The following is a 288,358-nucleotide window of genomic DNA, read 5'->3' on the forward strand; positions in this document are numbered from 1 at the left end:
TGTGTACAGTTCTGGTCACCACACCAAAATGATTAGGGGACTAGAACAACTGCCCTATGATGAGCGATTAAAACGCTTAGAGCTGTTTAGCTTGGAAAGAAGGCGGCTAAGGGGAGACATTATAGAGGTCTACAAAATTATGCATGGTTTGGAGAGAGTGGACAGGGAGAAGCTTTTCTCCCTCTCTCATAATACTAGAACGCAGGGTCATCTGCTGAAGCTGGAGGGTGACAGATTCAAAACTGATAAAAGGAAATATTTCTTCACACAACACATAGTTAAACTGTGGAACTCCTTGCCCCAGGATGTGGTGATGGCTGCCAATGTGGAAGGCTTTAAAAGGGGAGTGGACATGTTCATGGAGGAGAGGGGTATTCATGGCTACTAGTTAACATGGATACTAGTCATGATGCATACCTATTCTCTCCAGGATCAGAGGAGCATGCCGAATATATTAGGTGCTGTGGAACACAGGCAGGATGGTGCTGCTGCAGTTGTTTGGGGGCTTCCTAAAGGCACCTGATTGGCCACTGTGTGAACAGACTGCAGGATCATAGAATCATAGAGTTTGAAGGGACCACCATCAAGTCCAACCTCCTGCACAATGCAGGAAATTCACAACTACCTCCCCCCCACACACACCTAGTGACCAGAAGATGGCCAAGATGCCCTCCCTCTCATCATCTGCCTAAGGTCACAGAATCAGCATTGCTGACAGATGGCCATCTAACCTCTTCTTAAAAACCTCCAGGGAAGGAGAGCTTACCACCTCCCGAGGAAGCCTGTTCCACTGAGGAACCGCTCTGTTAGAAAATTCTTCCTAATGTCTAGACGGAAACTCTTTTGATTTAATTTCAACCCATTGGTTCTGGTCTGACCTTCTTGGGCAACAGAAAACAACTTGGCACCATCCTCACTATGATAGCCCCTCAAGTACTTGAACATGGTTATCATACCCCTCTCAGTCTTGTCCTCTTCAGGCTAAACATACCCAGCTCCTTCAACCTTTCCTCATAGGACTTGGTCTCCAGACCATCTTTGTTGCCCTCCTCTGGACACGTTCCAGCTTGTCTACATCTTTCTTAAATTGTGGTGCCCAAAACTGAACACAGTACTCTAGTTGAGGTCTAACCAGAGCGGAGTAACGCGATACCATCACTTCACGTGATCTGGACACTATACTTCTGTTGATGCAGCCCAAGACTGCATTTGCCTTTTTAGCTACCGCATCACACTGCTGACTCATGTTCAGTGTTTGGTCTACTAAGACCCCAAGATCCTTTTCACACACACTACTGCTAAGACAAGTCTCCCCCATCCTATAATTATGCATTTGATTTTTCCTACCTAAATGCAGAACTTTACATTTGTCTTTGTTGAAGTGCATTTTATTAGTTCTAGCCCCCTTCTCCAGCCTGTCAAGATCATCCTGCATCTTGGCTCTGTCTTCTACCGTATTTGCTACCCCTCCCAATTTAGTATCATCTGCAAATTTAATAAGCATCCCCTCTATTTCTTCATCCAATTCATTTATAAAAATGTTGAACAAAACAGGGCCCAGCACAGATCCCTGAGGAACTCTACTAGTCACTTCTCTCCAAGTGGATGAGGAACCATTAACTAGCACTCTTTGGGTACGATCTGTCAACCAGTTGCAGATCCACCTAACAATAATAGGATCTAAACCACATTTTCCCAATTTGTCAACTAGAATACTATGTGGAACCTTATCAAAAGCCATTCTGAAATCTAGATAAACTATGTCTACAGCATTACCCTGATCCAGCAAGGTAGTAACTTTCTCAAAAAAGGAGAAAAGATTAGTCTGACATGACTTATTCTTGAGAAACCCGTGCTGGCTCTTAGTGATCAGATGCATCCTTTCTAAATGCTCAAGGACTGACTGTTTGATGATTTGTTCGAACACCCGGATCCTCCTTTTTCCCCTTCTTGAAGATGGGGACAACATTTGTCCGCCTCCAATCTTCTGGCACCTCACCTGTTTGCCAAGACTTTTCAAAAATAATGGACAGAGGTTCCGCAATTACATCTGCAAGTTCTTTGAGTACCCTTGGGTGCAATTCATCTGGCCCAGAGGATTTTGTTTCATTTAAAGAAACCAGGTGTTTGTGCACTACCCCAATGCCAATTCTAGGCTGCAAACCCCTTCCCTCATCACATGTTCTGTTTATGCCATGTTGAGCACCACTTCCCTCACAAGAAAAGACTGAGGAAAAGTAGGAATTGAAGAGTTCTGCCCTCTCTTCATCTCCTGTTACAATTTCACTTTCCAGTCCACACAATGGGCTTATCTTGTTCTTGTTCTTACTCCTACTCTGTACATAGGAAAATAACCCTTTTTTGTTGCATTTAGCATCTTTCGCTACCCTAAGTTCATACTGAGCTTTAGCTTTCCTAATACTCTCCCTACAAGCACTAGTTATTTGTTTATATTCCTCTTTGGTTATAAGGCCCTCCTTCCACTTCCTAAATGAGTCTTTTTTATTTCTCAGCTCTTTAAAAAGCTGTTTATGGAGCCACCCTGGCCTCTTTAGGCTCCTCCGTTTTTCTTTCTCATAGGAATGGTTTGGGATTGTGCCTTCAGTATTTCATTTTTAAGAAACGCCCACCCTTCTTGAACTCCCTTCTCCTTAAGTATTTCTGACCATGGGATTCTACCTAGCATAAGGTTAAGATTGTTAAAATTTGCTCTTTTAAAGTCCAACTTGATGGGCCTTGGTCTGATCCAGCATGGCTTTTCTTACGTTCTTATGATGTGTTGCTGGCAACAAAGATCAAGATAATTCATACCATAATATTCTCCATTACTATGTATGGGTGCGAAAGCTGGACAATGAAGAAAGCTGACAGGAAGAAAGTTGATACGTTTGAAATGTGATGTAAGTGGAGAGTTTTACAGATACCATGAAATGCCAAAAAGACAAATACGTGGGTTCTAGATCAAATCAAGCCTGAACTCTCCCTAGAAGTTAAAATGACTAAACTGAGGTCATTGTACTTTGGTCACTTTATGAGGAGTCAAGAGTCATTGAAAAAGACCAGTATGCTAGGAAAAAACTGAAGGAACCAGGAAAAGAGGAAGACCCAATGAGAGTTGGATTGACTCAGTCAAGGAAGCCACAGCCCTCAGTTTGCAAGACTTGAGCAAGCGATAGGATGTTGTGGAGGTCATTAATTCATAAAGTTGCCATAAGTCAGAAGTTAAAACACACACACACATGAGTAGAAGACTGTTTTGCAGGATGTAAATGTTTCACCTGCAGCATAAAACGAGAGATTAGGAAACAAAAAGATAGAGCTAATTTCTTTATTGTGTGTACAAATTCATAAAAAGGTTAAAAAACCAAAGCCTCAAACCACCACATACTCACCTGATATTATTAACAACTATCTATTCAATTTTAAGTGATTTGCGAATTGATTAAATTAATTTCTAACACCCTCTTATTTGCGTTTGTTTTATAACCCCAGGTTTTACATGCAACCTGCTCTGACTTGAACAATAACTTGTGCATGTGTATACATTTTCTGAGATCACTGAGGAAGGCCTTAGGGCCAAAACATGTCTGGTGACAGTGGTTTTATGTGTGTTACCAAACTGCATTGTGTGTGTGTGTGTGTGTGTGATATGGTTTTAATACCTCTCTGAGGTTTTGGTTTTTAACATTTTTATGAATTGGTGTACACAATAAATAAACTATTATTTTGCTAATTTATACTAACTCAACCTTCTTGGTTCCTAACCTGTATTTTGAGTTGGGATTGGTTCCTTTCTTCCTTCTTTGAGTTTAATAAAAATGAGAGGTACCATTGCTGCATACCAGCGTAGTCTTTCTTATAAATCCATGTAACTTATTCTGGATGCAAAGCACTATAAAAGAGCAATCCTAAGTAGTCCGAATCCTACTGAACTCTATTGCATCTAATTCAGTATCATTTATTCTGACAGCACCTCTCTAGGAATTCAGGAAGAGGACTTTTATATCATCTACTGCTTGATCCCTTTAGCTGGAGATGTTGTATATTGAACCTGAGATCATCTCCTTTGGGAGGGGCTGTGGCTCAGTGGTAGAGCCTCTGCTTTGCATGCAGAACGTCCCAGGTTCAATCCCCGGCATCTCCAGTTAAAGGGACTATGCATATAGGTGATGTGAAAGACCTCTGCCTGAGACCCTGGAGAGCCGCTGCTGGTTTGAGTAGACAATACTAACTTTGATGGACCAAGGGTCTGATTCAATATAAGGCAGCTTCATGTGTTTATGTGTGTTCAAAGCCACTGCTCCACCCGAACTCATTTACTGTGCCTTTTAGTAACATGAGTCTCAGTCTTCCAAGACATTTGATAAGATGGAAGAACTGTGGCTCAATAGTAGGGTGCATGTGGCTCAGTGGTATAGCAAATACAGAAGGTTTCAAGATCCAGTCTCTGGCATTTTGAGTTAAAGGATTTCAGCAAGCACTAGGGAAAATTTCCCTCTGCCTGAGACCCTGGAGAGCTACTGCTAGGCAGAGTAGACAATTCTGAGCTAGATGCATCAAAAGACTGATACTGTATAAACTTCATATACACCATAATGAAAAGGGACTGTGGTTCAATAGTTAAGCACATACTTCACATGCAGAAAATCCCAAGAATCTTTACCAAAAGGACCTTGAGTACATCTCTCTTGTAGGTAAAGATTTTGAGGACTGGTCTGTTCATTTACACAAATATAAAAAGTTTTATTCTTTGACCTCTCTATTTTCTATTTCTTTTGCTATACATCTTGTTAGGTACCACCCTGAAAAGGCCTATTCTGCATCTGAGAAAGTGGGTTCATGTATATTGAATAGCCTACTGTCTTGAATACTGAAAGGCAGATTTGTAACTGGCTGTGTTTTCTTTCTTTCTTTTTTGAATCTTTGCAAAGAAACAAGTGGGCACAACTTTAGTATAAGGCAATTTTACAGAAGCAACTGCTGTGCTGGAAACTATTAAATATGATGTCTACTATTCTTTTGTCTTGTGAGATGAGAAACTCCATGTTCTAGAATACAAAACAGTATCACAATCTGGATTTCAGGTAAGAATTGCTGAATGCTTGATAAGAGAGTTGCTGGGTAAAGCACTTGTTTCAAGCACAAAACCACTCATGAGAAACAGGCAGTTAAACTGTACCATCTGGTTGCATCTGAAAGCATCTTTGCTTAAGAAACAAGTTTACAAATAATGCTTAAAGATCCATGGAATTAAGCACTTCACTTGTTTGCAGTAATAGAATTTGTTTGTTGCTGTTAAAATTACCAGGAACACACACACAAGGTCGCTTTTTTCCCACTTTATCATTATACAGACTGTAGTATATGTTCAGTGATTCAGACCCCCTACATTACAGAGACTCAGGGCTGTAACTGGGGGGGGTGAGGAGGGCAGCCGCCGCCCCTATGGCATGCAGAGAGGGCGGCAGAACTGCCCTTCCTACCAAGCCTACTCCTCCAGTAGGAAAGGCAGTTCTGCCGCCCTTTCTGCATGCCACAGGGGTGGCGGCTGCCCCCCCCCCAATAGCTATGGCCCTGCAGGGACCATGAGATTAACTGATAAAATTAGAGATTAAGAACCCCAATGCTGCTAAAAGATTACATTATGGACAAGAAGGTGGTTTTTCAAGCTTTGAAACAAATGTGGCATATAAATAGCTGAATGATAGCAATAGCTGCTCAAATACATTCAGCCTGAGCTCAGAATTCTTTGTATTATCGTACAATGGACACCTTCCGGCATGGTTTGAATATAGTTTGTGCTAAATTCCTGTGATTTTAGGATACTGATATAATATAAGACTGCCTGACTCCTTGACCTCTTTCAGGGATACTCCCGTGATTTATCCAAAATGTGCACAGTGTACCAAGAACTAACTGATGGCCTTCCATCACTTTCAGGTTTAGAACAGAAAATTAGAATGCCTTCTCCTTCTCGTCAGATATTGTTGCTGCATTCAAAATACTGCAACAGAATGTTCCAGGGGAAAAAAATTGTAATTTTATAGTGCTATCTTAAATTTAATTATACCCTGCAAAGTACATTGACATCAATGGGCTTAGAAGGTGATAACTCTGCTCAGGACTGAGCCACAAAAGGTGCACAAGATCATATGTGGGGTAATTAGGCATGATACCCAATATTTTTTTATCTTCTGTTTTTGAATCGAACTGCCACCATCTGGGGGTCTGATTGAATGTCCCAGAACAGCCCTTGAAACCCACTGGTCAAAATGTACGTGTCCTCTCCCCAGGCATGTCTTTTGTCTTCAGCAAGATAACTTGACTTCCCGTCCTCATCCCTTCCTGTATGTGAAATAACATGAGCTGAGCAGCTGACTCGTGGAGGAAGAAGTCTGAGTAAGTCTCTCAAGGCGAAGAATCCCATTTTTAAAAAGTTTGTTCTAAGCAGACACAGGCAAATTTGGGGACTTGGAGAAGACAAACTCTGAATTTAAGAAACAAAATAAAAGTACAGTTTTCAATTAATTCAGAGCTTACAAGATCTCTCAGGTCTTCACCCCTCCCTTGTGTGGTGGACCAAGCACTCCATGGTTTGTAGCTGAAAGCTGACGAAGGCTTTCTCCTTGCTAGGCCTTATGGTTGGAGTTCTGTGGGAGGAAGGGGTTTGTGTTTGACCAGTCAGAAAATGTAGAGTTATGCAAATGTTCCCTCCACAAAGACTGAGACCAAGGAACTGTATTTTATTCTCAGAATCATGTGGTTTTTGCACTCTACACTTTTAAAGTACAGAAGCAGGGGACACGTTCCAAAGGTTCCTGGGCAGGGTGCCCCAGGGGTGTTAGATGGGGGATTCTACTGCCCTGTCCTTTCCTTAAATATCACTTGACTGATGCCTAGGTCCTAGACTCTTCAGACTTATGTGATATGCCCCAACTTGTGAAATGGAGTTTTACTAAGTTAAGATCCTCACAACATTGTCCTTTGTTACACAGCAAAAGGATTGTTCATTAATTACAGTATTGATTGTGCATGGGCGTATATACAGAAAGACTGAAAAACAGTAAAAGCAAAAAAGAGAGAAGCGAACTAATTTTCTTACAGGAGTGAACAAAAGTATTTTGCTCAGCAATGAGCAATGATGAACTCCATCTAAAAGAAAACCTCAGGAAATAAAGCAAAGCATGTCTCCACAAAGCTAATTTCCATCAGACTAAGGGCCTGTTCACTAACTTGTGAAACTAACTTGTGAAACTAACTTGTGGCAGGAATAGTGCTGAGTATCATCAAGGTCACAGGAAATGAACATAAGCAAACAAGAACTTTATTGTAACCACAAAAATATATCAAGCAGACGCTTTGAGCTGAACGGTCTACTGTGTGTGTGTAAAGTGCCATCAAGTCACAGCAGATTTATGGCGACCCCTTTTTGGGGTTTTCATGGCAAGAGACTAACAGAGGTGGTTTGCCAGTGCCTTCCTCTGCACAGCAACCCTGGCATTCCTTGGTGGTCTCTCATCCAATGACTAACCAGGGCTGACCCTGCTTAGCTTCTGAGATCTGACGAGATCAGGCTAGCCTGGGTAGGGTTGCCAGGTCCCTCTTCGCCACCGGCGGGAGGTTTTTGGGGCAGAGCCTGAGGAGGGTGGGGTTTGGGGAGGGGAAGGACTTCAATGCCATAGAGTTCAATTGCCAAAGCGCCCATTTCTCTCCAGGTAATCTGATCTGTATCGGCTGGAGATCAGTTGTATTAGCAGATCCCCTGCTACTACCTGGCAGTTGGCAACCCTAAGCCTGGGCCATCCAGGTCAGGGCAAATGGTCTACTAGCAAGATCCAAATTGAACTGGAATTTGGAAGTAAAACTGGTCTTTCTAAGATTCATAGAGTTGGCAGGGACCACCAGGGTCATCTAGTCCAACCCCCTGCACAAAGCAGAAAATTCACAACTGCCTCCCACACACACACACAGCGACCCCTACTTCGTGCCCAGAAGATGGCCAAGATGCCCTCCCTCTTGTGATCTGCCTAAGGTCATAGAATCAGCATTGCTGACAGATGGCCATCTAGCCTCTGCTTAAAAACCTCCAGGGAAGGAGCACTTACCACCTCCCGAGGAAGCCTGTTCCATTGAGGAACTGCTCTGTTAGAAAATTCTTCCTAATATCTAGATGGAAACTCTTTTGATTTAATTTCAGCCTGTTGGTTCTGGTCCGAACTTCTGGGGCAACAGAAAACAACTTGGCAGGGCGTAATGCCAGGGGAACTGAGATCTGTCGTCTGGAGATCAGGTGTAATTCAGGGAGAACTACAAACCCCACCTGGAGGTTGACAATGGCAACCCTAGCTTAATCTGAAATTTTCCTTCCCTCGCTAACAGCTACCTTTACAATGAAAATATTCCTGCACAAATATTCAGTGCACACATGTCCTTCAATATGCTACTGTTTCTGCCTCGGGATGACTGCTGGCTGGATTCTGCTACTAGCTCTCCCAGGAGTCAGGTCAGGCTTTAGTTTCTCAAGCATAAGCTACATGTTACATACAAAGACATGTAAAAGCCAAAACACATTTCTTAAAGGAAGGGTAGCCTACGAACCTTCCTGCTTGTAGAAAACTAGCTCATTAAGGAGATTAGCTAGAGCTCTTTTTACTGGCATGCTAATTATCAAAAGGATGAATTTTTAATATGAAGAAGCATTCCACTATGTAAAGACTGAGATGGTACAGTATTGTGTGATAGTTACATTTATAGTTCCACTGTAATGTTTGCTTCTGCAATGGTACCCCTAATTTACTCATTATTTTATGGGCAATTTCTATATGCATATTGCATCCCCTTCTCTTGTTTGTAATGAGTGGGTCAAGACTAGCAAGTTTAATAGCTGGAGGGGAAGGGGGTGGTATTCAAGATTTAGGCCTTTTCCGCACAAATGGGTTACAACGTTTCATGCCGTCAAAAGTTACGTTTTATTTGTTCATTTCCGCACGTTTTTTCCTCCATTTGGTTTTGGAGACGTTTTCCCATTGTTTTTTCTCTGTTGTTCGCCTGAGAACTTTTACTGCAACATTTCCCCCCCTCCATTTCCAATCCAGCTTCCCTTAAGCGAGTTAACTTCTTGAAATGGTCTTTATTTCTCTGCCCCACCAAACAACCTTCCCTTGTTCATGGCCACTGTTTTGCTCGTCTCCCCTCCCTTCCCCTCCTGCAACCCACCCACCCCCCATTTTTTTATGACAAGATTAGCGATAGAATGATAGATTGCATGGATGATAGTTCAATAGTTCATTGGTGCTTTGAGTGCAAAGCAATCTGTGACCTTAGGCAGATGATGAGAGGGAGGGCATCTTGGCCATCTTCTGGTCACTAGGGGTGTGGAGGGGGGAGGTGGTTGTGAATTTCCTGCATTGTGCATGGGGTTGGACTTGATGGCCCTGGTGGTCCCTTCCAACTCTATGATTGTATGATTCTATGGATGAACCCACTGGTCCTCGGTTTGACCTTTCATCTCCTAAATATGCTATAGACTAACATATGACCCCTCACTTAGGAATGCTGGTCCATGCGCAGGCGATAAAACAAGCTCTGCTCCTGTTCAACTTGTTTGACACCAAGGAAAGGAGGATCTGGGCACAGGAAGGAGTGCAAGGCATGTGTGTGTGTGGCGGGGGGGGGGGGAATGGCTACCAGACACAACACAAGCTTGTTTGGCTATAACACTATCACAGTGCCTGCAACTGCTTGAAAACATCCCATGATGATGGGAAAGCTGGCAAGGATCACTCCCCTGGCTTCTCCATTCTGGATTTGGGATGAGAAGAAACCATGTTTGGCCATTTCCTCGAGTCAAAAGAACAAACACGAAAGATGCTTTGAGAAAATTGACAATCCTGTAATTGGAGTGCATTGTAAAGTATGCAATAGTTCGATAGTTTGATGGTGCTTCAGTACAAAGCAATGACGAATGCACTAGGCCTGTAGTTGTTTTTTTCTGGGGGGGGGGACATGCAGATATGCCTAATGGTGGATTGTGCTTTGGTTTGGGGCATCCATTTTGAGTGCAAACTTTTGCAATTGCATAATGGTGGATGAGACACATATGCACTAAAGTGAAGGCACAAAAGTGTTTTCCCGTCCAATGGTAGGGCACATCAGCACTATAGCACATGTGCAAAACAGAAAAAGTAGGAAATGGGAGAGTGTCCAGCACAATCATCCACAATGTCATGAATGATGTGACACACACACACACACACACTAGAAAACATCACTTTTTGGGAAACCAGTGTGGACAGGATAAAACTGATTTTGAAGTGAAAAAACAACATTGCAAAAGGAAGCATGCAGACAATCATGGAATGTGATTCCAAGCCTCGCAGCCTCATGGAAAATCTGGGGTAAGTGATGCATGCGGAAAAGGTGAAAGAGCTCACCCCTGGGAATGACCCCTTTGGCACTGACATGAACCCTTGCACTGGAGGAACGTTGCTGAGGCAGCTGTGCTTGCGCCCGCACCTCGTGCGGCTCCTTAGAACCAGTGTAAGTGGCCCTGCGGCGGCGTAAGTTCCCATCCGGACAGCGCAAATGGCACTTACGCTGCCGCAGCAGTCATACAGTCTCCAAACCCCTTTTGGCCTCTCCCCTTCAGGAATGCACTGTTGGTACATATTATCTTACTCTAAGGGCCCCGTGGCATAGAGTGGTAAGCTGCAGTACTGCAGTCCAAGCTCTGCTCACAACCTGAGTTCGATCCCAGTGGAAGTTGGTTTCAGGTAGCCGGCTCAAGGTTGACTCAGCCCTCCATCCTTCCGAGGTCGGTCAAATGAGTACCCAGCTTGCTGGGGATAAAGGGAAGATGACTGGGGAATCACTGGCAAACCACCCTGTGAAAATAGTCTGCCTGGTAAACGTCGGGATGTGACATCACCCCATGGGTCAGGAATGACCCGGTGCTTGCACAGGGGACCTTTATCTTTAAAAGTTACTATTCTTTTTTTTCTTTTTTTTCAAGAAATGTGGAACATGATACATTGCTCTTTTAGGAAACCTATTACTGTGAACTCTCTGATACCAGGCAGGACTGAACCTGAAGGGTTGCCTCAAATTAGTGTATTCTTCACTGATTCTTTGTCTTTGACAAGTCTGCAATCTGTTTCGGCATTGATCACGGAACCTCAAAATTAATATTGGTAATTTTGCCTGGAGAAACTGAATTTTGATCTAATTATAGATCGTGAACCAGGGTCAGGGCTTACATTTCCTGCTACTTTTTCTAATACTAAATTTACCGGCTTATTAACTGGTTTAGTAATATTATGCAAATGTTCATGTTTCAAATTTGATTCTGGAAATCTAGATATGAGCAGTGAATCTATACTGTGTATAACATTAATTGGTGTGGAATATGTATGGTGTGGAATATATATTTTGGAGCACAAGTAATACAGAAAGCTCAGACCGAAAATCTAGTTATAACCTCCCAAGTAGTTTGTCACCAATATATGGGGTGATCGTATATTCATTCACCATGATTATCATTCTGCTGTCTATTTGTGCCATACGTTGGTACCTATCAGTTCTAACAACATGATCCCTAATGAATCTGGTCCTACGTCAACCAAAAATGGGAGGTGGCTCACAGCCCAGTATATGTTGCACAAGATGCCTTGGACATGTCTGTTGAACTCTGCACCCGCATGTTATTTTGGGGCTGTTGTTACTAGCTGGATATTTCTAGCATGTTTACGCAATTCATGAATGTACTATTTGTAGGTGTATGTTGAGTATGTGTTGTATAGTACGTATGTTTGTTTGAATCATTCCACTTTTGTATATGTTATATATAAGATTGGATTGTGTGTTTAATACAGTGTTTAGATGGAGCCTGCGTGCTGCTTTGTTTTTGTTGTTAACCTCCAGGAACTTGCTGGCGATCTCCTGCTATTACAACTGATCTCCAGCCAATAGAGATCAGTTCACCCAGAGAAAATAGCCGGTTTGGCAATTGGACTCTATGGCATTGAAGTCCCTCCCCTCCCCAAACCCCGCCCTCCTCAGGCTCCGCTCCAAAAACCACCTACCGGTGGCAAAGAGGGACCTGGCAACCCTAATCAAAATGCTTGCTTCCATTTGTGCCTCTTTTCACCTGCTGTTGAGAAATCTTCAACTACAGAGCCATTGCCTATGGCACTAGATTCTTTTCAGCTCATTGACATATGTTGTGTGAGTGGACCCTTCTAGTGCATGGGAAATGCACTCTATAGTAGAGGACTGGCTCAGCAAACTGTTATCTTCTACTAGCCAGCTGTAAATCCTGATCTCCGCTCAATATCACTTCATACTAGCTACTGATAAAAGGGGGGGGGGAATTAAGCTCACAGTTTTTAGTGCATGCAGTATCTTCAATTACATCTAAATGAATGAACATAATTATCTTTGCTTTTAAGCCTCAAGACTCCTGTTTATTTTTGCTGTAACAGAATAATATAGCAACTTCTCTAAATTATTACTTTGAAGTTGTTACTAATTTTGCGCCTTCTTGACCATTTTGTCCTTTCAGATTGTTAATGTTTTCCCAGCAAATGCATCAAGCTTACAACAAGCTCAAACAGCAAACAACATGTACATTTCTGGATGAAGAAAATTTGGGCCAATCAATAATTTTACACTTGGGCTTTTGTTTGTTCCACAAAATATACACGCTGTATAATGGCTGAGCTGGTTAGAACCCCTAAGTATTTGCTGTTAAGGGGCTGATATGAGGCTTAGTTTAAATCCCTGTCCAAAAGAATATTTTTACAGCAGTGAAGAGGCTGACAAGCTTTCCAGAGCTGTTTGGTACTTAAAGACTTGCATGTTTTTGGTGGCAAGATTTCATAACACTATGGTTCACAGTTTCAGATACATTTTTTTCCAGATAAGGGAAGCAGGATAATCTAGCGGGAGAGTATACTTTGCATACAGAAGGTTCCTAAGTCCAGAGCCTGGCATCTCCAAGTATATGAATCCCCAATTTTCTCCCCACGGAATCTAACTTACAAAATTATCCCTGTCCATCCTCATAATGGCCCTGTTCTCCCAGATCCTCGTTGAAAAATCTAACTAATATGTTGCACTGGCTCCATCCGAGAATTTGTTGCGCTGATTGATAATGGGGGGGGGGGTCAAGATTAATTGGATCTCACTGTGGTTAGACATTCATTATATTTATATCAAGGAAGAAAGAAGAGAAAAAAGCTGGACTCTGAAAAGGAAAGTTTCCCTTGTTTAAATATTTACTGTTTCAGCTGTGGAATCAGGAGAAGTAAAGTCTGAGTCACTGCTCTTTTTTTATTTTATTTTTAGCTTCAGTTCCACTCAGAAGAAGTGGATGAAATGCAATAACCATCAGGTCTCCTTAGAAGTGGTGAGTTACATGAAATGATTTACTTGGAGATCACAATGATATAATGAGGGGACTGTGTGGGTGTTAGACAGAGTTCCTTTTTCATGTTAATGATTGTGTTGTGATAGCAATTTTTTTTGGGGGGGGGGTAGGGGAACTTGAGAAAGGGCCAGGAGTTTAAAATGTTGCAGCATGCGGAATATGCTATGAATAATTTAAAGCAATCATCTTCAGTAGCAGCAAGAGGAATGTAAGGCTGCTCTTTTGAAGTACGCAGTAGCTGATGGCTGGATTCAGTGACCCTGACTTCCTCACCGAGTCCTCCTGCTTACAAATGATTCCCAACGTAAGGGAGAGCTGTGGCTTCAAACTATTTTTCTGCTTTTCCCCAGGGCAGACTTTAACCATTCTAACTATACAGTTGAATATTTCATTTGATTAAAGCCAGTGATGTGGATTGTTCTGAAAATAAAGGGAAAGAACTGGAGCTCAATGAAAGCGCTGAATTAAAGATGCAAAGAGTAGAATAAAAGGTGGAAACCATGGCCTCATTTGCTACGGGGTAGTAGGCCAGCACCAATATCTATTATCTTGTCTCAGCTCCATAACATGTGAAATGAGATGTTCATGCTAGTGCATAAAGGTTCCTCGCTTGCTAAGGAAGGTAGTCTTCCATCATCTGCTGCCACCTTTTCAAAATACTGCAACTCCTATTCTTTGAGACCCGAATAGATGCTATCCACGTGCTTCTCAATATGATGGGTAGTGGTGGACTTTGAACTCTAGATCTTCAAAGTGATGCTAGGTGGGTTCAAACAGAGATGATGCTCCCATAGTTATGCTGAAGGGGAGTTTCAGCTGGTGATCTTCAGTTGACATCGATTTGATATTCATAAACATGGTTCTAAAACTCTCTCTCTTGTTTCTTCTTGTTACTGGTATAATTCATGGGCTCTGTATAGAACAGAAACACTAGCTTAAGGATGGTGGCTATTCTTTTCTACTGGATATAATTCCATGTATTGGCAAAGCAACAGTTTTGGCGACTATGTGAAATTTTAATTTACTGATAATGAAACTAAGAAAAAGAGATGGTGACACATTTCTGAATATAAGATTAGCTATAATATGCTTCAAAATCCTTGTCTTTCTTTTTATTTTTGTGAGGAGTTTGTCTATTACATTGTAAAGGGAAGGGGTGTGGGTCAGTGGTAGGGTTGAGGACAGCGACGGTCTCCTTCTTGCTGGCCTCCCTCCCTCCTTCCTTCCCTTTTTTATTTGCCTATATCCTATTTATTTTAACCCCTGTCCCTCCCTTTATTGAGATTTTTTTTACTGTTTTCCCCCCTTATTCTTCCCCTTTGAATTGACTCCCGCTATTGATTATTGTTATATGGTCTTAGGGTGCTTGGAACTTTTTAGAGTTAGAATCATAGAGTCAAAGAATCATGAAGTTGGAAGGGGCCATATGGGCCATGTAGTCCAACCCCGATCAGCCTAGAGCATGCCTGACAAGTGTTTGTCCAGCCCCTGTTTAAAGACTTCCAGTGAGGGGGAGCTCACCTAGGTAGCTGATTCCACTGTTGAACAACTCTTACTGTAAAAAAATAAAAATCCTAATATCTAGCCGGTACCTTCCCACCCCCATTTTAAACCCCTGCCCTGCTCTAAGTGTCAGCCCATCAAATACTTAAAGAGAGCAACCATGTCCTCCCTCAACCTCCTCTTCTCCAGACTAAACATTTCCAACTCCCTCTGCCTTTCCTCATAGGGCTTGGTCTCCAGGCCCCTGGTCATCCTCGTTGCTCTCCTCTGTACCCACTCAATTTTGTCCACATCCTTTTTGAAGTGAGGCCTCCAGAACTGCACACAATACTCCAGGTGCAGCCTCACCAATGCAGTGTACAGTGGAACAATGACAACTTGCGATTTGGATGTTATGCCTCTGTTGATACACCACAAGATCGCATTAGCTTTTTTTGTCTCTGCATCACACTGGCTGCTCATATTAAACTTATTGTCCACCCGTGAGATATTGTGGTTTTAAATTGTAAATTAATGGAATTTTGAATGTGTTGGAATTGTTGTAAGCCATTCTGAGCATGACTTGAAAGTTGGGAAAAGGCGGCATAAAAGTCAAATAAATAATAAATCTGCTTGGCAGAATGAAAGTACTGATTTGGATCAACCAATTGTCTGATTCATTATACTCAGCCTCGTGTGTTCATGCATTCAAATATCAAGTTTGGATGTGAAATATCAGCAAATGAAATGGGAGGGGGGAATTGCTGAGCCATGCCAAAATAGAGCACTTTAGACATATTGGTGATGATGCAGCAGCCTTTACCTTATCAGGAAAAGGAGAGGAATCTATGGCCCCTTTAGTGGCATCCTCAGGACCTTTCAGCACATCTGGAGAGGAGCATTTCCAGTTTAAAAGATCCGGTTGTAAGGGATGAGAATGACCTCTAACCGAGACCCTGGTGTGCTGCTGAATAAACAGCAGTTTCACGTGTACACAACTGAACATACATGGAATCATGGTGCATAGCAAAGATAGTTGCATTTGGTGGATGTATTTGGTGGCGGGCTCTTGGTCAAAATGTCTTGCCTCTCACAATTTCCCCCTGATGGCTATCTTCTCAGACTCACAAGTAGCAAAATTTCATGGTGTGAATATTTGGTCAGGCACTAACAAAATGTACAGCCTCTAAAGGTCTCTTGCTCTTGGGATAATATGATGGCTAATATTGTACTCTTCTGTCTTCCAGGATCAGTGATAGCAGAATCTGATGTATTATACTTCAGGAAAGACTGAAAACTGGTGTAATATGTTGGCTAAGAGCCAAACTTAGGCTTGCCCGGTGGAGGCAGGGACATGGAGGGGCCATGATGGCTTTTATGCATAAAGCAACTCTAGCAATCATTGGAAACTCTATGGTAAACCCACAGATTATCCAGTGATTCCTAGAGTTACCTCACTTGTTTTTTTCCTGAAAGTGATGTAGTGACACAGCTGATTTCCCCCCCTATCACTGCTGCTTGGAGTTGGGCTGCCAACAGGAAGCCATAGTGGAAGCCTAGCCAAACTGCAAATTACTTTTCACATATGCAAATAGGTATGGACCAAGCTAGACTAACTATAAATGAAAGAGTCAAAGATACTGAGCTTCAAACGGATCTCTTGAGATCCCCTGCATTTATAGCACCCCAACATTCCAGGTATATTCTAGCACCAGCTGCATATTTATACTCCCTGGAAAGGAACACACATAGGGCCTATACGCTGGCCAGATGTGCAGCCCTACCATCTGCCATATTAGAAGGGAGATTAAAGAAGATCCCCAGGGTGGAGAGACTTTGCCCATGTAACGCAGGGGAGCTGGAAACCATTGAGCATGTATTTTTTAGCTGCCCCCTTTACAAGTCAGCCCTCTTCAATATTATTGACCCTTTGATTAGGAAAATGGGCTCTATTGATGAGGGTGAATGGACCAAAAAGTTTCTGCTGGGAGACAGCTCACCAATCACCACCCAGGTTGCAAAATATTGTGCAGTAGCAATGATGCTACGTCGCCTCAATGTTTCCTAATCTGTGGAAGTGTAAAATTGGGTGATTCCTAATTTTGTTGGCCTTGGTTGTAAGCATCTACTCTGTATGGTCAGTTTCTGTTTTATCTGTTTTATCTGGCATATTAGCCGCAAATAAAATGTATTTATTTATTTACTTTTCACATAAGTTTGCCACAGGGACTTGCAGCCACACTCAAGCAGCCACTGAATTTGGAAGTACTACATGGATCTAGTTCAGATCAGGACTGCAATATAGGGGGAGTAGGAACTCCTGCCCTGAAGCAGCCTGAGAGCAGGCATTATTGGGCATGTCATGGGGCTGCCTGTGCACTAATTGCTTGCATGTGCAGCCCCCCAATATGGCAAATAACACCCCCAGGGCTGTTTCTGCTCAGGACAATGGCACAGGGGGAGGCATGAGCCCCCTACTCCCCATGTTGTAGTCTGGATCTGAATCAGGCCACTTTAACACTTCTAAATGGAGTTGCGACGCTGCATGGCTACAAGTCCCCATTGCGAACTTGTGTCGTTTGGCCCTAAGAGTGCGAGCTGTGAGAGAAAGTCTCCAGTTCAAATGCTGTCTTATCTATCAACTTAGGTGGCTTTAGGCAAGGCACTATTTTCTCAACTTTCCATCTGCAATTTGGGGAAGATAATATTGACTGACATGTAAATGTGTAAAATTAACATACATAATTCACTATTTCTCAGAGACAATCTTTTAAAAATTATTATACTATCCTGGATTCCTTCCTTGTCCCTTCTATCCATCCATTTTTATTCTACTCTCTCTCTAAGGATCCCAGGATGTCATACATAGTTATCTTCTCTTCAATTTATCATCAAAGCAACCCTGTGAGGCGGACTAAGCTGGGGGGAAAAGTGACTGACCTAAGTGAGCTTTATGGCTGAGTGGGGATTTGAATGAGGTCTCCCCAAGACGAGTTCAACACTTGAATCGCTAAAGCACCCTGGCTTGCACCGCTTCAGCTTAGAGTGTGAAACCAATGTCTTGCATTTTTCTTTTCTGCTGTGTTAAAATGACTTGTGTCCGGATTCATTTTAACCTGATTAATTTAACCAGCCCCCCCACCCCGCCTTAGTGGGTATACCCATGTTCTAAGCAAACAGACCTTCAACCTTTGAACGGAGATCAAGCACCTTTCCAGGGGGTTGAACATCTGCTGAAAGAAGCACACTTTGCAGATGCATGTTTTGAGTCAGTCAGTTCTGTCAGTCCTAAAACACTGAAGATATTTTTTTGTAAGCAAGAGCATATGTATGGAAGGAGATTTCCCAGCTGATATAGTAAGAACACTCAGTTCGGTCTTTAAATTTTTTTGGCATAGTTTATTGACTACTAAGAAGAGGAAGAGGAGGAGGAGGAGTTGGTTTTTATATGCTGACTTTCCCTACTACTTAAGGAAGAATCAAACCAGCTTACAATCACCTTCCCTTCCCCTCCCACAACAGACACCTTGTGAAGTAAGTGGGGCTGAGAGAGCTCTAAGACTGCTGTGACTAGCCCAAGGTTACCCAGCTGGCTTCCTGTGTAGGAGTGGGGAAACAAATCCAGTTTACCAGATTAGCGTCCGCTGCTCATGTAGAGGTGGGGATTCAAATGCAGTTCTCCATATTAGAGTCCACCACTCCAATCACTACTCTTAACCACTACACCACGCTGGCTCACCACTTAGCGCACCATCAGCAAACAGCCTCTTCACTCTCTCTCTCTCTCTCTCTCTCTCTCTCTCTCTCTCTCTTTTTGAGCTTTAAGACCAGGTTTTGACTCTGTACTTCTACCACTGTGATTCTCTTTCAATTTAAAAGATTTATAAAGCAACAGAACTAATTGCTAATGAACAAAGGGCCAAACTACATGTTATGTGAGTCTGCCACAAACACACTGATCTCTGTCATCTGGAGAGCGGTTGGAATTCTGGGTGATCTCCAGCCCCACCTGGAGGTTGGCAACCCTAGTTCCCCAGGAGGAAATGGCTGCTTTGGAAGGTGAAGCATATGCCGGAATAGACAATACTGACTCGGATGGACCAAGGGTCTGATTCAGTGTAAGGCAGCTTCATGTGTGTTCATGTGTTATTGGGGAGGGGCTGTGGCTCAGAGGCAGAGCATCTGCTTGGCATGCAGAAGGTCCCAGGTTCAGTCCCCTGCATCTCCAGTTCAAGGGACTAAGCAGATAGGTGATGGGAAAGCCCCCTGCCTGGGACCCTGGAGAGCCGCTGCCGGCCTGAGTAGACGAGACTGGCTTTGATGGACCAAAGGGTCTGATTCAGTATAAGGCAGCTTCATGTGTGCTCATGGGTGTTCATTATATCCTTCTTAGGTCCCTTCTCTCTTCAAACCCCATCCTCCCCCAATCTCTAGAATTTCCTAGAATTGGCAACCCTATCTCCTTCCCACCCAACAGTCAAACTATCTTTATCTGCCCTCTGTCCTAAGCTTTCCCTGTCTCTCCCCCCTAGGGTTGCCAGCTCCAGGTTGGGAAATACCTGGAGATTTTGGGAGTGGGGCCTGAAGAGGGCAGAGTTTGGAGAGGGGAGGGACCTCAGTGCCATAGAGTCCAATTGCCAAAGTGGCCATTTTCTCCAAGGGAACTGATCTCTGTCACCTGGGGATCAGCTGCAATAGCGGGAGATCTCCAGCTACCACCTGGAGGTTGACAAACTTACTCCCCTCCGCCCAGCAGCATCTACCTAGGAAAACTGTGTCCCAGTTGTGTGACCACTAGTCTGGCCCACTTTTGTGTAGGGAACCCTCAAGGACTTGTAGGGGTCGCCTCACTTTCCTTTGTACTCCCCCTCCCTGCACTGTTTCCTCTTTCCCTCCTCCTGGCAATCTCCATATTATCTCCCCTCCCTGCCTCATTCCTTCCTTCTCAGCCATCCACCAACCTACCTTTTATCTGCCTCTCATTTTCAGCTATATTTATTATTTATTTATTTAATTTATACCCCACCTTTCTCCACAGGGGGGACCAAAGCCGCTCACATTATTCTCCTCTCCTCTTTATCCACACAACAACACTGTGAGGTAGCTTAGGCTGAAAGTATGTGACTGTTCCAAAATCACCCAGTGAGCTTCTACAGCAAAATAGGGATTCAAACCTGGGTCTTCCAGACCATTCTCTGAAGCTCTGACTACTGCACCATACTGGCTTGTATAAGGTGGCTGCTGTTGAACAGTAGCAAGCAGCCAAACCTAGTTGAGTCAGGCAAGTTACCCAGAGGTTGCTGCCAGGCCTAGAGTTGCCAACCTGGAGATCTCCCAGAATTACAGCTGAACTTCCGATGACCGAGGTAGGGTTGACAACCTCCACGTACTACCTGGAGATCCCTTGCTATTACAACTGATCTCCAGCCGATAGAGATCAGTTCACCTGGAGAAAATGGCAGCTTCGGCAATTGGACTCTATGGCATTGAAGTCCCTCCCCTCCCCAAACCCCGCCCTCCTCAGGCTCCGCCCCAAAAACCTCCTGCCAGTGGCGAAGAGGGACCTGGCAACCCTAGGTGGCCCTCTGATTGGTGCAATTTTCTATGTAAGAGGATGTGTTGGGGTAAGGTAATAGTGCCAGGAGATGAGCTTGATTGCAGAAGATTGATTTATGATGGGTGGCGGGCATGACAAATACCTTGCCAGCAATGGCCAGAAGATCAGATGGCTAATTAAAAGTGTCATTCTGTCCTTACAATGTCAGATAAATAAATCTCATCCCTTAAATAAATTTAGAAGTATTATATCTACAGTAAATCAACTGGTCAGAAAAGTATTATATCTAAATCAACTGGTCAGAAAAGCTATGGCATTGGTAAACCACTTCTCCTTATCTCATGTCTTGAATGCCCCATAAGGGTTATCATAAGTTGGTTGCAACTCGATGGCACATTTTTCTTCTCTTTAACTCAGATGATCATTAGAACTCACTAGCTGTTCCCTATAATGGAAAGGGGGAAATTATTATCAATTCTGAATCTAGAATTATTATTGCACAGTAAACCAATTATCTAGCAACCCTTATTTCTTTTCTCCTAGCCACTGAAATTGTTTGGGGGAAAAGTAATTTATTTGATAGTTTCTCTAGGCTTTCTACTCAGAATTAGGCAAAATATATTACTCTGCTCAACATAAAACATTTTTTTTTAAATTAGCATCCTGCCCAGCCTTCAGTCATTTCAGAATTCCCCATTTCATTTTCACAACATGCCTGTAAGGATAGGTTGAGAGCAATATGCTTAAGGTCATCCATATGACTTCATGGTAAAATGGAAGTCATAGTCTGACCCTCATATCAAGTCATAGTCTGAACCAGCATGGCATAGTGGTTAAGAGCGGTGGACTCTAATCTGGAGAACAAGATTTATTTCCCTACCGCTACACATGAAGTCTGCTGGAGGACCTTGAGTCAGTCACAGTTCTCTCAGAACACTCTCAGCCCCACCTGCCTCACAAGGTGTCTTTTGTGGGGAGAAGGGATGGCAATTGTAAGCCAGTTTGAGACTTCTAAAGGGTAGAAAAAATCAGAGTATAAAAACCATCTCTCCTTCTTTGTCACACCTGGGCCGTGTCCGCACTCACCATTTGCGCCGCCTTCTCACGCGCGTTTTCCCTGCATGTCCGCACCTCATGTCACGCGAAGGATGTTGGAAGCGGCCTCAGCGCACGATTTCTCCGCGTTAACAGTAATCGCATATACGGCGATGTAAATTTAAAAAGCCGTTTTCCCCACCCGAAGCCTGGAGTGCGATCTGAAAATCCACTTTATTTCTCCCCTCGCTGCCAGGCCATTCCACAACCCCTCACGGCGAAAACTGGCCAATCGCATCCCCCCAACAAGACTCCCGCTGGGCATGCGTGGAAGACGATCCTAGCGCGCCTTCACATTTTAAAAATTGCGGGGCCAATCACATTTTTTTCCTAATATCCGCACGGAGGGTGCCGAGCATGCGCATTTCTCAGGACGAGGGCGCCGCCCACCCTTCTTTCAAACTTTAATGCGCTCAACAGGGCGACAGGTGGGTACAGAATTTTTAAAGCGTTTTGGAATCTGCGGTGGTGAGCGCGTTTCTGTTGCGGTGTTATTTGCTGGTGCGTCAACGGGCCAGGTCTCAACTGTACTGTATTTTATTACTCGCAAGCGAGTAATAAAATACAGTACAGTTGAGACCTGAGATTTTGAAGTGTAAGGATGTGTCACTGGCCACCAAGATTAGATTAATTCATGCCATCGTATTCCCTATTACTATGTATGGGTGTGAAAGCTGGACAGTGAAGAAAGCTGATAGGAAGAAAATAGATTCCTTTGAAATGTGGTGTTGGAGGAGAGGATTACGGATTCCGTGGACTGCCAAAAAAACAAATCAGTGGGTTATAGATCAAATCGAGCCTGAACTGACCCTAGAAGCTAAATTGACTAAACTGCGGCTATCGTATTTTGGTCACGCCATGAGAGGACAAGAGTCACTGGAAAAGACAGTCATGCTAGGAAACGTTGAGGGCAGCAGGAAAAGAGGAAGACCCAACAAGAGATGGATTGACTCAATAAAGGAAGCCACAGCCTTCAATTTGCAAGATCTGAGCAAGGCTGTCAAAGATAGGACATTTTGGAGGACTTTCATTCATGGGGTCGCCATGAGTCGGAAGCGACTTGACGGCACTTAACACACACACATATTGGTTCTTGTAGGTTATCCGGGCTGTGTAACCGTGGTCTTGGAATTTTCTTTCCTGACGTTTCGCCAGCAACTGTGGCAGGCATCTTCAGAGTAGTAACACTGAAGGACAGTGTCTCTCAGTGTCAAGGGTGTAGGAAGAGTAATATATAGTCAGAAAGGGGTTGGGTTTGAGCTGAGTATTGTCCTGCAAAAGTATTGTCCTGTAAGTATCAAGATAATGTGCTAATGAGGGTATGGTATGTTAATATGGAACCATTGTATCCTGAAGTGATCTGTTAATGTGTGTAATCCAAAACTAATCTGTATGGCTATTGTTGAATGTTGTCTTTGTCTGGAGGTTTTTCAGGGCAGGAAGCCAAGCCTTATTCATTCTTAAACTCTCCTCTTTTCTGTTAAAGTTGTGCTGATGTTTATGAATTTCAATGGCTTCTCTGTGCAATCTGACAAAATAGTTGGTAGAATTGTCCAGTCTTTTAGTGTCTTGGAATAAGACCCTGTGTCCTGTTTGTGTCAGTCCATGTTCAGCCACTGCTGATTTCTCAGGTTGGCCAAGTCTGCAGTATCTTTCATGTTCTTTTATCCTTGTTTGTATGCTGCGTTTTGTGGAAGTTTACATCGGGACCACAAAACGCAGCATACAAACAAGGATAAAAGAACATGAAAGATACTGCAGACTTGGCCAATCTGAGAAATCAGCAGTGGCTGAACATGGACTGACACAAACAGGACACAGGGTCTTATTCCAAGACACTAAAAGACTGGACAATTCTACCAACTATTTTGTCAGATTGCACAGAGAAGCCATTGAAATTCATAAACATCAGCACAACTTTAACAGAAAAGAGGAGAGTTTAAGAATGAATAAGGCTTGGCTTCCTGCCCTGAAAAACCTCCAGACAAAGACAACATTCAACAATAGCCATACAGATTAGTTTTGGATTACACACATTAACAGATCACTTCAGGATACAATGGTTCCATATTAACATACCATACCCTCATTAGCACATTATCTTGATACTTACAGGACAATACTTTTGCAGGACAATACTCAGCTCAAACCCAACCCCTTTCTGACTATATATTACTCTTCCTACACCCTTGACACTGAGAGACACTGTCCTTCAGTGTTACTACTCTGAAGATGCCTGCCACAGTTGCTGGCGAAACGTCAGGAAAGAAAATTCCAAGACCACGGTTACACAGCCCGGATAACCTACAAGAACCAATGAACTCTGACCGTGAAAGCCTTCGACAATATTTTTACACACACATATTATTTATGTGAAAAAACACACACCCATTAATGCTATGCAGCAAAGGCTGCTAAACATGAATACTTGGAAATAAATCCTACTAAAATGCTGATTAGTCTGGCTATATGAAACCTACACAAAACCAAGTCTTAAGCCTTTTTGTGTGTGTAAAGAATATCACATGCAGGAACAAGCAGAGTATGCACACTTCTCCCTTTCTCCACCGAACATATTACTGTGCAGTTAGTAGTTACTCAGAATAGGTCTGTCACTATGAATTGGCTTAAAGGATGTGTGTGAGGACCTACGACAAAATAATGTTAATGTTCTTAATTGATCCTCCGATAGTTCTGTTCATTTACCCATAAGATCAGCCGGGAAGTGTCTGTGTGAGTGAGAAAGCGGAAAAAAACACTTCTGAACTTGCAGGGGGGAAGACTGTCTGAAGGTGAAACAGTGCAGGGTCTTTCTCTCTTTGAGGATCCGATGTGGGGCAGTGAATCCATTGTCCTGCATGAATTGTTCTTTGCCTTCACCCATGCTCTGCTTGCATACTTATAAACGTAACAAATATTCATAAATGCCACAAGACTCCAGTGCATTCTCATCCAAAGCAAGCCAAATCCTGGAAGTGATACCCTTGGAATTTCTCACTGCCAAGGGAAATGGAGTGTCAACTTTATTAAAAGACCCTCAGGCCAGATCCCTTGGTCCCACAAAGGATCTGAACAGGCACCCTAGGGGGGGTCTCTTCCTTAGCTGTTTCTCGTGGTTTGTCTTTCTTTTACAGGTCAGTACTGTGCTTTTTCCAAATGCCCAAACCATCCTGTGTTCCAGTTACAGCAGCATGCGCTCATACCACCCTTCACCACTGCTTCTCATTTTGCATTGTCCTTGGCACCCATTTTTTGCATTGGCTTCTCCAGCTCTCCTCAGCCTTTTCCCCAGCCCTGGGTACCTCTCCAGCCTTTCCCCCAACTGGCCATCACTTTCTTTTGAGATCATGGGCCTTGGGAGTGGCCCAGTCCACCCACCAGAGACCCTACATCATTTCCTGCCCAGCTGTATTTTCATCTGGCTGGGCCGTTCATAGCACCATGCCACCGCCCAGGACTCCTCCGACATCTCTTATTGTATTGATTTCACATTTGGAAATGGGGGAGAGGGGCTGTATTTAATTGTCAGTTATGCCATAGAGGTGATCAAAACTGTTGCATTTGATAACCCCAGTTGTGAGATTTCCCCCCACTCAGGATCCGACCAGAAGAACATGTTTGTGTATGCAGCCCCTTCATTTGCAAAGACGATAAAGACAAATTCAGAAGTACAATTCTTAGGAGGTGAAGAATGTCAAAACACTTTTCAGTAAGTACAGGATGGGGACAGATAAAATCTATCTGAAATATGATGCATGAAATACAAGTAATGGGAAGATTAAAAGTAAGCATCTGAAATATGCAAGGAATTAATTATCTGCTTAAAAAGAGACCAGAATATCTAATATAGTTCTTTTACAACGAACAGCTCCCTTGAAGCAGAGGCATATAACTGCCTGAAATGTGGTTCTCTCGTTCCTTATTTCCACCAGCTACAATTTTAATCATGAAGAAACTCAATTTCCATCTATGTGAAATAAAAAATTGGATAAAGAAGAAAGGTATGTCACACTGCCAGTACTGACAGATTCACGAGATTCCACTGTAATTAATGTAGAACCCAGAAAACCTCTATCCTCTTTTTAGAGAGTTCTCTTGGCGCTGTGCCCAGTCAAATATAATGGTGAAAACAACAGAGGCCTGTAGAACTTTAAAGGCTAACATGCTTATTGTGACACAAGCTTTCACAGCCCACTTCGTTAGACGCATGCTGTGAGCAATCACCTAAGCGGGTAGGAATGTGTAACCTGAGTACAGAGAGAATAACATTTAAAAAACAACAGCAACACCTAAGCGAGGGCAAAAAGTCAAAGAATCGAAAAGATACCAGTAGGTCTGGCATGGCATTATGCAAAGCAAACATGAATACAGAATCCAGTCAAATGGAATATCAGATCCAAGCTGTCGGTCGCAAAAACTCATGGAAGAAGAAGAAGAGTTGGTTTTCATATGCCGACTTTGGGGGTTACCGCGCTTTGTCTTCCCAGCGATGTATTAAGAGTTTGAAAATGTTGTAAAAAACATCGCTTTAAAAGGGTTTTGGGACGCCGCGGCTTATAAATGGTTGGAAGACGTCTTCACAGCTGAAGGGGCCAAAGTGCGAACAGTATTTTTTATAACGTTTTCAAACTCTTAATACATTGGTGGGAATACATAGAAAGTGCGAACAGTATTTTTTATAACATTTTCAAACTCTTAATACATCGCTGGGAAGACAAGTGCGGTAAACCCCTTTCTCTACCACTTAAGGGAGACTCAAACCGGCTTACAATCACCTTCCCTTCCTCTCCCCACAACTGACATCTTGTGAGGTAGGTGGGGCTGAGAGAGCTCTAAAGAGAACTGTGACTAGCCCAAGGTCACCCAGCTGGCTTCGTATGTAGGAGTGGGGAAACCAACCCGATTCACCAGATTAGCGTCCGTCGCTTATGTGGAGGAGTGGGGAATCAAACCTGGTTCTCCAGATTAGAGTCCACTGCTCCAAACCACTGTTCTTAAGCACTACACCACTCTGGCTCTAGGAGCTAGGAGGGGCTGCAGGGGGTCCTTAGTCTTGTTGAACTGGTGGGCACATTGGAAACAGGAAGTGGGTGCTCCCACAAAATGGCAGCCATTAGTTGTTGGAGCTAATCGCAAAATGTCGGGAGGTTGCAAACCAAGTACCCTCCCAAAGTGTAGGCAGCTGCTTCTGAATAGTTGTTCTGCAACAGTACCCACAAAAGGGATGCTTCTTGGGTTCTTCAAAAAGCACTATCACCCAAATCAGTCTTGATATCGGGCCTCCAATGTAAAGAGCGCTCCACTCATGAAGACTAGAACATGATTCCCTGGGTAAAAAAAGGATCTTTTCAGGCTGCTATATACATAGATCCCAGTTTGGCACAGTAACTCCTGGCAGAGGGAAAAATGGAAGGAAGACAGGTACTTAACGCCATAGCAATTCATATAAAGAGATCCAACAAAACTATTTGTGTTTACAAGATCTGAATGTGTAGTTTTGTTACTTCAAGTCAAATATCCAATTCCTAGTTCATCTGTCACGGTTAGTCCAGAGCAAACCAACCTAGAGAGAAGAGACAGGTGAGGCATTGCCTGAAAAGCAGCCAGAAGGTATGCTGGGACAAATGGGGAAGGAGTTTCAAGTAGGAAGGATTGAGTCTCCAATGGGGAAGGACCGATGGAGAAAGGCTGGCCAGGAATGGGAGGAGCTAAGGAATAGGGAGTGGGCAGAAACACAAGGAGGATTACATTCAGGAAGGAAAACAGAATCAGAGAAAGAAAAAACATGCTCTGCCTGTCTTGAAGTGGAGGGGGTCCAGTGATTTTGTGCTCAAGGTTCTGGAGGGGAACTAACTATGAAAATGGAGGGTTTGAGATATTCTTCTTGTGCACGTAGATTTACCTGAGCACCAACAGGGGAAGCATTGCTACTGGCCAATTAGGTGCAATCTGTAATGGCGTTGGGCCAAGCGTGCAGGGTCAAGCTGTCCACTGGTGGAATTTGGGTTCCCCTAGGGTTGACAACCTCCAGGTACTAGTTGGCGATCTCCTGCTATTAAAACTGATCTCCAGCCGATAAAGGTAAGTTCACCTGGAGAAAATGGAGGCTTTGGCAATTGGACTCTATGGCATTAAAGTCCCTCCCCTCCCCAAACCCAGCCCTCCTCAGGCTCCGCCCCAAAACCCTCCTGCCAGTGGCGAAGAGGGACCTGGCAACCCTAGGTGGCCCTCTGATTCGTGCAATTTTCTATGTAAGAGGATGTGTTGGGGTAAGGTAATAGTGCCAGGAGATGAGCTTGATTGCAGAAGATTGATTTACGATGGGTGGCGGGCATGACAAATACCTTGCCAGCAATGGCCAGAAGATCAGATGGTTAATTGAAAGTGTCATTCTGTCCTTACAATGTCAGATAAATAAATCTCATCCTTTAAAAAAATTTAGAAGTATTATATCTAAATCAACTGGTCATAAAAGCCTTGTAAAAATACATACGTTCTTAATGGAAACAAAGAAAAAATGAATATAAAAATAGGTGGGAAATTCATTTAATGATGACGATTCTGGATAATGTGTGGCTCAAACGACATATAGAGATTCAAAAATCATTAAATATCAGAATAACAGAAAATACCATTGAAGTAATATACAGATAGTACTATACTCCACCAAGAGTTGCAAGAATGAAACTGACAACGTCCTCACTTTGTGGGAGATGTAAGAAGCATGTTGGCTTGTTTTATTTGGTGGTTATGCCAAAACATCCAAATATTTTGGCAAGGAATATGTCTGATTATAAGAGAAATAGTTCATTGCAAAATCCCAAGCAAGCCTACTGCAGTTCTTTTGGGATATCTTTGAAATTATGTATAAGGAAAAGAACTTACAAGGAATCTATTAACAGCAGCAAAAATTCTAGTAGTGCAATACTGGAATCATGAGAAATTACCAAGTATGAAGGAATGGCTTCATAAAATATGGTTTATTGTCTACATGGGGGAAAAAATAGCAGCATATAGGCAAATTTGGGACGGTAAACAATCTACCCATAATAATTTTGTTAAGAAATGGTATTTTTTAGTCTATCAGAATAAACTTAAGCCTGATGAATGTAAATAAGAAATTTTGTATAATGTTTAGAATATGCTATGAGTAACACTGTATTTATATGTTATGTACAAATAAAAGAGGGAAAAACCAGAAAACTAAGCAGCATAGCAAAGCTTTTCCTGCTGGCTTCCAGCCATCACAGAAGGAATCAAACTGGAAGATTTGGCACTTTGTTTCTTCTGCACAATGGTATTATCAAAACTGACTTGATTTCGGGTTTTTTAAATTCTAACTTCAGTGGATCCTAGGATAAATAACAAAAAAAATACTGTTCAGTGAATCATTCACAATAATGGAAAACAATGTTAAAAATTTATCACAACTCATTACATTTTTAAAAAGTTTTGATAATAATAATAATAATAATAATAATAATAATAATAATAAGTTTTTATGCCTCGCTTTACTCTACCTTAAGGAGTTTCAAAGTGGTTTACAATCACATTCTTTTTCTCGCCCCACAACAAGTGATTGTAAGCTAGTTTGATTCTTCCTTAAGTGGTAGAGAAAGTTGGCATATAAAAACCAACTCCTACTCCTACTCCTCTTCTTCTTCTTCAACTGTGACTACCCCAAGGTCACCCAGCAAGTTTCATATGGAGGAGTGGGGTATCAAATTAGCATAGCTATCGAAGCTGTGGATGATTAACAGCACAATCCAGAGGCGAGGGCTAGTTGCGCCGTGGTTGGGGACGGTACAGCTATGGCGCAGCCGAGCCGCCTCCTAAGCGTTGTTGCGCTGTGGCTAGCAAGCTGGAAGGAACGCTCCCCAACGCCCCGGGAACTGCTGTAAGCAGCTGTATGGGCTGTGCCCAAGATTTTGCTGGTATACGTTCACACTGGCAAATGTGGCCGTTCCCAGGGCAAAAGGGCTCAGTGAGCTGACTATTGCCAGCCCTCCCCCTTTGGTGTCGGCGTGAGCCTCTGCTGCTACAGCTGCGCCGGCGCCCATGCGTGGCTCTACCACGCCACTTGACCAGTGCTGGTGTAAGTGACCCTTACGTCAGTGCCTGGGTCATGCCGCCTCCTCACAATTTTCGACGCCCTTTTGATTGCGCTGTACATGATCTTTTAATGGTGTTATATTTTTAAAATTCCTCGAATAATATTTGACCAGCCAGTGTAATTGACCACTGACCCAGTTAGCTATTCATTTCCAGTAGCCACCAGTCAGGAGTGAGTTACACTAATACTGATCGGATGTAGCGGATGTTGATAAAGTAACACTAAAGCGTGAATTTGTCTCTACAGCTCCAGGGGGTCCAAACTCTCAGCCCCGTCTCTGCTGTTCATTTACAAATTGCTGCTGCTGATTTATAAATCTCTCTTCTCTGTTTATCCCGGACAGCCGATAATGATGCTGTGAACTGCTGGAGCTGTCTCAGGATGACAAAAGGGAAAAGCACAAAATGTGAAACTTCTGCTTCCCACACTGCAACCCCAAGGAGCAGAATGACTGCAGGAACTGCCTTTCTCTCTCCGCTTCAGCAGCAGGCGGCCTCTCCATCAAGGAACAACTGAAAGCCTTGAAGGACACAGATAAAATGCACACTCCTGGGGGGGGGGGAATCTTGTCTTCTGATAGGAGATAAGACAATGCTGTGGGTCCACTGCTTTTTAAAGGACATGTTTACTCCTGGCACGAGCAACATGTAGCTCACCACTCCTTTAGTGTCATCTATACCACTGGCCCAGAAAATGACCTTTGGTTGTGAATCTTGGAACACATTTCCCTATCTACCATAGGTATTGGAGCTTTCTTACTACTAGGGTTGTCGGTTCCAGGTTGGGAAATACCTGTAAATTTTGGGAGTGGAGCCTGAGGAGGGCAGGGTTTAGGGAGGGGAGGGACTTCAGTGGGGTATAATGCCTTAGAGTCTGCCTTCCAAAGCTGCCATTTTCTCCAGGTGAACTGATCTCTCTCGGCAGGAGATCAGTTATAATAGCAGGAGATCTCCAGCGACAACCAGGAGGTTGGCAACCTTACTTACAGCACTATTTTACCACAACAGTAGCAGGAACCTTACTTATTTAAAGATTTTGCAACTGTATTAATAGGTGTACTTGGTAGGCTTAGGATGACACCCAGTGTACTGCAGTGGTTAGAGTACTGGACTAGAAGGCAGGAAACTCATATTAGAATCCCTATGCCATCATGGAAGCTCACTGGGTGACCTTGGGCCAGTCAATCTCTCTCTCTCTACGTTACAAGATTGTTGTGAGGATAAAACGGAGAAGAGGAGAACAATATTGTAAGTAGGGTTGCCCGATCCGGGTTGGGGAACACCTAGACAGTTTGGGGGCAGAGCCTGAGGAGGGCAGGGTTTGGGGATGGACTTCAATGCCATAAATTCCAACTGCCAAAGTGGCCATTTTCTCCAGGTGATCTGATCTCTTATCAGCTGAAGATCAGTTGTAATAGCAGATCTCCAGCTATCACCTGGAGGTTGGCAACCCTAGTTGTAAGCCACTTTGGGTCTCCACTGGGAAGAAATGGGAATATAAATGTGTACAATAAATAGTATCAGCAGGACCCTGTTGGCTTTTCCCCGTCCAACAACAGGCCTGGAACCCTCCCCCTGCTAACCCTCAGCCTAGTAGTGGTGGGTCACATCTGGGTTACCAATATGCTACCCAAGTGCAGCAGTCTTAAAATATTCCCCAGAGACAGACTTGAACACAGAAAATGAATCTGTGTGATTTAGCGCTTGACTGTTGAAACACACAACTGGGATAGATATATTCCAAAAGAATAGCTCAGCTGATTATTGAAAGACTATTTTCCTTTTACTTGAATAGATACAGAGAGCAATTATACTGCTACCAGCAACACATTTGGGCAAACCTGCATGTTTTTTTTTTTAAATGACCCTGAAGCTAGTAACTCTGCTATGTGCAAAATGTGATGTGAACCAGACCATGCAAGAACAGAGGATTTTGATTCAGAAAGGTTGATCTTTGCATTCTAGAAGCAAGCACGCACACTATGTAATGTGGAATTATCAGATGCACAAAAGAGGGGGGATCCACATGCAGAGGCCTGGAAATACTTCAGATTTCTACGCATCTACTTACCATTTGACTCTATTGTAAGAGACTGAATCTAGGCTCCCCACTTTTCTTATCCCAGCATGCAGGAAGCATTTTCAAATCTGCTAGCGACAACTATCCATTCAGCAAGGGGATACTAATTGATAGGGCTATTGTGAAGTCCTACATTCAGTGTTATTATAACATGAAACAAAACACTCCTTTAGTTAATTTTTCAAATGATACCTGAAACTGGGAGTTGTGCTTTATGCACGGATGAAGCACCAATTATAATGTATTGTGGAAAGCAGCTAAAGGTTCTTAATGGTACAAATTCCATCTGAGTTTTCTAGTTCTTCCTTTTCAGATCCCATGATGAAAGGGCTAAAAAATGCTGCTAGATGAAGGAGCCAAATATCCTCTGCTTCAAAACATTCATACAGATGGATACAGTACATGCTGCCCTTACAAAATCTATTTTTAATGTGAATTGGCAGATAACTTTGCACCTAAAAATCCCCAACACATGGCATCCTGGTTTTATTTTAAGAACTCCAAGGAAAGATAGTCTGCAAGCATCATGGGCACTTTGCTCAGATGATGAAATGCTAAAGAACTTTCCCTTGATGTTTAGTTTAAAACCAGAGGTATCCAAATTTATCAAGCCTGGAATTATGAGAAAGGAAAGTGGTCACCACCACAAAATGGCTGTCACGCTTAGCATTGCCAATAACTACCGGTAAATGTTGGAGATTTCCAAAAAATGCTGGGAGATCCCAAAGCAAGCATCCCCCTGTAGTTTAGGAGTGGAAGGTCTATGGCTCAGTGGCGGAGCATCTGATTTGCATTCTGAAGGGCCCAGGTCCTACCCACTCAGGGTTGCCAGGTCCCTCTTCGCCACCAGTGGGAGGTTTTTTGGGCGGAGCCTGAGGAAAGCGAGGTTTGGAGAGGGGAGGGACTTCAACGCCATAGAGTCCAATTGCCCAAGCAGCCATTTTCTCCAGGTGAACTGATCTCTATTGCCTGAAGATCAGTTGGAATAGCAGGAGATCTCCAGCCACCACCTGGAGGTTGGCAACCCTATACCCACTGCATCATTCCCCCAAACTGGAAACAGTGCAGGAAGAGACAGTTGGTGAGCTGACACAAACTGCCATAGCCAATAAGGGGTCTGTGCCAAGCAGTGCTGGAGGCTCAGGAAGAGTTTCTGGCGATTGGCTCCACATGCTCCTGGCCAACAGTGGACCTCTAGGGCAGTGACCCATTGGGAAATTTACCTGTAACTTAAATGGCCAATCCACCCCAGTGGGGTACCAGGAAACACATTGGTGGGCTCCATAGCACTGCCAGGCGACACACTTGCTTAAACTTATGGAGCTAAGAAAATGGGAGTTTCACGGTTCAAATTTTACTTCTGTCATCACCTCACTGTGTGTTCTCAGAGAAGCTACTCTCTTAACAGCCTGTTCCTGAGAGCTGCAGTGGCTGGGGATGGCGTGGCTGTGCCGCTGCCGGACCTCCGATGAAGTTTCGTGGCCGCTGCAAGCTCAAAAAAGGGTGTTTTATTGATAAAAATCTGAAAATGGGGGGGGGGAACCCCATAGAAAACAGTAATGCTGCGCCGCTGTTCCTTTAGTGGGTGTTCCCGGGCTGAAAGGGGTTAGGAAGCTGCCTAACGGCGGCTCCACCCCCCGGGAACACCCTGGGAATGCCTCCCGGGATGCTGGTGCAAGAACTCGCGCTGGGAGGATGCCGGTGGGAGTCCGCGCTGGCATCCAAGGGCCGTGCTGCTGCTGACCAGTGGGTCCTGCACAAGTGGCACTATGCCAGCATCCATGCCAGCTTGCATGGCGCAAGTGGCACAGATGCTGGCATAGAGGTCACATCGCCTCCTAAGGTGATTTGGCCCCCAGCCTCAGGAATGGGCTGTTAGTCTCACTTCTCCCCGGGATGACAATACTCTACCTTGAGTATCAATGAGAAAGGCAGACACGTAAGTAAGATAAATAAAATACTGGTCTACCTGAAAAGGATTATTACAAGAATTACAAGAAAATGCATGTGAAATTACAAAAATCATACCAGAGAACCATGCTTGTTACATATATATTATAATGAAACTTTTAGAAAATTACTGATATTCCAGATGTAACTCTGGTTGGCTAAATGTGTTTTCCATGCCATATTATCATTCCTCAGAGCAAGTCATTTTAGTTGACGAAACACTACTTTTTGCTGGATATGGCTTAGTCCATGAGTCAAGATACAATACATACAAGATCCTCTGAATTTGCCTGACTCTTAGTAAAAAAAAAAAAAAGCCAAGAATTCAGCGTAGTCCTGGAGCACAGTCTATTGGCTTTGCTTTTAAGACATGTTTTGGGCTGCATTTGCAGCTTGATTTTCTATTGGCATCAGTTTCCTTGTATATTCCTGGCTAAGAGTCATTGCAAGATACTAATGCAAGAAAAGTCTTTTCTTGACTACCGGTAGATTAAGGCTGATTAAACACAGCTTTTTATTTTCACAGTGGCCTACTAGAACCTTTGGGAAAGTCCACAAGCACGGCATGAAGGCAACAGTCACTTCTGCTGCTGTCCCCCTACAGCTGGTGTCCGGAGGTGCATTACGTCATCATGGCTAATATTGATAGCCTCATGAATTTGTCAAGTTCCTTTTAAAATAATCTAAGTTGGCAACTATCACTACATCTTGCTCTGACGAATTGTCTGCGTTAAGCAGGCGGTTTTTGGTCTGCCTTGAAGATCCTACTGTCACCTTCACTGGGTAACCTCTAGTTCAGCTGTTATGGGAAGTGGTGGTGGGGGGTGCAATCCATTCACTTTATCTGGTCCTCCTGTAGTCCTTGTTTCTGGAGTTAAGTTTTTAAATTTTCCCTGAAGTGCTTTCCTCATGCTGCCTTGGAATTCTGTTTCCACGTGTCAGCTTTTGGAAGGTTATGCCACTTCAGCTTTAAATTAAACTGGGTGCGAGAGAAATTGTGTGGAAAAGAAACGCGATACCCTCCAACATGAGTTGGAGTCAGGCATGAAGACTGCCTAAGGCATGTGATAAATGAAGCACACAGGCTTGGGATAAGGTATGACGGCATAGGAAAAAGCTCTGAGAAGGGGAATATGACAAGAAGGAAGCAAAAGAAGCCCATCATTAGAGATGAAACACTGCTGGGTCTGATTTCTTCAGATTTTCAGTGTTATGTATCGGAATTCTATTTAAACAAACCTAGAAACAACATACTTTTTTTAAAAAAAGGCAAGCTTCTTCTCAAGGTGATTAACAGATGAATCCTATGCCCCATGGCACTGGCACAAGATATTTCACTAGTTCTGGTGTGGCAAGCGAGGGAGCCTCAGTGACAAGGCATTACAGAGACAAAGCACCCATAAAAAGCACAGGCATAGCGAGTTAAGCATCCGATGAGATCTGAGCTGGCAGCAACAGACCAAGAAAGGGACCTTGGGGTGGTAGTGGATAAAATGTAAGAGTGGTCCCCTGTGCAAGCACCATGTCATTACTGACCCATGGGGTGACGTCACATCACAACATTTACTAGGCAGACTATGTTTATAGGGGTGGTTTGCTATTGCCATCTACACTTTACCGCCGGCAAGTTAGGTGTTCATTGTACCAACCTCGGAAGGGTGGAAAACTGAGTCAACCTTGAGCTGGCTATCTGAAACCAACTTCCGTTGAGATCAAATCAGGTTGTGAGCAGAGCTTTTGACTGTTGTATTGCAGCTTACCACTCTGCGCCACAGGGCTCCTTAGTAGTGGATAGCTACATGAAAATGTCAACCCAGTGTGAGGCTGCTGCGAAAAAGGCAAATTCCACGCTGGCCATAATTAGATCTGGAAAAGAGAATAAAACTGCCGCTATCATACTGTCCTTATACAAATTTATTGTGAGACCACACTTGGAATATTGTGTACAGTTCTGGTCACTGAACCTGAAAAAAGGATATTTTAGAGCTTGAAAATGCTCTAGTGCAGAAAAGACCAATCAAAATGATCAGGGGGCTAGAGCAGCTGCCCTATGAGGATTGGTTAAATGCTTAAGGGAGTTTAGCCTTAAAAAATGGGGAGTAAGGGGAGACATGATAGACGTGTACAACATTTTGCATGGCATGGAAAGAGTAAAAAAGGAGAAACTTTTCTGCCTCTTCGATAATACTCGAGTCAATTGAAGCTGAAGGTTGGGAGATTCAGGACAGACAAAAGGAAGTATTTCTTCACACAGTATATAGTTACTTTGTGGAACATCTCTGCCATAGGATGTGGTCATGGCTACCAATTTGGAAGGCTTTAAAAGGGGAGTGGACATGTTCATGGAGGATAGGGCTATCCATGGCTACTAATCATGGTGAAGATCTATTCCTTCCAGTACCAGAGGTAGTATGCTTCTTTAAATTAATTGCTGGGGAGCACAGGCAGGATGATGCTGTTGCAGTCTTCCTGTTTGTAGGTTTCCAAAAGGTAGCTGATTGGCCACTATATGAACAGAATACTAGACTAGATGGGCTTTTGGTCTGATCCAGTATGGCTCTCCATATGTTGCCAGCACATTTCCCTGATGTTACTCTGACTCCTACCACCCACAGAAAGAACTGAAGGAACAAAAGCAAGACCACCTCATCTGCTGAAGGGAGGGCCTTAGTGTGCCCCCTTGCTTACCACATTCCTGGGATCTCTGCAGATGGGGGGCTAAAACCCCCTCCTGCAAATGTGTACCTTTAAATGGGATTGTGCTTCCTACCATTGACGGTGTGCAGCTTTTGTTGACTCTGTTAACAGTTCAGGAGTCTTGCTGGATCCTGGACTCCTGTTGGACAATGTCCATGTCAGCAAAAAATGCTTTCCCCCAGTTTCAGCTAGATAAGAAGGTGGCTCCTGATTTGCAGATGCATGGTCTGGCCATGCTGATCCATGCTTCAGTAACCTTGAAGCTATATGGTTGTAACACCTTCCACAAGGCACTCCCTTGGAAGACAACCCAGAAACTTTGTTATCTGGGCCTAGCTGGTAGGACCATATTACTCCTATTCTGAGGTCCCTTCACCAGCTGCCAACTAGTTTTCTGGTCTAATTCAAGTTGCTGGTGCTTACCTTTAAAACACTCTTCATGACCTGGAGCCCACATTCTTGTAGGACCACCTCTTCCTGCACATTCCCATGCAACAGCTTCATTCTTCCCATCGGAGTCTACTATTAGCTGAAGGCACGTTTAACAAAATTCCAGGCTCAAGACTTTTCAGTAGCCACCCCGTGACTCTGAACACTGCCAGAAGAGGTTGGGGGGGGGGGAGCGGCTCCTACTCTCTTGGCATTCTGGTAATGCTGCAGAACAGAGCTGTTCCAGACAACTTTTGGGGCAGTCTAAGCCCAAGCAAAGGACGAATACCCACTGGTAAGAGACATATGGTGATTTTAGACAGTGTTTTTTTGGCTGTTGTTTTAAATGTTTGTTTTATAAAATTGTTTTTCACATTGTTGTTTCCCACCTTGGGGCCTGAGATGTTCAGGAGAATGGCAAGCATATAAATATTCATATGCTTCTTTCACATAAAGAAGCAAGCATGGCTATTCCAACCAAACCATCCAGACATCTCCACAGCTCACCTAGCAGAGAAAACCCTATGGGAAGCCTGTAGTGCCTGCCAGGCAATAGTAAGTACAGTCTACAGTGCTTGAAAGCTCCTTTGCCATCACCTTTAAGAGCTGTGGCTTCAATATATTGACCAATGCTTCCAAATCCATTGGCTCAACTGCTTTCCATTTACAACTACTCCAAAACAACTGTTCATAAGTTTTTTTTAAACAACCTTTCACCAGAACAGGTAGAGGGGACTGTATACCTTCAAAAGGAAGGTGTTCAGCTGAGAAGCAAGTGGGCAACACTTAGTTAGTTAGTTAGTTTTACTGTTACGGTCATAGACCAGCACATGTGGGCAACACTGTCAAAGTGTTGCTTAACTGTTAAATTGTATACGTGATTGTTGTGTGTGTATATGTAGTGGCCAATAATGTATGAATTTTGTAGGTATACAAATATTGCATATGAGTCATTTAAATAGGTGTTTCATATGCCGACGGTGTATGAAAGAATGTAGGGATGTAAATAACAAAATATATTATACACAAATATACTCATGTGGATGTATACAGGTTTCTGCTTTTTAGAACTAAGCTATTTGCAGTGCATCGTATATATATCAGAAGTAAATCCCATTGAGCAATGTGACTTACTGCCTAGTAAGTGTGCTTAGGACTGCAGCCTTGGTAACTGACCATCATTACAAGACAATATTTATCCTTATAGATAAGACATATGGCTTTTCAGACAATGTTTTGGGAAGAATGAATGAACGTGGGGAGATTTCCCCCCCCCCCATGAATATGGAAGATGTATATAAGTTCCTCATGTGTGCAAGTCTACACACTTAGGACTCTCTCCCCAAATTGGGATTCCCTTTTTCTGTTTAAAGTGTATTTATTAATTTTTCAAAAAAACAACTGCCACTTCTCCAGAGAAACAGCTTGAGGTGGCTTACAACATAAAACATGACAAAACCATAAAACAGCATAAAAATGTTAACTATTAAAAACACACAGAACATTAAGCAGGCTAAAATGATTCTCTTAAACAGTCTTCAAGTTAGAAGCTATCTGTGTAAAAACAATTTTAAATAGATCAGCACTATAGTTCAAAGCCTGGGGGAGGGAATGTTTGGCCTGGTGCTTAAAAGAGAATATGGTAGATGCCAGGTAAACCTCAAGGGGAAGGGCATTGTACAGGTGAGGTGTCACCATTGCAAAAAGCCCCATCTCCAGTCAACACCTGTTTCATATCCACAGGCAGAACACAGATCAAAGCTCATTCGGAGAACCTTACCCAGTGGGCTGGACTTCATACATAGGTTCCTAGATGCATATACTTGTATGCACAGAGGAGCTATGAACTCTTTCCAATGGGAGGCCATGAGGTAAGGTTGTCACTCTGTGAATTTGTGCTCATCAGAATGCCTCCTGAAAGGGCATACAAATAATAAGCAATGCTCACAGTTGCACAGCTTGCTAGTTTTTGTTTTCTTTCTTCACAATGTTCAGAGTGGCATTCTTTCCTTAGGCCAACTTTGTAAGGTAGAGCTATGCTTACCCATTAGACAAAGGAAAAAAAAAAAACAAGAACAGTACCAAAACACCTTTATTAGATCCAGGTACAAACTAACAAAGGAGTGATCCAGTATCAGTATATCCATGGGGAGGGAATTTTGCTCACAGTGTAGGAATCAGGCAGATGGGAGGCCAAAATGGTCCTGGAAAAGGGCCACACAACAACCTCTCCAAATGGAAAGCTAAAGAGCCATCTGGAGAAGAAGGCGCCACTGGGATTGTCCTTGCTGGCCCCACCCAGACCAAAACAGCAGGGCATACTTTTCCTCTCTAGACAGACTATACCTCAGCTGGCACAGGGTGAAGCCAGGTGCTACTTTGCCTATACTCCTCCTCACCACCCTGGGCACAATGGGATCAGCAAAGAGAAATATAAGTAGTGCCTTGTCTCTTGCTGGCTGCACCACAACCGTGTCAGCAGGGCAAAGCCAGGGGCTGCTGTGCCTGTGACCCTCATTATTATTAGGCTGAAAGTATGTGACCAGCCCAAAGTCACTCGGCAAGCTCACCAAGCTTGGGAGCCGGCGTGGTGTAGTGGTTTAAGAGAGGTGGTTTGGAGCTGTGGACTCTGATCTGGAGAACCGGGTTTGATTCCCCACTCCTCCCCATGAGCGGAGGAGGCTAATCTGGTGAACTGGATTTGTTTCCCCGTTCCTGCACATGAACCCAGCTGGGTGACCGTGGGCTAGTCACACTCTCTCAGCCCCACCTACCACACAGGGTGTCTGTTGTGGGGAGGGGAAGGTGATTGTAAGCTGGTTTGATTCTTCCTTAAGTGGTAGAGAAAGTCTGCATATAAAAACCAACTCTTTTTCTTCCATAGTAGAGTGGGGATTCCTCATCTGAAACTCTAACCACTACACCACACTGGCTCTTGTTGCTGGTACGGGCATGGTGGGGCCAGTAATACAGGTGCTGCTGGCATAGGGCAAAACTGGATGCTACTCTGCCTACACTCTCTGGCTAGTTTGGGTGCGATGGGGCTGGCAAGAAGGAACATGGGTGCTAGGGGTACCTATGCTCCCTTTGCTTGCTTGGGCAATGAGGAGCATAGGCACTGTGGTTTATGGCTTTTCCCTATGTAGCACTATTCTCCTCCTCACAGGCCATACAGTGGGGGTGGGTTGGTAGGGCTTAGGACAACAGCCCAGTGGGATTTTCCCAATGGCCAGTCCATCCCTAGGTGGAAACCTGCAACAGGATTACTCTGGAAGTAGGCTATGTTGAGATACTGTGAGTTGGCTTGCCACACTCAGGCCGACATTCAAGACCATTAATTTTCAAAAGAAAGGTAAGTCTGGGGTTTCTTGGAACCTTATCAGAGATTTTTCAGTAAGGTTAGAAAGAGCAGATAAACTGCCTTGAAAGACAGCCTGCCCCCACGACCGATCTCCCTGTAAAAACGTGTAGCTACAGAACAATGCTGGGTACTTTCTCCACTACACTGTCAGTTCAGGCATGGCAAGTGAGGCTCAAAGGGCCCAGCCAGTGTGAATCGTGACGGTGCCCTGGAACACTTTCCAGAATGCTCTTCAATATGCTGAGGATTCTTGACATGCACATCAATGTGGATAGGGTTCCCTAAAGCCAGAAAGACTAAAAATCTCTGCTCTAACAAGCCACCACACTTGACTCTACCGTGTCTCAAAATTTGTACAGCTACTCTGCCAGAGGGCACAGAGCAAAAAGGGATGAGTTTCCAAATGTGCTCCAGCAATTGACCCTGTGTCTTTCTTTGTAATATTGGCAAGCCTTCAAACCGAATTGTCCTTCTGCAATCTGTTCTTGTGAATTTTTGGTAGTATTATTATTGTGGAGCTGCGGTTTTAATCCCTTGTCATATGCAGTTCTGGGAGAAAAGCAAGTTATAGGCATTTTACATACATGTAGAAATAAAGCTAGATTATAAAAATAAATGTGAAATCGTTCCACTTGTAGCCTACACATTATAAACAAGGCCACAGTGTTAAGAACAGTTCACTGAATGGGATAGCTGACGAAAGTTGTCAGGATTGGGCTGCAAACTGCCTTTAGCGGTCTCAATGTATTTATTTATTAAAAACATTTATATCCCACCTGTCTTCTTGGTTCACGGTGGCTGATAATAATAAATAAAACATCATCAGCTAAAACCAAAGATAAAAAAAACAAGCCCCAAATCCCTTCCCCGTCCCATACTTAAAAGATGGCAGCTGTTCAAACTAGGGTGGTCATGTTCCCCCCCCCCCCCCGCTACTGGTGGGGGGTGGGGTTGCCAGATCCAGGTTGGGAAACTCCTGGAGATTTGGGGATGGAGCCAATGGAGGACAGGGATCTCTGTGGTCTAAAGTGCCATAGAGTCCACCCTCCAAAGCATCCATTTTCTCTGAGGAAACTGATCTCTGTAGTCTGGAGAGCAAGTGTAATTCTGGGGGATCCCCAAGCACCACCCAGAGGCTGGCATCCTTAGTTCAAAGAGACTGTTGTTGCCTGTGCCTTTAAGACCGTATTGGGAAACAAACACCCAGACGCAATAGCCTGCCAAAATAGATTATGAAAGTCCCGTTCATCTTCAAGCCAACATTTCTGCCAACAGTACCTAAGGAGTGCACTTAACACACAGCCTTATAAGGTTTTTGACCCTTTCCATCCACTGGCCTGTTGGTTAGGGCAGGGGTCGGCAAACTCATTAGTCAACAGAGCCAAATATCAACAGTACAACGATTGAGATTTCTTTTGAGAGCCAAATTTCTTATACTTAAACTATATAGGTAGGTACACTGTTTATTAACTTAATAAACTTTAATTAAAGTTTAAGTCTAGGCTGACTCATGCAGCAGCTGGTGTGCATGATCAGGAAGGCAGGGCTGTGGGCCAGGTGCCCTGAATCAACCCAAAGTACCTGGCCTAAGTGAAAAACCCAAGAAAGGAGACCAATGTGGGGCTTCTACACAGATCAGCCTGGATGCTGTGTGATTGGACTGTTGATCCTGGGATCGCTCTGGATGCTGCACATGGTACCCCCTGCAGCCAAGGAGGAGAGATAGAGAGACTCATGTAAAGTGTTATGACTTTGTGTTACTGTGTATTGTGTATGATAAGCTGAATGTTGAGTTACTTTATAAGTAAAGCATTGCCTTTTCTCCACCTACTAGTATTTTCATTGCCTCCAAATCTTAAAGAACCCCTGCCTTGGCAGGACAAAGCCCCCCTGCAGATTTCTGAGAATTTGGATGGGGAAAATATGCATCTAGAGAGGCAAATCCAAGGCAAAACCTCCCATGCATAAATGGCCACAGTAAAATCCAGCTGTAAAGTGCACTGAAAGCACATTATTTGGTATGTGTGAAAGCACCCTCTGATTCTGGCTGTTACCGCACTAGGTATTCCCAGCGATGTATCAAGAGTTTGGAAATGTTATAAGAAACATTGCTTTAAAAGGGTTTTTGGATGCCACGGCTAAAAAATGGTTGGAAGACGCCTTCCCAGCTAAAGGGGCCAAACAAAGTGTGAACAGTATTTTTTATGACAGTTTCAAACCCTTAATACATCGCTGGGAATACCGCACTTGTATTCCCAGCGATGTATTAAGAGTTTAAAACGTTATAAAAAATACTGTTCGCACTTTGTTTGGCCCCTTTAGCTGTGAAGACGTCTTCCAACCATTTATAAGCCGTGGCAACCAGAAACCCTTTTAAAGCGATGTTTTTTATAACATTTCCAAACTCTTGATACATTGCTGGGATTACAAAGTGCGGTAAACCCCGTTTGCCACGCTTTACACCCCCCAAAACAATCCCGCTTCACAAAACAAACAATCCTCGTTACTTCCTTTTTAAAAAAAATATTTTTTTTATTTTTTTCATTTAACATATCAACATAAAAACAATATCCAATACTAAAAATAATAGTAATAATAATAAAAAAACAAATAATATCACTAATTTAACAATAAAATGACTTCCCCCTCTCCCATCTAAAAATAAATTGTGTAAACTTTTGCTAACGGAGCAAATCCCAATATTATTTTAATCAAGCTGTTCTTAATCCTCGTTATTTCCAACGCGTCTGTACTCCAGGACGGAGTAAGGGCGAACAGTGAGGGCAGCAGCTTCGAAAAGCACCACGGAGTTTGCAAACTTCTACTGGGCATGCGCAGTCACAACGAAGCCGCAAGACCGAGCGAAGTAAGGGCAAACCGTGAGGGCAGCAGCTACGAAAAGCACCACGGCGTTTGCAAGCTTCTGGGCATGCGCAGTCGCAACGAAGCCGCAAGACCGAGCGACGTAAGGGCAAACAGTGAGGGCAGCAGCTTCGAAAAGCACCACGGAGTCGGCTCGCTTCCACTGGGCATGCGCAGTCGCAACGAAGCTGCAAGACCAAGCGAAGTAAGGGCAAACAGTGAGGGCAACAGCTTCGAAAAGCACCACGGAGTCTGCTCGCTTCTACTGGGCATGCGCAGTCGCAACGAAGCCCCAAGCCCAAAGCGAAGGCCGCGGGCCAGACCCCCTGCCCTTTCTCAGAGAAGTGGCCCCCGGACCGGGTTGGGTGGGCGGCACCCGCCCGGCCCTATCCCGGAGGCGGAAAGAAGGGAAGAGCCCGGAATTGGCACTCCCCCCCTCCCCCCCAAGTGTATATACGGCGGGGAGGGCGCCGCTGTGGGTTGTGTCCCGGTCCTGAGGCCGAGTTCTGCCGCAAAGATGGCCGCGCTCTACCCGGTCGCGCCCGAGCTGCCCCGGCTGCTGGAGAGGGACCCTCACCTGGCGCCTTTCCGGCAGGACTTCGAGCGCAGGTAACCGGGGCCGGCGCGCGCCTGGGCCCGCCGCTCCAGGGGAGCCCGGGGACGCCCGCGCACACCTCCCCCGCCACGCCTCCCGCCACTTCCATTTGACCCTTCCCGCGGGGGCGAGGGGCTCCTGCCCGCCCCGTCTGTTTCTTTCTGCGCTGCTCAAAGAGCTTGCCTAGTGCTAAATGTGCAGGGCTTCTCTAATGCCAGCCTTGCAGCCCGGCGCTAAACGCGTGTATTCGTTGAGCTTTGCAGGATTCCAGATTCCAGCCCGGTGCTAAACGCGTGTATTCGTTCAGCTTTGCAGGATTCCAGACGTGCAGCTTTTTTTTTAAAAAAATAATAAAATAAAAAGGGGTGGGGGACGCCTTTGGAACTAAATCCAAGTTCAGTGGGGCTGATTCCCAAATCAGCCGTGCATGCAGGTACAGACTGAACTTACACAGTCAGAGCGGGGCGGGGAAGCAGCAGCTGCTGCCGCCGCTAAAAGAGCTTTTTTAATGCTAAATGTGCAGAGCTTCTCTAATGCCAGCCTTGCAGCCCGGTGCTGTGTGTGTGTGTTAAGTGCCGTCAAGTCGCTTCCGACTCCTGGCGACCCTATGAATGAAAGTCCTCCACAATGTCCTGTCTTTGATGCCTTGCTCAGATTTTGCAAATTGAAGGCTGTGGTTTCCTTTATTGAGTCAATCCATCTCTTGTTGGGTCTTCCTCTTTTCCTGCTGCCCTCCACTTTTCCTAGCATGACTGTCTTTTCCAGTGACTCTCCCGGACGCCTCCCGCCACTTCCACTTTACCCTTTAGCAGCCCGGCGCTAAACGCGTGTATTCGTTTTGCTTTGCAGGAATCCAGACTTGCAGCTTTAAAAAAATAAAAAAAAATAAAATAAAAAGGGGTGGGGGACGCCTTTGGAACTAAATCCAAGTTCAGTGGGGCTGATTCCCATACCAGCGTGCATGCAGGTACAGACTGAACTTACACAGTCAGAGCGGGGCGGGGAAGCAGCAGCAGCTGCCGCCGCCGCTAAAAAAGAAGGAAACAGACACGTGTTCAGGCTCACGTCGAGAGACTGACAACCTTTGACGAGCCGGCGGGGCTCTTGCCTGCCACGGAATTCCCACTTGACCTCGTCCACGTGCGCGCCACGGCTGCCCGGGCGTCCGGCCTGCGCGCGCGCGCGTGCCTAGGCGCGCGGGGCGAATGAGCCCTTCCGATTGGTGGGCGGGTGTCTGACGGAGCCTGGCGTCGGAAGCCGAGGGAGGGGGGAGCGCGGCCTCGCATGCGCCCGAGCAACGGAGCAGGCGCAGTAGGCTCGGTTGAAGCCGGGTGCCCTCACTTTTGGATCCGGGGCGGGCGGTGCAGCGCGAGCGTAGGCAGGGGAGGAAAGCAATTGTTTGACGTATTTGTTACTGCTCTTCTGTTTTCATTTATTGACGGGGCCCAGAAGTGTTATCATAACGGTGAACTTTTATGCTGCATTAGTTGGATCTTCATCTGATTCCACATGGCACTTAAACTGTTATTAAATAAGAGTTCATAGTCAGGATCTCTTAACAGTGAAGTCATAACTGATCAGTGCGAACTGATCGTTAATATCTACTCTTAGCAATTAAGCTTAGGTCCAAGTTGAACCAATCCCCCCCCCACTTTTTTTTTTAATTCCAGACTCATAATGTCCCAATATATTTGGGCAGTAGACTCCTTTGAAATGTGTTGGAGGAGAGTGTTACGGATACCGTGGACGGCCCAAAAAAAACAAGTCAGTGGGTTATAGATCAAATCAAGCCTGAACTGACCCTAGAAGCTAAAATGACTCAACTGAGGCTGTCCTACTTTGGTCGCATTATGAGAAGACAAGAGGCACTGGAAAAGTCAATCATGCTAGGAAAAGTGGAGGGCAGCAGGAAAAGAGGAAGACCCAACAAGACTCAATAACGGAAGCCACAGCCTTCAATTTGCAAGACCTGAGCAAGGCTGTCAAAAATAGGACATTTTGGAGGACTTTCATTCATAGGGCCGCCATGAGTCGGAAGTGACTTGACGGCGCTTAACACACACACATATGCGTGCGCACACGCACATATTTGGGCATAATAAGTGAGAGAGTGTAGGAATTACTATCACAATCCAAAATTCGCTGTAATTTTCACAGTAATCTATACTTTTGTTTGTAGTTGTTCTGTCTGTGTAGTGTAATTATTGCTCTTCTACATTCGTGGGCTCATGCTTTAGAGCAGCAGTTCCCAAACTGCTCCACGGAGCACCTGGTGCTCCGCAAAATATCTCCTAGCGCTCCTCGAAGAGATTGGAAAGAAAAATACTACAGTCATTTGGTTTAGTATGTAGGTGCTAGGTGAAAATTAGCGCTCTGTGCCAAATTTCTTTCCTGAAAAGTGCTCCGTGACTCAAAAAGCTTGGGAACCGCTTGCTTAGGGCATCTGCCTTGGATGCAGATGCCAGGTTCATTTCCCCTGATATTGCCATGTAAAAAAAACCCACACCTGGTAGTAGTTGACAGACCTCTGCCTGTGTTCCTGGAGACTCACTGCTAGTCAGAGCAGATAATACTAACTAATGGTCTGATTCAGTGTAAGACTGCTTCATGTGTGCCCCTGTGGCTTGGTTCTCTGAGAAACACTATGGTTTGCTGAACAGAAAACTGGTTGTGGATAGGATTGCCAAGATCCAGGTGGGGCCTGGAGATTTTCCAGAATTACAACTGATCTTCAGACTACAGAGATCAGTTCGCCTGGAGAAAATGGCCACTCTGGAGGACTAACTCTATGGCATTATACCCTGCTGAGGTTCCTCCCCCTCCCTCCCCAGGCTCCGCTCCCAAAATCTCAAGGTATTTCCCAATCCAGTTTTGACAACCCTAGCCATAGATCTGGAGACCATATTCACATCCAGCTTTGATTGTAGCCATGGGAAACTTCTGACAATTCACATTTCTCCAGCTACTTATAGCATGGGAAATATAAATTTCACAAAGTTGTTAATATGTTGTGGATCTGAGTCTGAATTTCTGCTTGGGCTGGTCTTATTGTTTGGTGCCAGTAATTATGTTTCCACCTCACCTATATCATAGACCTGTTTTAAGGATAAAATAGGAAGCAAAGATGCATGCTGTCTTAAGGAAGAGATTGACGAATCTGTGTTTAAAAGCTAGCTGCCAAGTTTTGTTCATACTTGATCCAGAAACGGAAAGCACAGTGGAGAAATGTGGATCAAGGGTGAGAGGGGAACAAGACAGACTCCCAATGGGTAGGGTTACTAGTATTAGGGAGCAGGAGTTGCTGCCAGTCTAGCAGTGCTTGAATGCACTTTTACCTTCTCTTACAGAAGGGAGAAATACAATCCTGTCCTTGGGGACATTGTGATCGCCTCTGAGATGGGGTGGCCTCTGCCCTTACTGGCAGAGATCCCACAACTGACAGTAATATGTGCCTGTGGATATGCAGCACGCTCTTGTGAATGCCTCCTTTTCTCATGTACATTTCCTGTCTAATGATGTGCTTTTTTGTTAGCAGATAGCATTGATTAGTTTTACCTCCTCACAGAGAGAAGGTAAAGAGAAGCAGTAGGAGTGTGCATTCTTTTGTAGTGGAGAATATATTGCTACTTTTGAAACTGTCTTTTGAGGACATCACTGGGGAAGTGCTTGCCCTGCCCTGTTGGTATTTTGAACATATCAGCCACAATAGATTAGAATTTGCTACAGTTTTTACCACAGAGGGTTTTAGTAGCCGACTGTGACATGTTCATTACACACCCCTTTTTCTGTTAAAAAGTATTTCAAACGTAGTCAATGTATATTACATTAATGCAAGCAGGGGCCCACAAGGACTTGCAGCAGGCATCTCATTTCCCCCTCCCCAGCTATTTCCTCTTTTCCTTTCCTGAAAGTCAGCACAGCCTCTCCTCTTTTCCTGCTTTCTTCTCTCCTTCTAGGTTTGACAACCTCCAGGTGGGGACTGGAGATCTCCTGGAATCACAACAGATCTCCCAACTATAGAAATCAGTTCCTCCATAGGGTTGCCAGCTCCAGGTTGGGAAATTGCTGGAGATTTAGGGGTAGAGCCTTGGGACGGTGAAGTTTGGGGAGGGAAGCGACCTCCTAATGGTATGATGTTATAGAGTCCACCCCCCTAAACAGCCATGTTTTCTAGGGAAACTGATCTCTGTCATCTGGAGAGCAGTTGGAATTCTGGGTGATCTCCAGCCCGCACCTGGAGGCTGGCAACCCTAGTTCCCCTGGAAGAAATGGCTGCTTTAAAGGCTGAAGTCAATGGCATTAAGGCCCTCTGAGATCCCTCCCCTACTCACCACCCCCAAATCTCCAGGTATTTCCTAACCTGGAGTTGCCAACCCTATCTCCTTCCCACCCAATAGCCAACCTACATTTACCTGCCCCTCTGATTTAAGCTTTCCCTCTCCCCCCCCCCAGCCTCTACCTAGGAAAACTGTGGCTCAGTTGTGTGGTGCTGGCTACTGAGTTGAACCCACTTGTGGGGGTGGCACCTCACTTTCCCCTGGATCCTGCTCCTTACACTATTTCCTCTTTCTGCCCTCCTGGCTACCCCCATATCCTACCCCCATATCCTCTCCTCTTTCCTTGCCTCATTCTCTCCTTCTCAGCCATTCACCAACCTACCTTTCATCTGCTCTCATCTTCAGCTATATTTGTTTATTTATACTCCACCTTTCTCCACAATTGCAACCAAAAGCAGCTTACATTATTCTTCTTTCCTCCTTTTTATCCACATAACAACCCTGTGAGGTAGGTTAAGCTGAAAGGGTTGACTGGACCAAAGTCACCCAGTGAGCTTCCACAGGAAGATGGGGATGTGAACCTGGGTCTTCCAGACCCTACTCTGAAGCTCTAACTACTACACAGATTGGCTTTCATTGGGTGGCAGTTGTTGAACAGTAGCAAGCATTTAGGCCTAGTTGAAACACACAAGTTGGGTGGTATCAAGTCAGCCAGAGGTTGATTCCAGGGCTACGGCTGCAACCTCCAGGTGGGACCTGGAGATCTCCCAGAATTACAACAGAGATCTGTCCCCCTGGAGAAAATAACTGCTTGGGAGGATGGACTCTATGGCCTTATATTTATCTGAGGCCTCTTCTCTCCCCAAACCCTGCCCTCCACAAACTTCACTACAAAATCTTCTGCAGTTTCCCAACCAAGAGCTGGCAACCCTAGGACTCAGGCCTGGTCCCAGTGAGTTCTCCCTCAAAGGCCAAAATGATCCTGGAAAGAGCCCTTCCCCTGCCTGTTACTGACAGAACCAATTCTGGAATCTGTGTTGCCCAGCAGCCACTGAGGGAATCTGTTGCTTAAAGCTGCATGCACTCCTTTTATCATTTTTGAGTTTTTTAAAGCCCCCATTTATTTATTTATTTATTTATTTATTTTTTCTTTCTTTCTTTCTTTCTTTCTTTCTTTCTTTCTTTCTTTCTTTCTTTCTTTCTTTCTTTCTTTCTTTCTTTCTTTCTTTCTTTCTTTCTTTCTTTCTTTCTTTCTTTCTTTTTCTGCAAACCTGGGGCCCTTTTCTGGTTTGTAGAAAAACATGACTTGCCCATTTACAGGTCCAGTCGCCGGATTTAAGTATCCAAAAATTTGGCTGACTTTGCTATTACAATATAAGATTACATTAACATTCAGTGTATATTGAGCTTTAAATTTTATATATGCAATTATATCAGAGGATATAAAATTAAATCACAACATGAACAGAATGTTTTTAAAAGCTGGTTTTCATTATAACAGTCAAAGGTGCTAAGGATAGCTTAAGAAATTGCATAGGTTTGAGTCCAGTTAGTTTTAGTGCATTGATTAATGCATGATGATTGCATTTGGTGAATTCCAGAGAAGCAGCTGCATCAGTCTATGACAAGAAAAAAAATATTGTGATACTTTAAAGATTAAAATAATCATTGTGGCATCATCTGTGAGTTCTGTAGCTTACTTCATCATATATATGGAATTTATCGTTAGCTGACAGATGTGTGTGTGAATGCTCACAGTTATGGAGAAAAAAAATGTAAACTGGGGGGCTAAAAGACCATGAAACACAAGTGGTATAGTCTGACATTTTCATGTAAAGCCATCTGTGTGTTTTTATTTTAGATATAATGTTGATAGTACTTACTCCAGCACACATGAGTGTTTGTGTTTAAATATGTTTAGAATAACTTTTAGAGCTGCTTGAAATAGATATTTTAAATTCATGTCTTCAGGATTGCCTTAACATACAACTGAATGTATAATGTTGTTGTGCACTCTCTGCTCTCCTTTCAAGTTGTAGCAGACTAATTTGATGGTATAGTGTTTCATTTGAGACTAATTTTTTCAAATTAGTTTCATAAGTAGGGGATTGGTTCTATGGTTAATAAATGCAGAGGTTCAGTTCAGACATCAGAGACAAACCAGGGTTAGTTCATGATGGACTCAAAAGTGATTATTGGGTTTATGTTCTCTCTAGTGCTGAGACTGCAAACTGAAGTTTTCAAGTATTTTCTTTACAAGTCCTTTAACAAATTAAAGTTAGTTTCTGAACCAAGCTTATTAACAGAAGTTTCAGGTAGCTTCATAGTTCAAAACCAAAGCTATGCAATTAGGGTTGCCAGCCTCCAGGGTACTAGCTGGAGATCTCCTGCTATTACAACTGATCTCCAGCTGATAGAGATCAGTTCACCTGGAGAAAATGGCTGCTTTGGCAATTGGACTCTATGGCATTGAAGTCCCTTTCCTCCCCAAATCTTGCCCTCCTCAGGCTCTGCCCCCAAAACCTCCCGCCGGTAGCGAGGAGGGACCTGGCAACCCTATATGCAATACTTTTTATTAAGACCAACTCAAAAGACACAAAACTGTTTTTTTTTGGGGGGGGGAGGAGATCTTTCAATCCATTATTTTAAGGCCTTTTATGTGTAAGATTGCAATTTGGTTAAGATTAGTGGTAGTTGAAGATTTGTCTTGTTTGTTTTGTTTCACCATATAAGGTAAGGGTTGGGTGGGGTGAGTGTGTACATGAACCTATCAATTAACTAGTTTGTTCTTGAAATTGAAATTGATCCAGAATAGATTTCCCTTTTGAAGTGAGGGTGGAAAAGCTGGTGTCACTATATGGCTACGTATTTGTTTATGACTAGTATAAGCAAGTATTAAATAGTGTTCTTTGTAACTAAGCTAGCGTCAGGGTCTATTCCAAACAGTGATGTTGGAATAAGGCTTCTCTTTAAATATATGATCATGGTTTCATTTATTGTATAGTTTCATGGTATTACTTTGGGGTGAGACTGTATTAGGAGTTTATTATGGAAAAACCAAATAAAAACAACAAATCAAACAGTTTCTCTGTCTATGGGGACAGTACAGGTTTTAGCTCCCTTAGATGAAATCTCGGGGTGGGGGTGGGGGCAGGGGCTAAACAAAACTACATTTACTCTTTCTGATATAGTTCAAAGCTTTATGTTAAAATGATAGGTGCTTTTGATCTCTTTCCTCCTCCCTCTTTTGTTTGTCAGGATGTCCTTGTGAGTCAATAATGGGTCACCAATTTCAGCGCTTAGGTTTAAACCACTGAATTTGAGCAGAAGCCTGTAAGTCACAACTTATTGCTTGTGCTTGGGGACATGCCTTGGACAGCATTTTAATTTACATACATGTAATGTTTAGATGCTGTACACTGCTTAGTTAACCAGCTGCTTCACTGAGTCATCACATTGTGCCCAGTAAAGATGTCTTTAGGTGTTGGCTTAATTTTGTTAGAATTGAGACTTGGATGTCAGTCCTATACTTGGAAGTAGTAAGGTAAAGGTAAAGGTCCCCTGTGCAAGCACCGAGTCATTCCTGACCCATGGGGTGACGTCACATCCTGACGTTTACTAGGCAGACTTTGTTTGCGGGGTGGTTTGCCAGTGCCTTTCCCAGTCATATTCCCTTTACCCCCAGCAAGCTGGGGACTCATTTTACCGACCTCGGAAGAATGGAAGGCTGAGTCAACCTTGAGCCAGCTACCTGAAACCCACTTCCATTGGGATCGAACTCAGGTCGTGAGCAGAGCTTGGACTGCAGTACTGCAGCTTACCACTCTGCGCCATGGGGCTCCTATACTTGGAAGTAAGCTCCCATAAAAATCACGAGGGCTTACTTCCAAGTAAGCATCTTTAGACCTGAGATCTGTGGTGCTGAGGTAAAGAACATTTTATATCTGTCAGAAATGTCAGAAATCAGGTGTTGCGGCTGGGCTAGGAACCTAAACAAGCAGTCTATCTCTTGCCAACATTTTCTTCTAGAAGAACCCTGGACCTCATTCCTAAAGGGAGACTGAAAAGAAGCGCATCATTTTTCCTAGTCCTTGGCATCACTGAATTTCTAGAGTTTGACAGTGCTGGAGTGATTGATGGAAATCAGCTCTTGGGCTTTTTTGCAGGCTGATGTATCAGGAAATTTTCAAAGGTACTAAATTCTTGCCTTTTTTTCTGTTAATTGATGTAAATGGTTCTCCAGTCGTGTTCTCCTTTCTCCGTTGTTTTACTAAGAACAACACTACATGTTCCTTGACCATTCCATTGATTCCTGTAGAGCTCCTTAGGGTTGCCATCTCTAACTATGTTCTAGCATGCTTGTCACTTTCCCTTCCATTAGAGAGGAGAAGCAGTCCAAGCAGAAGAAAAATGGAACATTTTTCAAAATATGCTAGTAAGATATTTTCCGCTTTTGTTGTTGATTTTCTTTTGTTATAATTATATGTTATTTGTCCATCATTGTTGTTATTACTGATGTCTGAAACTATGTAACCGCATCAGTAATTGTGCTACTGCTGGAGAAATATTATTCTGATATTGAGGGGCAAAATCAAATCAGCCGGCTTTGGCACACACCCAGGAAATTTCCCACCCCGAAATGTTAGGAGTGTTTGGTACATGCTTGTGCAGGTCTCTGCTGATCTGATAAGACATGATGGAACTGCAAAGGATCCTGAGTGTCAATGGCTGACTTCATCTGCATTGGTACTTAGCTCCATGGAACCTAAAACTGGATCCTGTACCTGGTAACCTATATGCTAATCCTCTCCGTTTGAAAGTCCAAAGATATTTGCCTTCATCTTTTGGTCCCAAGTGCTGAAAATACACTGTCTTTAAAAACGGGAAAACCTGCTTTGGTGGTCAGGAAGAACATGGAACAGCTACTGGCAAGGAATAGTGTTTCTATATTTTTTGTGGGCCTGTGAGCATCAATACCTATCAAACGTAAGACTCCAGTACTTGTCCCTATGAACTGCTGTGATTTTACTTTAATATTAGTAGCTATGAACAAAAGAAGCTTCCATTTATGTTATTTGGAATTTTTTTTTAAAAAAAAAAACCTCTTATACTTTTTATCAGGCCAAAAAAGAATGCTAACAAAAGTATATTTTCCAAATGTTACCAACTTTAACAAATGAGTCACCTTTCAGTATACAGAAGAGATTTGACTAGGCCTCTTACCTTTAAGTAGATCTCCTTCTATTGACTTTGTTGAGCGATAGAATGTGTTCATCCAAATTACTCTGTGAAAGATGAACTCTCTCCAGCAACTGATTTGTTAATAGTCAAGTGTTATACAAGCTAAAGGCACATATAATTTGGGATGTATTTTTAGTCTTCTTTGACTTAGAGTGTAAATGACTCTGTTGGAGTCATTAATGCCTGTAGCATAATAGCATTTTATGATGTTACAAGCTAGTGTGGGTAAATGATGCCTATTAGGCTTTCCTATGCTATTACCCACACATACACTTGCTGATATTTTGCCACCTCCTGCAGGTGCCACAGTAATCTGCTAACTGTATACTCCATAATATGAATTTCCCAGTGGTTTACTTTATAGGGTGAAGCTGCTTAGGATTTAGTTTGAATCTTTTAGCCTATAATTTCCATTGTTTGAGCAAAAATTATTTTATCCACCTTCACAGCTTTTATCAAGATAAACTGCAAGTAATCATAGACAGAGGCATAGAAATAAGAAACTGATGTGTATGGTGAGAATATTTGGCATTCTAGATTAACAAACAGTATTGGGTGTGTGTTGCTTGCAGGAGTTCAAAATACTTGAACCATTTCAGAAGGTGGAGAGGGTGGATATGCAAATAGGTTCTTGTTTTCTACACAGGAATGTGCCCCTTGCATAAAGAACCAGAACATAATCGCTTCCATAGAAATGAGGAGTAACCGTATTTTTCCTGTTCCTTCATATCTCCCTGTAAGTGCATTGTCAAGCAGCCCATTAGAGACTGTGCTCAGTGGAAGAAGGGCATTCTCCGCTGTTGCACACTCTATATGAAAGCTACTCCCACGAGAGCCTCATATGGCCCATGTTCTGCAGGTTTTCAGGAAGGCTGTGAAAGCCCCTTGGCTATAATTTTGATACAATGGCTGCATCATACTGACCTTAAAATGCCTTGCACCCAATCCAACCTAATACTCTTACAGACAGTGCAAAGATGTCTCCCGGGGGGGGGGGGGGAAACAACAGCAACACACATACACATTCTTGTTTTGTGGCAACACAGTCTCCCATCCTCAGCAACTATCAGACTTACAAACCCATCTTATGCAGAATAACTCAGGCGTAAATACTCCCAAGTAAGTGTGTATAGCAATGGTACTCATTCTGCAACTGGCGGAGCCACATTTGCACCAACCGAAAGAGCCACGTTTATTTTTGGCATGAGGCCTGCGCCTCAGGGAGGCTCGCAGCTTAGCTGTTCCTCTGGCGGTGGCTGTTTCAAGGTGGGAGCCCACCTGAAGCCCCACTGGGCAAGGGCCTTGCCCACTCTACTGAAATATGGGCCAGATGCCCTATCTGGGAGTAGTACTCAGAAGAGCCACAGGTGGCATGTTGAAGAGCCACATGTTGCTCCCATGCCATGAGTGAGTACACTGGTGTATAGGATTGCAATCTGAATTGTTCAGAATATGGGACTTAGTTCCTTTATCCTGGCCTAGTTCACTTATTTTATACTATATGGTACGCGGCACTCAGCCCTATAGTGTTGTTTTCCCCCTCCCCATTTGTCTATTTCACACTTAGAAGTTGTGCCAAGAGATGCTGCCTATTGAGGATTGTTCCCATACGCCAAAAACCACTGACATCCAGGACAGAGTTCTCAGGAACTCTGATCAGACAACCCAAAGTATCTGGATTGGATAGTTCTGTCCCAAGATACCGCAGGCGTGCTTGCTGATCAAACTAACAACCACCAACCTGCATTAAACCTACCATCTTAGTTTGGGGTCTAATCAGACATATTTAAGTAAGCCTCTACTCCTAATACAATATGAAGCAGGAAAAAAAGGGGACTCTTTCATGACCACTAGAGACAATCTCCCCCACCCCCAAAAATCCTGATTGCCCCCCAAACGACCAGCTCATACCACCCTGTGACCAAACTAATAAGTACTCACGTGGAAGGGTGTCAGATTACTTACACTACAGACCAGTGTCCCATACCTATAAAAAGAATAATTAACAGAGGGAAGCATTTCAAAATACGAGATTCCATTATTCTCTACCAGTAGTCTGAAGTGGTGCGTGAGCATTCTGCAACCTTATTCAAATATCATTCCTCCTCATGTGTAAATTCAATTAAATTGTGTTAGGAAACTAGTCGCAGCTCTGAACAAATTTGTATGGACTGAGGACATATGGGCCAAGCAAGAGACATTATTCCATTATTGTTGTTTGAAGAAGCCTTTAGAATGGCCAGGTGACCTTTTATGACATTAAGGACATTTACAGTGCATTCCTAAGGAGAGTTACTCTCGTCTAATCCCAGACTGGAGTAACTCTCTTCAGGAATGCACTGTTAAAGTATCATAATTACTGGAAGCTGTGTTTGACTGTGTTTTGGATTTAATATTAAAGGTAGGAGTCAAAAGGTAGGATAGATGACACATTATATATAATGAGACAGCAAGGGAAAAAAGTCTGCTGCAGTCCAAGACAGCTCTGTGTGTTGAGTCAGTGGGGGAAAAGTCATGGTGAATGATAAAGGGGACTGGATGGAACCGCTGTGCTCCTGTGCTCCTGACTATGTGAAACTACCAGATAAGCACCAAATGGTGACGTGTCATGTCACAGCATGGGATTAGGATAAAAGTTCATTCCCCAGTACAATCGGGGCTCAGTCTTTCATGCTTGTTAAGGCGGCTGAGCCGCAGCTGCAATAAAACTGTTTTCTCGACTAACGGTCTCGGGTCTCTCTCCTCCATGAACCCCCGTTTTGCCGCAACAATAACAAGCATGGATCCTGGGAAAACTAATGGTGGAGGGGAAATTCTATTCTCCTTACTCTGTGCTTTTTGGTCTGGTGGTTAGGTGATCACCGATGATTTGAAGCCATATTTCCGTCCCAAGCAGTGCCGGATTTACGTATAAGCTAAACAAGCTATAGCTTAGGGCCCCACTCTCTTGGCCCCCCCAAAAAAATTTAAAGGAAAAAAAAACTGGATGTACATTTCCAAAATATAAGATAAAAAACAAATAAAATAAAATAAAACCTACATACAGCAACAGTGTTTTGTGTTGTGTAGGCTCCTGTCATGTAAATAATGGGCCCCGCCTGCTAGCCTGCTCCCTAAAATATCACTGGCTTGCTCATTTCTATATTTGGGTGCCTATATTCTGCATGGACTATTAATATATTTCTTCTTAATTGTATTTCAGTTCAACAATTACTTTGATAAAAAACATATTTTGTTATGTGCAAATGGCTTTAGATACCTATTAGGTCTATAAATTATCATATAGCATATATTCAACACAAAAAACAGCGACAATTTGTTGTTGACAAAGGACAGCTGGACATATAAAGGGCCCCATTACCTTCAATAGCTTAGGGCCTCATCAAACCTAAATCTGGCCCTGGTCCCAAGCCATTACCGAAGGCTGCACTGGTCAGCTAAAGAGGAGTGGTTTAGAGCTGAAAGCAGGATGTACATTCAGCCTCCAAGCATCAGTGAAGATGTACCTGCACAATCCTTTAATTCCCGTACCTCTAAACTATCTCTGCTTTCAAAAGTTTGTCATTGGGGTCTTGAGTTGCTATGCAATCTAAGATGTTGGGCAGGTTTTACGTAGGGTTTGTAGCCCCACCCCACCCCCCTTTATTGTTCCGATATGTCTGTGAATCTGGGGTTTCCCCCAGGTTTGCAGAAACATTTTCCCTACCCTTGGATGGCCCCATTGTGTGTATTTTTATCTATATGGTGGATATATGTTACTCTTAAAGGATTGTTGCCCAAGATCATCTTCCTCCTAATTTCATTTACTTATTTGTATCTTGCTTTTCTCCGCAAATTGGGGACCCAAAGGAGCTCACTACTAAAACAAAAGTACAATAATTCAAAAACAACTGAACAGGAAAAGGGAGCGGGAAGGCTTAAATGCTGGGCAAATCTCTCTCCACCTCTGCTGTGACCCTCAGAAAAAGAGCTATGGTACACACTTGCCTGTATGCTTCAAGCTGGCAGCCATCTTCCTACAAATCTTCTGCATAGTAAACAGCAATGATCTGACCATAGTACTTTGGGGAATTGAAAGGCATCTCTTGAATAGGGATGTAAACCATTAAATGTTTAAACAATAAAGATTCATGTATTATTTATTTTTGGAAATACGAAAACATTTTTTAAGGTTTGAAAAGGCGCAAAGGGTTACCAGTGCATTTCAAGAATGTCTGCCTGTGCAATATGGTCTTTGAATGCTAGTCCTACTGTTCATCATCTGTGTACGAGGTTCTGAGTAAGCACACATGTAATTGAGTTTGTAGTGACAGAGTGTTGCTAGGAAGTAGAATAATAAAATCATAGAGTTGGAAGGGACCACCAGAGTCATCTAGTCCAACCCCCTGCACAGTGCAGATCAGAGAGGGGCAGTATAATATCTCCTTAATAGTGTTCATCTGAATATAGTTCTGGAATGGTTCTGTAAGTCTTCCTATTAGGGTTGCCAGGTCCCTCTTCGTGGTATAGTGGTTAAGAGCGGTGCTTTGGAGCTATGGATTCCAATCTGAAGAACCGGGTTTGATTCCCCACTCTTCCACATGAGTGGTGGAGGCTAATCTGGTGAACTGGATTTGTTTCCCCATTCCTACACATGAAGCTAGCTGGGTGACCTTGGGCCAGTCACACCCTCTCAGCCCCACCCACCTCGCAGGGTGTCTGTTGAGGGGAGGGGAAGGGAAGGTGATTGTAAGCCGGTTTGAGTCTCCCTTAAGTGGTAGAGAAAGTCGGCATATAAAAACCAACTCGTCTTCGCCATAGAGTCCAATGGCCAAAGTGGCCATTTTCTCCAGGTGAACTGATCTCTGTCGGCTGGAGATAAGTTGTAATAGCAGAAGATCTCCAGCTAGTACCTGGAGCTTAGCAACCCTACTTCTTATCCCTAATTGAAGGTGTATGACGTTAATTTGTATTAGAGAATTCTCATTATTCAGTGCAGTGTTTGGGAGGAATATAAAGTAAGCAAACACTCAGTGTTATACTTAAATGGGAAAAAATAAGACCAGTTTCTGTGTAAGGTATGTCTCTATGTAGCTCTCCCCCCCCCCCCCCTTGACTGCCTGGTTTGTGAATTGTATGCTGCTTGGTCACAGACTTCAGAAAGCTCTTTCTGGCTGGAGCTAATAGCCTATCAAGCCTGGAGCAGCACTTCTGGCCTTAATTGTTTAAATCCATGTGAGGAAATGTATGGATGTGCTCCGCATGCTTGGGTTACACAATTGCTGTACAGATCCTATTCCTCAGTCTGCTGCAGAAAAATGAGTCATTCAAAAGAGTCCAGGCCGTTTGTTGATCTGCTCTGTAAAGTCATTAAAATATGTAGCTGAAACAAACGTCTACTTTTGGGCAAAGTGTCATAAGTGCATACAAGTCCACAGATCTCTAAACTCAATCAGGAGAGATTGTACATCTGGAATATTTAAGTATGTTCATAATCTAAACTAGGATAGGAAAAAAGTATATTTGTAAATGTGCTTTCCCCCCATAAGTGCATTTAAGTTCTTTCACAGTAGAAAGTTTGTTTGTGTTAGTTTGATTTTTTTCCCTGCTACATTATTACCTTGTATTAAGACATCTTGAATATAGGATATTCTATATAAACTGTGCTCGTCTAATCCCAGAAAGTACATGTTAAAATACTCCCTGACCGTCAGCTTTGAGCCTCCCTCAGCTCCTTCAAATTAGGCTTCCATTGATTTTTTTTTTTAAGCTGTGCGGCTTTCTCAGCTGTTGAAGTAGTCCAAAACTACAGTGTGTGTGTGTGGATAAGGAGCTATGATTGCTCCTTATATTCCAGATCTCTTGCAAGTTGCAGAAATGATTAGTCTGCTTCCAGAGTCTCGGCTTTTTTACTCAAAAAAATTGGGTACTTGTCTTAAGTACTCATGAAGTTCAGAAGGAAACTGTATAATAATACTTAGCATTTGTATAGTGTTTTCAGTGTCCCAAGTGCTTCGGATAGGTTATCACAGTAATCTTTACAACATCTCTGTAAAACAGGTGAGGTGGGGGGTAGACTGAAGATGAAAAAAGTAACTTGCTTAAAGAACCTTAAAAAAAGTCTGTCCCTATTGACACAAACCGGTGATTTCTGCACTGAAAAAGGCTGACTTCTGCATAGGGTTGCCAGGTCCCTCTTCACCTCTGGGGGGAAATTTTTGGGGCGGAGCCTGTGGAGGGCAGGGTTTGGGGAGGGGAGGGACTTCAATGCCATAGAGTCCAATTGCCAAAGCAGCCATTTTCTTCAGGTGAACTGATCTCTATCGGCAGGAGATCAGTTGTAATAGCAGGAAATCTCCAGCTAGTACCTGGAGGTTGGCAACCATATTTCTGCATCCAATATAAATTCATGCAACATTGCATTTTTCTAGTTTTGCATTATTGCTGCTGTTAGTGCTACTTACTCTCTGGTTACGTGAGGGGGGCGAGGACCCTGGAGACCCACTCCCAACAACTGTAAAATCTCAGCTGGCAATCTCCCTGGTTTCTGATGCTTCAGGAGATTCCCCATCAGACTTCTGTTCAAATTGGATAACCACTGAGAATCCACTGTGTTTTTTCCCCACAAGTGGAACATTAAAGGTTTGCTTTATAGAATTTGCACATCACCTTTTAAATAAGATGCAACAAATAAGATGCAACAACAGGAGGAATTTTTGGCCCATGAAAGGGATGTGCTTAAGGCAGGATGGCCACTTGCCCCATTCTGGTGGGGACTTCCTCTTCCTGTCACCCGCTCTTGCTCAGTGGAGCAGCAGTTAGAAAATGGGAGAAGGGGAATGGTATCACTCAAGGCCTGGATGTTATTTATTTTATTTTAATTTTATTATATTTCTATCCCATCCTTTCCCGGCACAAGCCAGACTAAGGGCAGCTAACAACAAACATAATATGCAATAGCCCATTTAGAAACAAACCATTAAAAAAAATTATATATCTATATATACACACACTTTTAAAAATTAAATTCGCTAAAATGGTGCCCTAACAATAACTTATTATTGCCAAGTTAGTGTTCTGAAATAGGAAGTGACATGAAGATTTTTCAAATCTCTATGGGAAAAAATGGATATTTTGGAGTTCCTAGAGCATCATGACATTACTTCCTGTTCTGAGATCGTCTCCACCCCCTGCGCTGCCAGGGAATGTCAGCCAAGAGCTGGCAACCCCAGAACTTTGAGGAAGGATGCTGTGTTTTGAAGAGTTCTGGTCTCTCCCACCAGATCTACAGTGTGCAGTTTGCTAGTTTGTAGATGCTGGGTCAATGTGTGTGTGTAAAGTGCCTTCAAGTCGCAGCCGACTTATGGCGACCCCTTTTTGGGGTTTTCATGGCAAGAGACTGACAGAGGTGGTTTGCTAGTACCTTCCTCTGCACAGCAACCCTGGCATTCCTTGGTGGAATCCCATCCAAATACTAACCAGGGCTGACCCTGCTTAGCTTCTGAGATCTGACGAGATCAGGCTAGCCTGGGCCATCCAGATCAGGGCGCTGGGTCAATGTACAGATTTAAAATATGTCTGAGCTAGAAAGGCCTAACTATCCCTCCCCTGTTTCACTGGCTTCTTTGCAGCCTGCAAATAAAGACCTTCCTTTTGGATATTTTTGGGGAAGGTACTGGGTGAGATTGTCTTCCTCTATCTTTAGCCAGACAATTCTAGATTGAGGGCAAGAAGAAGCATTTGCTTAACCCTGTTTTGACTTCCCACGTGTGGTTGTGTAGTCAGCTGTTATTTGACGACAGATAAAACCAAATGAGGACGGAAAAGGTTGCCCTCACTTAGTTTTAACCACAGTTTTAACCTGGGTAGTCAAACTTCATTGATATCTGAAGCCACAGCAGGGTGAGAACAACTCTCCCCACTTGCATTTTGGCAGTTCCAGTTAAGAACTAGATGGGGAAGACATCCAACTGCAGTGGCAAAGGTGCTATCGGTGAGAAGTTCAAAAGTAGATGAGTTAGTGAACTTGTGTGAAACCTTGTGCCTCTCATGAGAATTGGAAAAGTTGAATTGTAAACTTTCAGCTCAGTCCTGCTTTAATGTAGGTTTTAGGCAGCACATCAGTATGCAGTTAATAGAGTACTAGTACCAGAGTCGGAAACTACTTCATCCTATGAAAACTAACAAGTTGCCAAACTAGAAGCTGGTTTTGAATTATAATTCTTGAGTAAATGTTAATGAAATATAAACTGCATAACAACTAGCCAGCTTAGGTGTACAACAACTGGCAAAGGAGTTGAAATTCTGTGTGTTGCTGTTAAGTGTGTACTTCTATTTGGGATGTGAAAACAGAGTATGAACTCTAGCTGTTTTATCCATGTCTGCTTTAGAACCAAAGCCCATTAGTATTTATCTTTCTCTTACCTGATTTTAATGACATGCAGTATTGGCTTGTTCCCTGGTATTATCAGTCAGTTGAGCAGAAATTATACTTGTTGAATAGGGTTGCCAACCTCTAGGTACTAGCTGGAAATCTCCTGCTATTACAAGTGATAGAGATCAGTTCACCTGGAGAAAATGGATGCTTTGGCCATTGGATTCGATGGCATTGAAGTCCCTCCCCTCCCCAAACCCTCCCTCCTCAGGCTCCACCCCAAAAACCTCCTGCCGGTGGTGAAGAGGGACCTGGCAACCTTATTGTTGAAGAGCAGGTAATGTATAGCTCAACAAGTATGAACAGCGGGTAAATCTCTTGAAACTGATATACTAAACAAGTCTTAAAGTAATTGAGAAAAGATGCTTTAGTTAGGAAAAATAAATAAATTCCAACCTAAGGCCTATTTTCATTGGTTTTTACTGTCAGAACCCCTAGTTAGGGTTGCCAGCCTCCAGGTAGTAGCGGGAGATCTCCGGCTATTACAACTGATCTCCAGCCAATAGAGATCAGTTCACCTGGAGAAAATGGCCTCTTTGGCAATTGGACTTTATGGCATTGAAGGCACTCCCCTCCCCAAACCCCGCCCTCCTCAGGCTCTGCCCCAAAAACCTCCCGCCGGTGGCGAAGAGGGACCTGGTAACCCTACCCTTAGTGCGGGGCTATCAAACATAAGGCTCACATGCTGGATATGGCCTCTTGAGAGCTCTCATCCGGCCTGCAAGCCATCTGAGGCAGCCGCCACCCCCACTCTGGATCTGGGATGGCGAGGCACGGCCCAACCCGACCAAGTGGCATTTATGTCATATCTGGCCCTCGTAACAATTGAGTTTGACATCCCTGCCCTAGTGAGACTTGCTTGAATTCCTGGAAAGTTGAAATGTAGGTGAGGCTAGATATATATTTCTTAGTCTGAATGGAATCCTGCATTAAATGAAGTACTGATCTTATAGCATTTGAAAAAATTATAGAATTTTATTACTTTGGTTATTGGGGCAGTCCTGGGTCCCTGATGTAGCATCACAAACATAATGGTTACAGCAAACTCATGGGCAGAGATGGGAATTCAGGGAAGAAGCATGCAATCCCACCACATACTCTGTGGTTAGATCATCTATAACAGGTCTCTCAAATTATCCTCTTAATTGGTAACATAAGCAAGAGAGAGTGACAAATGAATGTTGGCTTGAAGGCAAATTGATGTCAGGGGTGCTACTTAAGCATGTATGTACATTTGTGGTGGCTGTATCTACAAACGTAATAGTTCTGTCTTCCTGTGGCACAGTTACTGTGACTCCAAAGCACTGGACAGGGCATTTGACTTCTACTCCAAGAGTGGCATCTTATGGTACTGCTGGCCATCTCTGAATAGCAATACATTTTAGGGGCAGCACTTAACTTTGGAGTAAGAACACTGGAGATCAGGTGGACTGGCCATTTAAGTTGCAGGGCATACTGGTCATTTACTTTATGGGAAAATTTTCCGGTGGGCCCCTGCCCTAGAAGGCTACTGGTGGCCAGGAGCAAAGCCAAGCCCAGGAACTCTTCCTGAGCCTCAGGGGCCACTTGGCACAGATCCCTCATCACCTATGGCAGCTTGTGTCAGCTTACCTTCTCGTGATGTGTGTGTGTGTAAAGTGCCTTCAAGTCGCAACCGACTTATGGTGACCCCCTTTGGGGTTTTCATGGCAAGGGACTAACAGAGGTGATTTGCCAGTGCCTTCCTCTGCACAGCAACCCTGGCATTCCTTGGTGGTCTCCCATCCAAGTACTAACTAGGGCTGACTGATCTCATGATGCAGTGGGTGAATTAATGTCCCTTGTTGGCCACATTGAGGTGAGTGGCCCTGCAGTGCAGGCTTGTAACACAGGAGGGTTAGGCTGCCAACCTCTAGGTGAAGCCTGGAGATCTCTCAGGATTAAAACTGAATTTCAGACTATAGAGATCAGTTCTGGAGAAAACGGTTGCTTTGGAGGGTGGACTCTATGGCATTATACCCTGTTTAGGTCCTTCCCCAAACTCTACTGTCCCCAGGCTCCACCCTAAAATCCTCATAAATTTCCTAATTTGGAGTTGGCAACCCTACCAGGGATCACTCCGCTTGAGTTTCTCTATTGCTGTTTCCAATTTCCAATCCGCTCCTGCTGGAAGTATATTTCTTTATTGTGAAATCTACAGGTGGAGGAAAAGAGGACTTACAGGTCAACAGATCCACTGAATGTGCAAGGAGAGATCCTGTAATCCCAAAGGACCTCAACCAACTCAGAGTGATCTCCCTCTGCTTCTTTCATTCTCTCTTCCAGTCTCAAGCCTGCTGTTTGCACATATGCAAAGGGATCACTTTCTCTAGACCTCTGCTGTGCTTGAGCTAAGCCATCAGTGGGCCATCTTCTAGTGAATGACCCCCATTGAGAAAACATCTGTTGTAGTTAAGGAACATTAACTTTTGCTTCTTATAGGCCTGGCTGCAGCCCCTTTAGACCAAGCCCATCATAATAAATCCACCAGAAGCCTAAATTTTAAATTAGCGGGAAGACGCCCACTCATTGATAGTGTTCTGTAGCTTAAAAGCACAGGTCAGTGAACTTGGATTTATTAAAGCATGCTAAAGAATGCATTAATGTGCCTTTTAAACATCAATTACACTGCCTATTAGAGTTTAAATACAGTTAATCTTTTAATTACAGCAAGGATTTGGTTCATCTGACTGATTTCATGTGGTTCATAAACCTATATGGGAAATATGAGCATGTGTGAATTCAGAATGACAGCAGTGCTTGGATATACTAATTTTTTTTTGACAAATAGTCAAAATGTATAAACCACGGGAGAATAAAGTATTAGATTGTTTTATTGTCATGTTGTAGCGGAAAGTGCCATCAAGTTGTAGCTGACGCATGGTGACCGCACGGGGTTTTCAAGACGAGTCATTCACAGGTGGTTTGCCATTGCCTGCTTCTGCGTAGTGACCTTGGACTTCTTTGGGGGTCTCTAATCCAAATACTAACCAGAGCCAACCCTGCTTAGCTTCCATGATCTGACGAGATCGGGCCATCCTGGGCCATCCAGGTTAGGGCATTGTCAAGTGATGTAAATGTACTAATAACCAAAATACCTTAAATTTGCTTAGGAGCACTACGGAATACAATGTGTGTGTAAAGTGCCGTCAAGTCACAGCCGACTTATGGCGATCCCTTTTTTTGGGTTTTCATGGCAAGAGACTAACAGAGGTGGTTTGCCAGTGCCTTCCTCTGCACAGCAACCCTGGTATTCCTTGGTGGTCTCCCATCCAAATACTAACCAGGGTTGACCCTGCTTAGCTTCTGAGATCTGACGAGATCAGGCTAGCCTGGGCCATCCAGGTCAGGGCACGGAATACAATACATCATATAAAAACATCTTTAGTATGTCTTCCAAAAATGATGGTGGGAGAAAGATAATCCACTTCTGAACTTTTTGGAAAATGTTACTGCAAAGAATGGAAGCAAGATTATTAGTGGATAATGAAGACCAAAGAACCTTGTCATTGAAACCAGAGGAGCAGGAAGAATGTTGACTGCAGGCTGGGTTGCAATGGACTGATGCCTGTTACCCAGTTCTAGGTAGATTGCAGAGCAACTGCATTTTTATATCTTGGATTTTCAATATAAATTTGGACAGGATACAGTATAAAGACACCTGTTAATTTTTTTTGGAAATACTAATAAAATTGGCTATTCAAATAACTAAACATCTGACAAATAATTGCTTGGTACAAGCATGCAGAAATGTTATAAACAAGTGGCAGATTTATCAGGACTTCTCCCTATCCCCACGGCATTTCTTTGTGCATCTGTCCTTCCTTCTGTTCAGCTTACCTTTGCCCCCCTTTGTTTTCCCTCTCCCAGGGACCTCTTGCTGTCTCCCTCAGCTCCCATGTCCTTCCCCCCTCCTTATGCTGCCTGCCTCTCACAGCTTTTGTTGCTGCCCCTTGTTCTGGCTTCCGGTTTCTCTTCCATCCCCTCTTGGCATTCAGGGTTGCCTAGCAATCCCCAAATTACTTTTGAGAGTCTGCCTGCCATTTTGGGGTTGCTAGGAAACCTCACACAACAACACGATGCCTTGGTGCATTGTTGAATTTGGTGATGGGCTTTTTGTCCTTTTTCAATGCATTTGGGGAGGGGATAACATTTCTCTGATGCTCTGAAAAGGGCCAGGAAATTGCACAGTCTTGATGTCTTGTTTTTGCAATCTTTTTCTTTAGCCTTTCTGCAATTATTGAAGAAAATAATTTGCAATCCCCATTTAATAATGAATAGTCTCAGTGATTTTGTAGGACGACTAAGATTTCACAGTGTAGCCTAGTGAGATCTCAGTCAGCATTCAGAATTTTTGAAAGAGTTGTGTGGCACTTGCGCAGATACTGCATTCTTTTTTGTGTGCGTGTGGGAGGATTTAAACCCCTCCTACAAATATTGTGCTGGTCTGTAATAGAACTTAGGTGTACGCTTGCATTTTCAATTTAGCCAGTTGATTCACTGCTGGTTCTGCTGCTGAATACGCCAGTGATTTATGGTTTTCAGTTGATGATCATCGGTTGTAACTGCAGCATTTTTATTTGTATTGATTTTCATTTGGAATATTTGAAAACAAGTAGGGCAAAGTATAACAGTTTTGGTCAAATCCCTCATATTCCGTGAAAGAGGATAGAAAATGGCTACTCTTTGCAGGATGGACTCAGTGCTGACCTGTTGCATTGCTTTTTTGCAGCGGAGCCAGCCAGATGCTCCAGATGAGCTCACAAGCAGGAGGTAATGGACATAGGTGTGATTGGGAAAAGGGTTCTAGTATGCCAAAGTTAGACTGATGGCTAAGCTTCCCTATCTGTCAAAACTGCACCTAATCAGTCTGCTACTGGCAGACTGTATTTAGTTTTGTTTGTATGAAATCTGGCCTTTGCTTGGAACACATGTCTGCATTTGCCTGGGTCTACAAAATCTTACAAGAGAGAACAGCTGAATCACTCACACTGATCTGTTTTAAAAACACAGAGTAAATCTGTTTGCTTTTGCAAATAGGAAGGCAATATGTTACGCATGATGATTTTTCATCACCATGATGATGTAGTTCAGGGGTCCTCAGTGCAACTTGATGCCATGCAACTTGCACGATTCACCCAGGACTGGTTGCTCACTACTGCTCTTCAGCCGTCTCCCCATGAAAGCCAGTGTGGTGTAATGGAGTTTCACACTGTGATCTGGATACTCAGGTTTGATTTGCCTCTCTGCTGTGGCAGCTCACTGGATGACTTTTGGGCCAGTCACGTCCTCTCAGCCAAACCAACCTCACAGTGTTGTTGTGAGATAAAAACAACAACGGAGGACAGAAGAATGATGTCAGCAGCTTTCCATTGGGGAAAAGGCAAGGTATAAAGGAGGTAAATAAATAATAAATATAGCTGAAGATGGAGGGCAGGTAAAAAAAAATTGGTTGGTTGGTGGGTGGGAAGGAGAGAAGGAAGCAGCAAAAGGTGAGAGGCTATGCGGGCTTTCAAGGAAGGGAAAGAGAAAATAGTGGGGGAAGGGAGATACAGGGGGAAATGAAACCCCCCACAAGTATTTACATGTCCTTTGCATGTAAATATCTAAATACATATGAGGCTGTCTTACAGCATATTAGACCATTGGTCCATCTGCCCCATTATTGCCTACTCTAAGTGATAGTGGCCATCCTAAAGCTGGAGCAGAGGTCTTTCTTGGCTTTGCTGTATGTGATTCGTTTAAAATGGAGAATTGGCCTGGGATCTTCTATATTCAAAGCATGTGTTCTGTCTCCTCCCTCTGTTTGGTGGTCATAAGCAGCCCCTGAAATGGCAGCTGCTTCTATTGGAGTCATGATCACCTCTGTCATGAAATTGCTGCTAGGTCCCCGAAGATGACCATTTTAAGTTGCAATTACAGAAAGCTTCTCCGCTGAACAAGAGTCAGCTGCCTCTCAAATACATCTGACAACAAGAACCAACCATGTGCAGGAGTGTTCTATTAGATGCTGATGTGTCTGAATCTCCATTGACATATTATATGTTGGTCACATCATGAGACGACAAGAGTCACTGGAAAAGACAGTCATGCTAGGAAAAGTTGAGGGCAGCAGGAAAAGAGGAAGACCCAACAAGAGATGGACTGACTCAATAAAGGAAGCCACAGCCCTCAATTTGCAAGATCTGAGCAAGGCTGTCAAAGATAGGACATTTCGGAGGACTTTCAATCATAGGGTCACCATGAGTCGGAAGCGGCTTGACGGCACTTAACACATACACTTACTTCATGTCTGCCTTGCCTTCTGCTCTCCCTACCATTGTTGTCTTAGATCATGTTGCTAGCTAAAACTGGAAAATAAACAGACTGTGCTTTCTTGATGAATAATAAGGATTTTTTTCGGTAATCAGAAAAAAACGCACATGAAAATTGCTCACAAAACAAAACAAAAAAAAACCACGGTCATAAATGCACACAAGAAAAAAGCCCACACGGAAAGAAACCCACAAAGAAAAATACTCACATTTGAAGACTTAATATTATTTATTTATTTTGTGTTTAAAAAATTACAACCATAACATATTTTTACAACCCATAACATCACTTTTACAACTATTAAAATTAACAATCACTTAATAAAAAAATAACTAGATCAGAAAGAACCATATTTTATTATTTCCAAATCATGAAAAACACTATTTGTACTGGTATGATAATACCTGATAGTTATTCATTTTTTATTCTTACATCTCACATTAATTTTATTCACACTTATGTAAAAGTCTCTTATTCGTTATTTAACTGTATACTTTATTCCTTTACAGTGATTATTTGACATGAAAATAAAGCCATTTCACTGTTTTAATATCTCTGCCAACTGTTGAAAACAAACCCAGAATGAATGGGGACTCCCTGGATTAAATGAGGGACCAACATTAAATAATAAATAGAATAAATAATAATTCAGATATAAATCTTTACTGCAAATTAGCCAATCTCCTTAAGTAAGTAAGTTTATCTTCCACCTGCTCATACTGCTGCACAGAAGTGGCAACCATGTCATGTAGTGCCTCGTATCTTCTCTTTTTCACCTCTGGGCGACCTGCTTGTGCATTAAGGTAAAAGTCCCCTGTGCAAGCACTGGGTCATTCCTGACCCATGGGGTGACGTCACATCCCGACATTTTCTAGGCAGACTTTGTTTACGGGGTGGTTTGCCAGAGCCTTCCCCAGTCATCTTCCCTTTACCCCCAGCAAGCTGGGTACTCATTTGACCGACCTCGGAAGGATGGAAAGCTGAGTCAACCTTGACCCAGCTACCTGAAACCAACTTCTGTTGAGATCGAACTCAGGCCATGAGCAGAGCATTTGACTGCAGTACTGCAGCGTACCACTCTGTGCCACGGGGCTCCTACTTGTGCATTAGCCAATGTTAATTCGTGGCAAGCCAAGTCCCTCTGCAGTCCATCAAATAGAAACCACACACTGGGATGACTGCAGCGGAACAGGGTATTAAGAGCGTTGTGAAATCCTTCACAACAGTTAGTAGTTTTTGGTGACCGTTCAAGTGCTGAATCATGATGATCTCTACCTGCTGCACCCTTGATATATGTAGAAAAGAACTACTTGAGCACCCATTATAGCTGTCTTCATCTGGAAGTGTGGCGGCAAATAAGATGTTTGCTTCCAAACATATTGTGAATATGGGGATTTTTCTACTTTGAATGTTTTCCAAGTGGGCTTTCTTCCGTGTGGGCTTTTTTCTTGTGTGTATTTATGACCGTGGGTTTTTTTCTGTGAGCAATTTTCTTGTGAGTTTTTTTCTTGTGCGTTTTTTTCATAGAACCCATGTTCTAGAATTTTTAACGTACTGTCCCTAATTTTAGCTCCTCCCCCTTGTTTTATTTTTAATCAGGCTGTCCAAATAACGTATAGCAGGAGTCCCCAACCTTTTTGAGTCTGCCGGCTCATTTGGAATTCTGACACAGCATGGTAGGCGCAGCAACAAAATTGCTGTCACAAAAATGGCTCCACCAAAAATGGTGGAGCCAGCCGCAAAATGATTGGCAAAGCTAAATATCAGTGATGCAGTATAGATTCTTGTGCTGTTGTGGCAACTGCTGCCAAAGCAACATTAAAAAAAATCTGCTCTTGTATTACTGTAGTATCTCTTTTGTATTTCTCTTGTAATTTGTACAACTTTGAAAGAATTTACATTATATACAACTTAAAAAAGTTATATATACCTTAATTCAACACAGCTGGGCTATGTATGCAGCTTTAAATGTAGGGCGGAGTTTATCCTGGGTTAGATGCCTTATCCAGTCATCCATTAGAAGCAGGAAGTCATACACTGTACGAACGGGTATGTTTATATATTTGTTTATAGACAATGTTTATATGATGTTCAGACCTTATGTGGAGTGTTTTCACTATGCAGTGTGGTATATATTAAATTTTTGCAGAACAAAAGTTCCAGTTTGAACAATCAACATAGGATCGCCATGACCCAAGAAGCAGATGCTAAATGGGATAAAATACCGGAACCCCATTGCCGGTGGCCTCTATGGACATTTGTATTGTGTTGTGTTATATACCACAAATATTGAAAAGCCACTTTATTGTGAAAAATTGTAAATTGTGACACTTGTTAACAATTGTACAGCGACAAGGCGCTCCCTTGCTAGCTGGCTACACACTGTATTTTACAAATGTCAAGGACCTAGATAAAGGTTGCACTACTCTGAAATAGGCTTAACAGCTTTTTTTATGGCATCAGTGCTCAATTTTTTGATTTCACAACCTCCAGGTACTAGCTGGCGATCTCCTGCTATTACAACTGATCTCCAGCCGATAGAGATCAGTTCACCAGGAGAAAATGGCAGCTTTGGCAATTGGACTCTATGGCATTGAAGTCCCTCCCCTCTCCAAACCCCGTCCTCCTCAGGCTCCACCCTAAAATTGTCCAGGTATTTCCCAACCTTGAGCTGGCAACCCTACTTGGTGGCACCAGGAAAGGTGTCGGCAGGCGCCATTATGCCCACAGGCACCAAGTTGGGGACCCCAACATATACCACGATGTAGGGGGTCTTAATTGGGTGGAACAGCAAGATAAATATGTTTTAAATAAAGAAATATTAAATACTTGGAAGAGTCTCATAAGATAAGGAATTGAAGCACACAACAGCATTGTAAAGGGTGTTGTTTCCAGTTAAGGGACATTAGAATAATGTTTGCTTGCAGAAATAGCTGTTTTGCTAGCAAAAATATTATCTTTTGAGTCCTGTGATGGGTGGTAGTTTAATAAAAACTGGGTTAACTTTTCAAAGCCTTTAAAAATGGGTTGTGCCTGACATTAGTGTGACCTTATTCTAATGATCATGGTGCTTTAAACGATGCTTAATAGATCTCTCCTTGACATGACTGGCAACTTAGGACATAAATCTAAAATCAATGTTTCTGTTAGCTTTTTATAGAACTCTGGAGATTGTAGCTGTGACAGTCTTTCCTAAAGCCAGAAGAGCTTGAAACCAACAGCTACCATAATGGAATAAATTAATATACTCCTGAGTAATAATAACTGCTTTACCTTTACTAGAGATAAGCATGCATTGTGAAATTTGGAAATATTTAGAATAATATATAGGAGCTTACCAGAGTAATATGGGAAAGGCTCCGTATATACATTGATGTCCCTGTGAAGGAAGTGTCAAAGGGGGCGGGTTAGTAACCCTCACATGTTGCCCCCTAAGCTGGGTGTGGTCCTCTACCTATTTATCAGGTTTCTTTGCACCTGTGGGATCCTCAGTACAACAAGCTGACATTGGTGTAGCTGGTGAAATAGAACTGCCTACCTCCTTCTTTTAGAATTCCAAAGGCAATTGTAATGTTCCCTCCAAAATTAAATTAATTAATGCTTTTATAAGCCTAAAGCCCCATTAAAAAGAAAGCTTATTTTCAAAATGCTCTTGGTGTCAATCTGGTTTAGTAGAAGATAGCCTCTTGTTGCAATAAGTGTTGCCCTATCCTAGTTGTCTTCTTGGCAATGAAGTCAAATCTTCATTTAAGATGATAAGAATGTGGTTTGAAATATTACAGGTATTAACTGTCATATCTTTGGTAATGTTAACACTAGTTTTTGTGGTGACACAGTAATAACAGTTCATCATAAAAGTTAATCTGTTTAGGCGTGAAATACCAGATGCTGCTTTTCTTCCTCCCCAAGCCTTTGCTTTTAGCATTTTTTAAAAAAAAAGTTTGGAGAAGAACATGTGTTTGCAGTATGACTTGACACTAAGAAACTAGTAAGGGATGATAATTTTAATATTGAGAGGAATACTTCGTTATTAAAATATTTGTGCCATGTATTGACTTAAAAATCTAGCAGATTGTCAGAAATGAACACCTTTCAATCCTTCTTCCCCTCCCAAAAATAACAGCAGAATGCAAGAAGCTTTTTTGGTTCAGTAGCATCATAGAAACTAGGGTTCCCAACCTCCAGGTGGCACCTGCAGATCTCCTGCTATTGCAGTTTATCTCTCAATGACCAAGATCAGTTCCCCTGGAGAAAATGGCTGCTTCGGAGGGTGGAGCCCATGGAATTATATCCTGCAGAGGTCCCTCCATCCCCAGGTATTTCCCAACCCAGAGCTGGCAGCCCTAATAACAACAGATTAACCCAAGTGAAACCCTGTGTATGTGTGTGTGTGTGTGTGTTAAAAAGTGTTTTATACAATCTTCTAGAAAACGAATAGAGAAGGTGAAGGGTGGGACTAGAAATTCCTTGGGCAAGCATGGAGGAGGATGTTTTCTGGGATACCGGCTTGTAGACTGATGCATACAGCTACTCACCTCCGGTTATGATTTCAGTTGAGCAGGCTTCTACCAAACCAGATTTTGAACACTCCCATGCTTAAAATATTGCTCGCCTCTTTGCAGGGCCTGCTAGAACAAAATTTCAAATGGAACCCATACGGTTCCTTTGTACCATTTTTGTGGAGTGCAAGGGTTCTTGAAATGATCGCCATTCCCTCTGTATATCCATGGCGTTATTTTGGCAAAGCGTCAAACAGACCAACTGTTACATTTTACATTCACAGTTTAATGTCTGAGGTTTCCAGGGTTGCTATAGTTTTCTTCGGTATTATTTCAGTTTAAAGGATTTGCTGAATATGGGTGCAAAGCTTAAACTGTCTAGAATATCAGGTGTTTTACAGTGCAGCTCACCATTGAAACCAAGGAGTTTAGAAGGGTATAACTCTTTTTAGGATTGTACTGTTAGTCTAGGTTTTGATTCAGGCTTCAGAGTTGTCAGCACAGCTGCTATGGGACTCATTGAGTCGGTATTTTTCCACACTTGACCTTGATACACAAAATAGCTGACAGCGGCATCAAATAGGAATTGACATGTTGTTGTGAACAGATCCCTTTTAAAATAACGTCCAGTAAACAAACCACTTAAAAGGGATGTCTGGAACTTAATTTTCTTTTCTTTTTTAAAAATGTATCTTTAATGTGATTAGCAAAGGCTGAGTGAAAGATGCTAGCAATACATAACCAGTACAGAGAGATAGCTAAGCCGGTTTTTTGTTTTTTTTTAAATGGAAAGAGACTTATGATACAGCTCTCGGTTTAAATGCTCTTGAATTACAGAAGGAGACCGCGTGTTTGCTTTACCCCACGCTAGTCAACCAGCTGAATTAATTATAATGAATGCCTTGTTTTTATCGTTGCAAACAAATTAATAAGCTATAGCGCTCTCTCCTAGTTCACCTATGGATGTGATTAATGGTCAGCATTAAAGATTCTGGTATCTTTCGCCAGTGCGAAAACCTGAATGTTTAACAAGAATGAAAATTACAAATTAAAGCAATAAATCAGAATTACTCAAGGAAGTCCTGTAGCGTGCCACACTCTTCAGCTGGCATGGGGAATATCGCCTTTTGTCCCACATAGTTTTGGCCGTGTGCCTCTTTATCAGTGACTGTCTTTCCAGTCACGCTTGTGTTCACGTCTTTGCTACATGCTCTGCTGATTACCTTGGAAAAGGGCAATGCTGTAACTGTTCGACTGACCTTTCGGTTTATTTTCTCTTGTGTAATATGAAACATGAGCTAACAAAGTCTTAGTCTACTGATTTCTAGAAAGAAATCCGCCTCTTTGTATTTCAACAGCTTTCTTCTTAAATTAGGGTGTTGTTCCTCCCCCCTGCATTAATTTATTTTTTTGGTTTTTTAAAAAAACCCTTTTGCATGAGAATTTATTTGAAGTGTGGGAAAAGAAATAGAATATTGGAACATGTAAGCAGTGGGGTCTAGTGAATTGGGTAGGGGAGGGAATATATTATTTGCCGTTAGTACAGTTGCCGTTAAATTAATGTAATCATCAATTTACTAAATAAAGTACTGACATGCTTAGATCCAGCATGTGTGTTTAGAAAGCTGTTACTCAAAGAAAGCAGCATAAACTTTCAAGTCACTTGCATTTTCTTTGAAACTGTTATTCCTGTAATATAAAAGTATATAGGCACTCTGGATTTGATAGTAGTATTAAAAATAAACCCTTAGGAGGGCACAGAATGAAGGTTCTGCTTGGTAATTTGCTGAATCTGTTTATTAGAAGATGTTTCTTTCTTAATTCCACAGGTTCAAGTAAAGGTTACAAAATTTCCAGTGTTTGAACATGAAACAAAGTATAATGAAATAGAAGCATGAAGAAATAAGACCTACTCAGTTGATTTCAATAGGTTTAGACTGGATTAACTCTGCATACGAGTGCACTGCAAAAATCTTTACAGAGGTCGACCCTAACGTAAGAAGAGCTGTGTTGCCCCAGGCTATTAGTGCTGTTTCCAGTAGTCAGCTGGCAATCTCACAAGCAGGGTACAATAGCCCAGGCAACTGGTATCGAGGCCCACAGCTTCCGAATCAGGAGCTCTTTTATACCTTTTACTTTCCTTCCCATGGGTTTTACTTATTCCCACAGTGAAGCTTCTTCCATTTGCAACAATCCCCCTGATTTCCCCCCTATTTCTTCTTTAACCCACATCTCTTTTCAAGCTCAAGCAGTCTACACTTAGTGTGTGCATGTGCTCACGTGTACACAAGGGTATACAATGGTGTCTAATTACAGAAAATTTCTGTTCTCATCCCAGAAATCCCAACCATCCCTCAGAAAATTTAACAAGATTTAGCCACAACGGCTACATGGAATCTCCATGATCAGACATCTTTGAATGACAGTTGTTGGGAAATCTTTGGCCTCTGTACCTTGCTTGCTCGTAGCTCTCCAGCAGACATCTGGTTTGCCGATGTGGGAAAATAGGATGCTGGGCTACATTAACCAAGTGTGGTGTAGTGGTTAAGAGCAGATTTGGAGCGGTGGTGTCTGATCTAGAGAACCGGATTTGATTCCCCACTCCTCCACATGAAGCCAGCTGGGTGACCTTGGGCTAGTCACACTCTCTCAGCCCCTACCTCACAGGGTGTCTGTTGTGAAGAAGGGAACGGAAGGTGATTGTAAGCCAGTTTGATTCTTCCTTCAGTGGTCGAGAAAGTTGGCATACAAAAACCAACTCTTCTTTTCCTTCTCCTTCTCTTTCTCCTCCTCCTCTGCTCTTGTGTCATAATTATAAAGTTTTCTCCATTGGCTCTCCTGTCTCTAATACTGGAGAATCCATTCCTTGGAATCCACAACTCATCTTCTAAATCATTTTCCCCAGCCTTGTAGATGAAGGCTATCGAGCCCCAGTGGTTGCCTTGTCTCCTCCTAAATTAACCATCCTTATCGTGTGCTCTTCAGAGATGCACAAGGAAACTGCTTCCGGATTGGTTTCATATTATTTTAAGAAAATATTTGCAGGTTTTTGTAAAGCTAGCAAATAGCCTTGCTGAAGTAATTGTGCATGTAATACTCAGTAAATTTTTATGACTTATTAGTATTTACAACTCTACCCGAATAAACAGTTGCTGATTTGAAATGTCAAGGAAGAAATACAGCACAATTTAATCTTTTCACAGATTTTAAAGAAAAATACTAATCGTGGTAATTTCTCTTTTAGTAGCTTACAGCAATACTTTTATATATAATGCACTTTTCAGACAACGGTTGGGATCAAAATGGCTGCACATGGAACACTTTGTTTGCACTGGGTTTTTTTTTTTTGGCCCTCTTTCACTTAAACCCTTCCCATCTCCTGGCAAAGTGCTTTTGAGGGAGAGGGGGCTCCAGGTGAGTGGGAGTACAGTACAGTTGGGATGAGAACTAACAGGGGTCCGCCCCTCTACCTGTTGTATATATGAGAGACTTATATGCAAGACTGTTTGGATTCTACCATTCTGTATAATTGCTTGTCTATTGTCCATGGAAAAACTCAGTATTTTCCACTCCCAACATTTTATCATATTGTATTCAGTTATTATGGTACAGCAAGTACAAGGATACTCTAACATGCCATCAAAGTATGTTTATTGTCTGGAGCAGGTTTTGAGGAAAGCTGGCAATACTGCTTATAGCCATACATCATAGGCAAGACAAGGGTACCACTCCTTATAAAGATCAACTCATACACATGCAACTTTTGTATAGGTAGGTGCAACATCTATGTGATGCCTTGTTCTCAGGGAGGGGAGGAAAAAACAGCTGCTAACAATGAGCAGGCATCATATTCATTTTCACAAAATGAGAGTGATGGGCAGGTTAGTTTCTGCCTCTCCCTAAGAGCAACCAGTGAGAGCTGATGGGATGTCGGTGAGAGGGACAGTTAATTCCCTCTAGTTGGGTGGGAACTGGAGCTGGCTGAGGGAAGGAGGAGTGGCTTGGGCCAGAGCGTAACAAAAGCAACCTGCCTGGGATTGAAAGTCACTAGCGTTGCCAGGTCCCTCTTCACCACCGATTTTTGGGGTGGAGCCTGAGGAGGGTGGGGGTTTGGTGAGGGGAGGGACTTCAATGTCATAGAATCCAATTTCCAAAGTGGCCATTTTTTCTAGGTGAACTGATCTCTATCGGCTGGAGATCGGTTGTAATAGCAGGAGGTCTCCAGCTATTACCTGGAGGCGGGGGGGGGGGGAGAGAAACAGGCACCTCTATACTAATACCAAAGGTTAGGAAAACAGTATAGGAGTGAAAAACATTTATAAACAAGGTGCAATTTTTATATAAGCTACTGAGATTCCTATAAACATACAATGTACAAATACAAGTAACCACACTATAACCAACTGTTGGTTATAGTGTGGTTACTTGTATTTGTACATTGTATGTTTATAGGAATCTCAGTAGCTTATATAAAAATTGCACCTTGTTTGTAAATGTTTTTCGCTCCTATACCATTACCTGGATGCTGGCAACCCTAAAATTCAGCTTGTAACAAAGAATCCTGAATGCCTGAATAGGGCTATAGTTCAAAGTTTAGCTGTAAAGAAACTTGGTAATCTCTACTTGATTCACTCCAGTATTCAAACCATAAATAAAAGTTAATTCCTTGTTTGTTTAGCCCTGTGGGCTGGTTGAGTATGATCTCAGGAAAAAAAGCACAAGCACACACACACTAAGATCTTGGTCTTTATATTAAAAAAGGTAAAGTTCCCCTGTGCAGGCACCGGGTCATTCCAGATCCATGGGGTGACGTCACATCCCGACATTTACTTGGCAGACTTCGTTTGCGAGGTGGTTTGCCAGTGCCTTCCCCAGCCATCTTCCCTTTGCCCCCAGCAAGCTGGGTCCTCATTTTACCGACCTTGGAAGGATGGAAAGCTGAGTCGACCTTGAGCCGGCTACCTGAAACCGACTTCCGTCGGGATTGAACTCAGGTCGTGAGCAGAGCCTGGACTGCAGCACTGCAGCTTACCACTTTGCGCCACGGGGCTCTTAGGTCTTTATATTAGTATATGAGTAAATGGGGGTAGCACGTGACTTAAGCCGTGGTTGGGTCCCAATCCCCAACAGTTCTGTGCAGTGTCTGAGCGAAGAGTGATGGTTAAAGAGGACTGGGCCGACCTGTCTTGTGGTATCTCTGTGAATGAGAGCACCTACGTGTGAAAGGGTCAGGGCTTTCTCTGTATTTTAAAAGCGGCAAGACAGGTGGTGATCTGTGACTGCCTGACTGGTAACCCTGAACCTGTGTGACAGAGGATGTGGAGGGTGGTAAGGTGACTAAACGGGGTGTTACAAGGAGGTAAGCTAGAAAGATCTAATACAGAAAGATCTCTGACCATTACGATATAGACAACTCTTATCAGTTTTGTATTTCTCAGATTCTATTGGGAGGCAAATGACTTGTACCAATTCTAAGATTATGGTGCATGTATTTTACTGTCCCTGTTAATCTTCGCAATTGTCTATCTGTTTGGCACCCAAAGGTAGACGTTTGTGTGCAAATTAGAACATGGAAACAAAATCATGTATAGAATTTTGTCACAATTGCCTAATTTTTGTTCTTGTTTTTCTCCTTACCAACCTAGAATGCACCAACATTGGATTTTCAACTGATAATGACTGAGGTAAAAAGTAACAGCTGAGCTTCGAAGGAGAACTAAATTTCCTTCCCAAAATTTATTGTTGCAATAAACCCGGGACTTGAGCCTATGATTTCATTCCACTAATGGGGGAGGCTTCTTCCAATAGAAGAAACCTCCTGCTCTTCTGTTAGTAGACTGAAACCTCAAGGTCAAACCCAGACTCTCCCATATCCAGCAGTTCAAATGCTCCAAAATACTAATTTCTTAAGTAGTTTAGCTGGTCGATTGTGAGCAGTTGCTAGCTGCATGTGGCTGATTGGATGAGTGGATTAAAACATTCCAGAATGCGTAGAATAAACATAGATATAAAATTGAGGCAAGAAGGGAAGAAAACTTCGGTCAGATAGCAAAAGTCAGGGAAATCAACAGATCAACACAGGCCAAGAAGCCAGGGAAAGTTTGATGGGTCAGGAGTTGAATTTCACATACTGATTGTACTTGTTGACCCGTTCTTTGATTGTGTGTTTCTAATGTACACATAGATTATTTATGTAACGGTAGGTATTTAAATTTAATTCACTTTAGATGAAATACATCCTCTATTTTATTTACCTTTATTTTTTATTTTTTTACTAAAATGGTTTATGTTTGCAGCTTGCAAGGCTTCACATGCCTTACAAGTAATCAAAAATGAAAACTTAAGTGAACAGTTGAGCCAACGAAAGTTACTGAAATGTGAACATAAATATATCTGTGTGGATGTGCACTTCCGTTACAAATCAACAGTAATTTATGCCAATGTGCTAGTCATTCTATCAGACACAAAATTAATGATTTATTTGATCTTCTACAGTTTTTATTTGCTTCTGTGTGAGTCTACTGTTAAAAATCCCATAGGTCCCAAGATAGGGTTGCCAACCTCCAGGTACTAACTGGCGATCTCCTGCTATTACAACTGATCTCCATCCGATAGATCAGTTCACCTACATTCAAATTGATGAGGAAGTGTCTCTTAATATGCTTGATAATAGAGTGGTAATCTGGAGGTAGGCAATGGCAAACCACCTCCGAATTTCTCTTGCCTTGAAAACCCTACGGGGTTGCCATAAGTCAGCTGGGCACTTTCCACCACCAATCTGTAGTTCTGCTGGCACTGTGGAAAGATAGTCCAATCAAGAGAGCACAGTGCCTGTCATTCTTCAAGTGGTGTTGGATAGTAGCCATTATTTTTTCATAATTCATTGTTCATTAATTAAAACAAAGACACCGAAAAGAATACAATAGTTGTGTACATCAGCAGTTCCTACTTCACTAGACTAAAATATACTACCCGTGTCCATGGTATCTGAGAAACAGAGCTTTGACTGTTGGAGATCTTACTATTCTCGCTCTGAGGGAGAGGGCATCTTCAAAGTGGGTTATGTCCTTCGCTGCTGCACTCGAACCTTGCTTTTCTACTGCAGACCAACATGGTTGCTCACCTGAAAACCTACCTCATCATCTTTATAGGTTAACCCCATTTTCTCCCACCAACCCCAGCCGAGGGAAGAAATTATGTGTCCTGGATTGGGTAATGTGTGTGTGTGACAGGTGTCTCCACCCACTAGCCTCCAATTCCTAATGGGGGGTGGGAATCAAACAGTTTTGAGACTCTCCAATCACCTATAACTAGGACTGCCAGGCTCCCGCTACCAGTCAACTGGCCAGTGGCAGGACTTGCTGGCAGCAGGGGAGGCCTAGGCTGGTGTCACAGTGATGCTGTCGTTGACATGATGATAATTCACAGTGGGTAGCCGTGTTAGTCTGTTTGCAGTAGTAGAAAAGGACAAGAGTCCACTAGCACCTTAAAGTCTAACAAGAATATTTTCTGGTAGGGTATGAGCTTTCGTGAGCATCAGCTCACTTCTTCAGATCTTTAAGGTGCTCCTGGACACAGCTCACTTCTTCAGATCTTTAAGGTGCTACTGGACTCTTGCCCTTTTCTACTACTGTTGACATGATGATGTCACTTCTAGCACACTGCAGTGACATCGTGTTGCAGCGATGCAGGACACTCTGGTATTTGGGCAAAAACTCTATTGTAAAATCAGCTTCTACCGTAGTGTTTTTGCCCAAATACCAGAGTGCCCCTATGTCGCTGCACCACAGTGATGTCAGTTCCAGCGTACACTGGAAGTGATGTCACAGATCTCGCTGCATTGCCCGCCTAGGCCTCTCCCCTGCTGTCGGGGAGTCCCCCGCACTGGTTGCTGGGAGGGACCTGGAAATCCTACCTATAACCATTCACACGTAGAACTTAAAATGCAAGAAGGGCTTAATTTAATAAAGAGGGATGGAGGCTCAAAGCAAAACTTATACGAAGCAATGCAACGTAACGTTGGAACCAAAGAGGTGGTTAGAGCCTGTTCCTGTCTCTAAGTAACTCATACTCGGTCTGCTGGGGCTTGTCTGACTCTCTGTGTTGGTTCTGTTGGTGCTCTTGGGGCTTTTTGTGTCGCTGCACGTGTCTGGAGGTTGCAGCTCTCCCGAGACTCCTTTTCAGGTTCTCTGCACTCGAACCCAGATGTCTTCTCTCTCCTTTTCCTCCGCAGAACTCTTTCCCCTCAGGACTCTCCTTTCCCCCCCCCCCCTTACAGCTCCTTCTCAGGGACAAAATATACTGTGCTGGGGGTGGGGGGGCAGGGGATGTTTCTCTCTCTCTCCCCCACGCCTTCGTACTTTGCAAAAACCACTTTGCTGTGTTTTGAACTTCTTCCTTCAATTCCCCCCCCCATCCTTCTTGTTCAACATATTTTATGCATTCAAATGAAATTGTAACAAGCTTTAAAATTCCATCAGCTGTCATACATGTTTGTTGAGAAGGCAACTTTATATTTGGAGGCTCTTGTAAGAGAGAGAGTGTGCGCTGCTGTGCTATGCATAATAAGAGAATCTGACGGTAGAGATTACCGAAATCATTCAACAGTTTTGATACACGATACCCATAAGCAAATTTCCCAAATGTAATGCCGAGGTCTCTGTTGGTGGAAAAAGAGAATTATATCTCCGCTAACCTGAGGCTTTTCTTCTTCTGACATTATTTTTATTGGCTGTGAGGTAACTATTGGTCTCCTGAATGAAAGCTTAACCTTGCAGGTAAAAGGTAATATAATCAATTGAAATAACCAATAAATGAGATCTAAGGAGCCTCTTAATATGATGTATAAAGTGACTCTTTCTTTACCTGAGCTTTAAATAAACCTGAGACTGCTCCTCAGAAGTGGCATTTTCCCCAAGGTGTAATATCTTACTTGTCACTATGATTGATGTTTCCTTTGAACAAATGACCCTTTTAAACTAGGTGGAACTGAGTGTCTTACAATAGAAATGCCATGCTTTAGCTTTTGTTTTATAAAGGAAAAAAATGTTCCTTAAGAAAAGTGTCTAATGTTTTGGGTCCCCTTTGTTTTAGCATAATGATATGACTCACTTTCTAGTGTTTTGTGTCAATAGAATCCTGTGTAGCAGTTAAAATAAAATTAATTCAAGAGTCATTTGAAGCTTCTAGGCTGAGGAACAAGATAGACTAAAATATTGCAGAAATGGCTAACTTTCAGTGAGGTTACTTGCTTTAAAAAAAACCTGTAAAACCTTATTGCTATTAAGCACTTCATTAGGCAAGGAATTAACTAGAATATGCATATTGTAATAGAGATGTGTAAGAATAATAAAAGAAAGCCTTGTTCTGAAATCTGATTTCCTTCAATTACTTGGGAGTTGCTAGATTACATTTTTGGACTCTGAGTAAAATGGTGGAATTCTTATGTAAGGTATTATTCAGTAACCGTTTCCTCCAATGTGTTCTTATTTTCAAAGGTATGCTGTCTTTCACCGCATTTGGAAGAACATTGAAGACAATGAAGGTGGTCTTGACAAGTTCACAAGGAGTTACCAGACATTTGGCATCCACAGGTTTGTGGATGGAGGACTCCACTGTAAGGAATGGGCTCCTGGGGCAGAAGCAGTTTTTCTCACTGGCGACTTCAGTAAGTATTATTCAACATATAAATTATCTCTTATTCCCATGATGCATCTGCAAGTTCACTCTGTTTTAATTGTTCTAGTTATTCATTTAGATAAATGACAAATCTAAGTGCAATTTTTTGAGTAGCTCGTAATTCACTGTAATCTTAAAATCCTGTTTGGAAATATAATTCTACACTGAGAAGGAAAAGCTTGAATGAACAGTGCCCTCTAAAGTTAAAATAGCATATGGCATATTCCTGTACGTAGCATAGAGAAGGTTGCCAGGTCTCTGCCAGGAGCGGGAGATCCCCTGCTCCAAGGTCCCTCCCCCTGGTTCCAATCAGCTGGTTGGTGGGGGATTTACCAGGAAGAAACTAGGACTTGGCTGACGTTGCCGGCAACACAGCGATGTCACTTCTGGCGTGCACTGGAAATGATGTCATCACATCACCGGCAATCCAGTCATACTCTGGTATTTGGGCAAAAACTCGATAGTAAAAATGACTTCTACCGTAGAGTTCTTGCCCAAATACCAGAGTATACCCTTATCATCAGTGACATGAGGACATCACTTCCTGTATGTGCCAGAAGTGATATTACTGCATTGCCAATGATGCAGGTCTAGGCCGATAAGCCCCTCTATTCCTGCCAGTTGCCAGGCATACCTGGCAACCCTAAGCATAGACCATGACTGTAGTCAAATCATATCTATAGAAATGTTAATTTGATGCTTTAACTGAGAAAAGAAATTACATTTTATCTCCCTACAAGTGCAATAAGGGTTTGACCTTTCTTCTAGAGTGATACTAGTATTCCCATTGTCCTATTCTGAAAGATTGGTTCAAGTGAGGCTATCCTCGCTTTCTTGTAAACTCAGTGGGAAATACTGATAACCCTCCTCTTTCTTCCTACATACTTTGTCAAACAGGTGTCCCATGATTATTTTCCTAGTCTTCTTTGTGGTTCTTGGTGACAAATTGAAAGTAGGTTCCTTGTCTCAGTTCTCTAGCAAATAGCAGATAGAAGGGTTTGCTTACTAAGAGCGCTCTATGGCTATTTTTCTATTGGGAAATGAAGAAACATCCCCCCCCCCCCGGTTTTGTCTTTTCCTCAAAGGGGGGTATTTTTTTCATGGCTTCAAAATTTCCAGAAATTTCACAGGTACATGTAGGATGTACGTGTTCATCTGTTGCTAAGAAAGAGCCAACATGTGTTCACTTTACAAATAAAACCATGGAACAATACCTGGATAAATGTGAGGTTTGAATCACATGTTCGGTTGTACATGCATTGAATGTTACATGATTACTTAACACATGTACAAAGAAAATTTTAGTGCATACTGTACATGGATTGTATGTGTGTTCACTGGAACTTGTGAACAGGACTGCAGTGTGAAACTAGGATCTGGGGGACCCTGGTTCAAATCCCCACTCTTCCATGGAAGCTTGTTAAATAGATCTTGGGTCAGTCACACAAACTCAGCCTAATCTACCTCACAGGGTTGTGAGGATAAATGGAACAGAGGGGAACTAGGCAAGCTGCTTTGGATCCCCACTGGGAGAGAAAGGTGGGTTTAAATGAAATAAACACATGCATATAGGTTAGAAGCAGACACCCTCTCATCACAAAGGGTCAACTTTGTAAAGCTTAACAAAACAAAAGCAAAGGTAGGGTTTTGGTAGCTGAAATTAGATATGTAAAATAAGTATATAGCAGGGTTATAAATGGCTGTAAGAACCCAATGTGTATTTGTTTTTCATTCAGTAGCTGGTTGACATATTCTAATTCAGGTGATCTTATTTAGCATCTTAATTGATTTGGTTTGCAAAAAGAGCATAGCATTTTCAAAAATGTCCAGGTGCCAAAAAAATGCCTTTTGGATGAAACTCATTTACTGTGTCCATCATGATTTAAAACAAAATACATCATTGTGTGTGCTGGTGTTGGCGGTGCTGTTTTTATCTGAACAGATGTAGAGTCAAGTGCTGGTCACATTTCAAACTGTTAAGAGGTGCACCCATTGCCGTGGGTGGATGCCAACATGAGTTGGTTTAAAAACAAACGGAAACCAGAAGCAAGAAGTTTCATTCTCCGTAGATAGAATAAAAAGAGCCATGGCTTCCATAGCCATGTTAACTAAACCATTTCCATTTATTTACTAGCTCCTTTGACCAAAGGTCTTGAGCTTAACCATAACAATAATACATAATACAACAACACATAATCAATTTACAACACCCAACGTATACTTAAGGTTAAAACACAGTAGAAACAATTACTAAACATAGCATCACTAATACCATAACAATATATTCCCCCTGAACCAGTCTCATTGAAATCACAAAATCTGTTTCAACATTCAACTCGTAGTTTACGTGCTTGTTTTGTTTTGACGTTTGAGCGACATCACCTCCGCCAAAAATCTTGCAACAGAACTAGTGATATCAGGATGAATATCTCCCATTATGTGGGATATCACCCAGGACTCCAAGGGAAGTTTGTATTTAGACAATATTGGGGTGATCCAACGCAACCGAGGAGCTGACCAGTGCTGACAAAACAATAAGAGATGGTGTAAAGTCCCAATATCTCCAGATTTACATTCACAAACTCGATCTGAGTATGGAGTTTTCGCAAAACGACCTGACATCTCTGCAGTTGGGTAAGCATTTAATCTGGCAAACATAAAGGCACGTCTATGGCTTGGGATTGTCAGCAAGCTCACATAAGAGGGCACGAACTCAGGAGGGGGAATCCCCAGTGCAAGGGTAGAACATACGCGCCTAGCGCGGAATGTAGTGCTAACACACTCAAGATTTCTCACCCTTGACCTTACTAATTTAAGTGCTTCAGAAAAGTTTAAGTTGTTAAGAACTAATGGTGGAAGGTCAAGCAGTACCAGTTTACTATCTATATGTCTTCCCCACGTCCCTCTGTAGTTATCTTCCTTTAATCTATGTAACAGGCCCCCTTGGATGTTAGGAATTGAGTAGAGAACCCTCAGCCTTAATTTGAAGGCAGCAATCCAGGCCCTAGATTCAAAAGAACACTGTGCAAGTTCCATTCTAAGTGCCGTTCCCGCCACACACTTTGGAGAGCCTGTCAAACGCCGCAGAAAATGTATAAGTATATTGTCAACAGACTCCGTGATTTCATTAATCCAAATGGGAGCTCCAAATAGAAACTGAGGGATTATTTTGGCATTGAAAGCTGTAATAGCCATAGGAACATACTGGCCTCCCCTGGAATAAAAGAATCTTAACAAAGCATTCGAATTAACTTTGGCAGTTTTATTTGCCAAGCTAAGATGAGGTTTCCAAGACAAATTTTGACTAAAAGTAACTCCCAAATATTTAAATTGGGACACCATCTCTAATTCACCCCCCTCAACTTTCCATGGATTTCGTTTTACTTTGATCTTCTTTGAGAAAACCATTACTTTTGATTTACTATAGTTAACTGATAGACCCTCCTGGTTACAATAATCAATAAACCTATTAATAGTCTTACCAAGGCCCACCTCAGATCTAGCCAAAAGGACTGTATCATCTGCATAGAGCAAAATGGGAACCTCATGGCCAGCTAGTATTGGTGCATGATAAGCTGTCTTTTGAATAAACGGAATCACATCATTAAAATAAAAATTAAACAGCATGGGGGCCAAAAGGCAACCTTGTTTCACCCCCTTTAAGAGGTGAATACTATTAGTAAGTTGGCCTTCAACTCCACAACGGACCTGAGCGGTAGGGTTCTCATAAAGCTTAAAAATCAGCCAAAGTAATCTCTTATCTATGGTTGTGGTTTTTAATTTAGCCCACAGTCGGCCTCTAGGCACTGAGTCAAAAGCTGCCCTTAAATCCATAAAGGCAACATACAAAGAGCCCCCTGAGTATGAAGAATACTTATCTGCAAGATGATATAATATAAGACAATGTTCCAAGACAGAGGTGCCTTTCTTAAACCCAGCTTGTTCCGGATGTATTATTTCTTCAGTTTCTAGCCAATTCGATAATTTTGACTGCAAAAAGGCTGCATATACTTTACCTATTGATGAAATAGGTATTTACCTAATAGGACGATAGTTTTTAGGATCGTTTTTTGGTCCTTTTTTATAAAGTGGCACAATTATTGCATGTTTCCATGCTGCGGGAATATCTCCTGTGTTATTTATTTGCGTGAAAAGTGAGGCCAAAATATGGCTCCACCAAGACAGATTTACTTTCAAAAGGTCAACCGGAATTAAATCAGGACCTGGAGCTTTACCTGACCGAAATTGTTTAATTAAGGCACTCACACACTCAGGGGAGACCTGTGGCCAACTATCCATTTGGGGGGGTTCAACCAGTTCCTCATCCAAATCAAAACCAGGGACAGTTACAAAATTAGAAGTAAAGTATTTTTCCCAGATCCCAGGAGTAATGCATGAAGGGATACTAGCCACCGTAGAGAGTCCTCTATTCACTAGATTCCAAAAAGTCTGGGTTTCGTTATTATTTATTGCTGAGATGAGTAATTTCCAGCATTTATATATGTCCAGCTGTTTTTTAAACTTTATCAGGGACCTAAATGACTTCTTTAGCCGTATAAGATCTAACAGATGTATATTTGAGCTGGTATTTTTATATAAGCGGTGAAGAGATCTTATTTTTTTAATACTTTCTCTACACTCACCATCAAACCAGCTATTTTTACGTTGGAATCCTCGGGACGATGATGGTTTTGAATAGATTGGTTTAAAAAGGTTTAAAATATTAGTTAACGATTCTATCATCTGCACCGTATCCCTCTGTTTAAAAAATTCAGTAAGGGCGGACCGACATTGATTTGAATGCATAATATTCACTACAATAGGAGTTAACTCAGGTGACCATCTAACGGGCCTCAAGGCCTTTCGTCCTTGTAATAGGTTTGTTGATAAACCGGGGAATAAAAAACAATCAGGAGACAATGAAAGAGTTAATTGTAAGGGAAGATGGTCCCCTCCATAATACTCTCCTATCTTAAAATCGTGAATTCGCGGTAGCAAACCTTCTGATACTAACATGTAATCAATCACACTGGCCCCTTTGAACGTTACACAAGTAAAATCTCCTGTGGGATCAAACTGCCTGTGCCCATTTAAAATTACCAAACCTTGATTCACAGCGCACTCAAACAATTGTTTTCCTGCAAAATTAACCTTAGAATCTTTTGAGAATCTCTCACACAAATGTGGGGGGGGCAGCTCCGTCGTGGGCCAAACTAACCCAGCTTCATCATTGGTGCCAATACGGGCGTTAAAATCACCTGCTACCAATAATGGAATTCTGGGATATCGCACAGTAATCTTATCCAAAAGGGATCCCAATTTGTCCCAAAGAATCCTAATGTCATTTCTTGAGTTTAGTGGAGGGAAGTAGCTTGTAATAATTATAAAAGAGAACCCTGGGAACTTCAGCAATAAAGCAATTACAGAATTAAAAGAAGGGATCAAAGTTATACTTGTTCAATTTAAAATTGAAGAAACCAAGCAAGCCAACCCCGATTTGGGACGACCCCGGGTTGGACCAGAAACGGCATCTACAGTATAAACAACATACCCAGGTACATCAATAGTATCCCTAACCCAAGTTTCTTGTACCAGAATAATATGAAAATCCAACAAATAGGTCCTGACACCAGGATCTCTCAACCTGTTACACCAACCTGTAATGTTCCATGATAAAATTTTAATATAGGGAGGTGGTGGCGAAAACAGTCAGTCTGATAGAGGGGCAGATCCCATAGTTCCCTGACAGGGAGCTGAATTGGACTTAGTATTTCTATTATTGATTAAAACTACTGGTTCTAAGGGGATGTGGTTTGTCGTTTGGATCAGAGGATCTGTTATTTGAGGGAGTTCATCACTAACTTTAGGAGGGAATACATGAACTTGGGGGTGTTCTATTTTTGGATCTGTTTGTACCAAACTGCCCTTCCTAATATCATCGAGCGAAATCACTAAGACTTTAAGTCGGTTTATCAACTCATCTTGTTCGCTAGGAGGGAGAGCACCAAAAGATGATAAAAGAGCAGACTCCATGTCCTCAACTGTTCCAGAAGTTTCCAAGTTTATCAATACCTCCTTTGATTCAGATATAGCAGGGAGTATAATTTCAGGAGTTATAGGAGTTTGCAAGTTCACTACCTTACTAGGAGAATGCAAATGGACAACTTGCATTAAATTTTCTGATCCCTGTGGACTGTCTTTTCTTTGAATTGTTTTATTATTTAATTTATTTCTAAAATGTTAACTAAACAGAAAGTCTAGTCTCTGGTTGATTACCCCCCAACCCTTTACGTTGGTAACATACATTATGTTTGCCTTGCACCAAGGTTACCAACATCTTGTACCCAAGTTACCAAGATTAGTTATAACTTGCTTTAAAATGACACACAGGATTTAGTATAACACTGATGGTAGTAGAAAGATGTACCACCTTTAGGTGCTCTATCTTTATACTGGATTTTTGATCTGAGACTTGACTTTAATCCTAACCTGCAGCACTGTATATGTGTAGACTTTTTTTCTCAATTGCATATATTCGGCTGACCAGAGGCAAAAGAGAATATGGCTTCTGTACTTTCAGTAGCGTGTCTGTAAGAGAGGATTTGGGCAGGTTCTGCTTATGCAAAGCTTGCCAGTGGTCTTAAAAATATTAAATATCTCTCTTCATCAAATAAAAATAGCTGTTTTCGGATTCTAATAAAACTTGTTGGTAAGGTATTGGAAATGAATCTTCTTTTAGTTGTCTGAATGGGGAAAAAAAGTATGTCAGTTGCACTATACATCTTATTCATCATCAAAGAATAGTATTAATTATTTAAGGGAAGATAATAGAATAAAAAACCCCCAAGGGAACGGAAAAGTGGTGTTCATTCCAGATGGATTTGGCAATATTTCCCATGAGAAACTGGGCTTCAAACCCCTAAGACTTAAAAAAAACCCTACACCGCTATTGATGTATTTAATTAATATTAGATCACTTTCACCGTCCTTTGTACCTTACCTAATAGATTAAAGCACTTAGTACGTATGGTCGAAGGCTTTCACGGTCAGAGTTCATTGGTTCTTGTAGGTTATCCGGGCTGTGTGACCGTGGTCTTGGTATTTTCTTTCCTGACGTTTTGCCAGCAGCTGTGGCAGGCATCTTCAGAGGAGTAACACTGAAGGACAGTGTCTCTCAGTGTCAAGTGTGTAGGAAGAGTAATATATAGTCAGAAAGGGGTTGGGTTTGAGCTGAGTCATTGCCCTGCCAAAAGTATCAAAGGTAATGTGCTAATCATTGTCCTGTAAGTATCAAGATAATGTGCTAATGAGGGTGTGGTATGTTAATATGGAACCATTGTATCCTGAAATGAACTGTTAACATGTGGATCTTAGTAGGTGCTTTAGAATGAAAGAATAGTACTTTATATTGAATTCAGGAGTTTCTTTGCAGTTCCTCTGAAAGCCTCTTGTGGACAAGGCTGTCTGTTGATGTGACTAGTGACTAAGGGCGAAAACGCATGGTCGCTTTAGCCTCCTTTATTCCCTGTTTCAACCAGGATTCAGCCAGGATCGAACGCATGCGTTTTCGCCGAACGTGGGTTCGATCCTGGCTGAATCTTGGCTGAAACAGGGAATAAAGGAGGCTAAAGCGACCATGCGTTTTCACCCTAAGAGAGAAGGTGATCGTGTACCACGTGGTTATAATTGTTGCAGCTATATAGGTCTTGCCTCTCCCGGTGGACCCTAATTTCTTTTCTGTTTACTGAAATAGTGGTTTTAGTTTGCTTTGTTTTGCCTTGAGTCAAGGGTATCTTGATGCCCAACACTTTTGTGTTCTATTTTTTTCTCTCTTTAAAATTCTGACAATGCTGTGTGCATATATTTTTAAAAAATCTTCCTTGTATGGTTGTGGATGGCAGTATGCAAGTCTAAGAAACAGCAGAACCATGGAGAACTGTAATCATCAGCCCTCCAAATAGATGATTACTTCATCCATTGACAGACTGAGTTGTGGGAGAAGGTAGAACATGGACTCAGCTGGTTTGCTTATTATTTCCTTTGTCCCCCCCACCCCAGTACTGTGAAACTCTTGGTTTTATGAAGTCATGCATAGCTCTTGATCAGGCTGGGACAAGGTTCTTCTTCCCTACCTATCCGGTGGTCTTATTTTATCTGGACCTTCCTCCAAGGAGTTCAAGGCGGTATACAAATAATATATATCAGAAAACCATGTGGCGGACAAATGTTCTTCTGATTATTCCCTCCCTCCCTCATCTTCAAACTCAAGTGAACATCCAAAACATTACGATTTCTCAATTAGGAGTGTTAGAAGGTCAGTAAATCATGGATATGAGGCAACTAGTCATGTGAAATTTTGATATGAGAGGCGGTATTCACATTATTGCTTCCTGCAGTGCTCTTGGTAAATAAAATATTCAGTGTCATTTACATGTGTTATTGCTTAGTAACTTAGTTTTTTTTTTTCTGTACTCCCTATCTTAGAATTTACTGCTTCATAATAAAAGGCTTCTATAACACTTCATAGATTGCAACATTAAACTATCCATGTGGAGCCACTGAAAATGCTTCCATGTGGCTTTACCGCTTATGTGTGGCCACAGTGATTACGAACCATTTGTACATTGCTCAGTACAATTGTGTGGAGGCTTTGTGTGGTGTCTGTCTGAAATATAAGTGGAATGAGAAGCTCCACGCAATTGGTCTAAATCTAAAATGTATAGTGAGCATAAAGCAGACATGATGGCCAGTCATGTGATGCTGCCCTTTTGAAACATTTTTGCACTCTCCGCATGAATGGTATAATGAATTGGTGAAGCTGTTTTGTGCCGAGGCCATTAGTCTATCAAGGGCAGTATTGTCTTCTCTGTCTGGTCATGGGTCTTGGATAGAGGTCTTTCTTATAACCCACCACACAACCCTTTTAAATGGATGCACTGGGATTGGTCCTGGGGCCTTTGGCATGCAAATCAGGTGCTCTTCCATGCCATTTTCAGCAGACTTTAGTTTTGATGTATAGATATGTAAACTAAGAAGCATGATTTGTAGTGCAACTCCTATCTTGCAGATGCAGTTAGTCCTTTGAAATTACTCTATATCAAAACTTAAGTAATGTTGTCTTCGAAGAAAATACACTGGAATGTAGAAGGAGTTTTTTTAAAACATATGAGGAAAGGCATCACACATGGTGCTTTTATCGTTGAATATTGTCCTGGCAAGCTATGAGAATTTGTGCTAGGAAGACTGTAGCTAAATGTAGAGCAGCATCTCTTAAACCTTGGAAGCTTTTGTTGCATAGGCCTAGTACAGGAGCCAGTTTTAACTGTGATAGCTGGGAAATGAAACTTGCGAGGTACTGAGAAAGTTGGCATATCCAGATAGCCTTGTGCAGTAGGTCCCACTAGTGACTTGCAGTGCTGGGCAGAGGATAAAATCTGGATTATTTCAGACCCTCCCTCCCCCTTCAGAGTTGCGTTGGTAGAACTGAGAGTGAATCTGTTTAAGACCTGCAAGCTCTAATAGCATGCCCTGGCCCGACTATAAATTGCAGGATCCCCTCAGTTTGGCATGCTTAAATTGTTGTAAAGACTCGACTTGGAGTCCCTTGGCTAAATCCCAAGACCTCCTGCAAACATCCTCACTGAAGTATAAGCTATTCCATTTTGCTCTGGACCATTCTTTTCCTTTTTTCCCCCCTGCTGGCCTTACTCTCTTTATTCTCGCCTTTTAACCTTTGTTCTCTGTGATCGCCACACTGATAGACTTTCATGCCTGCGTTATAAACCTGTTAAGACTAGACATTTGTTTTCCTTAACTCCGCATCTGGGATTGAATAAAGAGGCCCACACACATTCTATTTGTTTTAGCTAAAGTAGAGTTTTTTTAATAGCTCCTGTTAATGGCGTGTATCCTAGTACTCCACTAAACCTCTTCTGTTGCGTTGGAGGAAGGCTTCTTATACTGCAGGAACTTCCTCCAGCCTAAGATACGATACCACTCAGTGCTTTTATTTGGAATGACCGGGTTCAAACTTCTATAGGGTTTACCGCCAGCAGTTTTAAAAGGAAGTCGTTTTAAAGTGCCCTGCATTAAAGCAAGCAACAACTCCACCCCCTCACAGGTATGAACGAAAAATGTAACTAGATGAGTATTTAGCTGTTGGAATCAACCATGTTGTATTCTTTCTCCCATCAAAAGTGTTAGTAATTTAAATTACTATCTACGTAATACATTGTTTTACTGCTGAAAACACAATCTTGGTGAATTAGGAGCAAGCCTTCCATCTGTGTCCTTTGCGGGTGCATTCCAGCTGCCAGAAATGTCAGCAGGGAGATCAAGAATAGAAGAATGGGGGTCAAACTAGATACAATTGACATTGTAGATTTTGATTCATCTTTAAAAGCTGTGTTTCACCTTCAGGATGGGAGGGGGAAGTTGATTCAGACTTGGACTGCTCAAAAGTAGGATAGGTTAACTGTTTTATCCCTGCATGGTTTTCCTAATCAACAAGTGCCCTTTAACTATAATAGGCTAACAACTATGAGTGTGGGGTTAGTGAAACGATACCAGGGTTAACTTCCCTTGTTCCCTCAGCACACTGCTGTAATTTAGCTTTACAAATCCAAGGTAGACGATAATCTTCTAGTTTATTAACTGGGCAAATACTACCCCTTTGTAAGAAATTACAGGCACTGCCTGTTTGGCTTCTGATTCTACAAGGCAAGTAGTATAATGAGTGTTATACACAACAGTATCTATGATAAGCGTGTGTGTGTGTGTGTGCCATCAAATCACAGCTGATTTATGGCGACCCCGTAGGGTTTTCAAGGCAAGAGATGTTTGGAGGTGGTTTTGCCATTGCCTTCCTCCGCGTGGGCTGGGAGAGTTATGAGAGAACTGTGACTGGCCCAAACCCAGAAGGCCTCATGCGGAGGAGTGGGGGATCGAACCTGGTTCTTCATATCAGAGTTCGCCACTCTTAACCACTACATCATGCTGGCTCTCACTACCCTGCACTACACCATGATTAGAATAGCTGGTCGTTACGCAGGAATGTCATGCTCCTAGTTGCACATGGGATTTAAAGTGGTATGATATCTTGTCAACATCATAGTGATGTTCTGTCAGCATACCTCCAGGGTCAGTCATTCTTTTTGCCCTGGGTATATACAAATACAGCATATACAGATAGCAACTGATAGAGAGAAATAATTGCTGAACCACTACATAGTAGGTACATGTTTAGGGAGGTATGGGGCAGAGGCATTTGCAGAAGAGGAGCCTTTTTCTTTGCCGCCTTGGGTGGGATCCATTATCCTGGCATTCCCAATCAAGTAAGTGGAGGACCGAGTTTGGTGTTTTTGTCCTCAGGTAGAATACCTGTAAGGGTTCTGAGCAGACCATTGTTGGCAATATGATAAACAATACTTGGCCTGGTTATTCTTCACCGCTTGCATAAAGTGCCTTTTTGTCTAGAGTGCCCCCCACGCTGTCGTCAGAGTGTTGGCATGGCAGTTGGAAGACCCCCCCCGTTCCCGTTGAGTACAGTGGTAAATATTTATACTTATGACAATGTTTTTTTGCCAGTGTGACATGGCACTGCACAAAAGATATAGGCTAAGATGTCTTAGGATACTGACTAAGCTCTGTTCCTCCGGCAGCATTGCTCTTGTCTGGTCCCTAAACTGGCACAGCTATGCTGGTGCTGGGCAGTTTACTGACTGGCTTAAGTCCTGTGGTGTCAGTATATCATTTGGAGTGGTTAGGACTTTTGTTCTGTCTCAGAATTGCCATTTTAATATTAAAATAGCCCATAATGTATGGCTGATAATCCTGAACCAATAAGATTTGTTACATGAAAACAAACTTGATGTTATGCTATACTGATTCCAGAAAAAAATAGAGTATAAATTCATGTTCCTTTTTTACATGCATTTTAATACCTGGTTTGTTTGTTTTAAATTCCAGATAACTGGAATCCATTTTCTCATCCATATAAGAAAATGGATTTTGGTAAATGGGAGTTGTTCATCCCTCCTGGACCAGATGGAGTTAAGCCTGTGTCTCATGGATCAAAATTGAAGGTACCAGTTTCACAATTGTCCTTTTGCTCTATGCAGTCATTGTCAAAAGTTGATATTGGATTTGTCCTGGTATTTTTTGATGTGCCAATTTATATTTTATAGTTCAAGGGTGACTGGCAGATTCTTCTTTTCACCTACATGATTTCTTATTAAAATAATGTGAAATAAAGGTATTGTGCCACTGCAGTAAACAAAAGGGTTTGTGCCAAATAGGGCCTTCCCAACAAAACTTAAGATGTCTGAATATAAGGTCTTAAACTGTCGATCAAAGCCCAAAAGTGGTTTGTGACTTTCACAGCTGTCTTGTCAGCCAAGGAGGGATGAAGTGGATCCTTAAAAGTAAGTTTAGAAAAATGTTCTGAAGTGTTTTAGAATCACTGTTTTAGTGAATGTTGAGAGGAAACCATGGGTAGCATATGTGATTTATGTTTAGAGTGATGAGGACTGAGTAAGAGGTCAAAATAGTCTGTTATAGAAATGTATACAGATATGCTGGTGAGTGTGTAAATTTTGGGTTGAATCATGACAGTCATGAATAACTAGATAACAGCCACTAGTATCATTCCACAAAGCTTTAGAAAACATTCATTTACTCATAGAACATGCAAGCTGGTCAGGTATTGCTAGGGGTGTGTGCTAAGAAACAATATGTTATAATTTTGGATCCAGGCTTTGGGCCTGGTTTGGAAGAGGGGAGGGAATTTTTATTGTGATTGCTTATTTTCAGAGGTAGGACATTACTGATTTGGGATTAAAATTCATGTGATTTTTCAGGTTTTAGACTTTAGGACTCTTGTTTTCAGTGGGGAATGCATATGAGTGTCTGGGACAGCTGTTTATAAAGATAATGTTACCAAGTTTGTACAGGACGCAGTGCTCCCTCTAATCTAAAGACCCCCTAAGATTCAAGCAGATTTTACGAAGGAGCCTTATTTTACAGAGGCCCTAAGTAGATGACTCTTCACAGACACACTTCTCTCTGCTGATTCCTGAAATGGGGGTCAAGCAGTAGTAGGGTTGCCAATTGCCCGGTGGTGGTGGGTAAACTACTGCCCATCCACCGGGCTGCCCGCCGGCCTGCTGAGGGCTGGCGGGCACTGTGGGCACGTGTGCGCAGACGCAGCGCACGCGTTACTTTTGGGTAAACCCGAAAGTGACGCAGATGCTCTAGTACCCTCGGCTGAAACTCTGTGGAAACCATAGAGTTTTGGCCAGGATCGCTAGAGTGTCCCCATCACTTACGGGTTAAACAGGAAGTGACGTAGGCACATCACACGCGCTGATCGCGTGCTAACGCCACGTCCCCGCGAAGCTGCCGCTAGTGGAGCTGCGGGGCCTGGCAAGCCTAAGCAGTAGCCTAGTAGCCAGTAGCTCTGGCAGGCCACAACATTAAAAACAAACCTGACTGCATGTTGCTACTCTTTCAGTAACTTTTAAAACACCTGTTAACTAAAAACTCTGCATTTGCCATCCTTTCTTGTAGTCTGTTTCCTTTCAGAAAGTGGAAGTGGCTTCCTTTGCCCAGTCTCTTCCTCCCTTTCTGCTACTCTGCCATTATTCCCTATTGGGGGGCTGGAGTGACTGTTTTTCAACCCAGTGACATCAAAGTTGCAGTGGAGTGAGTGTTGCATGTCCACCAAAGAACTCCCAAGTTTCAAACAAATTGGACCAAGAGTCAACTTCTGTGGGCCCAGCTCTCTGTTTTCCAGTCATAGTATTTGCAAAGATCAAAAAGGGCTCTGGCCCCAAAAAGGAGAAAGGGAAAAAGATCTGTGGCTCTCTGCGGCTTATCTCTAAAGGTGATTGCCTGGAAGCACTCTGTGCCCCTCCCTTGCGAGGATCCAGTTGGAAGGGAGAAATGCCATTGCCCAGGAAATCAGTAAACTCAAAGAAAGACACCAGTACCTGCTGTAGCCGGTTAGCAGCACCTGAAGATGAAAAACAACACATATTGTCTGGGGAGGGTGGTTTCATAAAACATAAGAATCCTTGATTTGTGTTACCATTCTGGAAGATCACAATAACGACTTGAACCAGCACTTTCCATATATATCATTGAGTTGGGAATTTCATAATGTACACATCTAGCTATTGCCATGGACAGAAATTGCAAGTGTATAGGTTCAGATTGTTTGCAATAAAAATATCGTACAAGTTTTCTTTGTACTTGTGATGAATTCTATTTGCTCACATACTTTATCAGAACAATAATGTATTTTTAATGCATTAGAGGTAAGTGTTCCCTTGGATCCATATACAACTAACAGCCCATTCCTGAAATGACCACGTGCGGAGTCAGTGGGGAAGAGGTGCAGCGGCGCCTCTTCCTATGCCAATTCGCGCACGCCGTAAAACACAAAAAAAGCTGTTTTGCAGCTTTTTGTTTTACTAGGGCTAAAAGCCCTATTGAAAACAGCAAGGTTGCGCCTGCTCAAAAGCGGGCGCAGCACCGCCGTTCCCGGTGCCGGCGTAACCGGCATAACCAGGAAAGGAAGCCGCCTAACTGGTGGCTCCTCCCCCTGGAATGCCCCCCTGCGCCAGCGCTGCCTTTCTACGCTGTGGCCTGTGCCACGGAGAGGCTGCGCCGGCGGAGGGGGGAGGCGCAGTCCCATGGTATTCGGCTGCTGGCGGGACTGGCCTCACTGCCAGCATAAGTCCGTGTAATCACTGTTTTACACACACTTACGCTGGCGGCGAGGTGACGCCGCCTCCTAAAGAGTTTCAGCCCAAATTTTCAGGAATGGGCTGTAAGTCACTCTGGAGTATTTACCTCATCTTCATACATTAGCAAAGGATTTTATAGAAAGCTTATATATGAGTTTATAGAAAGCTTATATATGAGTAATGTTTGTAATTACCCTTGAACTTCAGCTTGAATTATCTATATTTTGTGCAGTGTTCTAGTAATATTTTAACTTGAACCATCACTAATTTCTGGATTGAATAGAACTATCCTACTCTCAACCCTCTTGTCACTGTGACATGATGAGGACAGAGGACAATGTAGGCATCCTTCCTGGTTCTGAGGCATTACTGTTGTTAAAAACAGTCATTGTGTTTGCATTTTTGTGGCCTGTTATTGAAGAGAAGACAAAAGTTCTAGCCTTGCACTGCTTTGGAAATGATGGTCATTGCCAAGTGAGAGACAATTGCTTTGGTTTTGGCAGCAGTTGGATGGCAGTGCTCCAGCAAGGTACTATTTAAGGAGGATGGACCACCCCTTAATGTTTCAGATCATGTGTGACATTCTTCAGGAGCACCTTTGTCACTAGTTATAATAAAGTATAAAGTAGCAAGGATAACATTATCTGTCCTTGAAGATATTTCAGAACTTTCAATTGGTACAAAATATGAATGCCTCTGTTTGGATAAAAAAATTAGCGTCATGGACATACTATATCTATATTAAAACAGATTCACTGGCTGACAGATTTCTTCCAAGCTCAGTTCAGGATTCCAGTTCAAAGCACTTTGTAATCAGACTTGAATGGCCATGTCTCTTTATATATACCTACTCGCTATCTTAGATTGGTCCACAGATCTTTTCTAGTGATTCCTTCCAGTTGTAAAGTGCTGTTGGCTTCAAGAAGGTGTCGTTTGTTAAGGCTTCCTGCAGTGTGAAAAAGCCTTATGAAAGGGGTGTGGAGTGCTTCATCTCTCACTGTGTGATTTGATTTCTTATACAAATTTAGGCTCATTTCCATGACCTCTTTGGCACTAATGGCCATCTTAATATAGCTTACGCAGTCTCCACTAGGAGGCAGTTTTTCTATGTACAATTTTGTATACGCTACAGATATGTAGTGTCTTTAAAGCAATCATCCAAATGGCTCAAATATAAATTATAACACTATCCAGTGCCTTTGTACATAATATGAACTTACAAAAAAATACAAGCAATCTTAAGTGAGCTGTAAAATTTCCTACCTTTTAAACTGAGCAGTCTATTATTTCTAATTTGAGATGGATTCAATCACAGGCTCAATTATCACACAATGTGTTATCAAATGTTGATTTAGAAATACTTGCTATATGCCAGCTTGGAATTGGAAGCTAGAATATTAGTGGGGAGCATTAATTTAGAATATAGCACAGGTCACAGCATTTTCCATGTTAAAATAAATGAGGGACAGAGGTCACAAACATAAAGTTAGTTTAGTGGAATTGGTGCCTCTGCCTGTTTCAGGTTCTCCAGGCAACCACTGTCAACTTTTAAACTAAATGGCTAGAGAAAATGGGTCATTAAAACCCTTGTTGAAGATTAATCTGATATTTCTGTCCAATTATATTTATTTATAACTATTATAAATCAGCTGAGCTATTTAGATTATAGCTATTTCTGCATAAGTTTGTCAAATGTGGCAAGTTTAAGGACATAAGGACATAATAAAGGCCATGCTGGATCAGACCAAGGCCCATCAAATCCAGCAGTCTGTTCACACAGTGGCCAACCAGATGCCTCTAGGAAGCCCACAAACAAGACAACTGCAGCAATATTATCCTGCCTGTGTTCCACAGCACCTAATATAATAGTATAATGATATAATAGTAGTATCCTCTGATACTAATAGTATCCTCTGATACTAGAGAGAATAGGTATGATGAAGACTAGTATCCATTTTTACTAGTAGCCACGAATAGCCCTCTCCTCCATGAAAATGTCAACTCCTCTCTTAAATCCCTCCAATCTGGCAGCCATCACCACATCCTGGGGCAGAGAGTTCCACAATTTAACCATGTGTTGTGTGAAGAAATACTTCATTTTATCTGTTTTTTATCTGGTTTGAATCTGTCACCCACCAGCTTCAGCAGATGACCCCGCATTCTAGTATTATGAGAGAGGAAGAAAAGCTTCTCCTTGTCCACTCTCTCCATACCATGCATAATTTTATAGGCCTCTATCATGTCTCCCCTTAACCCCCTTCTTTCCAAGCTAAACAGCCCTAAGCGTTTTAACCGCTCCTCATATAGCAGTTGCTCTAGTCCCCTGATCATTTTGGTTGCTCTTTTCAGCACCTTCTCAAGCTCTACAATATCCTTTTTTTAGGTATGGTGACCAGAACTGTACACAGTATTCCAAGTGTGGTCTCACCATAGATTTGTATAAGCGCAGTATGATAGCAGCAGTTTTATTCTCTATTCCTTGTCCAATTATGGCCAGCATGGAATTTGCCTTTTTTACAGCAGCCGCACACTGGGTTGACAACTTCATTGAGCTATCCACTACCACCCCAAGATCCCTTTCTTGGTCTGTCGCTGCCAGCACAGATCCCATCACTGTATATGTGAAGTTGGGATTTTTTGCCCCAGTATGCATCACTTTGCACTTGCTCTCACTGAATTTCATTTGCCATTTTAATGCCCATTCCTTCAGTTTGAAGAGATCCTTTTGGAGCTCTTCATAGTCCGATTTTCTTTGGTGATCTGCAAACTTGGCCACCTCGCTGTTCACCCCCAACTTCAGGTCACTGATGAACAAGTTGAAAAACACTGGTCCCAACACAGATCCCTCAGGGACCCCACTGCTCACATTCCTCCATTGTGAGAACTGACCATTGATTCCTACTCTCTGCTTCCTATTTTTCAGCCAGCTCTCAATCCATAGGAAGACTTGTCCTCTTATTCCATATCTTCTGTCACAATATGTATATCTGTATCAGTGAATAATTAAAAATAGTCCTCATTTTATGTTAAACAAATATATTCACTGTGTTTATCTTAAAACTCAACTAAAACATAGGTCAATGGGGGGGGGGGAGTGCCCATAGAGAAAGTGGGCCCAGGTGACTTAAGTGAACCAAGCCACACATGATAGAAGGATGGGATAGGGATGGAGGGATACCTCCATCCTAGTTGTTTCACTCGGTCTGACTGGGGAGAGAGTAGAAAAGAGAAAGAGTCCAGTAGCTCCTTAAAGGCTAACAAAAGTTCTGATAAGGTGTGAGCTTTCATGAGTCACAGCTCACTTCTTCCGATGTCTGAAGAAGTGAGCTGTGACTCACGAAAGCTCATGTCCTACCAGAAATTGTGTTAGTCTTTAAGATGCTACTGGACCCTTTCTCTTTTCTACTGTTTCAGACAGACTAACATGGCTACCTATGGGGAGAGAGTAGTATTTTTTGCAGACTTCACAATTGATTAAATCCTGAACATAGCAAAAATCATGAGATGTGCTATATATGTTTATTTAATTCTGTGTTGAAATGATTGAAATTATTTGTTGCCGTCATTCTTTTAGACAAACTTTATTTAGCCCTTCATTCTGTCAGCTGATGGTGTTAGCACCTCTTATTCTTGTCTGCATGCAATATACCTAATATTGTATGTAGGGTTAGTGGGGGAGTATCTAAATTAGGATATATTTTGAATGTTCAGGTCTACTGTCTGCTTTGATTTTGTATTCACGAAGTGTAACATATGTCATGAACACATGCCCTAGCGAGAATATTAAGCTTTTAATGTCATTAGGGAAAAAAGTAGACGTTTATGTCTTCGGGAATGATTTAAATTCTCTTAATTAGCATTTTTTGTCTTTGTGATGCCCTCTTGGCTGCTGGTACTTAAAAGTTTTTTTAACCTGTACACCCACATGAAATTGTCTTAAGGTGTTATAAATGCTATAGCTGTTCTTGCTATATGTACATCAAATGATTAAAGCTCAGATCAATAACAACAAATAATAAAGACCATGATGAAGCATAGCTTTCACCAGAAACTGCCAGGTATTGAGGTTGCCAGTAAAATACCTACAGTGAGTTCAGAATTGTCTTCTGAAGTTATCATGCATAAACTACTAATGGGAAGCTTTCTTTTGATAGCTGGTTTTATAATTGAGTTCTGATGAAAATCAAACAGAAGGGGAAGTCAATTTTATCATTAATTTCAGCTTTGTTTAACTGACACCACAGAAACCTTCCTAATTTTTGTCTATGATGATGGGGGGGGAGTTAATTATATACAGCTTAGGGAACGAATAACATACTTTTTCTGAGCTATGGTCACCTTCAAATATGTGAGCTAAAACCTGTATCCACTCTTACCTTGGGTCTTAGGTTCCATGTTTCCTTTTTCGCTTTAAAAAAAATACTATAATCCCAACAAATGAGAAATTATAATAAAATGCAATTAATATTAATGCAGCATTAATATAGTAAAACTTGTTAAAAAATGGCAAATAATAATTTTGGAATAATACCAGGAAAGAGGAAAATAGGTCACAATTTCAATGTGACATACCGTATATACTCGCGTATAAGCCGAGTTTTTCAGCCCTTTTTTTGGGCTGAAAAAGCCGAACTCGGCTTATACGCGGGTCAATACGGTAGGGTAGGGGAGGAGGGAGGAGGGAGGGGAGAACTTACCGGCATCACCGCTGCCATCGCCGCCGCGGCCGGGAGCCTTCCTCTGGCCGGCAGGGGCCTGGAGGGGCCGGCAGGAGGCCCCTGCCGGCCGCGCCGCCGCAGCCCACGCGCCCGGGCGCATTCTTTTAGCCGGCAGGGGCCTTCCTTGGCCGGCAGGAGGTCCCTGCCGGCCGCTCCGCCGGCTCTCAGGCGCCCGGGCGCCTTCCTCCTGCCAGCAGGGGCCTTCCTTGGCTGGCAGGAGGTCCCTGCTGGCCCCGCCGCCACCCACGCGCCCAAGCGCCTTCCTCCGGCTGGCAGGGTCCTGGAGGGGCCTCCTGCCGGCCCAGGAAGGGCCCGCCGCCGATTCGCCACGTCTCCCAGTAAGTAGGGCGTTCAGGGGCTCTTCCCCCTCCCCCCCCTTGGATGGCACTGGGGTCGGGGTGGGTCGGGAGGGTCCGGGAGGCCAGCGGGAGGGTGACCTGGGGCAGGGGCCCTGCGCTCTAAAATGGCGGCCACCGTTTTAGAGCGCAGCATTGCCGGTAAAGGGAATTTCTTATTGACCCTCAGCTTATACACGGGTCAATAAGAAATTCCCTTTTCTGGCCTCAAATTTGGGGGGTCGGCTTATACTCGGGTCGGCTTATACCCAAGTATATACGGTACAACAAAATAATTTCCAAATAGTTCATGTTAGTAATTTAGACCGAATGTCTAATAACTGGGAAAAGGCAACATATAACAAGTGTTATATAAGTCAAGCTACCACTGGGAAGTGTCCTGGGAATTATCACATTACAAAAGAATTAGAACACACTATACAATCTCTTCGCCATCTCTTTTATATATTAATTCCAAAGTCAGTATAATGTTACCCTAGATACCGTAGTGAAGAAGATTCCAAACAGTTCTTTGCATAGACAGTTTGGGTTTGAAGTAACAGTGCGAGGTTGGGTCCCGTGCACCCATCCCGTGAACTCCCTTCTTGTGGAAATCAACCCCTGTAAGCAGAGGCAGATCTACTGTTAAACTAATGAAGCTTAAGCTTCAGGGCCCCTAATCCCGGAGGGGCCCCCTGAAGCAACTTTTTTTTTTTTAATGAGTGAGTGAATTTTTCAACAAAATTGTTGGATTTTTTTAGTGACAGAATCATAAGCCAATGGGTTGAAGTACTTAATATTGACTTTAGAATATGCTCCAATACCCATTTCATATGGCCTGAAAATGTCCCTGTAATTGGTCAAATTTCAAAATTTTCTCGGGGGCTTGCATCGCTCAAACCCCCAGCTGTAAGGGCTCACTGAGCTCGCCAGAATCTATTCACAGCCTACATTTGGGCAGCTGGATCCTCAAATTTTTTGTTGGTACACGGCTTAATAGTTCTGTAGTTTTATTTCGTCACTGTATGACCCATTTTCAAGGACTCCACCCCACCACCCTGTTCTCTGCCAATTTTGCCTCGAGGTCTTGCAAGGGCAACAAGGCCCTTTGGAGTTTCTTGGATGTTGCCCTATTGTTGCTGGTTGCGAAGGGGCCCCCGTAACAGTTCAAGCTTCAGGGCCCCAAAAATGTAGGTCCGCCACTGCCTGTAAGACAGGGGTTGGCTGGTTATCTGAACAGGCCTATTTGTATCTGAATGGCTTATATACTTCAAGTTGTGCGGGGTGCAGTTAGTACCCTTCTTTTCAATAAGATTCCTAACCATACTGTTCGCCAAGTGCAGCGCATCACACACCCTCAAAGGAGTGAAGGGCAACTACTCACTTATATGGGAAGAGTTGTTTGATTACTAAGCAACCCCAGCCATTGAAGTCAAGCATGTTCATTACAACATAGCTCTCATGAGTTGGTCTGTGCAAGAATCTATTTTGAATCTTCTTCAGTAGGCCTAATAGTTCTCTCTCTCTCTCCATGCCTATTTAGGATAACAACAGAGGAGAGGGGGAGGCTGACAATCTGTTTGCATGCACACTGCAATCCAATCTTGGGTGGGAACAGTAAGAGGAAAAGTGCAAATATCAAATGAGTGTTCAGACTCCCTACCATCATATAACCTGTGAACTCTCGTGTGGTACACATTGCTCCTCTACATGTTGACTGAAAATGCGGAGAGGGAGGCTGGGTACAAGCACTCTAGCTCCTACCCAGCAAACTTCTAGAAGGTGAGACAGTCGCCTTAAGAGAACTGGCTCCCCCAGGTTTCTCAGTCATTCAGCAGTTGCGGACAGTGGGCCAGGGGGAGGGGGGGTTGTGGCATTGTACATCTGGGAGGCTTTCTCCTTTAGGGCCCTACACAACCCAAAGATTCCTGGCATTGAATGTGTGGTCCTGGTGTGGGAAGCTGAGGAGAGCTTGGCTATCTACTTCATGTATTGGCTGCCTAACTCATGGGTAGATACCCTGCCGGGTTTGTTAGAGGCTATGGCAAGCTGGGCCTTGGAGTTTTCCAGGCTAATATTCTTGGGTGACTTCAACATCCATGCGACTTCATCGCAGGCCCTGGACCTGGTGTGATCTATGGTGGCACTAGGGCTGTCCCAGTTTGTTTTGGGTCCCACACACCAAGCAGGACACATGCTGGATTTGATCTTTGGGTCTGGGGTCAGTGTGGGTCTGATGCCAAAAGAGGAAGTTCCATAGTCAGACCACCTAGTACGGAAGGCCCGAATTGACTTCAGTCTTTCCTCCTGTTTGGGCGGCGAGTGCATTTATGCTTGTCCATGGAGACTCATGGGTCCCGTTGTATTCCAGAGGGCTATGCCGGATCCTAGCCCTCCTGGAGACACCCTTGATGAGCTTGTGGATGACTGGTATAGCCGCCTCACTGCAACTATTGAGGAAATTGCTCCCCGAAACCCTCTTCGCCTCCGCAGAAACTGGGCCCCTTGGTATACTGAGGGGCTCAGGAATGTGAAACGGGAGCTTAGATGGCTAGAGCGAGTTTGGTGGCATAAATAGGTAGCATAAATAGGGCACAACATTATTAAGTAGGACATTTGTTGTAGAGCAGCATATCCAACCTTAACCTACCCAACCCCTTTCAGCAATTAATCATGTAAGCCCCCACATGTTTGGTCAAGCAAGTATAATGATACCGGGCTCTGACTTTTCCAGTGCCTTTGTATGATTAGATCATAATTTGTTCTCACTACCTTGGTCCGTTTCTGACTTTTTATAATGGAAATCCTACCAGGAAAGAATTATCAGGAAAGTACACCAGGAAAGTACACCACAGTTAGATTACTGGTTCCTGAACCTGCATGTTTTGCGATACATGAGTCATAGCTGTTGAAATCCCAGGCTGTGGCAGAGGTGAACCGCTTATCTAAGTCACCTCACACCAAGCAGACTGTTATCACATCTTTCACTCAGCATATACAATTGCACCCAATTCTTAGGATGCTCATGATCCCAGACTGGGCTGAGTCACCATCATATTAAGGGCTTTATCCTAACAAGATCAAATAATCTAAAGATGCCTCAGTATGGTAGGATGTACTTAAGTTAGGTTTGCAGAAGAACACCAGTTTTGATGGCAAGATCTTGAAAGTCCTTCTTGCAAGTCCTATCCTCCCCCAAAAGAAGTTCTAGCAACAGTGCTGGCTTCCCCAGGATCCACTTTGCTGCCTCTTACTTTCCCTGGAGCCTCAATCCTGTTCTTGAAATCCTGGAGACTTGGTATGTTCTTCTTAAGGAGAATGCTAATTTAGAAAGCTGCTCTTTTTGTTTTTGATGTGACTTTAACTATCTGTAAAAGGTGGCCCATAATTTCAATAACAGTAGTAGTTATAAGAAGACAGGGTACAAATGTCTGCTTCTAAACACCGTTGTTATTGAAAGATGTGGGGTGGGCAAACTTCGCATTCTAGCTGTAACCTTTTATTATGGAGCTTTCTCAGCTCCACCTTCCCCACAACAGACCTTGTGAGGTAGGTGGGGCTGAGAGAATTCTGAGAAAACTGACTAGCCTAAGGTCACCCAACAGGCTTCATATGTAGGAGTGGGGAAACCAATCTGGTTCAACAGATTAGAGTCCGCCGCTCATGTGGAGGAGTGGGGAATCAAAACTGGTTCTCAAGATTAGAGTCCGCTGCTACTATTCCACGCTGGTTCTCAAGTAAGAAGCAGAGTGACAGGCAAGTGAGAAGCAGGGGTGGTTTGTTATTGCCTTCCTCTACAGAGTCTTCCTTGGTGGTCTTCTTCCAAGTACCCAACCTGTTTAGTTTCCAAGATCTGATGAAAATGAGCCATACCATGCCGCCTTCCCTCCCTCCCATACTACCATGAATACTCCTAGGATTATTGTCACTGCTCTACTGCTTTATCCTTTATTCCTGTGTATTTGTATGTTGTATCTTTTTTTTTTTTTTTTTTCAATAGTGATCAGAGTTTTCATTTTGGTTAACATAGCATAGATGCGGATATAGAAGTTGCATTTATGTTTTTAATGAATAGACCAGTAATGACACATAAGGTGACATTTAAAACAAAGTAAAATTGAGGGAAGTTGCTGGTTTTTAATAATTCACGAGAATATAGTTTAGGTGGTTCATTGAAATAGAAAGCGTCAGTTTGTTTTTTACAAATGGAGTAATATCTCCCTCTTTTGGTATACTAAGGCATGACCTCTTTTAGAGATAAGGTTTTGCTGCTTGGTTTGAAGTCCTTTTTTATTTCTTAATAAAAATAGGCAGATAAACATTCATGGCAAAAAAGAGAGAGATCAATATGCTTAATTTGTTTTCCAGAAACTGACAACTGTATTAAATATTTATTAGGAGCAGGTAATACAAATGATTATAGTTTCCTTAAAATATCAGGGTAAAAATGGAACTATATGTGGATCACAGAAATGTGTACATAGCATTGTATCACAATTCTAAAGAAGATCAAAGTGCCCTGTATACTCCACAGTGTACAGGATTCCAGTTTAAATCACTTGTTTCTTGCCATACCCCCCCACCCATTCTCAAATACTTGCTCATGGACATTAACTCATGCCTGCTATTTTATTTATTAATTGTGCTCAGTTTTAAGTATGCAAGCAGGGAACTTTCAAAGACTTGTGGGGGACATCTCTTTCCCTCTCCCACCGCTTCCTCTTTCCCTTTCCTGATAGCTCCCATAGCTTCTCTCCTTTTTTCTGTTTCATTCTCTCCTTCCCATCTTCCTAGCAATCTACCTTTTAACTGCCATCTTCAGTTATATTTATTATTTCTTTACTTCATTTTATACTCCACCTTTTCCCACAATGAGGATCCAAAGCAACTTGCATCATTCTTCTTGCCTCCATTTTATCCTCACAACAACCTTATAAAGGTAGCTTAGGCTGAGAATTTATGATTGGCCCAAAGTCATTCAGTGAACTTCTACAGTGGAGTGGGGATTTGAACCTGGGTCTCAGATCCCAGTGTGAAATTCTAACCTCTACACCACACTGGCTTTCATAGGGTGGCCATTGTAGCAGTACAGTAGCAAGCAACTGAGCCATGGTGAGTCATGCAAGCTGTGTGGAAGCAAGTTGCCCCATGGATGACATGAAATTATTCAGGATGGTAAAAACCAAGGCCAACTGTGAACAACTCCAGGAGGGTCTCCACAGATTGGGTGAGTGGGCAACGAAGTAGAAGTTAAAGTTCAATGTAGGTAAGTGTAAGGTGATGTACATTGGAACAAAGGGTCCTAACTTCCAAGTATATGCCAATGAGTTCTGTACTCCCTCAGACTGAGAGGGAAAGAGACCTTTGGGTTATAGTAGATAGATCGTAGCAGGCTGCAGAGCAGTCCACCTCCTCCTGTATGCCAGAACCCAATAGACCCCTAAGTATCCAGAACAGTTCCACAGGTCTACACTGTGAGGATAGAATGGTGACAGAGAAATATTGTTTCTTGGCTGCCATCACCACCACAGAGCAGGCTTTCAAATGAATTCTAGCCATGGTTGGTTTTGTCCTGAGTCTCTGCTGTTACTCTAGCCACTTCCTTTGTATTTTCATTGCTTGCAGGAAAACAAAGTGCTGCCCAGCCTGTTAGATGTGAAAGAGGGCATCTAGGAGTGAATGTGTTAATTGCGCTGGTCTTTTCCTGCAACCAGGGCATTGACAGGAGCACTGACCATATCAGCAGGAGCATTCCCTAATACCACCTGAAAACCAATCGGATCCGTCAACCTACAGGGGCGGGCTATCTTAATAGACTGTATTCCCGAAGGGAGTTTCCAAGCAGTTCCAACAACATTCAATGCTGTGAAAACTGAATATTGATAAGTATTATTTAAGAAAGAATTGCCCTAATAGTTGTCTTAGGACACTAGTACTGTGTGAGTACACACAAACACACACACCTTTCATTTTCATTCACCTTCTTCGTAACAAGTGGTCTAAATGTAAACAGCTCCTTTAGAGACACTTAAGGAATTGGGCATACTGTGGACAGCACACAACCTACCACATACTACAATCTGCTTTGAAAGATCCTTCCATTTCCAAGTCACCCTGGAAGGTGAGATTGAAGCATCTTGTCCTCTCACTTTCTTGTTGTTACATGCTTGCTTTTGGACAGTGAGGAGAGCTCAGGTGAAAACCCGGTGAGTGCAGGGAGGACTCTGGGATGTTCGATTGCCTGCACCTGGAAGAGTATGTGGACTCAGCTCTGCCTGCAGCCAGCCTGTTCTGGCTGGCCTAGCCTTATAACACAGCCTTTCTCTTGAGGGTGATGACCCCGAATAACACTGGAGGGTGACACCATAGGGTGCTGTAGAAAAGAGCAAGAGTCCAGTAGCACCTAACAAAATTTCTGGCCGGGTATGAGCTTTCGTGAATCACAGTTCACTTCTTCAGATACCATAGGGTGTTGTTCCTCCGGTATGCCACTCCAGTGGGGAGCTCAGGTGGCTGGTTGGTTTATTGCCTGGGACTGCACGGTGGTTTAGCAAGATGTTGCCTCCTGCACTGTATGGGTTAGAAAGCAGCAGATTGTCAACTCAAGTGCAGCAGGCTTTTCTACACATGAACAGTATTTTGCCAAACATGCTTTATAAATTTCTCCCGAGAAACCACACACACACACACACACACACACACACAAATCATACAGTATGTTTGTACTATAAAATTATCAAGTGTTAAGAAAAATCTTGCATCAGTGTGTACCTTGGGTTTGTAAATGTGTACATAAATCTCACCTGATCACTGGATTCAGAAAGTGATAAAAGAGACAGAATTGATCTCGATAGCTGCTGCCAGATTACATCACAGAAAAACCCACATCATACAGATTGATAACTAGTTGAGACTATGGTCATTTACGCATGGTCGCTGTAGCCTCCTTTATTCCCTGTTTCAGCCTGGAACAAATTTTTCTGAATGCACGTTAGCTCATTCCTTGTCGGCTCAACCCTGTTTCGACGCAAAATGAACCCGGCTTTTCCCATTCCTCTACTGGCCCGATTCAAACTGTTCCTCCTGGCTCATTCCAGAATCACTGAGCGAGTGTACAACTTTCTCGGGTTGAGCTTTGGCCCACCCTTCTCCAAACCCCTCTTCAAGGCAGCATGAAGAAAGCCAAACAGGGGAAGCACAGAAGACTGGCTTCTCTCACAGCCAATCACATTTTTTTGTTTTTTTTGTTCTTAAAATGCTTTTTTATACGGCAGTTGGGTTTGGGGGGAAGGAAATCTCTCTTGAGGCAAGCCAATTACAGAGCAGCATTTAAAGGGGTGGGACCTGATTTGCACTTGGGAGACTGCTTTTCTGTATTCATGCCTCCATTAGCACACAGTTTCGTCCCTGATCATTCTAGCCAATGCAACAGTTTTCCCCAACCCGGGTTACTTTGATCCTGGCTGAAACGGGGAATAAAGGAGGCTGCAGCGACCATGCATAAATGACTTATATCTAACATAGCAATTAGTGGCTCTAGAAAGCTTGTGAGGATATTAAAAGATGTCACATTTGGGGATTTAAATCTACAAATAGCACTCAGATTCTTACATGTTTCGCGCGACAATGTAAATCTTCATTCTACCTTATTACGCCAGTTTTGATGTGGGCACTCCTGAGTTAGCCCTCTTAAACATGCTGTCACAATACCCTGAGCAATTCAGGCAAGTCACCATCCAAGCACTTTGTGTTCTTCTAACCAGTGAAGCATGTGCCATTCTGCTCTGTTATGTCAGTCAGGGAACTAATGATACAGACAGTGTTTTTGCACCTGTTCTTTGAAGCTCTTAAACATCATTGCTTCACACAGAATAAAGTTCTAAGGTGTCTTAAACCAGTATGTTCAAAGTTTCAGCTGCTATAAAGTTACATTTATATTATTCTGCGCTAATAGTAAGATGGAGGCAGTGAAGCTTTATGGATCGGTTTTGTGTCCAGAGTTCAGAAATGGAGCACATATAGAACTGTGCCGTATCTGGTCATATATGTGTTTTCTTATATGTTTCACTTGAGTATATGGCAAAAAGGTGTCCACATGATGTCTGAATTGGTAGTACAGTATAGTATAATGTTCTGGGAAGTAGTAATAATTTTTATCCTTTTATGGTTCTAACATTTGAGATCTCAATAGTTCCTACTATATATAACTCTGGTAAGAAACCTAGAATTTATCTCAGTACATAATACTAGCTGTGCTTCTAAGCCTTTCACAGATACTACCCTTATTAGAACAGTAAATACGTCTACATGACATAGTCAATCAAAAGAAATCTAGGAGCCATTAATCTAGTACATATAATACATTAGAGATTGTAACTTCCTCAAGGTAAAGTGAGGAACAGGATGTCCCACATCCAGCCCCAAACTCTAGCCACTACCCGCTTAAATGTTGTTTATTGCTACATGGGGGAAAACGTTTAAAAACAGATATTTGTTTTCAAGGGCGTATATCCTACATTCTCCACAATCTGCCTGAGGTAGCTAGTAACAGAAAATCAAAACACAGTTAAAATAACAGATACAATAATTCAACTGCTAAACAAACTAAAACAAATCATCAGAATTTTAAAACAGCAGGAAAGTAGTATAGCATTAGTATAAAAGCAGACCTAAAAGCAAACAGCATAAAACTAGGAGAGAACAGGGAAAGGAGATAAAATTCAGTTAAAAACCTTGTTGCAATAGTTCAGTTAAGAACTCCCCATTGTAGTATAAAGAGATAACAATACAGAGAGAGGACGTTGGCTTAAAAATGCCCTTAAAGTCTGAGATCTAGGATCACGTCCCAATCGCAGTTCAGCTAGCCTGCCAACACAACATAATGTCAGAGTGAAAAATCAATAATGTGTTGTTTAGAAGCCTTCCACTGAGATTTTTTTCTTTATAAAGTAAATTAATTTGCTACCCTATAAATCACTTTTTAAACATTCTTAGCATGAATCCATTTGAAAATAACTGTTGGCAAATGTGACTTTTGAGCTAGTGACTAAAATACAACTGGACATCAGAGACTATCATCATGCTAAATACTGTTTGAGTGGAACAGCTTTAATATAAATATGCAAATGTCAGAGACTGGTTATTTACAGGGACAGTATATAAGAAGCTATTATCTCCATCCTCTGCAATTTATAGTATTCCATTAGCCTGACATTTGTGTGAGACACAAGATTTTATGAATACATAATGTGGAAAGACTGAATTGAGCATTCAGAAACCACATACCATGCTTGTAACAGGATGACTGATCTAGATTTCCAGAGTGGGCCCCTGGCCAGAAACACCATTCTACACCATTGTCTTTCTGCCAATGGGAATTGCTATTTATTTCAAATCGTTACAATGCCTCCTCAGTTGTAGAATCAGGTTTTTTTCTTTATTTTCTTTTTTCTTTGGACTGGCCGCTGACCATCATGCCCATGAAATGGGTGCCATCATATTTTGGAGCTGATATCAGTATAATTATTAAGTGGTAAATTGTTTTAATATATTTTATACCGTATAATTTTTTAAATGATGTAACCCAATCTGAGCCTGACTTTGGCTGGTGGGGTGGGATATAAATCCAAAAATAGATTATTTTATTTGTTTCTAGTCTGATCCAGATCCCATAGCCACTCACTCACTTTAAGCTAACTAACTGAAATTAATCTAGGGGTTTAACGCACGGCCAATTTATCTCGCCTTTGTGCCTTAAAAGTAGCGAATCCCCGTGGTCCACACGCACGACCGTCCAAGGGCTGCGCATCAGACCCACCTTAGTCGCGAATTAAGGCCAAAAAAAAAAAACCGGATTAAGCAATCCCTGGTTTCTAGCGATCTTTTCGGTGCTAAACCGCTACTTTTTTTTAATTTCGCCACATTACCGGAATGCTGACGTGTGTGTAATGACTTGACTAGCTCGCTACTAATGCCCCTTACCGGTCTCCTCCGTCCCGCCCCCTTTCCTGCGTGAGCAATTGGTTGAGACGATGGTATACCGGAACGGTGGTGTTCCAAGAAAGAAAAAGGGGGAGAATCACCCTTTGATTGAATAACTCCTCAGCCAATCCTTGGGCGATGTCACTCCCCTGCTATCCCACATTGTGAACTATCCCACATTATATGGTTGGTTCAAACGCACGGGGAGCCTCCAGCAGCTACTTGTTTCAGACTTATAGTGGGATGGGCTGGCGTCATGTGTTTGATTATCCAGTCTTAAATATTGTGGGATTAAGATATTGTGAGATAACAGAGGAGCGAAGCAGGAACATTCTGCCCATGCGTGAATCCCCCTAGTTATCATGATTACAGAACTGAACAATCTAAAGGGGAAATTTATACACGTATACATTCTGTTATCAAAATTGCTCCTTGGATGGGGAATTAGCTTGATCAGTCGGTAACTATGTATTTATTAAGCAGGGATTGCCCAATATCTACGAGGGCTGTTTTCAGTGACTCCCAAATAAAGACAGAGCAAAGATTTCCAGATTAAAAAGGTGTTTATGTATATTCATTCATTCAATGTTGCAGATACATACATACAAGAAACTAGGAATAAAAATAAAGGAGGTAAGCTAGAGACATTGAGGGAGTTATTAATTAGGGGATACTTTACCAATCTCTAGAAGTGGAGATGTTCCAAAATCCGTGGCGTAGAAGTATGGAGACAGAAGACAGCGGGGGGGGGGGGAGAAGGGAGGGGTGTATCAGAGACTTGAGCCTAGTCAAGTCACCGAAAGGGAGGGGGGAGTATCGTGGAGACAGGGCAGAGTGAAGGGGAAGATCTGCACTGAGCCTTGTTGGGTAGGGCAAAATATACCCTTCTCTGGGGGTAGGGGAGGGAGTGAGATTCTCCAGATGGCTCCTTCCTAAAACAAAAAGGGATCAAAGACTTGGGTAAAGTGACAATTTGCAATCTAAGCTAGCATCAATGATTTACACACATCCTGGGGATGGTCTGATTCGGATCTTCTCACGTTCGACAGAAGCTCCGGAGGTTGTAAATCTTCACATTCCAGGGAGGCGGCAGGGGAATCCTTTAATGTAGATAGCTGATGAAGTTTTCCCACAGGATACAACAGATGCAGGAGGAGGGGGGGAAATGCAGAGAAGGGCAACGTGATGCTATCGCTTCGGTGTAATGGCTTCCCTTTGGATCAAGAGGCAATCAGGAATCATGGCTTCTCTTTTGTAGGTTCTGCAGAGGTGATCCGGCCTCTTTGTCCCTAGAAAGCCTGGCTTGTAAGAAGCTGGGGAGAGCTAGCCCAGAGCAGGGGCTATGGCAGTTCGACAGTTCAGTGAGCCTCTGGTGTGGATGCCATAACCAGGGCTGGAGATCAGGCAGCAATGTTTCAAACAGTTCAGTGAGTCTCTATTATGGGTGCCATGTCCAGGGCTGGAGCTTTAGGTAATGCATATTGTAACAATACCCAGGCCTAGGACCCACAAGGACCTGCGGGGGACATTCATTTTCCCCTCTATTCCCTTCCCTACTATTTCCTCTTTCCCTTTCCTTGCAGTCCCCCATAGCCTCTCTGTTTTTATTGCTTCATTCTCTCTGTTTTCACCCACCTGCCAACCTACCTTTATCTGCTCCCTCTCTTCAGCCTTCCTTCCTTCCTTCCTTCCTTCCTTCCTTCCTTCCTTCCTTCCTTCCTTCCTTCCTTCCTTCCTTCCTTCCTTCCTTCCTTCCTTCCTTCCTTCGGCATTGTTTTCCTGGGAAGAATCTGGCTAAGCTGTGCAGGGGCTTCCAGACTGGCTGGCCCCAGTTGCATCATGGTTACCACCACCAGGCTGAGTGGTGGGGGTGGTGAGTTTCTGATGGTCAGCATCAGTCTTGTCCCTTGTATGCCTCTCCAGAGATTTGTCCAAAGTGACTGAATGAGTGGTGGCTGGAAGACTTCAGGGATTTGTGAATGAAGCAGATTGTTTGGATTCATTCCAGTCTGGCTTCAGCCCTGTTTATGGGAGTGATGTAGCCTTGGTCACCTTGGTAGATGACCTTCTCCAGGAGATGAACAAAGGGGGTGTGACCCTATTGATTTTCCTGAACCTCTCAGCAGCTTTTGATACCATCTATCATGGTATCATTCTGGATCACCTTTCAGGGTTAGGACTAGGAAGCTGCAGTGGTTTCAATTTTACCTCGAAGGTAGGTTTCACAGTTTGGTGTTGGAGAACTGCTGCTTGGCCCCTTGTTCACTGGCCTGTGGGGTACCAAAGGGTTCCATCTTGTCTCCCAGGCTTTTCAACATCTGCATGAAGTTGCTGGGAGAAATCATCCAGAGACTTGGGCTGGGTTGCCACAAATATGTGGATGATACTCAGTTCTATCTAGTGTTTCTAGTAGATCCTAGGAGTCTACTAGAGTCCCTGGATACATCCACCAATCATGCAGTGACACCTGACAACATTCCTCTGAGTGACATATACAGGCACAGTCAATCACCACCCACCAATGTGGTCATGGTCCTTCAACACCATGCACACTCCTCCCTTCCCCGGCAGAGTACCAGAAGACATCTAGGAAAGGCTCAGAGACAGTGGCACCCCAACAGGGGTATGTGGATTGAGCAGTAGTAGCCGCGGTTCCAGTGCACCCCTGATAGTCCCAGGCCATAGCCAACTTGCCTTTTTGCCAGGCAAGGGGACAGCACACACCAGAACACCAAAAGGAGAACACAATATAGTGCCCCCAGCAATGTCATTTGCATCCCTCAAGGCCCACTGGAGAAGGGCAGTCATGTATCAGACAGGATGCACGGGTCTGAGCTGCAGGGATGGAAGCCAGAAGACAAAACCCACCCATTCTCCTGGCAATGTTCTGGCAGCAAACACAAGACAGAAGTCAGCTCAAACCTACGGCCAAGCACCCCAACTACTGGGCCAATGAGGCAGATTCAAAGACAGTTGTGGCCCAGTGGAAAGGTACTGGAACAGCATGGCCAGGCCCCTTGGTTTAATTCCTAAAGAGGAAAGGCCAAAGGCAGGCCAGCCGAGAGCAACTGATATTTTGCCCTAGCAAACAGCTAAAGGGAACAGGGCATCCCAGGTGATGGGTCATCCCAGACAGACATCATTTTGGCTGACACATCCTTTCACAACCCCTCTGTGTTGCACTCAATGGGCCCTTCACTGCCATCAGCCTCCTTGTGCCCCAGAGTCTTCCACACACATGCCCCAACTTCACAGTTTATCAGCTTCACAGCTTATCAGGTGCCAGCAGTGCTGCCGGGGAGTGTGAGATCCAGAGACCTGCCCCCTTTGCTAGAACAGAAATGTCCCCTTCAGCCTACCCATCAGCCCACTCTCGGTGTGAGAAGCATACAGCAGCCAGCAAGCGTGTGTGAGGGGAAAACTGCAGGGATTACAGAGGGGTAGCCATATCAGTGTTTTGCATCTATCTGTGACATATCCAAAGAGGTGATCTGCAACTCATGAGTTCTGAAACAAGACATGTAGTCACATAGCAACAATTTGCTCTCCCCCTTGGATGCTAGTTCTAGATGATCCCTCTGTGGTACTAAGTGCTCTCTCTGTGCATCCACCACCGCAGTGCAACACTGTGTGCTATGTCAGAAACCTCAGAAACAGGATCCCATTCTGTGCACTCGATCTTCTGAGCTATGGGGCTTCCAGGCTGAGGTTTAGGTAGTGCCGGGGGGGGGGGCTGTGATTGGCTACAGAGGAGGGCATTTGGCCATTATTGGGAAGAGGTGTGTTTGGTTGCCGCTGTAGTTGGCATCCTATGCTACACTGGGGCTTGCTGCTGGTGCTTTGCCTTTTCCATTGAACGTGTGGAGTACCCCACTTTTTAAAGTGTAACTTTCTGCCAGTTCTGAGGGACATTTCTGTGCTGGAGTGGCTTAGGGAGCCATCTAGCTCATACCACAAGCCAGGGCTGCCCTTTTCTGTGCGGTTGTAATAGGTATGCTATATACCACTGTATCTGTGGTGGCTGGCCACTGCAGGGGACCACCAGTCACCATGCTGCCACACCTTTAGCATATTCCAGGTATACCTTCAGGATACCTAGCCAGCTCCTTGAGCACTTTCAGTCACCCCCCTCTGAATAGCCCTGTGAAAGGAGTGAGTATATAAGTGCATGTGTTTGCTTGAAACCATGCTTGCAAAATGCACATTCTGAGACACATGTTGAAGAACCCAATGTCTCTCCTCTGTCATAGGACTTCTAAAATGTGTGAGAGAATAAGCCTTAGGATTGTACCTAACAAACATGTATGTACCATACATACAATAGATTTGGTCATGGATCTTATGTGATTTTAGTCTCTCTAATTCTCATAGCCATGTGAGGTTTTGTCTCAATACAGTACAACACACCTTAGGATGGGGCCATATTGTTTGCTTTGTCTGAGTGTGTGATTTCAGGGAACGTTTTGTTTGTACAAGGTTATCTGGTTAATTAACATTTGTAAAAGCAGCTATGAAAGTCTAATTGCTTGGTCTGTAATTACTCCTTGTTTTATTTACCTTTTCAGTTAATATTTGAAATAAGTAAAAAAGCAAACTTAAAATAAATAAGTTCTTTATCTGCAAAATAGATTGTCATGATCCTTTTGAGATGGCACTAATATACACCAAGTCAGTAAAACCTCTTTAGACAAATAAGTAGCTGCTTCTATGCACAAGTACATACTGACATGTTCTGTCTTGGCCAACTGTGTGTTCAGTGGCTTTTATCCTGGTAACTTATGCTTTATCTTCATCCTAAACTTTCAGGCAAGGTGATAATATTATCTCTTAAATATAAATTCTTCTTAATGCCATCTCAGGTAGTGCAGAGCCAGTTCCAAGGTGATGTCATAGAAGTAGAAGCCAAATTGCATACATCAGAATTAGATACGAACTGGAAGTAGGTCTCTGAGTCTGGCAAATCACATATCAGTGGTGATTTGAGCATAAGCCTTTCTATTCTAAGCTAAAGACTCCACCGCTGGTAATAAATATTCTGAATATTGCTTGGGCTTCGCAGAGGACTGTTCTTTAGTCAGCAGTATGGTAGACCAGTTTGCACTTCGTCTTGGCATGTAAAAAAAAAGCATCTGCTCTTTTTTTCAGAGACAATACCTTACACAGCATTAACAAACTATTACCGTGGATCAATGTGTTCTTTCTGTTTTGCTGAGAGGTCTACTATATCGCTGCATAATTGCCAATAGATAAATTGTGCTAAAATAAAAATGCTTACATTAAACGAAATTAATTACTTCTGTTAAATATATTGTTCCTTTTTGAGTCTACTAGAGCTGTGTAAAGGGCACTCTGGGGAATGCATGCGTGCCTCTACATAACCTTTTGCAAGGGGAATCCAGGGGTACCAAGGATGTAATTATAAATTTAATAAGATCTTATGATTGCATAATACAGGTGGTAACTGACTAATCATTAATTCGTCAAAGTACATTTGGGGCCAAATCCCTTGGGAAGATTTTTTCCCTGTCCAAATCTTATTTAAATTAAAGACAGTTCCATTTTTTTAAAAAAGTGTAACAAGGCTTTCTTGCTTAACGTGTTCCTTTTAGTAAACCTTAAAGAGGATAAGGTTCTGGTTTTTGCTGCTTATTTCTAATGAAATAAAGGAAATGGGAAGAACCGAGATGATTTCTTCTTTCTGTAAGTTATTCAGCCTAGGTTCACCACATGAAAGTGACAGCCACATGGCATGGAATTTAAATAGTATTGAAAAATATGCTCTAATGATTCTGAATATATGGAATATAGTGGTTCACGTGCGTTTATCTATCCAGGTATGACATTACAGGTGATATTAAGTCATGGAATAGTAAGCTACATTACATATTGCTGATGTCTTAAAATGCCTCTGGCCATCCAGTCTAGCTTCTTCTCACTTACATTCAAAGAAAGACATTGCCCTTTTCAAATTACCTCCAAATGACAAAATGAGCTTCCACAACATTAAAACCTTGTTCCCTGAATAATCATTTCCGTTTCGTGATTCATTTGATTCATCTCTCTTGGAGTTGATTTGGAATGCTGGATTCACGCACATATACACCACCATTGTGCTTTCACTTCTGCTGGATCCACATGGAGCTGAGATTTCTATTAACTGCACCAACTTTGATGGATTGACTCACGTTGCCACCACACTTTCCAGCAGGCAAGATTTAAACGCTGTCGCAAATGGCATTTGCTGGAAGAAAGAAGAATTTAGCCGAGTCTGTCGACATAGCATAGTGGTTTGGGACTGTGTCTTTCAGCCAATAAGGATACACACATTAATTTTAGTGCCTCTTCTAGGAAAGAGGGAGATACAGCAAGTAGAATATGGATATTGGCAGTTCAAACTACCCAAGAAGAGGCAGATTGTGAGGTTAAATAAAACCTTCACGCATAATTTTCTGTTGTCCCAGTGCTTGGTAACTCTAGCATAAGAACCATAAGAAGAGCCTTGCTGGATCAAAAACAGTGGCTCATCTAGTCCAGCATTCTGTTTCACAGAGTGGCCGAACAGTTGCCCATCAAACAGGACATAGAGGCCAAAGTCTGAATATTGAGGTCCCCTTTACTCACCATGGCTAGTGGCCATTGATGGCGCTATCCTGAATCTGTCTGACCCCTCCCCCTTTTAGATCCGTCTAGGCTCATGACCATCACTACCTCCACTGGCAGTGAATTCCATAATTCAATTACTCATTGAGTAAAGTATAAACTTTTTTCTGTCCTGTACCACTGGGTATGCCTGAGTTCCAGTATTAAGGGAGTGGGAGAAGTTCAAATTCAAGTTTATTCAAGTTAAGTAGCCCATAAGCCATATATTATAAATAATGTTAAGAATTAAAAATCACAGTAAAACAGAAGTTTGCCACATCAACAATACAGCTTTGGCAGAGGCTGCTCAGAAGTAACCTTAATTTTTTTTTTTTATATCAGAGGTGGCTGAGTACTTTAGTAGCCATGGGAGTGGGATAAAAAGCTTTCTCTAACACGTACATAATTTTATAAACCTTTCTCCTGTCCCCTTGGCCTTTCCCCTCTGTATTACAATGTCCAGGACTCTTCAGTTTTTCCTCTTAGGAAAGTTGTTCCAGCCCCTTAATCATCTTGGTTGCCATCTTCTTTGCTTTTTCCAGGTCTAAAATATCCCTTTTGAGATACGGCAACCAGAACTGTACACAATATTCCAAATGTTGGTGCACTGTTTCTCTATACAAGAACATTGCAATATTTGCTGTTTTATTCTCAATTAGTCTCCCCAACGTGGAGTTCATTTTTTCACTGCTGCTGTGCTCTGAGTCGACATTTTCATTGAGCTATAAACTATAAACCTTTCTTTCAAGCTTGGTCTTAGCCAGTTCAGAACCCATCAGCACATATTTAAAGTTAAGGGGTTTTTGTTCCAGTGTGCATCACCTTACACTTAGCAACTCTGAACTTCATTTGCTACATTGTTAACCTACTCACCCAATTTAGACAAAGCCTTCTGTTCTGCAAAATCCACTTTGGTTTTCATGAGCCTGAATAATTTGTTATCATCTGCAAACCTTGCCAATATGCTGCTCACCCCCAATACTAAACCATCTGACTTACGAAGACGACTTACCTACCAACAGGAAGATCTATGTACAGATGAGTTTAAGAACAGTGAGGCCATTCAGGGCTGGTCAAAAATAAGAAGTTAATTGTTTGCAGCCTGGTCCTGTGTGCGTTCATTCATATTTTGTACTAACTTTTGAACGAACTCACAGAATCAAGCTGTTAATGTGCTTGTTTAACCTGTTTGGAGCTGTTAAAAGGCAGTTCATTTAGGATGCCATGTTAGATAAGGACTGGTCTTCTTGTGCAAATTTTACAACTGGCATTTGTAGGTCGGCCCACCTCCAGCTAGGTGTACCCCTAACACCTGCTAAGGACCATGAACGAGACCAGTTGGAAAGAGGGCAGGCAGCTGCTGCCAGCTCCATTCATAAAGAATGATATTGTGCGCAAAGGTGCTATACAAATATCAAACTGAAATGATTAAAAACATATTCGAAAACTCGTACGCTTCACCCACGTTATGTCCACCTCAGGACCATAGTCATATCAAGATTTTCAAAGTGGAAAACTTAGGTTTTAAAGGACCAGACCAGATATGACAGCATTAGGGTTGCCAACCTCCAGGTGGTGGCTGGAGATCTCCTGCTATTACAACTGATCTCCAGAGAGGGTTGCCAACCTCCAGGTAGTAAAGAAAAATGATCAGCACACAGCTCCAAGTAAATATAAAGTATAAAGTCAATGACTCTACAAGATCTATTCCTTGTGATAACAATCACTGTATTAATTTATAAACACACTTTTTACAAAATATTAATGCAGTGTAACAAAACCAATGGTATAATGCAGTAAACCTATGAAATATGTGCGGCTGTGAAGACAAGAATGTTCCAAGAAGAGTCACAAAAGCCGTGCATCAGCTGCTGCAGGAGCCAAGCGGAAAGAACCGGCGAAAGCCGACAGAACGGTAAGCCTGCAAAGAAAAAGGTGCGCGGAATAAACTTTGTGTTTTCACTAAAAATACCGTATTTTTCGCTCCATAGGACGCACCGCTCCATAAGGCGCCCTGGAACGACGCGAGCCGGCTTTCCCCGCCCAGACGGCTAGCTGGGAGGCGGGCAGGGCGCACGGAGCCGTCTGGGCGCGCTGGAACTGGGTGCTCTGTGCCCAGCCATGCTCTGTGCGGACATTCGCTCCATAAGACGCACAGACATTTCCCCTCACTTTTGAGGAGGAAAAAAGTGCGTCTTATAGAGCGAAAAATACGGTAGCTTCTTCAGCCTGTAATGGAAAATAAACAAGTGCAACACCTTATTAATCTAACGATAATTTTTCTTACAATTAAGAAGTTTATTCCAGAAAGGGCGTTTCCACCTACCTCCATCCGGACTCCGGGTCCTCCCAGACTCCCGGTGGGGCTACCGGGAATTCTCCTGTCCACACCTCATTGCATCACCTAGCAGCTTCTGTGCGCACGTCTTACAGAAATCCTTTGGAATTTTATCATCAGTGTACCAGCAGCCGCGCGCACCTTTTTCTTTGCAGGATTACCGCTCTGTTGGCTTTCGCCAGGAGTACATTGCCGGTTCCATCTGTACCTTTGTGAATTTACTTTGAGTTGGGGCATAAAGAGCTTTATTGTCCCATTCTAATGAAAGTAATACTTATGCATCATACCATTGGTTTTTTTTCATTGCATTAATATTTTGTAAAAAGTGTGTTTATAAATTAATACAGTGATTGTTATCACAAGAAATAGATCTTGTAGAGTCATTGACTTTATACTTTATATTTACTTGGAGCTGTGTGCTGATCATTTTTCTTTACTTCCCAGTAACAGCACGGGTGTACTTTCCTTTTGTCTAACCTCCAGGTAGTAGCTGGAGATCTCCTGCTATTACAACTGATCTACAGCCGATAAAGATCAGTTCGGCTGGGAAAAATGGCCGCTTTGGCAATTGGACTCTATGGCATTGAAGTCCTCTCCTCCCCTGCCCTAACCCCACCCTCCTCAGGCTTTGCCCCAAAAACCTTCCGCCAGTGGCGAAGAGGGATCTGGCAACCCTAGCTCCAGGTAACAGAGATCAGTTCCCCTGAGGAAATGGCCACTTTGGCAGTTAGACTGTATGACATTGAAGTCCGTCCCCTCTTCAAAGCCCACCCTCCTCAGGCTCCGCCCCCAAAATCTCCAGGTATTTCCCAATCTGGAGCTGGCAACCCTAGACAGCATCCTTGTGGCCACCACGAGGATACTGCCACCATTCTAAAATGCTGCAAACAGTGTGATGGGGCTGAGGGGCTTGTTTCTTCCACACACTTGTCTTATCAAGTGCCAGAATTGCTGCCCTGGCGGCTGTTTCAGCGCTAAAAAATGTTTGTGTGTGTGTGTGTGTGTGTGTGGGGGTGAAATAAGAGCACAGGGCTGTGGGTCCTTTCAGCATTATTAAATGGCTTTAAAATGGTGGCTGCAGCCTCATGGAGGTCACAAGGAGTCCATCGTGTCTAGTTTGGCCCTAAGAGAACAGTTCTAATCAGGTTTACTTAGAATCCTACTAAGGTTTATTCGAGGGGGCTTACTCCCAGAAAAGTGTTCTTAGGATTGCATTGTAAAGCTCTTCATATTTATTTGATCATAAAAGTTTGTCCTGAATTGCCTTTCAACAATCTCCAAAGTGTCCACAATAATTTTAGTTTAGTCTTGGGTTGTGGATCACCAAAAGAGTTTAAATTTGTTGTAAACCTCATGGGTTATCGATTGAAGTATTCAGTTGTAAAGTGTTGTGTACTTTTTACACTGAAATAATCGTTTTAAAAGCTGTTTGTCACAACTATTTGCAACAGAATCTCTCTTAGCAGAAATGTCAGTATTTTATCTGCTGCTATTTAGGATTTGTTTTTAAAAGCCTCTCTTGTGTAATGAAGATGGGGAATGGTGAATCTGGGTGGTCTTTATAGCCAACCATCGTATTTTATTCTTTTTTTCCTGTGGCTGTTGACATAATGAGTCTCCTATAATGCACCGTTGACCGTTACTTAACATATTGTGAACAAAATGTTTTAACGATACTGCATTTTTTTGAGGGGGGGATTCTGTAGAATCCATCTGTTTCTGGGCCATTTAAATGTGTGAAACCCAGTCCTTCATGTGGAGTTCTATTTTTGGATGCGTAATAAGTAGTTATAGTTACATACCATAATATTTTAGCATATGCCATTCCATCAACTCTGATCTATTTTGACCCAGTTATTCATTTTCCCTTAAAGCAAACACAATTACTGCATGAATGGGTTCTCGTGCACTTTATTAGCATGATACAAACTATGAACAATGTGCAGACAAAATGTGATAAGACTGTACCTTTTCATCCCAGCAAAGGATCTATATCTTAAATAGTCAGTAGGTCCCATCTAGCCTTATACAACTGCTGTGTCTTGGTTGGCTCCTTAGTCTGAACAATTTGCCACTCAGTGCCTGCCCTCTGTTAAACCCCTCTACCCGCTTCCAGGACACCAATCCTGATAGTTGTATCTAAAGCAAACAACTTCCTGTAGTCCTCTGATTTTTCACTTACAGTAACATAGATCTAATTGCGAACAGCTTAAGACAGGCACAGCATGGTGTGTACAGCAACAAAATGGCTGCTACAGGAGGTGGAGCCAGCCACAAAATGATTGGCACAGGTAAATATCAGTAATACAGTGTACATCCTTGTGCTGTGGTGGCAGCTTCTGCCAAAGCAACATTTTAAAAAATCTGCACAGCCTATCAAATCTCTGGTAGTCAATCAGAAGACTTGCTGGAAAAAAGTCCTACCTGGCCCCACCCATTTCCTAAAAGCACTTGGCAGGCACCAGAAAGTTACAGGGAAAGGGGAAGTGGTGATGGTATTCTGATGGGGTGAACAAGAGAGGGGGAAACAACCAGTGGTGGGGATGTATGTTTTCCCTACCCCCACAAGTTGTTGAAGGTCCCTCTCTTGAAATTCTTATTTGCCAAAGTCATTAATTGGGTAGTTACTACATACCTTTAGAGGAAATTCATGCTCTTCATCTTAGTTGGGAGCCTCCATTCTCAGTGCTTGAATAAATAGGAAGGTCTTGCATGATGTCTGGAAACTATTGAAGATAGTGCATTGGCAGAGGAAACTGAGAGAAACTGAGATCTCTTAGAGTTCTTCTGCTGTTTTGTACTTAGCATACAGGGAATCTACTGGAGAGGCTGTTCTCAGTATTCTGGGGAATAGATGAAATAAGGCAGAAATGGCAATGATTGTGTGTCTTTAAACCACATGATTTTTAATGTGCCGCTCTGTGCTTTGGATATGGGATTTTCCGATCCCAGGTCATGTTAGCAGTCACCAGGGAAACAGATACTACCAAAAATGTCCCTTCAGTGGCTGAGTGAACAGCACTCCATTTGCAATGTATAGAACTGCTTAACTAGTCTTTCCCCTCTCGCAGTATGTTTTTGATGCCGTTGGCAGATATTATAATGTTGATGGTATGGAAGGGATTACCTTCTTTGGAAAGACAGGTTTGGGCAACATCCCTACGGCAATTGTAATATATCCTGTCCCTAAAAACATTCTCAACCTAGGCTTTGGCCATTACTGCATAAGACAGTACCAGCAACAACCTGGTTAAGTGATATTCATGTTTCGCCTGTTGATTTCAAATGCTTTCATTGTCATTTGAAAGGAGGTGATAAATAATTAAAACGATTGCAGATTGCAATTTTGTAGTATATTCATTGGCTGAGTGTGTGTGTGAAGTGCCGTCAAGTCGTTTCCGACTCATGGCAACCCTATGAATCAGTGTCCTTCAAAGTGTCCTATCCTTAACAGCCTTGCTCAGATCTTGCAAACTGAGGGCTGTGGCTTCCAGTCAATCCAGCTCTTTTTGGGTCTTCCTCTTTTCCTGCTGCCTTCCACTTTTCCTAGCATGATTGTCTTTTCCATTGACTCTTGTCTTCTCATAATATGTCCAAAGTACGACAGCCTCAGTTTAGTCATTTTAGCTTCTAGGGTCAGTTCAGGCTTGATTTGATCTAAAACTCACTTATTTGTTTTTTTGGCGGGGCATTTTGGCTTCAACATTAGCTGCTGTTTCTTCTCTTCCTCCTCCTCCTTTTAGTCTAGTAGCATTTAGTAATACAAAATGTATGGATTAAATCACTGTATTGTGATTTCTCCCTTCCCCTATTTCATTAGCTACTGTCTGTGGAGTGGGAAAAAATACAGTACAATAATGTCATGTTGTATACTTTGTATGCATATGTTTTACTGGAGACATGAAAGAAGATGCAGGAATGCCGCTGTTCTCATGTTTGTTTATTGTCTTATTTTATTTATTTATTTTTTAAATCTAGGTAGTGATACAAAGCAAAACTGGAGAGATTCTCTATCGCATTTCTCCTTGGGCAAGATACGTAGCTCATCAAGGCACCAATGTGACTTATGAATGGATACACTGGGAGCCACCAACCCCATACAGAGTAAGCTATGCTAAAAAAAGGTTTTGATGTATGGTGTGGAAGGTGATAGTGAATAGGGTTTTCTCTCTAAATTCAATTTTCTAATTTTCAAAAGTGAACCTAGTTTTCCCCCCAAGGTTAACTGGGTTTCTTTGTAGACTTTTTAGAGAATATAACATTTAGTAATACAAAACATATGTACATATACTTGGAGGAGTAAGCTTTGACACCTTAGAAATATTCCACACTTTAGTAATCTACTCTTAGGTCCAGAGTGGGGAATAGCCTGAAGGGAATGGAGAAAGGAATGACATAGGCACACTAATCTGGAAAAAATAAGGCCACGACTTTATTGATTATAGGTTCCTTGGGTTTTGGTGCATCTTAGGGTAAGGACAGTAGGTACAGGTAACAGTAGGTACACTATCAACTGCTGATAGTGAACTCGCCCCCACCAACCTACCTGATGGGCATAATCAAAGAAAGAGATCTAGTCTTGGGGCTGGCCACAACAGAAGCTGGTGTACCGCCATCTTGGGGACGTGGTCAACATGCCAGTACTGAAGGTGCCGATCATGCGCGTGCCCCCAAGAGCCCCTTAAGAGGTCCTTCCTTTTTAGGGTCAGGCAGGGATCTGAGCTCTGTGTACCATTTATTCTGCACCCATCCAATGCCTAAATGCCTGCAGCTCACTTCTCATGTGCTGTGGATTCAACTACACCTTTCTGCCTGTGCTGCACAGCATGAAGCTGACTGCCAAGGTTCAGCAAGGTGGTTGGAAGGAGCTGGAAGTCAGCACTGTCCCACTCCTCCTTATGCATGTAGTGATGGGTGGCTGCTCCTCTGTCAAAGCAACACTTACTGTTTTGGTGAGAGATAACCCACCTCCGAAACGTCATTCCTGGGCAGTAGCTGGCTTTGTTTGCTAGCCCTCAAGACATAATTCCCCACACACACCTGATCTTCCACCACCCAGGGATACTTAGGCTGTCAGGTGCCTTGGGTACTGGCCTTCATCTCCTCACTGGGGAGTGGGGTGGGGGATGCTTCCTGCCAAGAGCAGTAGATGGAAGGGATGCTAGCACACGGTTCTGAATGCCCAGTCTACCTCCAGCTCCCTTCTTTTAAACATATGGTGCGGACCAAATTGGAGTCTGACCATCAGGTTTGCTGGCCCTGCTGACTGATGTATAGCTGGACAAATGAAGATGGGCCACATAAAGGAGCATTGGCGTCACCAGTCTGAGTCAATGCTAGGCATAATTGCCCAGGGGTCTCCTGCTCCCTCCCCCCAGCCACGATAATTGTTCCAGTTTAAGGCTGTGAGCAGGCTTTATATGTAGACATTGCTGACTTTTATCTGTTTCTTGCAATTACAGTTTAGGTAGTATGCAAAACACTGAATATTAATTCATGGTGTCCTTTCTGCACTGCTGTTCCTTTTAATAAGTCCAATAATACAGGCTTTGGATTGAATGGCAGAAATGGATGGTATTCCTCACCCTTCATCCCACCCCCAATCCTGCAATACTTTCAGTAGGTAATGGACTTCACAAATAATAGTAATGAAATTGGCAAACTTTGTTCGTGTTTAATGCACCAGTTTTCAACCCCTGAGTTTCCCCAGAAGCATAGCAGAGGTTCCTCCATGAGAAGAGTGGAAATGGTGGGCCGCGCCACCATTGCTCTTCCCCTGAAGTTTGTAGCCACTCAGAAGCATTGTGTATGTTTCAGGGCACACCGTTCCATTTGAACAGGGCAGTGGCGAGTCCAGTATCTTTTGTGGACTGAGAATGTACATGACCTTGCGCTGCAAAATACTTTGCAACGTATAGGAGTTCACTGGCAGACAAAAGCAATGTGGAACAGATTCTCTGACAGGAGAAAACATCATTTTAAAGTAACAAGAAGTGGATCACAATGAAACATTGCACTTTCTGAACCTCTCTGAGGGAGGCTTGAGGGTAAAACATCCCAAGATGCAAACTGAATATGTGAATGCTTCGTCTTCTGGCTGGCTACAAAGACTGCCATGTCCAAAGGGAATTTGTGAAGGAAAGTTACGCAGGCTGCATCAATTTGAAGACTGGTGTATTTCTTCCCACTCCATCTTTGTCATTTGCTGTACAACCCTTGCATTTACCGTAAAGTGAATATGCTAGTTCAGATTTTAACACAGCTTACCAATTCTTGTCTAATATACCTGAGAGCTTCTAAAATTTTATTCCCAAACCATTTTCCATTGTGTAGCGGAAGCATCCTGTTCCTAAGAAGCCTAAAAGCTTAAGGATCTATGAATCTCATGTGGGAATTGCTTCCCCTGAAGGGAAAGTAGCTTCATATAAAAACTTCACACACAATGTACTTCCAAAAGTCAAGGATCTTGGTAAGTAATATCTGAGGCTTCTTCCAAGATAAATTTTTAATGAGCCCTGTGCTTTTATTAGAACAGCTCATTTCAAGAGGCTGTGGATTGTCTCCATGTTGATATTTAATGCATTGTAGCGGTGCATTTTAGTATACTGAAGATTCTTTTCCAATGAAGTAATGGTCTTGCTTTAAATATAAAGTAATGGTCTGCCTTTAAATAATTAAAAAAAAAAAACAGGCCATGAAAACCACTTGTGGACCAGACATTTTTAGATTTTTGATCATTTGGTGGTGATGTACAATATCTAGAAATAAAGTTCCTAGTTGAAATTGCGATGCAATTACACCACATTGTTGCCAGCAAAGTCACAAAGGAAATCACTAAATATTTTTATAAGTGCATTTTTGAGTCTCAAATAGAAAGAATGCTATAAAAGTATTTAGTAAGTAATGTATGGAGTAATTTTGTGTTTATCCCAGTATAATTATATATGCACAGTACCGAAAATGGGTTATGTAATTCCCTGTGTCCACATCCTAACTGTAGAAAGAGTTTAAAAGTAATTCTTATGGAAGTACTAGATTTGAGTCCAGTAGCACATTAGAGGCCAACAAGATTTTAGGGGTATAAACTTTCAAGAGTCAAAGTTCCCTTTGTCAGGTATCTGATGAAGGGAGCTTTGACTTTCAAAAGCTTATATCCCCAAAATCGTGTTGGTCTCTACAGTTCTACTGGATTCAAATATAGCTCTTCTATTCAAGGCCATCTTTGCTATCCCCTGAAACTATGTTCTGGTTGTGTTTCCTACCTGTACAGTATTAAAATACAAGTGTGACACAAGGACTTGCAGGAGTCACTTCCTTTCCCACGTATCTCCTCCCCTTTCCCCTACACTATTTCCTTTTTCACTCCTCCTGGCAGCTTCCTTCTCCCATGCTTCCTTCTCTCCTTCCCATTTACCAATCAATCTTTCTTTTATCTCCCTTCCCAGTCTTTAGCTTTATTTATTATTATTTACTTCATTTATACCCCGCCTTTCTCCACAATGGGGACAAAAAGCAGCCTATATCTTCCTCCTCGCTCCCCTTTATCTTCACACCAACACAAGAGGTAGATAAAGCTGAGAGAGAATGACTGGCGTAGTGTTGCTCAGCAAACTTCCATGGCAGAGTGGGGAGTTTGAACCTGGGTGTATCAGATCCTAGTCCAACACCCCAACTTCTACAACAAACTGGTTGTCAGCTTTCCCTTCTTTCTTTCCTCTGGCTGCCTCTCCCTGGGAAAAGTCTGGCAAAGTTGCAAAAGTTGTTTGGTAGCAAGTCACTCAGGCGAGTTGTGTGGTGGCACTACTAGGCCCAGCCAAGTTGTACAAGTCATGTGGAGGCTGCCACTGGGCCCAGGCGAGTTGTGAGGCATCAGATGTTCAGTAGCCACCACCACACCTGGGTGAGTTGCACAAATTGCATTGTAGTAAGTAGCCCAGTAGTTACTGCTGGGCCTGAACCAATTAGTCTTACCTTCAGGGCAAGAGTAAGGGGAGAGGAGGTGGATTTGGATATCCTTGGAAACGGCTGTTCCCCTCCCCTCTGCATGTTACTGACACAAACCAAGGTTTGAAGCATGGCAATATTGTTGTGGTTGCCTAGCAACCCCACAATGGCCACTAACATCCTTCTGCTTCTATTATTTTGGGGCATTTTAACACTCCCTCCCCCCAAAAAAATAATTAATTTATTTTTAGATTTCAGATTTTTCTGCAAACTTTGGTGTTTTTTTCCCCTTCAGGTTTGTCAAAATATCTGTAGCTCTGTCTTGTTTGTTTATGGCTCAAGTCTGTGGATTTAAGTATCCATAGATGGAGCCATGTCGAGAGCTAGACATATTGATAATGATAACTCAGTGCTAAAAAGAAATAATGTGTATGGCAAAGAAAATGTGCTGTTAAGTGTCATTTATTTGCCATTGTTGATTGAATGGTGTGCTATGTACTAAAACTATACTGAAAACAATGTAATTGATTATAAAATCACTATAATGTGCTGGAGTAGTGCAATCCTATGCATGTTTACATAGATGTAAATCCCATTGAATTTAGTGTGACTTGCTCCCTAGTAAATTTGGGATTGCAGCCTACAAAAACAGTCCTTTGCAGGGCCAATCAGAAGGAAGTCCCATATTATTCAATGGTTTACTCTCAGGAAAGTGTCCTTAGGCTTCCTGCCTAAGTAACTGAGCAGATGGCCTCCATCTCTTGGCTGGAGCAGTGGAGTCTGATCTGGAAAACCGGGTTTGATTCCCCACTCCTCCACATGAGCGGTGGAGGCTAATCTGGTGAACGTTTCCCCACTCCTACACATAAAGCCAGCTGGGTGACCTTGGGGTAGTCACAGCTCTCTCAGCCCCACCTCACAGGGTGTCTGTTGTGGGGAGGGGAAGGGAAGGTGATCGTAAGCCGGTTTGAGTCACCCTTGTGGCAGAGAAAGTCGGCATATAAAAACCAACTCTTCGTCTTCCTATTTTAACTTAAGGGCAAATGAAAAATAATGGCATAACTGCTCAGTGAAGTAAACAATGTTAAAAGTTTGCTGCGGAACAGGTTAAATGACAAGCCAGCGATTTTAGTTAAAACTAAGAATCAAGAAAAATTGTGGCCTCCACAGACTATCAAACAGATCTGAAGGTTATCCTTTGGCTGTAATCCATGCTTGGTGGCTGAAGGGGCATTTATTTGCTGACATAAAAGTTAGCTTAGTAAAAGATTTGTTTTAAGTGCTGTGGTTTCATCATTAAACTGTTCTTTTCCCTTCAGATTTCCTTCATTTAATATCACAGAGAAACATTTTGGGTTGGATAAGGGACAAAAAAGAGAGGTTTTTCTTTTCCTTTGGTCCTGAGCCCCTTCAGTGAGCTTCAAAGTAACATTCCATTGCTTTAATGTTTGTTCTTTTAGAGAGATTCCTTCAGGGAAATGAATTTGGAGAAAAAAAATATGTTAACGATTAGATAGAAATGGAATATGTTTGAAATATTAAGGGAAGCGCAAGATTTTAGCATGTGTGTAGTCAGAAGTCAGTTACTCTTCCCCCCCCCCTCTTTTATGATCAACGTTGTAAATATCAAAAGTGCAGCTGAAGTTCAGGACATGCAGATTGGCATAGTTAATATTCTGAAGTCAAATTAAGATTATATTTGCATATCAGTATCACTTCTTGAAAGGCCACCATTTCAGTAGACCTAGGGGATCACTTGAGAAACTGATTTTCCCAGTTTGGATGGGAAAGTCATGCTTCCTGCAAGCTTTTCGGGAAGAATAATATATTTCTAAATGATACCTTTTACTAAATGGTGCATTCCTCCCCCACATCTAAAAGCAATAACTAGTAATTAGGACTGGGGGGGGGGGGGAATTGAGCTTTTGCTGACTTTTCCATCTCCTTTTTTAAAATACAGGCTATAACTGCATTCAATTGATGGCTGTTATGGAACATGCTTATTATGCCTCTTTTGGTTATCAGGTCACAAGTTTTTTTGCAGCCTCAAGGTATGTTATGAGTTATCATTTGAATGATTTTATCTTTTTTTTCCTATAGTTTTGTTTTGCTTTTCCCTACCCTGGTCACAAGGAGCAAACTGTCTGAAAGCTCTAACAGCCAAAATAGCAAAAAACTAAGAAGAGAGATTAAGTCCTCCTTACAATCTGTGTGTGCACCTGCCCTTTATATTGTAGATTTTAAACGGCACAAGCTGTTTGTGTTCAGGAGTTATATTTTTCAGCTCTGAAATTCCACTCATGCATTCTGAGTTATGGCAGTCCTGAGAGGACTGTATCCCATTCTGAACTGAATTTAAGATTGTAACACTTCTAGACACACACACATACACACGTATTTTAACTAAGATAAGCATAGCTGCTTCCTCTTGTTGTTGTTTTTCTTTCCCCTTCCTAATCTGATCCTATGATCCTAATTTAGGTGAACTGTACACCACTGAGCATACTTTGTTGGGATTTTATACTAGTTTTCGTTCTAGAGCTCAGTTTCCTTTAACTGATTTCATGTTAAGACCTATTGATTATAGGACTTTAAACAGTACAGCAGTGCAGTGGAAAGAATGTAGAGCAAAGCAGTTCCCATGGTGCTGATGTGACGTTTAAAGGGTATCTTAGGAACTGGGTTTCTTTGTAATCAGCAGTTTCCAAACTATTCTTGAATACAGTGATAATTCACTTCCATCTCCTGAGAATACTTGCTTCTGCTCTACTAGGACCCATTCTTCTGTGTATGTGTACTATTGTAACCCATGCAGTGTGAGTGGCGTGATAAATTGGGTGCAAGGTTTTGAAAGTATCAACTTTGACATTTCCCTTGTGAAATGCTCCCAACCATTTTTTCCCCCTCATCACTGAAAGGGGGTATATAATGGAAAGATTTCTCAGACACATACCACAAGTGTGTAGGAGTCACCATAGCTGACTGCATTTCAGTGGATTAGGAATTCCTGAGTTTGGGAGCATATGCATTTCTATAGATTGTTAATAGGCCAACTAACCTTACCATTTTTGTTTGGATATAACCAAGTGCCAATCACTTGGAGAACTTCAGTACCATGTAAGAAAGAATTTCCCCTCGCACTTTAAAGGATTTAGGAGTACATGGTGTGAAAAGGGAGAGTAAAAAAAGAAACACTCCCTCCTCCTTGCCCACTCCCTATTTTTTCAATGTATGGTTAAAATGTGTAAGCTAAGAGAAAAAAAAGGGGGGGTCTATAATTGTTCATTTGATCCTATAAATAGTATGAAGTACAAAAACAGTGAGAGAGAATAAAAGTGATAAATTTGCTTATACTTTCAATCACCTCTAGTTGTAATGTTGCCATTATGTAAGATAGATTATGAGGCTCCTCCTGCTCCAACACCACCGGTACGGTCTTTACCATTCTGTCCCCTATACTGAAGAGGGAGGAGCTCCCCAGGCCTCAGAATGGGAGGGGAGGGGGTTGCATCACCTGGCACCACCTCCTTCCAGTTGTCCTCAGCCCACAGCACCGCACCCGGGCTGGCCAACGCCTTCCTTCCTGGCTGTTCCTGGAGCCTCCCTTTCAAAGGCAATCATCCCCCCTCCTTCCAGGCACCCCCCCATCTGGCCCTGACTCCCCTTTCCCCACCCTCCCTGGGTGTAGCTTGGTCCTTTCAAGGAGCCAGCCACCCATCTCTGCTTGCCTTCCACCCATTGGCCATCCCCCCCTGGGGTTTGGTGGAATGCCCACCCTCCCGAGCCCAGCCCCCCCCCCGAGACAGCCATTCGGCCTGTCATGGCTGGATGAGTAGGGGTAGCCACCGGCCTCCAATCCTGGGCTATGTAGTCCTAGGCTAGTAGGGCCCTTTTGGGACTATTCATGGCCGATGCTGCTCCTGCAGCACTTGCTAATGTCCTCACCACCTCTCCTGGCCAGGATGCTGCGGCTCCACATATCAGGACCCAGCAGCATTCTCCCTCAATGTTGGCTTCTTCTGGTGAGTTCTGCCAGTTTCCCTGTTGTGCCATGGTCTCTGCAATGGCCAGGGGGCTCTGGGTGGATTGGTCCAGCCCCAGGGAGTCTCCTGTCAGTGTCCAGAGCCATGCTGAGCTGCAACTTGGTGACAACACAGGGCAGACTTAAGAATTTCTTGATTAAAGCTTAAATATAAAGTAATATTCACTGTTAAATAAAGCACTCTGTTCCTCTATTCCAGAGGTTCCCAAACTTCTTGAGTCATGGAGCACTTTTCAGCAGAGAAATTAGTCACAGAGCACTAATTTTCACCGAGCACCTATATACTAAACCGAATGACAGTAATATTTTTCTTTCCAACCTCTTCATGGAGCACTAGGAGATGTTTCGTGGAGCACCAAGTGCTCCATGGAGCAGTTTGGGAATCTCAGCTCTATTCTATGCAGGGTAGTATTCCTTAAGTAGATTAATAGACATCATGACATCATGAACATTTTAGATCAGATATATATTTTTTTCAGTTAGGTGCAGATTTGGGAGGTTGGGGGTGGCCTGCCACATTTTTGTAGTGTAATTGCATTTCTAGATTTATTCAATAATACGTTTGAGTCAGAAATCGTATGTCGCTGAAGTAGAGGGAACTCAAAATGAACCGGTTTTTCCCCCTAGATGGATTTTAGTGTTTTTGTAGATTTATTTATGGTCCACATTTCTCACTGACACTCAAGTAGGATTATACAGATCTGAGGCAAGATGAGGTTATTTGCCTAAGGCCATCTAGCAAGCATATTTTTTTTCATCAGCTTTTCTTTTTTGTCAGATCTCTGTCTCAAAAGTATGTAGTGTATCATCATACTATATAAGCAACAGAAACTGCCATTGGTCCATCTAGTCTAGCATTGTGTCCTCTGACAACTTTTGTAGGTCACATGAAGAAGTCCTCCCCTTCCTTGCTACCTAAGACTCTAATTGGAGATATAAAGGATGTTATGCGTGTAAAGCCTATGATCTATCTCGTCACCTCGTGTTTGCCATAAGAGTCAGTGTGGTATAGTGGTTAAGAGTGGTGGACTCTAATCTGGAGAATGGGTTTGATTCCCTGCTCCTCTACACGAGTGGCGGACTCTTATCTGGTGAACCGGGTTGGTTTCCCCACTCCTACACAGGAAGACTGTTGGGTGACCTTGGGCTAGTCACAGTTCTCTCTGAACTCTCTCAGTCCCACCTACCTCACAAGGTAGGGAAGAGGAAGGGAAGGGAATAGTAAGCTTGTTTGAGTCTCCTTAAAGGTAGAGAAAATTGAGGTATAAAAACCAACTGTTCTTCTTCTTTCATTAGTAAATATAATAGAAATGTGTACTGTTATAATGAATTAGAAAAACAATATATAATGTAACTTCTTGAATATATAATTTTAAATATTTGTACATTTTTTAGCCGTTACGGACCACCAGACGATTTGAAGGAACTCGTTGATGTTGCCCATTCAATGGGGATTACAGTCCTGTTGGATGTTGTACATAGTCATGCATCAAACAATTCAGAAGATGGCCTGAACAAATTTGATGGCACAGATTCAGCTTTTTTCCACTCTGGTCCTAGAGGAATTCATTCACTTTGGGACAGTCGTCTTTTTGACTATGCCAAGTAGGTATAAGTAACCTCCAAGGTTCTTTTCTGATTATATATTTGTGTGTGTGCATGCCTAACAGATCATTATAAATAAATACAGTTGCATGTTGTATTATTCTTACCTTATGTACATTGATGACTTTTCATTTTCTTCAGAATCACTTTTGCTGGATTCCTTTGTTGCTGTTGAATGCAATTTGTGAAGTTGGATTTGTATATTTATTGGATTTGTATATTTTCCTTTCCCTGAATTTAACAGCCACTGGCTATCTGTCAACCACTTCACATTTTAAAAAGGGGAAATGAAATTTAATTTTACCTTGACACTATAAAGAGAAAAGTTGCCACATCTTTCACGCAATTGACCGATCTATTTGACAGCAGATAATGCAGTATCCGCTTCTCAGAAAGTGTCTTTAGCTGTTTTATCCAGGGAGTGATATATTTATTTCATGCAATATTATTTTGTGGACATGCTAAAACAGTGTGGGCTAGGAAGTCTATTTGATCCGGACAAAATGGGCATTTTCGTTCTTCTACAATAATTTTATTATATCGTTCTGGTGTCTCAGCTGAGTATAGGGCATTACATCTCGCCAATAACTTATGCACTTCTAACCAGTGGAAATAGTCTGGCAAGGAGAAAGTTCTATTGAAGGGTATTTGGAAGAAGTGAGGTGAACATTTACGATTTGCGTCCTTAAACACTAAGGACCAGTCCTCATTTAAGATCTTATTTTGTAACTGTTTACAGCTTGCTTTCTGAGTACTATTCCTTGCAGCTTTCAGTCGCTCTTTTGGAAGGGAAAATCTTTTGTCTATCCTACTAGTCCAGGTGGACACAGAGATATCTGAGATTAACAACTGAAACATGTCAGGAGGTGTTGATGGCTCAAAGAGGGAGTACCAAAATTTAATGATGGGTTGATATATAATAGATGATGTTTGGGAGCACCAGTTCCAAATGTATAGTGGAGGAGAAGATACATCACACAATACCATGCAAGCTTCTAAAAAAATTAACTTGAAGACTATTGAGATGTTCTATATGGCCAGTGTACCAAACTGGAGCAGCATATCTAACAATCGAATGTATGATTGCTCTATGTAGGATCAGAAGGGTTGACACAAATTGCCCTCCTTTGCAAAAGTAGAATTTTTTAAGGAAGATAAACGAGGAATTTAACTTTTGCATTAACATATGGATATGCAAGTCTCAAGAAAGATTGTGCATAAACATGACCCCGAGGTGATTTGTATATTTATATACATCCCTTTTCCTGCACTCTCATAGCCCCTACCCACACAATCTCCCTTGTGGATACAGAGATTGTTGAAAGAGCTTTGAACAGGATATGTTTTAACTCTTTTTTAAAAAAAGGTTTCGCAGCCACCATTCATCCCTATGTAAGCAGAGGGGAAGATAGCAGTGGACAAGGGATGAGACAGTTAAGGACAGGAGCCAAGTGAGCCAAGCAGCTGCTTGGGGCACCAGAACTTGAGGAGGGCAGCAATATGGTAGTATGTAATGGGCATGGCTTGTACCCAGTTATGCACCCCTTCTCCGCTTTGCCTCCCAGGAAGAATCTCAAGTGGTGTCCTACTTTGCCTTACTCCTGAGTCCTAGTGTGCAGCTGCACAGGTTAGGTGGAGGTGACATCTCTCCAGTGCACTCCTTTGCCTCAAGGATAATCAATTACCAGCCACAGACTACGAGATGGGGAAGTGTTGGAATATATATATATATATATTGCAGTGTGAGCTCTAGCAGGTTCACCTTCTCTCTAGTACAGTGGTTCTCAACCTTTTTTGCTCCATTCCCCCCTTTCACCATTGTTCAGAATATAATTCCCCCCTTCCCAAGATAGTTATTTCCATTTGCATCCTTTTTGTGAAAGCATCTGATCATTCACAATCTCTCCCACTAGTTGTATGTTGATACGAAATGGTACAGATGGAACTCTCCAGGACACCACAGAATAACTCCCAAGGTGTCAAGCAGAAACTTCCCCAGCACCACCTTTCCCATGGTAGGAATGATAATACTGCAGAATAAAGCCCTTAACTCCAAATGTGTACCAAGTAAACAGTGTTAGAGATTGCTCTGTAATTCCCTGAATTTAATATATCCAGGAAGAGCTTTTTCAGTAGAGGTCTAACTACAGCTAGGAGAATCTCATCCCTCAAGGAGACCTTAATCACAACTCTGGTGATTTCAGACCGTTTTCCCTGGCGAGCTTTTGCAAGTCACATTGGGTACAGGTTGAGACCACATGTGGATGACTGAACCTGTCTTAAGGACTTACCTATATCCCTGGGAAATACTCAGCACAACTCATCTAACAGAGTTTTATGTCTTCTATTATATTTATTGAACTATTTGGGAAATGATCGCTGTTCTGACAAGCGTGACCCTCTGCTTGAATCTCTGAAGAGCTGCTGTACTCCAGGAATCAGCAGGGAGTCCTGTGTATTTTTAGTACAGCATTAACCCTTTTGACAATATCACAAATAATGTGCCTTTTGTTGAGTGAGCTAATTAGTTAATATTGCTTAAAGCTGCATTCCTGCAATAGCAGTGACACAACTGAGTGGCCGCAGGTGGGTTTTCTCTGGGGATATAATGGGCATTTGTTACTGTCATGTTAAATTATGTTGTTTTGAAATCAGAATGCATCAGGACAGTCATACTGTCACCAAAACAATACATTTAACAAGTTTTAAATACACTTATGTTATAATGCAGATTCTATTGAAGTGTAAGCAGTAAAAAGTCGTTAAATGTTTGGCAGCAGTATGACAGAGGCTTTAAAAATGTACCTGCGGTTTATTTGTGGAAATATTAAATTCCGCATGCAGTGGCAATCTGGGAACTCTTCATGCCGTGGAATGGGAAGCTGGAGCAAAATATACTACTATCTATTTCGTGCAATAGTCACTCTTGCTGCTGGTGTGCTCGTATGCTCACATTCTTGAAGTCTATTAGTCCATGTGGGGCTTGTCCATCTATGTTTTCCTAGATGAGCTCTGATGATTTCTGGCTAAACATTACGAAGAACTTTCTGACAGAGCGGTTCCTCAGTGGAACAGGCATCCTTGGGAGGTGGTGGGCTCTCTTTCACTGGAGGTTTTTAAGCAGAGGCTAGATGGCCATCTGTCAGCAATGCTGATGTTATGACCTTTGGCAGATCATGAGAGGGCGGGAAGGAAGGTTTGCATCAGTGTCTGGCTCTTGTGGCCCTTTCTTGGTGCCCAGGGTAGAACCAATCACCTCTTTAGGATTAGGAAACAATTTTCCTCCAGGCCAGATTGGCCAGAGATCCTAGAGGGATTTTTTTTTTCTCTTTGCCATCTTCTGGGCTTGGAGTAGGGGTCACTGGGGATGTGGGGGAGGTAGTTGTGAATTTCCTGCATTGTGCAGGGAGTTGGATTAGATCATTTATAAAGATGTTTATAAAGATATAAACATCTTTATAAATGATTTGGATGAAGGAATAGAGGGGATGCTTATTAAATTTGCAGATGATACTAAATTGGGAGGGGTAGCAAATACAGTAGAAGACAGAGCCAAGATGCAGGATGATCTTGACAGGCTGGAGAAATGGGCTAGAACTAATAAAATGCACTTCAACAAAGACAAATGTAAAGTTCTGCATTTAGGTAGGAAAAACCAAATGCATAATTATAGGATGGGGGAGACTTGTTTGAGCAGTAGTGTGTGTGAAAAGGATCTTGGGGTCTTAGTAGACCAAACACTGAATATGAGTCAGCAGTGAGATGCTGTAACTAAAAAGGCAAATGCAGTCTTGGGCTGCATCAACAGAAGTATAGTGTCCAGATCACGCAAAGTAATGGTATCGCTTTACTCTGCTCTGGTTAGACCTCAACTAGAGTACTGTGTTCAGTTTTGGGCACCACAATTTAAGAAAGATGTAGACAAGCTGGAACGTGTCCAGAGAAGGGCAACAAAGATGGTGAGAGGTCTGGAGACCAAGTCCTATGAGGAAAGGTTGAAGGAGCTGGGTATGTTTAGCCTGAAGAGGAGAAGACTGAGAGGGGATATGATAACTATGTTCAAGTACTTGAAGGGTTGTCATATAGAGGAGGGGGCCGAGTTGTTTTCTGTTGCTCAAGAAGGTCGGACCAGAACAAATGGGTTGAAATTAAATCAAAAGAGTTTCCGACTAGACATTAGGAAGAATTTTCTAACAGTTAGAGCGGTTCCTTAGCGGAACAGGCTTCCTCGGGAGGTGGTAAGCTCTCCTTCCCTGGAGGTTTTTAAGAAGAGGTTAGATGGCCATCTGTCAGCCATCTGTCAGCTGATTCTGTGACCTTAGGCAGATGATGAGAGGGAGGGCATCTTGGCCATCTTCTGGTCACTAGGGGTGTGGAGGGGGGAGGTAGTTGTGAATTTCCTGCATTATGCAGGGGGTTGGACTTGATGGCCCTGGTGGTCCCTTCCAACTCTATTATTCTATGATTCTATGATTTTTTTTATTAAACAAAACAAAGTCATGATTTGTTAATTTCATCCTTTAAAATTCCTAATTGTCATATTTAAACCGAATATATTAGTATGGTGCATAAGAAGTAACATGTTTGCTCACATGTTTGCTATGTGAGTGTGTGTGTGCATGTAATGCACGTACACAGATGTCATAATGTTTTGTTGCTTGTACATTACAAAGAACACTTTAGTGAATATATCTTTTAATTGTAGAATGGTACTGCCATTTTTTTTAAGAGGGGAAGGTATTTTGGGAAATGTGTGGGAACAGCAGTGGCATGCTGTCGTTTTAATTAATCCTTCCTCTCCAAAAAGTTAGCCCTGCACATATGGTTTATAATATATTCAAATGAGAGACACTACAGAAGAATGACTTTAATTTTTAATAAACATTCTTGCTGGTTGAAACTTTTTTCCCCTCTTTGCTTTTAAGTTTAAATTGATATGACAGAATAAGAGACTTTAAGCCACAGATGCTCCTTTAGTTAGAAGATTTTGCAGTAACATATAATTTCCCTTGAAGGACCCAGTTTCCTTTATTATCTGCAATCAAACACAGCTGTGTGCAAAATCTTTAAAATGTAACTAGGAAAAAACCCAAGTTTGTATGGTAATTAAGCTATTTACTGTTACATTTATGAGGGACACCAAAAGTAATTGTTAGTTTTCCTACAATGTTATTGATATGCTATAAAACACATTAAGCTGGTCACTCATAAGGACAAACAAATTACCTTTGGTTTGATCCAGCGAAAACCTTTCGAGGGGGAAAAAAGAAGAGAGAAAAAAATGTTCTGTATTAACTATCTCCCTACAATTTGCAACTTCTAAATAAACTATTATTACAGAGGAAGGAACATTTTAGGTTTGCAAGGTCTTTTGGTTTTCTACCTACCTAGAATACATTAGCTAAGGCCGATCACACAATGATAGATATGGGGAGCAAATCCAGTGGAGAAGGGTGTGAAACCAGATGGGTCAGCAAATGGAGCCCATCAAAAACATTGTTTGTCAGTTATAGGCTTATATGCCTCCTGCCACAAGGCTATATACTCTATGCTCTAACACCATAGTTAGTACAACTGAGTCAGTCGTAAGTACAAAACAAAAACTTAAATTGTATGGTAAGGAGAAATAATTGAACCATGCTACCCCAGCCACAGGTTACGTCCAGGTGCATTAGGGTTGACAACCCTGGGTTGGGAAATTCCTGGAGATTTGGAGGTGGAGCCTTGGGGAGGGTGGGGTCTGTGGAAGGGAGGGACCTCAGCAGTATATAATGCCACAGAAGCCACCCTTCAAAGCAGACATTTTTCTCCAGGGGAACTGATCTCTATCAGCTGGAGATCAGTTGTAATAGCAGAAGATTTCCAGCTAGTACCTGGAGGTTGGCAACCCTATCGCTGGCTGTGGCTGGTTATAGCTTAGCAGGGCCTAGGCCAGCCTGTGCTCTAATAAACTGTTTTGGTACCAGGTGCTGTGCAGTTATTACACTGGCAACGAGGATAAAACTACAATGGCCATGCCAATATACCATGCCATGCTGAAATGTGATGGAGTAAGTGAGTGGTCTCAATATGTTGAGATGGCAGAACATTATGTTAAATCAAACAAGGTTGAAGATGCCGACCAACAGAAATTATATTTTTGACAGTGCATTGGCAAAAGGCTTATGCCCTTTTAAGAAAGTTGGTGGCACTTCTAAAACCAGGTGGGAAAACTTTGAAAGCGCTGTGTATTCTGTAAGCTAGGGTTGCCAACCACCAGGTAGTAGCTGGAGATCTCCTGCAATGACAACTGATCTCCAGCTGATAGAGGTCTGTTTCCCTGGAGAAAATGGCCACTTTGGCAATTGGACTCTATGGCATTGAAGTCCCTCCCCTCCCCAAACCTTGCCCTCCTCAGGCTCCACCCCAAAAACCTCCCGCCGGTTGCAAAGAGGGACCTGGCATCCCTAATGTAAGCCCACAGCCTTCAGCAGTGGTTCAGTCCTCAAGTTGCATAGTCACCGACAGAAATTTGGTGAAACTATTAATGAATTTGTGGCTGAGCTGAGTTATTTAGCTGAATTCTGTGGATTTGGAGCTTCCCTTGACCAGATGCCGTTTGACAGGCTTGTTGCAGGCATAGTTGATTGAGCAATGTGATGCCGTCTGTTGTATAGGGGGGGGGTCTTGATTTTGAAACACCAGTGGGCATTGCTATGGCCATGGAATGGCTGCTTGGCAAATACAGGAGTTACAGAGGAGTGGAACGGAGGATGCAGCAGGATTGAATCGTGTAGTATCACTTCCATTTGGGCTGGCACCAAAACTACCCCATCATGTCATCCCCTGGGGTAGGCAGCAGGAGTTTTCTGTCCTGAGCAAGACAAGAGTATTGTTTTTGTATCTATCGTCAGTTTTGAGACACAGTTTGCTGGCACTGCTATCACAGGGGACATTTAGCATGTTGGTGTTCCTCTCAGCTGCCACCCCATAACCAACCAGTGAGACTGCTGTATCAAATGTCAACTTAGTGGAGCTAGGCAATGAAGAAGGTGAGAATGACAGTGATGGATATATGCTGTAATACCTTTGGTGGTCTCCATTCACCATCAATTTGGGCCCAAGTAACCATTGCATGTCAAACTACAGAATAGTAAATGTTCTCTTATGGTCTCCTCACTTCAATAATTGGGGGATGTTACTGATGTGGAAGGGCTCCATCCAGTACATGACAAGGTAAAGCTATTTCTGAAGCCCCACCACCTGCATCTGTTTCAGAATTAAAAGCATGTTTGGGTCTTCTGAACTATTACCATAGGTTTTTGCCCTAATTGACTAGTACATTGGCCCCGTTGCACAAGTTATTAAAGAAAAATGTTTCATGGAAATGAGAGAAGGCTCAAGAAGTAGCATTTCAAACCTCGAAGACTCTGTTACTATCCTCCAAGGTGCTGACACATTTTGATCCAAGATTACCAATGGTACTGGCTTGTGATGCCTTCCAGTATGAAGTGGGAGCAGTTTTGCCACACATATATGATGGCTCAAAGAGACCAACTGAATTTGCATCCTGTACCATATCTCTAGCAGAAAGGATTTATTCTCAACGACAAAAAGGCCTTGGCAGTTACTTTTGAAGTCAAAAAGTTCTATCACTATTTTTATGGCCATGCATTCACCATTATTATGAACCATAGACCATTAAACACACTCTTGAGTGAACATAATCTAGTACCTCCAATGGTCTCAAGTGGGATGCAGCAGTGAGCCCTAACATTACCTGTTTAGCAGTATAAGATTAGATTCTGAGTGGGTGGCCAGCACTTTATATGGGGAGATAGTGGTGTCCTAGAGACATCTGAGGGAGGGGATAATCCCACCACGGGTGTGTGTGTGTATGTGTGCCCAACAGTCAGAAGCAGATGCACAGGAAACCCACATCAGAAGTGATGAGGGAGCAGGAGCCCCCAGGGCAATGTGGGTCAAGATCTGTCACATAAATCTCATAAATGACTAGTCCACAAAGGCTGGGGAAAGTAAGAAAACTGTCAAATAGATTATCACTGTATATTAAGTGTAGAAGATGAGAGTGTTATATTATGGGGAGCTGTGAATTTGGTGATGTTCCTTTTTTTTGTATTTTATAGTTATTTTAACAGTCCCTTAAGGGAAAAAAGCCTTTGCCTTATTTTCATTTTGCTGACTGTGGCTGGTTATGGTCTAGCATGGCCCTGACCAGGCCTTGCCTGTGTTCTAATAAAGTTCTCAACTGTTCTGGTACTGGACACTGTGGAGTTACTACATATATCATTCAGATTCCAGAGGGGTGGCCTTGTTAGTGTGATGCAGCAAAAATAAACAGGAGTCTTGTTGCGCTTTAAAGGCTAATAAGTGTTTAGCATAATCTTCCATCTACTAGAGCCCGCTTTGTCCTTCTGATGTTATAGTTTATGCAGTGGTGCACTTGTTTATGTGACAGGTATAGCAGTAAGACAGCTTTCAGAATATTGTGGGATACATATGTATTATCTCAGGTTGATGGTTGAGTCGTGCAGTTGCATCTTGGGCTGCATATTTAAAATACGGATGGACTGACAGTAGAATGTGCTTGTAGAATTTATCCATAGATCTAGAAATCCTAGAAGGCTGGATCTAATCTTTCCATTGACAGCATGAAAGCTCCTCTGGTTGGTAAGGAGATTCCTAGAAACATTGCGAGATGTACCAGAAGACAAGAAGGGGGAATTAGAAGAAATTGAATATCCCCATTCCTGTGCTAACAGAATAGATCCCCAAAACAGGGAAAAACTCATACGCAAGGGGAGTGGTTTCTGCTGGTGCTGTCTCCTATTTGTAGTCCCTGTAGTTCATGCTATTTCTAAGATTTTCCATAGCCCCAGAAGATTTTTTCAGGGAGTGCAGGGATTTACAGAGAGAGGGCAGAAAAAAAAATATATATTTCCGTGAACTCTTAGTTCATGGATGGATACAACCCATAGTTTGCAGCAGACTGGTCCATTTTTTGCCATAGCTTTATATTAAAAAATATTTTGTGCTAGAGGTAAAATGGACCAGTGTTTACACGATAATGCATTTTGTTAAAACCTTCAGTATTTTTAATACATCAGAGTAATTTATTAACTTGATTTTAGTTTTTCTGATTAAAAGTTCTGAATTTCTAACAAGAATATAGAGTAAGACATAGAATTTTTAGAAGTTATAATGATACACACACACACACACACAGAGAGAGAGAGAGAGAGAGAGAGAGAGAGGGTTATAATGCTGATGCTGTGAGTGAAATATCAAAATTCCCACAATTGAAAAGCAGCTGAGGACATTTCAAAGTAGTCTTGAAGTACCCATGATTCTCAAAACTCTGGACTACTTTTTAAGAAGAATATATTTCTTCCTTTAATTAAATCCCCAAAGATCTGGATAGGAAGGGAAATCTACATAGGAGAACGAGAAGAAAATAATTCCAGGCAGACTCACTGCTACTTGTTTTGTGGTTTTAATAATTTATAGTGCTGTGTGCATTCCATATATCTCACTTGAAGTTTTCTTTTCCTTTTCTTTTTTTGTTATTATGTTTCTGCTTTTTGTTATAATATTAAGTGTTATTCTTGAAGAGGCCAGAGAATGAGCAGATAGAAATTGCATTTTGACAGGCTCAAAGTGTCACCAGCTGAACAACCTTAAACAAATTGTGTTTCTTTCTGTAAAGTTTTTCAGGCAATAAATCAAAAGAGAGGGGCTGGCTTGTTGTTTTTTTGTCCCAATGCCTCTATCACAGTGCAAGGTGCTTGACTATTCCTCAGGAGTAAAATATGAGCTACAAAAAATAGGGTAGTAATGTTCGTTTTAGTATTGATGGTCAGCATTAGAAGCCACTGAGGTTTATGTACTGGGCCTAGGGACTAGGAATATCAGCAACATCACTAATCTACTTCTGTCTCTGTGTGTAAAGTGCTGTCAAGTTGCAGCCAATTTATGGCAACCAAGTAGGGTTTTCAAGGCAAGAGACTAACATAGCGACCCTGGTATGCATAGTTTGCATAGCGACCCTGGTATTCCTTGGGGGTCTCCCATGCAAGTACTAGCCAGGGCTGACCCTGCTTAACTTCCAAAATCTGATGAGATCAGGCTAGCCTGGGCCGTCCTGGTCAGGGCAAATAGTCTCATGCAAAAATTACTCTGACCATCTTGTTGCTTATCATCCTTTCTCTCCAGTGTCTCTCTGCCTAGGCTCTGGCCAACAATGTGGCAGGACACCTTTTAGTACTAGGGTTGCCAGCTCTGGGTTGAGAAATTCCTGGAGATTTTGGGGGTGAAGCCTGGGAAGGGCATGGTTGGGGAGAGGCGGGACCTCAGCAGGGTATTATGCCATAGAATCCACTTTCCAAAGTAGCCATTTATCCAGGGAAACTGACATCTGTAGCCTAGAGATCAGTTGTAATGCCAGGAGATCTCCAGCCACCACCTAGAAGTTGGTAACCCTAGTTTGTATGCAAAATGTTTTCCTGTCCCCTCGATGTCAGGAGTGTAACTTGAATATATGACATGTTTAACAGGGAAGTCTGTGAAGCATTGCCATGTGTGTGTGAGTCTGCTATGACATACACACACAATAGCGACTATACACACAATACACACACAATAGCTACTATCAAATGTATTTGATAGTAGTGTACCATGATGAGCTTTCAGGTTTCAAGAAAGAATGCTCAAGCGCTCATCAGCAGCAGCTGTGACTTACATGGACCATTATGTTCAGTCACAATTCTGTTTTGTTTCTCTATGGACTGGCTGCTTGACTCCTTGCCAAGTAGGTCTTCACCTTATTGGTACCATAGGTATAGTCAAAATAACAGTCTTGTGGCACCTTAAATACTAATATACTTATTATGGCAGGGATTTTCATGGATAAGAGCCTACCTCATCAAATGTGTGAGAGGTATGTAGACTTCAAATGTAGCCTCATTTGAAGCTTTAGCCCAGTATGCCCAACATATTGGTACACGGCCAACATGCATCAAGGGGGAGTAGAAGCAAAAACTAGTGTGATGCTCCCCCCCCACTCCTGAACAAGTGCACCCCCCGCTATGTGCATTCAGTGCACATCAGCACAGTATCCGTATATATGCGAACTGTGTGTGTGTGTGTAAAGCGTTGTCAAATCGCAGCCAACTATGGTGACTCCTTATGGAGTTTTCAAGACAAGAAACTAACAGAAGTGGTTTGCCAGTGCCTTCCTCTGCATAGCAACCCTGCTATTCCTTGGTGGTCTCCCATTCAGATACTAACCAGGGCTGACCCTGCTTAGGTTCCAAGATTTGACGAGACCGGGCTATACTATGCCTTGCCTCCCAGGATGCAAGCTGTACACACAAACAAATGTTCCCAATCACAAGGCTAGAACCTAACATTTTCTTCCATTCTTTAATTCTTCCATTCTTTAAAAAAAATTTTAAGGAGGAAGCAGAAAATTTTGCCCTCACCCTGTTTGGGCTTCAGATATTATCATATAAACAAATCTGGCTGGCTATCATGTGTGATATGGTATTATCATGGGTGAGGCCAGTGCTCCCTGCCTTCATTCTGACATGTTTTTGCTCAAGTAAAGAAGGGAGGATAGTGGACGACTGTTGTAGAAAGGGCACTGCTATCACCAAGTAGTCATTTTGCCTTCTTTTTGTAGCTTCTGCCCCTTCCCCGAAAAACGTCCCCCCTCCTCATATGCAGAATGTAAAGAAGAAAGCAAAAGGGGAGGATTTTGGCTTGAGCTTAATCTCATTTAAAGTTAATAATTACCAATAGACAAAATATATTTCTTATCTGAGCAGGGACACTTAAATCAGAACTGTAGAAGTTGCTCAGCAGGGGAATTGTTTAATTTTATTGCTGCAAATGCACAAATGAAGTTAGCTTTGTATTTGTTGATCACAAGTGCCTGAGCCAATTTTTGTTTACTTGAGCTTCAAGTGCTAAAAAATTCTATTTTTTACAAGAGGGAATCCTTTGGACTTGGCTCTTTTTCTATTCTGTTCAGCCTCCGATGCACCTCTGAATCAATCTTAAATCATTATTAAGATATACCATCTTACCAAGCTGTTCAAAAGACTGTCTCTCAAGTCAATAGATCTTTTTAACTTCCACTAAATGTATTTCATTTTTAATATCCACAAAAGAACAAAACCTTACTTGAAAAGCGGAGCCCTTCATTCATAATTGAATAGTGCCTGAACCACAGTGTCTGAATCCAAATTAGCATCTGGAGATTTCCAATTTTAGGGTGGAGAGAAGCTAATAAATCAGGAGTCCAACTTGGAATTAATAATTTTTGGAAAGGGCTTGTTTTTCTTTGAATTTATCTTGAAATTTAAAATAACCTTTTGGATTCTAATTCCTCAACTGTTCAGAATATATATAGCAATAGCTTCACCATTGTTGCATGGCTTTCCTGAGATAAAGCAGTGAAAATTTTCTTTAGACAGTTTTGGCAGTTGCCTGACCTTCAGTGATCCAGTCTGGTGTTTTGTTTTATTTTTTGCACCTCTCTTTGTGCTGGTTTAGTCACTAAAATAATAAAATAAAGCTGCGACCCTTGTAATAGATTTTGTTGGTTGAAAGAAATTTTGAACCCCCAGCATTTTGAGGAGGGGGAATAGAAAAAATATATTACAAGACACAAAGGTCATTAATGCATCGTCACTTTAACCTCCTTTATTCCCTGTTTCAGCCAGGATCAAATTTTTCTGTATGCACGTTACCTCATTCCTTGTCGGCTCAACCCTGTTTCAACGCAAAATGAACCTGGCTTTTCCCATTCCTCTTCTGGCCCGAATTAAACTATTCATCCTGGCTCATTCCGGAATCACTAAGCAAGTGTACAACTTTCTTGGGTTGAGCTTCACCCCACCCTTTTCCAAACCCCTCTTCAAGGCAGCATACAGATAGCCAAACAGGGGAAGCACAGAAGATTGGCTTCTCTCACAGCCAATCACGAAGCAGTGTGTAAAGAGGCAGGGATTCAAGTGCTTCCTGCTACCTTGGACCTCTCATACAAAGGAAAATCAATACTTTTTGCATTGATATAGAGGAGTTGGCAAACTCCGGGAATGCTTATATTCTTCGGACGATTACAGGGAGAATTTGGGATATGGAATTGCAGAAAATAAATGCCGGAGCAAACAAGATCTGCTCACCGACTTCTTTTGGCCTTTCCTTTCCAAAAAGATCAATGGCCAATTATTTTTTTCAATTTAACCCACCCCTCCCAGCGCAGAGCCTTTATGTTAGCCAGATTAAACATATTCCCATCAGCTATAGTTTCTGGCAGATACAGGGGTATCCCCTGGAACAAAAGAATTTGCAGATGACAGAACCAGAATCAGTTGAGCATATCCTTTTGTACTGTCCCCTGTATCATAACTAACGTCTAGAATTAATCAATCCTCACATTACACCCTTAAAAAACTTAACACATGATGGCATCAAATTTTTATTAGAGGACAAGATACCTGCTGTCCACCGAACATGTGGCAGAGTTTCTGATGATGGTCATAAAAAATAAAAATAAGAGGGTAAAGAATAAACAAACAGTTTAAAAGCAACCGAGGTAATTTGTAGGCACTGGGCAACATCAACTGGAAGGGTGCCGGTGTTCGCTGCAGTTCATATCCGCTGGCTGGATGAATGTATTGTTATGGTTTTTAGATTGAAGCGTTTTAACTTGATGGCTGAGTTTTGGTCAGTTGTTGTTTGTGAATCCTTGCGGGTGCCTGCATTTATGCTCCCTTGTTGCTATTTTACTATGCCAATAAAGGTGTCTGAATCAGTCATCCCCCTGGACCTCTTTCTGAGCACAAGAAAGAGTGGAACTCTCTTCTAGAAACCTGCGTGGTGTTTCCTCATTTCTTGATTCAAAACAAAACAAAACAACTCTCTCTTTCATGGACTGTTCCTATTGGAAGTAAAAGTGTGGATGCTTTCAACAACTCCATGGAGGGGGATTGCTATGTTCACTTACCTTAGATTAGTATTCCCAGAACTTCACCCTCCTCTCCAGCTCAATTTTTCTTATGATGCTTTTATGTATACCAGCTAAGATTAATTGTTTTTCTCTTCCGTAATTTAAGTACTTTGATAAAGAGATAATTGTGACACATTGGAGTGAAATATAAGCCCTCCTGTTTTCTCTTCAAACTGTGGCTATACAGATATGACTCAGTGTTGGGGATAGTTAAGAGTGTACTGTCTGGATTGAAAACTTGTGATATGCTTATTATTATAATAAAAAACATTGTTCTCCTCTTTCTCTATTCCAAAATGTGTATCTGTGAAGAAATTTTGACATCTGTCACTTTAAAGTGGCTAAAACTGAGATATTAAAATGCCTAATTATTGTACATAAAATTAACTTCTTAATTTTATTTAATATTGATCGAATTCATAAATATATTAACTGTTTAAGGAAAATAGTTAGATGTTTCTTAAATTCTAGTTGCCTCTTATAGTTTAATTAGTAATGGTATATACCCCAGACAAAGATTTTCATGTATTTACATTTTTTTTAAAAAACGGAATATATATCTAACATCAAAATTTATTTTTAAAGACTTCATTATTATTACATCACACAGAAACAATTAGTAATAAAATCAAAATTTATCTGTGTAATGAAATCATGGGAAGCTGGTATCACCAAAAAGAATCTGTAGCTTAAAATATTGTTGTGAATGTAGCTTCTATATTCATTCTGAGTTCACACCAATATATCTCAGCTACCAAAACCCAACAAATACAAAATATAGAATAGAGGGAAAGCTATTCTACAGATGGGAGAAGCCATAAAGTATTCCTGTCTGTATGCCTTCATTTTCTTAACTTGGAACTCCGTGTTCTGCCTTTAATTTTCATCTCTGACAACCTGACACATTGCTGCTGATCTACCGAGTGGTATCACCAAGATGGTGATGCCAGTTAGAAAATAAATGTTGTGTATGTTGCTGCAGGATATGTTAGGTAGATGGTATGTATGACAGTTTGGGGTGTCAGAAGTAGGCAATAACATATTTTTGGCAGGAAAACCTCCACACAGCATACTGCCAGTGTCCTTATGATGGTAGCACATAGTGATTTTGGGATTAACTGGGGAATATCTCCCCACACCAAGTTTACCTGTTAAAGAGGACAACGCAATATTTATTTACCGGCCTGCCAATGCTTGGCTTTATTTACTGATAGCCACTCTGGATGTAAATTATGATGGTGTTCCTGAGGTACCATGTCCCCTGCCTTGTTAAACCTGATTATAACTTTTTTTCTGCCCTTAATACCAAGGAGAACTGAGATTGAACACAACAAGATTTTTTTTATTTATTTCCGGGGTGGGGGGCAGTAAACTAGGAATGTTGAGGACCAACTTTATACCACTGTAATGTATGTATGTATGTATATATAATTTTTAAAATATTTAATTATGGAGAGTGGAGAGTGCCAAGTTCCCATTAGGGTTCTTAACCTATCAGATGATCACTGCACTTTTTTTTTTAATTACAGACCTCTGTCTGACCAATAGCTTTCCAATCACCTAGAAAGACTACATATGAGATCTGTCTGTAAGTGCATGCAGCACCAGACTATCACACTAAACAGTCTGCTTTCACCTCAAGTGACTGGAGCCAGAGCAAGAGGATAGGAACCTCTAAACCAGGGGTGGGGAACCTTTTTTCCGCCAAGGGCCATTTGGATATTTATAACATCATTCACGGGCCATACAAAATTATCAACTTAAAAATTAGCCGACCAATACGTTTCTCCATGGCCGGGGTGGGAAAGGGTTAACACAGTTTCTTGGGTGGTCCTAGCAACTCCATAGCTAATGACTCTTCTGCAAGGGGGGAAAAAAGGTTCCTTTTCTTGGCAAAATAAACTCGAAACTGCCTTGAATAGAGGCTAGTCCTGTCCGCAGGATGGGGTGGATCGCCAGTCTTAGATCCTTCTGAGCTAGAGATCTGCCAGGATCAACGAAGGGCTAGACCAAATGATTTTGGGGGCCTTAAACAGCCCTCGAGCCTGATGTTCCCCACCCCTGCTCTAAACCCTATCTCGCTCCAGTAAACAGCGTTTTCCCCTTCTGTCCTCCCCGCCCGTCTCAGTGTTCCGAGGACACTGATTGGTTGTTTCTGATTTTCTCTGCAGACCACCAGGGTACAAAAGGGATTGGCCCATACTGGCAAAGGGGACAGACTGGGCTCTTTTTGTCAGAATATGCTTTTATATTGATAAGATACTATTCATATTTCAGCTGGGAAGTTCTGCGATTTCTTCTCTCCAACCTAAGATGGTGGATAGAAGAGTATGGTTTTGATGGCTTTCGATTTGATGGTATTACATCGATGCTATATCACCATCATGGGATTGGTAAGTCAAGTCTGATTTGTTTTGTCCAAATTATAATGTGATAATGCATTGGCATAATACTTTTAAATGTGTTGATAATTTCTTTTGAAAATCTAGGACGAATGCCCTTAACTTGACTTGCTACATTTTCCTTGACTTTCTGCATTTTTTGTCTTGCCAGGTACCGGCTTTAGTGGAGACTACAATGAATATTTTGGTATGCAGGTTGATGAAGATGCTTTGGCATACCTAATGATGGCAAATCACATGATACATGTCTTACATCCAGAATGTATAAGTATAGCTGAGGTAATTTTTAGAATTCATTTTAATTCTTATCTTTTAGTAGTTCAGTTATTTGAAAGCTGATTTTACGGACTCAGTTATGATTATATGAATTCCTCTTTACGTATATTTGTGTACAATCCAGTCATTATTAAATATTTTAATTTTAAATATCAGTGAAAAAGTTAAATACATGTTTAAATATGTCCCATTTAAATAATGGGAACATAAATGTTGTTAGCTAGGAAGGATTGTATACATAGTTAATAGATAGTTTCTTTAAAATGAGGTTGATGTTAGTAAACCACTATCATTCATTTTGGAGGGATGTTGCCAGTATTATAACTAGTATGTTACAGATATTACCTGTAGCTGCAAATATTATTTTAATAATGAAAGAGAGATCTTTCTTTTGCAAAATGTTAAATTTAGAAAATGAAGGTAAATTTAAAATGTGCTATGATCATTAATGAATGCTCTTTTGATGCTCATATTGTTACAATAAGCTTGCTTGCTTTGTTTATGATTTGCAAATGTGCACTAGTTATTAAAGTTGTTCAAAGCTTACAATTAATATTTCTAAAGCAATTATGCAGTGATATATGCGTCACTGAAAAGACTAATTTGTGTAAATTAAGAGTGTTAAATGTTTGTCATACTTATTATCAAAATTCAATGGAATGCTTAATATTACAGGTAGCATTTATCAATAAAAATCAGAAATATTTTGAAGCACAAAGGAATATTGTTGTCATAAAGAACTGTAAACTCCAAAACTAACCTTCAGCGAAATTCTCAGTCATGTAATTTGCAGTTAATTTCAAGCAAAGAATTATCTCTAGGTTTTTCTCTTTGTTTCTTTCCCTAATTATTTATAAGGGAATAATAACCGTGCAGTTATTTTATATACAACTTGCATGAATGTATCATGAATGAGTAGAAATGGGCTGAAAGGATCAAATGCATTCATAAGTGAGGTGGATATTACTTATATCCTTCTGTGTGTAGAAGTGTCATCAAGTCACAGCCGATGTATGGCAACCAGTAGGATTTTCAAGGCAATTGACTAACATAATGAGCTTGGTTTTCCTTAGTATTGCTTGTTAGTGTCCCATCTGAGTACTAACCGGGGCCAACCCTGCTTAGCTTCTGAGATTTTACAAGAAGAAGAGGGGGAGGAAGAGGAGGTTTTTATAACCCAATTTATCGTCAGGAGTCTCCAAGTGGCTTACCATCACCCCCCCACACACACACAACAGACACCTTATGAGATAGGTGAGGCTGAGAGAGTCCTGACAGAAATCTGACTGACCAAAGGTCACTCAGCAGGCTTCATGTGGAGAAGTGGGGAATCAAATCTGGTTCTCCAGATTAGAGTTCACCACTCTTAATCACTACACCATCCAGGTCAGGGTTGTATCCTCCTACTCGGTGCTTTTTTGCTTGTTTAAAAAAACATGCTGGTACTCATATTCCTGTCTCAGGACTTGGGAGAACCCCCCCCCCCCAAGGTTCCAGTACTCAGTACCAGTGATTACTACCACATACACATACACACACAAATTCCCAGCCCTGCTCCTACTCCACTGGGCAAAGTTTGAAGTCTTCTTCCAACTTAAATGGGTCTTCCTTTGAGGAAGACTGGAGTGGTAGGATGGGAGTAGGATCCACCCTGGCATGTCAGATGGGACATACTAAGAACTACTATACTCCCATGTAATGCTTGTGATATAGGCCCTCAAGCTTCTCTTATAGCATATAGTAATTTAATGTGGTCCATTCCTTTTAAAAAACATATTGACAAGATCTCAGGAACATCAAGTATTTAAAACAGAAGCTGATGAAATGAAGCAATTATGGGATGTATTAAACTTAAAATTGTCTTATTGATTTTGGGGTTCATTTCAAGTAAAATTAGTTCATCATCAGGAAGCCAGTGCATGGTTATCAGTATTTCTACCAATGAAACAGAGTCAAGCCTGTTTGCATTATCTGATTTAAGTATTTTTTAACAAGATGTGCCTTCAATTTATTCTACTTAAATTGAAAACTACTTCAATTTCAATACATCATTTTTTCTGTCTAGTGGGAGCTTCTATACAAAATGTGGAATTGATCCACATGCTCATGGTGGGAAGAAATTGGGAAGGAGGAACTATTGATATCATTCTAAATTACAAATGGCTAGGGTGAATTTGAGGTTGCATGTAATGATAATGGAATGAGTGGTGTCACGGGAGAGGAGTACGCTTTTGTCTAGAGTAGGATCGATGTATAGTCCTGTTCCATAAGGACCTGTCTGATAAAATTAAGTAACTGATTTTTTTCCTGAAATATTCTGAATATTTTCCAACTCACAATACTTTTTCCTACCTACAGAGGACAGAAACATATTAGAAAACTGATGTGTGTCTCGTGTTTAGATTCTACTTCTGTTGTACTAACATTAATAGTTATGAAATCTGTCTAGCCTCCTCCTTCAAATGGGAGGAAAAGTGAACGATAGCAGCATTGAGTCCTCTATTAATAATTATTATTTGAGACTAATAAAAATTCACAGTTCAAATGTTTCATTACTTCCATGGGCTTAAGAATCTGCACTATTTTGCTTACAACTAGGCTTGTTGAAGTCAATTTGTTTGGAAATGTGGTGCTGGAGTGTTCATGTAATAGTGTGTTCTCATAAGATTACTTACGTTGCCATCATCTCTTACAGTTATTTAATTCTAAGATTGAACATGTCCATGAAGGCCACAGAGGAGTAAAAACACCCCTTAATAAACAATTACATCAGGCCGGCATAACTTGTGAACTGCCAATCTGAATGCAGGCCAGCAGCCATGTATTGTGGTCTCCACATTCTTTGACACCTCCCATTTTTTTTGTAGTCCCTGGCACACTGCCATATGTTCTAGTTGCCTGTTCTCCGTGGGGTTGCTCATAAATTGTTCAGGCAAAATAGGCTTACCTTCCAGCATTCTGAATTTCAAGGACACGGTCTCATATATGTAGCTTGCTGAAATTTTGAAAATTAATATCCTTTCAGTCTCCTTTTCCCCACACAAAGAGGAATCATAGGAAACTCAACACTGAATGTCACAGTCTAATTTCTGTGGCTAGGTGCAAATGTTGCTTTATTACGGTCAATTGACCACTCCCAAGAGAATTCAACGTACAACAACGGCCACACTTCCGGTAGCCAGAGAATACAAGACGGAAGACAAATACATATCATTAAAATTCAATAGTATACATTTATAAATGGATACAATTATTGGTCTCTAATATAATAATTAGTAAAATCATGTTTACCCATTAAGAGCTAAAACAGAAGTATGTATCACTTTGGCCTTCCGTATATTACATACCAGTCTACAGAATCTGGCCTCCTGATACGTTATGTCTGGGGATTCATCGCTAAGAAGTAAATTTGCTCTATCTGCCTCAGAATAACCTGTACTTTTCTTGAAAAAAGAGCCCAAAATCAATCCATGCACCCCGAGATAAAAGCTACACCTGAAAAGGACATGTTCCACTGTCTCCACTTCGCCAGAGCTACATGGACAGAGCCTGTGTAAATAGGGGATCTTTAGGAACTTCCCCTCCAAGAGAGCCGAGGGCAGGGCCGAACAGCATGCTAGAGTGAAGGCTCTCCTGATGTTGATTGCTTCTAGTCTCGACAGATATTCTGCGGGGCAGGCTCGATATTTGGTGTTAACTGGAGCTCTAAATAGAGGCACATGACCTAAATCCATTTGTCTTTCCGTATCTATTATTCTTTGTTTAACTGCTTGTCTAGCTGCTTCATAGCCCAATGCCAACAAATTTTGTGGTGAGAAGCCAAGAACTTTTAATCTGCTTCTAAGGCGCTAAGCCAACTAGATGTGAACTTGTCCACTAAAACCAGTGGGAGCAAACCACAGGGTAAGATGTGGCTAGCTGGAACATGCATGTCACACCCATTCTGCAGTCACTCCATTGGTTATCAACCAATTACGGGGTTCAGTTAAAAGGTTCTGATTAGCACTTAAAAAGCCCCAAATGGTCTTGGACACACATACCTTCAGCACTGCCTTCCCTGCTGTGCTCCGCCATGACAGCTGAGCAAAGCTTTCTGCTGGTAACTGTCTAATGATAATCTATTATATATATTTTTTATTTTGTTTTTCCTCTAAGGAGTTCAGGGAGATGTATATGTTTTTTTCCCTTCCCGTTTTATCCCCATAATAACCCTTTGAGGTGGATTATGAAAGATGGTGATTAGCCTCAGATCAACCAGTGATCGTTGCAGCAAAGATGAGATTTGTGTCCAGGTCTCCCCAGTATCGACTATTGTTACTCTCTCCCCTTCATCTGCCCTCAAAAGCTTTCTTGTTTTCAGGGTGCAGTTTTGTTAACTCTTGTCAGATAGTAACTTTGTTTTGTATTATTCTTCAAGGATGTCTCTGGAATGCCAGCCCTTGCTTGTCCAGTTATGGAAGGAGGAGGTGGATTTGATTACCGGCTAGCCATGGCCATTCCTGACAAATGGATTAAGGTCAGAACTTCATATGTTCCTCTGGGTTCATTTAAAACACATTTTTGGTAAATACAGTAAAAGCTTTGTTATCCAGCACAATTAACCAGAAGGTAAGCTTCTCAGCCACCATGCCCCAAGTCTGTGCTCTGGCATGCCTACCTTCTCTGGTGGAGAGAAGGTAGGGGGTCTTTCCTAATGCACTGGGTGGAATAAACTGGGTGGGTTATGCCTGCTCCAAAGCGCAACGTAATATGCAACAATTATTATTCTATTTCATATATTTCATGTATTTATTGAATTGATTTTTGAATTAGACTGTCAATCCTTACGCTTATCTGGCAGCACTCTGACCTTAAAAAAAGCATATTTCTGGGTGCGCAAGGAGAGGGGTGATTTTCACTGTTCCCCCTCCAATGGAAGACCTCTGATTTCCCCCCTAAGCTATTCATGTGGGCTTTCTGCCCCCTGCCAAGAGCAACATTAGGGGGCAGGATTGATGGTTGGTGATGAAAAAAATAATGCAAGCAATGTTTAATTTTATTTTTAATGATAAAGAAAAGCCCTTCCATAAAAAAGTTTAAACTTTAAATATATAGTGATAGGTTTTGAACTGCCTAAGAACAAGACTGTAAGAGATTTGGGGGTTATAGTGGATAGCTCCATGAAAATGTCAATTCAGTGTGTGACAGCAATGAAAAAGGCAAATTCCATGCTGGAGATTATTAGGAAAGAGATTAAAAATAAAACAGAAAATATAGAGCCATGGAATACTGTGTACAGTTTTGGTCACTGTATTTCAAAAAGGATATTTCACAGCTGGAAAAAGTACAGAAGAGGGCAAACAAGATGATTAAGCGAGTTGATTATCATTCCTAAGAGGAAAGGCTGAAGAGTCTGAGACGTCCTAATTTAGAAAAAAAGGGGGGGGCTAAGGGGAAGGTTTATTAAACTATACATGGGGTAGAGAAAGGGCTCGAAGAATATTTTTATTTCTCTCCCATAATAAAAGGTGACTCAATTTGGGGCCAACCAACAAAGGTGATGGGCAATAGGTACAGGATAGATGAAATACTTCTTTATTCAACACGTAATTAAATTTTGGAATTCACTGCCAGTGGAGGTAGTAATGGCCATTGACATGAGGCTATTAAAAATAAATATCTAGAATGTATCTCAGTTGTCCACCCAAAACACTTTGGTATGTGTCAAAATCAAGATCACTTTTTTTACCTGCCATTGAGGAATGTGCTTTATTTCAGAGCACCAATCACACTTCTAACCTCTATAGATGTGATGCCGCAGACCAGAACTTTGAAATAAGTTTGACTTGTCTTCCCTAAAGACAGGCTTTTCTTTAATGTTGTGTCTCTATGAACATTCTTACATTCTTACAAACTGTGTGACTAGCACCAGTTCTAATAATTGCTTGTAGTAGGCTTTCTCCGGAAACCCTATGTTTCGTCTATGTTTCGTCTATGGTATTTGTAAATCCAGCTTGGAGGGGGTGAGAAAGAAAGAGAGTGACAAAAGGTCTGTGGGTCAGCAAGAAGAGTGAAGAATCCCTGTGATGCAGAAGGGTTGTTATACTTTTTGGTACCCTTTCATGTGGACTGTCACGAAAGTAACACTGATATATAAATTTAACAAGTGCTGCTGACAGGTAGCTGGTAATACTTTTTTGTTCTGTTTTCTGAAAAGGAGAACACTCATATATAAACTCTCTGTTTCCATTCTGTACTTGATTTGAAGGTCATCAGCACCACTTTTCTTCATAAATCAGGAATTCACTTTCCAACCAAACTTTAGTGTGGTACAGTTCCAATTGTATACATGAAGTTAAGTCAAGTTTGTCCTGTATATCCTAGTTTGTTGGCTGAATTAGTGATATGGAGTAAAAAAGCTCTGCCTTGTCATTATGTCACACTCTAATAGCAGATTAGCCTATTTCAATAATAATTAGATTTTGACTAGCTCCAAGCTTTTCCTATACTGCATGCCAAATAGTAAAGTACCCTGTGAAACTACTTAAAGAACTCTCTATTTTAAAGGTTAAATTTGAGCCAATGCAATCATCAGAGGATTATGCAGTATTGCATAACAAGAAACAGGAAAGTTTTGTAGCAAAATTGCTACATTAAGTCAACCATTACAGCAGTGGCAAGTAGCCCTCACTATTTTACAGAAGTATGGGGGAAATCAATTTAAATGACACTGACATGCTTAGTTATTAATTAGTGGTTGGCAGCTGTTTCAGAAGGAAAAAGAAAAATGGGTATAAGTATGCCATGGTATAATATAAAATTCAAACAAGAAAGCCCATTTGGGACATCCAAAAGTTAGAACTTAGAATTTGGGGAAGTCACAGAATATTGTTAGTTTTCTAATTGAAGAAGAAGAAGCGTTGGTTTTTATATGCCGACTTTCTCTAGCACTTAAGGGAGAATCAAACCAGCTTACAATCACTTTCCCTTCTCCTCCCCACAACAGACCCCCTGTGAGGTAGATGGGGCTGAGAGAATGTGACTTGCTCGAGGTCACCCTGCTGGCTTCATGTGTAGGAGTGGGGAAACAAATCCAGTTCACCAGATTAGCCTCCACCGCTCATGTGGAGGAGTGGGGAATCAAACCCAGTTCTCCAGATCAGACTCCACGGCTCCAAACCACCGCTGTTAACCACTACACCATGCTGGCTCCTTGAAGGGGTGGGTGGGGAGTAAGGAAAGAAATGTAGCATGGTGCAACAGAACCAGAACTAACTTAGACTGATTTTGTTTTCCAGTTACTGAAGGAGTATAAGGACGAAGACTGGGATATGGGCAATTTAGTGTTTACTCTAATAAACAGGCGACATGGAGAAAAATATATTACGTATGCAGAGAGTCACGACCAGGTACTGTAACAAAGCTGAGAGAGAAAAAACATGTAGATCTGAAATATTATTGGAAAAGCGGGTACATATTTTGAACACATTCTTGAACAATGCATTGTGTTGCTATCTTGAAAAAGTTCAAAGCAACGGAACTTCAGAGCGATCTATGAATACCAGTCTTATCAGTAAGATAATAAAAAATGGCATTTATATAGAGCTTATGAAGTGCTTCATATATTCTTACTTCTATACATACAATAACCTTGTAAAGGTGTACATGATCTGTATATTTATTTCCACTAAGAGACATATTTGGATATCTGTGTAGAAGCAGTCATTTTTTTTACATGCTGACTTCTGTGATCCAGGAGTCCCAAGTCCAAATATTCCCTCTGCCACAAAATAACTACGTAGCCACAGACAACTCTCCTTCTCACCTTCAGCCTACCCATTTACTATATGGGAGTAATACTGGTCTAGCTTGTGAGGTCAGTTGTCAGGATTATAATAAGATACTGTATGTGAAGTGTTTCCAGTGCCAACAGTGCTATATAAATGCTAAGTATTATCTTTTGGTAGGGTTACCAGGTCCCTTTTCACCATTGACGGGAGGTTTTTTGGGCGGGGTTTGGGGAGAGGAGGGACTTCAATGCCATAGAGTCCAATTGCCGAAGTGGCCATTTTCTCCAGGTGAACTGATCTCTATCGGCTGGAGATCAGTTGTAATAGCAGGAGATCTTCTGCTGTTACCTGGAGGTTAGTAGTCAAGAACGGCTACAAGTGCTACTCAGAAGTTTTGGTAATTCAAAATAAAGGCACTAGCAAAAATACACCCAATAAGGTAACTACAATGCAAAATTGCTATTAGAAAAATATATTGAGAATAAATTCTTACCTGGAGGTTGGCAAACCTACCGTATTTTTCGCTCTATAAGACGCACCTGACCATAAGACGCACCTAGTTTTTAAAGGAGGAAAAAGAAGAAAAAAAAAATATTTTTTAAAGACCCGCTGCGTCTTTAAGAAAATATATTTATCTTCTTTTTCCTCCTTTTTCCTTCTCTTTCCCCACCGCCCCCCTTCCCGGGACTCCCGGGAAGGGGGGCGGTGGTGGTTTAAACTGCTCTGCGTTGCCTGCCCACGCAGCGCAGAGCAGTTTAACATCTGCACACACACACACCGCGCTTCCCGACCAACAACTGAGAGGTTATTATGGCCAGGGCTGGGTGGAGGGATTACTGCACTCCACTTCCAGTTTCCTAGTCCTGCTCTGTGGAGCGTGCGCACAGCAGGGCTAGGAGGAAGGCTCCAGCCTCCCTTTCCAGACTGCAAGCCGGATTGGGACCAGTCAGGCAAGCCTGATCAGGAGGGGCGGTGGGTCTTTAAACTGCTCCTCCGCACACACACCCCGGCTTCCCGGTCCCGAGGCTGAGCCTCGGACCAGGAAGCAGGGGAGGTTAAACTGCTCTGCGCTGCTTGGGCAGGCAGCACAGAGCAGTTTAAAGACCCCCCCCCCCCGCGCTTCCCGTTCCGAGGATCCGCCCAGCAGCTGAGCCTCGGGACCGGGAAGCGGGGGGGGGGAGGTTAAAACTTCTCTGCCCTGTGCTGGGTGGCTGGGAGGGGCCTTCCAGCTGCAGCTGGCGTCGTCCCAGCCGGCTCCCGGGGCGGGCGGCGCTGCATTCGCACCATAAGACGCACTGACATTTCCCCTCACTTTTGAGGAGGAAAAAAGTGCGTCCTATAGTGCGAAAAATACGGTATCTTTTGGAGGTACTCATTTGAGTATGTGTTGATGATACTGAGTCATTGTACTGATTTGGCCAACTAAATGGAACCTATGCATCTGCTGTTAAAATAATTTGTAAATCGCCTAGAAATAACATATGGCATAAATACTTTCCTGAATTTACTGTTTTGGCAGAATATGACAAATTTTTATGGAAATAATTATTTTAAAGGCAATTATTGATTTTGTATGCATACAGCTCAATTAAATCTTACATTACTCAGAAAGCTTACACTGTATTTTATACAGTTTCATAATCTCCTGGTTTTTAACTTTTTGGGAGAGTATGTTGTTTATGCAGATCAGATTTCCGTAGTTTCTATCCCAAGAGTCAGTGGTATGCAGAAGATTTCTGTTCCCACTCCCTTGTTTTTTTTTATTTCCCTAGGCTCTTGTTGGTGATAAGACTCTGGCATTTTGGCTGATGGATGCAGAGATGTATACCCATATGAGTATTATCTCACCTCTCACTCCCGTTATTGATCGAGGACTACAGCTTCATAAAATGATTCGCCTCATTACTCATGCACTTGGAGGAGAGGGATATCTTAACTTCATGGGTAAGTGACTCTGGATTTCACCACAATGAAATGAATTAGTCTTGCAACATTCAGCTCTTGGGCTTTATTGTCATACTGAAAAGCTAACTTTGGAAAGGTTTGTGTATTTTCCTGCCATCTATTACTTCATTGTTGGACAGCAAAGTTTATTTAGCTTTTTTCTCCGGGTAGGAGCCCCGTGGTGCAGAGTGGTAAGCTGCAGTACTGCAGTCCAAGCTCTGCTCACGACCTGAGTTCGATCCCAATGGAAGTTGGTTTCAGGTAGCCGGCTCAAGGTCGACTCAGCCTTCCATCCTTCCGAGGTCGGTAAAATGAGTACCCAGCTTGCTGGGGGTAAAGGGAAGATGACTGGGGAAGGCACTGGCAAACCACCCCGCAAACAAAGTCTGCCTAGAAAACGTCGGGATGTGACATCACCCCATGGGTCAGGAATGACCCGGTGCTTGCACAGGGGACCTTTACCGTTTATGTGTCAGTTTGGGTTACCACAGGAAAGTTTCATGTCCGCAATATTACCGTTTGTCTTACTTTGCGATTTTTGTCAGCAGAAGGCAGCACAAAGGTAACCATGGATAATTTTCCTGTCTAAGCTCAATTGAAATGAGTAACATGAATGCTCAATTGTGCAACTCCCATTCACTTCTGTGGGATTTATCAAAAAGGTCCACTATCTCCTTGCAGTGTTTGCTTCCTTGCTTGTTTTTTGCTTGTTTTTAAGCCCCCCCCCCCAATATATATTGACAACAGGGATTCATGAAGACTCCCGAGGGACAAGAAGTCTCATTTTCCCCTTTTTCCTAGTTGCCACTTACCTCATAACCTCCCCAAACTTTCCATATCTACCACCCCGTGCTTACTCTTGTATCTCCTGCCCTACTTGCTGTTAGTATGTTCTCCTTTTCCTTCTCCTCCTCCTCCTTGTGGCTGCTTCAGCTTCTGAGGCCTCACACCAAATCTACAGGCCAGTGCCTCTGCATGTCCAGTGGTTGTTACAGCAGCTCACAGTGCCAACTGAACTCCAGCCAGAAGGTTGGGGGGGGGTGTTTCTTTTTTTTTTAAGTCTGCACATTGTCAAATGTCACATTTTTTTTTTATTTGGGATTTGCCCTTGTCCTCACTCTTTCATTCTGCAACTTTCGATTTTTTCTGGGGTTTCCCCCTGGTTGGCAGAACTTAAATGGTAGCTGTTATTGGCCTTGTTGAATGAATTTTTTTTTTTATCAGCACAAGGGACTAGCCCTTGGCTGTTAAATACAGTGATGACTGAACATGCTTATTCTTAATTTCCTTTCAACCCACTCAGTTGTAATGGATCATAAAATGTGCATCTCATAGTCTGACAAGAATTAATTATTTCTAGTAATGGCATTGTTACTACTATAAATGTCTAAATATATTCCAAATAATGCTGGCAGTTGAAACTAGCATTCATATGGTTCCTGGAAGATCACAGTTCTGTTCTCGTTCCTTTAATGTCATGAATTATTTCACCAGTAAAATGAAGCTGAAAGTATTTTGGTGTTTACACCAGATTTACTATGATAGCACAACCCTATCATAGTCCATATCAATAGATCATATTATGATAAAGTGTAAAAACCTTAACATATTGAATACCTTGTAATAGATGCCATGTTGCACGCATAATTTCATTGATACACAGCTTGTATTTTTAAAAAAATGATTGTGCACTGCTTCTACCTATCTTTAACAGATAAATAGTGAAACAATATTGCTTCAGAGTTAGATGCAGGTGTTTTAACTTACAGTGCACAGATAATACATTAGTATGTGCTACACAGACAGGCGATAGATAGATAGATAGATAGATAGATAGATAGATAGATAGATAGATAGATAGATAGATAGATAGATAGATAGATAGATAGACGAGAGAATGAATGAATGAAACTGCTGTTGAACTATTACTAAGCAAGTTCAGAAGGAAGAATTTGCAAAAGATGTCCTTACTGAACATTTGTATATGCTAGTTACTTTGTGTCTGTTCCTCGTTCTGCCTCTGTGCTGAGTGAAATCAATTTCCTCACTTCAGACTACTATATATAGTAGTTTTGCAGGTGATGTTCATTTGTCCCTTGTTCAGATCACCTGGATTGCTATTTCTCTTCTTCCTTTCCCTTTTCCCCTTATGCCTAAAGCTCGGAGAGAGAGTAATTTGAGTACAGCTGTCATAGTTTACATGCAGAGGTTACTAAGTACCAGAGACCAGAAAAAGAAAAATGGTACTTAACTGTATAAAAACAAATTGTTAATCTCAATAAATGATTCAATAAAGTGGAAAATAAATTGTTCTTTAATAACGATGGTAGGAGCATCTGGACTATCCATGGCAACTCTCTGAATTTGAAAAGAAAATTGATTCAGAAAATGAAAGTAATTGTCTAGGACAGTTTCAAGGAGACAAATCTTTCTGGAAGAAAAAAATTCCACAACAGAAAGGGCCTCTTCATGTGGTATGTTAGTATACAGAGCATTGACATCCATTGTGACCAAAACATCACCTTTATAAGCAGGAAAATATTCAGTCTTGAGAATAAAGTCTGCACTATCTCTAATATATGACTTTATCGTGGGAACAGAAGGCCTCAAAATATTTGGCCATAGGTTCCAATATGGAATTTGATCCCAACATGATAGGTCTACCAGGAGAGGGTACTTGGAATTGTCTGCACTGTATAAAAGATCTTCTGTAACAGTAGTGATTTATTTTGAGTCTTTTGTAAGTTGCTCACTGCTGTTAAGATAGGGTTGCTAGCTTCCAGTTACTAGTTGGAGATTTCCTGGGATTACAACTGTTCTCTAGCCGATAGAGATCAGTTCATTTGGAGAAAATGTCCGCTTTGGAAGGTGGATTCTATGGCATTATATCCCATTGAAGACCCGACCCTCCCCAAACCCCGCTGTCCTCAGGATCCACTCTAAAAATCTCCAGTTATTTCCCAACCCAGAGCTGGCAAGATATGGATACATTTATTGAGACTAATAACTGTTTTTATACAGTTAAGTACACTCATCCTTTTCTTTTTGTGGCCTCCGGTACTTAGTACCCTTTGTGTTTTCTTACAGAGGTCTTGCCTCTTTTTTGCTCTTTTTCCTTATAGTTTGCATGTAATCATTTGAGCATAGCATTACTTTTCTCTAGCTTTAAAAGGTTGAAACGAGCTTGAAAAACACAACTGTGCTGGCAGGAGCATATATGTTTCAGTAATGGTGGTTGGTGCCAATATGGTTTTCCATTTGCTTGCTTGCCTCAGGGCAATTGCTATTCATCCCAAGTGAGCAAGCAAGTGGCAGGTTTCATAGCTACCACAAATTCTCTAGATACTCTAGATTTAAGGTGTTATTTGAATGCACGAAGCTGCCTTATACAGAACCAGTCCGCCAATGTCAGTATTGTCTAGTCTGGCAGTAGCTCTCCAGGGTCTCATGTCTTTCATATTACCACCTACCTAGAGCTGCTGAGGATTGAACCTGGGGCCTTCTGTATGCCAAGCAGATGCTCTACCACTGAGCCGAGGCTCCTGCGTAATTTGTTTTTCAAATGTTTACTTGGCAAGCCTAGACTTGATTACAACGTAAGCTATGAATAATTACTTATTAAACAGACATTTTTACATATCAAATGCTGCTTCTGGATGACCCTCTATATTTAATATTTGGGAGATAGGATTTTTTTGGCTGATCTAGACTGTGATAGTCTCAAGGTGTTTTTTGAAAAGTTGGTGAACAATGCACGGTTAACCATGAATTTGGGGGAGGGCTTCTACTTCTTAGTACATAAACATATATATTAGGCCGAAGATAGATATGACCAGCCCCATTGTGGTTCAGCTGCTGGAAGCGAGATCATTTTCCCTTGTTTTATTCAGAGACATCTATTGACTTGTGATGGATTACTATTACATGTGTAGTGTTAAAGCAGTATGATAAATGGTATATTTTGCAGTGTAACAGATCTGTAGGAAGAAATGTTTAGCAATAGGAGTTCTAATGAATAATTTCATTCCCTCTGTAACTTGCAATAGCCGAAAATGCGACAGATTCATGCTGGGACTCGTTTCCTTTGAAATCAATAGATTTTTAGTCTTAGCACATTTAAAATAAAAGGGGCTGGAATTTTGCTGTCTGAACAGATTATTAAGGAGCCGCAAAAGACTGTAGTATAAAGGACTTTACCCTAACATTTTTTCTGGGAGGAAAATAGTGAATAGAAACTCTGATTATATATTTGTAATGCTCACTATAAGAGGTATTGAAATTACTTTCTCAGTATAAACACCAGAATATTGTAAAGCAAGAATTCTCAGGGAGATTTTGTAATCCTTTGCAGCACTGGTGAAAAACTCAATCAATCCATGAATTTTTAATACTGATTTTGAACACTGATGGAAGAGAAATATCCTTAAACTAGACAGTGAGGGCTGTCCCATAGTGGGTCTTTTCCCTTCAATCAAATTGTTGCTGTTCCATCATTAGCTCCATCCAATTTACACTGCGACAGCATATCTCTACCCCTTTGTTTACCGATTCCTTTTTCCTGCAAAAGTTAACAGTGTAGTCATGGATTCCTTAGAGCTTATACAATTTTTGAGTGTATATTTGCAGTCATTGCTGGCAATCAGCAATATTATCAGATAGTACAAGGGTAGTAGGAAGAGAGGGAAATGGGGGGAACAGAGAGCACTGTTCACTGTAATAAACCAGTGGCTTTGCTGATGAATAGCCTCCTCTCCCCAAACATCAAGATGATACAGAACTTCCTTGTGTCACCAGGAGACACCTCAAGTAGTGCCGCTCTCAAGAGACATCACACACACACATATTAGGATGGGGCCAGCTAGTCTGCTCAGCAACATCTGAAGCCTTGGAAGAAGACCCACTTATGTTGGAGGAAGACACAGAAGACTGAACTTTGCACTTCAGAGGTTGACAGACAGTTCTGTTTTTCTGATATGCAAAGCACTTATCCTGAAAAAATATTGAAACAGCACTGCAAAGGTAGCCCAAGTATCAGAGAAGTTGTGCTTCTGGGAAAAGGACAGAAAAACAATGGGTTGATTACATTGTCTGAAACTCCTTTTACAACCATGTATACCAATTATGGGGTACATGTCACTAGTGTAGAACCATCCTGAGTTTTGTTTGGATTTGTCTGATAAAAACCCTGAAGGTGCTATAAATAAATGTTTAGAAGGGAGCAGATTCATTCATATTGTTCCAGGACACCACTCACTACACTTCAACAACGGGTATCTCTGGGTATGTGCAGAATATGCTTCCCTTACCACTATGTAACCACAATCAGTATCGATTTATCTGAGCTAGAGAAGGAAGGCCACGCAGTGACATGTGTGATTTCCAACCTCGTACTTCAGAAACTGAATACTAAGAGCTAAGTGGGCTAGTGAAAGGTTAGGTGGAGAGGAATCAGATGAGGTGGGTAGTTGAACACCTTGAATGTGGGAGCTTCCAAACACAACAGATCTCTGCCTTTGTTCTGTGGGAGGAAAATCACCAGACATTTGTAAAATGTACAAACCACAGTCTGGTTATCTGTAGGATTTAGGTCCACAAAAGTAGTCACAGAAGTGATAATTGACAATTCTCCATTGCACCATGAGCTCCATTCAAGATGCTGGTAATGACCTATAAACTCTGCAAGGGGTGAAATGTGAAGTAAAGAGTAAAGATGTAATGCAATGTCTAGAAAAGATACACTGCCAAATTACTTATGGTTCCAAATCCAAACAAGAACATGTTAACGGAAGGTTTTCTGCAAAGTATTATGGCTAGCTTGCCTTCTATCTTCTTAATCCTTAATCCAGTTTCGTAATGCTTAATCCATTTTTTTAATCCTTAATCACCCTGGTTTTCCTGGTATTGTGGAGAAGGCAGTCATATATTCTGCCAGGGCAGGGTCCAAGTTTATACTGATGTAGCATGGCTTTTATTTTCAAGTTATATATTTATATGATTTATTATTATAATTAAAATCACATCCTAACATATATGTAGATCTATACTCTTTAGATCTTTACGAAGTCGGAAATATAACTGATCTGATCTATGACACGTAGCATTACTTGCTCTCAGTGATCCATCCATGGTTTGCTGGGTATGTGACAACATGCTTTTGACACCAATCATAAAATGCCTCCTGTGTGACTTTCAGCCCATTCCTGAGCTGACAGCGCATGGAGACAGTAGGGAAGAGACACAGCTGTGCCTCCTCTTAAGCCATTTCGCGTGCGCTATTAAACCCAAAAAAGCCATTTTGCGGCTCCGCCCCCTTGCCCGCCACGAAACGCTCCCCCTGCGCTGGCGCAGCCACTCTACACCATGGCCTGCGCCACGGAGAGGCCGCACCGGCGGAGGGGCGAGGCACGGTCTTGCGGCGCTCGGCCGCCGGCAGGACTGGCCTCACTGCCAGCGTAAGTGCATGTAAATCTGTGATTACAAGCACGCCTCCTAAGAGGTTTCAGCCGGAAACCTCAGGAATGCACGGTTATAGTAAGACTGCACTGCTAGTCTCCCAAATTAGGCAGCCTGACAACCATAATTCAGACCATGGCCATACTTCCAATAAGCATCCTCCAGGTGTTTCCTCTAGTCAGCATTGCTTCCATCTTGCCTCGTTTGTGCAAATTTAATTTTGTTCTTTCCAGGAGGGGAATTTGAACATGGAATGCGAGCGATCAGGGTGATTGAAACTAATTTGACAATATGGAGGAGGTCACCTACCCGAAGAGATAGCGTTATTAAACTCTTGATTTCATCGGAGACCTCACCAACTGTCCATTCTGATTTCTCTGAAGTAATCCCTACATGTTAATTATACATTGGGGGAAGTACTTTTCCCCCCTTCCTGAATGTAAAGGTAAAGGTAAAGGTCCCCTGTGCAAGCACCGGGTCATTCCTGACCCATGGGGTGACGTCACATCCCGACGTTTCCAAGGCAGACTTTGTTTGCGGGGTGGTTTGCCAGTGCCTTCCCCAGTCATCTTCCCTTTACCCCCAGCAAGCTGGGTACTCATTTCACCGACCTCGGAAGGATGGAAGGCTGAGTCAACCTTGAGCCGGCTACCTGAAACCAACTTCCGTTGGGATCGAACTCAGGTCGTGAGCAGAGCTTTTGACTGCAGTACTGCAGCTTAACACTCTGCGCCACGGGGCTCCTTTCCTGAATGTACTATCACTTAAATTCATTGAATGACACTAAGTTCTAGAATGGGAAAGTGGATCCCCACCCCTACTCACTCTCTCCATAGTACACAATTACATAAAGTGTGTGTGTTTGTGTGTGTGTGTGCCATGCCTTTTCCCCTCCTCATTTTGTATAAACCAAAAACCCAGTGATCCCAGCAGTGTGGGATACCAGTCTGCTTCTTTTCAGATGAGCCTAAAACGATTATGCTTTACTATACAGAGGAGGGTGAGGAATCATGGACTAAACTGAGCCTTCCTTAATTGAACCAAGCCTATCCTTCTCCTATTTCTTTTACTTAAAGCACTGAAAGATCCTTCACTGTGTTCAATATATTATCTCTTCCAATTTTTTAAGATCTTTGATATCCTTGATATAGCCTGATCCCAACTATACAGGTTATTCCAGATGTGGATGTACCATAGGTTCATGCAATGCCATTCTAATACTGGCTGTTCTAAGTCTCTTACCAATTTTTTTTTATTTTACAAAATTCACATCCGGCCTTTCTGCTCTCACAAGGGTCACCAAGGCAACTAACAAATTAAAACATACATAATAAAATCACATTTAAAAACGGTAACACACACACCCCAGTCTCCAAGACTTGAGCAAGGCTGTTAATAGGACAGTTTGGAAAGCATTATTTCATAGGGTCGCAATGAGTCGGAAAGTGACTTGATGGCAGTTCACACACACAGATCCCCTGATGCCAACAGGAAAAGTTCTTTGACCTCCTCTAATTGACAGCCTTTCAAATACTTGACAGCAATCATGCCCCCTCTCAGCCTCCTCTTTTCCAGACTGAACATTCCAAAGCCCCTCAGCCTTTCCTCGTATGGCTTGGTCTGCAGTCCCCTGATCATCCGGGTCGCTCTCCTCTGCACCTGCACCATTCTGTCCACATCATTTTTGAAGTGAGACCTCCAGAACTGCACACAGTACTCCAGGTGCGGCTTGACCTATGTGATGTACAGTAGGACTATGACATCTTCCTATTTGATTACTATGCCTCTGTTGTTACACCCCAAGGCTGCATTAGCCTTTATTGCTGCTGCATCACATTGACTGCTCAGTTTTGTTTTTTATTTAGCTTACAGCCCACCCATACCCCAAAATCTTGTTCACACGCACTGCTATCCAGAAGTGTATCCCTCGTCCAGTATGTGTGTTTCTCATTTTGGTTACCCAGATGGAGAACTCTGTACTTATCCTTGTTGAATTGCATCTTGTTCACATCTGCCCACTTTTCCAGTGTCTTCAAATATTGTTTTCCTAAGTTTCGCTACTCCTCCCAACTTGGTGTCATCTGCAGATTTAATGAGTAGTTCCCCCAGGTCCAGAAGGATTTTTTGATCAATGGTATCAAAAGCCTCTGAGAGTTCCAGCACCTTACAATTATAAATGTTGACTTAGCCGATTTTACTGCAGACTATTTACTGCAGACTACTGCTGCCTGGACAGGATGATCTTGACAGGCTGGAGAACTGGGCTAAAACTAGCATAATTATAGGATGGGGGAGACTTGTCTTAGCAGTAGTGTGTGCAAAACATCTTGGGGACTTAGTAGACAAAACACTGAACATGAGTCGGCAACATGATGCGGTAGCTAAAAAGGCAAATGCTATCTTGGGCTGTATCAACAGAAGCATAGTATCCAGATCACATGAAGTAATGGTATCACTTTGCTCTGGTTAGACCTCACCTGGAGTATTGTGTTCAGTTTTGGGCACTGCAATTTAAGGAGGATGTAGACAAGATGAAACGTGTCCAGAGGATGGCAATAGAGATGGTGAGGGGTCTGGAGACCAAGTCCTATGAGGAAAGGTTGAAGGAGCTGGATATGTTTAGCCTGAAGAGGAGAAGACTGAGAGGGGATATGATAACCGTCTTGAAGTACTTGAAGGGCTGTCATATAGAGGATGGTGCTGAGTTGTTTTCTGTTGCCCAAGAAGGTCAGAACAGAACCAACAGGTTGAAATTAAATCAAAAGAGTTTCCATCTAGACATTAGGAAGAATTTTCTAACAGAGCGGTTCCTCAGTGGAACAGGCTTCCTCGGGATGTAGTAAGCTCTCCTTCCCTGGAGGTTTTTAAGCAGAGGCTAGATGGTCATCTGTCAGCAATGCTGATTCTATGACCTTAGGCAGATCATGAGAGGGAGGGTATCTTGGCCATCTTCTGGGCACAGAGTATGGGTCACTGGGATGTCTGTGTGTGGGGGGGTAGTTGTGAATTTCCTGCATTGTGCAGGGGGTTGGACTAGATGACCCTGGTGGTCCCTTCCAACTCTATGATTCTATGATTTGCCACCTCATTGTGGACTCAGCCCTAACTGCTCAAGACCAAGTTAAATTGCATTGCTTCCTTGGGATAACCCTACAATTTACTTTCAGTCTACAGAGAAAAAAATAACTGCAGTTATGGATCTTCCACATTGTACTTTGTATACCATATGTAGGGTTGATTGTTTGTTCAGGCGATGCTACATTTGACAGAGTAAATTTGCCAAGTAGTTGAGTTATTTGTGGAAGGGAACACAGAGAAACTGCTAATGCTGTTAAACTCGAGGGGGCACATTTAGTTTTGCTTCCCACCCACCTTAGTGCCAGCATCAGAGAGATTTTAAACCATGATTTGGTAACTTCCCAAATTACTGTGGGCAGAAGAAAAATAGATATAATGGCTTTCTTTGCTAATTCATTACCTTGTTAATCTTCTCCTGTTTGCCTTATTCCCTGGTAGTTTCTTTTTCTTTGCAATATTAAAATATCTTTACTAGGGTTACGAGAATGGAAATCATACCCATTCTAATTTTCCCCAAGAAGCACTGCAATAAAAAATGCTATGAATTATGGCAGGAAATGATTTTTGAAGGAATATTGCAGTGTATCCAATCCTCAAGAACATGACACTTGTTTTTTTTTTTTATTTAAGCAATTGAAAACATAAATGGAAAGTACTCTCTAGATTTAGTTGTACACTGGACTACCAGCATCTTCATTCCTACAAGTTTATAACAATGTGTTATTCATTGCAATTAGGGCTGGTGTCAGGGGTCAGTAGTACAGGCAGTTTCTGGGGCTTTGGGAGGATCATCCCCCAACCTGTCACCTCATAATACCAGCTGCTCCTGTCTACTTTTTCTGAATTCATGGCTTCAGCAAAGGAGCAAAAGGAAGAAGAGGGACCCTGCATTACAACTACTGTGTTAGAGAGAGAGAGAGAGAACGAGAGAGAGAGAGAACTCTGATACTTCTACTGCTCTCTGCAAAGGAATAGAAGGAGGAGGAAGAGGAACCACAAGCTAGTGCTGGTGATAACAGTGGTGGGTGCGTTCATTCACCAAGGGAGAAAAGGAGGGCAAAGCCAGCGTGGTGTAGGGAGCCAGCGTGGTGCAGTGGTAAAGAGCGGTGGTTTGGAGTGGTGGACTCTGATCTGGAGAACCGGGTTTGATTCTCCACTCCTCCACATCAGCGGCGGATGCCAATCTGGTAAACTGGATTTGTTTCCCCACTCCTACACATGAAGCCAGCTGGGTGGCAGCTCTTACAGCTCTCTCAGCCCCACCTACCTCACAGGGTGTCTGTGGTGGGGAAGGGAAGATGGTTGTAAGCTGGTTTGATTCTTCCTTATGTGGTAGAGAAAGTCGGCATATAAAAGCAAACTCTTCTTCAAAGCTGATCACAGCCAACGTGAGTGTTCTCACGCGGTTGCTCCTTTTCCTCCACTGGCTCCTTGGCCTTAGAAGGAGAAATCGGCAGTGCCATACACCATACACACACATTGCAAGGAAGGGAAGAGGACCAAATTCCTATTAACCAAGCTGCATTTTGATTTATATCTCTCCTCCCTTCTCAGTTTTCAGGACTGGGCCAGGTCCTTTTGACCAAGAAACCGGTTTTCTGACTACTTCCCCTACAAAGAGCAGTGTGAATAGGGCTGCACTAACCAGATCATTTTTACTGAGACAGAGAATATGCCTGGAACAAGGTCAGGCTTTGGGCCTTTATACAAGGCTGTCTAGTAAGCACACATTGGTATGTGTGCCTCAAAAGGATCCTGCTGTTTTAATATTCTGCCAGGGAAAGATTTATACCCACATTAATATTTCACATAACCAAGTCAGTTGTCCCTAGTGCTAATTAATAAAACTCTGTGCTTGATGTTATTTTTATTTATTTGAGTTTGCTAATTTTCCAGACTGGATGCTTATCATCCCACTCAATAACATTATTTATGATTTCACTCTGTTTAGATCCTCGGTATGTCTGCCAAGTTTGTATGGGAGCTTCATCAATTTGTCAGCAGATCCCTTATATCAATTTATATGGCTCACTGTCCTAACTGGGGACATTCCTTTAAGTGAGGTAAAGAACCTGAGAGCTTTTTTAATGAAAGGCAACGGAAGGAAGGAAGTTTATTCTTTATGTTCTGGCTATTTTAGTGTAGGTTTGGACAAATTGGGAAGTGAGCCTCCAACCCAAACATACTAACATCCTTGGGACCCTCCTTGGTTGTAGTGTGTGTGTATAACGGCAGCACATGACTCCTTCTGTTTCAGAGCGGCTGGTCACTGCCAAAGTGCTACTACCTTCTGGCCATCTGTCACCCAAAGGAGGAGGCATAAGTAAGGGTTCAGCAGTACCCCACACCTCTTCTCTATGGAGAGGCCCACAGATAGATAGGGCAGCTTCTTGATGGGCTAGCCAACTCCATATCAGCCTTGTGTGTGTTTTCCTTCTTCAAGTACAACCTTTCTCTTCTACCTCAGTTTCGAACCCTACTTCATTGGGTAGCATTCAGTAGTTACTTTGACTTTCCAATTAATCATCCACTGAACACTTGATTTTGAAATGTGTTAGTTGTTTTTTATTTGGTTTAAGCATATTAAATACAAATGCTTTCAAAAGAGAGAGAGAGAGAGAGAGAGAGAGAGAGAGAGAGAGAGAGAGAGAGAGAGAGAGAGAGATTTTCAGTGTTAACTTGCTTTCCCTAGTGAATGATTGGCTCTAATGTTGATCTAATTGGTACTGACTGCTGTGCATTTGTCATGGCCCTTCTGTTTTGCCATAACACTTCTAAGAGGAACTTGCATTTTCATGTTTAAAAATGTGGATTGACATTTCAGAAAGGTTTTTTTTTTAAAGGGTCACAACTTGGTCCTGGGTTTTGCGGCATAAGTGGCTGCAGAATATTCTATTCGACACAAAGCCCATACACAAAGGAACACAATCCTCTTGTTTCCCATTGCATGTTTTGTGTCCTACACTGGGGCATTAATAGCCCTTTGTGCTGCTATGCCAGCCCTGGGTAAAAGCCCTCACGGGAAAGAAAGGTAGTGGTACTTTCTAAACAGTATCATTAGATACTGTTTACAATAGTATTACACCACTAGCTGAATATAACTTTGCACAGTAAGAATTTGTAGTGGAGGGTGAAGAGATAACAGAGACAAAATGAGGATGGTTCTTCCTCCTATCTTGCCTTTTTTTGTCAAGTCGCAGCCAACTGATGTCCACCTCCATAAAGTTTTCAATGTCACTTGCTTTGAAGTAGTAAAGTCCACCACCATTTCCGCATGTTTGAATTGGCCTCTTAACACATTGACCTGCCGCACATTTGAAGAAGAGCTAGTTTTTATACTCTGATTTTCTCAACCTTTTAAGGAGTCTCAAACTGGCTTACAATCCCCTTCCCTTCCTCTCCCCACAACAGACACCTTGTGAGGTAAGTGGGGCTGAGAGAGTTCAGAGAGGTGTGACTAGCCCAAGGATTGGGGAATCAAACCGGGTTCTCCAGATTAGAGTCCACCACTCTTAACAACTGCACTACACTGGTAAGAGCCCTGGGGCGCAGAGTGGTAAGCTGCAGTACTGCAGTCCAAGCTCTGCTCACTACCTGAGTTCGATCCCAATGGAAGTTGGTTTCAGGTAGCCGGCTCAAGGTTGACTCAGCCTTCCATCCTTCCGAGGTCGGTAAAATGAGTACCCAGCTTGCCTGGGGTAAAGGGAAGATAACTGGGGAAGGCACTGGCAAAGCAGTCCATAAACAAAGTCTGTCTAGTAAACATCGGGATGTGACGTCACCCCATGGGTCAGGAATGACCCTGTGCTTGCACTGGAGACCTTTACCTTTACCTTACGCTGGTATGCCATTGCCTGCCTCTGCTTAGCGATCCTGGTATTCCTGAGTGGTCTCCCATCCAGACACTAATCAGGGCCTATCCTGCTTAATTTCCAAGATCTGACGAGATCAGTCTAGTCTGGGCTATCCAGGTTTAGGTGCCTTTTATAGGATACCATTTTATCAGCTGAAACACAGTCCAACTTAGCCAGCTTTCTGACTTTAGGAAATGTGTTTCACTTAATACTTGCTAGTAATGTTTTTTATCATTCCTGTAGGCAATATGAGAAATATCAGATTTTAAAGGAGTGCATTTTCTCTGTTACTTAACACTGTACAGATGATATTCCATCACTTCGGCACTTCTCCCCCTTTTATTGCTTGAAGTTACTGTTTGTATTAAGAAATAAAAATGAAACAATGATTGTTTCTTTGTTCAATGAGCCATTAAATATGTAACAATCTAGAATATGTAATAAAAGCACTCTTACTGTAGTTAACTTGATTGCTATAAATTTATTCAAAGTATTATCAGTTTATGTAATTACGGTGTACTTTAAAAGTTATGTTTTATAAATCAGTTATTCTAAAATACCCCATGGTGGGGGGGAAGCAGATTGCAATGAAACACATTTTATTATGTATAAGCATTTTCTTTTTGAGGCTCTGAAGTAAGTCTTTGTAACAAGTTTATAAAATGGTTTTGTATGCATTACTGACTGCTCATAATGGACGCTGAAGGGGGGAAAGCAATTTATTTCCTGTATTTCAAGCACAAAACAGTTTCCAAGGAAGACTTCCAGCCTAGTTTTTGATCCCATCACAGAATTTTATTCGTAAGCGTTATTCTGCATATGCCTGACTTTTCATTTCTGCTGTGAATGGTATTCCTAATCTCTTGAAATTCAAGGGTAGAAGATGCTATAGATTCATACAAATCAAGCTAATGTTTCTCTCGCTGATAGTCATCAAGGCAGCCTGTGGAACAGATAGTAGTGATGTTGTCCAATGACAATGGATCTTGTCCATTCCTTACCCCATAACAAAATTAATGTTTCTGTTTGTGAGATAATTATACCATAAAATTGTTACTTGCTAATAGCCACTAAAACAAGCATGGAGATCCTTACTCAATCTGGCATTTTTGTCATAAGGGAAAATATATTTTTCTGTTACCCCCCCCCCTTTTTTTTAGAGGAACCATGAAACCAATTTTGCTTTGCTTCTCCTTCTGATGGATAATCACTAGAATTCCAAATACCGTATATACTCGTGTATAAGCCGAGTTTTTCAGCCCAAAAAAAGGGCTGAAAAAGCCGGCCTCGGCTTATACACGGGTCAATACGGTAGAGGGGGGAAGGGGGGAGGGGGAACTTACCATTGCCGCCGAGCCCGCGCCGCTTCCCGCCGCCCGGAGCGCCTGGCCGCACCGCCGCCCGGAGCGGCCTGGGGCAGTCTCCCGCAGCCGCAGGAAGTCTGCCCCGGGCCGCGCCAGGCCGCACCGCCGCCCGGAGCGGCCTGGGGCAGCCTCCTGCAGCCGCAGGAAGGCTGCCCCGGCCCCCGCCGGGCCACGCCAGGCCGCACCGCCGCCCGGAGCGGCCTGGGAAGGCTGCCCCGGCCCCCGCCGGGCCGCGCCAGGCCGCACCGCCGCTTCCCGCCGCCGCAGGAAGGCTGCCCCGGCCCCCGCCGAGCCGCACCGCCGTCATCTCCAGACCCTCGCCTTGCTGCCGGAGCCGTCAGGTAAGCCTGCGGGGGGAGGGGGGAGATGTTATAAGCCGACCCTTGGCTTATACGCGGGTGCCTAATTTTTCCCCATTTTTGGGGAGAAATTAGGCACCTCGGCTTATACGAGGGTCGGCTTATACACGGGTATATACGGTAACTTCAGGTTGCATGCTATATATACATAGCCCTCCCTCTAATCAGTCTTTGCAGTATTGTTTTACCATGCCTGCCGAAAATAAACAAAATCAGGCATCATAAAGTCACAATTCAGCCGATGAGCTGAAACTAAAAGGGGGGGGGCAGATGCTGCATGGCAGCCAAATGCCCTCCTATAAACCATGGACCTCTGCTTGCCAATGGCCTTGATGCAAGAGGCGGCATGAACCCAGGCTGGTGTTGTGGCGTGGCGGTGAAACAACTGGGCATCAGCCTTGGGAACGAAGTTGAGCCTTGCCTAGCTCTCCTCAGGATAACCTTCACAGGAAGAAAGCCAACAGGCAGTATCAACAGCAGCTGGCACCCAGCTCCAAAAGACCCCTCAAGGATGCTTGTCCGTCCTGCACCTATGACAAGGCAAACAAGTTATTGTCTGAGAGATTCATTGACAGGAAGGAATTCCAGCTAATCTTTGCTCAGCAAGCCAACAGGCAGTGTCAAATCAGCTGCCACCTCTCCTCCATCTGTTGTAAGCACAAAACAGGTTAATGCATGAGAAAAAAACAGCCCGTTCCTTTCTTCCTTTGACGGTCCTGTTTGGGGACCTAATTCCCCCTGATCGAGGAAAACTTTATCTCTGGAGTACAGGGAGGAGAGAGTGCTCAAGCCTGAGGACTTCCTACGTTGGTCTTGTGATGAACTAATTATAGGTTGCTTGTCTCCAAGGAAAAGTGACGCCTCTTTTCTCTTGTGACAGTATACTGATGCCTCAAAAGGCTGATGTCCAGAGCATCCAAAAAATTATGCAAGAGATTTTCCAGTAGATCTTTTAAAATCTGCTATCTGTGGCCATCCGACCCCACCCCCACATTCTTCCTTGCTTCCTTACGGAGCAAATTTCCTTTCCCACTAATGAAAATAAAATAAAAGCTGCTGCAGCTGTTACCAGTCACACTTCTGTCTGAACTCTCTCCACCCCACCTACTTCACAAGGTGTCTGTATGTGATGAGGAAGGGACGGAGATTGTAAACTGGTTTGATTCTCCTTTAAAAAAAGGTAGATAAAGTCGGCATATAAAAACTAACTCTTCCTCTTCTTCCTGAGTTGTCTGTTAAGCATAAATCATACAACCTACTGCAAAGAAAGGAGCTGTATGAATCTCAAAATTACATTTAAGGCCTTGAGAAGATGAAAAGTATGAAAAGTTTAGCTGTAGTTCATACAGAAGAATGGCTGAAGTGGCAATGGAAAATGATGTTTGTTCCATTGTTCTGGTAGTTCTAAGCAAGAGTCAGCAATTTTGTACTTGCTAAGTTATCTTCCCCAAAAGTACTTTCATTTGACATTTAGGAATTGTTCCTCACCAGCTGAGTATACCTTTAAAGAAAGCCAGTTTCCCTAGAGACTTGATGGTCATTGTTGGCCGCTGTTCCTTTTGGTTGGTTGGTTTGTAAGGGAGAACCTGGGCTGATGAGACAAGGGATCAAACATCAAAACCTTTCTTTCTTTCTTTCTTTCTTTCTTTCTTTCTTTCTTTCTTTCTTTCTTTCTTTCTTTCTTTCTTTCTTTCTTTCGCTTTAGAGTAGAAAATCCAGGGAAGTCATTATAGCCAAATACATTTACATGGAACCGGTATTTAATGTTGAAAAAGAAAAGATTTTATTTTTAGACCATCTGCTGCACTGGCAAAACTTTAAGGTGATCGGCTTGTTGCCATGCTTATTGCAGTAACTTTTTTATAGCAGTTTCTTTTCATGAATAGAAGTTCACCTGGTAGGTAATTTCTCTGCTACCTTGCAAGAGAAAATATTGTCATTTTGAAGCTACAAAAAAGGCTAATTTCTTCCACAGCAGACCTATCAGAGGAAAAATCAAGTTATTGTGGTTTGATTTGGGGGGCTTATTTTACTCCTGTATTTTATAGGGCAATAGGTCGGGCTTTGTGTGTACTGTTTTCTTAAAGAAAAAGAAAAAGTCATTTTCCAGCAACGTTGAGTCATTATGAAAATATGAAAAGCAGAGCAGCTCTAAAGTATTTGATGAAGCCCATGTTCAGCTAGGCTTTCTGCTTATAATAGGTAAAATGATGTATGGTGGCTAGGTTATACTCTGATTGCTCGATGGTATGCCAATAAAAGTATTGAAATGGAAATAATATATAAGGAAAAGATTAAGAAACATAACAGTTAATAAAGAACCAAAGCAGGAAGCCCATTGAAACCAAGAGCATAAATCAGTGGTTCACAGAATCGGAAACCTGAGGACCCCAATTTTGATTTTTTGAAAAAAAATGTAGACTTCCCTGAGTCATCTTCTTTTTGAGTATTGACCACACTCTGGAAATCGCTTTGCCTCAGAAATGATTGTGAGGTTTAGCCATAAAATCCATCATCAGGAATATCTCTTAAAAGAAAGTTTCTGAACTGTTTATTTTGTAACCTCCCCCTCTTCATAATCTTCACTTCTGTAAAAGGAAGCTATGGTTTATTAATTCCCTGTGCACTCTCCACGCACAAACTTCAAATGAAGCCTTTTACTGTTAGCCAAATACAGAAGACTAGTTATTGATTATCATATCAAAATCCACTATAAAAGTGCAAAAGACAGTCATTGTTCTTAACGAAGAGTACAATGAAATGTTCTTTTAAAGATATGCAGGATTTCTTCAATTACCACTGAGTAATTACAGGCATTTCCCGTAAATCTAAAAGTAGGGGAAATAGCGCCATAAGAAAGGCAAATATGAATATCAGAGAGCAGGCCAAAGGAGATACAGTAAGATTATGCAAGAAGGCATGGAGTAAAAAGACAATAATAGTAGTAATGTGTGGACAAGATAAATTAGTGCTGGTCTACCCAATCACCAGTATGATGAGTTCCTAATAATTTGTTCTGGTCAGGTTGTGGGCTAATGCATTGGGTTCCAACTAGAATTGATTGGCCACTGGCTGTGCCGATTTTTAAAAAGTTGCTTTGGCAGCTGTGCCTTCCATAGAACAAGGATCTTCACTGTGTGACTGAAGGTATCGGCAAGAAAATACTTGTAAAAGAATTTGTTTACTTAAAAAGGCATCCTGTTAAACAGAGTTTCTGCCTGAAATGTTGGAGAATTACTATTACAGTTATGCATGATCTCTAGGGTTGCCAGGTGCCCGCTGGTGGTGGGCAAACCCTGGCAATTGACCCCTCTGCCCGCCGACCACCTGAGGGTCGGTGGGTAAACATGCACACCGCGCGCATCACTGGTTTAGAACCTGAAGTTCCCCCGCGAGCGGCCTTATACCTCTTAGTTTGAGTGGTAAAGCGCATGCACGCTTACCTGCAAAAGCCTCCCGCCGGAGAAGAGGGACCTGGCAACCATAATGATCTCACCCCCTGACATTTTGTGGTTGGCTCTTTCTCTTGGGGCAGCCACATGTTGTGGCCTGTTGTAGGAGGGTGGGAAAGTTTTCTGTCCTTCTATGTAGGGATATACATTGTTTAATGTCAATGGCGTTCTTCATAGTATCTGAAAAAGTGAATTCTGACTCACAAAATCTTATCTGTCTACCTATTTATCTATCTATCTTTTTATATAAATAAAAATGTAAATGTTCGTTTGTTCAAAATCTTAAATCTCTGAAAGTTCTTCACTGATTGCTTTGAAATTTTGACACAATGCTGCATTCGAATTCGCGCGTGTTTTTATATACCTACATTATATAGATGTCACACCTGTGACAGGTAAAAACATGCTTTTCTTGAAAAACAGTGCCATCTGTTCGACGTAAAAGCAACACACGCTATTTTCTTAGATGCACCAGGAGGAACTGGTAAAACGTTCCTAATTAGACTGATTCTGGCAGCAATGCAATCCAAAAATGACATAGCCTTAGCTCTTGCGTCGTTCGGAATAGCTGCGACATTGCTACCAGGTGGAAGAACTGCTCATTCCGCTTTGAAATTGCCATTGAACATGCAGTTCATTGAAACTCCCACGTGCAACATTTCCAAAGCATCCGGCATGGGAAAAGTATTGCAGAAATGCAAACTTATTGTTTGGGATGAATGCACAATGGCGCACAAGAAATCACTCGAGGCTCTTGATCGATCATTGCAAGATCTGCGTCAAAACATCAGACCATTTGGGAACGCATTAATATTGCTTGCAGGAGATTTCAGGCAAACATTACCTGTAATTCCTCGATCCACACCAGCGGACGAAATAAATGCTTGCCTGAAATACTCCACTTTGTCGCGACATGTCAAGACGTTAAAATAAACTACAAATATGTGTGTCCAGCTGCAAAACGATAGATGAGCTGAGATATTCTCACATCAATTGCTGGAAATTGGGAACGGAAAGGTACCGGTTGATCTGACCTCAGGATGAATGTCATTGCCTCATAACTTCAGCAATTTAGTGACGTCAAAACACAAATTGGTTGAAAAAGTATTTCCCAGTATTCAAACCAATTAGAAGAATCACGATTGGCTGAGTGAACGAGCTTTTCTTGCGGCCAAGAACAAAGATGTCTACGAACTTAACAATATTATTCAGTCTCACATTCAAAGCGAGGCAGTCACATACAAGTCCGTCGACACTGTTGTGGAAGCAGATGAAGCGGTTAATTATCCAACAGCATTTTTAAATTCACTCGATCTGCCAGGGTTGCCACCGCACGTACTGCAATTGAAAATCGGCGTGCCAGTTATCATGTTGCGAGATATCAACCAGCCAAAGCTTTGCAACGGCACGCGGCTTGCAGTAAAAAAATTCATGAGCTATGTCGTAGAAGCAACAATCTTGACAGGGCCTTTCAAAGGTGAAGATGTCCTCATTCCTCGCATTCCTATGATTCTAACAGATATGCCATTTCAATTTAAGAGATTGCAATTTCCAATTCGATTGGCGTTTGAAATCACCATCAACAAAGCTCAGGGGCAATCTTTCCAATTGTGCGGTTTAGATCTAGACATGGAGTGCTTCTCACATGGACAATTATATGTTGCGTGTTCTAGAGTCGGCAAACCACACAATCTCTATATCTGCACAGACAATGGAACAACAAAAAATATTGTATACCCACAAGCATTGTGAAATTAAACATATTAGAAACGTGCGCTTTCTCTTTTCTTTCTTTTCCATTTCACTAGATTGGGCCTCAGCAACGCGTGGCTGAGTACCGCTAGTACTGAATAAAGGTTGTTAGTCTTTAGGGTGACATTGACTTCTTTCTGTGGCAAGGTAAGAAAAGCCACTTAGCTAATGTCCGCTTAAACATAAATACATGAAAAGAAGTAGGTTTGAGGGCTGCTGTTTCCCTTTAGAGGTCAAAAATAATCCTTAATCTCACTGAGAATGAATTTGCACAATTGTTAAGGTTTTCACTATAACGTCTAGTGAAATGAGGCTGCTTATGAAGCTGGCCCACATGATTGCCAAAAACTAATCTTATTTAAAAGCTGGTAAAATATAAATTTGACCACTTGTTGGCTATTATAAACATTGGCATCCATTGTGGAGATAAAGTTTTGTTTAGTATTTTTATTTTATTTTAGTGCAGTAGAAACAAAGCTATGCTCTGAAATTGGACCAGACTTTGGTTTGAGTCACTTTTTTTTTTCTTGAGACATTTCCATCAAATGGTGTATTTGGGAATACATATGGCTTCAATCTATTTTTATTAGGGTTGCCAATCTCCAGGTAATTGTAAAAAAAAATAGTCACCACTGTACCGATATCATCAAACAGTGAAAATCCATAGTTCATGACATATCCTGGTACATTCCTTCCAAAGTATGCATAAAGCAATATCCAGCTGGTATCTTCAAAATGTGTAATCACAGTAGAAAGGGGATTCGGCCATTTCAAAATTCTTCTGTTCTGTTCTTCCTCAGTCCCCTAAATAATCAATCCTATATTATTCCAGCTTCAAAAATTCATGACTGCATTCTAACATTCTGGATAGTCGCCAAGTTCCACGTAGGGATACAGACAAATGTAGCAGTGTCACCTCCTACCTTGCGTCTGTATCCCTACGTGGAACTTGATGACTATTTCCCAATCCAGAGCTGGCAACCCTAACCTTTACTCTTCCTGTTGTGAACTTGTTTACATGAAAAGTGGACTAACATCACTGCATCATGTGACTTTTCAAAACCCTTTAATGCTATTTCTTCAAAGGATTTCTTTGTCAAAGATACAGGAAAAAGAAAGAAAATTTTAAAGGCGGTTGAATCATACAAAAAGCATACGCTGCACTAGAATTGCATTCAAATGTGATAACGTTTTCTTAGTCCTTATGTAAAATAATTGATACAATATCACAATATCCTTGACTGTCAGTGTATGAATTCACCTTCCAATTCACCCTTTTTCTGACACTTTTTTTTTCTTTTGCCCTTTTTATCTTCCTGCTTCAAACTGGCTTCTTAGTTTTTGAATTCCTTCTGAGCCTTCCCCAGAAAAAGCTTGCTTTGTAAAAGATCTCTGAATACAGATTTTCCCCCCACCTAATGTTTCTTAGTCATCATTTTACTTTTATTTATAGTCATGATAATATTGTGTGTTGTTTGTTGCATGTGGTTTTAAATGCTAGGTCACAATTTCATTTTGAAAGCCTTAAGAGGGCAGATTCCAAAGAGCCTAATGAGAGAGATCTCTTTGTCTTTAGGAATAGCTGGCACTTTCCTCTCCCCCATGGCTTGCCTTAAAATATAAACTTCAAAACTCCCTTGGATTCATGAAGCAACTTGTGTATTTATGTGGATACGGACCATAGTTTGATGGATTACCTTGAGTGCCTTTTGGAAATTTTATGTAATCTCATAATTTTCTACACAAGTGCTTTTTATTTTAAAAAAATTCACAATGTCCTATTTTAATGTGAAAAAAGGAAATAAGAAGAGTGAAAATAGCTGAAAGTTAGAGTAAAAAAAGTTGGGAACTTTGCTAAAACCAATGAATCTGGCATCATGTAAGTTGCTGAGATTTGACCAGATATTAATGGAGAGTATTGACCCACATGTGTTCTAAAACATACATTTGTTCAACTACTTTCCACTGCTGTTAGCCCCCACTGGCAAGAAAAATGCATTTTAAATCTTGAGCTTCTCCCTTACTGCTATTTACATCAGTCATTTCTAGAACAGCTTTGCCTAGAAGTCACAAGTCACAAGTGTTATTTTTTGAAAAAGATGAGGAAAACATATTGCAACTTCTCCTTTACTCTGTACATACTGCTGAGCTCTGTAACTTCCTGCAAATGGATGTATTATACAATTTCACAGCATGTTTGAGTGTTCCTTCCCGAAATAAATTTTGACAAGATGACATATTGAAAGTAACAGAAGAGGATGTCCAGAATCAGTTGATATCCATACACCATGGGTCATTTGTTTGGGTTATATGCATTGTTTTGTTGCACTTATTTTTAGAAATCTCATTAAATGTTCCTTTTATTGTCTTTTTAGCTGGAGAAATACCTGCAGAGCGTAATTGCATATAGACAATTTTCTATCTCTGCAGTTGTTTTGAACTTTGTAGTTGATAAAATTAAGATGCACTCAAAATATGGATTTACTTCTTTTTTTTATATTTCTTACACTCTCATTTTACAGATGGTTAATAGCCCATCCATAGTACAGAATTCATCCTAAAGTAATAGGGATGGTTTGACCAAACATCTGTATGTAGTGTCAATAGTCAGCATTTATTTTCAACTGCACTACACTATATGATACAAATGTCATCAAACGTTGAATATCCATGAATAATTATTTAGTGTCTGACTTGTAAATTCTTTTTGCTGAGAGGTAAGAATATAATACAAATGTAAATGCCTTTCTGCTAAAGGCTGAAATTGATGTAGTTCTAAAAAAAGGAATACATCTGCTGAAAAGTAGGAGAGTTGAATTTGGGCAATTTTTTATTTTCTGAGGAAGATAAATGCACACTTGAAATGAATTCTCTAAGAATTTTTTTTTTTAATGGAAAGAGAAATTTGTTCCCCTTTTTATTCTGAAAGGCGTAGCATCCACCCCAGAGCATTCTTTGTTACATTTTTTGATGAAATAAGTACCAGGAATTCCTGGGTAAATGTGCTTCTCCGACTTCTTTAAACAAAGCAAATTCATGTGTGCTTGCCTTTCCTAGGGATCAAAACTCTTTCATTTGCAGGATGTTACTTGGATAGCATGGTGCCATTTTGTTGATGAGACTAACGGGAAATATAACTAATGTGTCACCCATACAGATTGCAAAGGACTAGCTGAATTAATCTCTTGTAGCAAAATAAAACAAACTCCGGTAACACCTTGTAATAAATGTTGTCAATCTTTAATATGAGCTTTTATGAACTGCGACACATGAAAGCTCATATTGTAATAAATGTTTTTAGTCTTTAAGGGGCTACTGGACTTTTGTTTCTTCTACACATAACAGGGTCCTGTAAAGAATTGCTCATGGATGGCATTCTTATGATGCACCAGGGTTCACTAAATCAACATGACATGGGAGAATCATAAAATATATATCTGTGGAAGTATAGCTTAGTGTTTTTTTTTTATCCGTGCTTAGAGCTGCTTAGTATTTTTATTTAGTTACTTCATTTTTACTCTGCCTTTCTCCCCTGTGGGGATCCAAAGCGGCTTATGTCATTCTCCTGTTCTCCATTCTGTCCTCACAACAGCCCTGTGAAGTAGGATAGGCTGAGGTGGTGTGACTGGCTCAACCAAGTTTCCATGGCAGAGTGGCGATTTGACTCTGCATCCAACACTCTAAACACTACACCCAATGATTCGAACCTGGGTCTCCCAGATCCTAGTCCGACACTAATCACTATACCTAATGATCTGTAAAATCAGGTTGGATATTGATTTGAATACCATGATTTCATTAGAGCACTAGTATATTGCCAAGGCTGTATAACATTGGATATATGTTATTGATTTATAAAGACAGAAGCAATGGTTTCATATTGCCTGAAAGGTTTTCTACCCTAAATCTTGTTTTCTAAGTACCTTCCCATTTCCTTACTAGCAAGGATGGATAATTGAAATATATAGAACTGGCTTAAGTGTTCTATGTTTTAGTATCGAAAGGAAGGGAAAAGTTGCCTTCTGCATATTTATTCTGTTTTCTTTTACGTTTTTAAAAGCAATATGAGAATCTATACTATAGTACTACAGGGAGCTCTTGCCAATAGGATAAATAAAATAACCTTTTAAATAGATGTTTCAGAATAATGCAGATATATCCTAAAAGAACTATGTATCAGGTCCCCAGAAAAACCGATTGTAGCTATGTGCATTATTAAAGTATGTTCTTATAATGAACCTGTGAAGAATGAGTAGTGATTTCCAGACCCTGGGACATCAGTGTATTAACTATTTTACTCACATGCTCAGTTCTTACAGTCTTTCCAGAATTTGATTTTAAATGTGTGTTGTTTAATATGTCTTATTTTTGAGACTTGTCTGTATTTATATATTTTTACAGATCCCTCTGACAAAGCATAGGAAAAATGCATAGGGATTATTAAATCTAATGAAATATTTTTTCCCCACTGCACCAATCACTTTTTGCCTTTTTTTTTTTTTGGTTCTATTAGCATCGCTATCAAAACAATGCCCTGTAGATAAAGAATTTATATAGCACCCCAGTTGCACTAGTTCAGGCAAAAATCCTGTTTGGCCATTAAGACGAGTTTGTGGGATGAGGAAAAAGGATGTCCCAATAGCTGACATGCTATCCTGGGAACAGATGTTGGGATCCTTTGCAAAGAGTGTATATTCCCTTTACAATAAATGAGTTGCCTAGAAAGGTTGTAAGCACAGTGACTATTCCCAGTTTGGGAACACATTTTCTATGTACTAAAACTGATATCTTTCTTCTTCTTTTTAAAAGATTTTATTTCTTTTCACAAACAACATATAACAACGTATCAACATTTAAAACATAAACAATCATCATAATACAGTTTATATGGAGCTTATTTTTTAAATTACATTTTAATAATTAACTTCTTTGAATTACAATACTTTATATTCTCAATATATCTTTGTATGTAATAATATATTTATTATAAACACATGCATTACCAAATCATTCTTATTCTCATTCTGCTTTGATTTAATTATCTTCTTAATTTTAGCTATTTAATTAAAAAGAACTTTCCATTTTTCTTGAAATTCTGAAATTGGTCTGTTACGTATAAAAGATGTTAATCTTGCCCTAGTTTCGTGTTCTGATATAGTTCTTCAATCTTCTTCCTAACACGATTTCTATCGCAGTATTTTTTACATAGCAGTAAACTCTATTAATCAACGAGTGTGTATGTTTTCCTGTTACAGTTTTGAAATACATATGAAGCATTTATACCATAAAAAAAGTTGGAATTTAGTATTGCTTTATGTCTTTTGGTAACACTGTAAGAATAAGGATACAAATTATCCTGGTTCATAATTTTGAATGTCTGTAACTTCATGAATATTAATATATTCATGAAGCTTGACATCTGTCACTTGGGATGTTCAAAATTTTCTGTCTTCTTTTCTCTCTCTCTCTCTCTCTTTTTTAAAAATGACAAATTTAATGGCTCTTTTTAGAGCCAGCTAGTCTGGGGAAGTTTGCAAGAATATTCTTGACAGGGTTGTTTTTCACATTTTTGCACCAAGTTGTGAAGTTCCCAAATAGCTTTGTTTCTTGTCAGTTTTGACACCTATTTCGGTCCTCTTTGTAGTAGTATAATTAAGTATCTGGTGGATCCCCAGCCTATGTAGAGAAGTTGATGGCGTTTCTGGATGAACTGCTTTTTCAGATCAAGTGCTAACTTTGTACTGTTCCCTTTGACTCCACGTATACCTGTAAGAACAAAGAACAATGCAGAATCATTTGACTTGTAATGATTTCTACAGACTCAGCACTATGGCTGCAGGAATAAACACATAACTGTTACTTTTAAAACTCATAAATAATCACCACTGATGTCAGAAGAATAAGCCACTGTGTACAACACCAAAATATGCTATCTATGGCTACTTTTGAAGTTTAACCATCTATCACTCATGTACTTTTTCCATAGATGCTCCAATACAGAGAAATGAGTTCACCCTGGTGATCCATTAAAAAAAAATTGTTGGCCTTTAGAAAGGCAGTTGAGAACTTTCTGTTTCAGAGACACCTTTTAGAAGTGTGTGTGACTTTTTTTTGCTGCTTTTTATGAGTTCATCAATCAAACATTGACAGTAGGAATGATTTGGGCCTCACCCAGACTAGGAACTCTGGCAAAGCAGACACAGACATGTAGTACACTGTACATAAAGGTATGATGCAGTATGCTCACAGCTGTTTCCAAACACTCGGACACAGGCTTAACATGGCAGTATGGGATGCACTAAACTGCAGCCGTGTTGCAGGAAGTCATGACAGTCTTATGTGACAGGAAGATGAGGAAATTGGATTGTCTCCAAGCATGCATAGAGAATTGAAAGACTAACTAGTAGGATGCAAGGCAGGCCAGGTGGGGAAGAAAAGATGCCAAGTGAGAGTTTTCTGTGGACGTTAGTTATTTGAATCAGCCTGGGTTAAAGAAGAATGTTTTCTGCCAGTGAGTGGCCTTGGTAACCTCTCCATCTTGCTGGCCTTCTCAGCATGTGTGCCAGGTGGGGCAGGAGATGTAGCACCCATGTAGGAGGTGTGGTACGTATGAATTAGTAGCAGGTCCTTCCAAAAAGGAGCAAAATTGTTCACAACCTGGTAGGTGGGGCTATGTATAGGGTTGCCAGGTCCCTCTTTGCTACCGGTGGGAGGTTTTGGGGGATGGAGCCAGAGGAGGAAAGGGTTTGGGGAGGGGAGGAACTTCAATGCCATAGAGTCCAATTGCCAAAGTGGCCATTTTCTCCTGGGGAACTGATCTCTATCGGATGGAGATCAGTTGTAATAGCAGGAGATCTCCAGCTAGTACCTGGAGGTTGGCAACCATAGCTATGTAATCCACCTAACCCATAAATTGAAGACCATTCAGTTATGTGGTGGTTCCAACCATTCTTAAAGTAGCCTTCCTCCAGCCTAAGGAGCCATCCTCCAATGTAAGTTGCTTAAGATTGGACAAAGGATTCAAACTTAAGCCAGAAGGAAAGGCGGTGTTTAAATATTTTAATTATTAAATAAGTAAACTATTCTCAGGGGAGTTGTAAGACAAGGGTAAGATCTACTCTTGTATGTATTGTTTTGGCCGAAATGAAGTAGTGCTGTTCTAAATATAAAATTAAGAAAAAAAAGTATAGTAGTATACCCACTTTAGACCAGGGCCGGGTTGTGAGCTACTAGCAGTAAACTAATGAACTAAGCCAAAGTATGCTCAACAATTTTGAGTTTAATAAAGAAATATGACAGGGTTTTTACATTTACTTTGATTAGAAATTAAGGCAGCATTCAGATAATAAGCCACAATTTGATTAAATTCCAGTTGAGTATGATGTCTGAGAGCTGGCGGCCAAAAAACCTTTTTTGATTAAATGCTAAACTGAGATTCTGAACCACAGTTTGTAGTTTGCAGTGACGTCTGAATGCCGAAATCCCAGTATAAGTAGAACCACCCCTTTCAGCCTCCTGCATACAGAGACTGGCATTCAGCTATGGATGGTACATTCTCAGGAAATGCTGTGACTTTCCTTCAGCCTTCTTTCTGCACACATACTCAGACCCAACAAGAGATGGATTGACTCCATAAAGGAAGCCACGGCCCTCAATTTGCAAGACCTGAGCAAGACTGTTAAAGATAGGACGTTTTGGAGGACATTGATTCATAGGGTCGCCATGAGTTGGAAGCGACTTAGTGGCACTTAACACACATACGCTCTTTCTTTACTAGTAGTGAACCAGAAAATAGGACTGTTTCTACTGTATTTTCTGATGAGAATTTTTTTAAAGAAGGGACCATATGTTTTGCTTAATGACATGCTTTTATTCAGTTTGCCAACATACACAAAAGAAATTGTGGTACCCAAAACAGTGTTACATGCTTTATGCACAACAATTTCTGTGTGTTGGCAGTTCACAAAACCACTTACTGTGTCCTGCCTCCCCCCACCCCCATAAAGGAAGTGATCTCGGATCCCTTTAAGAAAAACAATCCTAGGAGAGAATGAGAGAGTAAACTGCTGTGACCATGCTTTCTTTCCATGCCAGCTGTGGAGTAAAGAAGCTACAATTTATTGTGACCTTTGAATGCAACCTAAATCGTACAATAGAACTGCAATATCTATATTTCTACAGATACTTTCTTTCACTTTGTGTTAGTAAATCTTTTTTTTTCTTACTTGATACAGAAATAACTTTACATAACTTTTTTTCTCCTTTTTCTTTTGCAATGGATGTCTATTGACCTTTTGTTTCAGCAGTTCAGCTTTGCTGTTTAGGAGAGCCCTTGTGCATAGAACCGCTATCAAAACTGCCTGAAAGGGGGAGTGAGAGAAAAAGAGCATTCCTGTGGGCTTCTATTAAGTACAAAGTAGCACTTATAAAAGACTATAGAATAATTTGTGCAAGACTTATAAATATATTTACGGTATACCATCTAAATGCATGATTGGTAAGCTGTTGGCACAGAGTGCTAACATCCCGAACCGTTTAGATGTTTGGATTGGATTTTTTTAATATGTCGGCTTATTCATTGATATCTGTGTAGAAATTCAAAATTCAAAAATACATATGCAGGCAGTGATGCACTTTAATTAAATATGAGGTGAAATTAGTATGCATTACAGTTTTCTGAAATAAAAATATCCACTAATCAAAATGTTAAGCTGACGGAGTTTCCCTCCTCCCCTTTCCAATTAATATCATTGTCTTGCTTTGCATCACTTGTACCAGCTGGCTTTTTGTCAATTTATAGCATGGACCTTTACATCAAAGTAAAGGGGGGAAAATTAATTACAAGGGAAGAAATCCCAATAGGATTTTAGAAGTCTTTAGTTACCCGCATGTTAAAGCTGCTGGCTGTGCATGAAATGAAAAGGAACGGGAGTATCTAATAGGCATTTTACAGGAAGTGTCAGTGATTTTTAATGCTCTATGTTCCCCTCTTTATTATTATGACCATTTCACAGATACATGCTGAAGTATCCCATAAGTATTGAGCTGCTACCAATTGCTACTCCCTAATGAGTATACCTGTACGATGCGTATATTTGCAAACAGCTATTTTGCATTCATATCTTCTATTTTTAGATACACACTTAAAGACAATGCTGCTAAATTAAAATCAAAGAGAACTTTGCTGCTGTCTTCAGTGGATTCTGAATTGCAGGCAACATCTTAGTTGTATGCCTTAAAATGTAATCTCTGAAGTATCCACTTGATAGCTCTTTGACATAACATTTTTTTTAAATCCCTGAAAATTATCTGAATTAGTTGTATCTTTACAATGAAGAGGATAAAAAAGAGGAGGGACTTGGGGCTTGTTATTTTGATCATTGGTTTAGCTGGAGATGTTTTAATTATTGTATTGAACCAAGAAGAAAGGCAGGATATAAATGTTTTAATAAATTAATAAATGATAACCCCAAAAAGGAATGTCATTTTGATTAGTTTTCATACCAAAAACAGGATCAAGCAGCTCTAACATTGACACTGGTCTGCAGTTGCCTCCAAGTAGTAAAATGTGGGCGGGGGGATCTCCTGAGATTTTTTTCAGTGAGATTCGCATGTGCTTTTGACCTCAGCTAACCTTGCTGTCAGTTCTTGCGATCCCTCCTAAAATAGGGATCAGTGGTAGAGCCTCTGTTTTGCATGGTTAAGATCTCAAGTTCAGCCCTTGTCATCTCCATCTGAAAAAAATAAAAGATGAGATAATCTAAAAGGTGTCCGGTCATCAGAGCGAGCGGATGTTACGAGGCTCTACTCCGTTTCAGGGTATTCTAATTTTATTCATTTTACTTTATTTTGGTCGTTTTTCTGTTTGTCCTTGCTTATCTTTTGTTATATGTCTAATTAAGCCTTATTTTATTTGGTTTTCTCCCTTCTTCTGTTTTCTTTTCTCCCTTTCCTTTGTTATGGGAACTAGAGAGTAGGCTGAGTGGGGCTCGGTGTTTTTGGGCAGTGCTCCTGCTCCGTCTGCCTCGCTCTGTTCCAGTTGATTTTCGCTTTAGTTCTAATATTTGTATTTATCTTTGCTCCCTCCTTCTTCCATTCTAGGAGCTGGGGTGGGCAGGGAGAAGAGAATACTTTTATTGTTTTAATCTTGTGTCTCTTGCTAGAGGCTCAACGTTATCTCACTTTAACTCTGTTAACTCTTTTAGTCAAGCCTGGCTAATTGTTTCTATTTTACCTTTTCTGTTGTTGTTGCCGGTCCACGTTTCTTTGGTCCTGCTGCGCTGAGTTTGGTGTCTGCAGGTTGTGAGATAATGTAAAAGACCTATTTTGCTAAAAAAAAAACCCAAAAAATCTTATTTTTCTAAGGTTCAAGTAATGATATTCGGCTTGCAGGAGACCTTTTGTGAAACTCTCAATTCCCCCCTTTCTTTTACTATCCCTACCAGACGTTGAACCTCATGCCATATCAGACTGTTTTTGAAAGACTCCCTCAGCACTTGTGTAGATGAAAGTTTCATGGTCAGTGGCAATCTTAGCTATTAAGTTTATCAAACTTGCGGGACAAAAGAGATTGGGGGGGGCAAAAGAGATTTGGAGGGAGCATGACCCCTGCACTGGTATAAGTGCCACTTGCACCGTCCACATGGGCACTTACGCCAATGCCAGGAAGCAGCAGCTGCCCCACACACGTCTTTGTCCTGTATACAGCACAGCTGCAGCAGCATTCCTCTGTCGCAAGGGCTCCCGCTGGCACCAAAGGGGCCGTTCCCGGGGGCAGGGATGACTTTAGTCCGCTCCCTAAGCCCTTCCGCCTCAAGAACTCCCCATTTTGCCAGCATAAACTTACTCCGGCAAAAATGGGATCGTAGCCCCGTGGAACGGAGCTTATGGGAATTTCTCTGATCGGCTTGCTCGCCACGGCACAGCAAACCGATCAGGAGAAGATGTGGCTACGCAGTTCCCGGCCGCAGCAGAACTTACCCCCCTTAGGATTGCTCTGCCTTTCATTTATGTGTCTTGCGGTTTCTTTGTCCTGTATACCCACCCAGGACATATTGTAAGAAGAGAATCGCTTTGAATAGAACATGTAGTCTTTCACAGACAGTAAAGAGAGGAGCATCCCTTTCTAAAGAATTTGCACTTTTTTTTTCTGTGAATGAACAAGAATTAGGTATATTTGTTTGGGCTTCTTTTCAAAGATTGAGCATGGAAACAGTATGTCATCTACTTTAAAACTAATATTTTTGTGTCGAAGTCCAAAAGCCATTTTGGGATTTCAGTTTTTTCCAAAGATTTGCTCTAATCTAGTTTTACCTCAAAATCAATAAATTGTGCTTTCTCTACCTGTCTCCAGAATGCTTGAAAAATGTTATTACCTGCCACCCTTCAGTGTTTTGTAGTTTTATAAGAGAGGCTGTTTTGGTATAGTCATTAGAGTGTAAATCTAGGACTTGGGGGGGGGGGTCCAGATTCAAATCTCCTCTCAACCATGAAACTCAGTGGGTGTCTTTGACCAGCCATTATTACTCCAGTCCTAAGAGCAAGTGGGGAGGGGGACAGGAGGAAAGGTAGCGAAAACATGGATGCAACAACCAACATGGGGGAAAAAGGTCACACATTTATTGCTTATGGCTGCCGGAGCATTGGTGTGGCATAGGGCCCAGATCCAGGCATCAGGTGACCTGTCTGCCGGCCAATGAAAGCCCCTTCGCCAGCTCACCAGCTGGGGGTATAAATGGAATGGCAAGACCAGTGGTCCCACATGGGCTCAAACCTCTGCGTAGTTCCCTCGCCACCTGTGGGTGGAGCCGAGCTCGGCTGGTCATGATGCTGCCTGACTCCATCCCAAGACTCCACCCACAGCCACGTGGCCTTAAAAGAAGGAGGGTGGTCCCGGGAAGGCCCAGCCTGTACAAAGGTTTTCCCTGGAATGCCCCCACAGGCCAACGAGTCTGCAAGTCATTGGCTGCGGCTGGATGCTGCAGGGCCCTCCCACCTGACTGCTTCTGCGACCATGCAGCGTGCCTCCCAGACCCCCCCCCCCAAAGCAGCCCCAGGTAAGTCTGAGGCTGCAGCTTCTGAACATATTTAGCTTGATCACTCTTGATTGTCTGCCAAATTATATGGAAACTAAAGGAGAACTTTCTTTAAATTGTTAGAAATATTATGCCTGTATTTCTTATGGCTCTTGGTGGCGGGGGAACTTTGGAAGGTAGGGCCTGCTACAGCCTGGGATGAGCACACTCAGCAAAGATGAAGGATTTGGCTTTGCGTTTTTTAAAACGGTTTCCTTGTTAGCAACATTGTTACAACCTCTATCCAGTCTTTTCAACGTTTGTGATAGTTAACTCTTATATAGACATGCCTATCTAATTAGCAGGTAGAATTTTTAATAGAATGGTTGTAGCACAGTATCTGAAAACATTTGAAAAATAAAATACAGCTACAACATTTTCTTGGAATAATGTGTCAAACTAGCGAGAACTGTTGCAAACACATTTATATTGCATGCATGCCTTTGTATTTTTTTTTCAATGCAGGTAACGAGTTCGGCCATCCAGAATGGTTAGACTTCCCCAGACGAGGCAATAATGAAAGCTACCATTATGCCAGGAGACAGTTTCATTTAGCAGATGATCAGCTTCTTCGCTACAGATTCCTAAATGAATTTGACAGAGATATGAACAAATTGGAAGAAAGATGTGGCTGGCTTGCATCTCCCCAGGTAAACTATATACAGTAAAATGTTAGGCATTTTTTCACTAGCATTGTGCATGCTTAGAATTTCAGTATCAACAAAGCTTAATACAAACATTGCAAAACAATAGAAAAGAGCAAAAGTCCAGTAGCAAAATTTCTGGCAGGGTATGAGCTTTCGTGAGTCACAGCTCATGCCTTCAGACAGATCGTGATCTATCTCCATTGTAAAACAATGTTATGCACTGTGTAAGGCCCCAAACGTTCTGTCAAACATAATCTGAAATGGCATCCTGTTTATTGTATTGAAATGTTTCCCTTCCCTTCTATTTGAGATCTTGGAAAAATAGTATTAAAGCTAATATACCCCTGAAAAGGCAACTTTTTGATGTAAATAACGGTGCTTACTTTAGGAAAACACTTTGGGTAATTTGGTAATTTGTTATGTTTTTTTCCTCCTGAGCATCTTTACAGTTTACCTTTACAGTTAGCTGACGAAACAGCAGCCCCAAACTTACCTGGAGCTGTGTTTGCAGCCACGGGGCCAGGAGCATGATGAGGGAAGGGATTTCGTTGGCTTCAAGCTAGCACTGCGGAACCTGGTGGGCAGCCTTCTGCAGCAACCTTGGGTCTGCCTGGAGCTGTTCTGAGGGTGGGCCTAGGAGAGGCAGAGCTCCAGGCAGACCTGGAGTTCAGAGGCTTCCCTCTGATCCACCCCGTCCCTATTTTGCCAGGTTGCAGCAGGGATCTCGCCCTCAGTTGGATCCAGCTCTCCTTCCCTCCCTCTTTTGGGCTTATGGTTTTCCGTGGGTTGTGTTACAGCCTGCTGTGGCTCGGATAGGAAGGCGGGCATTCCAATCGGCACTGCCTGCCCACTCAGACTCCATGGAGCTGCTTGCTGGCTCAGGCTTCCACATGGAGTTTCGAGCCGGCAAGCAGCTCAGATAGGATGGTGGGCATTCCTATCACTGCTGCCTGCCTGTCTGACTCCATGGAGCAAGCAGGCAGTGATGATAGGAACACCCCTGCCTTCCTATCCGAATCAATTTTTTTCGGTATTTTTCTGGTTTGGGTTTATTACCCTGATTTTTTTGGGGGAAAGCCAGGTTTTCTAGATTTTCCTAACATTTTCAGGTTTAATAAACCCACCCACCCCTGCAAAAAAAAATACCAAAAAAAATCGGTGCACATCCATAACCAGGTGTTCATTTTGAAGTTTTCTTGTTGGTTGGTTGGTTGGTTGGTTGGTTGGTTTTTGTTTTTTATTAAGAAAGGAGACACATTCTGGGCCTGTGTGTTCCAAGTTGCTCCTCTGGAATGAAACTGACAGAGAAACTGACTAGCAATTAACTGTTAAAAAACAACCTAAACAGTATCTGCAAGTCACAGTTGTTAAAATTTGTGTCAACAATTACATCCTATGCAGCATTAAATCACCATCAATCCATCTGTTAGCCTAAGCAAGAAGGAAAGTACATACTTGAAAGAGCTGTGAAGAAAAGAACAGTGCCTTTGAAAGAATTTTATCTTCACATGTCATTGTGAGGAAATTTCCTTCCATACTTTCTTCTTATATAGCTGAAGTGAAATGTATAAACTGACATGTTATTCCTTTCTTCTTTTACAGCTTACCTAGCTCTTTAAAAATTAAAACCATAGTTTTATGATCTGTATGGTTATGTGTACACTTAAACTGTGTGCACTTAAACTTTAAAAGTGTTGTGTATGCTTAAACGTTTTGCCCCTTTTTTCTTCACAGTTGCTTGGCTGAACTCAGTATAGTCAACGTGGACTCCAATTAAATCTTTTTTTTAAATCTCTTTCAGGCTTATGTGAGTGAAAAACATGAATCAGACAAAGTCATTGCTTTTGAGAGAGCAAATCTTCTGTTTATATTCAATTTCCACCCATCTAAAAGCTTTACGGATTATAGAGTGGGTGTACAAATACCAGGAAAATATCCTTTATTTTACTGTGGTGTAACATATAAACACTTAATTTATAGTAATGTGTATTTTCTTATAAAGAGTGCATTCTTGGAGAGGGGGCAAAGCTCCATAGGAGCCAGCGTGACCCCATGCTGGGTAGGTGCCACCTTGTCACAGAATAAGGTGGCATCTACGCTGGTACAGGGGCAAACATGCCGGGAACCGGGGAGGTCCGCTGGCCCCACGTCCAACGCAGCCACGCTGGCAGGGATTTCCCAGAAGGGAAAGCCTTCACCAGCGTCGCGGAGTGTCCCAAGGGGCAGAGCTGACGTTAGTCAGCTTCCTAGCCCTTTTCGCCCTAGGAATGCCCCCTTGAGCAGCCGTGGGGCTGTGCCACCTTTTTGGCCATCAGAAAGCCATTTGGATCCATCTGGCTTTGGAGGCGGGTAATTTTAATAGACCCCCCCCCCCCCAGCCCTTGAGAGTCTTGGTATCTCTGTAAGTCTGAACTTGAGCAAATAGTGATCTGTCCTTGGCGGAGCCATCATCATCCTGCCCAAAGCAAAATACCAGATCAAGAGTTTGACCTGTACAATGTGTAGGACCAATTATTACTTGAGACAGGCCCATGGTAGCCATGGAGGCCATGAAATCGTGAGCTCTTTGTGACAAGGGAGCCTCTGAGATATTCTCACACAAACTCCTTTTTACATTTTTGTAAACTCTGCTCCTAAGGTCTCTTAGTTGAATCAAAACATGATGTTCCACCAGTAGAATGACACTTGTTAGAGGAAGAATAGAGGAGGACTAATATCCCCCTCCCGCTACAGACCCCCCCTTTGCCCCCTCACGCAATCCAGATGGTCCCTTGATGGACCCGGGAGCAGTATGGGGGTGTGGGCGTCAATTGACTGTAGGGGGAGTGGTGAAATGGAGAAATCCAGCTCCGTCTGTTTCTCTCCTCCAATGGTAGTTTGGATCTAGTCTTTAAACCTCTTCAACCTACTTTATAATCCATTGTCTTTTGTTGAATCAACCTGCTTCCATGCCTCCAGTCCCAGATCCTCCCACTTATCTGCAATATTCTGCTATCTTGCCTCCTGCTTCCCACAGCATATTCTTTTTCCTGTTTTTATCCCTTGGAATTCTAAGGATACATTCTAAGTATCATGTCCTTCCTCAGTAGAACAAAGTTCCAGTATATTTCTGTTTCATTGTGCATATAAAACACATTATCAAAATATCATTGATAAGAATAGATAAAAGTCAATGGAACAGCTCTGATGTACGTTATACCATAGAAATATAGAGCTGGAAGGGATCTCAAGGGACATCTAGTCCAACCCCCTTCTCAATGCAGGAAATTCACAGCTACCTCCTCACTCCCCCAGTAAGCCCCTGCTCTATGCCCAGAGGAAGGCAAAAAAAAGCCAAGATCCCTGAACCAATCTGGCCTGGAGGAAAATTCCTTCCTGTCCTCAAAATAGTGATTGGCATTACTCTGGGCATACAAGGCCACAAGAGCCAAGCACTTATTCATCCCTTCCTGCCCTCCCTCTCACAATCTGCCATGTTTGAGGAAAATTCCATAGCATCTGTTTTGATTTACAAGTGAAAAGTCCCAGTGGTTCTCAAGACATCTGGTCCATTGCTAGCTGTTCTGGGCATCCATGCAGTCTCAACACTAAACTGAGTGTAAGCTTAGTCAAACCAAAATTCAATTCTTATTCAAACAAATGTTATTGGGCATTTGGGGGGGAGATGCACCCAGAGGTAGCATTTGCTGCTGTTTCTTCTGTTCTTTCCACATTTATTTTGAGGCAGTGGAAAGCAGATTAGGATTTAGTGAAGTGAAAATACATCAGGAATGCTCAACCCAAATAATTTCTTAGAGGAAAATACAAGATGCCATTAGAGGAAAATACAGAGAAAGAAATTGCATTTTAATGGATTACACCAGAGGTAGGGAAACTTTTTTCCGCCAAGGGCCATTTGGATATTCGCGGGCCATACAAAATTATCAACTTAAAAATTAGCCGACCAATACGTTTCTCCATGGCCCAGGTGGGAAAGGGTTAACACAGTTTCTTGGGTGGTCCTAGCAGCTCCATAGCTAACAACTCTTCTGCAAGGGGGAAAAAAGGTTCCTTTTCTCAGCAAAACAAACTAACATCTGCCTTGTATTGAGACTATTCCTGTCTGCGGGAGGGTGCAGATCACCACTCTTAGATCCTTATGAGCTAGAGATCTGCCAGGACCCACGAAGGGCCAGACCAAATGATTTTGCGGGCCTTAAACGGCCCCCGGGCATGACGTTCCCCACCCCTGCATTACACAGTGCATGGTCCAAAGAAGGGGACAAACCCATATAGGAAGGAATTGTGCACAGTCAGATCTTGATGTGGTTTTTTCTTTCTTTATGTAACCCCCAGTGCTATAAAAAAGTCTCTTTAAAATGTACACTTCCTTTGGTTTTTCATAGTGGAGACCTTTGCTACAAAATAGTAAGCAAAATCCTATATCTATGAGAGAGAAGTTATCTCCTGTGGGTACATGTCCCTTTGTTAACTAACCTTTAGGAAGGAAGGAATCTGGTGATAGTTATGATAGGGAGATCCCAATTTGTACCATTTAGGGTTAGGAGAAGCCTTGATGTTCTTGCATATATGCACAGCATATAGCTGTATAGACAGACTCTGTGATACAGTGCAACTGTGTATCGAAAGTGCATGAAAGAAGGCTGTAGTCCTCTCCATTCACAACCAGTCATCTTAATGATGTGATGGGCTATGTCTAGATCTGACCATTGGCTGAAAATATCATTAGCCCACAGTTGTGCATGGAACAGGCTATTGCTTCCTTTGTTTCCTTTTGTGCCAAGCAGTAGACTTCAACCAGGAAATTCAAATTTTGCTGCTTGAGAACATGTTTTAACCACATATACTCCAAGAATCCCTTTGGAGGAGGGAGGTGCTTATGCATCCATCATAAATAGGAAATTGCTAAAAGGAGAATTTCCAAATATGTGGAAGAAGCGAGGAACTTGCTAAGAAAAAAAAAGTGGAGAAATTAGTGCTGCATATAATCCTTTCTTAATGATCCTGACTGGCCATTTTATATCTGTGGTTTGCACTATATCACAGAGCACACTGGTTTCTTTCACTTTAATTTTTAGTATATGACAGTGAAAATCTACTGGGACTTGGTAACAGTCACCTGAAAATACGTCAGACTTGAAAGGATGCTGGTGAGCAGCCTGCTCCTCTCGCATAAAGTAATTTTTGAAGAAGTAATTTACTCCTTCCATGAGTAATTAAGTTGTAGAGTTCACAGCCAGTGGACAGTATGATGGCCATGAGAACAGACAGGTTTAAGAGGGAATTAGATAGATTTATGGAAATGGGTCCATCAATGGCTGCTAGCCATGGTGACTAGAGGGGACCTCCATATTCAGAGGCAGTAGACTTGTAAATTCCAGCGCTAGAAGGTAACATCAGGGAGTGGCTTAATTTATGCCCAGTTTGTTGACCCTCCATGGCAATTGGTTTGCCAGTATATGTAACAGGATGCTGGACTAAATGGACCACTGGTCTGATTCAGCAGAGTCCTTCTGATAATTGTCACGAAAGATAGCCCTTCCCAGATCAGTTCTGCCTTCTAACCAGGCAAGCAGAAAGCCTCAGAACAGTAAATAAGACTTACCAATAAGACTTAGCATTTATAATATTTAGTGTAATTTTTCATTTTTATATATATATATGTTGAATTCTCTTTTCAAAGTTATTTAAATTGTGCAAGTTGGAAAAAAATGTTAGTTCTCTTACAAGCCTTCCAGTTTCATGTGCTGCACAAAGCATCAAAACAGCTTAATAGCTAGGGTGAAGATGTACTAAAGCAGATTCCTAGTGAAGATGGAAGAGTGTGTCAAGGTGAGCTAAGTAAATAATGCTAGATGTGGCCGGAATCTCTGGAATATTACCATAAAAATTCAGGTAGTTGTAGTTCTTAAAGATGTAAATTTAAGCTCCCTGACATTTGCAACCTGCACCTAGAGCTTCTAATGAGCAAATAAGGTCACTTGAATGAGTCACTGGAGTGTGATTGCCCAAGGCAAAGATGTTTCTTTGTAGCTACTTGGTTAACTTTCTGCTTTGAAGTACTGTTATGTAACTGTCCCTGGTTATTAGAATTCAAGCTTTTATATAAAATGAAGACAAAGAATTTAATTTAGGATCAGCAAAATGCCAAGTTTCATCAGGCTGCTTTCATATGTTAAGGTTAACATAGTGAATGAGAATATTTCAACTTAATATTGAAATTCACTTCTTAAAAAAAGATTTTAGAATGAAATATAGATTTCTAGCAATGTGAGTCCATCTGATTGTAGGCTAGCATGATATTTTCTTCCCTTTGCCCTGGCTTCTGTGTAGAGCCCCATACAGGGTAAACCTATTAGAACCTTCCGGAAAGCTCTCACTGCTTTCGTCAAATAATTTTTTTTTGCATAATCTGCATGGCCCTGCCCTCAGGCCATATGAGACCAGTTGGGCATTGCAGGAATGCCTGATTCAGCTGTCTGACTGAGCCAGCAGTATGAAATGTTTACATTGCCACACAGCATAGAAAGGAGATGTGGTTACATTTTCTACACTTTTTAAAGGAATTTGGTGGACGGGGGACTCCAGGTGCAATATTTTTGAACTAGTAAGAAAAATGCCAAACCACTATTGCTAGAAGATATAAGAAGTAAGCACTTGCCCTGTCTCTTAGTCCATTGCGAGCAATAACCCTCCATTTTTGTGGCTTGCCATACTTCTAAAAGCATAGCAAAGTCACAATATGCCCAAATTCTCTTCTGTGTTTTGCACAGGTAACGGTTTTTCCTCCCTCCCTCTGCTCTTTTCATAAAGATATTCTGTTGTTTGTTTATCTGGGGGGGGGGGAACCCTTTTGTTTCATTTTTGCCCTTTTAGTTTCTTCAGCCTCTCTCATGACCTCAATATTCTCAGAATCAATCTGGGGGGGGGGGGGGAACCTGAAGCTTCTGTACAGTCGCTGAAACAGACTCACAGTCTGTCGTCCTAAGCAGAGTTGCACACTTTGAAGTCCACTGAAGTCAAAGAGTTTAGAAGGGTGTAACTCTGTTTAGGATTGGATGGCCACATCCTTACATCTTACTACTGTACTGGAACTAGGGTTGCCAACCTCCAGGTAGTTCAAAGATAAAACAGCTTTTGGCAATTCAATTGTGATGTGTAAAAACTCACACATATTGGCAAGGTATAATTCTTCTATGTATTTACAAAGTATATTACTTCATATACGTAAATTCATTTCTTACAAAAAAACATTTTTGTTTATACAGGTCAATAATACGGGTTAATAATAACCTCCAGGTAGTAGCTGGAGATCTCCTGCTATTACAACTGATCTCCAGCCGATAGAGATCACTTCACCTGGAGAAAATGGCCGCTTTGGCAATTGGACTTTGTGGCATTGAAGTCCCTCCCCTCCCCAAACCCCGCTCTCCTTAGGCTCCACCCCCAAAATCTTCCGCCGGTGGCAAAGAGGGACCTGGCAACCCTACCTGTAACACAATTGTTCTTCTTCAGTTGCCCTGGTTTGTATGAAGGCCACTTGGATATACCCATATACGACATTATATTGGAAAGAGCTAGGCTTAAGCTGTGCTTCTCAAACAATCACTGCAGCTTGCTATTAAAATATTTTTCCTACAAGTCTGTTTTATCTGTGATAGACAAGGGCAGACAAGCTACATTTTTAATACTGTGATGGATGTCAACATAAATGAAATTGGAAAGTATGGAAACGAATAGTTCCTCCATGAATACTTGATAAATGCATGCTTGTAACATTTCTCAGCAGTTCAGCATAAATTTTCATCAGCTCTTCCTAAACAAAACCTCTTAATTACGCCATATCATAATCTTCATAAATAACAATTACAATTCCTGCTATGTGAGACGCTGATTACAAAATACTTATTTGTGTTTCTGTATTATCTACATTTACCTAATGATGCTTTATGTGTCATTAAGTCTGCATAAGATAAAATGAAGACTTTTGAGTTTAAGAATTTGTTTTAACAATTATTTAAGAAGCATAGTAAGTAAGAAATATGGTGGATAATAATCAGATTTCCATTTTGAGCTCACATTAGGCAAGTGTCTTTGGGTCTGCTTTTGTAGAGGCAAGAAACAACAAGGTTAACATCATGCTTCGCTTTGTGAATGGCTGCTGCCTTCTGCCCCTGCAGGGGCAGGCTGGCCATTTAACTTACAGTGGGCCACTGCCCTAGAGGGCCACCCGTGGCTAGAAACAAGCATAATTAGGCTCTAGCAATAGAAAAGAGCAAGAGTCCAGTTGCTAGTCTTTAAGCTACTTGCTCTTTTCTACTGCTATTGGCAGAGTAACACGGCTACCCCTTGTGATCTAGGCTCTAGCAACTCTGCCAGAGCTTTAGGGCTGACAAGGCTCAGACCCTTCATCAGCACTGAGAATTGGTGTCAGCTCACCAACTGCCTTTTCTTCTTCTGCTGCCAGTTTTCAAAAGAAAGCCTTGGGTGAGCTAATTCCCCTTGTTTGCACTATTGAGCTCAGTAACCTGTGCAGTGCTGACTTGTGGGTAGGGTTGCTAGCTCTGGATCCGGAAACACCTGGAGATTTTGGGGGCAAAGCCTGAGGAAGGTGGGGTTTGGAGAGGGGAGGGACTTCAATGCCATAGAGTCCAATTGCCAAAGCAGCCATTTTCTCCAGGTGAGCTGATCTCTATCGGCTGGAGATGTTGTAATAGTGAGATATCTCCAGCCATCGCCTGGAGGTTGGCAACCCTACTTGTGGGGCCACTCAGTTTGTCTTGTTCTAGGGCCATTTTCACTTCCTAGTCCACTCCTGTATACTTGACATGGAACAAAATATATTACAGTAGTTGTATTATACAGTTAATAGAAACACTTCACGTTTGTTTCAAGATTTAATGAACAGAACATTCAGAAAAAGAAACTTGCTCATGTCTGAGGGATAATTTGTCATGAAAATGAATGAGCTGATTTGGGAACTCAAACTCTGGAGCAAAGGTTCTTACAGTTCTTATATACATCTGTTTTTAAAAGTTAATATTTTATCTATAAATTGTCCTAAGTAAACATACAGATGTACTTGAGAAAGCAAACCGCAAATGACTTGACTCGTGTTTTCTCATTTCAGCGTATCTGATGCTTGAAACAGCTCTTAAGATTAGGACTAAGAGATTTTTTTCCTCTATGAGTTCTTTTTTAAAAGGAGAAATTAAAGAAAAATATTTGGGTCTCTAGCAAATCTATATAGTCAGTGAGATTTGTCTTTCTGAATATACCTCTTGCCCGTTGTTAGCTTGTAGGCTGCACTAATCGAGGAGACTGGATAAATATTTGTGCCAGTCACTGTAGCATGATTCCTGCTTTAGCATAGCATCATCCACTACCAAAATGCACAAGGATCAGGAGCAAGCAGCACTCTAGCTGAATCTCCTCACAGGTACCTCAGTTGCCATCAGTCTCTTCCTCTCCCCATCTCCCTTCCATATTCCTGAGAGCTGCTTAGAAGAAAGAGGTCATTTATACATGGTTGCTTTACCCTCCTTTATTCCCTGTTTCAGCCAGGATCCAATTTTTCAGTATCCACGTTCCCTCATTCCTTGGAAGCGCAACGCTGTTTCAACGCAAAAGGAACCCGGCTTTTCCCATTCCTCTTCTGGCCCGATTAAAACCATTCATCCTGGCTCATTCCGGAGTCACAGAGTGAGCATACTCTGTTTTCGGGTTGAGCTTCACCCCACCCTTTTTCCAAACCCCTCTTCAAGGCAGCATGCAGATAGCCAAACAGGGGAAGCACAGAAGATTGGCTTCTGTCACAGCCAATCACGAAACAGTGTATAAAGAGGCAGGGATTCAAATGCTTCCTGCTACCTTGAAGCTCTTTCTAAGCAAAATAAAGGCTTTTTTAAAGGCTTGGATTTCTCCCCCCCCCCTTCTTTCAGATTGCTCAATTTTTTTGTTTTTTGTTCTTAAAATGCTTTTTTATGCTGCAATTGCATCTGGGGGGAAATCTTCTCTCAGGGTGAGTACTGCGGTCAGCCAATTACAGAGCAGCATTTAAAGGGGTGGGACTTGATTTGAATTTGGGAGACTGCTTTTCTGTATTCATGCCTCCATTAGCACACAGTTTCGTCCCTTATCATTCCAGCCAATGCATGCAGTTTCCCCCAATCTGGGCTACTTTGATCCTGGCTGAAACAGGGAATAAAGGAGGTTAAAGCGGCCATGCATAGATGACCAGAGTGAATTGTATGCATCCTTCTGGCTCTCTACCTGTTTGTCTTTCCAAACCTTGAGTGACCCATATTCACTTAGTGTCAGTGACAACCAGTTCTCCAATAAAATATATTTTAGTTTGTTGATGGCACCATGTGGTAATAAGTGCTTTCAAAGTGGTGCCGCTTGGTGCTGACCATACAGACAAGTAACTTCTGCATGGAAGACATCACGTGAGAAGTGGCTCTCAGCAAAAGATTTCACTGTTGCTTTTTTTAAAGACACTTTCAAAAGCCAGTGAAAAGTGACACCTTCATTTGAGAAGCTTCTATTTACCATGTTTGCATGTAACGTTGCTACAATAAATAAAGAAATTATGAAGCTGGCAGAAAAAAATATTTTTAATTTATATCTAAGACCATCGTTAGAATTATTTGCATGTGTCCTTGGTTAGGAAGATATGAGCTCTTTCCTTTTTTTATCCTTAAAATTAACCAAGCTGTAAACATTTCATTTGCTGGTAAATAAATTTAAAGCAATCATTAAATCTGTCAAAGCTTTCAGCAACAATGATAAATTATTAAATTTAACATATACTGTGCATCACAGAAGCTAAGCGAGAAGTGCCAGAGGGAGACATTACCCTCGCATTCATAAACTACTGTGACATAGTAGAAGCATTTGCTAGCGCTGTGCTTAAAAAGGCACCAGAGAGAGCAACTGAAGTTGTTCTTTATGGGTCTCTGTGAGGTTTCTGACAATAAAACAAAGGTTTGTTTGGACATGTTTATAAAATAGAATGCCATGTTTGTGGGATTGTGCAGTCTTTCTGCTTTTTTCAGCATTTGGAGTCATTATATCAAGGACAATATAACTTACATTTAAAACTGTTAAGAAGAGTTAACAATAGCTTAAAACCAGAGAGAGAGACTAAGCTTTTTACAAAACATAAATTGTTCTTTAAAGCCTGGTCTAGTGTTCCGTGTTGCTCATAGTGGTTAGATACTGAGTTCTCCATGAACTGGATCTTCCCTATGCATCTACAGATCAGAGGATATTATCCATGGACAATTAGATCAAAAGCCGTGGGGAAGCCTCAGCTCATATGAATCCCCCTATATGCAGTAGAGCATTATTTAATATTTGTGTTGTCTCTTTCAGAAGAGACAGGTTGCCTGGTTTATTGTGAAATGAGCTTCCATAGGCCAGGGCCTGCCCCATCACATATCTAACTGATTTTGGTTTGTGCATGTATTCTATATATACACCAAAGGGGAGGGGGGATAAGATAATGAGGTGAACAGTAAAGATAACAGGAATGCAAAGAACATGTCTCCGTCCCTTGGCTATAAAAGATGAATACATTATCTCTGTGTTTGCCAGAGCATCAAAGCATGAATACTAACAATTGCTGGGAAGCATACTTTGTTTTGAAGCGAGAGACCAACCAGGGTCCTTATTCAAACTCTACGAAATAGAGTTAAACAGCAAAATCCAATATGGTTTTATTTTCCATGTACCGTTGCTATCTCAGTTCTCGGGTATATAAAAATAGATGATTTGGGGCACAGTTCCAAAGCTCACCTGTTGTGGTGCCCTCTTGTTTGTCCCTATTAAAAGTACAGGAGAAAAGAAAGACAACCTTCATTTAAAAAGTGTATGTGTCTGTGAGCTGCCGAAGTTTGGGAAGGTCTAGAATGCTCATATTGGGATGATGATATGGGCTCCTACAGTACAGAATTCACTGTTCAAAGCAGCACCAAGGGAAATAGGCAGGACTGACAGGCAACAGTGGGCACCATATAAAAAACAAGAGTTTGTATTCAAAATAAAGATGGATGAAAAAGAGAATGGGTATGCTTCTTCAGGAAACGTGAACTACATAATTGGAAAACTGATCGAAATCAATTATTTTTTTTTTAAAAAAAATTCAGTTTAGATCAATTTACCTAGTTAGGGACATGAATAGTATAAAACAAGAACAAGCATAGCCTGAAGTGATATGATCCTGCACAATTTGGCATTCTTACGTTAAATCCCTTCCTTGTTTGCAACAAACTGCAAAAAAAAAACGATGAATTTTTATTATAATTGTGTTACAAACCCAACTTTATAATGCAAGATACAGCATTCCTCTGTGAAATACCAGATTAGTGTCAGCATGGAGATCATTGATATGTGTTATTTTTTCCTCCCAATAAGATCCGTTTGGAATCATGCACCAAATGAGGTTTTATAAATGGCTATACTTCTGGTTTAGCATTTTAAAAAAATATTTCAGACTTTTTCTTGGCCGTTTGATGCATAAATAAAAGGCATGTCAACTTTTCAACGAAGCCCATAAACCTGAGCGAAGAGAGCTATGCCGAAGATACAAATGATGGCAATTGTGTTAGCTTTGCAAGCCTCAGCCTTGATCAAAAGGCTGAACAAACAACGAAGTCTTAGAGCACTTTGAGCCATCAAAAGAACGAGCACGACTTCATTCTGTTCTAATCCTATTAGTGGAGGAGGCCTCCATCAGTAAAAAAAAATTCTTTATTCCTAGCTCAAAATTACGTTTCTGGAACGCTCTTCAGAGCATGCTACTTTATACTCTGTATATTAAAAGCTTTATTTCATTGGTTGTTTATGTGTGTTGGGGAGAAGAAAATTGCAAGTAAAGTCAGCTCCTCTGTTAGCTTAAGGAGCCATTATTTACTGACTTCTAGGCCTGCTAGTATGTCTTGGCAAAATTTGGACATTACAACTGGATTTCATAGAATCGTTTGAAATGGAGAACACAATTGTGATTTCCCTAGCATTAATATTTATTTAATATTTTATAATCTATTAACTTCACAGAGCAATTCACATGTACACAGTTGTGAACGCATTTTAATTGGTAGATACATGATAACTTAACACTTCCAGTGAAAATGTCATGAGATTGTGACTTTTCTTGGATGCAGAAGGTTTTAATATGCAAATACTACTATGAATCCATATGTTAAAGCATACCACTGCAATGGTGTTTCTGTGGTTTCCTTATATGGGTGTACAGTAGGTACCCATCTCCCTTATAGGTGCAGGCTAGGTGGCATAAGGAGATTTGTCCTATCCAGCCAAATATAGCAGGCACTGCCAGCATCCCTCCTGCCTACCTGAAGATTTGCAGCATAGGATTAGCTAGCCACCATGAGGGGCTAAGTAGGAGTGTTTTTTTACTCACTAGCCCAGGTTATCAATACCACAAGAAATTTCTGAGTGCATTCCTGAAGGGGGGGTAGATCCATGGCAGATCCTAAAGGCAGCTCCACCCCGGGAACACCCCCCACACACACCGGTGCAGGCTTTTCCTTCCAGGAAAGCCCTGCTGGCATGGCTGCTCTGGCAGGAGGGGCCAGTGGCGCCCGGACGTCGGTGTGTTTGTCCCCGTGCCGGCATATGTGCCACTTTATTCCGTGATGAGGCACCTACGCCAGCTCCAAAGGAACTTCGACCCCCCCCTTTAGGAATGGGCTGATTGTTGCCTATTTTCGGCAAACACTTCAATGATCAATGAACACTTCAGTGATCTAGTTGGGACTGTCTTCCTTTCCTTTTAAATTACAAGGGCATGTCCAGTGGAAAGAAGAGGGCAGAGAGCAACTGGTAATTGTCCTAAGGAATCAGCAGGAGGAGGAAGGAGACTGGCATGACACCAATCTCTTGTGGTTGACTGGGTTGAGGGGACTTTATGGTTATCTGTCTACTGAGTACTGAACATCTCATCGATACCTAGGCTCACTGGCAAATACATTATTACAGCTTCAAGCAGTGAGGGCAAGAAAACAGGACCTGCAGTTTGTCTGAACTAGATGAGGGACTGGAGACATGTTTCCATGTAGTGGGTCACCTTATGAGAAAGGATAGCAGCTCTAGGGGAGGCTACATTGCAGTTCCGGTAGTAAAATAGAATTATGGCCTTTAGTTTGCCCAGACTTTTCATTTTTATCATTGCTTCAATTATGCCTGGTGTGTGCAAGTTGTGACATCTGTGTTTGGTGTAGAAGACCTTAACAGCTGCCTTAAGTATAAAATTGCACTGGATTCTGATGCTCCAGAGTATGGAGGACATAACAGACTGGACCATAATACAGAATTCTTCACTCAGGGGTTTTCACATAACTGTCGTGCTAACTCAGTTTTGGTAAGTATGTTTTCTCTATTTACGCAATATATTTCTGCTGCAACGGTATCGTGTTTTAAATCCTTTAATAAATACTTGCATTTTCGCCTTCTTTTAAAAAAGATATTGGTTGGTGTTTGCATGAAAAATCTATGATTAAACCAAACTAAAGATTCTTCATGAATGTGATGTGACTTTGGACAAGTGATGTTTGAACAATAATATTCGTAAATATTTAACTTTTTAAATCCAAAATTACTGACTGAGTATGCAAGGTTTCTTTGAAAGAACTAACATGGAGCAATTTTAGTGTGAATTTTGTTATGATAATGTTTCATTTGGATTGCTTCATTTTGTGCAAGTAACATGCATGTTTACCTTGCTAGCTTTGCATACAAACTCCTGTTTGTTTTTAAGCCTTGGCTGCACAAATAAACACAAATGCATGAACATTCTGGGTTGGATCCTCCCAACTTTTCCACTTGATCTTGTCCAATTCCTCTCCTCACTGCAGCCCGTAGTCTACCCAGCTTAGTCCATGTAGCAACCCACAATTCCCATCATAGTCTTTTTGGTGGTCAAATGGGCCCCCTCTTCCTTCTTTTGCCAGTGGAAAAGCTGGAAGGACCAACCTCTCATTTATGCTGGTGATCAGTAAGCTCTTAGACAGAAGTAAAGAATTGCAGCGGCACAATTTTCTTAAGTTCTAAAGTTTTTCCCCCCTTTCTCGTTTATGGTTATGGTTCAAGCAGAGCTAACTTATTCCTTTGAGCCATTACTAACCAAATGTTTTTTTTCTTCATAGCAACATTTCAAAAACACATTTGAGTATGTGGGGAAATGATTTTTATTTCTGATGCATCTTACCAGTGCATCTAAATTATGTATGTTCTTTACTGTTTTTCTGCCTCTTAGCAACATGTTCAAGGCAATGGTCTCAATCAAATAAAAATCTTGAAGACCGATTCACATTTATTAGTGTGATCACGGCTGAGTGCATCCAACCTGACATGGACTTATAGTAAAGTGGTTGTTTGATTGCTTATTGTAAGACTAGCTGATGGCTCAGTCCAAGTTAACTAAACCCTTGTAACTTACAGTAGAAAAAAGCATGCGAGTATGGTTGAATTGAATTCAGTGAAGTGATTGTACAAAAACTGCTGGCCTGACTTGCTCTGATATATCCAGTCCCAATCCTTGAAATGCTAGAATAGCCACATAGCCACATAAGTTAAAGTGCAGAAGAACCAAACCATTGTTTTGGTTTTTTTTGCATCAACTCACATCCTCATATGCACCTAAGATGCAGTCAGTCTGGATTTCAGTTGTAAGCAGAGCTGTGTGTGACCAGAGGCTGCATGGTCAATTACAACATCAAGGAAAGTTCTGCTGGCACATCCAGATTGAAGTGAATGGAACAGTATACCGCTGTATACCCCTGCACTTGGATTTCATCCATTTCGCTACACAATGGCATATATGTTGAATAAATGCACTTTCTTCATAGAGTTGTTTTTACTTGCCCCATTATACAATTCAGCATTTAAATGTCATTAATGAAGTCCCCAAATAGTCTGTAACTTAACTTTTATTTGTCTTTGATGAAATGGGGAACATTTACACCATCTAAAGTTCTAAAGAACCATGCAAGGCTGTTTAAACGTTTTCGGAATAAATTGTTTAAATTTATTCAATTGCTATAGTTTGTATTCCATGGGGAAATACCTATCTACTTAAACACAGCTAGGAAATTAAGGCCACAGAATACTATGTCTATGTTGTAACAAGTCAAATCTTGGCAAAAGATCACAATATTGGCCTATTTTTTCCACCCACCACACTAACACTGAACATTAACACACAACAGCTGTAGTTCAATTTAATAATTGTACATCTTGTTACCCAAAGCATATTATGAATGCGAGATCAGTTTTGTTGATGCAAAGTGAAAAAATAAACATGCCCAGAGATTAAACAGATGTAAAGTAAGATCTTGATAAGTGCATGTGAAAGAAAGCATGGGGATGCTAAGTTGTCAAGCAATTAATATAGTTTGAAAAGAGCTACAAGTTGTGGCATGGTGACTGCACTACTCATACTAAATATTAAACCCAAGAGCGTGGGTCACACTTCTCATTTATATCCCTCAGCAGCCCAATTCACAGAGTGAAAATGAAGGCCAGTCCCGAGGACAGCAGTACCTGGAGGTAAAGTTGTAGACAATACTCTGCTCACCTAGAAGAGCAGCCCATGACAAATAGGCAAAATCCCACTTTGTGTTTGTTTGTGTGTATGTCTGTGTGTGAGAGCGAGACTCCGGTGCCATTTTGTGCAAGAACCTTATCATCAGTGTTATCCATGAGGAATGCTGATAAGCTAACAAAGCCCATTTATTGAGAGGTGTGCAAAGATTCAATTTAAATCTGTATAGCTGGCAAAGAGCTTTCCTCACTGCCCAACAGTTTAGGGGAGGGGGCACTTCTGGAGTCATTCATAGACTTCCATGTAGGTCAACCAAGCCCCAGGTGGGGGATCCCCCACCACCAGGTCCCATTGCTTGGCACTGCTTAGAGCAGCCGCTGGATAAAAGTTAAAACAGAAATGCAGCCATGTGTTCTTACTGGACATCCTTGCTGAAAATGACAAATGGTAGCTCTACAAATTGCTGGAAACTATTATTTTCTATAGAGTTTACAGCAGTTACTTTTGTCACTTCTGGTAAGCACTATCAGTAAGTACATGAGGCTGCATTTAAAAAAAAAATATGTTTATCCTTCAATACTGTTCCCCCCACACACACACCACCACCACCATCTTGCCAGTTGCTAGGCACTGTCTGGCAACCCTACTTCCATGACAGTTAAAGCATGTGGTGAGTAGCAGATGTTAACATGATTATAAACATCTTATAATCGGAGGCTTTTTACATAATAGCAGAATATGAATATAATGTATTTTAATTATTAGCGTTATTTAATTTATATCTTTACTTCATTTATACTCTATCTTTCTCCCCAGTGGGGACTCAAAGCAGCTTACATTGTAAGGCTTCTTTTTTGTCATTTTTTTTTTTAACCAAGGAGCGAAGAATGACCATTCCTTCCTCCATCATCACAACAATCCTGTGAGACATTGAGACAGAGTGCTTTGCCCAGGTCACAAAGAGCTTCATGGCAGACTGGAGATCTTAATTTGGATCTCTCTGGTTCTTGTCTGATGTTGTCACCACTAGCTGAATTTAACCAAAGGACAAAGAAGAAGAAGAAGAGTTGGTTTTTATATGCCGACTTTCTCTACCACAAGGCAAAATCAAACCGGCTTACAATCGCCTTGCCTTCCCCTCCCCACAACAGACACCCTGTGAGGTGGGTGAGGCTGAGAGAGCATGACCTGCCCAAGGTCACCCAGCTGGCTTCGTGTGTAGGAGTGGGGAAATCAAACCCGGTTCTCCAGATCAGACTCCACCGCTCCAAACCACTGCTCTTAACCACTACACCACACTGACTAACTAATCAAACATCCTGTTTCTCATGTTGGCTAGCCAACTGTCTCCAGAAAGCCATAAGTAGGCCATTAGCCCTCCCCCATTGTTTAAGTAGCCTGTCTCTTTCATTGGGTTGTTCCAGTTATGATGTTATGAAACATAGTAGGCATGTTACAGGTGAGTAAAACCAATCACACAAGAAAACTATGTTTGGCATCATTCCTGTTCCTGGGTGCTCTGGCAATAATGAAACAGAACAGAATCAAATATCCTTCAGGAGGCTGCCTAAATGTTGGCAATAATTTTATCATTGCTATGCACCTTCGGCATTTTAATCTAAGGCTCCATACGAAAGGCCTCATATACCAAAGCCCCTCTGTCTGTTAGGCATTTATGTGTTTCCATGCACTAGAATAAATGCCACATCAGCATGCCTGCATAAGATTTAAGTATAAAATCACAAGTTTGTATATGCGAGCCAATGCAGGGTATACTGCAGCACCAATCTGCTTGCTGGAAGAAGAGAAGGAAAGGGTGAGAGTACAAGGCACTTTAAAATATCATGTGAGCAAGAAGTAGTGGTAAATTGAAGTTGTAAGGTCCATTACACTGAGAATTTGCTTTCTGCAGCTAGGATAATGGCTTATGGGCACACGTGCATTCTGTTAGACAGGAGCAGATTTCAAAGCAATTAATAGCTTTAAATCCCAACAAGTCTAGCTAGAATCCAGATTCGTGGTGATTGTACAAGCACCTTATCTATCCACTCGTCACTAATCTAAACAATATTTCCTTGCTACTTTTGTTTTATTCCTGCTTTCTCTTTCAAGGTCATGCTCATGTTCGTTGTTACTGCCTCACTTACCACCACATAGTATTTCTTTGCTAACTATTTTTTTTCCAAAAAATAATGAAAGCTGACCTTTAATTGAAGTGTTTCTATTTGCTGATGCCTGATCCAAGATAAATGTGACTTTCATTTCCTGTTGTAATCTGTATATAAGTGGATTGTAATTGTGCTGGAGTTGTGTGCTACATCTTTGTTTTGCACAGGTAAGGCCTCGTGTAGAGTCCTGTTCTCATTTTGGGACACCAGCTTCTAACTTCCAAGTATAATGTTAACAAACTGAACACAAGCTATACATGTTATAGAAGATCAAGTTTTGTTAGCTTGCAATCCGTTGCTGGGGACTTTGTTTTGTATTGTAATGTTTATAACACCTGGTGCAGTGATAGGTGCTTTATAAAAAATCATGGCGAGATCTGATGACTCATGTTACCACCTCCCTGGGGCCGTGGGGAGATGGATTAAGACTTCCCTGCCACTATTTGTGTTTATGTGGGGTGGAGTAGCAGGAACGGCTGGATGGGTGTAATGCTTCACTCCAAGAAGCAGGCTGGGACAGCAGACTGAGCAGTGTGTGTGTGGGGGGTGGGTGGGATGGCACTAGCCATGCCCAGAGATCGCTTGTTGAATCCTCAGCTGCAGGAAAGCAAAACTAACAGCCCATTCCTGAGTCTTTGGCGGCTGGGGACGGCGTGGCCGAGGCGCCTCCGTGGCATCTCCAAAGCAGTTCCCCGGCTGCCAAAAGGCATTAAAATACCTTTCATTGGCTTTTTAATTTTTAAATGGGGCATTTTGCCCCAATGAGATCAGCAAGGCTACGCCAGCAAAAAGCTGGTGCAGTGACGCTGTTCTCTCTGGCGGTGTACCAGGGCGAAAGGGGACAGGAAGCTGTCTACTGGCAGCTCTGCCCCCTGGCATGCCCTGGGAACACCCCCAGGACACTGATGTGGGCCTGTGCGCCAGTGGGACGCCGGCGGAAGGCCCAGCCAGTGTCCCTGGGTAGAGCTGCTGCGGTAGCACCGGGAGAACATCTGGGTCCCCCTGCCAGAATCTGCGCAAACCAGGATGGCATAAGTGACATGGCGGACAGAGTCTGTGCCACTTACGCCGGCTCAGCCCTTTCCTGGCCTCCAAAGGACTTTCATCCTTTCAGGAATGGGCTGTTAGGCATATGCAGCAACAAGCGGCCAGGAGTATCTTGCTGGGTATAGTCATATCCGTCCCATGGGCCAAAGGGGGGAACTCTGCCGCAACCCCCCTCCCCAAGCACAGGCTGGCACCATACAAACCGCACTCCTTTGTCCGGCTTTGAAGTGCTCAGTGAGTGCTAATGATCCACCCACTGCAGCAGCTGTTGCACAGGGCTCTGTTTCTCTAACAGATTGGGTTCAAGGGTTGTGAGGCAACCTACTTTACTTCGAATGGAGGGGCTCCATCCCCCCCCCCAAGTGTTCTGTCCATGGGGGAGGGAGCCTGACAAAATAATGAGCTTACAGCCTAGTGCAGAGCTGAAAACCTGGGTTTTCTGCCCCCATCAGCTCTCTGGGAGCTCTCCCCACACACCAATCCCCCTTGTACGCAAGGCTGCATCCCCTGCCAACCCTCTCTACCTCAATGGAGCTGGGCTTAGGAGTGGGAAACAGCATTGCTGGGGTGGCTCCCTGCTCACCTGTCAGAATTCGGCCGTCCCTTTCGGTCCTTCCTCTGGAGTTGGGGTACCTGTTTGGGTTCTGAAATGGGAGAAGTCAGCCACAGAGTGTGGGCTTTGCTCTCCCCTTTGAGTGCTGCCGCAAAGTGCTCACCCAGTAGAGCTGAGTGCCCATTCTGTGCTTTTCCTACCACCACTTGCTCTAAGTCTACAGGGAGCTGTCAAACAGAGTCCTGTGCCACGTGCCTTATCTCATGACATCCTAGTTGGAGCTTTTAAAGGGCTGGGGATTTTTTGATTGGGTGCTGAGTAGTGGGCTTGGCCACTGCAAGGGAGGGAGATGATTGGTTGCATCCACAGTGGACATCCTGAGCTACTTTGGCCTTCATTGGCATGGCCATGGCAGAGGAGAGGAACTTGATATTTTTCATCCAATTGGCATCTATGGACCATGCTTTTCGTTGGGGTAATTTTCTGCTTCTGATAGGGGTTGTTCCCAGGCTGAAAGGTTGTAGGGATCCGATCAACTCCGGCCACGATCCCAATACCTCCCACAGCCACACCTGCACAGAGGCCTATGCCTCAATTGTTCTGATAGGTAGCAGCTGAGGGGCTGTGCCGGCACTCAGTAGCGGCACAGTTGCTCTGGGGGCCGGCACAGGTGTAACTGGCCCTTATGCCTGCATATCTCGAAGATAAAGGTCAGTCGACTCCCTTTAGTATTATGCTCTTAGAGGAATGGAGACACTGGATCCAATTTAGAAGAAGGGTATTATTAAATCCAGACCTATATGTCTTATTTCCAATGACAGAGCGGAATTGCAGCCCCCCAATTAATTGCTAAGGTTGTTTCACTTAAAAGTGGAAAACGTCATTTTTCTAACTAAGTCAGCTTTTCTTGGCCTTTCTTAAAATGGTGACAAACATTTTAAGGCTTCAGTGTAGCTTCATGATAACAGGATATATTGATATTAATTTCATGTTTCTTTTTGGTTTAACTTAACACATTTGTATTATTTGGCTCTAATATATATTGAGTGTTGGGGTGTAGCTTTCTATTCATTTGATGCTGTGTAAAGTGCCCTCAAGTTGCAGCCAACTTATGGCAACCCAGTATAGTTCTCAAGGCAGGAGACCAACAGAGGTGGTTTGCCATTGCCTTCCTCTGAATAACGAGCCTGGTATTCCTTGGAGGGCTTCTATTCAAGTACTAAGCAGGACCCACGCTGCTTAGCTTCTGAGATCTGATGAGATCAGGCCAGCCTGGGCCATCCAGTATCAGAGGAGCATGCCTATTATCTTAGGTACTGTGGAACACAGGCAGGATGGTGCTGCTGCAGTCATCTTGTTTGTGGCTTCCTAGAGGCACCTGGTTGGCCACTGTGTGTGAACAGACTGCTGGACTTGATGGGCCATAGTCTGATCCAGTAGGGCCTTTCTCATGTTGTTATGTTCTTATGTTCAGGTCAGGGCTACTGGCAGATAAAAGCCTTTTGGAAGACTGAAATGATCTAAAGCACTTGGTAACCTTTGTTTTAGGAAAGGTTGTTTGCATAACTTTCATTACAAGGATTTGTAGACTGACTTTGGGGTGTTCTAATGCAGTATCCCGGGGGAGGGGGGTGTAATAGTTACTAAGACCGTCAAATGGAATAAGGCTTGTAACTTAAGAGAACATGTGTTAAACTTTTCAGTCCACCCCCATTTTAAATATCCCAAAAAAGTTTCTTTGGCATAATGCTGGCAAAATCTGACTAAAATATGTGCTCTGTACTTCTGTATGTTTTGACAAGTTCCTTCACAACCTCTTTATACTGCACGCCAATTCTATAATGAACACAAGTAATTGTGACTTCCAGCTAGATTGTTCAAAAGTTATACGCAGATTGGTTCCTTTTCAGTCATTACTCTGAGGGCTGCCTGTCCCCCCGCACAAAAAAAAAAATCTGTCGCCCCACACATCTGACCAACATGTATTAGATCCCACTGACTTTTCTGCCAGGGCAAGAAGAAGGAAAGATAGTCTTGCCTGAGTCCCCTCCCATTGTACCTCCTTGCATGGCTGCTTGTCCAGGCAATCTCTGTCTGAGTTTGAGGCTAGACTCTCTTCATAGCTGTCTGGCCAGAATCAGTAATAAAGAAATTCCTTGCTCTCACAATAATGGAGTTTGTCACCTGTTCACTTTCAGATTAATTACTCTAGAGGCTTCCCTACTCCATTTGGAAGGTCCGATTAGGGGGAAAGGAACAACAGCTTCTGTGAATCTCTCCTTCCTCCAAAATGAGAGTTTGTGTGTAGGCTTATGTTCCTATCCCCAGTTCTTTGTCAAGCAAAAAGGACTGCCACCCTAGTAAGTGTCTGAACGAGGCCAATTACTTGTAAGTAGTAAGGCAGTTTCAAAGTGGAGTTCTGTACCTTTCTTTTCCACCTAATTCCAAGGATGCTATTAATGTTCTGAACCGGCGCTTGGAGTGAATAATAGGCTGGATGAGGGTGAACCAGATGAAACTTAATCCTGACAAGAAAGGCAGACCAGGGACTTCAGATCTCCCCTGTCTTTGATGGGGTAATACTCCCCTTGAAAAGCCCATTCACAGCTTGGGAGTGCTGCTTGACACAATGGTCACCTTAGAAAACCAGGTGGCTACTGTGGCTCAGAGTGTATTTGCCCACAGCTGGTGCCTCAACTGTGTCTGTTCCTGGGTCAGTCAGATCTAGCCACAGTGATCCATGCCGTACATCTAGACAAGACTGTTGCAGTGCCCTGTACTTGGGGCGACCTTTGAAGAGTGTTCAGAAGCTGAAGGTAGTGCAGAATGCTGCGGCTAGACAGCTGGTCAGGGCCAGCTATCAGGAGCATGTCCCCAATACTTCAGCAACTACATTGGCTACCAATCCACTCTGGAGTCTAATTCAGGGTATGGGTTTTGTCCTTTAAAGTCCTACGTGGCTTGGGACCAGGGATATCGGATGGACCATCTTCTACAATACATTCCTGCCCCGGAATCCAGATCATGCCTCCTGACTATCCCACCAATTAAATATGCTCATCTGGTGAGTACACAAGAGAGGGCTTCTTTCATGGCAGCCCCACAATTATGGAATGACCTCCCCAGAGAGGTGTGCCTGGCCCCCTCATTGTCGATCTTCAGGAGGCAGAGAAGACAGTTTTATTTAGGACCCCATTTTGATTGATTTAGCTTTTATTACTGGCACTCCCTATTGGAGTTTTTAAATTGTGACGTTGATGGATTTTATAAAAGTTGTTTTTTATTGTTTTTATGAGAATGTGAACTAAATGCCAGCAAACATCAACCTGATAGAGGACATTATATTACAGAAGTAAATGGCAAGAGACACATGGCGGTTAATCTTAATGAGTAATAATACAGGAGATACAGAAAACAGCAAAAAGAAATGTAACCGTGGAAGGCAGTGTACTTACCATTGTCACCTTTAACAGATGTTTCTATCAGACCTTCACCCATTGCTCTGATTGAAAATATGCACTTTTTTTTCTAAACATGAAGTAATTCATCCTTCTTCACATGCACACTCACACACACACACCAGACTCCTGCTTTCTAAATTCTCCCTCATCCCCTCCAAACTCATTCCCAACTGAGACGTACCTGCTTTTCCATAATGTGGTCCCATACCATGCAAGGCTATGTGAGAATGACACAGCCTCACAATTGGCCCTTCCTACATGGATGCATCCAAGCTCCCCTGGGGTAGCTTAATTGAGCACTTTACACCAGGATCTAAAGAATCGGGGCTTGTGTCACATGAATACATGGAGCTGCATTATACTGAATCAGATCATCAGCCCATCAAGGTCATTACTGACTGACCCTCAGGCTGGCAGTTGCTCTCCAGGGTCTCAGGTAGAGGTTCTTCACATCACTCACTGCCTTCTCCTTTTAACTGGAGATGCCGGGGAGTGAACCTGGGACCTTCTGCATGCCAAGCAGATTTTCTGCCACTGAACCCTGGCCCCTCCTTTTGTCTCATGGGATAATTTCCCAACCTTCAGGCTCAAAGGCATATAGTTGCTAACTAGAACAGTGTTTATCTGTGAAACAAAGCAAATTTCCATCCTGTCTCTTTGGTGTAGTCAAAACTGTTCAAATGTTGCCATAGCTCCAGTTCAGTTCCAGTGCAATATGAGCCCCTGTATGCAAATAAGCACTTAGGCGTAAGTTAATTATGACTGGACTCATCTTCAAAGCAGCTGTTAAATAATGAGCTACAGATAGGGTAACAGCGTTGTCTTTGCCAGTCAGCAAATATATTAGATAATAGTCATGTGAACATGCTGGAAAGTGTGAGATCAGTGGAGCAATAAAAAAAAATCTTATAGAAGAATGTCACTCACAGCTGAATTAAAAATATATAAGAGTTTCGGTCTTTGCCTTTCCACACGAGCAGACTGTTCAACTGGACTATCGTGAGAATCTGCCAAGTAATTCGTTGAGGGGTTAGGCATTATGTCTGACCAAGAAGAAAAATCTTTGAAAGGATGCAATAGGTAAGAATTTTAAATAATCTGGAAGCACTGGAAAAGATGAGGTACTCAGCCATAACTGTGTGACTTGTAGAATCTTACAGTGCTTGACCTCGAGTCAGATATTTGCTGCCTCCGATATTTTTCTACATAACAAGAAGTGTATATAATACACTGTATAAAGGATTTTAAAGGATTGTGGGTTAGACTTTTACATGCCTGTAATGTTAGTGATGTGACGCCACCCCATGGGTGAATAGTGTCCCGGTGCTTGCACAAGGGGACTACCTTTACCTAATGTTACGTTTAAGAGCCCCGTGGCGCAGAGTGGTAAGGTGCAGTGCTGCAGTCCAAGCTCTGCTCACGACCTGAGTTCGATCCCGACGGAAGTCAGTTTCAGGTAGCCGGCTCAAGGTTGACTCAGCCTTCCATCCTTCCGAGGTCGGTAAAATGAGTACCCAGCTTGCTGAGGGTAAAGGGGAGATGACTGAGGAAGGCACTGGCAAACCACCCCGTAAACAAAGTCTGCCTATTAAACATCGGGATGTGACGTCACCCCATGGGTCAGGAATGACCTGGTGCTTGCCCAGGGGACCTTAACCTTACCTTTTAATGTTAGGTTTAATTTTATGACGTTATTTTTCAGAATAGAAGCACTTAATGTACCTGAACATTCCAAATAAGTAAACAAAAATGGTTTATTTATTTATTTTACTCTGATTCAAAGCAAGGTGTGGTTGTTTCTTAATACAAATTTTCCATCCTGGGTATATGCCTGAATAAGCCATGCATCCACTTCCACATAAATGGTCTCAGATTACAAATGTATGAGTGCCACCCTCTGCTTTAAGCTATACAGATGCTATTCTCCAGAGTTCAAACAGATTTTTGAGAATGGATCACTCAATCACTCGTTTTCCATGAAGCATCTCAGTGGCTATCCACCGTTCCCATTGATAAAACTCTTCTACATTTTTGTGCGTAATCTGAAACACCAGTTTAAATACAGCAGTTTTCTGTCCGGTGCTAATTCTTTTGTTTTCAGCTGCCGACCGCTTAGATCCATGCACCCTTGTTTATCTAAAAGATTAAGAAATGCTTTCTCTAGCACTTAAATCTACAGTGGTAAATATGTGCAAAGAGCCACAACTATCATTTTTTCTTCTTTCCCCATAAATTTGGAGGCATTTAAGTTGAGCCAACAGGATTTTGTATTTCCTCTCCTGCTGAGCAGATTTGTAGGAGTTATTTATCACAGAAACCTTAGGGGAAAAACACTGTTCACTGGCGAGAGCAGAGATGCATTGGACATGCTACAGTCTGGTTCGATGAAGATCAGCTGTTCTTTTCCTTTTCTCCTAAAGCTGTTTGCTTTACACCTTTCATTCTGGTTGCAGACTATAAAAGCTTTTCATGCCGTCAGTCAGGCTCTGGCTTGGAGATAACATGGCTGAAAATAGCATTATATTAGGAATGCCAGGAGGAGGGGGGGGGGAGTCTTAAACACAGGCGTTGTCAGAGTGGAAGGCTGCAATCTTTAGTCATCTGCTGACTCTTTTCTAATTGCATTGTTATTGAGTTCAGCTTACGTGATCAATTGCATTCCGCAGTGTGTAAACCGCCACATATCAAGTTAATTGGTAAACAGAACATATCTGTCATGTTTTGAGTTGTGCGTCTAATCTGTGCTTGGAGCATTGCGTGGAATATGCTGTCACCAAATCATTTCCCCTTGTTAAGAAAAAAAAATGATTTTTGTTCGTAGAGAGCAAAAATGTCACTGTACTGGATTAAAAGTTTATGTGCAAGAAAATGTAATCATGACTTGTGAATGAAAATGAATGAATTTCCGGTGCTCACGCATTCGTGCCAAAAATCCCTTTTCTGCACTATGGACCCGTAGGTTCTCAAGTGCCTTGCTGTGTCATATATCTTGTGTTTACCTGTATAAAGTGACATCACAGACCTGGGGCAGCTTTAATTCAGAAAACAATAGAGCTCAAATACAGTGGTAAGAGTTTGTCATTTATCACTGTACAGTGTATCGACCTGGATGTCCTCAAATGTCTGAATTCCGTAATTGTAAATCACACGGAGCCCTCTAGTGGTGATTGCATTTAAACCCTTTTGCCATATCAAGCTTTGGAAACTGGGAGAGGTGCAGCATTTCAGTTACCCTGTGGGAATCTGGAGGGGATGCATGATCCTTAATTACAGTCTAAATTTAATTCATGTTGTTGATACAGTTCATAAAATGGTGTCGTGCATTTTTTTAAATTCAGATAGCATTTATTTAGATTATTTATAGTCCACCTATAACTATTAATAAGAGTGGCTTACAGAATTTTATAAAACGTTTTGTAAACACATAAAAATTATAGTAAAAAAATCAAGAAAATAGGGTAGGGTGGGGTGGAGTGAGCAGCTTTTTTTTTTTGTCATTTTGGTGCTACTGGAAAATGAAGAAACCAAGCTGTCAAAAATATCCAGTCCGGTCCTTAGATTGTTTCTATTCCCCAGGCTGACTCTTAGTGAGATCATCTGAGGATTGGGTTGTGAATGTCAGTAATCCATATAAAACACTGTTCTAGAAGTGGTCCCACCTGCTTTTCTTCCTATCCAGAGCACTGTCACATGATAGTGGGGAGCTGGGGGGTATGCAGGGCAAAGCTGACAAGTCCCTATCTCAGCCTTAGATGGAGCAACAGCGGGCTCTTTAGACTTATCATCTTGCCCCAACCGTAAGGGTTATTATGTATGGTTTGTAAGATGCTTTCATTCTTCTTGTAGGTATACATTCCAAGCAGAGTGGCCATTGTGCTCGAGAATATGGATTTAACAAAATGAAGACCTCCAACTTGTGACTGGATCTATCTCTGCAAGAGCAAGGCAGGAATTGGATGACAGTGGTAACCAGGATTTACTGTTTGGAAACTTTTCTAGATGAAGATATGCTAATTCAAAGATATTCAAAGATGTGCTTATTATTTATTTATAATTAAAAGCTCTCATTTTGTGAAATGCTTATTGAAAGAAACCATGTATTAGTTAAATGAAAAACTCCTTGTTCCAGCCCTGCTGTTACAGAATCAGACTTCAGAACAGCTGCCACCCTTGAAGTAATATTTCATGTTATTCTATCTGGAATAATATGGCCAATTTCAGTAATTTGCTCCAATCCTACATATAAATTTGTTTTTCATTAGACCATAATTTTGTATTACAAGTACTTATAATCAATTATTTTGTTGCCACCAAGGCAGCCTTGTAAACCTTTAGGAATATCTGGATTCCAAGTTATAAAGGTGCTTAGTGTTTTCCTACTTTAAACCAATGAGAATGAAAAGTTATTACATTTATGGTTTTAGGGAGCTGTGAAACTGAAGAGACTGGCAATGAAGTGGCTTTTATTGAGGTCATTGTAGGGCTGTAGATAACTCATTTAAATTGTGCCTAAGTTTGTACAGAATGCATATTACAGTAAACATTAATGTTTGTTTTGTAGAGAGTGTTGGAATTCATGTTGGAAATCATGTTCTAAGTTAGACTTTTGGAAGTAAATGAGACTAACAGCCCATTCCTGAAGGCTTTCTGGCTACCAAAAAGAAAATTAAAATATTGAAAATATTTAAAAATAGGAAAATCCCCCACTGAAATCAACAGGGCTATGCCACCAGGAAGGGTGGCGTAGCCACGCTACTATGAGAGCGGGCGTTCCTGGGGTGGAAGGGGTTAGGAAGCTGCCTAAAGGCGGCTCCACCCCCAGGAACCCCCTCCCACGCCATCACAGGCTTTTCTTTCTGGTAATTCCCTGCCGGTGTGGCTGCGCCAGCAGCAGAAGCCAGCAAAGCTCCACAGCTCCCAAACACTGGCATGTTTGCCCCCAGGATGGTGTAAGTGCCACCTATCCCAGGTTAAATGGGCAATTATGCCACCATGGGGTCACAGCGGCTCCTAAGGAGCTTCACTGCTCTTTAGAATTGCATCTTAAGTACTTTGAGGATAATGTCCTGTGAGTCTTGGACAATGAAGACACAGTAATACAGAATTATAAGGGCTCCACCCTTTTCAAAATATTGAAAAAATATGCCCTCTCACTAGTGCTATAGAAAATAGCTCAAATGGAACCACAAAACACACAAATTTGCCATAAACGCAGAAGGTATGATCTTGCATATTTTAATTAAAAACATACATTTTGTTATTCAGAAATAAACAGTGATGAAAATTTATTTTCATCAAGCTAGGTAATGACTCGGAATGATGGTTTAAATAATATATCTTGTAAGCTGTGATATTATTTCATGAAAATGATTTCTTTTTGGATTCTGAAATTATGGAATTAAAATTTTACATAGTCATGGAAAGATGTGTGTTTGTATAGGATCACAAAGTTCTTTAAGCTTGTTTTGTGGTCAATTTTTGGTATGTAGTCATCATAAAAGTATACACCAAAGAAAATCTCTCCTAAAGGAATTATGTTGAGCAATTCTTTGATCAGCCATCTTTATTTCATTCTGTAAACTTCAAAGTATGTGTGCCAGTATTCACTTTATACTTGTAATACAAATTCCTTGCTAAAATTGTCACTGTGATGGTCATTTTAGACCATGGTTATGTGTACCATTGTGTCTGGGTTTGTCCATTAGCAGAGCAGCATGGGACCTGCTTTCCTGTAGCCTTCTTCTCAGACCAGAGCCAAATGGCTCCTTCCATGCTAGCGTCTTCCCCAGGAGAACTTCATTCTGCTCACATGGATGTTACCAGAGCAGTATAGGTGGAAGATACAAGGAGGTGGTACCAAAGCAACAGCAGCAGTGTGTTTATTAACTATGAGAATATCTCATATGATCTCACAAATCTCTCTCAATGATACAGAGTATCCACAAACTTTGCTTCTTGTGTTGTAATCAGTTCACCATATCGGGAAACCATGTGGCCAAGTGCTGAGTCACATCCCAATTTTTATTTTACCATTTCCTTAAATATGAGCTATACATGTTTCTATTTCCACATTTTAAACCACAGTGAATCAGTAATTATTGTCCCTACTTTAAATCTGGAGGTGAGATAAACGGTTCTATAGATATGTGGCATATTTATGTTAATGGTTTTATTAATACATTATGAATATGTTGCTGGCCTTGTTCTGGGCTTGTTAATGCAGTGCAAGGCAATTGTTCATATCAAACTTTTTGTGCAAGAAAAGCAATAAAGATGTAATGTGATTACAAACTATAAAATTACATGCAAAATAAACTGCAATGTAAGAAATTGCTTCTGGTATTTTGGTATCATCATTTAATTCTAGGTACTTCTGATGCATATGAGAAGCTTCCAGAATGAAATGTTGGCATCAGCAGAAGTAACATGGGATTGTAGAATAATTATGACTTTTTTTCTGCTTTAAACAACAGCAGAAGAATGCTTCTGTCAGATTCACACAATTGTCACATAGGAATGTCACAATGCTATAACGCTGACATTTCTTGCTTTGTACAATGTTTCTTTTTATATATAGATAGCGGCAGCTTAACAAGGAGTGCCAAGCCTGCCATGTCTTGTCAATACTGTCTGTCTTTTACCACCTGCCACATCTTGCCACTCCCTGCTTCTTCTAAATGACCCCCTGGCACAGCTACCAATCCTTATCTCATTGCTCCCCAGGCGTTTGTAAATACCGCACAGCAGGCAAGACTCATATGTTCAGTAAGCCCCACTCTGTGACTTGCTGTTCTGGCTTTAAATATGTCTAGGACAGGAGGGGATAGGGAACGTTAACAGCTCTGCCTCCTGGGGGGGGGGGCATAAGAGTGCTACAGCGCCAACAATAGCAAAGCAAGTCCATGGTAGGAGTCTGCCACCTCCCCAAATGCACCTCTTGGGCCAGTGATTTACCTTGCCTCATTGTAGAACCTGCCATACATACAGATTCTTGGGAAGGAATTGTTGGGCATCTTTAAAAACTAACCAGATTTTAAGCCAGGTTTGTAGAGGAGAGTACAAAACATGGTTTATGGTCCAGTAGCAGTGTTATCAAGCTGCATGGGAAGGGAAGGGCACATGTAAGTCCAAGAATACCACAGGCTTGTTCATATAATGGGAAAAAATATGGCTACAGACTTGTTTGGAAAAGGCTATTGAGGGTCACCACAAGAGCATACATAGGTGCTTTGGGACACATGCTTTGAGACAGAGGTAGTGATGACAGAAGCATGCCAAGTTATTTTGTTTGGCACTCAGGTTTGGATCTCTGCCCAAACAATCAGGGCACTGGTGGTACTACCAGGGCCAGCAGTGCAGGAAAAAGCAACATGCATGGCTTTTGCTCGTTGTGCCTCCTGGATCTGCACAGCCTGCAGCCAGTTCCAAAGCAAATCACTGAGATGATGTCAGCACCACTGGAGCATAACTAGCTCTAAATGTGTCTTCAAGTACAACCTCATCTCTGTCCCTGCATTTTGTTTGATGCTTCACCAACATCTTCACAGACTTTGCACTCTTTTAAGCGCTTGCGCCAAACAAGATTACCTACCCCGTTTTAGAACATCTATAAATGCTGGTAGTCACTTTGTGGAAGTTTCCATTTAGTGTAAATCAGTGACAGAGGCCTGAATCCAACAACATGGTGTCAACATGAAGTAGTGGTTAGAGTGTCAGACTACAATCTGGGTGATCCAGGTTCAAAACCCCACTCTGCCATGGTAGTTCACTGGGTGACCTTGGGCCAGTCACACACACTCAGCCTAATCTACCTCACAGTTTTTTTGTGAGAATAAAATGGAGGAGAGGAGAATGATGTAAGCCACTTTGGATCCCCAGTGGGGAGAAAAGTGGGGTATAAATTAATATTGTTTGGATTAATCAGGTAGTGCCCTCTGCTGCCAAAAAAACCATTCTCTAAGAATTGATGCCTAGATAGCTGGCTCCACTTAACTGTGGGCATGTATGATCTACTTGTGTGAGCCATGTAAGCATGGAAGAAGAGTTAAGATTTTACAGTGTTACATCTGTCACATCACTGATAACTTGTAAGAGCAATTTAATTCATATGTAATCCAGCTGCAGTAACATCTGTTGTAAAGGCTGCCTATAACACAGGATACTCTGTACTTGCATATAGTTTTACAACTTCCATGTATGCACCCATCAAATCAGGCCTGAAAAGTGCACATGTGTTTCAGACGCATCTTCAGAATGCTCACAAGTGGGGGCCTGATTACGGTTGTGCATATCAATAAACCCGAACTGAAAATAAACCCGAAGTTAGCTGTTTTGGTAAATTTCGGGTTTAGGGTTTACCGAATGCAAAAACCTGGGGATAAAGCCGAAGCCAAATAGGCAATTCCCGAAAAAGCGGAGTAGATATTCTGCTTTTTCGGGTTTGGCTATTCGCCTTTGTTCAGAGTCATGGCTCTGTGCTTTCTCCCCATTTTCTTTCTTTTTTGGCCCTTTTGAGGTTAAAAGACAGGGCTCACCCATTCCGGTCCAGAGGGATATGCCCTCCAACAAAAAGAGCCAGCTTCAACAGCCACCCCACCAGGCTTCCGAACGAGATTTCATCATCCAAGTGGATGAGCAATCTCCTTCAGACAGCCCCTGTAGTCATGACTTCAGTTGGCTCCGATATCACCACCCGCTCTCCATGAAAACCTGCTTTCCAAAAGAAGGTTGCCCTGAGTAAGGGCTTCGTTTCCCTGCACGGTGACCATCTCTTTGAATCAGAATTTTTATTACCTCAATAAAGGACTGCTCACAGGATGTCATTTGCCACCAAAAGGAAGGTTTTTCGTGCCTTATTTCTCTTGCATTTAAACCTTTTTCCTCCATTTGGAAGCTCATTTGCATGGACATCATGCAAAGCGGCCCAGAAATTAAGGCAGAGCCCAGGCTTTGAGGCACCAGCCTGAATCACCTCTTTCCACCAGTCCTCAGCAATGCTGAAAGTTTGAACCTGATGGACAGCTCAGCTCTCCATTTAAATGCCTGGAGGATGGGAGTGACCCCTTCGTGGGCCCATAAAATTGGACCCCCTGTCCCAAAGTTCACCAAACTTTGGTGACCATTGAAGGAGAGTCTTTTGCAGGCGCGCTGCAAATTTGGGGACTCTACCTCCCAAAATGCCCCCCAGGAGCTTTGAACAAAATCCCCATTAACTATAATGGGCCTGAATTTTTCAGGAAACCCAAAAATACACCAACGGTATGGGTATTCATCTTATTTCGGGTTTACCAAAAAAATAAGGCTGAAAAAACCCGAAGCCGAAATTTATCCCAAAAAAAGTGTTGCGCAACCCTTGCACAACCTGATCCTTTCCAAGCCTACTGTACTACCATCTGCATATCACACCTAATACAGTCACACCTGCTAATGTCATTTACTTGCTTTTTACATTTACATTGCCATTGTGTGTCTAATTCTTTCTTCTCTACTTAAGGAAAGATGGACTCACATTCTGTCTGTATCTGAAGAAGTGAGCTGCGGCTCATGAAAGCTTATACCTTGCCAGAAAGTTTGTTAATCTTTAAGGTGCCACTGGACACGGCTACCCATCATGATCTATATTCATAGAAAAGACATGCTACATGTTTATCTGTGTTATGGCTATTGTGGGCAGAGGGGGCAACCTCCTCTTTGACAATATTTTTTTCAGGTAGGAAGGTAGGAACTGACATTGAGTGGAACTGACAATAGAATTCATGTCCACTGGTAGTAAAGGCACAGTAAATTGTATGTGATGCAGGTGGATGGAAAACTCTTGCTCCAAATGAGAGTGATTATACTTGTTAAGATAACACTGGGCAATGACCAAAATCTTCACACTGTACTGCATGACACTATCACATTCAGGATAGATTACTGCAGTGCTCTGTAGTCTGTGTTTCCTTTGAAATTAATTCAGAGATGTGGCAGCCCATTTGCTGGAGGCCTAGCTCCCAGGAAATACATTAAACTCTCTTGCTTGTAATATAAAAATGATCAGATTTAAAACCATTCTCTTTATTTTTCTTCTCAGTTGATATCTAAAATCAGTGCCCGTTAATCAATGTACAAGAAACTAAAAGTTTTTTTCCATGTTTTGCCTGTTAGTGCACTAATTGTTGATGCGTTATTTAGATATTTAAAATAAGTATATATGTGAAGTACATATATACAGTTCCAGTCTGGCCCAAAGCTTTTGTTAATATCTTGGAGGTGGAGCCTGAGGAGGGCAGGTTTGGGGGAAGATAAGGACTTCAATGGGATATAATATAATAGAGTCCACCTTTCAAAGCAGCCATTTTCTCCAGGTGAACTGATCTCTGTCCCCTGGAGATCAGTCGTAATCACAGGAAATCTCCAGCCACCACCTGAAGGTTGGCAACCCTAACACATTTACCTTACAACTAATGTCACAACTGTGAATTCTTTGCATTTATTATCTTAATCAGTCAATTGCTCTTTTTCTCCGTTCTCTCCCTTTATCCAAGGAGTGGCATAAAACCTTCTCTTCTCATTATGGCCTATTTGTGGGGGGAAATCCTTAAAAATTCCTATCCAAGGAGGAATGTCTTAATATAGGGCCCTGGAAAATACCAGTAACATCCTGACCTCCACAGGCCCTGCTTTGGCCTTGGATATGTTGGGGATTCACACTTAAAAATCAATCTGTCTTAATTTAAATCATCCCCAAGATGGCTTTTAATGGATACATTTTCAACCCCCGTATAAATGCTTCCCTCAATAGGGTGCCATTTTTTTTAAGCAAAGATCAATGATCAACTCCACTCACATAGTTGTATCATTCAGGTGCATCCACCAGCCTCATGAGATCTATCTACAGAAAAACAGTTTGTGCATCTTGAGGGCTGCACATTGCCGTAGTATTCAAAGTGGGTACCTAAAAAGTCAGTACTGACCATCTTATCCTTTTTTCTTTTCTTTTTTTGCTGTTGATGGGTTTTGTTTGGGAAGATATGCTGCCACTAACTGCAATGAGGATGACGGGTATTGTAAGACTTCTTCTTCTGCCTTTTTTTCTGGACTTAAGTGGATTGTGATGTTTTACTATAACTTCCTAACATAATGTTAAGCCAAGCAAACTGCTAAATTGATTACAGTCTCTTTCCTTTGGGATGTAAGCCTGGCTCAGGGGTATCCTTGGTTTCTTTAAAGCACTATATGAAAGTCTAACTTCTGTGAACCATAGTAAAAAAAAAATAGCCCTTCCCACACTACATGCACATATCTGGTTCTTGTGGCTATATTAGGCAGAAGAAGAATCTTGGTTCAGCTGTATAAGACATGTACAGGGAGACTACCATAGTGGCTCATAGACTGAGCTAGGTCCACCAGTGTGAATCTCTCCTTTGCTGTAGACAATAAGCTGCATTAGAGATCCTGCTTTCTTCCTTAATGCCTCATCTGCAGTATAAGGTTTATACTGACCTACTTTCCAGAATTGTTATAAATATTACAACAAGCTAATGCAAATGAAACCTTTTGAATGCCTATATAAATGTGGTGGTGCTGTTATTCTATCAATCCTTAGATTGATTGGTTGGTTTTTGTTTTTGTTTTTTTGCTTTCCAGGAAACTATGAAGCAGGCCAACCATAAATGTTCACCAAATGCTTGCAAAGGTAGCAGGTCCCCAGGAAGGCTGGCCTGAGGGCTGACCTCATTAACGCTACCTTAACAAAGCTTCGGCTGTTGTGATACAAGTTATACATACAATCCTAAAAGGGGATCATTTATATGTATTCACATTTGAGAAGATCAGGGAAATGTCTAGAATAAAGACAAGATTATCACAAATTCTTACATATATATATGTTGGTGTGTGGATGGCAAAAGCACAAATCAATCTCCCACACTAAAAAGCACAGGTTTCTACATACTCCGTTTCTGGGTCTGGGGCCTCAGGAGTGGAGTCTGGTGCTGAGTCGCCCTCCAGGGTCTCCTATGTGGTCAGGTCAGCCCTTCTAAAGCCTCAATGAGGCAGGAGAGGGAAAAGCCTTCATCTCCTCTCCTTCCTCCTTCCTGCATCTGGTCCTCCTCTCAGCTCTTTAGGAGGGTCTTCCTCCCTGGCTCCTCTTGAGGTTGGCCTTAAAAAGGGCTCCCTGGGGTGGGCAAACCTTGGGTTCTCCCAATCCCTCCTTCCGCAGGCCCTGATCTTGAAAGGCAGGGCCTGAAGCCAATGGAGGACTTGATGGGGATGTAGATGGATTACAGTCTCTTTCCTTTGGGATGTAAGCCTGGCTCAGGGGTATCCTTGGTTTCTTTAAAGCACTATATAAAAAGTCTAACTTCTGTGAATCATAGTAAAAAAAAAAAAACAACAGCCTTCCCCACACTACATGCACATATCTGGTTCTTGTGACTATATTAGGCAGAAGAATCTTGGTTCAGCTGTATAAGACATGTACAGAGAGACTACCATAGTGGCTCATAGACTGAACGAAGTCCACCAGTGTGAATCTCTCCTTTGCTGTAGACTCAATAACCCTCTGAGCTCCACCCCCTGGGAACCTTTTAGGGCTGGCATGACTGGCCTGGCTTTTCATGCCAGCCATGAACCTCCATGCCACTCCTCCCCCATCTCCACCCAGCCCTGAGCTGAGATCTATAAGCCTGACCTGCCTCATCAGCCCCTTCCTTGTTGCTGTGGCTGTCGGCTCCCTCACCCAACTCGATTCCCTGGATCCTGCCTCCTGCAGCAGCTGCTGCTGCTGTTTGGACCATGCCTCCACAGCTGCTTCCACTGGCTGCTACATCTCGTCCAACACTTCATCAGGTCTGGCGGCATCCTTGGCACTTGCCTCAGCCTCTTCCTCTCCCCTACCGCCTGCAGCCATTCCCCACTGCCGTTCTCTTCACAGGGACACACCTCTGCCAGCTTCCACCCACCCGGTGAATGAAAGGGCAGATCAGCTGCCCCTGGACACTCAGGTGAACAAATGTGCTCCAGGAGGCAGGGGAAATTAAGTGAAGCTGAGAGTCAACAGTCCTGTCCACACGTTACAGTGAACAGAAGTACAATCCGGGTACGGAATACCCTTGATCTTTTTATATGTGCATTCAGTAAGTGTTTAAATTGTCAGTTGCACGATGAACAGGTCACAAAGTAACACTTCCACTCAGGCGGAGGTAAAATAGAATCTTCCTCCCAAGTACAGAACAAGAGAATGAGGTATACAAATTAACAATTTACAGAGACTCAGTTATATTTCCACCCTGAATGATGACTACTTTAAAGCCCATTCCCACTTTTCTGAAGGATTGGCTTGAACCAGATAAGACCAACTAACACTTAGGCTTCTGATCCATCCAGTCGGCTCCAGTCTAGAGGCAGACTTTCTTTATATTTTTGTCTGCTCTCTCTCTCTCTCCCCTCCCCAAGAGTCAGGCACTAAACTAACACATCTTCAGCGTGGTGTAGTGGTTAAGAGCAGTGGTGTGGAGTCTGATCTGGAGAATCGGGTTTGATTCCCCACTCCTCCACACGAGCGGCGGATGCTAATCTGGTGAACTGGATTTGTTTCCCAACTCCTATACACGAAGTCAGCTGGGTGACCTTGGGCAAGTCATGCTCTCTCAGCCTCACCTACCTCACAGGGTGTTTGTTGGGAGGGGAAGGGAAGGTGGTTGTAAGCCGGTTTGATTCTGCCTTAAATGGTAGAGAAAGTCGGCATATAAAAACCAACTCTTCTTCTTCTTCTTCTTCTCACTCCCAGATACACCCCTTGACTACACACATCTACTCATCAAGAGTCAGAATTCCAGCTGCACACAATGCCAACTCTTCCCTCAATATTCTATCACCTCCCTCCAAGCTGACTGGATGTTGCAGCCACGTTCAGATCAGATCAGGCATACACATATGAATGGTTGCTTGGCAGCTGGCGACTGAACAACCTCTGTTCATTACAAGAACTTGCAAAGGCACTAACATCTTTCAAATATGTTATGGTCCGCTTCTGGCCCAAGGATCATTTTATCTGTGCCATTTTAGGCTGTTTGGTGTGTATTTTAATCCCTTGTCTTGTTTTAATGGTGTAGGCCTGTTTTTGTTTTCCGTTTTAGTTTTTTAAATGGCCGTGTTTTAATGGTTTTGTTTTATTCATTGTAAGCAGCCTCAAGCAAGTCTCTGGAGAGGTGGCATATACGTTTTATAAATAAATAAATAAGACTCTATGGGGATATGTGTCAATGTCAAACCTATGTATCTGACAAAAGTCCCAAGAACAACCCATTCACTGGATCTCAACAGTATGTCAACATATTGTTTCAAGAAACAGAACCATGGAAATGGCTTGAGCGCAAGTGTACAATCACGAGCCTTGGATTTTAATGACGTAATCTTCTAGTCTGCTTCCTCGTAAATATTCAGGGCAGTGTATGGAGTTTTATCTGTATGGACTCCCATTAATTTCAATTAGACTGGCACAGTTTAACTCCTTTGTAATTCTTTGGTAGTCTTTACAAATAAACACTCTCTACTGAGTGCAATTTTATCATTAAAAATTAATTTTCTGCGAACGCTTCTAAAAAACTGCATGTACACATTAATTTCCCTGAAAATCCTCCAGGACTTAAAAAAAAAAAATTCTGTCACGAATTGATGAGAGCAGTAATGTGCAGGGACCCTTTGAACTAATCAACATGTAAGGCAAGACTTCTGTTTTTTAATAATCCCAGAGGAATCATTTGCTAATATAAATTAAGCACGTTAAAATGAATTAAGTATGCTGCACCCAATTGGGAAAGGCTGGTGAGCGGTGATAACAACACATCAGATAAGGTGTGCTGGGTTTTGTACACTTTTGCCGTAGATTCAGAAACTGGGTTACCACTGAAAGTTTGAGCAACTGCTGTAAACTGGACTGTAGCTTCCCTGGCACACGCAAACTGCAGAGCGACAACAAACGGGCACATTTTTATAGTGACAAAGAGAACTCGGCACTTTCAGTAACTGAGCCTGTGATCCTAAGGACATTCCCCTGGGAGCAGGACCCATTTAATGACTTGGAATCCCCAGCCTTCCTGCCAGTTGCCAGTTGCCTGGCAGCCCCATTTCATCCTTGCTTACCCTGACTTCATGCAAATGTGAAAAGCAGACAGAAAGGCAAAGCTTTTCATAGGTTACTGCTTGATTGTTTAGCAGGTGGGTTCAGAATATTATATTAAAGCAGTGGTGCCCGCGGGCCGGATCTGACCCCTTGAAAGCTCTTATGTGGCCCACAAGCCAGCCAAGGAAGCCACTCTCCCCCACTCTCGATCTGGGCTGGCGAGGCATGGCCTGGCCCGACCAAGTGACATTTATGTCATATCTGGCCCTCATAACAACTGAGTTTGACACCCCTGTATTAAAGAAAAGAGATGATTTGATTCACCTTTTCAGTAGTTAGTTGCACTTCCCTAACTATTAGTTGGGGGGGAAACCAAAATGAGCAAGCAGTGACCATAGATTAATTAGCTGAATACATGAAGCTGCCATATATTGAATTAGACCCTCAGTCCATCAAGGTCAGCACTATCTACTCAAACAGGCAGTGACCCTCCAGAGTCTCAGAGGACTTTTACATCTCCTAATACCTGGTCCTTTTAAGCAGAGATGCTTCTGCCTTCCAAGCAGATATTCTGCAACTGAGCCATGGCCGCTCCCTAGTTCAGAGTTAAAAGGTGTGTTTTTTTCCTCTGATTTTTCAGGCCTCAATTCCATCCACCTAGGATATTTTCTCTCCCCTAAAAATGAGCAGAGATCTTGAAAGTATGAGATGGAAAATGCTTCAAGCCTCAGTGAACAACAACCTGATTTGGAGCCACACAGTAAATTCAACAACACATCTCAATTCACCTTTGAATATTTGGAGAAATTTTGTGTCATCCTTCGCATGTACTCCTAACATTTGCATCACACAGGCGCTATTGATAGCACAGTGGAGAATGGCAGCTGAGAACATAAAGAGAGAAGGCTTGAGCACTCAAGCCTCACCTGTCAGAGCAGAAGATCTTGGTGTATTTTGCTTATACTCTTCTCTGGAAAGCCAGGCTTTGTAACTAGGCAGCATTAGAAATCCTCAGCATATGCCATCTGCATACAAAATCAGTGTACATTATCATTTACACATACTCTACTGACACCCCCATGTGGCTGTTCCGTGAACAATGTTTCTAGCATTATTATTTACTGAAGAATTAAAAAAACAAACAGGTCCAATCTCTGAAACAAGCTTTGGAATGACAGTACAAGAAGCATTTCAAGCTTTTTAAATTGAGACTTCAGCTTTCAAGATTCATGTGTTTTTTTCCGAAGCCATTAAGGCACCTGGTGTTTGTATTGTTAAATGGAAACATGTGGTAAACATATGGCCAATACTTAGAACCCTGGTTCAAGTCTGTCCAGAGACCACACCCTTTTGGGTAACTAGAGAGCTAAAGTGATGTGTTGAGTGTAAGAAGAGGCACATCAAAGTTAGTTTAGTTTATTTATTATTTACAGCTTTTGCCAGAACATAGTATACAAGTACAATCTTTAAACGGATTTTAAAAGGGTAGGTATCAAATCAGATCAAAAGTATCTCCATAGCTCCTGAAATGCTCCCGAAATGCTTCTTAAATGGGGAAATTAGCTGAGCAATCGGAAACTATAATATTTATATAGCGGGAAGCAACCTATGTATACCACAGTCCGTATTCTGTGACCTCAGAATAATGACAGAGACAAGGGTTTCTGAATTAAGAGAGTTTATGTTTTCAAACGTTCAATGATGCAACACAAACACAGAGAATCTAGGAATTCAAAAGAGAGGAGAGTAGAGACAGATGCCAATTTGGCAGGAGATCGTTGGTGGGGTAATACTGCACCTTTTCCTGTAGAGGAGTTGTCCCAAGTTCCAGTAGACTAAGACAGAGGGAAACAGAGAGTGGGTGAGGGCAAGGGGTTCCCGTAGACTCGGCCAGCGAGGTGGGAGGGAGCGTGGTCAGGCTGTGCAAAACCTAAACCCACAGAGTAACGGCAAATATGCCAGGGAAAGACCTAAGGTAAAGTTATGGGTGTGTGCGACCCCAGTTATACTGTTTCTCTGGGGGTGGGGTGATTGGATTACCCCTCCGAGGTTCCCAGCTGACAAAAGGTTTAATGTTCGGCTACCGGGGTGTGGAGGTTGAAATTTGGAAATCTATTCTAATTCCAGTGGCTTGTGCAACCCGGGAGGAACCAGGAGAATCTCGCTGATGAGCTTAACGATCCAAAACAATGGGCGCAATCTTGCTAACGTCCGGGGATCACTGCTTCGCATAGCTGGCAGAACGAGTCATCGCTGATATCAGGATCGCTGCTGATGGCCCATTAATCTGCTGATGTTGCAATGGAAGGGGGGGATGCAGATGCAGGCTACGTGCTTGTGCGCTTTCTCTGACATGGCTTCTGCTGGAACAAAGCTGCCCAGGAACATGGCGTCTCTCAGGTTCGCTGGAGATTGCCCTGGCCTCGGTTGCTCAGCTGTCGGCGGTTCGAGATGCATAGGAGCGGTCATGTCAGTTTCGCTGGAGCGCTGGAGCCTTCCCTGTAGCATTTAGGGCAGGCGCACGGCTGGAACAGGGTGCACAAATAGGCTGTTTGGGGGTGCCATAACCAGTCCGGGAGATTGGCACCCTTGGGGCTTACAATAGCTTAACATAAATACATTAAAATGCTAAAATAGTTGCAATAAATATATTATACTAAAATTTACCTAAAAGTTAGTTGTGACCAATATTGACATTACCATTAGTGGTCTCTCTCAAATGGACCTTAATAGCCACAGTGCAAAATTTAGCAACTTGGAAAAGACTAAAGGTGTCCCCTTCCCACAGCAGAAATTTCATTTCCTCTTCTTCTGAATCAAACTCCCTTAGGTTCACCAGTGGATGAATCAACTTGTCTAATGTCCTTATAATAATTACATCTAAGAATAACATGGTCAGAGTCTTCAGTTTCTCTGGCCCCGCAAGGACATTCCCACTGAGCTCTTGGGAGTTTTCTAAATTTCCCCTCCAAAGCTTATGAGGGAAGTACAGAACCTCTAGCGAGGGTTAGAGCTCGCCTTTGCTTGTTTACTTCTACAGTATGAATATACTGAGCAGGAGCCAGCTGGTCTCTTACCTTGGAGGGAGCAAGGTAAGTTGGGGAGCACCTAAGATCCGTTTGTCTTTCAGTGTTGCGTAATCTTTGCCTCACTATCAACTTTGCTTGTTCTTTATTGAGTGTTATTAATAACTGGGGAGAGAGACCACACCCTTTTGACTGGGTAACTAGAGAGCTAAAGTGATGTGTTGAGTGTAAGAAGAGGCACTGGAAACCCAGCTTCAAATCTATTCTCTGACCTGAAGCTCACTGGGTGACCTGGGACCAGTCACTGTCTCTGTCACCATAACCGCTTAATTTCCACATGTTTTCTTGGCTTAATCCACAGTCTGTATATTTACTTCTTTTCTACACCCGACACCGAAACTTCAGCCAAGTTCATAGCAATGGTGCTTAAAATGTTTACATACACTTAATGTGAATCTACAATTATTTTTAGTTTCCTTAATGGCACTCCATTTTAATAGCCTTGCTTACTCATTGCTCTTCTGCTTTCTAAGGCAAATAATGTGCTTATGCAATGTGGCAGAAATTGCAGAGAGGCAAGATCTATAAGATCTAATTTGTTAACTTTGATTTTGTACTTTTTCATGTGAAGTATGGGTTTTACAAGTTAAAGGCATTAAATGTAATCATTACCTATATGATCTTGAGTGGCAGGTTACACTTAGTTTCTTCTAGAAAAGATCTAGGAGAAATAATACCATGAGCAGTCTTGTTGGATCAGATGAGTGGGGCATCTAGTTCAGCATTCCATGGAACTCATACAAGCAGGGCATAGAGGTCAAAGGCTTCCCATTCCCCCCCCCCACCAGAACTAGGGTTCAGGGAGTTAATTTGTAGGTTCTCTTTAGCTAATAGCCATTGATAAATTAGCCTACTGGCCATCACTACATCCGGTTCCAGTGAATTCCACAAATTGGTTCCCAATGGAGTAAAGCAATACTTTCTGTGCTGAATTTATGACTCATCGGCTTTGCTATAAACCCTTCAGTGTTAGGAAAGAAACAGTTCTATCTACTTTCTTCATTCCATGCACAACATGGAACTGCAAAGTCCCCCAAACATAAACCTTTGGCCATGGCTCAGTAGTAGAGCTGTTTTGCATGCATGAGGTCCCAGGTTCATTTCCCTGTCATATTCAGTTTAAAAGGGTCAGATTGTAGATGATGTGAAAGGCCTCAGCCTGCGATGGCAGAAAGCCACTGCCAATCATAGCAACCACTATTGAATTCAATCAACGAATTTTCTGAGTCAGTAGAAGACACCTCTGCTACATGCATTGCCCTTATTTTCCAGCAATGCAATATTGTTTTTGAGATGACCAGAAATGCACCTATTATTCCAATTCTAAATCTATACAAATGTATTATAATACTAGCTGTTTTGTTTTCAGTCCTTTTCCTATTGCTCCTTAACATATATTTTATGTTAAACAGCCTGGTCTTGTCAGATCTTGGAAGCTAAGCAGGGTCATTACTTGGATGGGAGACCACCAAGGAAGCATCTGCAGAGGAAGGCAATGGCAACCTGCCTCTTCTTACCACTTGCCTTGAAAGCATTTTGCTGGTGTTGTCATAAGTAAGTTATGACTTGATGGCCTTTACACTAGGGCTGTGCAAAAAAAAAAAAAAAAAAAAAAAAAAAAAAAAACCCTCGAACCATTCAGGTTTGCGTTATTTGGTCCCAGTTTTTTTGAGAAACCCAAAAAAGCTGAATTCCCATACCAGAAAATATGTAAATTCAGTTTTTTCCCCCAGATTTCCTGAAAAAGATTTGGCCATTAAAGCCTATGGGGACTTTTCGCGGCATTTTTGCAGGTAGAGGTCCCACATTTTCAGGGTAGCTTGAGGGACTATCCCTGCAAGAACCTCCATGTTTGGTGAAGATTGGGTCAGGGGGTGCAATTTTATGGGGTCTGGAAAAGGCCGCCCCCCTCCTCCATAGTAGCAAAGCCTGTCCACTAAAGAACTTCCAGGGTTCAAGTGAATTGGGCCAAGGGGTCAAATCTATGGGCCCCTGGACAAGGAGCCCCCCAGCTATCCTACTTTGAAAGAAAAATAGGCTCAACCCCCACAAATGCAGGAGGGAAGAAGAATCAAGCAAGAACCTCAGCTTTGCCATTTTACCCATGGGACTTTTTGGAGGAGGGACGGAGTGGCTGTTTTTCAACCAAATGACACCAAAATTGCAGAGGAGCTAGTGCTGCCTATCCAATAAAGAACCCATAGGTTTCAAATGAACTGGACTGAGGTACCCCCAGTTATCCTACTTCAAGAGGGGGGAAAGGGCTCTGCCCTCACAAAGGAGGGAATGAAGGAAGGCAACTCTCTACAGCTTGCCTCTAAAGGTGATTGTCTGGGAGCATTCTGTGCTCTTTCCTTGCAAGGATCCGATTGGAAGAAAGAAATTACTGCCTAGCAAGTTAGTAGAATAAAGAAAAAGACGAATGCATGCTGCATTGCTAACAAGCACCTGAACTAAAACAAACAAACAAAAAATCACAGAGGTAAGGAGGAGACCTGGAGAGCAGAAAACTGAGGTGATATGATAGCCATCTTCAAGACTTGAAGGGCTGTCATATAGAGGATGGAGCAGAGTTGTTTTCTGTTGCTCCAGAAGGTCAATCCAGAACCAACAGACTGAAATTAAATCAAAAGAGTTTCTGGCTACAAATTAGGAAGAACTTCCTGACATTTAGAGAGGTTCCTTAGTGGAACAGGCTTCCTCAGGAGGTGTTGGGCTCTCCTTGGGAGGTTGTAAAGCAGAGGCTTAACAGCGATGCTAATTCTGTGAACTTAGGCAGATCATGACAGGGAGGGCCGTAAGGGCAGGAAGGGAGGGCAGGAAGGGATGACTCAGTGCTTGGCTCTTGCAGCCCTTCCTTACACACCCATGAACACACACCATTTTGGGGTGAGGAAGGAATTTTTCCTCCAGGCCAGATTGGCCCAGGAATCCTGGAGGTATTTTGCCTTCTGCTGGGTATAAGCAGGGCACTGGGGGAGTGGGGGGAAGGTAGTTGTGAATTTCCTGCGTTATGCAGGGGGTTGGACTAGATGGCCCTTGAGGTCTATTCCAGCTCTCTGTTTCTATGTTCAGGAGAGGAAGGTTCGTAATTCCCAAGAATCCCAGATTTGTATTCCCATTCTGGGAAATCACTGTAACTATTGGAACCAGCAATTTCTGTGAATATCTTCAGCTCAGGAATGTTCAGATCACATCAGTGTATATGTCAAGTTAGGACTTTATACTTACTTACATTGCACTTCATTTGCCATGTAGTTTTCCGTTCGCTCGGTTTGGATAGCTCCTGTATTAGTATTTCACAATCCACTTTGATTCTCACTACTTTGAATGAATTGGTGTTATCTGCAAACCCCCACTGCTTATTTTTCTTCAGTGTGGGAACTGTCTGTTTACATATAACCCCTACCATCCCTTGTCAGATTTCTAATCCTTGAGAGACCCATCCTTTTATCCCAATACTTCTAAGTTTACTCAAGAGCCTTGTGTGAGGTACTTTGTCAAAAAATTTATGGAAGTACAGTGTGTCTACCACAGCAGGATCACAACTTTATATTTAGGTTTCTTAACACTTGGGGGGGGGGAAATTCCAAACGTTTGGGGAGAGAGGACTTCCATGGTGGGGCTTCTTCCTCCATGTATAGCCCATAAAAGTTGAACCTTTGTCCCAATTCCTATATGTTTCTACACAGAAAGTACACTTATACTAGGACTACATTTAGATGTGCAGATCTCCATTTGGCATTTGGCATACATATAATTGGGATTCTTCTCCATGTTTAAGCTCTGCAGGAGTTTTCTTGATTATTAAAGACACATGATGCCTGCTGAACTCATTTCCCCTTGGGCAATGATGCTAATAAAAGAATGGAAAGAACTGTATCTATAAATTAAATCCTATAATGATTTTTTAAAGCATTGGTAAGACTGCAAAAAACAAAACAAAAACAAACAAACAAACAAAGAAGGAAAGAAAGAAGGAAAGGAAAGGAAAGGAAAAGGGGGAAAAAAGGGGGGAAAAGATTTTCATTTCTTTTTCTCTATCTTTGAGGCTAATATTGTCCTGAAAGCTAGGACCAGCTCTTTCTTTCATAGGTTCTGTCTTGGTGAAGTCTATCCTGAACATAGCTTGTGTAGGGGTTTTTTAAGGAAATATTAATACAGAAGTTATGATCTCTCCCTTCCCTGAGTTTATAGGCAGCCTTTTTCAGAGCATGTTTCCTTATGCATCTCATTCCATCCATAAAATCCAAATTCCAGGCTCATGCAGCCTCAGTTTGCCTCGAGGCTGTGCAGAAAAGGGAGAGGAGATTTCATCCTTCAACCATCACTTCACTTGCTGCTCAAAACTGGATCCTTGGCTTTCCAGTTAGCTTTTAATGCCAATAGCAAAGATGGGAGCCCTGTTTCATACAGCAAGTTCATGCCATCCATGCTCAGCCCGAAGCAAGCTGAAGCGGCAGAAGCATTTTACATTTTGTGGACAGAATGACGAGTGGTTTGTTTTGTTTTTTTGTCTCATCTCCTTGAGCCCTGAGTATTGGAGACTTAAACTGATTTTATGTTGTCTTTATTTATGTCATATATCATGCAGGCAGAAACAGGGATCCTGAATCACCACCTGTTCTAAAAACAACATCATATCCTTGGAGGGATGTTGTTTAAATCCTAAAACCTACAAACTTTGTCAGTCTGTAACCCTTATCAGAGGCTGTCAGGGAATAAATTGAACAAGCGGGAACCCACAAGGACTTGTAGGAAGCATCTCATTTCTCCTTCCCCCTATTTCCTTGTTCCGTTTCCTGAAAGCCCCCATAGTGCCTCCCCTTTTTTTGCTTCCTTCTTTCAGCCAGCATACATTTATCTGCCTGTCGGTCTTAAACTTTCCTTCTCACCCCTCAGTAGCCTCTACCTAGGAAAACTGTGGCCCAGTTGTGTGGTGCTGGTCACTGGGTCAGGCCAACTTGCACGTTACGTGAGAGGAATCTCACTTTCCCCTGTACCCACCACCACAATTTTTGCTATCCCTCCTCCTGGCAACATCCATATCCTCATCCCTCTTCCCCGCCTTTTACTCAGAGAAACCCAGCCTGGAAATCTATGGTTGCTTAGCAACGACCACTGAGGAAGTCCATTTCTTAAAGCCACAGGTCATCATTTTTGTTGGTTTTTTAAACCCCCATGTTTTGTTTTTTTTAGATTTCATATTTTTTGGCAAACCTGGAGCGTTTTTCAGGTTTGTAGAAAGATCTGTCTTACCCATTCACAGCTCCAATCACCAGATTTAAGTATCCTCAGATATGGCCAGCTTCTCAGGATATACAAGTGGGTACCCAAAAAGGGGTCTCCATAAGTCGGCTGTGACTTGATGGCACCTTACACACACACACACCTGCAAGAAAAGTTGTGGGGAGGGATCATCCCTTCACCCTTTGCTTCCTTTACTCTACCCCTTCCCTAACAAACTTCCGCATCCCCTTCTCTGTCAACCTATCCCCACTCTATTTCTGCCCCTTCTCAGACTATCCCCTCTTTTTCCCACTCCCCTTATCTGTAAACCTATCCCTTCTCTCTTTTGCCTCCACCCCTTCTCCATCAATCTGTGTGTGTGTGTGTAAAGTGACATCAAGTTGCAGCCAACTTATGGCAACCCAGTAGGGTTCTCAAGGCAAGAGACTAACAGAGGTGGTTTGCCATTGCCTTCCTCTGCATAACAAGCCTGGTATTCCTTGGAGGTCTCCCATCCAAGTACTAAACAGGGCTGAGCCTACTTAGCTTCTGAGATCTGATGAGATCAGGCCAGCCTGGGCCATCCAGGTCAGAGTTCTATCAACCTACTGCCTTTCTATTTCTTCCCATCTTTCTACCCTCCCCTTCTTTTCAATATCCCCCATCTCTCTCTCCCCCCCCCCCACTTACCTTACTGATTGCAGCAGCTGCAGTGTCAGGACTCTGCTCTGGGCTTGAAGTGACTTCCTTAGTGCTAAGCCAGGCATGGCTCCAGGCCCAGCCATAGCAGCAGTGAAGTCTGGGAGTGGCTCTGGGCCTGGAGAGCCTCCTGGTTGCCACCATCACTGTGGCCCAGAGAGCCTCCCAGATGCTGGTGTTGCCACAGCTGAGACCAGAGAGCCTCCCAGAGTCCCGCAGCTGCATGCAGAGGCAACACTTTTTCATCTGGAGAATTTAACCCCCCTTTTGTGATTCCAGATTTTTATGCAAACCTGGGGAGTCTCTCAAGTTTGCAAGAAAATTTGTTTGGCATCGGTGTGGCCCCAATCCTCAGATTTAAATATCTGCAGATGGGGGTCACACATTGCTATTAGATATATAGGTGATTATATGTTTATGGTGGGAGGGAGAAGCTGCAGCAACCTAAGCCTCAACCTTATCTGTGTATCTTCACTAGAAGAGTCTATATGCATGTGTGTGTGTGTGTGTGTGTATGTGCTTTATGTAGGCATATATACATAGGCATCACATTATCAGTGTTAAGTTCACAGCATACAACAATAATGGCAGGCCCCATCCATATTGTGCCACAATGTATTGTTGGTGGTAAAAGCAGATCTGGCCTCATCCAGCAAGGATACCAAAAGACATGTATTACTCTCTGCTTCTATATCTTGTCCCAAACCTCAAACCCATCTCCCGTTGGTGGAAAACAAGTCAGTAACCATACATTCCTGAGGGGCAGGCGAGTCAGCGCCCGAGCACCGTGGAGCTGCGCCTCGACCCTCTGCTGGTGCAATCTCTCCGTGGCACAGGCCATGGTGGAGAATTGCCGTGCTGGCGGGGGGGCGGGGGTGGTGTTCCTGGGGCGGGCTGAGGGGAGGAGCCGCCGGTAGGCAGCTTCCTGTCCCTGTTTGCCCCATTACGCCGGCACCTGTTCCTGTTCACCCCATTGCTGCACCTGCAGCCCTGCTGTCCTCTATGGGGCAAAAAGCAAAATGCCTTTTTTTTTCATCATACGGGGAACGGCCTTAGGAGTTGGCTCGCCTGGGCCTTCTCCCCGCCATTCCCGTACACTGAATCTCAGGAATGCATGGTAAGATAACTTATTTCTTCTCAGGAAGGGGTCAATTCTAAGAGCATAGGCACTGAAACGCACTGACCCGCTTCAGGACTTTTTAGGGCCCTTGCCTTTTACACCCCGGGACAAGCATTTTGTACTTCTTTTAGTTCATTATTCTACCAGGGATCCAGAAGTCTTGAAGTCTATGAGAACTCCATTAATAGCTAGGATCCAATGGAATTATTGATGGACTAGGCCTGTGGTTTTTCTTCTTGACTCTTCCAACAACTATGTCAAAGTCTGGGAATCTGATATCTGCAGACAACTCTAATTCCCAAATGGAAAGGTTAGTTGAAAGATTCAATCAACCCTTCAATCCCATGTTGAGAAGGTGCACAGAGGAATGATATAAGGATTGGGATTTGATGCAGGACCACCTGACCCTTTGATCATCTTGTGCAAGGCTGGGCTGGACCTCTTCCATGGGATGCTGCTCCAGTCTGCTTGCTTAGGAACAACAGCTGAACCAAAATTGGGTCCATGAACTCTTTCAGGAAGGCCAAAGATGCCAAAACCGTGTTACAAATTGAAGTTTCAACCCTGACAGTTTTTTTTTCTGGGGGGACCAGATTCTTCTGTGGGCCAAACCCTTAGGCTCCAAAGGGGGTGACCCCTGGGAAGGCCTTTTTACCATAGTTGGCAATGGGGAAACACCAGTTATGAAATACAGATGGACCCACTCAGACTAACCCAGGGTGCATGCATGCTTTCCTAAAAGCCTGGGAAGAGAGGCCAGTTCTTTTCATTCCAGTGGGAAAACTTCTTGCCAGGGAGCAGGTCCTCACATGGTATCGCTTGATGTCTGGCATCTCCATGGTGCCCTGGGAGGGGGCTCAAAAGGGCACAGCAGGAACAGCAGGCACCTCATCAGACAGAATAATTATTTGTTCTCAACTCTGCCAGGCATCGTAACACTCATTGAGAATGCCATCAATATTGAATTGGGTTGGATCATATGAGAGCCCCTCTGTCCCCTTCCATGCATACCCTTGCAACCTTTTCAGCAGGAGATCCAAGATATGTTGACCACAGGCAACATAAAAGCATCCACTAGGCCTTGGAGAAGTCCTATCATCTTTATACCAAAGTCAGATTGGACTCCGAGGATGTGTTTAGAGTTAGATATTATGCCTGTCAATACAATATCAAGATTTGATGCCTACCCAATGATTCAGATGGTAGAGAAACTGCTGAGTCCCTCCCAAGAATTTGCCACAGCCTACATAGAACATCTTAAAGGGGTGTTTTAGCATTCCATCAGTCAGGCCTATACTTCAGTCATAAGAAATGTGCCTAGCCAGAACCCATATCTGCTACCTAGGCCACATGGTTTCAGACAGCATGTGTGGTGTCAAAGTCCAGACTTGGCGGCTGTCTGGCTCTCTTGGAGATGCAAGGGACAAGAGCAGAGAGACCAGAACCCTGAACCTCTAAAAGCGCTTACCTGATCCAAGCCAAGATGGGAGCACTGAAGACCCCTATATTTTCTGTGGGGCCTTAAAAATTGAAACCATGTCCCTGTGAAAGAGTCAAGGTCAGTCCAGAAGGAAGCAAGGCATTATTAGCTCTCAGGAAGACAGCTGAAAAGTATCACACCTATCTCCTAAATGTATATAGGAGTAATGAGCAGTTAGTCAGCAGCAGCTTTCTGGTATGCATGCTTTCTTTGACAAAGAAACCAGTGACACCCATTAATAATTTTTTTCCTTTTAATGAACTGCTAATGTCGTTGTTTTCCAGCTTCCATCAAACAATCCCATTCATATATGTGCAAAATATTCAAATAAGTCCGTACCCTTTTTACCACATGTGAAAAAAAATATAAATTAAAAAAATGAATAATAAGGAAAACAAGCCCTTCGTTGTTTGGATCCCCGCCTTTTGTGGTCGAGACTTTGGAAACAAGATGCATTTTAAAGCATGCCTTGGTGCTTTGATTTTTCAACAGCTGAGACAAACGAAAGGGACAATAAAGCCCAAATGTTCAGCACTGTTCCTGGAGAATGTGCTACCAACAATTCATTCCCTGACAAAGAGAGCTGGTCTTGCTTGAGTGACTCCACAGGGAAGAAAGGAGGTCTCTCCAATATGCAGGTCAGAGCACTGAGGGCTTTGTGCTTCAGTCAACCCCTCACCTTTACTCTCCCTTGAAAACCCAGTGAGTTCTGTTGTCATGCCTTTAGCAGCAAAGATCTGGTTATGAAGTCAAACTACTGCAGTTTGCCTTGACTGGATTTTTCTTCTAAAATGTTAATCGGGAGACGGCAGAAGCCCACAACTAAAAGGATATACTGTACAGCCCTATGCAGCTGTCAGTTAAGCCAATGTATTAGAGAACGGAAGCCAAAGGTTGCTCTGGTCACTGAAGACCAATTTGTGAAATTCAACTCTTGTCTATCACACCATGTCTCCTTGCCCTCTCTGCTCTCCAGCCACCAACCATCTCCTTCCCTCCGTGATCATGCAGCACCTTTTGTCACTGAGGTGCAAAATACTTCCATGGCTCCTCTTTCTTGTCTTCTTCCACTTTCCTCCACCTGCGGTGTCCTGGCTTCTGCAGAGGATTCTGAGATGATGTGAGCATTATCTTGAACTGAGGCAAGACTCTCTTTTTTTATCATGCAAACATTTGGTGGCTACAGATGAACAGAAATTCATTTAGCTGTTTTAAAACTGCTTAAAGTTACCAGTACATTTATGCTGTAGAATGAGTTAAAAATCTTAGTGAAATGGTGGATGTAATATATTATGGGGAAAGTACAGTCACGTGTTAATCATTGGGGTATAGCTTACCCCCCATTGGAGGGAAGGGAAAATTGTGATCAGCTTGTAATGGCAAACTCTGCAGGTTTCAGAAGTCTCACAAACGTGTGTGTGTGTGTTAAACTGAATGCTATTTCACTCTCCATTTTCCTAATGACACCCCTGATCAAATTCTTTAAATCTGGCCAATCATTCTGGTGAGTTAAACCACTACTGTGCAATTACCAAATCCTTTCCATGTGGCTTAATTGTGCTTCAGCTTGCATTTCTTTTCCAAAGCTTCAAAGTTAATTGTTTAAATGTGGGGTGGGGAGATCGATGCTGCTCTACCCAGTGTCTTCTAGACCAGAATCAAATTAAACCAGCATCTCCTTGTTAATATGAGTCTTGAGTACATTGGAAAAATCACAAATGAAAGATTTAGGTAAGCATCAGATTATATGGTAATCAAAAGACAGTTTTCCATTGTCTCCAATAGTTGTCAGATTTCACAAAAACATGCCAAAGTATGTGCCTTCTTCCTCCACCTCCTCAACATTATTCTGTATGTTTCTCATTTATTTTTGTAATTTGTGATCATCATCTTTATTTAAAAGGTTCTTTACAATGTTGGCCTATAGAATTCCATGCTTTTGTTTGCTAAAAACACTTCAAAAGATTCATGGATTGCATTGTGAGTATAACACTGGCCTATTTCAATAATTTTTGTCGCTAACATTACTTTCCACTTGATAAAATGACATTTTTAGAAATCATAAAATAAATCCAACAGTGACCTGAGACTAGTGTTTTGAACAAGGTTTTCACTTTGGTATGTTGCATCTTTCTATATCCAAATCAGCTTCCACAGTGAGAAGAACCATAAATCTAGTGAAGTCCACTCATCTGAAGGACTATCTTGCTCAGAATGTACCCATGTAAAAACTCAAATCTTTGTAGAGCTTCCTTCTGATTATCTCCTACCTCAGAGCTATTAGATCTGCCACAGCCCAGTTTCCACCCTGTTTGATTATGGCACCGACCTTTTAGAATGGATTCCCTAAAGAGACTAGGAAAACACCCACATTTGCTTGTGTCTGGAGCTTTCACAGCAGGTGATTGCTGGTGCCACTACTGTGATCCAAAGTAGGAGCTGTGAGTTGTGGTTTATCTGGATGTTATGTTCATGTTGTTTATAGAGCTCATGTATACTGTGTTTTTTTTTTAATAAGCCACCTTGACCCACCATTGACAACAACACAGTTGGGAGACAAGTATTTTAATAAATAAATAAAAAGTTACGATACCTGTTCTAGAAAAATTTATTTGCCAAGTGTTCCAAGGTGCCCCTTCTAGTGTATTCTTAAGAAATACGGATTGATTCTTTTCCTCCCTCCTAACACTCCCGTTCCTCCTCTATAAGATTTTTTTTTAAAAAAAAGCTGAAATGAAGTTGTTCCTAAATATATTCTGGAAAAGAGAGAGAGAGAGAGATGAGCCAATCCTGGGAAGGAAGAGGAACTGGGTGCTGGAACCCCCTGTCCTGTTCATTCTGAGGCCTGTGGTGGAGCCTAATTGACCCCAGCCAGGATGGTGGAGGGCGGTTGGACTGGCCAACAGTACAAGGAGCAATACAATATTAACTATTCTGCAGCTTTCCATTCAAGTTTCCACCTTTATAGATCTGCTATAGGGTTGCTAACCTCCAGGTACTAGCTGGAGATCTGCTATTACAATGGATCTCCAGTCGATAGAGGTCAGTTCACCTGGAGAAAGTGGCTGCTTTGCCAACTGGACTCTATGGCATTGAGTCCCCAAACCCATCTCTCCTCAGGCTCCACCCGAAAAACCTCCTGCTGGTGGAGAAGAGGGACCTGGCAACCCTATAAATGTAGCAAAGATCTTTTCTAGAGTTTCTCTTTTTCTGCCTTCCCCCACCAAATTTTCAAAAATGCCTTTGAATTTAGAGGATAAAAAAAAAAATTATTAGGATGTAGTGTTAAGTTGCCAGCACAGTGATGGGCCCTCACTCAGTAGTAGAGCATTTGCGTTGCCTGCACAAGATCTCAGGGTCAGTTCCTAGCATCTCCACTTGAAAGTATCTGGTAGTAGGTGATGGGAAAGACTACCAGAGCACCTGGAAAGCCACTTAAATCACAGTACTGACCTTGATAGGCCAATGGTCTGAATCACTATAAGGCAGCTTCATGTGTGTGTGTTCATGGATATATGATACATCACAATACCTTGGCCATGACTGGCTGCTGGCACATCACAATAGCATGGCACATCTTAATGCTATTATTAGAGTTCTAAAGGCATGTTCCGAGAAAACATTTCAATGCTGCATGCCCTTGGGCAACATGCAAATTTGCTCGCAGTTCCACTAAGGTTTGAGCTGCTACCAGCTTGCTAGGTAATGCAATGATGAATGCCATTGTGCAAAGTCAAAATCAGCACATAAATTCAAATACATCACATTTTAAATTGCAAACAAGTCAGCAGTTTGAGAGTATGGGGGGCCTAACTCAATAAGAAAGCAGGCATTGTGAGCAAGGAAAATTCAATTTTCAAGCACATTATCTTAAAAGTTTGAAGCACCACTGGTTCCTGCCATAGGCTTAAATCTATAAAAGCACAAATATTTAAAACTGGTGTGTGTGTGTGTGTGCATAAAGGGAATTCTAGGTGCCTTTATGTTTTTTATGGTGTCTTCTCAGCAACCTATGTTTATGTTTCTTAGAGCCATTATGAAGTTTGGCTGATGACACTTGAAATGCTGCATGAGAAAGTTAACTGGGAAAAGGTTATTTGTCTGAGAATTATGGTTCAGTGTTAGTGAGCCTAACAAATTGTTTCCCAAAGTGCATAATCGAGACTCAATTAAACCAAGCAATTAGAAACTGTTATACAGAACAGGGACATAAAGCTTTGCTACCTATGGTGCCATTCCTTCCTTTTCTAATGACAAATTCCTGAAATTGCAGAAGAGGTTCAGTGCCCCAAAATAGCAAATTGCTAAGGATTTTCATGAAATGCTCTCGGAAGGGAAATGTTGTGAGTTCTAAGACAAGCAGCGCTATCTCTCAGCATGAGCGCTGTGTACTTATTCAAAATAAACCGGGGGAAGGAGCCTCACAGCCTTGTGGCAAACTACAAGGTGCTCTTTGGATGAAAAAAAATAATGCAAGGTATTGTTTGCTATTGTCAGTCATTTTGAAGCTTGAAATGTTGGCCTTGCTCTGAGCTGCGGATAAGGGCTCACATTCGTGAATGGTCCTCCATAGATATTTTCTCCTGCAGACTGAAACACTAGAGAAGGCTAGTTGGACATATGAAAGTAACTTTATTATATGGAAAAGCATTAATTATGCTAGTATCTATAGAGTGGGAAGCTATCTAGCCCCCCCCCCCCTACTCAATACTGGTATATACAACTGCAGCATACAGAACAGATGGTCATCTAGTATCTGCTTAAGACCTTCAATGTTAGAGAGGCCACCACCTCCCATGGCTGTCTTTCCTATGTTGGACAGCTCTTAACATTAGAAAATGCCCATTGGGGATCCCTGATCAGCGTAGTCCTTAGTGATGCTAATGGCCACAAATCATCCTGAATCTGCAACATCTTTGTGCATGTGTGGTTTTGCAAAACTGATGCAAACTGTTTCATCGGGCACTTGCAGCTGCCTCAGCATGACCTGAACAGATGGAGTGATCAGCTCACATCTGATCACCACCACTGAACATGGTTTGTTCAACTGTTGAACACATTCATGGTTATATTTGCAGCACCCCTAGTATGAAGTGGTTTATACAGGTTTGCCACCCAACCTTCATGTGATATTAACTGTGCAATCCTGAATAGGGGGCCTGAAACTGTGTAGGAGCCGGCGTGACCCCGATGCCAGTGTCCATAACACTTGCACTGTGCAAACTGGCACGGACGCCGGTGTAGGGCAATTGATGCTCACCCCAGAGAGTGATGCGGCAGTGTGGTGCTGGGACAATGGCACAGTCTCCCCATCGACGTTTACCTGGCATATCTCCCCATTCCAGTGTGCTGGAAGGCATTTCTGAGATGTTCCTGGGGGCGGAGCTGCCTTTAGGCAGCTTCCTAACCCCTTTCTGGTAGATAATGTGCCATTTTGCAGGCGTTGAGATATGACTACAAAATTCATGGCACAGCACCATGGAACTCTATGGAGAGTGCCATGGGTACCCAAGTTTGAAGGATGAAATTCTTGACATGGTTTTTGGCCACAAAATTAGCTGTGATGGAGCCAGAAAGGTAATTCTTATCTATGACATTTTCCCATTTTCCTTTCTAACCTTTTAGCCCTGTTATGGGGAAAAACCAATTACGCCTGTCTTTTTCCCTGCCAGGAATAAGGAGGGCATTTTCATTATGGGAATGGGATAACCTTTTTTTATTTACCCAGAGTCCATATCACCCTCCACAGCTTCTGTCACACAGGTTCAGAATTACAGAGAGGTCATGCATTCACAGTAGTGTTGCCAGATCCCCCCAGCGGGTGATGGGGGTAGGATTGCCAGATCCAGGTTGGAAAACTCCTGGAGATTTGAGGATGGAACATGGGGAGGACAGTGACCTCAGTGGGGTACAATGCCACAGAGTCCACCTTCCAAAGCATCCATTTTCTTCAGGGGACCTGATCTCTCTTGTCTGGAGATAATCCCCAGGTCTCACCTGGAGGCTGGCTTCCCTAGTTCACAGTTTGTGACTCATCTTGCCTCTTAAAATATAGAGAGAGCCATGACCATTTCACAAATCAGGTCCTCTCTCTCACTCACAGAGACATCACCAGACAGGGTAGCCCAATCCCTTTTACTAATCACTTTTCACTCAGACACTTCACAGAGCTATTGGGGCTGGAGACTCAAACACTGCTTTATTTACAATCTGCCACCATTTATTGATATCCTGCTCAGATTTCAGAAGCCAAGCAGGGTTGTTCCTGGTTAGTACTCGGATGGGAGACCACCAAGGAATACCAGGGTCACTATGCAGTGGAAGGCAATGGCATACCTCCGTTAGTCTCTTGCCTTGAAAACCCTATGGGGTTGCCATAAATTGGCTGTGACTTGGTGGTACTTTACACACACACATATATGGGCCGAGATCTTAGCTTGTGAGTATGTATGTGCTTCTTTCCCTGAGACCATAAATATTCAGCCTACAGGGTTAAACAAACAAGGAGTTAACTTTTATTTGTGGTTTGAACATATAATTGGAGTGAATCAGGTAGAGTTCACAATGTTTCTTTTCAGTTGAGCTTTTGAACTAGTTCCCTATTCATGCATTTGGGATTCTTCCTTACAGTTTGACCTTTCCCCAGTCTGCATTAAGCTGCTCTTCTGCCTCAGCCCCTCAAGTAAACTAATGGCTCTTTTCAACTGTCCCTCTCACCATCATTCTGTCAGGTCCCACTGGTTGCTCTTAGGGAGAGGCAGAACCTAACCTGTCCATCACAGGGAAAGAATACAAGGGGAAGAGTTAATGTTTTAATGGACCATTCAAAGACAACAGAGGCCTCATTTCAATAACTCAGGGTTTATTACAAGCAACTGTGGAAGTAATTGGCAACAAGAATTACTCCTTCATTACTACTATGACTTCTGACCAGAAGCTGCATTTCCAGTTCCTTACTGACTAGATTGTCTTTGTTGCAGCCCCCTTTACTGGTCAGGATAACTATTCTAACAATGTACCTTTCCTTCCCTATCATTGTGGCCCTATTTCACATTGTGTATATGCATCTGCATTTTAGGCTTAAGACGTGTCAGGAGGACTTACATATTCTACAACATACTTACACACACTACAACATACATGTAGTTTGATCCTGAGAAATCTATGTCTAATCTCTCTATAATTTTAGGTTTTATAGGATGCCAAACATGGAACTAAATACTAAACAGTATGATGCTTAAGACTCAAGGTTAACTGAATTAGCAAAAATTCAATAGATAATATTTAAAATGTTTCCAGGACATCCACTTAGGGCTTCCTCCCCCCTTCTTCCTCATTCCTACCTTTTAGACAGGTTTCCTAGCATGGGGATTGGCAGGGTACTTCCAATTCAGCTGGGTGTTCTGCAGAAACTGCTTTTCTCTGTGTTGAAGTCAACCAGTATTTATGGCAAAGGAATAATTCTAAGGATGTTAAGTTTTTGATTAATAATTATTCTGTATCACCATTTTAAATGGTTATCCCATCAGTTAGTTACATTCTCTTAATGACCACAAGGCTGGCAATAATTAAAGGTAGAATGGGGAGAAACAAATTGCATTCTACATCATAGGAACATTAGCATTGTAAAACAAATTCATCTTTTCTATTGTGATTAACTGTAAAGTCAAGTGGGTTTTTTATTAGATAGAACAAGTATTCCCAGTAAATCATGTGAAAAGATTCATGAAAGAATGCTTAAAGCTTCATTTTCTAACTTTACTTATAAGTTATGTCAGCTTATAATGTGCTCCAGTATTAACCATTTGATATGCAAGCTTGCATTAGCTGTGATGGGAACCATGTCTAGGGTTGCCAGGTCCCTCTTCGCCACCAGCAGGAGGTTTTTGGGGTGGAGCCTGAGGAGGGCGGGATTTGGGGAAGGGGAGGGACTTCAGTGCCACAGACTCCAATTGTCAAAGCAGCCATATTCTCCAGGTGAACTGATCTCTATCGGCTGGAGATCAGTTGTAATAGCAGGAGATCTCCACCTATTACTTGGAGGTTGGCAATGCTAACCATGTCTATGAATATATATGTTGTTCAGAAATTCTGCTTTGTAGTGGTCCAGGCGTAAGGATGTGTCACTGGACACCAAGATTAGGTTAATTCATTCCATCGTATTCCCTATTACTATGTATGGGTGTGAAAGCTGGACAATGAAGAAAGCTGACAGGAAGAAAGTAGACTCCTTTGAAATGTGATATTGGAGGAGAGTGTTACAGATACCATGGACTGCCATAAAAACAAATCAGTGGGTTATAGATCAAATCAAGCCTGAACTGACCCTAGAAGCTAAAATGACTAAACTGAGGCTATTGTATTTTGAGAAGGCAAGAGTCACTAGAAAAGACAGTCATGCTAGGAAAAGTTGAGGGCAGCAGGAAAAGAGGAAGACCCAACAAGAGATGATTCACAGTGGGTAGCCGTGTTAGTCTGTCTGCAGTAGTAGAAAAGGGCAAGAGTCCAGTAGCACCTTAAAGACTAACAAAAATATTTTCTGGTAGGGTATGAGCTTTCGTGAGCCACAGCTCACTTCTTCAGATACAGCTAGAATGTGAATCCATCTGTCTTTAAGTAGAGGAGAGTGAATTCAGACAAGCATTAGTATGTAAATTTTAACAGTATGTAAATGTGAATAGCAGGCGTGATGAGATTAGGTGTGGTATGCAGAAGAGTCTGTGATGTCTAGGGAGAGATGGGTGTGGAGAAATCAGCATTGGTAATGAGCCATGAATGCAAGGTCTTTATTCAGCCCAGGTAAATGCATTGACTTTAGTTTGAATATCAACTGTAATTTCGCAGTTTCTCTTTCCAATCTCCCTTTGAAATTCCTTTCTAAGAGAACTGCTACTCTTAAATCTGCAACAGAATGTCCTGGAAGGTTGAAATGTTCACCCACTGGTTTTTGAATATTGTGGTTTCTGATGTCAGACTTATGTCCATTTAATCTTTGTCTAGAGACTGACCTGTTTGTCCAATGTAGATTGTGGAAGGGCATTGCTGGCATGTGATGGCATAAATCACATTAGAAGATGAGCAGGAGTATGAACCTGAGATAGTATGGCTGACATTGGTGGGTCCAGAGATGATGTTCCTAGAATCTATATGAGGGCAAAGTTGGCACCTTGGTTTGTGCAGGCCTTGGTGCCAGAGTCCATGTTCCTGTTAAGTAGTTTATCATCATGGGTGAGAAGTTGTTTTAGGTTAGCCGGCTGTCTGTAAGCAAGAAAGGGACGCCCCCCCAGTGCTTCAGCGAGGGAAGTGTCACAATCCAGCATTGGTTGTAGGTCCTTAATAATATGTTGGACTGGTTTTAGTTGGGAGATGGATTGACTCAATAAAGATGGATTGACTCAATAAAGGAAGCCACAGCCCTCAATTTGCAAGACCTGAGCAAGGCTGTCAAAGACAGGACATTTTGGAGGACATTGATTCATAGGGTTGCCATGAGTCGGAAATGACTTGACGGCACTTAACACACACACACACACACAGAGAGAGAGAGAGAGAGAGAGAGTCGTCCAGGTAATGGTCCTTAAACAGCTAGTCCAGAATATACAGTAGCATGTACAAATTTGGTATTTTCCTTGACTGTATCACTTCAACTCCAAGGATCAGAGGATCAGGATCTTCAGGATCAGAGGAGCATGTCTATTATCTTGGGTGCTGTGGAACACAGGTAGGATGGTGCTGCTGCAGTCGTCTTGTTTGGGGGCTTCCTAGAGGCACCTGGTTGGCCACTGTGTGAACAGACTGCTGGACTTGATGGGCCTTGGTCTGATCCAGCAGGGCTTTTCTTATGTTCTTATGAGTTTTGTTCTGTATTTATATAAGGGAGTATTCAAACACACGGTCTGTACCTGCAGTCTGAACTGGCAGTAAAGAGTCAGCTCTGCTGATGGTGTAAACTAGGTTTAATACACATACTGCTTCTGTACCTAGAAATTAAAAACTGGTGGGTTTTTTGTAAAGTAGAATGGACAGAGAAGTTAATATTATCCTCTCTCAACCTGTTCTAATATTTAATTGTGGCTTATTCATTAGCTTCTAGTTAGTTCTGCCACTGTTTGTTTTAAGACTTGTCCTACTTACATTTACCTAAGAGCAAGATAAGGGCAGGGGTAACACCTGTACAGTCCTTCAAAGGGAGCTGATAGCTAGGTTCTGCAGCAAACAACTTCCAGTTAATTAGCAGCATTCCCTGTTCAGGTAGCATGATCTAAGTACAGTAAGATTCACTGTAGATTGTTATGGGGTAAGAAGGATACTTTGTCCACACAGGAGGGGAAAAAAACAACAATTTTGTCTACATTTGCTGTGCATCTAATTTTCTTTTCCTTTCTCAGGTGAAAAAAAGCCTGTTGTGGTAGAGGTCATTGAGTTAATTGTCCTTTCCCCCTATACACATAACTGCAGGCAAAAAATGCATATGTCTCTTGCAAAACTCCATATGTGGGGCTTTCAGGGACAAACAAAACTTTCTGTTTGAACAAACTGATGGATCTTCCACTGTGGCAGGGTAATATTGCTGCACAATACCTGGAACATTATCTGTCTTGTCATAAGCACCAATGACAACAGCAAGACCCGTAATGTACAACCAGATAAAGCTGCCTTATTTTCTCAGTTTCGGAGGAAGTGATCAGAGGACACAGGGGATGGCAACCTAAGTACTGGGCTGCAGCCTGGGGCTTAGCTTGCTTTCCTCTGCATCCTCCATGATCGGAGGATGAAGGGGATGGGATCTAAGCACTGGGCTGCAGAGCCACACTGCCCCCCTTCTCCGGACTCCGGAGAAAGTGGGTGGCATGGATTTCTTTCAGTCAGGAGAAGGGGGGTGGCACAGATCTGAAAGAAATCCTCACCACACACCTTCACTGGACTCTGGAGAAGGGAGGTGGCGTTGATCCCATTTTTTTGGTTTGAATATTTTTCAGGTTCGGGTTTATTAACCCAAACCTGAAAAATACAAAAAAAATAAAAATAAAAATGGTGCATACCCCTAGCAGACTCTATGGCATTATACTCCTCTTCTTGTCTCCTCAAACGTCACCCTCCCTGGGCCCCACATTCAAGTATCCAGAAATTTACCAGCCCAGAATTAACAGCCCTATGACCTTGATTGATCAATGGTCTGACTCAGTTTAAGGCATTTCCATCTATTCATCTATGTCTTTGCTGTCTTCTCTTAAAGGGTTCCTGTTACTTGACATTACTATGGAGGAACCAAGGATTTAGTCTATGCCCCATTGGCCTGTCAAGACCCACCAAAGGACTGGTATACACATGCACACAAAATGGTAGTATCTGGAAAATATTTCTAAACTGACTGATATGGTTCATGTAGCCTCAGGGTAGATACCCTTGTGAATTAACAAAGCAATGAACTATACAGGCAATCTATATTGGACAGAAAAGTCTTATAAACAGGTACCTTATGTAAAATTTGTAAATACAAATTTAGGGTACTTCACAACTGCATCACAGTAAAAGCTAGGGTATGCAGCAGTAATTGTTCTGGTTTATCTATTAGAGATATACGAAGAGGAAAACAAACAAATCAGGCCATTCTCCACATGTAGCAAGGTGTGCTTTCTGCCTACAGGGCCTATCCCTTATGCTCTGCTCCAGCAATGCAATTAGTTAGAGCTGGCACACTCGTTCACTGACATTAAACCTGCTTTTATTTTACAAAAATGTTTTAATAAAGCTAGAATATAATGAGTGATTATAGTTATACAGTAGCTGCTCTGTAATTAAGACCACATAGAGATCTGGTCATAAATGGGATGCTGAAAGCTTCCCTGATGTCCACCATAAATCCCACCCCCTTTGAAGTATGGCAACTATTAAAGCCACATAAAATGCAGTATAAAATCAGATCAAGAGATTGAAGGGGACATAAATTGATTTGTTGTTGCAGAAGAATGTACTCCACGTACGACAATTTCTGCTTTCTGTATTGCTGATGGATTCGAATGTGCTTTTCTGAAACCACTTCATTAGCATTACAGTCTACATCACTCACAAACCGCTTTTGTCAAATTACAATAGAAGTATGTACAATGAAGTGCTAAGGGAACATATATAATTTTAGCTTTGCTTTTCTAGCACAACACCAAAATCTGGCAGACAGGCAGGCCAGCGTTGGCTTGTAGATGCTGCTGTGTAAAATCCAAATGAGGTTCCTACGGCCGTCTTATAAACTTGAAAAGGAGTGGCTGATCTGGGAGGCAGTGGAATGGAATGTAGGTGTCTTACAAGATAAACCTTAGATAAGCCTCTCTGTCTCAGCCTCAGTTATGAGCCTAACCACATGCTACATTTTTATAGGGTACTTGCCTAGGGCAGGGTCACAGATGTGTCCTAGGAGTTCTGTGCTTCTCAGGTGAGGGAACTGGACTAGGACTGCAAGGAAAGGGAGCTTAGACCTCCCTTGCTGTTTTCCTGGCCTGAGTTGACCCCATGGAGCCAGTATTTGCGTATTGGGAGCTACAAGTGTACTGATATGGTTACATGTCAGTTTCTCAAACAGTGAAAAAAGAGGCTCCTTGGGGCAAGTTCAGGCCAATAAAATGGGCAGGGGAAGGTCTTAAGTCCTCACTCCCTGCTTGCTGTAGTTTTGATCTGAATCAGATCTGATCAAAGGTGAGAGTAGGGTTGCCAACCTCCAAGTACTAGTTGGAGATCTCCTGCTATTACAACTGATCTCCGGCTGATAGAGATCAGTTCACCTGGAGAAAATGACTGCTTTGACAACTGAACTCTATGGCATTGAAGTCCCTCCCCTCCCCAAACCCCTCCCTCCTCAGGCTCCGCCCAATGGCAAAGAGGGACCTGGCAACCCTAGGTGAGAGACATGAATCTCTAAGAGCACATCTGAGACCCAACCCAGGGATGTAACTCAGGGAAAAACCCATAACATGTAGTGTATAGCATAGAGATCACACACAAACACACACACACACACACACACACACAAAGCTGTGTATCAGGCCATTGGCCCTCAAGGTCAGTATTGTCTACTCAGACTGGCAGCAGCTCTCCAGGGTCACAGGTGGAGGTCTTTCACATCACCTGCTGCCTGGTCCTTTTAGCTGAAGATGTCAGGGATTAAATCAAGGATCTTCTAGCATACAAAGCAGATGCTCTTCCACTGAGCTACAGCCCCTCCCCAATATTACTTATTTATTAATTATATTTTTAATTTTGTTTTCATATTTATTGGCCGCCCTCAATTCAGTTGATTCATTTGAATGCTGATTTTAGTTGAGAGGGGGAGAACTTGCTACACAGGAAAAGCAAACAAACCTGTGAGCATGATACGAAATCATTATATAACTACTGGGATCCCAACTAGTCTCCCACTGAATACTTTCCCCCTTTTCATGTTGCTCCTGTGGGCCTTCCTACGGTGCATGGAGAGGTGTTTTTGCTCAATGGTGTGTAAGGGATACGAAATGGAATGTACTAATTCACACTAGCATCATGACATCCTCAATGGCATCAATGCACAGGCCACAGGTACAAGCGCTATTCACAAGTTAAAGTGAACACACATGTAATCCATGTCAGCAGTGTGTCAGCAGTGTGGTGCTGTAACTAAAAAGGCAAATGCAGTCTTGGGCTGCATCAACAGAAGTATAGTGTCCAGACCACGCGAAGTGATGGTATGGCTTTACTCTGCTCTGGTTAGACCTAAACTAGAGTACTGTGTTCAGTTTTGGGCACCACAATTTAAGAAAGATGTAGACAAGCTGGAATGGGTCCAGAGGAGGGCAACAAAGATGGTGAGGGGTCTGGAGACCAAGTCCTATGAGGAAAGGTTGAAGGAGCTGGGTATGTTTAGCCTGAAGAGGAGAAGACTGAGAGGGGATATGATGACCATGTTCAAGTACTTGAAGGGCTGTCATATAGAGGAGGGTGCCGAGTTGTTTTCTGTTGCTCAAGAAGGTCGGACCAGAACCAACGGGTTGAAATTAAATCAAAAGAGTTTCTGTCTAGACATTAGGAAGAATTTTCTAATAGTTAGAGCGGTTCCTCAGTGGAACAGGCTTCCTCGGGAGGTGGTAAGCTCTCCTTCCCTGGAGGTTTTTAAGAAGAGGTTAGATGGCCATCTGTCAAGCAATGTTGATTCTGTGAGCTTAGGCAGATGATGAGAGGGAGGGCATCTTGGCCATCTTCTGGTCACTAGGGGTGTGGAGGGGGGAGGTAGTTGTGAATTTCCTGCATTATGCAGGGGGTTGGACTTGTTGGCCCTGGTGGTCCCTTCCAACTCTATGATTCTATGTACAGTATACACTTGATTTTTCTTTATATGTGTGTTGACTAATTCTCATGTTACATTCAACACATGTACAGATGATTGAAACCACACATTTATCCAGGTACTGGTCCTTGGTTTCATTTGTAAAGGAAACGACACATCGGCTCTTTCTTACAAACAGATGTACACATGTAGATGCACAATGTACCTGCGTTCACCATAACATGGGAGTAGAGCTTGTGTCTAAGCTCTTTCTGACCTTAAACAATACCAGGTATCATGCATTTCTGCAGTGCAGAACAAAACCCTGTTGGTCACCAGTATCTCAAAAATTATTTAACTAGTCGTGAAAGTAAATCATGGGATATAACAGAGGCTAAAGTGCTTTGGTTTTCTTTGACTGGTTTTCCAAAGACAATAAATAGTTTCACACCTTATAAGGTTATGAAGATCTCACCAAATTAAAAGGAGTCGGTTATATAAGCCCTCTACAGGGAGAGTAACTGGGACAGCTTAAAATGTTAGGTTGGATCCTACCAGCTTTGTTTGTTTGTTTTTTGCTGGTGGTTGGGGCAATCTCAGTCAATTTCCCTTCTTACTCCAACCCCATATTATAGGGTTCTCTTGTTCAGCTGGGCCCCACAATCCCTGCCATAGACTTTTCAGTGGTCCAAAGGGGTACTTGCTATCTCTAGTGTGCCTTTGTGGAAACACTGATAGGCTCCAAAAACCATTGTTGTTTGTTTTCTTTCACACTGCAGTTAAGGAGAAGACTATTTATTTTAGTCTACTTTCTCTGAAGAGTGTTTTTTAAAAGTTGACTCTTCTTATCCTTTGTGTATGATACCATTTAATAACTCATTAAACTGTCAGTCATTATACTAGGAGAATGAAACAACCTGAGCAGTCCCCAAGTTAAATGGACATCGATACCACAATAAATGGTATAAAGTTTACTAAAGTGTGCCATCTAGAGGCCTTTGACTTTCAGCAAAACACACTCCTTACAGAACAGTGTGAATTGTACCTGGTTGTGATTTCCCTTCTACTGTCTGCAACAAGGAATGTGTGTGTGTGTGTAAGAGAGAGCAGAGAGGGGAGGTTATGTTCGTTTCTTAATCTAAGAATGCTGCTTCATATTGAACTGTTGTCTTCTATCTTAGAATTTAATCTTTCATTTAAGACCAGGCTTTCAGTTTCTATTCTCCTAATCTTTTTGGCACAACATATAAGAAGACACTTCAGGTACAGCGTATAATACATTTCTGGTCGTATCTTCAGAGTGGTGGAATTAAATGACTCCAATAGTCACAGGTAAACATTTTCAGCTGAATGCAATGGATTAAAATTGGCCCAAGGGTTCTCAACGAATACCTGATGGTGATTTTTTCCCCAGTTGCTCTTGTGTTTCACTAGAAGGGGAGCAAAGTATGGTGTGTATTTGCAAATAATTGCTTCTGAAGAAAATGAGAGTTACTGGAAGCATATAATAAACATTCCAGGATGTTAATTTTGAAGAGTTAATTTTGATAGGCATTGCAGTATCGCAAGGCCAATTGACACAATACTAGAAACATGAAGCTGTGAAGTAGGTGGACTCTGATCTGGAGAACTGGGATTTATGCCAAATAAAGGTATTGTTTGTTTGTGAGAACTGGGTTTGATTCCCCACTCCTCCACATGAAGCCAGCTAGATGACCTTGGGCTAGTCACGGTTCTCTCTGAACACTCTCAGCCCCACCTACCTCACAAGGTGTATGTTGTGGAGAGAGAAAGGGAAGGAGATTGTAAGCTGTTTTGATTCTCTTTAAAAGGTAGAGAAAGTCAGCATATAAAAACCAGCTCTTCTTCCTCCTCATAGGCAATTGTTAGCAATTTCATAATTCCAGCCCATTGTTAGCTATTTCATAATGTTTACATACCCATGCTACACTAGCTATGTTCCTCCAGTCAGGACTTGTTAGTTGTCCCTTTGTGTAGGCAGGTGAGATCAACTTCTGCCCATTCATGGGCCTTTTCTGTAGTTGTCCCTCCTATGCGGAAAAGCCTTCTAGAACATGTGAATAAATTTCCCCCTTGGGTACAGTTGGGTTAGGGTTGCCAGGTCCCCCCTCCATTGGCAGGAGGTTTTAGGGAGCAGGTCTGGGGCAATTGCACATGCACTGCCATTACATCACTTCCGGGTTTAGCCCCAGAAGCGCCGCATTGCCGCGGCCACTTTAGCACTCAAACCTTGGGGGTCTGAGTGTTAAAGGTGCCGCAGTGATGCGGAGCTTCTGGGGCTAAACCCGGAAGTGATGTGATCGCATCACGTGTGGCCGTGCGATCCTGCTCCTAAGCCTGATGGATTGGCGGGCAACTGCCAGCCGAAACCACCCACCCGGCAACCCTAAGTTGGGTACAATTCCAGAAGCTATTCAAGGTTTAATTTTTTTAACTTTCATCGGGATCTCTAAGATTATGCCACAGCTCAGGCAGGGCTATAATCATACTACCATTCTTCTGCCTCCTGCTCCTTCCCTATATATAATTTTGAAGGATGTTCCCACCTTCCTCCTTTGTTTCTGTAGCTCACTGTAAACACCCTTTAAAAAAAACCTGTTCTTGTTTCTTGATTGATTGGAGCACTGTTCCAGAAACTTAGTAACTAAGGAATCTGCAAAAATAAGATGCAATTTGCTTCCATTCTCACACAGGAGGAGATCATTCCTCTAACAGCCCACAGATAGCCTTTGCCCCTGGAGTGATTTAGAGCTAAGAGAGAATATATTGCCCTTGTAATGCACCCAAGCAAAGCCATGTCCACAGGCTTTACTAGTGAAGTCACTCATTAGCACATCATTAACACATACTATGACTGAGCAGCAGGTCCTAGGGATGCTGCTGTTGTGCTGCACCTTCACAGGGGCTTTGCAGCTACTGCAGAGCAGCATATGCATTAATAAGGTGCTAATGAGGCATTTTGCCCAGAGCCCAGCAGACTGCCCATTTGCCTCACCATACAGGGGAGGATCTTAGTATAAAAGCCGTTATGAGAGCAGGAGGAAGTTGTTCGGTCTTTTGGGTGTTTGTGTATATATGTGTGTGTGATAAGGGGGGAAAGAAAGAAAGAAACCATAACAATTTGCACATTGTGTTTTTAACCCACTTTATAACACCTTAAAAGATAGCCACATGATTTCTATCTCCTAGAAGGGAAAATGGGGTTGCGAGTAAAACCTGATGAAGGAGAAAAATATGTTTGCTGCAAAAGCAAATGTGTGCAGGAAGGAGGAAAAATCACATTAACTTACTCACTTGCTAAGCACACAAGCATATTGGGAATTAAATTCTATACCTCAAGAATCCTTCTGAGGGAAGGAGAGATTAGTCCTATGGAGGGAAGAGGATAAAAATTGATTCGAGGTTGACCACCTTAAAAGTTCAAGAATGCCATCAGCTGTGTCTTCCTCCTTTCTTTAAAAAAACTTCCTATAAATTGGTTTCTTAATAATGTAGGATTTTTAAAAGTGATGATCTGGATTCTTATTTTGCTTTGAACATTGAACCTTTGAAATGTTTCTTTCTGACACCCAGAGGAGTTCTGGGGTCATGCAAAAGGCACACATAAGAGGCATGTTAATTCCAATCAAGCCGTGACTGATCTGCAGAGAAGGTAAAGTAAATTATGAAGGTTGCTTACAAGGAGGATATCGATGCTGAGAACTGGCAGAGCCATGTTGGGGCCATCCAGACCTGGAATAGGGTTCCTGAGCTTAGTTACCCGCTGGAGTAGAGGACTGATCCTGAGGTTTGGGTGGCAGGATGTACACAGGCAAAAGTTGCCTTAAATGCTAACAGCGTAGCTTTTGTCTATGTACTGTACACCCTATCAACTGAGCTCAGTCCTCTACTCCAGCCAGTAACTGAGCTCAGGGATGGGATTTAACCAGGAATCTTATGGTCAGAGTTTGGGGATACTAATTGTGGGGACAGTATTGCATGTTGTTAATCCCTTCTATGCCTGAAGGGGGCTTTGAGGTCTGAGCTGATAAGGCTGGATTCCAAACTCTGGTCATAAGATTCCTGGTTAAAACTTGTGAATCCTGATGAGAAAAGGGTATGTTCTGGAAAGGTATAAAAGGAACAGGTGTACAGGTGCTTCAATCTTGGAGAAATAATAGTCCCATCATTCATGGACAAAGTAGATCCTATGGCAATATTAGAAGACAGATGGAAATATTAGAGGGATGGCCTCTTGTACGAGGAAGCCAGCGTGGTATAGTGGTTAAGAACAGTGGTTTAGAGCGGTGGTCTCTGATCTGGAAATCCGGGTTTGATTCCCCGCTCCTGCACATGTGTGGCGAATGCTAATTTGGTAAACTGGATTTATTTCCCCACTCCTACACATGAAGCCAGCTGGGTGACCTTGGGCTAGTCACACTCTCTCAGTCTCACCTACCTCATGGGTGTCTGTTGTGGGGAGGGGAAGGTGATTGCAAGCCTATTTGAGTCTTCCTTAAGTGGTAGAGAAAGTCTCCATATAAAAGCCAACTCTTCTTCTTCTTCTTCTTCTTCTTCTTCTTCTTCCTTTCTTCCTTTCTTCCTTTCTTCCTTCCTTTCTTTGGAATTTCCTCCCTCTTAGGGTGTGATTGGTGCCATCTTTACAGCCCTTCTGTCATAAATTGAAGATGGTTTTATTCCAGACACTTCTGAATGGATCTGTTATTTTGCCTGAGATTTTAATATTGTTGGGTTTTTGTGCTGTCTTAACTCTGTCTTGTATTTGATTTTTTGTTGACTGTTAACTGCCTGGAGTGCTTCCTGTGAAGAAGAAAGACAGCATATAAATTATCTAAAATAAAAATAAAATAAGAATAGAATAAAACCCTTAGTAAAGGAGCTACATAAGTGAGGCAGTCTTGACCATGTTATGCAAATAAGCAATGCCTTTGGTGTGTAGATGGGGGTTATTCAGTTACCCTAATTCACAAGAGACATAACAGAAAAAAATATTGACTATTAGAAGCCGCCTTGGTTTGTGCTCACAGCATTCTGATTCGTACAGTTGAGAGAGCAGCTAAGCTCATTTGGATTTGGTTTTCATGTATACAACTGGTGCAGAATGTCAACAAGTAGAAAGCAAAGCAGGTGGAAATGTTCTTGAATTGAAAAACTTTGGAATCCTACTGGAATACTAATGTTTCAGCAGTACGTAACTTATCAGTTATAAGGGACATGGTTTAATCTAAAAACTCCGGTCCCAGGCCTTAACATTTAAAGTTCATCTGCTAATAGTCCTCAAATGTCTTTTCCTACTCAACGTATCTTGCAGGGCTGAACTGGACATTATGTTTCGCATGAGTCAGGTTGGGAAAATAAGCTTGGGACCATGGCATGAGAGGGAGAAAGAGTTCCAGCCCTCACCCTGCTCCTTTTCCCCAGTCAAATCAACCCAGGGGGTATTATTTGTCCCTTAGTGGGGCTGTACATGCAGTATTTAGTGAGCCTGCAGCCTCAAACACAGCAAATAATGACCCATGACCATTTGGGCTTAGGATAAAGTCATGGAGAGGGTAGAGGCTGAAGCTCCTTCTCTCCCCACACTGTGGTCCTGAATTTAATCAGCTCTTTGTGCACCTGGGAACTTTGCTGCCCAGAGGTAGTGTTTGGCTGCGACACACATCAGAATCAGATAATGGAAACCATGAATATTAGTCATAATGCATACCTATTCTCTCTAGTATCAGAGGAGCATGCCTATTATATTAGGTTCTGTGGAACACAGGTAGGATATTGCTGCTACTGCAGTTATCCTGTTTGTGGGTTTCCTAGAGGCACCTGGCTGGCCACTGTGTGAACAGATTGCTGGACTTGATGGGCCTTGGTCAGATCCAGCATGGCTTTTCTTATGTTCTTATGACCCTCTAAAATATTGTCAAATTATATAGATTATTATTTTATTTACAAAATTTGTACCCTACCTTTCTGCCCTCATTAGGCCAACAAGGCAGCTAACAGATTAAAAACACAACTTAAAAACCATTAAAACAAACAACAAAACAACATCCACCAAACACTCCATTCACACAACTGAAACAAAGTTAAAACACACATACAATACAATAAAATTCATATCCATGAAAACAACAATTAAAAACAGGGCAGGAAGGAGGGATCACTGAGGGAACACCAGATGAAACAAACAAGTCTTCACTTGCTTGGAGAAGATGGCAACAAAAGGGGGCAGAAACCCCCACCAGAAAATGGCTCCTCCCTGCCCAAGCCTGGAAAGCTGGTCCAGAAGAATAGCATAATCTATGGTATCAAATACCACTGATAGATCCAGGAGAATCGACTGACTTGCATTACCTCTGTCTGTCTCCCGGCATGGGTCATTCACCAGGGCAACCAAATTTCAGTCCCATAACCAGGCCCGTGAACGCACTAGCAACTTACCTCACAATTTAAACTTGTCCAGTACTCAAGCATCCAACACGACTTAAAATTTCTGTTCCCACCGCGACGCCTTCCTCCGCTGTATTAGATAAAATCCGCATGTTTTCCCCTTCCGGCAGCATTCACGCGCCAGCTCGGAGGAGCATTGTGATTGGCTGAGGTGGTAACCTGCCGCGCATGCCCACTTGGTGCTTGAAACAAGGACAGCGATTGGTCCAGCGTGGGCAGTGAGGCGGGGGGAATGGGGGGAATAAGGACGGCGATTGGTCCAGCGTGGGCAGTTAGGCGGGAGGAGTGGATGATGGGCTGGCAGCAGGAAGTGGATTGAAGTGGATCGCACTTCAGGCTCCGGGTGAGGAAAACGTTTAATTTCTATTAATTCACCGTATAAGCGAACGCTCTTAGCACGGAGAAATTGTGCTCTGGGGACGTCTCCGGAATCCTTCGGAAGAGATGAAGTGCGAACATGCAAGGAAACCCCGTAGAAATCGGAAACGCGAAGTGCGGACACGGCCCAGGTTTGAAACCATATCGGAAAGGATCCAAATAATCCATTTTCTCTGAGAATGTTTGAAGTTGTCTGGTCACCACTTTTTCAATCACCTTGCCCAAGAATGAAACATTTGAGACTGGTTGACAGTTAAGAAGTCAGGAAATTTCCTGTCTTCTTAAATCTGCTGGGGGGTGGGGGTGGTTGAGAGCTATTTAATGCCTCCTTGAGAGGAAGGGGTGGCTACCCAGCCTTGAAACAAGCTGTGGTGTGTCTACCACTTTAAAAATTCCATCCTGGACCCATCTGGAAAGCATTATGGACTTTTGATAGCAAAAAAGGGAAAACGAGGGGGAGGGGCTGTGGCTCAGTGGTAGAAAAACTATTTGGCATGCAGAAGGTCCCAGGTTCAATCCCCAGCATCTCCAATTAAAGGGACCAGGCAAGTAGGTGATGTGAAGGACCTCTTCCTGAGACCCTGGAGAGCCTCTGCCAGTCTTAGACAATGCTGACTTTGATGCCCCTGTAATTTTAATTCAGTTGAGTCAATTATACATATTTTATTACACTGTGAATTTTATCGGGAGGTTAGACATAAGCTGATTGTACCTGAGTTGACTAGAAATTTTAGAAATGTTAGCCATTCGGATGATTTTATTGTTAAATTTTTATTCGAATATAAAGATGCTTTTATCTCTTATTCAGTGGCAAAGTTCTGTTATGTAGCCAGTAAGATGCAGAGGTCCTCAGTTGGGGTTTTAAAATTGTAATTTTTGTACTGATACTTGCTGGTCAAATGACTGTGAATAAACTGAACTGAACTAAACTGAATTTGATGGACCAAGGGTCTGATTCAGTATAAGGCAGCTCCATGTGTTCATGTGATAACACACAAATCCTAACTCTTTAGTGATTTATCAGCAGCCTGCATTCTTCTTTTAAATGCCTATAAGTCTTCTGTTTGTTGAACCGTAGAGTTACTTTTTCAGAAGCCTACATTTTTTTCTCATCTTGATGAGATGGATCCGAGTTTTTTATACCATGATTCCAACAGACTTTATCCAGCACAAAGTAAATTTCCTCCCTTTGAGCACTTCTATTTCCCTTCCGTTGCTCCCCCACTTGCTAGACATTTTCAATCATTGTTTCCTGGTAGTGGTCTCTGAACTTTTTCTGTTCTCGCAATGCTGTACCTGCCAATGTAAGAGAAATACATTACCTTACTCATTTCAGAAATGATTTTACAGTACGTCAAGATAAAAGAGCCAGGGGATATAAACAAACTCCGAAATACTCTAAGATCAGGTAGACATAATTAGAACACAGAATGTTGATTAGATTGTTTCATTTTGCAACATTACGAGTTTAATCATGTCAGAAATTGGTTATGGGACTTCTTGTGGAGTTCGTTATTTCTATTAAATTTCAGGCGTGAAAATAAAACTTTCCGCATATAAATGTCTTCTTTCCAAACAGAAGCTTCGTCCTTGTGCCTCAAATACAGACTTGTTGCTCTGTTGTGATTTTTCAGGGTCATGTTCACCTATGTGATTTCCAGGCTAAACCGGTGTTGCAAGAGGGATTTTTAAAAGCCTTATGCCGGGAATAGCACTTCCAGGAAAAAGGAGCTTGGACACCAGGTTTTATAATTTTATGAGATTTTATTAGTTCATAAGCTTTAACAAGAATTTTACCTTCCTTTAATTACATGAGATATTTTCCAGAATGCACCCCAGCACAGAGAAATTCCCAGAGGATGCAGTTTAATCTAACCTAGATTAACCTAACCTAGATTAAAACAGTAACCTAGCATACAGCTAGAACTTGAAGAAGTGGGCTCTGACTCATGAAATCTCATACTCTGCCAGAAATTTTGTTACTCTTCAAGATGCTACTGGACTCTTGCTCTTTTCTACCGCTACAGACAGACTAACGCAGCTACCCATCCTAATCCAGCATAGAACAGTAATGGCAGAGAAGATACGGTAATCTCCCCAGACCATCAGGAGAGGGCAGCAAAGCTCACATGAAAATGGTCATGAGGTCATCTGTTGAAAAGGCCTTTTTCCTCCAGCAAGGTTGGTACTTGCAGTGGGTATCTGCAAGAGAGATAATGAGGGAGAAAGGCTTTTATCCTTTTGAAGCTTGAGACCCCTCATTTTGATACTTTATTCAGCATAACTGCTGATTTGTCTAATCCAAACAGGTTGCTACAACCCATCTTGGATTTTTATGAATTCACTGACAGCATCTCTCCAAGAATATTTTGGCAAAAATTGTCATGGGGCATCCAAAAATTATGAAAAACATGCATGCTCTTTCTAGGTTTTCCCTGGTCAGAAAGCCCCAACATTGCTGGGTGAGGTCTCTTGAAATGTAACTGTTCCAAGACCACTTCTGCATCTGGCTCAACATTGCTGATGTAGACTACCTCCTGACAGAATCTATCTTAGAATCAAACCTTCTGTTACTGTCATCCCTTCTTTACATTCACAGTTTCCCCCAAAAGTCTTTCCTTTAGGGGTTTCTGGCTACTCATGGTTACATGCAAGCTTAACATTAAAATGTACTATAAAAAAGATTTCAGATGGAGAGGAGGGATGGTTTCTTTTTGTTTGCTCATGCTTCAGCAGTTTGACAGTTGTGTTAAACCTGTTTTGGACAGTCTTATCAGGAATGGTCGGTAAGTCACTTCATTATCAGAGCCTCTGATAACGGGGTGTGTGGGGTGTGGCAGAGGAAAGGACTTGGGTGGGGGAAGGAAGGAGGGTTCTTATTTCCTCATCTGCTTGTCTCGTCTCCTCTTTCAATGTAATTTGGGACAGTCCGCATTTGTATGCCTATTAAACTGCAGCAAGTAAGTCTGCATTCCTTCAGTCAAACACCAGCCTCGTTAAAAAAAAAAAGACTATCTGCTTTGTTTATTAAACTTTTACAACATTATTTTGACATGAATCTTTTGTTAAGATCTGGACAGAAAAACTCCTGCTCGAATCAGGTGCTAATGTCAAACCCACAGGATTTCTGGTTTGAAGCCACGTTTGTGCGAGAGAACTGTAGTGCAGGCCAACGTCACAGCCAAAGAGCAGGACGTGAGCCTGTTCTCCTTTAACCTGGACATTCCCTCCACTCTCTGCAGTACATTTTAGGTCCCCCATCCAAATACTAACCAGGGCTGACCCTGCTTAGCTTCTGAGATCTGACAAGATCAGTCTAGCCTGGGCCATAGGTACTAGGTGAAAATTAGCGCTCCGTGATGAATTTCTCTCCTGAAAAGTGCTCCATGACTCAAGAAATTTGGGAACCTCTGGAATAGAGGAACAGGGTGCTTTTTTAAAAAACAGTTCTTACAGCCGCCATAATCCAATATCTACAATATCTACTGTTTTGTTTTCTTGTTCAGATTAACTATATTAGCCTGCACTGACATTTTGTGGCAGTGTAAAGCACAGATTTGTACATAGCAGGTGCTATATCACATTCTGAGGTATATATGCCAAAGAGTAAATCCCCATATAACATATTACCACAGATCACTGTCTAACAAGCTCTCAATTTATCTCTTGATCTTAGAGTCATCACTGCTTAAAGCTTTTCCATTTTCTCACCTATTCCGTAAGCCTTTTATAAGCCCATCATGATTAAAGAGAATTTGATCTTTAGCCACCCACCAGACAGCCAAGGTAAAATGAATTTGTTTAACCTTAGGTATTATTTTTAAATGGCCATAACTTTCATACTGCTTCAACCGCACATTACTGGAAACTAACGCCGTCATGTCTATGAAAATCTAACCCTTATAGCAAACAATAGTATATAATATGGGTACTTTCATACATTCGACAGCATACTAGTTGAAGTAATTCAGGTTGTTCTCTAAAAGCTGGTTTTAACATTTCAAAAAAGCAGGGGAAGAAAGGCCTAAGTGAGCCTCATACATATCCTCTGAGTATTTCACCCAAGAATTTCAAATACCATTTGGGGTTTATAGGTCTCACCCAGGATGATATCCAGAAATACTGTCTAAGAGAAATGAGAAAACAGATGCACAAATGAATTCTGATATGATGTGTATTGTGGAAGTGATTTGTAAGTAACTCCTAATAAACTACCTTTCCTTGAAGCTGGCCTGTGTTCCTTCTCAGTTAACTGAAAGAGCTCAAACAGAGAGAAAAATATCCACTGAGGACATTCCATGGAGGACATTTTCAAATATTTTCATGTGTGTGATATTTCACTGATTTCAACACATGTAATTAAAATACATTTCAATTTTGCCTTAATTATTTGACATATAACCCATCTAAATGGAGTTACTCTATACTTGTGTTACTTCAGCCTAGACTACTTCTAGTTGACTACTAGAAATAACACACAGTCAACACTTTAAGATTCAAAATTGTCAAGGAGAGAAACAAATGTAATTCTATCCAGCATCCCGTAGCTGGGATATTTGAGATCTTAAAGGCAATAACCTTCTGGATGCTAGTAGACTCCTCTGCCATTTCAGCTCTAGGCAGGATTACTTGGGATATATTATATATCCTCCATCTCATTTTCAGCTCTGTTGCACCAATCATGCAGCCTAGAGGCTTATACAGGCTCATGTGAAGCTCCAGCTAGATGGATGAAAGTAGTTTATATTTTGGGGGCCAAGAATTGCTACTAATTACTGAAACATGTGCCTTACTTAGTATCTCTCTTAATGCAATATGCTAACCACATTATTTTAGTCTATAACTAATCAGCCAGTGTGTCGGGGAAACTATGTTGCTAGATATAGTCTTTAATTGTTTAAATAAAGGTTGGAGGCAAGCTGTGGAAAAGGCTTAAGTGCACTGGTATGCACTTCCTTTTCAAAGGCTTTGTTGCTTTCTTTCTGCAAAATTGATTAAAAAGTGAATGCTGGAGACAAGAGTTCTGCAGAGAGTTCACCAATATAATCAAATGTCTGCCTTAATCTGAACAATGATCGGATTCCAGATAAGCAACAAAACACTTTCCAAACTGATACCAATGTTTGCAGGCAACAGAAGAGGAAAGAGTTAAGAATAAGGTTGTAAACCTAAGGAACTCTTTAAAAAAGATGAAAGGGAAAAAAGTAGTTATTTAACTTGTGAGTAAGACAATAAGGAGGATGTAGTGCTTGATTCTGCAGATCTTTTTCATTCATGATAGCTCTTTCCACCAGTGCAAGGATCCTTCTGGAGAAGTGGAAGAACTTCCTCTGTCAGAGGAAGACTCCTTGAGCCAGTGGGAAAGAACCAACAATTATGCACTGACCTGTGATTGAGAAACTCCTGTTACAGGAGACTTTTGGGATAATTTCAGGGTTTTTTTTTTGTGGCATCAAAATTTGGATGCCTTAGCAAAGTGGACTTTCTCATTGACATCCCAATGCATGCTTGATTTATGAATTACTTAATCTAATGGCTGTTAATAGATCTGCCCCAGTCTCAAACAACGCTGGAATAACTCTATCTTTGCTATACACAAGGCCGGTGCCAATCATTTTTACATTCTAGGCAAGGCTAACTACTTGTGCCCCCCCATTGTTAACCAATTTTCAAAAACAGGTGTCTTGTAGAAAAATAAAAGCACAAAACTTTGTATAAGGCATTATAATTATGCTCAATAGCACTGTTGTGGTACTTATCTAAAAATTAAAAAAACAAAACATAAATTGTCAGTTGCATTTTTTCAAGAAACTAATTGGTTTAAAACTGTGCCACTCAGGCCAGTTCTGCGTCCCTCTGAGGTCTGCACCCTAGGCGACCGCCTAGTTCGCCTAATGGTAGCACCGGCCCTGGCTATACATTCCTCACATACTTTTGCATATGGAAGTTCTCCTAAGCTTAATGTTCCTGAAGCAACCATGAATGAGTAAAAAAAACAAAAAAAAAAACCCACCAAACAAACCCTAAGAGCTCCCAGGAGATAAGTTCATAAGCAAAAATAAAGCGGTTAACAGAATGTGATTAAATATTCAAAATGTATTGAATACATGGAGTCACTGCAAAAACCTATGGAACTAACAGCTGTTGATTTCAGTGGTTCCTTCCATAAATGACTGAAACTGAATGGTAACTATATGGTCTTACATTTTGCCCAGAAAAAAGATAATTTATTTCGGGGGGTGGGGGTGGATACAAGAATACAAGACTGGCTGAAATTACCCAGAATATCAGGGTCTAGCAATAGGTTTCATTATCAACCCCTTTTGCAGTTGAGATTAATTGCTATAAATCACCACGGCTTGAACAATTAATAGTCTGACCTTAAAGGCATTACAAGAAGTGAGCAATGCCTTAGAATGATGAGCAATCATTTGCCATGGCTTGTATACTGAGTTTGATCTAGGGCTGTCAATTCGGTTCCCGAACCGAAAAACAGCTGAATTTTCCCCAATTTGGCGGTTTCTAGTTCGGATGGAACCGAATTCAAAAAAGGTGGAAAAACAACAAACTGAATTTGGCGAGTTCGGGCGATCGCTGAATAAATTCCACAAATTCAGGGGCTCCGAATCAGCAGCATAACCATAGAGGCATTAAAAACACATTCTCGCCTTTCCGTGGCTCTGGGGGGGATTTTTGGAGGTAGAGTTCCCAAAATTTCAGCATAGCTTGAGGGGACCCTTCTTGCAAGAACCCCCAAGTTTTGTAAAGATTGGGTCAGGGGCCCTCGAGATATGGGGCCCAGAAAGGGTCCCCCCCAAAATCGCCCACAGGAATAAAGGCATTAAAAATACATTCACACCTTTCCACAGCTCCGGGGTGGTGGTTTTGAAGGTAGAGGCCCCAAACTTTCAGCGTAGCTTGAGGTGACCCTTCTTGCAAGAACCCCCAAGTTTGGTGATGATTGGGGCAGGGGGTCCTGAGTTATGGGGCCCAGAAGGTGCCCCCCACCCATCTGCCCATTACAGCCTTTAAAAACACATTTGAGTTGGGCCGTACCATTACCCCGACCCGGGGATCTGGTCTGGTGGTTGCCTCAGCAGTTGGGCCATACCATTACCCCGGCCTGGGGGTTTGGTTGCCTCAGCAGTTGGGCCGTACCATTGCCCCGGCCCGGGGGTCTGACTAAAAGGCAATTAATCCTGAGTTATGGGGTCCCCCCATCCACCCATTGGAATGAATGGGAGCAGGCAATACTTAATGTGCATCAAGAGAGCAGCAAATCCAAGGCAAAGCCTCCTGTGTCAGAGCGTATGTGTGTGTGAGTCTGCTAGAATCGTATTGGATTACTCCTGAGTCCTCCCAGTCCCTGCTCCTGATAGAAGAGAAGAAGACATCCACAGTAAGACCCATTTAGGGGCTTTTCTCTATAATTCTCTATAATTTTTTCCTGTGTGTGTGAGGGTGGGGGGGAGATTCTGTGTGTGTGTGTGTGTGTGTGTGTGTGTGTGTGTGAGGGGGAAGCCAAAGGGGGGTGGGTTTATCCGTTCTGCTGGGGGGTGGGCTTGATTGCCTCTGTGTGGGACTGTGCTTTCTACTCTTTTCACCGGTTGCTTACTTCGTGTGGAGTTAACTATGGGTCAGTGAGTCTCTCTCTGGCTGGTTCCTATTGTTTCCAATGGGCTGTGCAGCAGCTCCTGTTGTTTTGAATGGGCTAGCCTGTCATTCGTTTTAGTACATCCCCTATAATGTATTTCAGTGGAGTCAAGTCAACCAACATTCCCCTCTCCCATTATCTTCAATGGGCTGGGCAGCCTCTCCCATTGCTTCCAGTCAGCTGACTTGTCATTCGTTTTAGTACATCCCTTTTAATGGCTTTATTCCAATGGGCAGATGGGGGGACCCCTTTCGGGCCCCATAACCCGGGGCCCCCTGACCCAATCTTCACAAAACTTGGGCGTTCTTGCAAGAAGGGTCCCCTCAAGGTACGCTGAGATTTTGGGACCTCTGCCTCCAAACATGCCCCCCCAGAGCTGTGGAAAGGAGCAAATGTGTTTTTAATGCCTTTATTCCTGTGGGAGATTTGGGGGACCCCTTCCGGGCCCCATATCTCGGGACCCCCCTGACCCAATCTTTCTGTTGCCCCAGAAGGTTGGACCAGAACCAGTGGGTTGAAATTAAATCAAATTTTTCGGCTAAACATTAAACTCAGTGGAACAGGCTTCCTGGGGAGGTGGTGGGCTTTCTTATCATTCTCTGGTTCACTTCTTCTTGCTGGAATATTCTCTCTAAGGTGAAACAGTTTAATTAAGGTGCCATCTGTTTATAGTACATATTAGTTTAGTTTTATGATTTTAATTATGTTTTAAACCTTGTTATTTATATATGTGTGTGTGTTGTCAGCCGCCCTGGGCCCGGCTTGCCAAAGGAGAGTGGAGTATAAATAAATAAATAAATAAATTAATAAAGATTGGGTCAGGGGGCAATTTTCAATTTTATTTTCTGCCCACATACTAGCTGTTTAAGAAACACATAACATGAACCTGATGTTTAAGGGCAAGCTCTCATAAAAGCAGGAATTATTAAGTGCCTGTAAAGTGTTGTCAAGTCACAGCCAACTTATGTTGACCCCTCATGGAGTTTTCAAGGCAATTTGCCATTGCCTGCCTCTGCAACCACAGACTTCCTTGGTAGTCTCCTGTCCAAGTACTAACCAGGGCCGACCCTGCTTAATTTTTGAGATCTGACCAGATCAGGCTAGCCTGAGCCACCCAGGTCAGGGCAGGAAGTATCACATATTCTAAATATTGTGTCTCTAAGACTCTATAGTTTTAGCAGCATTTATTTTCAAAATTTGCAATATACAGTCTTAAAATCTTATATATTTTTTGTTTGATATTGTACCTAAACTCACAAATTTAATTTAGGCTCTTCTGTACTTATCTTTCATTCAGATCATATGTGGACTTAATTTACCAAACCAATCATGTCTCAAGACACCAACTGAGGTGTAAAGTATATTAGTATTCTTTCATAATACTCTATAAAAGTTTCATATTCCTTTGTTTTTATAATGTAAATGAGATTATTTTGTGGAATTTAATGTAGTGTATTTAGTACCTGCATATTTGGAAGATTTTTCAACATTAACATCTACATTTTTTTGCCAATTTACTGTAATAATAAAATTGTGTTGTCTGCATTCTTGCAAGTAGAGAAGATTAGGAACTTAGCATTCTATTGTTTTGACAGCTTGATGTATTGTAACTTGATATTCATAAGCCTTTCATTGTAATTTTCTGCTGTTCATTAAAACCAAGAACTGGGCTTAGGATTCATGGACTAGTCTCCTTGGTGGCCTTTAAAGAAGAGAAATAAGCTGTTTACATGAGGGATTGGTCTCTACTCCAAGCTTAAATGAAATAAAATAAAGCCTAACAAATATTAAAATCCCATTCCCGAACCAGGTAAATACCAGCTACCAAAAGCCTCTTCATATAAAAAGGTCTTACAGTACTTATTGAGCATTGCATAGCATGTTATGCAAATAGCATGGCTGCTGCTAAAAACTACTTGCATATAAGAAGAATTCAGTCAGACTACCTTAATGTATGTAAGGGGATCACCACATGGACTGGCCCTCAGTGACACAAAAATTCACCTAGGAATGATAAGGCTTCCTATCTAGATTAGGAAGATGGTTTCTGATAAATGAGCCTTTGTGAAGTACGTCTGGGAATCTGGTTTTGGTGCATCTCTCTCTGTCTCTTTCTGTCCAACACATTCCGTTCTTTTTCATGACTAGTCAGACAGATAAATATAAATCTCTGCACCTACAATGGGTAAATGTCTGTGCAAAATGAGAAGAGAACACATTGCCACTATTATTTTTTGTGTGAAATGTGTAGCATACATACAAACAAAACGGAAGGCTAGAATTTCATTGCCTTCTGGCCCCTTACTTTTTAACTTATATTTAAATGACCTTTCTATCAACCTCTCCTTAGCAGATTACCATCCCCCTTACCTATCTTCAAAAGCTTTAAATCTGCTCTTATATAGGGATGATGCGGTACTTTTGTCCCGCACCCAGGTAGGATTGAAAATATTATTATCCCAATTTTCAACCTATTGCAAAACTGAACGACTTAAAATTAACTATTCAGTATCTTAAGTTCTGATATTTTCCAAAACCAAAACCAAGAGACATATTCCTGTGATTTGCAAAAATTAATAACATCAACTTAGAGCAAGTCTTTAGTTTTTCATACATGGGTGTGACTTTTAGTTCTAACATAAGTTGGAAACCTCGTATTAACTACATAACAAGGAAAATTAAACCGTCTGTGGCAGCAATTGAACACTTTCTGTTTTATAAAGGTGACAAATATATACCTGGGGGGTTATATGCATTCAATATGAAAATCATCCCTCAACTATTATATGGAAGTTCAGTCTGGATTTTAGACATCAAAGAGAATATTGATCTCCTATTGTGTCAATTTCTGCGGTGTATTACAGGAGCGTTGAGATGTATAGCTGGAGTTAGTCTAAGGTTAGAGTTAGGCCAAGGCTCTACTGAAACCAAAGCATGGCTGCAAGCCTTTAAACACTGCCTAAAAATTATATTTGTGGAGCTGACAGTGAAGGACGGCCTTATCTATGAACTAAAATAAGATCACTTCAGCACCTGTTGGATGCAAGAAATTGACAAAAAATTACAACTTTTTGGTTTGTCTAAGGATACTCTACTAAATATGGGGAAAAGGAAATCTATGCTATTAAGAGATGCACAAAAAAATTAGACCACTATAGCTCCACAATGTGTGCCTAGAGAGTATGTTCAGTTCTTTAGCATTCCTCCCCCTTTGCTAACTCCACTATACTTTTACACCCTGACAGTCCCTTCTTTCCGAGGAAGCCTTTATGCTCGCCTGTTTAAATGCTTCATCCTCAGCAGTATTAAACAGAAGATATAGAAATCTACCATATTCTGACAGACTTTGTCCATGCAATACAAAGAAAATTGACACATTATCTCATAAGTTGATGGAATGCCCCCTCTTTAAATACGACCAAGATAAATGGATTACGCACCCCCCCATTGGCGAGAATTCCTGCCACCATAACAAGAGACAAAATATTCCCCTTTTTGCTGATGGATAAAGTCCCAAATACAACATTGGCCATGGCCAAACATCTCTCCATCATATTTTCCTCTAAGAAATAACTGCTCAGGACCTACAGGTCACAGGAGCAAAGAAGGAAAGGAATTGCTTGTCAATTGTGTTTACCAACTTTTAAAAGCCTTGTCTTAATTTGGCTGTGGCAATCAAATCATTCAAGTTCTGTGTTCAAATTGTGGAGCTGACAGTTAAATTGTTAGTTCTGCAGAAAAAAACGAAGCATAAGAAGTGCAATGGATTAGGCAGGTTTTATAGAGTAGCAAAACACAAGGGAACAGAGTTCCAGGATACTTCAGTGAGGCAATGATATTTTAACATTGACTGAATGCTGGTTAAACCTATTTAATAGAGAAACTCTTGACTGTATGATAGTATAGCCTACTGGGCATTGTCCCAAAAACAATTAATTGCTGACTTTTAAATTCAAACTGTTGCTTTTTGCCCCTCTTGATATTTCTAAGATTACATAGTACCTGCCAAAATTTGAGAAAGAAAGAACTCTACTTTCATTCACTTTATCAACACTGACGTAAGCCCAGCATGCAATCACAAATTTTCACATTATACTTTGATAAAAAAATCTCTCAAAACTTAACATACGTTTGTGATTAATGCAATTGAATTTGTAAAGAAAAAGAGAGACGAGAGCAGTGTTTACCTAGATGCTGAAAAAGCATTTGATAATATTGCTTGGCCCTTTTTATTGAAAACACTCAGAAATTTAAACTGTGACTTAAGATTTATGAATTGGATACAGACTATTTATTAAAAACAAAGTGCAAAGATTCTACTAAATGGAGTGTTAACTGATGCCTTTCAAATTGATTACTGGACATGTCAAGGATGTCCACTATCACCACTTTTATTTATTCTTGCCCGAAAAGTGTTAGCTATTAAGATTAGAAAAGACCCCAGAATTACAGGACTGAAAGTGGATGGAGAAGAGTTTAAAATCAAACGTTATGCTGACAATGTGTTGTTGACAATCTCAAACCCGCAATTGTCGATGCAGTATATAATGCAAATGGAAGAATTTGGATCTTTGGGGGGGATATAATATCATCAGGAAAAAGGTGAAAACAATTCTAATTTTTTTTAACAAAGCAAGGAAAGGAAGCTATCAGAAAGATCACAGGATGTACAGTAATGTCAGCTCCAATTAAATATTGGGTAATAGACTGGACAATATGATACACTATTTAAAGATAGTCAAATTTCGCTGGTATGTGCCTGGCAAAATTTGCTTTCAAATCACACTTTTATATTCTAAATGGCTCCTCAGAAGGGAATCACCCTGGGGAATATACTTACATGGTGGGCTCTCAAGCCAGTACCCTTGACTATATGCTGGTGTGCTCTCAACTATTGTTAATGGTAAAGTCCTTCCAAATTCTTCCTTATTTAGAGGGAGATCATTTTCCTTTATGCTTGCAGGCCACTTTACCTTTAGGGGACGCCCACCTTAGCATTCTTTATAGAACGGCCACATCGGAATCTAACCCAATGGGCAAACGTATAAGATGGTCGAATGAGTTGCAATCTAAATTGAAAGATCACCTGTCAGCGAAGGAGGTATATTCATACTGTACAGCCTTTTTAAATCCAGCCCCAGATCAAAACCCATTAATACTCTATAGGGATTTAATTCAGAGATTAAGACCCTTGCTTTTTAGCTCATGTCAGCAACGAAAGAGGCCAATAATTAAATCCAAGCCCTGGTTTGACAAGGACTGCCTTGAAGCAAAAACAGCCCTTAAACAAGCCTATAGTAAGTTCATCAAAGCTCAGGGTAGCCAAATCAAGGCAGCCCAGCAATCCCTTCTCCTGCACAAAAAGATGTACAAAGTCTTAATCTCTCAAAAGAAAAAGGAGCACCTTAAGGAGTTTTGGAAATTATAGATTAAAGCGGCCAAGGCTAAAAATTCATCTGTATTCTGGAGGCTAGTTACTGGTAGCAATTGCAAGGAGAACTCACCTTTAGACTCCCATGTGGCCGCGGATAGGTGGGTCATATTCTTTCAGACCCTTTATGATGACGTACATCCTTTGGCTCCCTATAGTCCTGACCCATCAAATATTCCCTCCTGGCCACCTGTCTCGTTAAATGAGGTCAAATCCCATATTAACCAACTAAAATGGGGTTAAGCTCCTGGATATGATGGTATACCCAAGGAGAACATAGATTGGTGGGCTCCCTTTCTATCCGCACTGTTTACCTACATAGACTCTACTGGAAGAATCCCTAAAGACTGGGGGTTGGCAATAGTCATCCCCTTTTATAAAAAAGGAAGTAGAAAGGACCCTTCCAACTATAGGCTAATTAGTCTCATAAGTGTCATCAGCAAATTATACGCAAGGCACCTGCTAGATAAATTAACCCTTTGGCTCAATCAAGAGCATATTTTGGCAATAGAGCAGGCAGGCTTTAGGGAAGGGAGAGCAACTATAGAGCACTGTCTTGTCCTGCAACATCTAGCAGAGAAATATTCTGATAAGGGACAACCCTCTTTATATGCGGCATTCATTGATTTTAGGGCAGCATTTGATTTGATTTCCAGACCTTTACTCTGGGACAAGCTCGAAGCCTCAAATGTAGATAAAAGGCTCCTGTTGCTGCTGCGAGCCCTACGTGAATGGACAGCACTGAGAGCCAGGTGCAATAGAAGAGGACATATTACCGTTCCCATAAACACCTATAGAGGAGTTAGGCAGGGCTGTTTACTCACCCCCCCCCTGCTATTTGCCTATTATATAAATAACATAGTCAGTTCCTTGAACACACCGGATTTACATCCACCTAAACTAGCGGACAGGCATATTCATATTCTGCTCTATGCCGATGACGCGGTACTTCTTTCAAGAACCACAGTTGGCCTAAGGAGGGTGCTAGTGAGAGTGGGAACATTCTGTGAGAAGGAACACCTGACTATTAATTATGACAAAACAAAAGTAATGGCTTTTGGTAATTGCCCTGATTATAGGAGGTGGAGCATAAATGGCCATAGGTTGGAACAGGTAACCCAATTCAAATATCTTGGAACGACAATCCAGGCATCTGGCTCCAAGCTGGCCCATAATACCTATGTTGCCAATTTAGGGGAAAGATCAGCCCGTTCAATAATAATTTTTCTCCGGACCAAAGGGGCACACTATATACCAGCTGCCCTTAAACTTTTTCAGGCAAAAACTCTAGCACAAATGTTATATGGAACACAACTTGACTCTCTACCCTCATGTCTTATTCCCATGGAATGAGTGCAATCCAAGTTTCTTAGAGCTGCCCTGCAATTGCCAAGATGTGTATCAAATGCTATGATCCATTTAAAAACTGGCGTGATGAAGGTGGAGGCAAGGGTTGTCTTGTCCTCGCTTTATCTCTGGCTGAAATTAATTTCAACCCCAAGGGTCTTCTTCCACTGATTCTTTGTGATACCTTTAGGTCAAAGTGGATAATAGCTATAAAGACAAACTAAATAACCTGGGTTTTACCCCCCTAGCACTTCTTCAGTTAGGGTGGGATGAAGCTAAGTCAACTATAAACCAAAGGGTTAAAGATATCGAGTGACAAGCAGATCTAGCAAGAGTGCCCCTATTTATGGCTCCCCCCCCACTCCAAATTTATCCTTGCACCGGCAGGCAGCCTATCTCTGTTACTTAGAGATAAACAAATATAGGAGGGCTTTTTACCTTGGCTAGGTGCGCAGCCTTAACCTCTGCTATGTTAGAGGGGAAATTCAAGAAGATACCCAGGGCAGAGAGATTATGCCCCTGCAAATCTGGGGATTTAGAAACCACTGAACATGTTCTCCTGAACTGTAACTTTTACACTATACCCCGAGCCCCTCATACTGCGAATGGGACCCGACAGGGAAAGAGAAAAGATAGAAAAGCTCCTACAGGAGACAATCCCTCAATCACCTCTCAGGTAGCAAAATTTTGTATGGCTGCAATGAAAATTCATTGCCACAGAGTAGTCTCTAAGTCCAAATGGAAGATGTAACTTGGATGTTATTCATTTATTTTTTTAAAGTGACTTAAGACTTGGACTGTAAACCTTTGTCGGTAAGACCATTTTAGTCCATGTATCTTGTTTTATCTGGCCAAGGGCCGCAAATAAACTGTCTGTTTGTCTGTCTGTCTGTCTGAAGACAACTATAAAGCAGTGTGGGAGAAGATAAAGAAAGATTTGCAGAGATGGTCCAAACTAAACATTTCAGCACTAGGAACAATTTCTACAATAAAAAAATGAATGTATTGCCAAAAGTAATTTTTCTATTCCAGATGTTAAACAATTTATTTACAAGACAAAACCTTGAAATAATGGCAGAAATTGATAAACAAGTTCATATGGAATGGCAAAAAGCCAAGAAACAGATTTAAAGTTTTACAGGATGTGAAAAAAGAGGACTAGCATTACCGAATATTAAATTATATTATCAAGCTGTTGGCCTGGTTTGGATTATGGACTGGATTAAAAATCCAGAGTAAAGAGCAATAAAATTAGAAATGGCAGATTTGGAAGAAGGCTTACAGTATATAATTATCTATGGATTAAAAAATCAGTTGAAATACAATACAAAATGGAAGCCACATAATTAGAGATGGGCTACTCAAAGAAGAGGGGCAGCCCATTCCTAAGGGGGGGGGGTTACAATGGCAGTCAGGAGTGGCGCTGCCACACTGCCTCTTCAGAGACTTCCCTGCTGCTGAAAAGAAATTTAACTCCTTAAAAAAAAATAAAAAACAGAAAATGCCCCCATAGACATCAACAGGGCTACAACGCCAAAAAAAGGTGTCTTAGGTACACTGCTGCGGGAAGGGGTGTTCCCGGGGCAAAAGGGGTTAGGAAGCTGCCTAAAGGTTGCTCCACCCCCAGGAACACCCAGGAATGCCTCCCAGAATGCCGTCCAGGGACTTTTGCCACTGGAACACTGCCAGGTAGGGATGACAGCCTCCACGTGGGACCTGGGGATCCCCTGGAATTACCGCTCATCTCTAGATTATAGAGATCAATTCTGCTGGAGAAAATTGATGCTTTGGAGGGTGGACTCTATGGCATTGTACCCCACTGAGGTCCTCCCCAGGCTCCATCCTCAAATTTCCAGGAGTTTCTTAACCTGGATCTAGCAATCCTACTCCCCATGCCCCATCGATGGCCAGGGAGAATCTGGCAACCCTAGCTTCCGGGGGTTGCTAACTGTGGATTGGCAACCCTACCAGTGAGGAGTCTAATGTGGGAGTATACCGGGAAATGGAATTCAATAAGTATATAAAGTCACAGTCAAAGGAGGCCATTACAGTGAAGAGCAACGGAGGCCTCGTTTCCATCCTTTGGAGTTATATTCCCCAAGCAGGTCCTAATAACAGCCCTAGGCCTCTAGATATCCTACAGTTTTAGAAAGTGTAGAAGTGCCATTTTCAAGCTACATATCCAGCAGGCAGTTACTATTTTGAAATGAACAGAGTTCTTCTCATTTAACCAATTTCTGAACTTGATGGTGTCAAACCTCTGCGGCCTCAAACTAATCTCATATGCACTTTATTTTTTTTTCTTCTTCCCCTCTTCACTAAATATGTCTGCATTTCCCAGCAACTTTAATTAAGCTTTCCTTAGGCTTGTGACCTTGGCTAACTTTTAAAAATAAAGTGAGCTGCCATACAAGGTGATTGTTTCCCAATTTCTCATAGCCCTGCTGGAAATGTATTATGAGTCTCTTTCCCCTTTCCCCTATAGTCTATTTGAGATAATTCAATATAGAATGTGTGTTGAGTATCAATGAGATCAAGCAAGGCTATAATATTACTTCTCCTTCCATATAAGTTACTATTTCATTTTTCACAAAATATACTTTGACAGTCATCCCTCCCCATAAAACAGACCCATCAACTGTTGTTTAAAAACATCAGAAGGAAAAAAAAAGACTTTAGATCAGGAAAAGGAAAGAGATGAACGATTTCAAAATATCCCCCAGAGTGACTCTTGCTACACTTTTGATCTGCTTTAATATTTTTATCAATAATAATATAGCCAGATAAACTGGCACAAGTAGTAGATTCTTTCCAATTCAATTTATAATTGCATTCTGTGGACTTTCTTTGTGTGTCAGAGTTTACTATCTTCTCCTGGCTTTCAATACTATAGAATCTACATATAAATTGCTGTGTACATCATCTCTGGAATGGTCAAATATATTCCCAAAGCTGATACTAGAAAGATTAAAAAGGACAAACCGTCTCAAAGCTGGCCAAGTAATATATTTGTATAATCTAAAATTGCCCAAAGAATCTGAAAAATAGATCTCAGTGGTATTCTTTTTTTGGGGGGGATATGAATTTATTCTGTTAATATCTATGTATATTGACAACAATCTGCAGTGCAGTATTAAGTTACAACTTGATTTGGGAGCCTATGGAATACATACTACATTTCTGAAATCCTTCCAGGCTAGCCTTTGTTTAGATACGAGAATCTTAGTTATGGCTGAAGTAGGTAATATTATTTTAGATGAGGAGTTTGGGGAATTGTCGTAACGTGCTGTAAAATATTGCTCATTCACTGTGCACATATAGGGCTTCTTTCCTGGGGTTTCATTGTTTGGGAAGATATTTTTACTTATTTTCCTTGATTAAAAATGTCTGTGACATAGTGTGTATATCACACGGTCTATTATTATCAACTTACTGTATGTACACTTGGCAAAATACAAGAGAGCAGCCCCACACAAATGCTGCATCCCCTAGTAACAAGCCAGATGATAACTTATCGTACTTTTCTAAGGGGTTATCATCAAGCTTTTTTGTTTGCTGTCAGAACAGTAGATTGGGTAAAAGCAAGCCAGAGGGTTATAAAACTAAACATAGTACTTGTGAAAACAAGCCCTTTCGTTTTCAGCTAAACAGGGTATCAGATGTAATGAGTAAAAACCTTAGCATGTATCACATCTAAATGATAAATGAAAAACATAGCCATTGCTAGATATATTCACTATTCCCTATCCTTTTATTTACTGTACTTCCTTCACCCAATATATAGTGTAGTATATTCAGTTTTTATGCATACTTACAAGTTATGCTCAAATACCTGCTGGTTTGGTTTATGGCTTTCTCATGGGATTTAAGCAAGTTGCTGATCTTTCTGCAGTCTTTTCAGATGTGCCAAAGCAAATTCAGATCACACAATTATACTGGTTTCCCATGGGACAGGATCGGGTTGATTCCTTGTCACAGCCACCCACACCTACACCCATTTGCTGACTCCAATTAATAAAGGCATGTCATAAAAAGAACAAAAAAATCACTTTGGTATTTTAAAATTGGACTCTTACTACTTAGTTGTCTCTGTGTGCCGATGTTTGCTCATGAACAGTCAAAATTACTCTTTTTTATATTTTATTTTTCATTTCAATATATATGTAAACAGAAATTACAAATAGAAAAATAGAAAATAATACAGAAAAGTTTTGGGTGGAAATACAAATTTTGATAAAACTTCCTCATACATACTATTATTCTTTCCTACTTACAGAGTATATTATGTCATATCTCTACCCTCTTAATATATGGTCCTCTTTGTTTTCTACTTGCTAGCTAAATCTCTATATAGCTAATATTTTAACATTAACTTATTTTTAATTTAATATCTAATGTTTTCTGCCTTTACATAAGCCTATGTCTACCCAAACACAATTATAACATTTTACCAAACATATGAATAATAAAGCTTTCAGCTGTTTTGAAATTCTTCATTTGGTCTTTTATTCGCTTGGTTTGTCAGCCATGCCATCACTGCATATTCTGCTAGTTTACTCTTCCATGCCTCTACATCTGGACATTCTTCCATTCTGTAGCCAGCACCACTCTTGCTGCTGTGGTCATGTATCTGTATGAACTGAATTGTAGTCACTTACTTCTGATCGCTTTTTGAATAGATGCCACTGACTGCCCAAGCGCAAAAGTAGATAGTCCAGCTATTGGATATTCCTCATTTCAAGAATGCATCATACTGTGTAGGCACAAAGACAGGCTGAATGACAAGTGATTTGGTGCTTTACAATACAAGTCAGTCCATGTAATGGTTCAACCAATGTTCAGGTGTTTACTGCTTCTTCTCCAGAAAATTAGATGATTGATGGCCTAACTACATATTATATTTTTTCAGTGTCGGCTCCAGGAAACCTTTCCCCATGAAGGGGAAAAAGGTGAAATGTGAATGAGCCATAGTGTAGCCATGTCATTATAGGCCAAATAAAGAACCGAAGGGAATGTTTGACCCAGTCATGATCCAGCACTGTTATCTGTACTTTTACCTGAAGTCTCCAAAAGTCTGCATTCCTCACCTCATAGGCCAAACTAACCTTACACATATCCTGTTTTGTTATAGCAGCGATTCTTCATACACTAGTAGAATGAGATAGATAAGGTAGTAATATTCTTTAAAATATGTTAAGAAGGTATAGATTGCTTTTCTACTGATTACAATTTGGTGCAGTATTGAGTTGTCATTGTGTAATTGGTGTAAAAGTTCTGCTAGATGTCAATTTGTCTATATATGCTTATGCTTTTGACTGTAAAGTTGTCAACATTTTGACCTTTCTTAGGAGTAGATGCTCACCTTGATCATGATCAATCAACAAAGAAAAGTGTTTCTACTTCAGTTGTTAGTAGTGATTTGGACCCCTTATTTGAACCCAGCGAAAAAATGTAATTTTCCAGTCACTCACAGCCAAATGAAAGGTGTTAGGAATGGGTATTTAAAGGACCACATAAGGTTTATTAGGCCTGGGACCACAGCATAGGGGAGGAGGAGCTTCTGCTTCCCCCTGTTTTGTTTTTCTGAGTTGAATTGACCGCAGGAGGAAGATTTGGAGCTGCAGGTGTATGGCATACTAGATGTACAGCTAGAAAATTTGGGAAGTAGGGCTGTGCATATCGATAAACCCAAACCAAAAGTAAACTCAAAATTAGCAGTTTCAGCAATATTCAGGTTTCGTTTTGGCCAAATACCAACACTTGTGAATTTACCCGAAGCTGAATAGGTGATTCCTGAAAAGCCGAATAGATATTCAGCTTTTCAGGTTTTGGCTATTCACCTTTGCTCAGATGCAAGGGAGAAGGCAGCCTTTTTCCATTTTTCTATCTTTTGCTGGTTTTGTTAGGACCCCATAGTTGGGGCCCTTTTGAGGTAGGGGTTGTGTAATCGGAGCCAACTTGGTCAGACCAAACTATCCATCACCATTCAGTGGATTAATCTGGATAGCAGAAGGGGTATTTAAAAGATGGGGCTCACCCAGTCCCATCTGGAGGGATAGACCCTCCTACTAAAAGCACCAGCTTCAACAGCTGCTGATCCGGCTTCTGAAGACGACTCCTCACCCACTGGATGAGCTATCTCCTTCTGAAGAGCCAGCTTGGTTGTGACTTCGGCAGGCTCCAGTATCACCCCCCCCCCAATGAAAACCTGTTCTCAAACTGAAAGTAATCCTGAGTAGAGGCTTTGTTCCCCTGCAACATGACCATCTCTTGAAATCAGATTTTTGATGACTATATTAAAGGACAGTTCACAGGAAGTCATTTGCCATCAAAAGAAATGTTTTCTGTGCCTTATTTGTCTTGCATTTAAGCTGTTTTCCTCAGTTTGGAATATAATTTGTATGGACATCATGCAAAGCAACCCACATATGAAGGGAGCCCCCAGACTCTTAGGTGCCAGCCTACCAATCCTCGGCAATGCTGACCTTTTGAACCTGAAAAGGACTGACAGCTCAGCTGATAAATGCATGGAGGATGGGAGTGACCCCTTTGTGGGGCCCCTGTCCCAAACTTAAATTTGGACCCCCTGTCCCAAACGTCACCAAACTTCGCTGTCTGACTAAGGAGATTCCCTTGCTGCTATGCTGCAAATTTGGTGTGTCTCCCTCCAAAACTGCTTCCACAGGAGCACAGGGGAAAAAATCCCCATAGACTATACTGGATCCGATTTTTTGGGGGAAACCCAGAAATAAAGCTGAAATACCCATTTACTGGCATGGGTATTGATCTTATTTCAGGTTTAAAAAAAAATCACACCCGATAAACCTAAAACCGAAATTTACCAGTTTTTTTTTTTCCAAACCCCTAGTGTGAAGGAACATAATCCTGGGGTCCTTTTGGCTCAGGAAAATGGCTAGGGGAGCAGGAGTCCTTTCTCCCTCACACCATGGTCCTGAGCTGAACTGAGGTTCTTAAAACAGCATTACCCCACAACTGCTATGCGGTTGTGGAGAAGCGATTCTGGCCCAGGTTGCTTATTGCAACCATAATGTGTAGTTTGGTCTTGAATTCTCTGACTGGAGATAAGCAGCTGCGATGATCTGACCCTGTAGCACAAGCAACTGCTGCACAGTTCATTATTGGGTCTCCAAATATAGACAAAATTATAACCAGACCTGAACTTGTCCTGGAGTTCAGTGACCACTAAAGAAGGCCTTATGAACCAAATTGGGAAGTTTTAGGGAAGGAACATACAATCTTACATCAAAGGCTTGAGGCCTGGAGAGGTCCAGGGGTAGATGCAGCAAAGATGCAAGAAGCAGAGCAAGGAGAAAAAGTCTGCAGAATGCAGCAGGGTCCTCAGAAGGAAACCAGAGTTCTAACCAGCAGAGGTCTGGACCAGAGATTTGAGGAACTATTTACTGGGTCTGGGGTTCCTTCTTTTATGGACAGAAGGACCCCATCATAGATGGGCATTCAAACTTTGGATTGGGTTGAGATAAAAAGTTTAAATCTCATTGGCTGGTTTAAAGTTAACTGCTGTCAAACTTTGGGGGGTAAAATTGGGAAAAAATAGCTTTATTATGCTATTGTGAACCAAATCTGCATGAGCACAAAGAGCCTGGATAAGGCAACATGATTCATATACATTAATTAGGTTCAAGTGAGCTAGATCTGCATGGACACAAAAGTCTGGGTGAGGCAATGTAACTCCTGAAACAGGAAGGAGGGCAAATTAATGACTTTTAATCAATTTTAATCAATTATTGATTGATTAAAAAAGGAAGAAGAGGAACCAGGAGTTGGTTAATCAAATAATATCCTCCTTGGCTGGGCAGACACCCTTGGGTTATGTCAGGATATTGGGTGATGTCTCCAGCGTAGAAAAGTTTTTTGTTATTGAGAACAATATGCCACTGAGCTGGGAGAGATTGCACTTGTTCCGCTTTCCTTGCAGCAACAAAATTCCTATTAATTCCTGGGAATTTCCAGTGTCATGACTCAGCCCAGGGGCCTTTATGAGATACTCCTCAATTTTCAGATCCGCTGGTACTTAGGCTATAAAAGGGGATACCTATTAAAACAACTAAGTCCAAAATAAGAGGGCAACCCTACTATCTAAGGGGTCTTGGCTGGAAGAGGGGGTGGGGTCCTCACAATGAAGAGACTCCGATCCTCAGAATAAGAATTTCATTTAAACATCTACAGCTGTTCTTGGAGTAGATGTGTTTGATATTCCCTTGTTGTTTTCTACCGTGGGAAAGAAATGTGTTTCTTTTGCCTCTGGGTTTTACTTCATTGGCAGCTGCTGCTCACTAGATCCAACAAAGCTGTGCAAACAGCTCTTAAGAAACAAAGTTGTGTCCTTCATCAAGCTTGAATTAATTCATAGGCATTGTTCAT

General features: G+C 42.0%; 1 protein-coding gene across 1 annotated transcript; it reads left to right on the plus strand.

Annotated features, from left to right (window-relative positions):
• Nucleotides 1-43,568: 43,568 nt before the first annotated feature.
• GBE1 (1,4-alpha-glucan branching enzyme 1) lies at nucleotides 43,569-221,573 on the plus strand. Its single transcript, XM_056858202.1, has 17 exons — nucleotides 43,569-43,660; nucleotides 81,907-82,076; nucleotides 94,055-94,170; nucleotides 124,824-124,949; nucleotides 127,179-127,314; nucleotides 130,750-130,840; nucleotides 134,227-134,436; nucleotides 150,728-150,843; nucleotides 151,004-151,131; nucleotides 155,546-155,644; nucleotides 158,406-158,516; nucleotides 160,670-160,841; nucleotides 193,693-193,877; nucleotides 195,676-195,828; nucleotides 208,144-208,260; nucleotides 210,390-210,446; nucleotides 221,517-221,573. The coding sequence occupies exons 1-17, from the start codon at nucleotides 43,569-43,571 to the stop codon at nucleotides 221,571-221,573; spliced, it is 2,136 nt and encodes a 711-aa protein (XP_056714180.1).
• The last annotated feature ends 66,785 nt before the right edge of the window (nucleotides 221,574-288,358 follow it).

The sequence above is a fragment of the Euleptes europaea genome, chromosome 12, assembly GCF_029931775.1.
Source record: "Euleptes europaea isolate rEulEur1 chromosome 12, rEulEur1.hap1, whole genome shotgun sequence".
NCBI classification, from domain to species: Eukaryota; Metazoa; Chordata; class Lepidosauria; order Squamata; family Sphaerodactylidae; genus Euleptes; species Euleptes europaea.

Coding starts and splice junctions, on each gene's coding strand:
- GBE1 (XM_056858202.1), top strand. CDS start 43,569: ATGGCCGCGCTCTACCCGGTCGCGCCCGAGCTGCCCCGGCTGCTGGAG. Junction 82,077..94,054: donor TTTTCTCACTGGCGACTTCA/GTAAGTATTATT, acceptor TTTAAATTCCAG/ATAACTGGAATCCATTTTCT. Junction 193,878..195,675: donor GCTGGCTTGCATCTCCCCAG/GTAAACTATATA, acceptor AATCTCTTTCAG/GCTTATGTGAGTGAAAAACA.